The 286937-nt window shown below is 48.3% G+C and overlaps 4 protein-coding genes, 3 long non-coding RNA genes and 1 pseudogene across 11 annotated transcripts; 5 read left to right on the top strand and 3 right to left on the bottom strand.

Annotated features, from left to right (window-relative positions):
• The first annotated feature begins 51472 nt into the window (after positions 1-51472).
• EZR (ezrin) lies at positions 51473-97277 on the top strand. Of its 2 annotated transcripts, none has more exons than XM_027551953.1 (14): positions 51473-51614; positions 52828-52915; positions 76189-76272; positions 78572-78667; positions 79502-79776; positions 80316-80399; positions 81166-81312; positions 89698-89794; positions 93498-93661; positions 93875-94005; positions 94648-94808; positions 95141-95233; positions 96418-96654; positions 96747-97277. In XM_027551953.1, exons 2-14 carry the CDS (start codon positions 52904-52906, stop codon positions 96909-96911), a joined length of 1746 nt encoding a protein of 581 aa, XP_027407754.1. In that variant the 5' UTR covers positions 51473-51614; positions 52828-52903; the 3' UTR covers positions 96912-97277. The 2 variants fall into 2 exon arrangements, with proteins under 2 accessions (XP_027407754.1, XP_027407753.1); XM_027551952.1 differs by lacking the exon at positions 51473-51614 and adding an exon at positions 51621-51881.
• SYTL3 (synaptotagmin like 3) lies at positions 97154-181201 on the bottom strand. 2 transcript variants are annotated; one of them, XM_027551951.1, is made up of 15 exons: positions 180884-181201; positions 178277-178495; positions 161493-161557; positions 134079-134130; positions 132760-132832; positions 130903-130981; positions 129268-129392; positions 123839-123970; positions 111919-112097; positions 107102-107204; positions 104197-104367; positions 102083-102188; positions 100978-101083; positions 99605-99810; positions 98255-98611 (listed from the first exon to the last, which is right to left on the bottom strand). In XM_027551951.1, the coding sequence occupies exons 1-15, from the start codon at positions 180991-180993 to the stop codon at positions 98502-98504; spliced, it is 1836 nt and encodes a 611-aa protein (XP_027407752.1). In that variant the 5' UTR covers positions 180994-181201; the 3' UTR covers positions 98255-98501. The 2 variants fall into 2 exon arrangements, with proteins under 2 accessions (XP_027407751.1, XP_027407752.1); XM_027551950.1 differs by lacking the exon at positions 99605-99810 and having other exon boundaries at positions 97154-98611.
• On the top strand, positions 101090-107616 carry LOC113898630. Its single transcript, XR_003512693.1, has 2 exons — positions 101090-101798; positions 104151-107616. It is a non-coding gene; the product is annotated as an uncharacterized LOC113898630 (long non-coding RNA).
• LOC113898629 lies at positions 181202-192570 on the top strand. Its single transcript, XR_003512692.1, has 3 exons — positions 181202-181288; positions 187756-187945; positions 190705-192570. It is a non-coding gene; the product is annotated as an uncharacterized LOC113898629 (long non-coding RNA).
• A 6543-nt stretch (positions 192571-199113) lies between these two features.
• Positions 199114-206568, top strand: DYNLT1 (dynein light chain Tctex-type 1). Its single transcript, XM_027551948.1, has 5 exons — positions 199114-199204; positions 201818-201859; positions 205284-205407; positions 205770-205847; positions 206134-206568. The coding sequence occupies exons 1-5, from the start codon at positions 199178-199180 to the stop codon at positions 206202-206204; spliced, it is 342 nt and encodes a 113-aa protein (XP_027407749.1). The 5' UTR covers positions 199114-199177; the 3' UTR covers positions 206205-206568.
• An 815-nt stretch (positions 206569-207383) lies between these two features.
• Positions 207384-273840, bottom strand: TMEM181 (transmembrane protein 181). Its single transcript, XM_027552154.1, has 18 exons — positions 273826-273840; positions 270715-271271; positions 240349-240452; positions 233280-233335; positions 231739-231829; positions 230440-230561; positions 227689-227799; positions 222055-222135; positions 220414-220513; positions 219832-219962; positions 219527-219618; positions 218233-218290; positions 214892-214994; positions 214310-214361; positions 212747-212829; positions 211678-211767; positions 210816-210882; positions 207384-210454 (listed from the first exon to the last, which is right to left on the bottom strand). The coding sequence occupies exons 1-18, from the start codon at positions 273838-273840 to the stop codon at positions 210376-210378; spliced, it is 1992 nt and encodes a 663-aa protein (XP_027407955.1). The 3' UTR covers positions 207384-210375.
• Positions 250443-253129, bottom strand: LOC113898623 (annotated as a pseudogene).
• Positions 251728-254242, top strand: LOC113898626. 3 transcript variants are annotated; one of them, XR_003512690.1, is made up of 3 exons: positions 251728-252354; positions 253494-253584; positions 253904-254242. It is a non-coding gene; the product is annotated as an uncharacterized LOC113898626 (long non-coding RNA). The 3 variants fall into 3 exon arrangements; XR_003512691.1 differs by lacking the exon at positions 251728-252354 and adding an exon at positions 253230-253370; XR_003512689.1 differs by lacking the exon at positions 251728-252354 and having other exon boundaries at positions 253237-253584.
• Positions 273841-286937: the final 13097 nt, after the last annotated feature.

The following is a 286937-nucleotide window of genomic DNA, read 5'->3' as shown; positions in this document are numbered from 1 at the left end:
GTCAGAATTTCTCAGAATTCTAGATTCTAAAGATTCTCGTTTCTAAAGCCCGTTATTTATTAAAATCAACCGGGGTTCCCTGATTCCTGGGCTGAGTCAGGGAAAGTATAAGATGAACCTGGAACATCACATTGGCCTAGAAAGTAAGGAAGCATGATAGGTAGACAGGTAGACAGACAGATGGGAGAGACACCTCAGACTCAGAGGAGTACGCCAACCAATCCAGATTATCTAGATACAGTGATAGAATTAGAAACCTTTTGGTAACCACTATGCTGCTGCTGCTGCTAAGTCATTTCAGTCGTGTCCGACTCTGTGCGACCCCATAGACGGCAGCCCACCAGGCTCCCCACGTCCCTGGGATTCTCCAGGCAAGAACACTGGAGTGGGTTGCCATTTCCTTCTCCAATGCATGAAAGTGAAAAGTGAACATGAAGTCGCTCGGTCGTGTCCGACTCTTAGCGACCCCATGGACTGCAGCTCACCAGGCTCCTCTGCCCATGGGATTTTCCAGGCAAGAGTACTGGAGTGGGGTGCCATTGCCTTCTCCGAGCCACTATAGCAATAATTAATTTAAACAGGAAACATCAATGAATGCTAAACTAAGTGAAAAAAAGTTTGGTGAGCAATGAGTTATGTGCATAGTCTTTCCCATCACTTCATGGGAAATAGATGGGGAAACAGTGGAAACAGTGTCAGACTTTATTTTTCTGGGCTCCAAAATCACTGCAGATGGTGACTGCAGCCATGAAATTAAAAGACGCTTACTCCTTGGAAGGAAAGTTATGACCAACCTAGATAGCATATTCAAAAGCAGAGACATTACTTTGCCAACAAAGGTCTGTCTAGTCAAGGCTATGGTTTTTCCTGTGGTCATGTATGGATGTGAGAGTTGGACTGTGAAGAAGGCTGAGTGCCGAAGAATTGATGCTTTTGAAGTGTGGTGTTGGAGAAGACTCTTGAGAGTCCCTTGGACTGCAAGGAGATCCAACCAGTCCATTCTGAAGGAGATCAGCCCTGGGATTTCTTTGGAAGGAATGATGCTAAAGCTGAAACTCCAGTACTTTGGCCACCTCATGTGAAGAGTTGACTCGTTGGAAACGACTCTGATGCTGGGAGGGATTGGGGGCAGGAGGAGAAGGGGACGACAGAGGATGAGATGGCTGGATGGCATCACTGACTCGATGGACGTGAATCTGGGTGAACTCCGGGAGTTGGTGATGGACAGGGAGGCCTGGCGAGCTGCGATTCATGGGGTCGCAAAGAGTCGGACACAACTGAGTGACTGAACTGAACTGAAACAAAGAGAAGGCAATGGCACCCCACTCCAGTACTCTTGCCTGGAAAATCCCATGGACGGAGGAGCCTGGTGGGCTGCAGTCCATGGGGTCGCTAAGAGTCGGACACGACTGAGCAACCTTACTTTCACTTTTCACTTTCATGCATTGGAGAAGGAAATGGCAACCCACTCCAGTGTTCTTGCCTGGAGAATCCCAGGGACGGGAGAGCCTGGTGGGCTGCCGTCTATGGGGTCGCACAGAGTTGGACATGACTGAAGTGACTTAGCAGCAGCAGCAGCAAACAAAGAGAAAATAAGGAAGTTAATGATGGGAAACCTAAAAGATATCACCTGAATCGTGTGATCAAAGTTAACCTCATTGGTGGGCTACAGTGCAGACATGCCAAGTCCAAAAGCCGTATCATGCACAACCAATCCTGAAAATGGCACAGAAGTTGCCTTAAGAAATTATAAAGATACCATTCTTAAGATAGCAATTTTGTGAGGAACATGTGCTTTGCCACGAAGGACAAGAAGGGCCTGAAGAAGATACAGGCCAATAATGCCAAAGCTGTGAGTATGGATGCCTTGGTAGCTGTCAAGGTGCTTGTGAAGTCCAAAGAAGCAAGCTCAATATCTCAAAGGGCATCAGCCATAAGTTCAGTTGACCTGCCTACGTTGTCCTTCCAAGCTCTGGAAGCATGCTGGTCCCTGCAGCAAGGGTCTCAAGTTGTGCTGGCCAGGGGCCAAGGCCAAGGCTCAAACTGGCCAAGCTCCAGCTCCAGTTCTGACTCCAGCTCAACTCAAGCCTCCTAAAGCTGGCCATGCCCCATAAAGGTCTCCACGTGCCAGGGTGAGGAAAGAAGGACTAGTGTCTTCCTGGGCTGCTGTCCACACGAGGCTGGCATCTTCCTGTGCTATTTGTATAAATAAATCCGAGGCAGCAGCTGTCCAAAAAAATTAGTATTGATAATGGGACAAAGAAAATCACATGTCACCTGATAGAATGCAGTAAGAACATGAATCACTTCTGTGGGATTCCTACCAAAAATGCCCAATCTGAATCCAATTATGAGAACATATCAGACACTCCCAAACTGAGGAGCATTCTGCAAATGAACCGGCCTATAACCTTCACAATGTCATCGTTTTGAGAGACAAGGAGAAACTGAACAACCACTCTAGGCTGAAGGAGATGAAAGAAATCCGACAACTAAATGAAGTGCCTCATCTTGGCTTGTATCATTTGTCTGCAAAGAACACCATTTGGACACCTGGTAAAGCTTGAATGGGGTTGGTGGTAGTTATAATGTTTCAGCGTTGATTTCCTGGTCTTGATGGTTACATCCCGGTTGTCTAGAAAACTGTCCTTGTTTGTAGGCCTTCTACACTAAAGTTTTTCAGGCTAAGGGGATATCATGCCTACAGCTTACTCTCAAGTTGTTCAAGAACTAACAAGTTCTTTGAGTTGTTCTTGCAACATTTTTGTGTTTTTCAAATTATTCAAACCACACACAAATCCAAGGACTTCAGGCATGCTAGGGCTAATATGTTTGTACCACAATTACAAGCATTTGCTCACTAAACATTTAATAGGTGCTCACAAGGTGTGCTGCAGTCTCTCTAGTCACCCTTGCTGAGCCAGCTATGCCCCACTTGGGGGGAAAAAAGGATTCTGAAAAGTTGGGCCTGACAGCACAAATTAGCTTCTTGAGGTCAAGTGTCTGTTGAAGTCAGCATCTGCAACACAGTGAACACAACCTCTCATTCTTTCCCTTGAAGCCTCCTTACTTCAAGGGAGACATCTTGAATCAGAAAATGCTTAAATAAAAGCTCCCATTGCTTACTGCTCAAGATTAATGTCATCTACACGTTGGAAATGTACCCATGTTTTATTTACCCCACCCCCAAGAAAAATAACATAAAGATAAGCTTTTGAACTGTGGTGTTGGAGAAGACTCTTGAGAGTCCCTTGGACTGCAAGGAGATCCAACCAGTCCATTCTGAAGGAGATCAGCCCTGGGATTTCTTTGGAAGGAATGATGCTAAAGCTGAAACTCCAGTACTTTGGCCACCTCATGCGAAGAGTTGACTCATTGGAAAAGTCTCTGATGCTGGGAGGGATTGGGGGCAGGAGGAGAAGGGGACGACAGAGGATGAGATAGATGGCTGGATGGCATCACTGACTTGATGGACGGGAGTCTGAGTGAACTCCGGGAGTTGGTGATGGACAGGGAGGCCTGGCGAGCTGCGATTCATGGGGTCGCAAAGAGTCAGACACGACTGAGTGACTGAACTGAACTGAACTGAAGAATTTAAAAAATGGCACAGGAACTTCGCAATGGGCCAGGCAAGTGTGGGGCCTGAAACTCACGTCCCACTTTCTCTGTAAAGCCATCTTTGTTTCCACACAAATCAGGCTGACCCAACAATGCTTGAGAGTCAAGAGGTAAACTCAACTCAGGGACTTCCTCTGCTCTAGAGTCTTATTTGTTTTCTATTCATCCATTGCCACAAAGTGTGCACGGTCTTAGCTCCACAACCAGGGATCACACCCATGCCCCTGCAGTGGAAGCACAGGGTCTTAACCACTGGACCGCCAGGGAAGTCTCTGTGGTAGCATCTTTTAAATCTAGTGAATCAAGGTTCTCCTAGGACTTTTCTCTCCAGATAAACCTAAGCTTTGATTTGAACTGCTCCCTTTGGCACCCTCTTGGTATCAAGAGAATGACCGTATGGTCATTACTCACATGTGAAGGAGACTTGTTCAGTGGAATGCCAGTGTTCTAATGGGTTTGTATACCAGGCGAGTCCTTTTATTGGGGGGTCAGGCTTCAATAGAATGACTGTGGACTTAACCGTGCGATTTGTGTAGTCATTCTGGAGAATGTGACAAGGCAGTTAGGCCGAGTAAGCATTTAGTGCAGTTTTCCTCACCTGTGCCACGAAGGGAGTGTCACGTACATAGAATGAAACCTGTCAAATTCCCAGGCATGTATGGTTCTGCACTAGATTCTCTGGACCCTTCTGAACAGGGGACCCCTAAGCTTTCGTTTCACCTGACCTTCCATGACATCACCCCACCTCCTATGGAGTCTCAGGGTCCCATCATTAGAGTCACCGTGCTCCTCATTTAGCTCCTTACTGCTCACAGGTCAAGGTTCTGCCTCCTTGGTTGCACAAGGCCCCTCACGTCAACACTCATGGTGCCTTTCCAGCCTCCCCTCCCCTTGGCCCCGTTATCTCCCCGACTCCACCAACCTGGATGCTCTCCCGAAAAAGACCACTGCCTTTCATCCCCACCTCTTCACCTTTACATCCTTCCGTCACTGCCTGAGGTGCCCTCTCCCTTTGATGTCTGCTCAGCCCTGAAGAAACAGCCTGTCTTAGTCTGCTCAGGCCGCTATAACAAAATACCACAGACAGTGTGGTTTATGGAGGACAGAAATGTATTTCTCACAGCTCTGTGGGCTGGGAGCCCAAGGTCAAGCACCAGCACAGTCAGTGGCTGGTGTGAGCCCTCTTCCTGGCTCACAGCTCACACCTTCTCACTGCATCCTCACGTGGTGGGAGGGGGCAGACGTGGCTCTGGAGCCTTTTTAATAAGGGCCCTGTTCCCCATCATAAGAGCTCTTACCTTATGACCTAGTTCAGTTCAGTCACTCGGTTGTGTCCAACTCTTTGCAACCCCATGGACTGCAGCATGCTTCCCTGTCTTCACCAACTCCCAGAGCTTTCTCAAACTCATGTCCATCGAGTTAGTGATGCCATCCAACCATCTCAGCCTCTGTCGTCCCCTTCTCCTCCTGCTTTCAATCTTTCCCAGCATCAGAATCTTTTCAAATGAGTCAGTTCTTCAAATCAGGTGGCCAAAGTATTGGAGTTTCATCTTCAGCATCAGTCCTTCCAATGAATATTCAGGACTGATTTCCTTCAGGATGGACTGGTTGGATCTCCTTGCAGTCCAAGGGACTCTCAAGAGTCTTCTCCAACACCACAGTTCAAAAGCATCAATTCTTCAGCGCTCAGATTTCTTTGTACTCCAATTCCCACACCCATACATGACTACTGGAAAAACAAAACTTTGACTAGACGGACCTTTGTCGGCAAAGTAATGTCTCTGCTTTTTAATATGCTGTCTAGGTTGGTCATATCTTTTCTTCCAAGGAGTGTCTTTTAATTTCATGGCTACAGTCACCATCTGCAGTGATTTTGGAGCTCCAAAAAATAAAGTCAGCCACTGTTTCCCCATCTATTTGTTATGAAGTGATGGGACTGGATGCCATGATCTTAGTTTTCTGAATGTTGAGTTTTAAGCCAGCTTTTTCACTCTCCTCTTTCACTTTCATCAAGAGGCTCTTTAGTTCTTCTTCACGTTCTGCCATCAGGGTGGTGTCATCTGCGTATCTGAGGTTATTGATATTTCTCCCAGCAATCTTGATGCCAGATTGTGCTTCATCCAGCCTGGCATTTTGCAGGATGTACTCTGCATATAAGTTAAATAAGCAGGGTGACAATATACAGACTTGAAGTACTCCTTTCTCAATTTGGAACCAGTTGTTCCATGTCCAGTTCTAACAGTTACTTCTTGATTTGCATACAGATTTCTCAGGGGGCAGGTCAGGTGGTCTGGTATGCCTGTCTCTTAAAGAATTTTCCACAGTTTGTTGTGATCCACACAGTCAAAGGCTTTGGCATAGTCAATAAAGCAGAAGTAGATGTTTTTCTGGAACTCTCTTGATTTTTTGATGATCCAGTGAATGTTGGCAATTTGATTTCTGGTTCCTCTGCCTTTCCTAAATCCAGGTTGAACATCTGGAAGTTCATAATTCATATACTGTTGAACCCTGACTTGGAGAATTTTTAGCATTATTTTGCTAGCATGTGAGATTAGTGCAATTGTGCGGTAGTTTGAGCATTCTTTGGCATTGCCTTTCTTAGGGATTGGAATGAAAACTGACCTTTTCCAGTCGTGTGGCCACTGCTGAGTTTTCCAAATTTGCTGGCATATTGAGTGCAGCACTTTCACAGCATCATCTTTTAGGATTTGAAATAGCTCAGTTGGAATTTCATCACCTCTACTAGCTTTGCTCATAGTGATGCTTCCTAAGGCCCACTTGACTTTGCATTCCAGGATGTCTGGCTCTAGGTGAGTGATCACACCGTCATGGTTATCTGGGTCATGAAGATCTTTTTTGTCTAGTTCTTCTGTGTATTCTTGCCACCTCTTCTTAATATCTTCTGCTTCTGTTAGATCCATACCATTTCTGTCCTTTATTGTGACCATCTCTGCATGAAATGTTCCCTTGGTATCTCTAATTTTCTTGAAGAGATCTCTGTCTTTCCCAGTCTGTTGTTTTCCTCTACTTCTTTGCGCTGATCTCTGAGGAAGGCTTTCTTATCTCTCCTTGCTATTCTAAGTGCCTCCCAAAATCCCGCCTCCTGATACCACCATCATTGGGGGTTTCAACATATGAACTGGGGGGACACAGATTGCCGTGCAGCCTGAATGTAACCTCCCCTGTCACAGGAGAGTCAGCCAAACCCTCACATGCTTCAGAAGCACGAAGCATGTTATTCTTGCTTGACCTTCGTTACCTTCAATTTAAGAATACATTCTTTGTCAGTTGTGCACAGTGACCTTGAAACAGCCAGAGGCAGGGACCACATCCTGCCCGTCTCTGTAGACCCAACACCCTCACACCATGCCATGCCTATGGTTGCAAAAACCTGCAGCTGTTAATGGTATCAGCAAGTATTCTATTTACTGACTGCTTATTCTCTGCCAGGTTGAGCCAATACCTGCAGCTGCTAAAATGCCTGTGTGACCCAAGGGGGGAGTGAGGTGCCCCAGGAAGGCCCCCTCCCTCCATAAATGAGGTTGAGATGACTACGTTGTCACCTTGGACCCTGAGACCTAGGATCCAGAAGTCTATGGTGGGAGGGCTCCAGGCTGGCAAACTTTGGTCAGCCAGAGGCCACTGTGCGAGCCACCTGGGCTGGGGTATGTTGGTGGGGGATGCGAGGGCGCGATTGCTGAGTTGGGTGGGGCAAGTGTGGGGCAAGGAGATCAGGCCATAGGGGATGGGGGTCTCCAGCGAGTACCAGGGAAAAGAGGAGACACTGGAGGTGGCCTTATGTCTCTTCCCCTCCAAAGCTGGGACACAGCTTGACATGTTGGCTAAATCCTTGAAAGAACAGATGAAGAATGGGAGCAGGGGCTTCCCTGATGATCCAGTGGTTAAGAGTCTGCCTTGCAATGCAGAGGACACTGGTTCCATCCCGGATGTGGGAAGATCCCACATGCTATGGAGCAACTAAGCCCGTGGGGCCACAGCTACCGAAGCGCACGTGCTGAGAGCCCGCGCTCCCCAATAAGAGAAGCTGCGACAATGAGATGCCCATGCACCGCAACTAGAGACTAGCCCCCACTCACCACGACTAGAGAAAGCCTGTGAGCAGCAACGAAGACCCAGCGCAGCCAAAAATAAAAAAGATTATTTAAAAAAGGGGAAAAAAAAGAACTGGAGTAGCATTGATGCCTTAGTAACGGCCATGTAAAAAACCATCATTCATCAGAGGAAAACACAGCCTCAGCCAATTGGCCTCAAGATTGTTTGTTCTGCCCTATTAAAGAGAAGGGGAGGAGGGGGAAAATATGAGGATTCAAAAGTGCCAGAGATTGTAGAAAATAAATCATTGCTGTTTAGATTCTGCCCGTTTCACCAACATTCCCAGTTGCTCTTCCAGAGAGGTCTGGCCTAGCTGGAGCTTGACATTGCCTGATACCTTCCATTTATCACTTGGTTTATCTCTAGAGGGAAATATTTGGGCCAAGTGAGCTCCACACATTCTGTTGCGAGCACCTCAGGGGCTGCACTCAGCACAGCCCTCTCTCCCGAGGAGTGTGTGTGGCTTAGCCGGGCCTGGAGATGACCAGCAGCAGAAACCCCAACATGCAGGAATCCCGATCCTGGAGCTGGCTGAACCTCGGGTTCGAGCATCCCCTGGCACACTGTGACTGAAACAGAGTCTGCCACATGGTGATGTTTCAGTGTAAGGATAGGCTTGTTCAGCATATTTTAAAGTATCGTTTCCCACCAATGAATCAGTCCTGATTTCCTTGGGTCCTTTCCCTGCTGATGTCCAGGAACAGGGACAATCTCAGTTCTTCCTAGTCCCTGGAAGCAAGGCCCTCCTGCCCTCTTGTCAAGGCCAAGCCATTCTCCCATCCATCCGAGCATCGCGGACTATCCTGCACCCTGAGGACCACAGGTGAAAAGAAGGGGGCTCCTGACTCAGTTGGGAGCCCTTTGGGGACATGCTGGCCCAAGGCTCAGAAATAAAGAGGAGACAGAGCATTCCTTTGTGTCAGCAGCAACAATGTCACCAAGTATCATATCTACGACTGCTCGTGCTCCTGTGGGGTTGGTGTTATTGTCCTCATTTCCCAAACCCACCTCGTCTCCACCTGCTGAATGGCAGTTCGGTTTGCAAGCTTCTAGACTCTTCCACCCTTCCAAGCCCCCCAGCCCCCGGGATAGCTGGCAGACAGGTCCTTGCCTGGAACAGGGAGTAGTGGCTGTACATGGCGAGGATTCACCAGGTCACCTGTTGCCTTATGGAGGACCTGGGGTATCTTTATTCTCATCAGCATGCAATCTCACTACCCAGGATCCATCTCAACCGCTCGTGCACCAGGAAGCCTCCCTGACTCTCCCAGGGTCCACTGAATGACCCCCTCTTAAGTGCTCTCTAAGAAGTGAAAGTGAAAGTGTTAGTCACTCAGTCAGTCCTATACGACTCTCTGCATCCCCATGGGCTGTAGCCTCCCAGGCTCCTCTGTCCATGGACTTCTCCAGGCAAGAATACTGGAGTGAGTTGCCATTTCCTTCTTCAGGGGATCTTCCCAACCCAGGGATTAAACCCAGGTCTCCCACATTGCAGGCAGATTCTTTACTGTCTGAGCCACCAAAGAAGCCCTCTCTAGTACCCCAAATACTCAATGAGAGACCGCGGGCAGCAGCCTGGTCACCAGCAGGCAGAAACGCGGAACTTGGGACCCTGCCCGGGTGACGCCAGCGCGCCTAGGCTCTCTGTGACCTGTCCTCCTCACTTAGTAATGGCCTTGCGTGGTTCCAGAGGTGTTTCTTAGGTGGCACCTTTGTCTTTCTGGAGGGAGAATAAGTGGAATGATGGCTTGCTCCAGTCACTGAAGACTGTCTACAACTGGCTAGTTGGAATAGAACAGGTAACGGGGGGTGCTTGCCCCCAGAGTGGTCACAGCATAAGCCCTGCTGAATGGCAATTTGTACCCCAGTATTATCCCAAGGACCCCAGTGGCCTTTCAGACACCACCTCCCCTGGACTTTGCTGGGTCCTGGAGTTTCATAAACATTCACTTCTTTATGTAGGGTTTAGAGCACTGAGGTTCATGGAAGAAACAACAGTTTGTTTTTAATGCTGAAAGAGCCCAGCCCCAGCTCTGGAATTCTCCCCTGGGGCTCCCTCTCTGACCCCACAATCTCAGGTGTCCCAAGTGCCCCAATCCTTATGCATTCCTGGCGGCCCAGCAACGCAGAATCAAAGAGGGAGCCACCTCCTGCGGGCTCTGGAATTTCAAAGCCCCGTTCATAAAAGAGTTTATAGGAGTCCTGTGGTCTCTCCCAGGCTACCGCCGGGTCCCCGGACCCATTGTACTTCTCCAGAGCTGTTGGTACCTCGTAAACAGCTCTCGCTGTTAAAGATCACCTATTTAACATGTGCAGCAGCGCTGAGAGAAACACTATATATTTGCTTTTTCTCACTTCCTGTGGGAAGGGTGGGGCCCACCGCTGACTGCTCTTCTGCAGTTGCTGTGACTCACTGTAGGAGAGAGGGCCTTTAGAAGGGAGGGAAGTGATTTGTGTGGTCTTTGGAATGCAGGTATGGGCTGTACCTTCAGGAGTGTTTGCTGATAAAGGAGCGTCTTGTCGTGAGAGGCAAACCTCTTACATAAAAGTATGCAGTGTGTGTGTGTGTGAGTGTGTGTGTGTGCCTGCCCCCTCCCCACCCCTCCATCCCTTGGAGGAGAGGGCCATTTATGTTACCGCAGCCTTTCGGCAGGGTGGCAGTGCCAGAATGTTCTGTCTGTAATGAGAGTCAGGACATCTTCCTGGGTGTAGCCCCAGGCTTGTCCTTGCAGGGAGGGTACCTCCTCTTGGCCAATGCCAAGTTAGATGCTAACGGAGGCAGTTGGTGTCAGGGCCTTGCCTGGCTCTCCACGAAGACTGGTCCCAGGCTTTCAGAATGCAGGTCTGGAGGGGTAAGTCCCAAATCAAGCCCAGGGAGGTCAGCTCAGCTAAGCGTAGGTTCAGCTCAGGGACAAGGGAGCTGTGGGACTGAGCTGGCTCTTGCCTTCACTACATTTGCAAGACCCTCGCATCTTGGTGCCAGTGGTCCTTTGGCCCTAAACCAGCACAGAACAAGGCCAGGGAGAGTGCGGCCATGGGGTGGAGAGGCCACTCCTGGTGGGGACAATTCCTGTGCTAGGTCATCCTGTCTGTCTCCTTCTGTTTCAGTGGCAATGTCATAGAAGGTTCGGAGAGAGGAATCAAGCGAGTCTGTCGGGTTCCAGACTCAGTTCTGCTGCATACTCGATGCAGAGTCCTTAAGCAAGTTACTCAACCTCTCTGTGCCTCAGTTTCTCCCTCTGTAAAATGGACCAAAATAGCATCCACCTTGTAAGACTATTGGGAGGACTGAAGGGATTAATTCATATAAAGAGTTTAGAGCATTAGCTGGCACTCAGTGAGCATTAACCATTATTCTTTGGGAACAAAAATCAATGTCCCAGATGGTGGTGGGGATGGGACAGGGGAAGCATTTTAATCTTCTAACACCCAAGAGACAAACTACATCTGAAGATTTTTCTGGACTGTCAAAAAGAAAGACCAGCCCATATGTCACTTCCTGTTGTCAGAGATACATTTTCAGATTATGTCGTAACATGGTAGCAAAGCACTAATTCTGCTTTAGGAGGAAACCTTAGATTAGGGGAAAAAAAAACATTAAACCTGGGGCTAGTTCTCAAGCCATTTCCACTTTTAGAGTTAACTCTATAGTCTCCTAAAATTAGAAGAATATCAGTGCTCTGAATCTATAGTGGAAAGATTTTGACTGACATTTCTATATAAAACATATGGTTTTATGGAGGAAAGACAGGTCTCCAAATTAAGTGTCTTTAGATCTCTGCCTCTTTTTACATTACCTGTGATATCAGTCACCACTTGATTATTTTCTGGGTCTGCCCTGAATTTACTGAAAAACCGTGTAATTGGGAAAGGCAGCACTACATTAATCTTTGTGCTTCCATCCATTCATCTGACGTTCAACAAGCATTTGTTAAGCATCTACTATATCCCAAGTCAGACGCTGTAAAGGCTGTAAGGATGCAAGAGACCCAGGGCCTATCCTGGGAACTGTATCACGACAGTACACAACACACATCCACTAAATGTGGATGGAATCGCTAAAACAAGAAGAAACACAGAAGAGACCATAACATGCTCACATCAAGATTAGCTAACTAGCTTAAAAATTGTAACATCAAATTCAACAACCTTTCCAAATGCAGATGTGTTCTCTGTTGAGGAGCTCAGAGGCAAGCTCACACAAGACTACTCAGCCCGGGGAGTTTAGAGAACTCTCTTGGAGGGAATCAGAGCCACACAAACCACAGCCAGGCAAGCCAAATAATGGTAATCAGATGAGAAAAGGAAAGAGCCACGTCTGTTTAAGCAAAGGTTTCTCCGGTGGCAATGAAAAGCAAACAAAAGAACAGAGACGTAGAATAGCATTCCCTTTCACAAATGCTGTTTACTATGATCTTATGAATTAATATAAACTCTGTGCGTACTTCTTGTACTAAGAAAATGCACTGCTTTCATGAAACAAAAAGAACACTCTGGGTTCTTTAGAGAAAGGGAATTGTTGTCACATAAAACCTATTGCCTAGCAACAAAACAGCAACTCATCACACCTTTCTCCCAGCCATAGACACACACAGCCTCACCCTCTTGCCTGCTCATTCCTTCTGACTCACAAATGTAGGATTCTTTTAATAGTATCTGTGGTTGCAATAACTGGGCTTTAAGGTTCTAGTTTAAAGCACCAATCAGTATGAAGTCCTGCCAATGGCTAAGAAGTTTTTCAGAGCCTCTGAAAAAGCCATGACATAATAAAACAAGAGGGTCACTGGGTTGGGTTCCTTTTTCTTTTTCTTTTCCTAATCCTAAACTGAATGTTTCTCTGAAGTGTCTGTCTTTTGCCCTTTCGCCAGGGGCACTGGGGTGGTTCTGCCCCTTGGGCTCTCATACTTAGTATGAAAACTGAATCAGGCAACATAACACTTTGGAGTCTAAATCTATTGCTGAAAACCCAAACCTGTTTCAGTGCCAGATCTGTTTCCTTGCCTGATGCTAAGTCACAAGAGCAGCTCTCTCTTTCAAATGTTGTGCATCACAGAACCAGCGGACCCCATGTTTGGAAAGGAGTTGCTAACCAACATTCTGTAGAATAGAGTGTATTCAGTGATATGACTCACAGATAAATTACTTCACCCTCATGGACCTCAAACTGGGTGTGGCATTTGATGTACATTGACTCAGTGCTTAACCCTTCCATGTATGGGGGAAATTCCACTCCTTCTTTCCCCCTCAAAGTCTTGAGTGTTTCTGAGTGGTGGCAGGCATGTCTGCGGAAGGCTGGAAGCAACTGCTGGTGGGGATAGATGGTGGTGCTTGGGGGCCACCTCGCCGGAGAGCTGGATTTTCGCTGTTTCTCACAATGGTGCTCCGTAGGCAGATTTACATTCAGGACAAGTTCAATATTCCATGAGATGAAGCATGTTATCCCATCCCATTTATTGCCTTTTGAAACAGACATTCAAAGTGTGTTTTTCTTGTCAGCATTCCAAGGTCTTAAACCTCTGATGCCAGCTGAAGGCCTGAATAGGAGGGAGCAGTCTGTACATGTGCCCTGCGTGCACCCCATGTAAATGTTTACCAATGTTCGCTCGTGCAAATCAACAGGGGCGCCACTGTGACACCAGTAGGAACACGTTCAGCTTCAGTCATCAAGGACTTTGTGACTTGATGATCTGGTACTTTCTTCCAATCTTGTCTCTGCTTAAGTTCATCTACGGTCTAGGAATCCGGTGACTCCAGCTAACAGCAAAGGCAAAATATTTCATCTGAGCTCTGAAATGTTGCTTTCCTCTTAATACTGCTAATGGGGCTACTGATGGTTTCTGTAGGAATTAAGAAGAATCTAGAGTGATAAACTGATCAAAAACTGATAAAATTGATAAACTTTTTTTTTAAAAGACATTCATTTATTTAGAGCAGTTTTAGGTTCACAGCAAAACTGAGGGGAGGTGAGATTTCCCATGTGCTCCCTACCCTGCCCTACATGCACAGCCTTCCCACTTATCAACACCACCCCCCCCACCCACCATGGTGGTACATTTGTTACAAGGGATGAACCTACATGAACACTTCATCATTATCCAAAGTCCATGGTTTGCATTACAGTTAATTCTTGCTGCGGGACATTTTATGGGTGTGGACAAATATATAATAACATGTATCTACCATTATCATATCATACAAAGCAGTTTCACTCCCCTGAAATTCCTCTGTGCTCCACTGATTCATCCCTCTGTCTCCCCAAGCCCTGGCAACCACTGATCTTTTTACTGTCTCTGTAGATTTGCTAATCCCAGATCACTGTATAGTTGAACTCACACAGTATATAATCTTTTCTGATTGGCCTCTTTCACTTAGTAATGTGCATTTATGTTTCCTCCACATCTTTTTATGATTTGATGGCTCATTGCTTTTTAGTACTGAATAGTATCCCATTATCTGGATGTACCACACTGTATCCATTCACCTACAAAAGAAAAGCTATGCATATTCAAAAGTAGAAACATCACTTTGCTGACAAAGGCCATATAGTCAAAGCTATGATTTTTCCAGTTCATGTATGGATGTGAGAGTTGGACCATAAAGAAGGCTGAGTGCCAAAGAATTGATGCTTTTGAACTGTGGTGCTGGAGAAGACTCTTGAGAGTCCCTTGGACTGCAAGGAGATCAAACCAGTCAATCCTATAGAAAATCAACCCTGAATATTCATTAGAAGAACCAATACTGAAGTTGAAGCTCTAATACTTTGGCCACCTGATGAGAAGAGCCCACTCATTGGAAAAGAACTTGATGCTGAGTCAGCCACGCCTCTGGAGCCCCCGGTGCAATAAGTCTCCAGCTTCCTCACACTGTCACAAAGGTGACTCAGAGTCTAAGGGCAGTGCCTTGGAGACTCCTGACTCTGTACCCTTCCTATTAGATGGCCTTAGGCAAGTTACTTTACATCTCTTACACTCAGCTTTCTTTCCCATAAAAATTAAGGTCACAGTAGTCCTATGTCTAGGGGCTTGTGTGGATTAAACAACATTGACAGTGGTCACACACAGTGTCTGACATATAAGGTAGTTCAGTTCTGTTCAGTCGTGTCCGACTCTTTGTGACCCCATGGACTGAAGCACACCAGGCCTTCCTGTCCATCACCAACTCCCAGAGTTTACTCAAACTCATGCCTATTGAGTCGGTGATGCCATCCAACCCTCTCATCCTCTGTCGTCCCCTTCTCCTCCTGCCCTCAATCTTTCCCAGCATCAGGGTCTTTTCAAATGAGTCAGCTGTTCGCATCAGGTGGCCAGAGTATTGGAGTTTCAGCTTCAACCTCAGTCCTTTCAATGAATATTCAGGATTGATTTCTTTAGGATGGGCTGGTTGTATCTCTTTGCAGTCCAAGGGACTCCCAAGAGACTTCTCCAACACCACAGTTCATAAGGTAAGGGCTCAGGAAATACTATTTGTTATTAATAAGAAGTGAAACATGATATAGAATTCGTACATGAAACTGGGTTTTAAGAATAGGACTGTTGGCCAGTATGGTTTGTGTATTAGTCTGCTAGGAATGCCATAACAGAATACTAAAGCTGATGTGGCTTAAATAACAGAATTTTATTTTCTCATCTTTCTGGAAGATAGAGGTCAGAGATCAAGGTGTCAGCACAGTTTCTTCTGAGACCTTTCTCCTTGGCTTGCAGATATACACCCTCTCCCTGCGTCTTACAGTCTTCTCTCTGTGTGTTTCTACATCCAAGTTTCCTCTTCTTATAAGAGCACTGATCACACTGAATCAGGGCCCACCCTGAGGACCTGATTTAAACTTAATTACCTCTTTAAAAACTCTCCAAATAGTCCCGTGCTGAGATCTCGCATGCACCAACGAAGATCCGGCACAACCAAATAAATAAATGAATTGATATTAACATGTTTTTTTTTTTAAGGTAACATTCTTTCTTGATCTTGTAAGGGGTCGCATGACACACCATGATCATGCTTCGATCTGGATGATGCAAATTGTCAGTAATGCATCACTGGACGCAGAGCCCTCTGTCTCAAAAACCTTATGTAACTGTGTCCAGACCTCTTACGTGTGGACCGGTTCTCAGAGCTTTCTGAGATGCTCTTCCCAAATTATAGCCCTTAACTTTGGCTCAAAATTTAAAAAACAACCTGAGTTCATTGTGGCTGGCGTTCCATTTCCTTGTTGATTGGAAAATATGTTTTCAGCTTTTATTTTACTTTGCTGTCAAAGCACTGATTTTGCTAAGGAGTCCCTCTCTGTGGGGTGGGGGAAACAGTCAGCCTCCGTCGTGTCCTGCCTGTGGCCTTAGTCGCCTCACGCCCCAGCCAGTCTAGTGGCCCCTAGTCCTCCGTCCACACAGGGTCTTTGAGAAGGCAGATCGCTCTTGCCACAGGTTGCTCAACCCTATCCCACTCTGGCTGAAAGCATTTCAGTGACTTCCCACTTTTCCAAGATACACCACACTCCCCGGGTCTCCTGCTTCAGCCATGTGGGCCTTGATCCCCGACAGGAAGCTTGGTTAGCTATCCCTTCTGCAGAATCCCTCTCCCCTCATTTGCCGACCTGGTCAATCTACCTCCCCTCAGATACTGTGCAGTCATCATTTCTCCTAGAGAGCTTTCCTTGAGCAGCCTGCTTAGGGCAGACCTTTATAACCCCAGGTCAGGTCCATCTAGCTCCTTATCACGTTGAGATTTTGCGTGTGTGCATAATTGTTTGATAACTCTGAGCTCTGTGAAGTCTATATCTGTTCACTGTAATATCCTCAGTGCTTGGCCACATAGTTGGGGATCGGTAAATATTGGTTGAGTGGACCAGTGGATAAATGAGTGAGTGTGTCAATACTGACCCCTAAAATTTTCAATTTGGGAAGCAAGCTATAATATTTGAAAAATAGTAAAGTATCATAAATATGAGCAAAGTCAACATAAATTTGAGTATTATTTTGGAAATAAACTCTTTGCAAAATAAAGTTGTTTTGCAAAGTCTAAATATATAGGTAGGAAATGAGTTATTTGTATTTTTAAGAAAGCTAGAAATCAAGGAGGATACATTGAAAAGTCAGGTGATTTAGGGAGTTCTAATGGTCTCCCTTAGGGAACTCAGTGCCAAAAGACCAACCATAAAGGGAAGAAATAATTATACGCAGCCACCAGGGAAGCCCAAACTTCTTGCAAAGTTGTTTAATGGTAAGAAGCTCTTCTTATCTCCAAACATTAATTTCCTCTTCTTATATTTGGAATAGATTTCCTGTATATTTTCTAAATATTCTATTTACTAAAAAAAAATCTCTAACATGTTTAGAGAATTTTTAAGTAATTCTAATCCTCTCTTTTAAAACAGTTGGACACCAGTTGACTGGTGACAAATTACTCGACTTCATCTGTAGACTCAGGATTTTCAAGGTCTTCTGAATTTAATTGAATATTGAACGACTATAGAGCAATGGTATTTCTGCTCCTTAATTGATCAACCAGATGTTTATTGGCTTTTACTGGTGCAAAGGAGATTATGAGTCTAGAGGCCCAGCCCTGGCCGAGTTGTTGATCTACCCCAGGACACAAAAATGTAAACAGATATTACAGTGCAGCAAGATAAATGCTACCAGAGGAATGTGCAAAACACGATTAACTTCACACAGCAAATGGAAAATACAGATTTTCACAGTCAGCCCAACTCTCCACATTTCAGTATGTATCACAATTGGAGAAGGAAACATGCTGAATGGGACAAGACAATCACATCATTTGCTAACAGAACAAATAATGTTATAGTCGTCCTTCCTTACCTTCTGGCAAAAGTAAGCTAACATGTTTCCTTATTTTGTCAGCGTTCATGAGAAAATCGTTTCCTCTCTTCTTATCATTTCTCCCCCTTCCTCTGTCCTCCAATGCCTTTCCCCCTGTGTATAATTACTTTGCACTTCATGGTTGGTCTTTTGACACTGGGTTCCCTAAGGGAGACCATTAGAACTCCCTAAATCACCTGACTTTTCAATGTATCCTCCTTGATTCTAGCTTTCTTAAAAATACAAAGTAACTCATTTCCTACCTATATATTTAAGAATTTGGAGTGAATGGGGAAGCCAAAATCTTAGGATACAAGTTCAGTTTTTCAATTAGGTTTGGAGGAAATGGCAACCCACTCCAGTATTCTTGCCTGGGAAGTCCCAGAACAGAAGAGCCTAGTTGCAGTCCTGCTGCTGCGGCTGCTGCTAAGTCACTTCAGTCATGTCCGACTCTGTGCGACCCCATAGCCGGCAGCCCACCAGGCTCCCCCGTCCCTGGGATTCTCCAGGCAAGAACACTGGAGTGGGTTGCCATTTCCTTCTCCAATGCATGAAAGTGAAAAGTCCATGGGGTTGCAGAAGAATCAAATATGATTCAGTGACTGAACAACAACAGTGTATAAAGCAGCAAACTAAACAACGCAGAGCTTGGGAACCCATTGAACACAAAGTTTCTTTTAGCCATAGGCGTAAGTTGTTACTAGCTGCTTCTGTTCTGACTGCATTGGGTAAAATTGTTCAGGTAAATCAAAAGATTGTCTCAGAAACACTGATATACTTAAAAATCTGACATATTTTTTAATCTATCAGGTCCAATTAAGGTCTGAAAATATTAGACACTAAAGCTACTGTAAAGTATCTACACTCATAGCTTATAGAAAGTAGAGTTTCTTGTTATGTAATTATTTAACAAAAGGTGCCCCTTCCATAGACCAGAGGTGGCTATGTAGGTGCTCTGTTGGTGGCTTATGCCCTCTTTTGCTCACTAGGTGGCTGTTTCCTTGGACACCAGCAATGACTCCTTAGCCAATCATATAGAGAGAGTTCTGTTATAAGCTAAATCATTCAATCATTCACTCCTTCAGCTAACACTTGCTGAGCTCCTTCTGTGTGCCAGGAACTGCTCTAGGCCCTTGGAGACAGCAGAGAACACAGCTGGCAAAGTGCCTGCCTTCATGGAGCTTACCTTCAAGGAAGCAAGACTGACCATGAACACCTATGTAATCATATATTCTAAGGTCCGGTAGCATTAAGTGTGTGATGGTGGTGGTGGTTTAGTCGATAAGGTGTGTCTGACTCTTTGCGACCTCGTGGACTCTAGCCCGCCAGGCTTCTCTGTCCAAGGAATTCTCCAGGCAAGAATACTGGAGTGGGTAGCCATTTTCTTCTCCAGAGAAGGGATCGAACCCTGGTCTTCTGCATTGCAGGCTGAATCTTTATCGACTGAGCCACCAGGAAGCCCTATTAAGTGTGTTATGAAGAAATTAAAGCAGAGGAAGGGGTCAGAGCTGATGAGACGTGATGTTTTACATAGTATAAACAAGGAGGGCTGGCAAGGATTCGATGTTTAGTTGGAGACCTGAGAACATGAGAGAACATGAGAGAACATGAGAGAACATGAGAACATTAGCTATTAGGGGAAGAGTGTCCCATGTAGGGTATAAAGAGAACGCAGAGGCACTGAGGCAGGAGGGTGCTCACGATCCAACATGCAGAAACCTTTTCTTTTTTAATCAAACCAAGAGCAACGCATTATAAATTCATTTCAAATGACAGTAAACACGTCAGCTTGTGAGTTACTCAGTGAATCATTAGTTATGACAAGAGTTCAATACAGATTTGTCAACCTAGAGAGACAATATATTTATTTTCTACTAATTTATACCATCTAACCCCTGGTATGTATGTGTGGAGGAGGGTAGGAAATTGGAAGAAATTCAGAACAATGAGAGGGAACAGAATTTTCTGGGTGGAGCTTCTGGGTGGACCCTTTTAAAAGGGATACACTCACCCAGCATGTGCCTTTTGCCCCTTGCCCTTCCCTACTGAACACAGCCATGATGCTAGACGTAGAGCATTTATCTTGCAAGCACCTGGCAAGGCGCATGAGGGACAAATGTCACACGTGAAGGATTGCCAAACAGAAGGCTGTGCTGTGCTCAGTCACTCAGTCATGTCCAACTCTTCCCTTTTAGACTGTAGCCCACCAGGCTGTCTGTCCATGGAATTTTTCAGGCAAGAATATTAGAGTGGGTTGCCATTTCTTCCTCCGGGGATCTTCCTGACCCAGGGATAGCACCAGACTCTCCTGCATTTCCTGCACTGCAGGAGGATTCTCTACCACTGAGCCATAGGGAAGCCCAAACAGAAGCCTAGAAAAAGCCAAGGGTCCTGATGGCTGCCCTGACCCACTGGAACCATCAATCCACAGGTTTCTTGTGTGTGGAAAAGAAACCAAAAGAAACCCATGTGTAAGCCAAGCTATGCAGTGTTCTGTTGCTCTCAGTCAAGTTAGGTACTCATTTATATTACACAATGAAGTGTTCCTCCAGATTTGAGGATGGACTTGACTATTAATAGAATGTGCAGGAAGTTTACTGAAAAACATTTAGCCCCTGAATCAAAATTCATTGGCTGCATTTACGAAGAGAAGACTCTAGAGAGTCCCTTGGACTGCAAGGAGATCAAACCAGTCAATCCTAAAGGAAATCAGTCCTGGATATTCATTGGAAGGACTGATGCTGAAGTTGAATCTTCAATACTTTAGCCACCTGATTTGAAGAGCTGGCTCATTAGAAAAGCCCCAGATACTGGGAAAGACTGAAGGCAGGAGAAGGGGACAACAGAGGATGACATGGTTGGATGGCATCACCAACTCAACGGACATGAGTTTGAGGAAGCTCCGGGAGTTGGTGATGGACAGGGAAGCCTGGCATGCTACTGTCCATGGGGTCACAGAGTCAAACATGACTGAGCAACTGAACAACGAATTTACCAGGAAGGAAAAAGTTCTTAAAGGGAATCTAGTTCTTATTCTTCCATTTCCATGAGGTCCAGGGAATAGTCATTTACGCTAGTAGAAGAGGGTCGTGGGGCCTGACAGCCTTGACCTGGACCCCAGAGATCAACTTTCTCATCTGCCAATGACAATGATTCAGACCCAACACTCCCATTATTTTTCAAATTCCTAAGTGTAGCTCAGTGCTTTAATATGTTTCATGTGTTATAAACCAGAATGTATATTTGTAGACACTTATAGCACTTTGGTCATGTTTAATTCTTAAAGCTGTCTTTGCACAACTTTCCAAATACGAAGGGGTTAGGAATGGAGGCCTGTTCTTACAAGTGCCTGAGATGAGAGTCTTGCTGTCAATGCCAGCACAGCACTTGGAGATAATTCTGCATAATATTCTAGAAAATCCCTGGAAATTCTACGATGGAAGTTTTAGATGATTTTTGGTTGCACCGGGTCTTGACTGCCCCTGCAGGCTTTCACTAGTTAAGCTGAGCGGGGACGCCTCTTTAGTTGTGAAGCAGGGCCCTCACATTGCAGTGGCTTCTTTTGTTGCAGAGAAAAGGCTTTAGACGCACGGGCTTCAGCAGTCTTGGCTGGAGGGCTCTAGAGCGCAGACTCAGTGAGTTGTAGTACGTGGGCTTAGTTGCTCCGCAACACGTGGAATCTTGCTGGACCAGGGATCAAATACGTGTCCCCTGCGTTGGCAGGTGGATTCTTATCCACTGTACTGCCAGGGAAGTCCCGGAAATTCTAGATAATATATAATGAACACTCAATGAGTTTTACTTCTTTTTTTTTCCCTAAGTTTCTCCTATGCTCAGTCATTGCTCAGAGAATTCAAACTAATTGAAATCTGAGCCCAGTTATAAATTAGAAAGCTTATTCACTAAGAGAAGAAAAAATAATCATGATGAATACAAAGGACATCGCAGATAATCTTGGGCTTTGGAGTATACATATGTTTAAATAATATGTTGAAAGCTTGTGAAGAAGTTCGTAGTACTAGGCAAATTTAGGTTTATTTTCATTGTTGGTTGGTGAATTCAAGGTCTAGAATATTTTTTAAACAATGGGCTGGCTTTTATCTTTTAAATGCCCTAGTAATGGAAGGAATATTGGCAAAATAGGATTCTTTTAAATTAATAATTTATTTTTCTAAGTGCTTTCTTTCAATAAAAGCATAGGTATACATTCCAAATGTTCTTTTATAGAACCTATTAGATGGATTACTTACACATCACAGTTTAGAATTTTTAAAAGAGGGCTACAAAATGTTCTGTATGTCCTGATGTTTCAGTGGTTGTATGATAATCCAAATTTACATCCAGGTTAATATGAGACATAATGGTCTATAATTAGCTGAATTTTAAAGGCATGGTTCTACTCTGGATTTTTGATTGTGACAGAAAATCCAACTCCAAAAGGCTTAAGAAAGAAACGGGAATTTCGTAGTTCAATTAACTGAAAGATTGAGGGGGATTGGCAGAGTCGGTCCTAGGAACTCAAACAGCGTCCTCCAGACCCAACCTTTCTTTCTTCTCTGGGTTGTGCTTTCTTCCATTTGTGCTTAATAGTCAGCAGGGCCAAGTTCACATCCTAATAGTTAGAAGTCTATTTCTGGTTCTCCCAAGAGTTAAAAAAAGAAAACAACCCAGAATTGAGTCCCAGTGGAGGAATTAAGGATTTGAAACTAAGCACTGTGGACAAGGGGAATCCCACTTTATTTCTGGCCATGTTTGGGTCACAGGACCAAACTTGGAACTAGTCAGTTCACCAAACCACATGGATTGAGAATGGGGAATGAACAGATATCCAAGGCAAGTACCGGTTCTGTTACTGGAAGACGGGGAAAAAAATACTGGGCAATTCAAATCGATAAATATCTTTGGTTGGCTCAAATAGCTTTTTGTGTACCCAAGACCTCTAGTTGTCCTCTTTTGTCTTTTTTCCCCCTCCATTCTCTGTTAGATTGCAAATTCCTTAAAAGAAGACAACACTATTATTTTATTATGGCCATCTTTTCCTTTCTGATTCTGTAGTTTGGACAATGCCTAGCATTTAGCTGGTACTCATCAAATGATTTTTGACTGAATGAAGGAATAGTTGATACCAGTAAGAACTATTCAAATTATTACTGCAGGTGAGATAAGGGCTATTAAAAGGTTACTTACTTTCAATTAATACCACTTTCTGGTTCTCTTTAAGGCAGACTGAGCATCTTACATGTAGTCTGAAATTATCTAACTTTTATAAGTTATAGGATTCTTTTATAGGTTTGGGTACACTTAATATCGGAGAGGGCAATGGCACCCCACTCCAGTACTCTTGCCTAGAAAACCCCATGGACAGAAGAGCCTGGTAGGCCGCAGTCCATGGGGTTTCGAAGAGTCGGACACGACTGAGCAACTTCACTTTCACTTTTCACTTTCATGCACTGGAGAAGGCAATGGCAACCCACTCCAGTGTTCTTGCCTGGAGAATCCCAGGGATGGCAGGGCCTGGTGGGCTGCAGTCTATGGGGTTGCACAGAGTCGGACACAACTGAAGCGACTTAGCAGCAGCAGCAGCATACTTAATATTCCCCAAACATAGGGCATACCCATATTTGTACTTAATGACAAAACAAAAATAGAGCAAAGACAAGAAATGTAATCATCAATATTAGGGAATAACTTTACAATTATTTATTTTATTTTTTGAGGTTTTAAAAACTGTGGTTTAAAGCACATTATGTACAAAATACCATCTTGACCATTTTTAAGAGTCAGTGTATAGTATTGTTAACTGTATACCATCTTGACCATTTTTAAGAGTCATTGTAACAGTATTGTTAACTGTATGTTAACTTATGCAACAGATCTTTATAACTTTTCATCTTGCAAACTGAAAGTCTGCACCCACTGAACAACATCTACCTTTTCTCCCCTCCCCCCAGGCCCTGGCGGCCACCATTCTACTTCCTGTTTCTGAGTTTGACTACTTTAGATACCACAGATAAGTGCAGTCACGTGTATTTGTCTTTTTGTGAGTGGCTTATTTCACCCAGCATATAAGGTCTTCAAGATTCATTCATGTCGTAGCATATGACAGGATTTCCTTTTTTTTCTTTGTAAGGTTGAATGATATTTGAAATTTCATTGAGATCCTGTTTTTCACCAACACCTATTATTTTCTGTTTTGTTTTCTGATAGAAGCCATTTTAACGGGTGTGAGATAATATCTCATTTTGGTTTTGGTTTGCATTTCCCTCATGATTAGTGACATTAAACATCTTCTCATATGCTTGTTGGCCATTCGTATGTCTTCTCTGGAGAAATGTCTACTCAAGTTATTTGGCCATTTCAATTTTTTAAATTTATGTTTGAATAATTGTATTTACTTCTGGCTGTGCTGGGTCTTTGTTGCCACACTGGCTCTTTTCTAGCTGCTGAGAGCGGGGGCTCCTCTCTGGTTGTGTGCATGGGCTTCTCTTGTAGAGCACAGCCTCAGTCATTGTGGTGCTCGGGCTAGTTGCTCCGAGGCATGTGGAATCCTCCCAGATCAGGGATTGAATCACTGTCTCCTGCAGTAGCAGTAGATTCTTTCACCACTGAGCCACCAAGAAAACCCTTCTTTGCCCATTCTTAGAATCAGGTTGCTTGTCAGTTGATGAGTTACAGATTCTGGATATTAACCCCTGATCAGATGCGTGGTTTGCAAACATTTTCTTCTATTCCATAGGTTGCCTACTCACTATGTTCATGGTTCTTTGCTATGAAGTTTTTAAGTTTGGTGTAATCTTTTTTGTCTATTTTTGCTTTGGTTGCTTGTGCTTTCCGTGTCATATTTGAGAAATCATTGCCAAATTCCATGTCATGAAGTGTTCCCTTATGATTTCTTCTAGGAGTTTTATAGTTTCAGGTCTTACATTTAAGTCTTGAATGAGTTATTTTTGGCCTATGGTGTAAAGTAGGGTCTAACTTCATTCCTTTGCATGTGATTATACAGTTTTCCCAGCACCATTTGTTGAAGAGACTGCTTTTCCCACTGTGAAGCTTTGTCGCCTTGTAGAAGATCCTTTGACCATATGATACATAAGGGTGTATGTACCATCTGTCTAAATGACATTGCCCTATATAATATGCTGAAATCAGGAAGTGTGAGACTTCCATCTTTGTTTTTCTTTCTCAAGATTGTCATCATTGTTCAGAGTCCATTGAGATTCCATATGAATTTAGAATTTTTTTCTATTTCTGCAAAAAAATGCCATTGGTATTTTGATAGAGTGCATCGACTCTGTAGGTTGCTTTGGGTAGAATGGACATTTTCACAATATTAAGTCTTCCAGTCCGTTAACACAGAATGCCTTTTCATTTATTTGTCTTCTTTACATTTTTTTTTTCTTTAACAATCTTTTGTAGTGTTTAGTGTACAAGTCTTTCACTTCCTTGATTAAGTCTATTCCTAAGTATTTTATTCTTTGTTGATATGATTGTAAATGGGATTGTTTTCTTAACTTCATTTTTTGGGGTTGTTCACAATTGGTATAGAAATGAATCTTATTTTTGTGTGTTGATTTTATATCTTGCAACTTTGTTGAATTTTTTAATTAGTTCTAACAGTTTTTGGGGAGGGAATCTTTAGGGTTTTCTACATATAAGACTGTGTCGTCTGCAGATAGAGATAATCTTACATCTTCATTTTCTCTGTATGTGTTTGATCTCTTTCTCGCCAAATTTCTCTGGTCAGAACTTCCAGTTCTGCGTTGACGGCAAGAGTGGCCGTCCGTGCCTTGTTTCTGATCTTGGTGGGAAAGTTTTCAGTTTTTCACTGTTGGCATCTGCTGTCCGTTGTGAATTTTTCATATATGGCCTTTATTATGTTGAGGTGATTTCCTTCTATTTGTAGTTTGTTGAGATTTTTTATCATGAAAGATGTTGAATTTTGTCAAATGCTTTTTCTGTATCAATTGAGATTATCATGTAGGTTTTTTCTTTGTTCTATCAATGCGATCTATTATCAATACATGAATTGATTTTGTTATGTTGAGCCATTCTTGCATTCCAAGAATAAATCTCACTTGGTCATGATGTATAATCCTTTTAATGTGCTGTTGAATCTGGTTGAGAGCATTTTGTCGAGGATTTTTGCATCAGTATTCATCAGGGATACGGTCTGCGGTTTTCTTTACTTGCAGTATCTTTGCTGGGTTTTGGATTTCGAGGTAGTGCTACTCTCATAGAGGTTTCCCTAGTGGTGCTAGTGATAAAGAACCTGTCTGGCAATGCAGGAGACGTAAGAGACACAGGTTTGATCCCTGGGTGGGGAAGATCCCCTGGAGGAGGGCATGGCAACCCACTCCAGTTCTTGCCTTGAGAATCCCATGGACAGAGAAGCCTGGCAGGCTCCAGTCCATAGGTTCACAAGGACTCAGACACGACTGAAGCGACTTAGCACACACACACACATGTTACTCTCATAACAGCAGTTTGAAAGTGTTCCCTCCTCTTTACTTTTTTGGAAATATTTGAAAAATACCGTTAATTCTTCTTTAAATGTTTACTAGGATTCTTCAGTGAGGTCATCTGCTCCTGGACTTTTCTTTGTTGGAAGTGTTTTGATTACTGATTCACATCCTTATTAATTATAGGTCTGTTCAGATTTTTAATTTCTTCACTCTTCAGTTTTGTTTGTTCTAGGAATGCATTTACTTAATCTAGGTTATCTAATTTGTTGGTATATAATTGTTCATAAGAGTCTGTTATGACTCTTTCTTTTTGAGCTTCAGTTATAATGCCTCCTCTTTTATTTATAATTTTTTGTTATTTGAACCTTACCTTTCTTCTCAATTAGTCTAAAGTTTTTTTTTTTTAATTTTGTGTTTTCAAGAACCAATTCTTAGTTTTGTTAATTCTTTTCTATTGTTTTCCCTTCTCTGATTTTCTTATGTCTGCTAATCTTTGTTATTTCTTTCCTTTTGCTAAATTTGAGTTTGGTTTGTTCATTTTGAGGTTCCTTACGGTGTAAAGCTAGGTTCTGAGATTTTTCTTTTCTTCTTCTAAGCGTTTACCACTATAAACTTCCTTCTAGTATTGCTTTTGCTGCATCCTGTAAGTTTTAGTATGTTGTGTTTTCATTTTCATTTCTTTCAAGACACTTCCTAACTTTCCTTGTGATTTCTTCTTTGGCCCATTGGCTGTTCAAAATTGTGCTATTTAATTCCCACATATCTTTAAGTTTTCCGTTTGCTATTGATTTCTAGTTTTGTTTCTTATCAGAGAAGATACTTGGTGTGATTTGAAGCTGCTTAAATTTGTTTAAGACTTGTTTTGTGACCTTCTCTTGTATGAAATCTCTGCTAGAGAATGTTACTTGTGCACTTGAGAAGAATGTGTATTCTGCTTCTGTTAGTTGGAGTGTTCTGTTAGGTCCAATTGGTCTATAATGTTGTTCAAGTCCTCTGTTTCCTTACTGATCTTCTGTCTGGGGGTTCTATTCTTTATTGAAAGTGGGGTTTTGAAACCTCCTTCTATTATTGTTACTGTTTATTTATCCCTTAAATTCTGTCAAAAATTCTGTTTGTTTCATATGTTTGGGTGCTCTGATATTAGATACTTATGTATAGTTGTTATATCTTCCTAGTGAATTAACCCTTTTATCCTTCTATAATGTCCTGTGTTGCTTATGACAATTTCTATCTTAAGTTCTACCTCTGCCCTCTCGGTTACCACTTATATGGAATATTTTTTCCATCCTTTCATTTTCAGCCTATATATATCCTAAAACTCTCAGTGAGTTTCTTATAGTCAGGAAAAACTTAGATCTTGTTTTTGCTTTTTACTCAGCTGCTCTATGTCCTGTCATTGGGAAGTTTAATTCATTTATATTTAAAGTAATTACTGAAAGGAATTACCACTGCCGTTTTGTTCATTGTTTTCTGTGTGTTTTTAAAGTTATTTTGTCCTTTTCCTTTATTGACTCATTTTGTATTTTGTTGATTTTTTGAAGTGATATACTTCGATTCCTTTCTTATTTTCTTTTGTGTTTCTTCTGTAGATATTTTCATTTTGATTAATGGACATTACATAAAATATCTTGTTATAACAATTTATTTTAAACTGATGAAACTTAATCTCAATCACATAAATAACTCGACTCTTTTGCATCTCTCCCCAAATTTAGTCAGTCTCTTTTACCAAAGAGCTTTATATTTTTATATTTTCATATGCTTTAACATGCTGTGTAAGTCATTTCTTTAAGAGGAAAGTGTGTGTGTGTGTGTTTGTGTGTGTGTGTTTTTAATTGGCAGTACTCAAAGTCCTGGTACTTTAGTAACCTCAGGGATTGTTTTTGCTCTTACTGCTATTGTCTTTTTTTTTAAAAGAGCATTATGATCTTTTCCTTTAAGCTTGAATCACTTTCAATGTACTTTCAGTCTCTTGCTGGACTTTTTCCAGAATTTCAAGAAACTCAAACCTAGTCTCTGAACTTAGCAGAGATAAATCTCTATCTTTGTGTCTTAAAAAGACCTAACAACTAAGGGTCTCAAAGAAGTTGTGTTTTCTCCAGCTCATTTCTGTTTTTGATCGCTCAGCCTGGAACCCCACCAAAATGTAACATCTTCCAAGATTCATTTATACTGAGCACTTGACTGGATCGTGCCTGGCATGGTCCTCTGCAGTGGTATGTCCTGCTTCAGAAAGCAGAGGTCCTGGAACCCTGGGGATTTTCTGAAGAGCTTTGTGACATCACTTCCTAAAGTGCCCCCAGACTAGACAGTCCCCCATTTAATGCACCTTGTGAAACTCAAATGGGAAACCCAACTTTCTCAAAGCCTAAAGCAATTATATTATGCAGGTAGTGAAAGAGTTAAACAGTTTGAGTTATTTTTAGTGTACTTCAGATCATAAAGTTATAAATAACAAACCTAAAAGCTCAATGCTGAAAATATACTGAAATAAGTTTCTAAAAGAAGTTGCCATCTTTACCTAAATATCACTGTAGTGTTATCAATCTTTTGGATTTGAGGAACTGCCCATCATTAGTGTCCATTTTTCTGGCTGCCATCCAAACTACACATGAAGTTTTAGCTACTTTTTAGGGCAAATTAAATCCAGGAGTTGGTGATGGATAGGGAGGCCTGGCATGCTGTGGTCCATGGGGTCGCAAAGAGTCGGACACGACTGAGCGACTGAACTGAACTGACATTCTCTCTAAGAGTCTCTGATTAGTCATACGGTTTATTGTTGAAATTATTGGACAGCTTTTGCTAATATTTATCTAGGCTTCCAAATTAGAATTCAGTACTTTTACATTATGTTATGGTTGCATAGATCACTGGACAAGATAGTTGCATGTCCTGTATTGCAGACTGCCTCACCTGGGTAAATGCAAATATGATAAATGAATGCAGAATCAGAATGGAAACTGAATGTGGCAATCAACGTCCAAATTAGGATCCAAGCCTTGCTAGTTAGTGCTTAATTTTCTACTTTGGATCACTTGCTACTTCAGTTTTCTCCCTTCTTTCTCCTGCTCTGATCCCACATTGAAGAAAGAACCTCAGGTGCTCTTCTTATTGCCACCCAAAGATGTGAGCTCTCTATTCTCTGACCTCATCACTATCTGTACCTCTCACAGAGGTTCCCTCATTCTGTGCTGTGTTCTGGCTATCAGTGTATATCTTATCCTTGCCCTCACCTGCTATGCTGAAAGATGTCAATTTAATAATAAAATTACCCATGTTTTGCAATGTCTGTCAGTTGATCACCACACGTGTTGCCTGGTGTAGTGACTCTTAGACATGTGGTTTCTGGATGAAATTCCACCATTTTTTTCTTTCCTAAAAATCTGTAACTCCCTTTTTTGTATCTCCTTGAAACAATTTCCTCATAAACTTCAAGGAGTTGGTGATTAGTTTTTGTGGTGGAAGTATTCATTTAAAATCTAAGGAAGCCATATGTCAGGCCAGGGTTTGTTCTTAAGAAAAGGAAACCCATTGAAACAGAAGGACATAAATACTTGCGGCTGGCATTTGAATCCTGTTCCTGTTTGATTGTTGTTGTTGTTTAGTCACTAAATGATGTCCATCTCTTTGCGACCCCATGGACTATCGCCTGCCAGTTTCCTCTGTCCATGGGGTTCTCCAGGCAAGAATGTTGGAGTGGGTTGCCATTCCCTTCTCCAGGAGATCTTCCCAACCCAGGGATCAAACCCGTGTCCCCTGAATTGTAGGCAGATTCTTCACCAGTGAGCCACCTGGGAAGTCCTCCTATCAGTAGGGTAGATTTTTATCAGCCCCATTTGACAGAAGAGAACTCTGTTCACCGAGGTCATCCCAGCCACTCTGAGTTCTATTTGTGTTTTCGGCACAGGTCTCTGATTCCGCCTCCTTAGCTGTACCCACTGCCTACTCTTTTCTGGAGGAGAATCTGGTCTTTATAGAAATCAGGAAGGTCCCCAGAGCTGGAGGTTATGCTCTGGCTGCTGTCTTTCATTCCATCCTGAATATATTCTTTCAAAAAGATGCTTGGCTCTCCTGTCCCCTGTCTCCCAGGTCCTCCCCCAGTGCACACACACACACACACACACACACACACACACACACACATGCACACACATGGCCTAGAGAACAAAGACCAGGGTGTGGAGTCCCTGCCAGCTCCACCTTCACATTCCCACAGAGCCAGCCAGGATTCCGCGCTGTGCTGCGGGGGTGGGAGCCGGCATCTCCCTGCCACCCGAGCAGGCATGGACAGCTGCTACATCACCTCCTCAGGGGCTCCCACCATGCCAGGAGACGGAATGCTCCAGGGCTTGGCCACTGCTTCTCCAGACTCCCTCTGGAAAAACTCATCAGGATTGCAGGCCTGCCAGTGTAGTAAATATTTATTAGAGGAAGTGGTGACTAATACTTATGTATCAAGAATCTCTTCTGTTCAACACACAATATTAATAATAATAATGACAATTTCCTGGGTACTCACTATGTATGCTGACTGACTAAGAAATATCACAGCAATAACTCTAGGTATTGTGGTTATTTTACAGATGAGAAAAGACGGATAGTTTAAGGATGTTGCTCAGGCTTACACAAGAGGGTGAGTGACAAACCCAGGTCTGGGTCACTCCAAAACCATCGACCTGTGTACATTTAACTACCACGCCAGGTGTGACGGGCTGAATTGCTTTCCCCCCAAAGATATGTTGAAATCATAATCCCCAGCACCTCATGTTGGAAATGAGGTCATTATAGATATAATCAAGTCAGATGAGGTCAGGGTGTAGCAGATTGAACACTTAATCCAGTATAACTGATGGGTTCATTTTTTTTTTTTCAACTTTTCAGTTTGTTTCAAAGTTAAACCCAAGAACCCTTGACTTCATAGGAAATTTGAGAAGTGGTTTTCTAGGCTAAACACCTGTTTCCCCTTAGCCTCCCCAACAGAGCATATACACGTTAACTACTTTCGTTTTACAATCACTGCTGTCCCACGAGTATACCAAGATCATCTGAACTGTACATGTGGTATTCTGAGTGTTCTTAGGAATAACCTAATTTCCCTGACTGCAAAAGATGTTCTGGGATCATCTGTCAATTTGAATTCTTTGGCTACTTTTGAAGATGAAGCCTCACAAATTCTTGAATGATTCTCCTTTGCGGGGGCCAGGGTAGTATTTTGTAGACATTAGCGACTAGCCCCTGTGCTGTGCCCATCCCCTCTGGCCTCACTGGAGAACAATTTGTAACACCAAAGGTTCGTTTGATGCAGCAGCCAACTCAGTGACTCAAAGCGGGAGGCCAGGGGCTTCCCTGGAGGGCCAGTGGGTAAGACTCCGCCCTCCCAATGAAGGGGCCACGAGTTTCATCCCCGGTTGGGAAACTAAGATCCTGCACGCCACATGGTGCTGCCTAAAAACAAATAAATAAAAATAAAATAGCAACACCAAAAGCCATGGGGGGAATGGCAAAAAAAATTCAAACAGATACTTAAGTAAACATTTTAAGAAAATGAAGGTTAAATTTAAAGGAAAACCTAATATACAGGAAAAGAAGGTGAACTAGAGGAAGCCACGCTAAGCAATAAATCAGTCATCAGGCCTGTGTGTGTGTGTGTGTGTGTGTGTGTGGAAGGTACAGCCAGATCGATTCAGTGTAAGCTAGTGGGTCCCAGACGACTCTCCTTTGTGGGAGAGAGTGCTCTGAGGGAGCAGAATCTGGCAAGTGGCCAGTAAAGGGCATCCCTAAAGTGCTGGGAACATTTATATTCAACCCCTCTCTGGTGGTTCAGATGGTGAAGAATCTTCCTGCAATGCAGGAGACCCAGGTTCGACTCCTAGGTAGGGAAGATCCCTTGGAGAAGGGAATGGCTACCCACCCCAGTATTCTTGCCTGGAGAATCCCACGGACAGAGGAGCCTGGTGGGTACAGCCCATGGGGTCACAAAGAGTCGGACAGGACTGAGCAACTAATACTTTCACCTTCCCCTCTGGAGTCAGATCTACAGGTTCACTTGGGCCCTGCTGAGCGGTGACCAATGCTCTTACAGGAAGAGATACGTGTTGAAGGCAGCCATCTTTTGATGAGGCAAAGACTGCAATGATGCAGCCACAATCCAAAGACTGCTCGGAGCCGCCGGAAGCTGGAGGCAGCGAGGCAGGTGCTCCCCTACCAGCCTCTGAGGAAGCAGGCCCTGCAACACAGGGATTTCAGCCTCCTGGCCTCCGGAACAACCAGATGGGAATTGTCTGTTGTTTCAAGCCACGTCTGTGATGCTTTGTTACAGCAGCCCCAGGCAAAATGAGGAGTGCTTTAACAGAGGTATACAGCATAGTCATTATAGGCATTTGCCCGTTCTCCAGGCAAACTGACTGGGAAGGCCTGAGCAAGGAAATAGAGAGGCTTGCTGCCTTTGTGCCTGGTCTAGAAGGAGACGTAGGCTTCAGGAAGGGAAGCCAGGGGCTGGCGGGGCTGAGGAGCTCGCCTGGCCAGTGCAAAGGGGTGAGTTCAGGCCCAGAGGAAGAGCGTGTGGGACAGGCCTGGGCGAGGAAGGGCCCAGGAGAGCGAAGCCGGGTGTGAGGAGGGATGGGGGGTGATGCTGGGACTCCAGAGCCCGTGAGGGCGCAGCTGTTGGGGCGGTGTCTGCCCCCGGGGCTCCCCAGCAGCCCTCCTCGCTGAGAGGACCAGGCTGTATCCCCTCTGGGTCTGAGACCCAGCTTTCGGTGAAGCAGGACGTGACATCCCACTGGCCTCGGTCCACCCCACTTCTGCCTGCCCTCAGTCTCAATCTAGCAGCTGGTCTCCTGGGCAGGGCCCTCCATTCGTTTGCAGACCCTCTCGCAGGACTCCTGTCCTTTCTCTGACCTGGACTTTTCCCTCAGTCCGGTCGGCTCCAGCCTGGACCCACATATCCACTCATGATCTCCCCCGGCTGAGCCTGCAGGGCCAGCCTGGCTGTGTCCTCTAGACCCCCCCACACACACCCAGCCCCGTGGATGGCCTGGTCCCAGGTCCCAGCGCTTCCTGGCCGCTCGGGCAGCCTCGGCCCTGAGTGAGCCCCAAAAGTTCGCAAGCTGAAGCATGATGTGGCCCCAACTGTGGCTATCAGTGCCCAACTGAAAAATAGATCATGTGGAAGGCTGGCAGGAAGGGACTGCTTAATGAGTATTTGTTTTGTAAATGAACAGATAAAGGGGAAACAATGCAAGGATTATAGTGGCTCTGCAGGGGAGGCACTGAGCACCTACCTCTGGGCAGCCTGGTCCCTGCTTCAGATACTGAAGCAGCAGGAATGGGGGTGAGGCGGTGGGGGTGGGGGTGAGGTGGGAACTGGGAGCCACTACGAAGCTCTGCGGAGAGCTGGGGCTTTGCCGTTCAACAGTCTGGCTTCAGTCCTGTCTGCTGCCTTCTGTCTGGGTGCCCTGGGTGAGTGACGCCATCTCTGAGCCTCAGCTTCTTCCCAACAATATTATTCCCATCCGCCTCCCAGAGTCACTAGAACAGGTGATCTGTAATGTCTGTGCTTTATCTGCATCCAGGAAATGGTCGTCAGGTGGTAGGACCCTCCCCCTAAATTTTAATTCCATGGAGGTGGAATGAAAAGAGTCAGTCCTCACCCAGGTTTTCAAGGGACTTCCCTGGTGGCTCAGCAGTAAAGCTTCTGCCTGCTGATGCATGAGATGTAAGAGACGCAGGTTCGATCCCTGGGCCAGGAAGATCCCCTGGAGGGGAGGGCATGGCAACCACTCCACTCTTCTTGCCTGGAGAATCCCATGGACAGAGGAGCCTGACGGGCTATGGTCCATAAGGTCCCAAAGAGTCAGACAGAACTGAAGCAACGTAGCACGCACACAGGTTCTCGAAGGGTCTGCACACAGGTTCAGGGGTTAAAACAAGGCTCCAATACAAGACCAGTCCAGTGTCTTGCATAGGATGGTCACTTATTAAGTAAAGATGGAAACCATAGACTATCAGGACTTTCACAAAGTGGGGTGCTGGGACCCCTGGGGGGTCCCCATGACCCTTTCAGTGGGTTTGTGAAGTCAAAACTATTTCTTAGTACCACTGGGGTTCAATTTGGTTTTGACACTCTCTTTCTTTTTTAAAAAAATATTGATGTCGCTGCGTCAGATCTCAGGCGCTGCACGCGCGATCTCTCCTTGAGGTGCACAGGCTCTAGTTGTGTCACGTAGGCTCTAGTTGTGTCACGTAGGCTCTAGTTGTGTCACGTAGGCTCCAGAGTGTGCAGGCTCAGTTTTTGCAGTGCACAAATTTAGTTGCTCTGCAGCACACAAGCTCTTAGTTTCCTGACCAGAGATGATGGAACCCGCGCCCCCTGGGTTTCAAGGTGGATTCTTAACCACTGGACCACCAGGGAAGTCCCCTACCCTCTCATTCTTGTGTGAGTGTACAGAGGACTTTTCCAGAGGTGACCTGACATGTAATGTCAAAGCAGATTAGATGGGGCTCCTGAAATGATTGTCAAATGATGGAAAAGCACGTGCCAGCTTTACTCTACCGAATCTATTCAACTGAATGCAAAGGCAGACATGAGAACCTATCTGTCTTTCATCCAGCTAGACATTAAAGAAAGATGCAGAAAAAATAAAGACTTTCTTTTTGTAATTCTGTCATTCCCTTGCAAATTAATAAAATGGATTATTATCAAGGAATATACAACAAGATGGTTGAGAAAATAAGATCAGTTGCATGGGTGGTCTGGGTTACAATATAAGAACAAGATGGAGAAGTTCAGGGCCAGCTGGACAACCCTGACACGGACTGCGGTCCCCAGACCCAAGGTGTTGAATCCACACTGACCCTTGGGGCTGCAGGGTGAGTGTGGACTGAGCGCTTTAACTGGGAGAGCCAAGAAAGTGCCATGAAGGCTGGAAACTGGGCTGGGGAGAGCAGTGGGAACTGGGCGGGAACAGAAGAAATGGGGAAGGATGGAATTGTCAGGGATTAGACCAGAGGACGTGGGTGGGAAGGAGGAAAGGCATGGAGGGTGATTCAGACGTTTATAACGAGTACGAATGCCAAGCAGGCACTGATGCCTTCAGGGGCAACCTGACCTGTGGCCTGCTGCCCAGAGACCTTGGAGTGGGGGCAAGGGTTCTTGTACCACTCCCAGAGTGACTGGGCATGCAGAAGGCCAGGCCAATCTCCCATTGTGTCCACACAGCTTGCCTGCCAGGCACTGTCTTGGTCCCTTGGCAGCGAAGGGGCCCCTCTCAGAGGATACTGCCGCCATTTACTTTTTAGAGGTCTGCGCTCAAAACGTTCACAACGATTATAACTGAGTAGAAATGAAATGCCACTCTGAATTCTATAATGAAAACTTAAAATGTATAAACCCTTCACATTTAATGACCAAACAAGGACCATAATATTAACAGACAACTTATAAGTGGAGCAGCTTTGCCAATTCTGGATGTATCTCAGCAGAGACTTTGATGAGATTCATTTGTTTATAATGGGATCTCATGGAGATCTGTGCTGAAAAAAGAGGAATAATGAGGGGAAATTTGCTCTGTTGGCTATTAAGATACATTTACTATGAAGCCATCATGCGGTAGGCTTGCAAACACACACAGACCAATGAAGTAGAATGGAGAACTTGTAGACAGACCCAGGGACACAGGGGAGCTTCACACACAATAAAGCTGTCACTACAAATCAAAGGAAAAGAAGGGCTCGTGAAGCGAATGAGCTGGGAAAACTGCCTCTCTGAATGGAGAAGGAGAAAATTGCATCCCTATTGATTCCATGAAAGAGTGGACTACATTTCCAGGGGGATTAAAGACCGATAGGAAGGGAAAACTGAAAAGATAAGGGAAGACAATGAAGGAGAACGTTCTTCTGAAACTGGGGAAAGAAAGTGCTTCCACAACTGAATGTTCAGAACAGAAAACGTTATAAAGACAAGAAAACGGACGAGTTTGATTATCAGGCACACCACGGACAAAATTAATTTAGCTGATGGAGAACATACTTGCGATGTCTAAAGCGAACAGGGCATTAGTAACCAGAAAATAGAGGACACTTGCAAACAACAAGAAAACCACAGCAAAAATAGGCCAAGGATAGCAATAATTTCCAAAAAAAGGAAATCCAAAAGGTCAGCAAACACATCAGACATGTTAGTGATTGGAGGAATGCAGATTAAAACAGTACTGAGACATTTTGTAGTTATTGTCATGATACCAAATAAGGATGCTGAGATAGGGACATATGGACCCCCCAGGCCCCGCTGGGTGAGTGCAGTGCAGGAACCATGCTGGGGGTCCAGTTGACTAGCGTGAGTGCACATCTCCATTTACTCGAGAGAGTCACGGTTTATGCTTCTTGTCCTGGTGTGGCTATTAAAGTGCCCCTCTGGATGATAAGCTATAAGACCACATTCCTGGGATCCAACAAGTCCTTGCGGTTATATTTCCCCGTGAAATCCCCAGGTCCACAGGATCTGTATGCAATATTCATGGCATCAGTGGAGGGAACTTGAAAGTCCAATCTGGGGGGTGGGGTGGGGGCCGGGACAGGGGACACATCGTGGATACATACACGAAGGATTATGCAGGTACAAGGAGCAAGGGTTTAGATGAACCCACAATACGGGTGGACGATACAAGCAATGCTGAGTGGGGAGAAGTGACTCAGGAGAAACACAACTTTATATCATTTATACAAATTAAAAGTGTGTGTACACAGAACAATACACATTTTGCAGAAAACACATATAAACAAAGAGATACACAGTAAGCACATTGGGATGATGAGGAAATGGGAAAGAAAAAGAGTAATTACAACATAAAGAACCAGAGTCTATTTTCGGACATAGACTGTTCTGTGAAAGGTCTCTGGGATAAACCTTCAGTGAGTCACCCATTGCAACATCTCGGTTGCTACTGTTTGCTAAGAACTTTAGTTCTAGGAGAAGTCGCAAAGGAAAATACCCTGATCCATTCCACCACACTAATGAGAGAAACATGTTGATTGAGTTCTGTTGTGTGTCAGACGCTGAGGTAGCTACAGGGAACGAAGACAAATGTCTTCAAGGCCCCATCAAGTTCCTGCCTTAAATTAAAATGCTTTTACTAGCAAAAAATTCTATTGGATATAACTTGTCATAACAAATATGTGGACCAAGTAGGTCTCAGCTCACATGTTTTGAGAATTGAGACAGTATTTAGGGAGAATGGAGTCCAATTCATTGTTTAGGGGAGCTTGCATCCTGAGTAGTGTTTTAAAGGAAGGGAAAGATAGTGTTCCTGATAAAGAAAATGAGAGAAGCCACAAGAAACTGTGGGAAATTCTTAAAGAGACAAGAACACCAGAGCATCTTGCCTGTCTCCTAAGAAACCTGTATGCAGGTCAAGAAGAAACAGTTAGAATCTTACACAGAACAATTGACTGGTTCAAAATTGGGAACGGAATACGACAAGGCAGTATATTGTCACCCTGCTTATTTAACTTTTATACAGAGTACATCATGCAAAATTCTGGGCTGGATGAATCACAAGCTGGAATCAAAATTCATAAGAGAAATATCAACAACCTCAGATATGCAAATAGTAACACTCTAATGGCAGAAAGCCAAGAGAAACTAAAGAGCCTCTTGATGAGGGTGAAAGAGGAGAGTGAAAAAGCTGGCTTAAAACTCAAAATTCAATTGGAGAACGAAATGGCAACCCACTCCAGTGTTCTTGCCTGGAGAATCCCAGGGACGGGGGAGCCTGGTGGGCTGCCGTCTCTGGGGTCACACAGAGTGGGACACGACTGAAGCGACTTAGCAGCAGCAGCAGCAGTGACTATATAACATCCAGCTGAAGACTAGCAGGGGGCACTCTTTCTGCCCCCTTCTGATGCCTATGTCAGAAGCTTTCTCTATCTCCTTTATACTTTAATAAAACTTTATTACACACAAAAAATTCAACATTCAAAAAACTAAGATCATGACATTCAGTCCCATCACTTCATGGCAAATAGATGGGGGGAAAATGGAAACAGTAATAGATTTTATTTTCTTGGGCTCCAAAATCACCCAGCAGATGGTGGCTACAACCACGAAATTAAAAGACCCTTGCTCCTTGGAAGAAAAGCTATGACAAACCTAGACAGCATATTAAAAAGCAGAGACATCACTTTGTCAACAAAGGTCCATCTAGTCAAAGCTATGGTTTTTCCAGTAGTCATGTATGGATGAAGAAAGTAGGGAAAACCACTAGACCATTCAGGTATGACCTAAATCAAATCCCTTATGATTATACAGTGGAAGTGAGAAATAGATTTAAGGGCCTAGATCTGATAGATAGAGTGCCTGATGAACTATGGAATGAGGTTCATGACATTGTACACGAGACAGGGATCAAGACCATCCCCATGGAAAAGAAATGCAAAAAAGCAAAATGGCTGTCTGGGGAAGCCTTACAAATAGCTGTGAAAAGAAGAGAAACGAAAAGCAAAGGAGAAAAGGAAAGATATAAGCATCAGAATGCAGAGTTCCAAAGAATAGCAAGACGAGATAAGAAAGCCTTCCTCAGCGATCAATGCAAAGAAATAGAGAAAAACAACAGAATGGAAAAGACTAGAGATCTCTTCAAGAAAATTAGAGATACCAAGGGGACATTTCATGCAAAGATGGGCTCGATAAAGGACAGAAATGGTATGGACCTAACAGAAGCAGAAGATATTCAGAAGAGGTGGCAAGAATACACAGAAGAACTGTACAAAAAAGATCTTCACGACCCAGATAATTATGATGAAGTGATCACTGACCTAGAGCCAGACATCCTGGAATGTGAAGTCAAGTGGGCCTTAGAAAGCATCACTACGAACAAAGCTAGTGGAGGTGATGGAATTCCAGTTGAGCTATTCCAAATCCTGAAAGATGATGCTGTGAAAGTGCTGCACTCAATATGCCAACAAATTTGGAAAACTCAGCAGTGGCCACAGGACTGGAAAAGGTCAGTTTTCATTCCAATCCCAAAGAAAGGCAATGCCAAAGAATGCTCAAACTACCGCACAATTGCACTCATCTCACATGCTAGTAAAGTAATGCTCAAAATTCTCCAAGCCAGGCTTCAGCAATACATGAACCATGAACTTCCTGATGTTCAAGCTGGTTTTAGAAAAGGCAGAGGAACCAGAGATCAAATTGCCAACATCCGCTGGATCATGGAAAAAGCAAGAGAGTTCCAGAAAAACATCTATTTCTGCTTTATTGACTATGCCAAAGCCTTTGACTGTGTGGATCACAATAAACTGTGGAAAATTCTGAGAGACAGGAATACCAGACCACCTGACCTGCCTCTTGAGAAATCTTTATGCAGGTTAGGAAGCAACAGTTAGGACTGGACATGGAACAACAGACTGGTTCCAAATTGGAAAAGGAGTACGTCAAGGCTGTATATTGTCACCCTGCTTATTTAACTTATATGCAGAGTACATCATGAGAAACGCTGGACTGGAAGAAGCACAAGCTGGAATCAAGATTGCGAGAAATATCAATCACCTCAGATATGCAGATGACACCACCCTTATGGCAGAAAGTAAAGAGGAACTAAAAAGCCTCTTGATGAAAGTGAAAATGGAGGGAGAAAAAGTTGGCTTAAAGCTCAACATTCAGAAAACGAAGATCATTGCGTCTGGTCCCATCACTTCATGGGAAATAGATGTGGAAACAGTGGAAACAGTGTCAGACTTTTTTTTTTTGGACTCCAAAATCACTGCAGATGGTGACTGCAGCCATGAAATTAAAAGATGCTTACTCCTTGGAAGGAAAGTTATGACCAACCTAGATAGCATATTCAAAAGCAGAGACATTACTTTGCCAACAAAGGTCCATCTAGTCAAGGCTATGGTTTTTCCTGTGGTCATGTATAGATGTGAGAGTTGGACTGTGAAGAAGGCTGAGTGCAGAAGAATTGATGCTTTTGAATTGTGGTGTTGGAGAAGACTCTTGAGAGTCCCTTGGACTGCAAGGAGATCCAACCAGTCCATTCTGAAGGAGATCAGCCCTGGGATTTCTTTGGAAGGAATGATGCTAAAGCTGAAACTCCAGTACTTTGGCCACCTCATGCGAAGAGTTGACTCATTGGAAAAGACTCTGATGCTGGGAGGGATTGGGGGCAGGAGGAGAAGGGGACGACAGAGGATGAGATGGCTGGATGGCATCACTGACTCGATGGACGTGAGTCTGAGTGAACTCTGGGAGTTGGTGATGGACAGGGAGGCCTGGCGAGCTGCGATTCATGGGGTCGCAAAGAGTCGGACACAACTGAGCGACTGAACTGAACTGATGTATGGATGTGAGAGCTGCACCATAAAGAAAGCTGAACGCCAAAGAGTTGACGCTTTCGAGCTGTGGTGATGAAGAAGACTCTTGAGAGTCCCTTGAACTACAAGGACATCAAACCAGTCCATCCTAAAGGAAATCCACCCTAAATATTCACTGGAAGGACTGATGCTGAAGCTCTAATACTTTGGCCACCTGATGTGAAGAGCCGACTCATTGGAAAAGCCCCTGATGCTGGGAAAGATTGAAGGCAGGAGGAGGGGACGACAGAGGATTAGATGGTTGGATGACATCACCAACTCGGTGGACATGAGTTTGAGCAAGCTCTGGGATTTGGTGATGGACAGGGAGGCCTGGCGTCCTGTGGGCCACGGGATTGCAAAGAGTCGGCCACAACTGAGCGACTGAACAACAGCTACAGGAGAGGAAGGATGAGTTTCCAAGCCCCTTGGGGAAAATGGGGAAAGGGTGTGGGAGGCATTCTAGAGCCCAGATTCTCCTTCAGATACTGCGGGGATGAAAACCGTCTAGATAAAAAGCCTTGCTGGCTGAGAGCACCTTGAAATCTTTAATAAAAGGACACATTCATTTGTTTCAGGAAGCATAAAGAGAATGGCAGCAGGAAATTTACAGCACTGAAATGACACTTGAGGGATGATCATTCTTTTCAACTTTCATGGAACAGCCTGGGGCAGAGAGATTAGAGGCCTAGGCTGCAGTTTGAAGGCGCTGAATAAAATCGCTTCTCTGCACATCCCAGGTCTGAAACTGCCGAGAAAAAACCCCAGAGCTTGCTTGCTGATAAAGCCACTATTGGGAAATGTGGTTGAGCTCTGGGAGCGCATGGACATTCTAATTCAAACCACGGGGTGCTGTTCCAGGTCGTCTCTCCCATTTTGCAGCCAAGGCGATGAGCAGCCGGTGAGGTCCGCAGTCCTGAGGCTGTGGGGGCATCACTAGTCTAGATGCAAAACACACTCCTCCAGCAAGAAAAGGTCAGACGCTGGAAGCCCCCGGTTCTTGCTGAGTTAGTGTGCAGGAGGGTGGAAGGGAGGGTGGCGCTGGGGGGCAAGCCCAGGACTGCACAGGGCAATGTACATGGAGGCCCACGGGGAGGACAAGCCTCGACCCCTCGTTCAAGGTGTGTCCACTACAAAGCCGGGGACTTCTTCCAGCTTCCCTTAGGTGTATGACCTTGCGCTCCCAGCTGTGACAGTTCCCAACATGGAAAGTGTGACCCCTGAGAACGCATTTAGTGTGTGTTCAGGATGCAAAGGTTGTGTGGCAGGGCCTGGGGCCAGTCTGTGTGTTTTCTGCCACACACGCACATACACACACACACACACACACACACACACAAACGGAGCAGCCCCAGCCAGCAGCGTGGCCACAGCGCAGGAGCACTCCCACAGTGGCAGTGCCAGGGAGCTGAATGGGGTGTCGCAGCTCAAGTTGAGCTCCTGTGAACACAGACAATAAAGCCGGCCTTTAGAGGGGGAAGGCGCATGCCCAGCCTGCAGGCGGGTTTCGTCTGGCTTGCATAGTGTTTTGAAAAAAAAACATTGCCAATATTTTAAAATTGGGAAATTTCATATGAAAATCAGGATTTCACACTTTCCTTAAAGTTAGACGTGTGGCGGGACAGGGCCCACACTCCCGTGTGGGAACAGTCATGAGCAGAAGCAGGGGCAGCTGGCCCACCATGCCTCTGCAGGGACCACCTTCCTCCAGCCCAGCGCCCTGTGATGCCAGCATTGTGTCTAGGGTGTACTCTGAAGTGATGTGCCCACAGGCCTGGCTAACGGCGGAGTAGGCTTCAGCTCAGATCGTACAGCTGTCTTTGGGCTCTGCCACCCCGCCATCCAGGCATTCTGGAATCAAATTGTTGAGGGGGGGAGTGGTGTCACTTGAGGACCCAGTCTGAGGAAGTGGTTTGGAATTTCACATTGTCCAAGGGACGCTGCCAAGTTCATAGAAATTCATGGAGAATCTGGTAAACTCCAAACAGCTGAAGGCCAAGTTTAATTAAGTGTAAACTTTGGGGGCTTGTTTCATCTGTTTGGCTCCCCCTATAGCTAATCGTCTGACAAGGGGTAGGAGCTCGGTAAATATTTGTCAAATGAAGAATGTGGTCCATGTTTCAGCCTAAAGCGTTGCTCAAGATGTGATACAGCTGAGTTCACTCTGGAGTGAGTCCCTCTGCCATTCAGTAATGTCAGCTGGGTCAGGTAGCATCTATCACTTGCTACAGCATTTGTTTGCCCTGTTGGCAAACAGCTTTATTATTTTTGTTAAGTTCCAGTTCTCCAGGGTACATGTCAGATCTCTAGGATTCAGACCTTCAATGCTCAGTGGGATATAAGAGTCACTACGGAGAACACAGATGACACCACCCTACTGGCAAAAAGCGAAAAGGGTGAAAGAGGAGAGTGAAAAGCTGGCTTAAAACTCAACATTCAAAAAACTAAGATTGTAGCATATGGTCCCATTACTTCATGACAAATAGATGAGGAAAAAGTGGAAAGAGTGGCAAATTTTATATTCTTGGGCTTCAAAATCAGCGCAGACAGTGACTGCAGCCATGAAATTCAAAGATGCTTGCTCCTTGGAAGAAAAGCTATGACAAACCTAGACAGCATATTTAAAAGCGGAGATATCACTTCTTTGCTGACAAAGGTCTATCAAAGCTGGGGTTTTTCCTGTAGTCTTGTATGGATGTGAGAGTTGGACCATAAAGAAGGCTGAGCACCAAAGAATCGATGCTTTTGAACTATGGTGTTGGAGAAGATTCTTGAGAGTCCCTTGGACTGCAAGGAGATCAAACCAGTCCATCCTAAAGGAAATCAATCCTGAATATTCATTGGAAGGACTGATGCTGAAGCTGAAGCTCCAATACTTTGGCCACCTGATGCGAAGAACTGACTCATTGGAAAAGCCCCTGATGATGGGAAAGACTGAAGGCAGGAGGAGAAGGGGATGACAGAGGATGAGATAGTTGGATGGCATCACCAACTCGATGGACATGAGTTTGAGTAAGCTCCAGGAATTGATGATGGACAGGGAAGCCTGGAATGCTGCAGTTCGTGGGGTTGCAAAAAGTAGGACACAACTGAGTGACTGAACTGAACTGAAACTTTAAGAGAACCCTTGAAAGTTTATAAACAGATGGATTTTTTTTTAATGTGTTCTTTTTCCTCCTGTCATCTAGATTTCAGTGGTGTTTTTAACAATTGACATCTAGGTTAGTGAGCCATTTCCATGGTCGGCAATCCAGCAGATGGTGTGGTATGTTGGAAGGAAAACTAATCTGAGTAATGTAACCTGGCTTTTGTACTAACTAGCAGTGTTCATTCTTTCATTTATTTATTGAACAACCATTAGGTGCTAGTCTTAGCTGCTGAGGGTAAGCAATGAATTAAGACAGCCAGGAGCTTCGATTTTTGTGCTAGAGACAGAAAAAAAAAAAGACACAAACAAGCGAGTCTACAGCAGAGAATGCCAAGTGCTCTCAACACAGTAGATCAGGTAAAGTGGCATGGAGTGATCCCAGGGGCAGCACTCCACTTGGGGAGCTGGCAGTGCTGTCAGAGGAAGGGGTTTTTGGGCAAAACACTGGAACACTAAGAAAGGCCAGGCTGGCAGAGACGTGGGAAGCACATTCCAGGCAGAGGGAACCTCAAGGACGAGAACCCTGAGGTGGGCAGCTGGGGGAAATCAAGGATGGGGAGGAAGGGACACAGAGCTGGAGAAGCAGGAAGGGGCCAGACCACCCAGGGACAAGGAAGACAAGAAAGAGGACAAGGAAGGGGGTCTGCATTTTACTGTGAAATTCACTGCAGGAGAGAGACTCAATCTGCTGCTGCTAAGTCTCTTCAGTCGTGTCGGACTCTGTGCGACCCCATAGACGGCAGCCCACCAGGCTCCCCCGTCCCTGGGATTCTCCAGGCAAGAACACTGGAGTGGGTTGCCATTTCCTTCTCCAATGCATGAAAGTGAAAAGTCAAAGGGAAGTCGCGCAGTCGTGTCCGACCCTCAGCGACCCCATGGACTCCAGCCCTCCCGGCTCCTCCATCCATGGGATTTTCCAGGCAAGAGTACTAGAGTGGGGTGCCATTGCCTTCTCCGGACTCAATCTGATATATTCTTAAATGGGGCTGTTGGATCAGAAGCACAGAGGATGGAGTGGGGTCAAGGCAAAGAGAGGAATTCAACCTGACCTCTAGCTTCAGGGCCAACGGGAAGGTTGGAAGGAGGGTAGTTTTTAAAAAATCCAGATTACTGGAAACACAAAGTACACAACTGTTGCTCAGGGGAGAGGTTGGGGCTAGAGATGCATTTAAGCCTTGGAGCAGCTGAGAGGACCTGGGAAGAGAGGGTCCATAGATAAAGGGCAAGGAATGAACTTTGAGTCACCTGAGCTCCGGGCTACGCCTGCAGTGAGAGATTGGGGGAGGAGTGACAGGGAGGAGAGCCAGCCTCGGGGAGGAACCAGGAAAGGGGGGGCGAGGAGCAAAAAGAACCCCAAGAGGAGAATGTTCCCCGGGCGTGCTCCACGTATCCAAGTCTGCTTGGAGAGGCGTAAGATCAGATAGAGCAGTCTGGCCCGCTGATTTGGCAAGACGCCGTCCCTGGGCTGTCTTGACAAGAGAAGTTTGGGTAGGAATGTAGGCAGTTGAACCTCTGTGGGGCTCTTTTCTCTGTTAAACGTGGGTATCTGAGTAGATAATGTTCAAGGTCCTCCTTGTCCATTGCTTCATCTTACAACATGGCTGTAAACTGGAAACTTAAAAAAAAAAAAAAAAAACTCCTAAATTGATCAAATACAAGAAAACTAACAATAAAAGACGCTATGACATGTGGGGTTTTATTAGTCAAACAAGTGCTGTCATTAGTACTCTTTTACATAAAGACTACTAAGGTTATTTACGCAAGGTTTTAAGTAAGCCAAAGAAACAGAACAGAACACCTGCTGGACAGAATTATTAGCAGACTCAGATTACATAAACAGTGCCATCCCTCCTAGATTACTGTACCAAGCGTCTTCTAGATTACTGTCCTGTGTGTGTGTCCTAGCTGTTCAGTCATGTCCAGCTCTTTGCGACCCCATGGACTGTAGCTGGCCAGACTTCTCTGTCCATGGAATTCTCCAAGCAAGAAGACTGGAGTGGGTTGCCACAGCCTCCTCCAGGGGATCTTCCTGACCCAGGGATTGAATCTGGGCCTCCTGCCTTGCAGGCAGATTCTTTACCAAAATGATCTCTAGGCACAGGGCAGGGTGACCACCTTGCAGGCCGTACTTACTCATTCTTACGCTCTTTCACCTACTGTCCTGAATTTTCACCCAAGGTTATCGAGTCCTGCCAGATAACACAAATCCTTATTTCACCAAGGGTAGTCTATTTCCCTGTTGCCTACTGACTGTTCTTTAGAAGTAACAGGGGCTAGAAACTGTCACGCTATGTGTGAGCTTGCTCTTGGTTGAGATTAGCCTGGCACCAGCATGGAGACAGGTTCCGAGGTGGCTGACGGGCAGTCTGGGACCAGGAGAAGTGGATGTTCTGTGCAGACAGATCTCTTGCTTGTCTGTGTCTACAGCCTCTGAGAGGGCCACCCTAACTCACTTTCCTGTCACCTTGCCTGAATAACTCTGAGCAATTTAGCAACAAACAGCCTTTCAGCTGGGCTCACGTGTAGATGTATGATTTCCTTCCTCTGGCTGAAAAACCGAAACCCTGAAATGAAGCACAAGCTGTACCAGGTCAATAGCTAGTCTAAAGAGAGTAGGGAATGGTATCTAAGACTCCTGGCTTCAGGATTTTTCACTTCCTTCCACGGTACTGATTATCATATGTGAACAAAACCATGACTTACAAACCAGGGGAATAACTTCACAAAAGAAGGGTGAAGGGTGAGGCAAGGTAAGTGCCATTTGTCAAGTTCCTGCCACATCCTATGTTAGTGGTTCTCCAGGCTCACCTGGAGACTTGTTAAAGGCAAGATCCCCGGGCTCACCTGAGACTTACTGTCCCGTGTTTTCTGGAGGAGGATCCATTAGTGAGTCTAAGGCACACCTGATTCAGCATTACAGTCCAAAGCAACTGGCATAGATTCCATGGAGTTCAGTCTTGTGTGTAAGTTGCGGGGATGAAGTGCGGGTGCAGTGGTTGGGGAGGGGCTTAGGTTCCAACATAGGTGAAATTAAGTTACCCTTGGAAAGTCCTTTTAAAACATAAGATACAGTATAAGTGTTTTTGTGGGGAGATAAAAACCTGTACAGTAAGTAACATGTACTATAAGATTTAATGCTTTCAGTAATGTAAGACATAAGGAAAGTATATGCAAAATATGATGTGCTGTTTTAATAGTTGATTCAGCTTATTGATATAATTTTCCAATTTCTGTAATGACCATTCATTTTTGCGATCATTCCTTGTCTCTATACTTTTGTTTTGAAATACAGTTGATTTACAATATCACATTAGTTTCAGGTGTACAACACAATGATTCAGTTAAGTTTATATATATACACTTTTCAGCTTCGTTTTCAGCTTCTTCTCCCTTATAGGCTATATAGTGGGTCCTTGTTAGTTACCTATTTCATATATAACAGTGCATATATGTTAATCCTAACCTCCTGATTGGGAGAAGGCAACGGCACCCCACTCCAGTACTGTTGCCTGGAAAATCCCATGGATGGAGGAGCCTGGTAGGCCGCAGTCCATGGGGTCGCGAAGAGTTGGACACGACTGAGCAACTTCACATTCACTTTTCACTTTCATGCATTGGAGAAGGAAATGGCAATCCACTCCAGTGTTCTTGCCTGGAGAATCCCATGGATGGAGAAGCCTGGTAGGCTGCAGTCCATGGGGTCGCACAGAGTCGGACACGACTGAAGCAACTTAGCAGCAGCAGCAGCAGCAGCAGAGTCCATATATAAGCAATATCATATGATATTTATCTTTGGCTTAATTCACTTAGTATGATAATCTCTAGATCCATCCATATTGTTGCAAATGGCATCATTTCTCATTCTTTATATGGAATATTATTCAGTCATAAAAAAGAATACACACACACACACATACACACACACATATATACTCAAATCCTGAAAGATGATGCTGTGAAAGTGCTGCACTCAATATGCCAACAAATTTGGAAAACTCAACAGTGGCCACAGGACTGGAAAAGGTCAGTTTTCATTCCAATCCCAAAGAAAGGCAATGCCAAAGAATTCTCAAACTACCACACAGTTGCACTCATCTCACATGCTGGCAAAGTAATGCTCAAAATTCTCCAAGGCTTCAGCAATACTGAACTGTGAACTTCCTGATGTTCAAGCTGGTTTTAGAAAAGGCAGAGGAACCAGAGATCAAATTGCCAACATCCGCTGGATCATGGAAAAAGCAAGAGAGTTCCAGAAAAACATCTATTTCTGCTTTATTGACTATGCCAAAGCCTTTGACTGTGTGGATCACAATAAACTGTGGAAAATTCTGAGAGACGGGAATACCAGACCACCTGACCTGCCTCTTGAGAAATCTGTATGCAGGTTAGGAAGCAACAGTTAGAATTGGACATGGAACAACAGACTGGTTCCAAATAGGAAAAGGAGTACGTCAAGGCTGTGTATTGTCACCCTGCTTATTTAACTTATATGCAGAGTACATCATGAGAAACGCTGGGCTGGAAGAAACACAAGCTGGAATCAAGATTGCTGGGAGAAATATCAATCACCTCAGATATGCAGATGACACCACCCTTATGGCAGAAAGTAAAGAGGAACTAAAAAGCTTCTTGATGAAAGTGAAAGTGGAGAGAGAAAAAGTTGGCTTAAAGCTCAACATTCAGAAAATGAAGATCATGGCATCCGGTCCCATCACTTCATGGCAAATAGATGGGGAAACAGTGGAAACAGTGTCAGACTTTCTTTTTTTGGGCTCCAAAATCACTGCAGATGGTGACTGCAGCCATGAAATTAAAAGACGCTTACTCCTTGGAAGGAAAGTTATGACCAACCTAGATAGCATATTCAAAAGCAGAGACATTACTTTGCCAACAAAGGTCCATCTAGTCAAGGCTATGGTTTTTCCTGTGGTCATGTATGGATGTGAGAGTTGGACTGTGAAGAAGGCTGAGTGCCGAGGAATTGATGCTTTTGAATTGTGGTATTGGAGAAGACTCTTGAAAGTCCTTGGACTGCAAGGAGATCCAACCAGTCCATTCTGAAGGAGATCAGCCCTGGGATTTCTTTGGAAGGAATGATGCTAAAGCTGAAACTCCAGTACTTTGGCCACCTCATGTGAAGAGTTGACTCATTGGAATAGTCTCTGATGCTGGGAGGGATTGGGGGCAGGAGGAGAAGGGGACGACAGAGGATGAGATGGCTGGATGGCATCACTGACTTGATGGACGTGAGTCTGAGTGAACTCTGGGAGTTGGTGATGGACAGGGAGGCCTGGCGTGCTTCGATTCATGGGGTCACAAAGAGTCGGACACAACTGAGCAACTGAACTGAACTGAACTGAACACATACACACACAAATATATACACACACATAAACACACACACATACACACATACCACGTGTCCTCTACCCATTCATCTGTCAATGGACATTCCGTTGCTTCCATGTCTTGGCTATTGTGAATAGTGCTGCAGCGAATATTGGAATGAATGTATCTTTTTGAATGACAGTTTCCTCCGGATATATGCCCAGGAGTGGGATTGCTGGGTCATATGGTAGCTCTATTTTTAGTTTTTTTTTTAAGGAACTTCCATACTGTTCTGCATAGTGGCTGTACCAATTTACATTCCCACCAACAGTGTAGGAGGGTTCCTTTTTCTCCACACCCTCTCCAGCATTATTTGTAGATTTTTTTTAAATTTTAAACTTTACAATATTGTATTGGTTTTGCCAAATATCGAAATGAATCCGCCACAGGTATACATGTGTTCCCCATCCTGAACCCTCCTCCCTCCCCATGTAGATTTTTTTTAATTGAAATATAGTTGATTTACAAAGTACTATTTTAACTTATGCCATAAAATTATACCTAGAAGTTGCCTTTGAGTTAGTTGAATGCTAACATTGTACGACTCAGTGACACAAGAACACTATGAAATAAACATTATCTCCAGCCTACAGATGGAGAGGTAAGAGCTCAGTCAGGTTAAGAGATTTGCCCAAAGTGAGCAGCTTGTGAGCTGGAACCAGAATTTACTTGGCTCTGTGTGCTTCTAAAACCTGTGATCTTTTTTCATTTTTACAACACTGCCACAGGTCAGTTCATTTCTTAGTATTCCCCTGAAGGGTAAAGTGTAGAAATGCTCCAGAAGGTATTAGGCTACTGCTATTTCAAACATCCAGTTAAAACAAAATACTGTAACCTGGGTGAGATAAAAAAAAAATTAGAGGCATATCCTATCAGTATAGTTGGGGACCGAAAATGACTAACAAGGCTCCAGGCAGTGATAAGAGGTGGAGATAGAGCATGGGAGGAATGACATGTCCAACCTGAAGTTTTATCACTAGGTTAAATACCTTTCAGTTACCTTACTAATGCAGTTCCCTTTACATTTTCACTTCTTAAAAGTTCCTTTTTCAGAGGGAACAGACCTGCCCAAATAGAGGACCAAATCTCAAAAAAGGCCTCCCTACTCACCTGGATGTCTGAAATGCCCTGGACCTGCAGCTAGGGGTGGGGGAAGGGGTCATAGGAGACAAGGGCTATCCCTAAAGCAGTCCATCCCAAAGAGAGGATAGGCATTAAGAGGCCAGAATGGTGCTAAACACTTTGCACACATTACCTCATTCAATCCCTACAATCCCATGAAGTGGGTCCTACTAGTATCTCTATCCTGCTGCTAAGTCACTTCAGTCATGTCCGACTCTGTATGACCCCACAGATGTCAGCCCACCAGGCTCCCCCGTCCCTGGGATTCTCCAGGCAAGAACACTGGAGAGGGTTGCCATTTCCTTCTCCAATGCATGAAAGTGAAAAGTGAAAGTGAAGTCGCTCAGTTGTGTCCGACTCTTAGCGACCCCATGGACTGCAGCCTACCAGGCTCCTCCATCCATGGGATTTTCCAGGCAAGAGTACTGGAGTGGGGTGCCATCGCCTAAGAGACTCTTACCATTTAGTGTTTGCCCAGAGTCACTAGTTGCTCTCTGTACCAGGACAGACTTGTACTCTTACTATGTGCCAGGCACTGTTCTAGGCATCTTATATGTATCCACTCATTGTTGTTGTGCTAGTCACTCAGTGGTGTCCAACTCTTTGTGACCCCATGGACTATAGCCCACCAGGTTCCTTTGTCCATGAGATTCTCCAAGCCAGACTACTGGAGTGGGTTGCCATTCCCTTCTCCAGGGGATCTTCCTGACCCAAGGATGGAATCTGGGTCTCACCGTCTGAACCGCTAGGGAAGTCCTTGACTCCTTAAATCCTCATAACAACTCTATGAAATAGGTGCCATAATTATGCCATTTTACAAATGGTAAAGTGTTAAATAACTTATTCAACTCAAATAGGGAGTTAGACCAGGAAAGGAATTCAGGAAAATCTCTGGCCTCAACCCTTAGCCTACATCACAATCACCTGGAGGGCTTTAAGATTCAGACTTCGGGCCCCAGGCGGAGAGTTTCTAATTCTGTAGGTTTTGGGAAGTAGCTGTGAATTTCCATTTCTGCGAGTTCCCAGGTGATGCTGTTATTGCTAGTCTGGGAAGCAGGCTTTGAGAACCGGTGCTCTCCTTAGCTCTCTTAATCGCTGCGCAACAAATCCCAATGGCCACCAAGGTCCGTGTGTGTGTTTAAATCCTTTTGAGAACCATTTGCAAAAACAAAATTAAAAAAAAAAATTCTCAGAATTTCTAAGGAGATTTCTTCTCTATCCTCCGCCCCCCCCCCCCCATAAACTTTGAGTTAATCAAGTCAAATGAGGCCACAAGGGTGTCCTTTAACCAAGAGCGTTGGGCTATGGAGCTTCTAATGCTTGTGCCCATCATCTCCGCGGAATCAGAGCGCCGAGGCGGCCACGTGCGCGGGGAGACACAGCAGCCCAGGTCCCCGGTTCTCAAAAATTATCCCGTCTCGGCGCCGGGGTCGAGGACGACAAAATGACCTGACCACGGGGACAGCCGCACCCCGAGAGGCCCCGCTCCTCCGCGGCGGCAGCCTTCCGGCCCCAGCAGGCTTATTTACACATCCCTGCACTCCCTCGGTCCACCGCGGGACGGTCTCGCACCTCTCCTCCACCCTCGGGAGCTGAGTCAAGGTCGGCAAAGTTCTCCGAGGGCGAGGAGAAGGGCAGAGAAGTCTTGAGGGGAGGTCTTTCCGAGGGTGGGGGAGGCGGGGGGCGCCCCCTCCCCGGGTCCCCGCGGCCATCTTCCCCGCGAGCCGCACCTCGCAGGCCGGGCGGGGTGGGCAGGGGCGCGGCCCCGGGGCCCCGCCCCGCCGGGGACTCTCGGGAGCGCGGGCCGCGGGTGCACTGCTCGGACGCACGGATCGCGGGGAGCGCAGCCGTCCTCTGCAGGAGCCGCGGGTGAGCGGGGCGCGGCCCGGGTCGGCGGGAGCGGGGTTCGCGCCGCGCGCCGGCGGAGGGGCCGGAACTGGACGACAGGTGTGGCGGCGCAGGACGCCCGGCCGACGGGGCAGTGGGCGCGGGAGCCCAGGACCGGCAGGACCCTGGCGCGGCCCACACACGCGGCAGGTGGAGCCGAGGCTGCCCGCGTGGCCGCCGCGCGACCTCCCGCGCCCCAGCCTGGCCCCTCGGGCCCTTCTCCCGGAGCGCCGGTGGAGCCCGGGCTGCGTGAACGCGCCCCCGGCCCCCCGCGCCCGCGTCCGGGCGGGGACCATTTTCACAAAGTATTTCTCAAAGGGTTGACGGTTGCGGTTTCAGCCCTGGGGCAAACGGTTGCTTCACAAAGTGAAACTTGCCGTCTTCTGGGATCCCGCGGGCTTCCGGGGCGCCTCGAGAAGTTCCTCGGCAGACAGCCCCCCATTCCCCCGGCCCCGACCCGGCCCGGCCCTCTCCCAGCAGCCCAGGCCCCTAGCCAGCAGCTGCCCCGCCCGGCCCCGCCCCGCTCCTCCCCTCCCCTCCTGTCTTCTCCTCTGAGCTCCCCGCCGCCCGCGCTCCGCGCCCCGCCCCCGCAGGGCCACGCCCCTGGCCACACCCCTCCCCTGCGCTCCTTCCCCCGACGCCGCGCTCCCACCGCCCGGGCCCCGCCTCCGGCTCCGCCCCATGGCGTATGGCTCCGCCCACGCCCCGCCTCTCGGCGCCCCGCCCCCCGGCGCCGCGCCCCCACCGCCCCCTCGGCGCTGGGCCCGCCGGGCCCGCGGTAATTGCAGGTTGGGCGGTGACTCATTCCGGCGCCCGCCCGGCCGGTTCTTAAGCGGCAGCGCGGGGCGGGCGCCGAGTCTCGGGGCGGCGGCGGCGGGAGCGGCAGGAGGACTGCTGGGCACGCTCATAGGGCTTCCTCCGCCTGCAGGTCGGGAAAGGGCGTTTCAGCTGCTGCTGGAGAGCGTGTTTCCAAGGAAGGCGAGAAAACCCGTCCAGAACCGAAAATGCCGAAACCGGTAAGTTCTCGGGTGTGTGTGGGCAGGGCGGGATGTGTTGAGCACGATTTTCAAGCGGAGTTATCTGGGCGAGGTTTGGGGCTTTTGGGGTTTTTTGGGGGCGGGTAGAATAAGGTTCTAGGCGGACGAGAGGGCAGGAGCAGGGGATCGTCTCCGCTCTTTTCTTCCTCGTCATCCCTTTGTGGAACTCTTGGAGAAAACAAGATTGCGATGCTGTTCTCTCTACGGTCCTTTTGTTTGCGAGCCCCCTCCGCCACCGCGCCTTGGGGGTTAGGGTCTTTGAGAAAAATCCGAATGCCTTTTAGACGGCTTCGGGCGGTGGAAAACCCCTGTCCTAAGACAACCTGGAAGTTTTCTTCCCCGAAGAGGAGCCTGAGTCGCAGGAGAGGCAGGTGGCTTCCCACGGCGCGCGCCCGCTGCCTTCCCGGGTCTGGGAGCAGGCGAGCCCCAACTCCTCCCCTGGCGCTCTCTTTTAAAGGGGGGGTGGAGGGGATACTCTCTGGGGGTAGCCTCGTTCCAGTTCATCCTACTGAAGCCGTGCTCTGTTAACCCGGGAATTTGCTGGTGGCAGCAGGATTCCTATCTCGGAGAGGGCTTTGGTAATGAACTTGAATTGCAGATGAAGGCAGGCAGCCCAGAAGTTTGATAATCAGGCTCCTGGCGCACCTCCGAAACATCAGCTGACCCCCGAGCGCTGCTGCGCCCGCACCTCTTACCCCCACTCTCCCCGAATCTGATTTATGTCGCCTGAATCTGTCTCTCTGGTGGGATGGTGGCCAGCCTGGGCTTCATACGGCTTTCATTTAAGTTGGGCGAATAAGGCAGCTTCTTTGTGACCAGCGTTTCTTAGCAAGTGGTATCTGTTACACCAGCTTGAACACAGGTGAACTGGTGACCAGATAATTGGGGAGATAATTGAAGATTTTTGGAGTTTTGAATCCCAGTGGCGAGAATATCTGGATTCACTGAAAATTACAATAAGATTCCTATGAAATTTATGAAAATACACCCCATACATAAAATACATACATAATTTCATATACGTATGGAGTTTATGAGAAACCTTCTAGTTTTTCAAACGAGTTGGTTCCGTAGTCAGTGCTTATGTGTTTTGTTTTCTACCGTCACATTTTAGATTCTCTGAAAGGAGTTCTTTATAAGTTTTTACTGTTAGGTTAAATAAATTACTATGTTCATAGGCTAACAGATTGAGAAGCCAGTAGAGGTTTCGCCTCAGTTACATCATCAAGATGATTCATTCACGATGCAGACAATTTTTTTTTCCTACACTGAATAATTCTTTTCATTTCCAGTTGGTAGTTGGCACATGACCTTCGGGCTTTACAGTTCCTGTGGTGTAAAACGGACCTAAACATAGAGCTTTACTCCGGGCATAGCCCTGTACTGGTTACTCAGAGCAGTAATCAGGAACTTACCGCTCCTGGTCTGTGGCTTTCACTAAAGAAAAGATGTTGAGAGTTCAGCTTTTAAAATATCACTCAGATAACAGTCGGTATACCCGTCTCCTATCAGTCACTACTTTTGTTTCTCATAAAGTCTTCTTTTCCTGGCGTGTGTGTTTTTTGTTTGTTTTTTAGTGGTGGAGTTTACATGACGTACACTTGACCGTCTCAGGGATTTTTAAGCGTACAGTTTAGGGCATTAAGTACGTGCACACTGTCGTGCAGTTGTCACCACCACGCACCTGCAGAACTTTTTCCTCGTTCCAAACGGAAACTGTGCACATTAAACACTCACTTCTTTTCCCCACTCCCTCCAGCCCCTGGCAGCCGCCCCTCTCCTTTCTGTCTCTCTGCCTTTGACTCCTCTCTGTGCCTCACGTGAGATTGCACAGCATTTGTCCTTCTGGGATGGCTCATTCCACTTGGCACGGTGTCCGCAGAGTCCACCCTTGTGCCGTGTGTGGGAATGGCCTTGCTTTTTAAGGCTCTCTTCTTTCTTTGGGCAGGTATGTTTTCATTTCATTTGGCTTTAAAGTTCCTTTATGATGGACCAGAAACTTAACAATGTTTTTCTGACAAAGTAGTTGTTGAATTCTTTCAGGAAGGATAGTAGTAGCCATTCTTGACTTGTAACCTACTTGTATGTTAGGGTCGCAGTAACTCAGAGTAAGGTTCTGAAAGACTATGTTTTATGTAATTTTTACAGTTATTTGCAGGTGGAATTGTGAGGTGTCCTTTTATGAGCCACAGATGTCGACCATGGGAAGTTTCTACCTCCTACCTTTTTGGTGGAGTAGGGTCTTGGAGATTTTGCCTTGTAAAATGAATACACTTAACTCTTTGTCCATGTGAATCCCATGAGGGCCACCTGCAGGTCCTTAAGAGCTTACTGGCTGATGGGCCCTCTAAGGCTGTTAGAGTGTATCTAGTTTTTGTTACTGTTGTTTTTTGCTCCCTCCCTGGATGTTAAAGTGGATGCATCATCAGCAGGCTTTGCAGGTGTGTCCTTGGAACAGTTATCGATTCCTATTATTCAAGCCCAAACCAAGAATTCTGGTAGGTGACTTCCCATGGTGATTTTTAACAACAGGAATAAGGGCAAACCGTAAAGTTGGCTGTAGAGTCAGGATCTGGGCCGCCTCTGACCCCTTGAATTTGGCAGGCAGAGTATTTTTGATTGTGTCTGAATAGTCAGTGGATGGTGACTCTATTCGCAAAACAATTACATAAAGGAAATGATATCTATTTGCTGCTTTTTCTGTTGATACTGCTCGTTAGGAAGACTGCACGTCTGCTTTCAGAGAGCATCTTGGCCCCGTCTCTGGGTGCCAGGCACAAAGTATCACGCAGATGGTTGCAACAGATCTTGTCCTCAGGGAGCTTATAGTCTGGGACCCGAGCCCAGACTCAGGCAGACACTGGGAAGGGGACCTGGAAAACTCCCTGGGAGCCATCCAGAAGGGAAAGAGGCTTAGGTAACATGTGACACAGCTGAGTAGAAAAGCCAGCCAGTGTGGAACTGGGCAGGCCGACTGAGGAGTCTTGCTCAGTCCCCTGGGCTGGTCCCCCGGGCGCTGCAGGGCTGCGGTCCATCGTCTGGTTTTGCTTTTCCCAGAGCTGCTCTGGGCTGTGACGGGTAGACAGCCAAGGAGGATGGTTTGAGGTCCAGAAGGCACCACGGCCTCTGCCCAGCTGGCCGGTCTGGCCTGGTTGGTGTCTCTCATCTGGGAGAGGCGTGGACTGGGTGCTCAGGGCCGTGGCTCAGGAAGCCTGCCTCGTGTGCCCACGGTCGACTGAAGGTGACCCACGGGCTCCTTCCCCTTCCTGCTTCCTCCCCGCTCCCCCACCCTCTTTCCTCGTTGTGACAGAGGACCCACGGGGCGGCAGGAAGGAAAGCCGCTGCAGTCAGGCTTAGGGATGAAAAGGCTGTTGTGTCAGGGCCAAGCTCTCAGCTGTTTCTGAGAAGTTTAGCCCGAGCTGCCTTTCAGTGGCACCCGTGATGCCTTAGCCATTCAGCCCTGAAGTGTCGATAAGGAAGTTTCTAATGTACAAGTAGATCAACTCCCTTCAGTAGAACAACTGAAAGTGTGTTTGGAATCCTGCCCTGTGCTAGAGTCGTCAGATAATTTCTGAGATGCCCTTGCCTCTTGAGACTTTGTATTCTTTTCCATTAAGGATTTTAACAGGGATATGTTTTCTACCTCCCTCATCCCCCCCGCCCTCCCCCCAACTGAGGACACGTGGAGTCACTTTTGTCTATCTCCCCCCCTCCACCGCACCCAGATGGAGAGTTAGGCAGCTGAGACTCTCACGTGTTGGTGAGACACGCGGGCTGGGCGGTGTTGTCTGTCTGGTCATGCTGGAAGGCACAGGGAACGGGTCTGTGCGCTCATCCCTTTGTCCAGCATTCGTTTACCATGCTGGTGTTGAGGCTGGTGAGCAGACGCAGAAACAGCCCCTGCTGCCGTGGATTTCCAGTCCGGTGGGAGGGACAGACAGTGGTCGTGGGGTAACTTGAGTTGTGTGCGAAGCTGTGCCTGCAGGGGAGTCCTGGGCTGGGGGTCAGGAACAGCACTGCCTGTGCTTGAGAAGCTAGAGTGCAGGGGTGTCCAGGTGGGGGCACACCCGCCCGCGGAAACCACTTGCATGCAGGCCCTGTGGTGGGAGAGAGTAGGTGAGTGTAGGCTTCCAGGAAAAGGCCTGGAAACAGCCCCGTGGGGGCTTAACTCCAGGGAAGCTCTGAAGGGTTTTAACTTGGAAGGAGGTGGCCTGGTCAGACTTGCTTTAGGGTTAGGGCTTCCCTGGTGGCTCAGACGGTAAAGCGGCTGCCTGCAATGTAGGAGATCTGGGTTTGATCCTTGAGTTGGGAAGATCCCCTGGAGAAGGAAATGGCAACCCACTCCAGTACTTTTGCCTGGAAAATTCCATGAACTGAGGAGCCTGCTGGGCTACAGTCCATGGGGTTGCAAAGAGTAGACACAACTGAGCACTTTCTTTCAGGTTAGTGTTAGAGTTAGGTTTAGGCTTAGGGTTAGAGTTGAGGTTGGAGGCAGGAGGCACTGTGCTGAGAGGCAGTGGCCGCCGGGACCTGGTGGGGTGCGGGGTGGGGGGCACAGGATGAGTTTGGGAGCTCTTTCGGAGGTGACCTTGATGGGGCTCAGTGATGGGCTGGTTATGCTGGGCCAGAGGGCGCCAGCTCGCGCAACTGGGTGGATGGCGGTGCCATTCACGCCATCCTCTGAGATAAGGAGCCTGGAAAAGGATCGAGTGTGGGAGGGGAGGCCTAGAGCTTGGTGGGTACATGTTAATAAATTTGTGACTGTGACTGATGAAAGAACTCACCTTCTTTCATGATTCTCACCATGGCCCGCTGCCATAATATCTTGCAAGTACCAGACTTCGCCAATGGTAGGATTTTGGAATCTGCATCAACTAAAAGTGGTCCAGCAGCTTCAGGTTTCTCCTGAGTGTACATGCACGCTGTAGACACACATCATTAAACGCGAGTGTTCATTTAGTACTGGACTCTCACTTCAGGGTGTTCGAGAGTATCTGGACACGTGAAGGTTCCTGGTCCCTCTCCTGAATCCCTATCTCTGGGGACAGGAGGACTGGTTGTCTGTGCTTTAAGTAAGTTCCCCAGATGGCTGCGATGCACTCCCAGAGTCTGGGAACCGATGATTTCATAGGAAAAGGACAGTTTTTATATATTCCTTTCTCTTGGGCCCCAGCAATGCCATGAGGCTGTCTTGGTGGGGTTGATACTGGTGGTTGTGTGTGGGCCATGATGGCCAGTGTAATCCCAGTGCCTCCGCCCAGGCAGAGGCGCTCAGGGCGTAGATACACGGTCCCAGCTCCAGTGCCACGGGGGCCGACATTGGTGTTTGGAACGTGGCCAGGGTGGGAAAAGGGAGATCACTGGATGGGGCTGAGGCTGCAGAAAGGCAAGCCCAGCTATGGTGCAGAGCGTGTCTCTGATTTGAAGTTCTCTCTGCAGGGAGTTCAGTTGCAGAGCTTAATTTGGCAGTGACCAACGAGCTTTCAAATTTTGGCTCTCTTTGTTTTTAAAGGGGAAAAGAGGCCAACATTTCCTATTAAATGGCTGGGAACAAAGAGATCTCATTCCTTTTTTCCTCTTTTTTCTCCTATCCTTCCACACTGGCCTCTCCTTTTAATTACCATCCTAAATAATAGTATTGTAATTTCTAACAACATTTTGAATAATTTTACTAGTTCTTGCATTTTAGAAAAAGAAAGCAATATCACAACTAGTTAATTAACAATTCTTTACTTTTTTTAGCTTAAACTTTGAATCTGACACTTTGGGAATTCTTGGGGTAATTCAGTATAACTCTTTCTTACAGTAATTAGGCATTTCAATTCGAATCTGAAGTAGTAGGATTCAGTCTTTTCTTTGAAAATTAGTGAATACATTTTGAATTATCCCTTATGTTTTATTTAACTTCAGTACTAACTACACTTGGGATTCAACTACTCAATTAATTAGTTTTTAATTTCAGCGCTTTCTGTGCATCTGCCACTACTAATTAAATATGGAATATCTATTGAAGAGACCAGAAAGTTGCCTTATTTTGCTTCTAATATGCTATCTATGGCTTTTGACATAAAGAATAAAGATCTTATTCCAGACTTCTGTAAATAGTTTTCTTTTTTAAGAAAGAAAAATAAACTTTGTGCTATGAGTTAGAGACTTTTGACTAAAGTGAAATACTTAATATTTCTGTTAACATCTTATGGAGAAACCCAAATGAACTTTTTGGCCAGCCCAATATAGTTAATGTACATAACTTTTCCAAATAAAATAAAAATGCAAAGAGCCATAAAAATAGTTTTGTAATTTACTATTTACCTGTACTTTGGCAAGCCATTTAGTTTCTGTGAGGCTCTATTTTGTTCCTCTGTAAAGTGAAAGTTAAAGAAAAAAAATTTTTTAAGTGAAAAGAATGTTATGTAAAATAAACTGAGACAGGGGACTTCCCGGATGGTCCAGTGGTAGAGAATCGTTTTGCATTGCAGGGTCATGAGTTTGATCCCTGGCCAGGGAACTAAGATCCCACATGCTGTGGAGCAACTAAGCCCATGCACCACAAGTAAGATCCAGGACAACCAAATACATTTTTTTTTAAGTTAAAAAAAAAGAATAAAAGGTTTAAAAAATCATAGTAAACTGAGACAAAGCTTATATTTGTGAAATCCAAACAGTTTCTCTTCCAATGTTGTGAACTTTATTTAATTTCCTATGCACGCCTCCCCCTTGAAACATAATCTACAAACTCCCAGTGTAACCCGTAGTTAAAACCGAGGGCTTTTGACCCTGGGTTGCTATAAACCAGGTGACGTTGGTCAGTAGATCTTCAGGGAAAACAGCGGTGTGAAACGTTTGGGTTATTTAGTGAAAGGGAATACTCTCTCTTTTTCATCCTCTGTCTTCTCATTGTCAGAATTCCCTTGTAAATCACATGGGTTCCTTCCTCATTTATTGAAGCCCGATTATATGCCTTATGTGCTAGGTGTCGACTATAAAAATAAGAGGTTTTTGCCTTGAAGGGGAGCCCGGTATGTAAACAATTGCAGTGCAGTATGGTGAGTGTGGTAATAGAGATACAGAATATTATGTGCCCTGGAGAGCCAGGAAACGCCTCCCAGCTGCGGGAGATGCCTCGGGTGGGTATTGAGGGATGCATAGGAGTTCACCAGTGCCAAAAGGCAGAAGGGCATTTCAGGCAGCAGCAGTGGTTGCTACTGTTTTCCTTGTTTTATGATTCACATTCCATCCTCCAAGCCTGTTTAAACACCCATGGATAAACAGTAATGCTGTTTCAAAGGAAATGGAAAAAAGTGTGTTATCATAATAATTATTCTTTTAACCTAATATACTTGAGAAAACAAACCTTGTAAGCAAAATGAAAAATTTCTGACCCTGACCGGACTTTTATTGATAAAGGATGAAACTTTATAATAAGCAGCATTAGACTTTGCTCTCCATTCTATTAGATTTGAAGTCACTGCTGCTGCTGCCGCTAAGTCACTTCAGTCATGTCCGACTCACTACCCACAGCCTAATTTTCTTTTCTATTTTTGCCTGAGAGATGATCAATTTAAAACTGTCTATATCAAAAGATTGTCGTTTCAAGTATCGTAAACCATTGTTTCCACTTCAGGATGGGGTAGGGAAAGGCCTCCTCTGCCTGTGGGGTACCAGGATTGGTTTTTACAATTTGAAGGGTTTTTCCAAGCAGTAAGAACAATAATATACAACAACCACCAAATAATGGCCTGCAAAGCCTGAAGTATTTACTGTCTGGCCTGTTACTGAAAAAATTTGCCAATCCCTGCTTTAGGATAAAAGTAATTATTGCTGAGCCTTTGACGTAACTTCCTGTCTATTTCATGACGAAGCTAATAGTATATGGAGCCGGATCCATATGGAACCACCCCATTGGTTCCAATTTTTAAAACTATTTCATCAAAGTACAAAGAATTGGTTTCGTTAGCTGGCGTCCAGTGCATCGCAGGCCTGAGGTGGACGTTTCCTGTGAGCTTCATCACCAAGGAGCAGGCATGGCTGGCGCTGTGGTAATGTTTTAAACAAGGCTGGTGTTCTGCAGATCTTGTTTCTCTAGGGAAGTGGTGGTATCCTGTGTCACATTTGCTCAGCCATTGTATAATGACAGGTTTCTGGCATATGCTAAAAGAAAGCAATTTGTACCCGATATTTGAGTTGGAAAGAGAGTGTTATATGAATGGGTTGCTTTTTTTCCATCACCGATCATTTAAAATTAACTATTGTCTATGTGTGAGTGTTTGAGCCTAGATGGTTTTATAATTTGATCCCTAGTTGGGAGAATTTTGGCTAAAGAAGAGCCCCCTCTCTTACTGTCCGCCCCTTACTGCTTATTTCTACGCAAAACGGCGATAGATAAACTTGTTTCTTTGCTTTCTGTCTTTCCTGGCCCCAGAGTGAGAAGCCAAGTGGTTTGGGGGTGGGGGCATCATTATCTGCTTCTGGAAGAGACGTTTAAGTGCTTGCTTCATTGGCAGATAGAGGGAAGAAGGGTCGGTGTGTAGGGAGCGTGCCTGCCGCTCATTGTCCCCGAGCCTTTCCCCCTCTCTGGAAATGAGGTCCCAGGACCTGCCTTGAACTGTGTGTAGCAGGGTCTCTTTGTCACACAGAGGACAGTGTAAATGTGGCCACTCCACTTGGAACGAGTGAATTCTGATCTGATTAAAGGCTTTCATACCTCATGGTGGGCATCCTTTTTTTTTTTTTAACCCCTGACTTAAACAGCCTAATAATGCAATAGATTTTTGGCCTGCTTCTTCCTCCTGTTCCCACAATGAATACCACCACAACCCTCCGTAAAATTCATCTGTCATTCAACAAGTAGAGAAGCTACTGTATGCTGGGTTATTTCGGTCCTGGGAGTATGTTGGTGAGCAAGATGGGGGTAATGCCTGCTTTCAAGATCCTTACACTGTAGTGGAGAAAGATAGCTGCTGTACGGGGGTGATGGGAGCTGGGGTCCGCTCTCATCCGGGCTTTGCCAAGAGGTGCAGGTACTTGTATCCTCTTCACTGATTGTTTTCTTGGTTGAAGAGTTGAAACCCCAAGCAGAGTGACTTAGCCAACACCATGTGACTTTTTTTTTGTTGTTTTTTTTGGTAAATAACCATTGCATTGGACCGTGAGCCAAGGTGACATTTCTGCAGGAACCTGTTTTCACAGTAGGTTTGGTGATAAGTACCTGGTCATTTGCAATACCTGCTTGGATTCTTCCATCATTTCTCAAGCATTTGTTTTTGTGAAATTTATTCTTTCTGAATAATATTTTGCATGTTGTACTATTATTGGACTTCCCTGGTGGCTCAGACGGTAAAGCGTCTGTCTACAATGCGGGAGACCTGGGTTCGATTCCTGGGTGGGGAAGATCCTCTGGAGAAGGAAATGGCAATCCACTCCAGTACTATTGCCTGGAAAATCCCATGGACAGAGGAGCCAGGTAGGTAACAGTCCATGGGGTCGCAAAGAGTCGGACACGACTGAGCGACTTCACTTCACTTCACCATTACTACGTCTATAGGTTTTTTTTGGTAAAACAGGTTTTAGAAACATATCCAACATTGTTCCTTAAGTTTTTAAAGAGAAAACTGAATCACAGATCACTTGGTAGAAGCTTAGAACCTAAGTTTTAAATTGGAACCGCCTCTTTATTTATGAAAATATATATTAGTATTCTCGTCAAGCTGTTTCACTGCCTTGATTACATAATGATGGATGTTGCTCATTGGGTGTTCAAGTATCTGCTTACATAATACATTGCTGTTTGGGTGGGACTCTTAAGTGGGACTTAGGGAGATAGGGTGAGGAAAACCTGATGTTTATTAAGAAACTGGCCAAACAGGGCAGTTTGGAAATATAAGATGACAAAGTTGCAGAGGGATTGGGGAGCCATTGAACATTGACTAAACTTTAATAATATTAAGTTGCTCAGTCATGTCCAACGTTTTGCGACCCTATGAGCTGTAGCTTGCCAGGCTCCTCTGTCCATGGGATTCTTCAGATAAGAATACTGGAGTGGGTTGCCATTTCCTTTTCCAGGGGATCTTCCTGACCCAGGGATCAAACCTGCATCTCTTAGGTATCCTTCATTGGCAGGCAGGTTCTTTACCACTAGCGCCACCTAAGGAATAGTTTTTTAATTGTGGGCTATGATGGGACATGGTGGTTTTGTATTTGTGTATGCTTATATATATTTATATATATATCTAAGCTTAAAATATATTTAAAGTCCATTAGGGCTACATACTGAAGTTTTTACAAGTGAAGTGATATACAATGGTCTTAAAATGTACTAGCAAAAAAAAATTAAGTGGTAGAGTGGATGAGTCAGGAGTCTTGGATGAGGAGTCCACCACTCTGTTCTCTCTGCTTTTGTGAATGTTTCCAGTTTTCCAAAATAAAAAGGTTGGTTTTTTTTTTTTTTTTTTTTTTTTAAGCACCTTGTAGGGGCAGAAGGGAAAGATGCTTTTTCAAATCACCAGATCCCCCCAGGATCTGGCCCCCAGAGGAGAACCACAGCTCTTAGCCCTTTGGTGCTCGGACGAAATGGGGGACTGACTTAACCCCACCTGGGCCCTCTCACCCTCCACACTCCTTTTATTAAAGGAGAACTCAGGTCAGAATTGCAGTGACTTGGAAACACACAGAACTGTCTGTTCCCAGTTGGTTCCTCTATGACTCTGTATTCCCACGATTTTTTTTTTCTTGGTGGCGGAAGGGGTGACCCAACTAGAAATAGGTCATTGTCTCAATAGCTGCATTCTCGAAGCTGAAAATTGGAAATGAGCGCACTCAAGGGTGGGGCATTACTTAGTGGAATCTTGAGCAGCCATTTGAAGAGATGAGTGTGCAGTCCGTGCTGGGACTGGGGGTGGGGTGGGAGGAGGTGAGACCTGCAGGAAATGCAGCAGCGGGGAGCTGCAGGGGCTGGTGGGCGGGCTTGAGAAGCAGCCACCAGGTCTCCTCCCTCCCGTCCAGGAACTGCCTACAGAATTACAATCCTGCTCCAGATGTAACATACTTGATTGTGACAAAGTATAAATTGAAGAGGTTATTTTTTTACAAACTTCCTATAATTTCAGAAACAAAGTGATTTAAAGGCACAAGTTCAACCGAAGTTGGTTTACTCAAAGCAGATTTTGTTTGCTGATTTTTTTTTGTTGTTTTTTAGCTTGGATTAAAAAAACAAAACATTGTTTGGGGTCTCTGTTTTTGAAAGATGGTAGAAGTAAAGACTTCTTGGTCAAGTTCAAGTACACCTTATCAAAGCTCCTTACAGGAGAAATATTCTTTAACACCATTCCCAGTGTAGAAGTTAGTAATAACACTGCAGCACGTGTGATCTTAACTAGGGGCAACGATTTATTTCAGAAATGGTGCAGGGTTTTAGCATGGCTTATTTCATATGCCCTTCGCTAAAACATCAGGTTAGCAAAGGAACGACGTTGTTTTGACACTTTAATTCTTTCACAAGCTTTTCCCCCACTGGATTAGAAAACTGTTCATAAACTTCTAAATTTACTAAGAAAACAGTGCGCTCCAGGTGGAATGAAGTTTAGTCTATAGGCCTTTAATTTCCTGTGTTTTATGAGCCTGGAATTAAAAACCATTGTAGCATGTGATAGCCCTTTTGGCCCTGTCCCTTACTTTGCGTTCTTTTATGGGATCCTAAGTTTGTGGATATGATTAACCTCCCTTCTCAGTGAACTAAATCAGTGCTGAAATCGTATGCCACATCTAGTAAAGCTGAAATGACATATATCACAGAATCAAGAATCCACAAGCCCAATAGATACAGAGAAGGTGACCTCGGATGATGATCTGTTTTACCTGCCCGGAGCCGGGAGAGCAGAGGTGGGTATAGATTATTTGTGTTTCTGGGAAGAAACAGGTTTCTTTTGCAAAAGGTAAACTTTCTCTCTGTTTTTACCCCTTCCTACAGAAAGTGGTGTCCGTGTGTCTAGTTTAAAATGTACACACTGGGTGTATGTGATTCCTAGTGTAGAGGAAGTCAGTTCCTACTCACAGACGCTCCCAATAAAAGATCGTAAAAACCAAGAGCCAGCAGGTATCAGGGATATTCTTTTCACGTGTCATGGGCAGGTAGGGAAATCCCACCAGGTTACCCTGCAGCGCGGACCTGGAACTTGGATGAGAGTGAGGATGCTTGCGTTTGTCAGGGGGCTGGCAAGTGGTTTCTCACGGCCTCAGTTTCCTCCTTCCAAAGGCAGTGCCTCAGCTGGTGAACCGCGGGGAGGGTGTAGCACTGACTGTTTCCAAAACCCCGGTTTTAAAGTAGAGGAGGGGACTGACCCTCCTTTTTAGTGGGACACTCAGAAAGTTCCCTTCCAGCTCTAAAGTCAGGATTTTCTCTAGTTATGAGCACAGGCGGGAGTGGTTTGTCCGCTTTTTGTATTAAGCAGCCTTGGCTGACAGGAAGTGGGTCTGGGGGCAGGAAGTGGCCTACTTTCAGAGGAAAAGGAGCTCTTTAGAAAGACTCGGGATTTCACTTCATGTTCTTGAAATTATACAATGGGTATTAGTAGATCTGAGCTCTTTTTTCCTGTCTGTATCATCTATCCATATACTTTACAGACTTTAGACTCTGGAATTTGGAAATAACAAAGTTCAAAATTTTAAAATCAATGAAGATACAGCTTTAGGACTAACATTTTAAGAGCTATACAACTATAAATATTTTTAATAGGTAAGGAAATTTATAGGCCTCAGTTTCTCAACCTTTGAAAGAAGGTATTCAGGCTAACTTTTACCTAAATACCCATTTAGAGTCATCCTACGAAATAGTTATTCCTCCTTCCTATTCTGTGGTTTCTTTGATAGCTCAGTTGGTAAAGAATCCGCCTGCAATGCAGGAGACCCTGGTTTGATTCCTGGGCCAGGGGAGATCCCCTGGAGAAGGGATAGGCTACCCGCTCCAGTATTCTTGGGCTTCTGGTGGCTCAGCTGGTAAAGAATCCAACTGCAATGCGGGAGACCTGGGTTCGATCCCTGAGTTGGGAAGATCCCGTGGAGAAAGGAAGGGCTACCCACTCCAGTATTCTGGCCTAGAAAATTCCATGGACTGTACAGTCCATGGGGTCATAAAGAGTCGTACATGATTGAGTGGCTTTCACTTTTCTTTCCTCCCTATTCTAACTGTTCTACTTAGAACATATATTTTTGTAACATAAATAGGATCTAAAATATGGCATAATGTAGATATCTGAAACAGAAGTTATAGGGAAATTCCAAGACCCAGCTTTCACGTTTCACTCTGCCCTGTTATTATCCACAGCATGTTAAGAATTTAGCTTTTTCCCCTGTAAGCTTAGCCTAAAGGTGGTGGAGGAGAGCAGTTTGGAAATGAGAGGTATGTAGTGTGGGTTTTCATGATCCACTCTAAGTTCCCAATACTCCTTAAAGTGATACGAAGTCTCTGTAACATAAGGCAGATGCCCACCCCAGGGCATCCTGACTCTCTGAAGATGGGAACCAAGAAACTCTACCTATTGCTGCTTGGTTTGTAATAGAGTCGCATTGCCTTATTTGACATTGAACTCTCTAGATCTGACTTGACTTTTCATCAGTCTTCGTGCGTGTGCTAATTCACTTCAGTCGTGTCCCTGTGGACTGTAGCCCACCAGGGTCCTCTGTCCATAGGATTCTCCAGGCAAGAATACTGAAGTGGGTTGCCATGCCCTCCTCCAGGGGATCTTCCCAATCTCGGGATCGAACCCACGTCTCTTACCTCTCCTGAATTGGCAGGCGGGTTCTTGGCATGGAGAAGTGGGCGGGGGAGGGCAGGGCCGTTGGCATCCGAAAGGATGATGGCTTTGCCTGAGGTGCTCGATTGTGCTGGGTTAAATTCAGTTTCTTGACAGATATTACCTACAGGGAACTTGGAGTCTTTCTTACTGTCAGTCTCAGTCTGAATATAGAACTTCCTGCTGGAGGAATGACCATTATCACAGGGATGCAGTCATCTAGAACTCCCTGATGGACGCCAGGAGACCAGGGGAAACCAACGCAGGCATCCCCCTGTCCTTGTAGTCCCAGGAATAGCGCCTATCCGTGACTCAGGAAGCGAGGCCAGCACTTTGACCTCGTCAGGAGTTGTCACGAGTGGACTCTTGTAGCCCTAACGTTTGATGGTTTTATTATTCCTATTACTGGGCAATAAGAGGCTGCTATATTATCCTGGTTTTGTACAGTTTTACGGAAACTTGAATAGAATGCGAGTTTGTGTCTGTCTTACCCATGTGTCTCAGCTGGGTGGTTGTGCTTCAGACCAGTTGATGGTGTGTGGAATTCTTACTGCATTGCCTGGCAGTTTGTGTTCTGATGAATTCCATAGACTTCTTGTTCTACAAGATTTGTGGAGCTAGAGGGCCAGTTTTCTTTGGCATCTGGAAAGTTTTCCTAAGCCTAACCAGCCAGTTTCTTCACCCGGATTCTTTTTCTTCTTTAACCTTGAAAAAGAAGACAGGAGATAACGATTGGGTACAAGTGGCACAGTGCTAAAGAATCCACCTGGCAACGCAGGAGATGCAAGAGACGGGTTCGGTCCCTGGGTCGGGAAGATCCCCTGGAGAAGGAAATGGCAACCCACTCCAGGATTCTTGCCTGGAAAATTCCATGGGTAGAGGAGCCTGGTGGGCTGCAGTTCATGGGGTTGAAAGAGTCTGACATGACTGGGCACAAGCACACACACATACTTTATCTTGAGTTTAAAACTTAAGATACAGAGGAGCATGAAAGGAAGGAGTAATAATAAAAATTATCATCCATTGGTGGTCAGGTTTGCCATAGGGTTATATCATTAGTAAGATGTAGTCAGCCGTTCTTCCCACCTTCTCTAAAGGTCAGTAAACCACGTGAAGTCAGGTGTTAAGAGCTCGAGCTTACACGCGTGCCTCTGGAATTGCTGAATCCAGCTTGCCTTCAGGTGCAAGGTGACTTGTAGCCACTGCTGTTGGTGGCAGCATTTTAGAGCCACCCCTGCCTCCCTCTTGACTGACAGTGTAGTTGATGTCTTTGCCACTATGCTCAGTATCAGTTTACTGTGGACATTACTCCATTTAATGAAAAATGTGTTTTAAGGCCACATTTCTATTTTACTCATCTTCTCTCTGTACAGTGTTTTCATTTTTTTGACATACTGGTTTTTGTTTTGACCTCTCTATGCTTACAAGAATGGTGTACCACACAGGCGTTTTCTCAACTGCCTTTCATGAACAGAACACTAGACACTTCTAAAAAAACTATATGCTTATTAGAAACTGTAGCGATGTAAAGTATGGTCATCAGATTTTTAATGGCAACTATTTTGTAGAATTTTGTTTATAATAAACAGTGTTACTGGGGGCAGCACTGAACATCTAAGACAACCACTTCATTTTATAGAAACAAAGTTGTCTGTAACGTATCAGCCATTGCCAAGACCATGTGAGGAGGATGAGTGATGTGGCCGGAGAGGAGCTAAACAACGAAAGATCACTTGGCCTTTGGGGCTTTCCGACTTTGCTTTCTAAGTTGGCTGAATTCACAGGTCTGCGTTTCTACACTCAGCTGATTCCTTAATCAGGTTTGCTGAGCTCATGGTAATGATTTACAGAGGGTAGTTATCTGTTAGCCAGCATTTGTAAATGACCACTGTGTGTCATAGCTAACGCTGGGACTTAACTGAGTTGGAGTATTGTTCATGGAGATTGATTTTTATCTTAAAGGAGATCAGGCTGCAAAGAGGACTAAAACAGGGATTCCTCTGTGGAGACATCTCATTAAGAAAACCTGTCTGTGTGAGTTCAGTTCTAGTACTGAACGAGAGCCTGCTGCTGCTGCTGCTAAGTCGCTTCAGTCGTGTCCGACTCTGTGCGGCCCCATAGACGGCAGCCCACCAAGGCTTCCCCGTCCCTGGGACTCTCCAGGCAAGAACACTGGAGTGGGTTGCCATTGCCTTCTCCAATGTGTGAAAGTGAAGTCGCTCAGTCGTGTCCAACTCTTCGAGACCCCATGGACTGGAGCCTACCAGGCTTCTCCGTCCATGGGATTTTCCAGGCAAGAGTGCTGGAGTGGGGTGCCATCGCCTTCTCCGGAACTGAAGCCTAGTCAAGAGTACTTTCCTGTGGTGGAGGATCAGCAGTAGCCGTCAGTACATTAACCTTGGGGGCTTCTCTGGCCAACCAGTGGGTGACACTTCCAGTGTGTGTGTTGGGGGTGCCGGGTGGGAGGAGATGGATCCCAGGTGCTCAGGGCCAAGAGCCCAGGGCGCAGAGCAGAAGCAATGTTGTGACAAATTCAGTGAAGACTTTTGAAAGTGGTCCACATCCTCCCCAGCAACAAAAGTTAAAAGGAAACAAAACTGGGGTGGGGGGAGCCGTTAACCTTGCCAAAAGAAGCTGTGGCTCCTGCATGTTCAGAGTGCTAGCCAGGCCTCTTTCCCCAGCCGGGCTGCCTGGGTGTGGCCTCTCTTGTGAGCGGGGCAGAGCGGGGCCCACCCAGCCTCCTGAGTCAGCACCTCTGGGCCCGGGGCCCAGTAAGCTGTTTCAACAAGCTCTCCAGGTTAACTCTGTGGTGCATTCAAGTTCGAGAACCCCTGGTGGAGCATGGGGGCCCGGGGGGAGCAGCCTATAAGGTGTGGCTGCTCCTGCCTCCTCTGTGCCCAGGAAGCAGGCCTGGTGTGGCCTCAGCGAACGGGCCCTGGAAGGGTTTAGGGGGTGACTCCATGAAAGGAAAACACAGAGGTAGTGTTGAAAAACACAGAGGTAGTTAAGGTTGAGATAAAAAAAGATTTTGGGCACTTCATTGAATGCTGGCGATGGTGTGCTCCACACCATCGGAGTTAAGTGCAAAACAAGACTCTGTTGCTGCTTAAAATTTAGAGAAAGAACTTGAGTTGCTTGGGATACCCCTGAACAAGAGAGCCTGGGTTCTCCCTTCAGCCCATGGGAGGGCTGCTCCCTCTGCCCACCTGCTCCTGGTCTGTACAGGGAAGGGTCTCATAGGCCTTGTGGCCTCCAGCGCCAGGGCGCCTCGGGGCAGGCAGGAGTCAGTGCTTTGTTTGGCAAGCTGGCACCTTCTTCCTGAGAACACAGCTTATTTTTATTTACAGCTTAAATGACACAGTACGACTGAAGCGACTTAGCAGCAGCAGCACACTTAAATTGCATTTTGGTTTAAAAAATGCATTTTCTTTCATCTTCACCCCTACATTTTTTTTTAATCCATTTGAATACCACATTGACCATCGGATCAGATCAGATCAGATCAGTCGCTCAGTCGTATCCTACTCTTTGCGACCCCATGAACTGCAGCACGCCAGGCCTCCCTGTCCATCACCAACTCCCGGAGTTCACTCAGACTCATGTCCATCAAGTCAGTGATGCCATCCAGCCATCTCGTCCTCTGTCGTCCCCTTCTTCTCCTGCCCCCAATCCCTCCCAGCATCAGGGTCTTTTCCGATGAGTCAGCTCTCTGCATGAGGTGGCCAAAGTACTGTCTAGTTCAAATGACCTGTTTTCCAGCTGTTTCATATATATCATCACCAAAGAACATGGCAAGCAATAAGGAAGGTCTGCAACCCAAAATATCCACCAGCAGTGAATAGACAGACGAAAGGGATCCAGGTAGCGGAATATTACTTGGTAGTGAAAAAGGGGGAGTGCTCATACATGATCCAAGGGATAAGTCTTGAAAACATGAAGTGACAAAAGCAAGACCCCAAGGACCACGTGGTAAAATGATTCTGTTTCTGTGAAGTGTCCAAAATAGAGAAGTCTGTGGAGACAGAAAGTAGATTCTTGGTTGCCAGGGCTGGGAGGAAGGCGTAATGGGAGTGACTGCTAGTGGGCATGGGATTTCTTTTTGGGGTGATGAAATGTTTCTAAAATTATTGGGGTTGGTTGCATAACTCTGAGAAGTTAGTAAAAACCACCGAAGTGCACATTTTAAATGGTGAGTTTTATGGGATGTAAGTTATATTCTAACAAAGCTGTTGTAGACTAATGATTCAAGGATGAAAAACCAAAATACAGTATCATCTCAGTAATTATTCAGTACGTGAACCAAAATAGCACCTGAAGAAGATTTTACAGTTCGTTTCACGCTCCCGGGCTTTCGTTCTCCCATTTGTGGGAGAAATTTTACCGGACAACTTCCTGTCAGAGCCTTTCTAAGCATTTGAAGGCTCTTATCCAAATATTTGAAAACTGTGGAAGCTGCTGAAGTGGCACTTTGAAAGAGGGCGGGGATGTTGAAACAGCCGCTGACATTTTAAATGATTAAGAAAGGTCAGGCCCTCGGCGTAATCTTGGTGGTGCTTAGATAGTTGTGCTCACACTAATTTTGAGTAAATGCAGGTGTGATAATATACGGATTAATCTGTTATTGCCGAGTCCACTGCCTGCAGTCCAAACATTCAAATGTTACTATTTGAATTTCCCTTTCTGAGTGGGTTTCCTGATTCCGGGTATATAGTAAAATCACTGCAAACTTGTTTCCCCTGCAGTATTCTGGCTTCTAAATCACCTGAACTGGGTTGGTCTATTAAGATGTAAAGCAGCTGCTTGTTTGTGAAAGATCTGGTCTTGAAATTCTCCTTCCTGTCTTGGTCTTCAGTACGGTGTGAATTTATTTTGTAAAAAGTGTGGCGGGAGAGGTTATCTTTCTTACACCGAGTTTAAAGTAGTTCAGGAGGAAGTAGACATTTCTCATGAAAAATTGCAAGACTAGATTTCCTTACTAAAGTGAGGAGAGATTAGTGATGGGGGTAATTTGACAGCCAGAAATTGAGCTTACACATATACGGGTTACAAGTAAAATAATAGTATTTTATGGTCAACTCTCTTCCGTATCTCAGACTCTTAGAAGGCATTTTAGATACCACTTTGATAAAATTACACTGAGAAGGCTCAAAAATCATGTTTTCCAAAGTACTGTCCTGGAATTTCACAATTTGCATGAATACCGTATACTCTCAAAGCCTTTTGATTAACTAAACAAAGAAATCAGAAACCGAGAGCCTCAGGCTGCGCGACCTCAGAATACTGCCTCCCCACCCCCAGGCCTTTTCCCCTCTCTCGAGGTTCAGTTAGTTGTGCAGAAAGTGCCAGCCACGGGGTGGATGGTGCAGTGTCGGAAGCCACTCCTGTCGTTAAGCTGTAGAATGCAGAGTTGGAAGATCCTTACAGATAAGTCTTCATTTTACGGCCCACTGAGCTGGGAATGCCTCCCCCACACTGGGGGCTGGGACCGCGGGGGCCGGGGCGGGAGGAGGCCTGGGCTCAGAGGCAGGTCCGGCTGTCCGCCTGCCTTGTGTTCGAGTGCCCATCTGCTGGACAGAATGAGCCAAGGGGACGGCAGGTTTCAGATTGGGGTTTAACACCTTTAATTCCTTATTGGGAAAAGAGTTGTCAGTTGCATTGGAGCAACAGAACCTGTACTGTATCGTGTGTCTGGTTGGAGAGGAGCATCCCCCTCTTTGCGCATGTGAAAACAGGTGTGAGCTTCTCCTTTGTCCGTGAAAACAGTCTCCCAGCCGGCTCGTGATTTTCGTGATTTTCATGTGAATTTACCACCCCTCTGCGTGCCTTGCCAGAGGAGGAGCCAAGGTGCGTGAGTGCTCAGCCCTGTTCACGTCTTTGCACCCTGTGAACCGTAGCCCATTAGGCTCCTCTGCCCATGGGATTCTCCAGACAAGAATGCTGGAGTGGGTTGCCATTTCCTCCCCCAGGGGATCTTCCCCACCTAGGGGCTCAAACCCAGGTCTCCTGTGTCTCCTGCATTGGCAGGCAGATTCTTTACCACTCAGCCACCTGGGAAGCCCCTAAAACACATTATCTTACTTTAAAATTCTGACCTAGTATACAACTGTTTAAAAGAGTCTCATTATTGTAGAGTGCTAATGTGATTCCCATATTGAAACTGACTAATGAATTCCCATTATACATAGTGGAGTGTGGTTAGGTCTGGTTCCTTTAGGTTCACCTCATTATTGTAGAGTGCCAATGTGACTCCCATGTTGAAACTCACTTATGAATTCCCCATATAGATAGTGGAGTGTGCTTATGTCTGGTTCCTTTAGGTTCTGACATTTTAGAAATCTAATTGCATCTTCATGCCATAGCTTCAAATGGAGTAGCGTTTGAAGGAGCAACATGAATTATTAAACTTATCATCTACGCCAGCCACATGGTTCTTTGTGTGTATATAAGGGGTGAGGGTACCTGGACAAAATTAAACTTTTATCACTGCTGCCCCCTTCAGACACAGCAGAATGTTAGAAAGGGTTTCAGCCTGGGAAAAAACACTGCCCTTTTGGGGATAGATTTTAAATGACTAACTGCACACCCGCACCGCACATTCCTATGGGATTTTGCTGCCTTCAGAGAATATCGCCTTTAATAAAAGTGTGTGATCTGGGGGAGAATAGAAAGGCAGTAAAGATGGCAAAACACGGTGGTTTTCTCCAGTCTGCGAGTCTTTTGGGTTTGCGTGGTGATGCATTTAAGCCCTGGACCTCCGCTTCTCACGGGACCGTTCTCACGTTTGTCATGTGAAGCACGTAATCCCACTGTATTTCCGTGGCGCCACTGCAAACACAAGAGCTCGCTTTTTCCAGGTACACTTAAAACAACTGATTATATCAGGGAAACCGGACAGGATAATAAAGAGGAGAGTTGGGACGCCAAAGCCCGATTTCTTTAAAACAAAAAACAAACAAAAAAACAACCCTGGATAAGTGGACCAAAACATGCAGGTGAATGGTCCCAATCTTCTGAGTAAACGTATCACTTTAAACTGTGAAAGTTCACGCTATATTTCCGCATTGTGACAGATGTGTAAAGTAACACACTACTGATGGAGCATAAGCCCCAGCCCCTGTGAGGGGTGTGAGGAGGCTGGGGGCGCGTCAAGCACACACACGTCTAGTCCTGCAGAGCCGCTTGGGCTCATTCACGTGGTGTTCATGAGTGTCTGGCTGTCATGAGTTCTCCTGTCTCAACCTTGGTCTCAAGATGGTTGACTGTGTGCCGTTAGTGAAACATGCATACACTGATCACAGTTACCTTGACCTTGTGCTTTTGGGGGTTGTCTGAGAGTGTTAGTGCCTCCCTGAATTCGAACTGGGGCCAGTTAGCTGTTCCTTCTGACGGGGCTGGTGGGGAGACGCCTGCTTCCCGCTGCCCGGCCCGTGGTCAGAAGAGCCTTGCCCCCTCTCCGGCTTGCCGGCTGTGTTCCAGGTCCTGCGCCAGATTGCATGATCACCAGTGTGCTGGACTCGGGAAAGTTCCTAGAAAGATCAGGCCAGGTGACACTTGGCACCACGTCCCGGAGCTGCTGAGGGTGATTTTAAGTCCTGTGGCGGGAAGGGCAGTTTTTGCAGGTTGCACAGACCCTCCTGATAACACTTAATTTTTAAGAAGTTCATTTTCTATGTATCACTGGGTTGTCACATCTTAACCTTAGTAATAAGTATTCATTTTGCAGATTATTGCTTTTTCAAAGAGTTGTGTGAACTTTGAGTCAAATGTGAACCTGTTCAGAACCTTAAAATAGCTTCCCCTCCCCCCTAAATTCCTGTTAATAAGTTTGCAAAATGGTTAAACATGGTGTGGTGATCACTTTTTTATGTTAATTATTAGCATTGGTCTTAGGAGGTGACTTTTTTTCTCTTCCTCAGATTTAGAGGTGATCAAGGTTTAGAAGTTAAGAGTCTGAAGTGTGAGCCTCTGGTCTCTTGTATTCATCTCAACCGGGGTAGAAGCTTTGGGCCCACATCGTCTGGTCGTTCAGTCTCTGAGTCAGTAAATAATAGAGAAAGGCCTGTGAGGTCCAGCGTTGGTCAGCGCCCATCTCCCCACTGTAGCCCGGAGCTGCGTTTGTTACAGAATGTTTGCGTTTGGGGCTGCTTTTCACATCTCTCATATGTGCCCTTGGAACCATAATTGAGAGAGAGAGACTTGCTTTATTTTGTGCTTCATAACAGCCATTTCGTGACTTCTTTAAAATATTGCTGTCAGGAAAAGGAAGAAACTTGGGCTTTATGTTTTGATAAACTTGAAGTCTCTAAAATGTGCCTAGTCTTGCTTCTTAGTAAACTTCATTTCTTGAATGTGTAGACTTGAGATTGGAGAGGAAACTTTTTAAAACCTGGAGCATTGTGCCTCCCTTCTCTATGTTATGTTGGGCAGAGACCCTTTAAGACGGACTGGATGTATGTATCCATCGTCACAGTTTTGAGCCTTAGGGAAAAAACTACGTGAACAAAAATTAGTCTTTACAACTTCGAGTCTATGTATCCAGCCAGGGCCTCACCACGTTCAGAACTTACGTCAGGAGGCTAAATAATACAGTTAATCTGTGTCCTTGTTACATTTCCATCTGAGTGGGACAAGTTTGGAATATATGTCTATCTGCTGTTTCTGTATTTCACTTGAAAAATGGTGAGAAGCAAACATTTCTTAAGTACCATAGTTGCTGTGAAATTTTCCTCCAGGGCTGTGATATAAAGTAGATAGATTTGTATGTTTTTCATATGCTAGCGAGTTCTGGGTTTTTTCAAGTGATAGATTTGAAAATTGCCTGTAAGTAAATGTTTTTAAACCACCAACTGTATGGCAGCTTCGATGACATTTTCCCCAGCCTTCCTGTCCTGGTAATGCTTCCGTGTTTTTCCTGCCTTCATAACTATCCTTTTGGATTCCTGCACAGCACTCTGTCCTCCTGGGCGTGTCTTCAGCCATTTGCCCGCCTCCCTTCGCTGTTGAGGTCTCTCAAGTTGCTGTACACAGCCTTCTCTCCTATTACCTGCAGACTTGGTGTGGGTTCCCCGGGGGCGGCTCCCCGCCCGTGGGGCTTCACAGACCTGTGGGTAGGGGTCAGAATGTGAGATGGTGTGTGTGTGCAAAGTGTATTAACAGTCATCAAAGTATCTTTGTAGAAAAACAGCTTAGACCTAAGTGTGAGTGTGCTTTTTTTAAAGCCACGAGGACACGTTTGAATCCATATGTGTGCAGAGCTGGGGGTGTGTGTGTGTGTGTGTGTGGTGACAGACGTGAGCTCAGATGTGGAGGCTGGGTGTGTGTGTGTGGTGACAGACATGAGTTCGGGTGTGGAGGAGGAACACTCTTGCCGCGTTGCTCGGGACCTTTGGGTTTCGGTGGAAGACTCGGGCTACATCTACAAGAACACCCGGTTAAGCGTGATGTGTTTTGTTTTTTTTTTTTCAGATCAACGTTCGAGTGACCACCATGGATGCGGAGCTGGAGTTTGCCATCCAGCCAAACACCACAGGAAAGCAGCTTTTTGATCAGGTTGGTCTCTGCGCACTTCAGAGGGTTCCCAGTTAGAAAAGAGCATCTGAATCCCTTTGTTTGCTGAGCACAGTCATTACCTCCATCTGCAGCTTGCTCCTCTTGGTGGAGCTGACCGCCAGTGGGACCCGTGCTCCCCAGGGGTGCTCCCTGTCCACAGTCCCTGAGGAGAAGGGATCCCATGCAGTCTTCCTGAGCCAGGGCCTCACCTGCGAGCCCTGCCTGCTGCCTCTCCCGCGGGGGTCTCCACAGTCCCCCTGGCTGTTTCCTGCCACCTGGTGCAGGGCGGGGGAACAGGGCACAGTGAGGAGCCAGGCTAGCATCTCCCAGCCCTCCCTGCAGCTGCAGCATCCCAAGCCCCTCGGGTGCCAGCATGCACCTCTCCCTTTTAACAAGAGCAGCGAACCACTGTGAGGGCCATGATAATTCTTCGATGGAACAGTTCCTGAGCTTTACGCAGAGCGAGACCTACTTTTCCGGGCTCCATAGATTCTGCGCTGGGACTGAGGGCCCAGTAGGGCGACAGGGCTGGGCTGGGTGTGTGCATTCCCGGCCACCTGCTCCGTTGGCAGCCTTCCTGAGAGGCCTTGCCGGTGGTCAGGCGCTGCTTCGCACCCCAGCACCGACCTGGAAATTGGAGTGGAGTTTTGGCAAATGTAGAAGCTGGAGGTGACTTACCGGGGTCTGGTGGGGTCTCCCTTTCATCGTCCCCGAATTTCCCCGAACCAGTGAGCAGGTCTGCCCAAGGGCTCCGCCAGGTGCAGGGCCGGGACACTGAGTGGACAGGACGTGGCTTCCCACGGGTCAGACCCAGGCCAAGGCTGCAGTTGGTGGATGGAGCGGAAGGGCTGGCAGGGAGCGGGGATGGCTGGGCCACGTGGGGCTTTCTCCGGCGGCCTTGAAGCTGCTCAGAGAGGAAGGCGGGGCAGGTTTCCTATCCAGACCTTGAGGTGGAGGGAGGTTTGGCTTGTGGGGAGTTAGAAACTAGCAGTGAGGGGGTTGGAGGAAACCTGATCTGGGAACCGGCCTCCTGCACTTGCTACCATGGAAACCAGACCTGGGGCTTCACCCGAGTCTCGGGGGTAAGCCCTGATGGGGGTCAACACGGCCTTTGTGTCTTTCACAATGAGGAGTCCCGGGTAGAGACCTTCCTCCCCTTTTCTGGGTGTGTGGAGGGAGCGGATGAGTGGGTCTGTCCCTGGCCCGGCAGTGAACAGACGGGGCCTCCAGCAAGCATCCGCCCCCTCCTGCCAAAGCCAGTGAGGAAGCAGGCTCAGGGCAGACTTCAGTATTGATATCGGATTTGTCACTTGCGGTGTGTACAGTCCTCTTTCAAGTTTGATAGAAGTCATATGTTTGAAGAATGGTAACCTTTTTTTTTTTTTTTTCCAAGGCTTAACATTACGTGTCATAGAATTTATACAGCAAAATCCTAGGACTCGGTTTTGGTGATATTCAGCAAGTGTCCACAGCAAATTGCTTTTGGGCTTCAAGGCACAAAAATAACCAGCGTGGGACTCTCTCTCTGACCGACCACGGGAGACTTTTTTCCCTAGTACTAGAGAGGATTTGTCCCAGGGACGGGGGAACCTGGTGGGCTGCCGTCTATGGGGTCACACAGAGTCGGACACGACTGAAGCGACTTACCAGCACCGGAGAGGATTTGAAACGGAAACTCTCCCTATGACCTAGGGCTGAATTCTCCCTTCCTGTATCAGAATTTCACATTTCTGGGGGTGGTTAGAGTCAGTCTCGGCACATGTAAAGCTGAGCACCCCCTCATCCCTGGAAGCTTGCTGCCTCTGCACGTGGGCACCCCTGGTGGGAGCAGCCACACCTGCGGCACACACACCTTTGCTGGTGACCCTGTGTGTCTCTGTGTGCCCCCTGCAGCCCACCGGGCTGTCTTTACTCTGGAAGCTGCGATGGGGGCCAGAGCAGTAAGGGTGACATTATAAGCTTTGTTATCCCTAACACTGCTGAAACGTGTATGAAAGCAAGTGTTTCAAGGACTTCACTGGCGGTCCAGTGGTTAGGACTCGGGACTTTCAGTGCTGTGGGCCCAGGTTCGATTCCTGGTCAGGGAACTAGGAACCTAGACACCATGTGGCCTAAAATCAAAAAGGACTGAATGGTTGGTGTCTGTTGGTAACAGGCAGCGTAGGGGAGGCTGCCCGGTGTGACGAAGCCAGCGCCTTGCTCTTGTGGAGGGTCTGCTGCACCACGTGGCAGGGCTCCCGGGCCAGTGCTCCTCCAGAGAGTGCCTCGTGACAGCCCAACCCCCGTCCCTTTCCTACAGGTGGTTAAGACCATCGGCCTTAGGGAAGTGTGGTACTTTGGCCTCCAGTATGTGGATAACAAAGGATTTCCTACATGGTTGAAACTTGATAAAAAGGTAAGTCAGAGTTAACTATTTACAGGCTATTAATTGGGTTTGGTCTACTCTGTTGACATTGAAACTCTGTCTTTTGTTTTTTGTCCCTTTCTATTTGTGTAAAAGTCTTTATAGACAGAAAGGTTGCTGGTTTCAGGTAAACGGGGATAGTGGCTGGAAATTAGACCCTGGTCTTTCTCCTTACCGGAGTACGTGATGCATAATCGCTTAGTTGACCTTAGTTTTGTTTTTTTTTTCCTCCCCAACGAGACTGTTAATCTTAAAAACCATGAATCATCCAATGTTTTGTAAGTCTTGTTACTGCTTTGTTTGGGCCTGTGATAGAGTTCCTTCCAACTCTACAGTCTGGATAATTCCATTAACAATTACAAAGAAAAGCAGTAAGCTAAGTGTCTTTTCTCCAGACCGTTTCTCCCTTTTCTCCAAGTCCTGCTTTCCTCCCGTATTACTGCACCTGGCAGGAGGGCAGTAGGAGGCATGCAAGAGCAGGGGAGGCCGTGAAGAATTAGGGAAAGCGAGGCCGTGGTTCTGGGCTGGCCCGGCCCTATGGACAGAGGCCAGATTCACGGGTCACTTGGACAGGCCCTGGGAGTTACAGCATCGTTCCCCCTTCCCCGCCCCCCGCAAACCAGGGCTGGGGCTCTTGTGAGGGCATCACAGGATTCTCACCTGCCTTCTGTCTTCCATGCTAAAAAGGTGACTTTCAGAGTCACCATTACCTTTTGAAAACTGGCCTGCCAGACCCTTTGAGCCAGTGGTTCAGCTTGTGCCGGGCTGGCGGGTCTCTGTCTGTGGGTGGACCTTGTAATGAGGGTCTGGCTTCCACCCACCCAGGTGTCCGCCCAGGAGGTCAGGAAGGAGAGCCCGCTGCAGTTCAAGTTCCGGGCCAAGTTCTACCCCGAGGACGTGGCCGAGGAGCTCATCCAGGACATCACGCAGAAGCTCTTCTTCCTGCAAGTGAAGGAGGGCATCCTCAGCGACGAGATCTACTGCCCGCCCGAGACCGCCGTGCTCCTGGGCTCCTACGCCGTGCAGGCCAAGTTCGGCGACTACAACAAGGAGCTGCACAAGGCGGGGTACCTCGGCTCCGAGCGGCTCATCCCCCAGAGGTCAGCCGGTGGGCCTCGAGGGTGGCGGGTTAGCAGGGTCAGCAAGCAGGGCTGGTGGGGGGTTGGGTTCTCTGCAGGGCCTGGACTCTGTCAACAGCCCCCGCTGCAGCGCAGTGCTCCCCCGGGCCCCGATCCCCACCCCCGAATGGGGCCTGCGGCAGAGATACTCAACAGGGCGGGGCCGTCCTCACGGGCGTGACGTGGCTTCTTGGCTCTCCCTGGTAGATGATAAGTTGGCCCCTATTAAATCTCTTTTATTTACTAGTGGTCACATAATTGACCCCTTTTGGAAGAAGAGGCTGCTTAGAATAAAATACCTTTTCAAAATTTTTCCAGAAGACAAGGCTCTTCTCATTCCAGGTTCTTAATTGTCCAGTTCTGTTAATTGTCAGAAATGTTGCATATTAGGAAGTAGATGGTTTTATTTGGGAGAAAAAAAAAAGTCACCGTTTGGGTGAGGCTGGGCCGTGGCCGGTCACTTGCCTCTCCCAGCCTTTGGGGTGATTGACGGCCCTGTGCCCTCTTCCTTTGCCACCCAGAGTCATGGACCAGCACAAGCTCACCAGGGACCAGTGGGAGGACCGGATCCAGGTGTGGCATGCAGAACACCGCGGGATGCTCAAGTGAGTGCCAGGCTGGGCTCTGTCCTCTCAGGGGAGACTCTGGTTAGGGTCCTTCAGGGGACTCGGTGACCCGCTCAGAGCCGCTGGTGGCTGGTTCCTGGCAGGGAAGGTGTAACAAGCTGCCAGTGAGGTTTCTTCTTAAAGCCAGGTGTTCAAGGAAAGAAAAACTTGTGTCTGAGATGCTTCAATTTCATTCACAGACCATCAGGCGCGCTGTTTCATTCAAGGTCCATAAGGTGGTTGTCTTTAAAAGGGTGTCAGTGTTGAAAAAGATCCCGAGAGAGAAACACTTGTTATTAAAGAAGCACCAGAGGGGCGTGTGGGACGTCTGTCCTGTCGTCGTCCTTTCAGGCACTGGCAGCAGCTCTAATGATGTCCTGGCCACTGCAGTTCATGGGCAGTTTGGGCCTTGGAGACCGTGTGTCCTCGGCCTTTCCTCTCTGATGCAAGCATCTTCTGTGCTCCTAGTGAGGTGGATCGGGGAGGGCAGAGGCGGGGCAAGCTCCTGGGGCCCCCTGAGGCATCACATGGGCGGCCAGGAGACAAGATCATGCCCAGCGACGAGGTTTTACAGGGACGTCCTCTGCGTCCAGAGGAACCAGCGTGATCCAATTCAGTCCTTTGCTAACATGTGAAGGGTGTCAGCGGTCGGTGTCCAGGACGCCTGGGGGTCTGCTCGGGTCACAGGCTGGTGGAGGGGCCGCGGGGGAGGCATTGGTGTAACAGCCGCATGCGGCTCACGCCCGTGTCCGCTCTCCCCACGTAGGGACAGCGCCATGCTGGAATACCTGAAGATCGCCCAGGACCTGGAAATGTACGGGATCAACTATTTCGAGATAAAAAATAAGAAAGGAACAGACCTTTGGCTCGGCGTTGATGCCCTTGGACTAAATATCTATGAGAAAGACGATAAGTGAGTCAAACTTTATATTATCTTCTGTTGGTGGGGTATTTGGGCCTGGAAACAGTGCAGGGAGTGGCAGATACGCACGTGGGTTACTGTCAGAGTGTTTACCTAGCAACTGATCGGCCAGCGTCTGCCGCTTAAGGGCTTCGCGGCTGTGACGTGGCCGTGTGGGAGGTTGGTTCAAAGGCGCGTGTGCTTTCTCTGTTATTTCTCTCTCAGCCTGTCTATCAGCCCATGTAGCATGTGCTGAGGGGCCCAGCAGGGGGACCACCAGGTCCATGACCTCACAGGCTCTGGGGCTTGTGAAAGACAGAGCTGCAGGAGGGCACCCCGCCCCCTCCTCTGAGGCTGCCCACAGCTACCAGCTGGCAGTGGTGGGCAGTTTGAGGTTTGTGCTAATCTGGCCAAGAATATTTGTGATCCTACTGAGATCTTAAGATTCTGTAAACAATAGCTTTTATGTACAGACAATTTAGCTAAATCCTCAACTTGTGGGAGGTATCCGATTGCCTCTCAGAGTGTTAATGTTTGTTGACTGGGCTCTTCTGCAATGCAGGGCTGCCCACCCCCCGCCACCTTCCTTTGCCCATCCCTGTGGTTACGAACTCTGCACAGATGCCTTTTTCCTGCCAAGGAGCTGGATTCACAGAATAAGATTGTTCTGACTGAGCGAGGGCGAGTTTTCCACGGCAGGTCCCTGCTCCTTGGTCTTGGAGTGGCAACTCCCCCGTCTTACCTGCTCCCATGTTAGTGGTCTCTGCGCTCCCATGCCCCAGGTACGCTGTCCCCCACCCGCCACGATCACGAGCAGACCAGCACTGCTTTTAACAGACGATGTTGTACGTAGCGTGGTTTGGTCACTCAGTGTGTCCGACTCTTTGCGACCCCATGGCCTGTAGCCCGTCAGGCTCCTCTGTCCATAGGATTCTCCAAGCAAGAATATTGGTTGCCCTTTCCTCCTCCAGGGGATGTTCCCAATCCAGGGATCGAACCTGTTTCTCCTGCATTGGCAGGCAGGTTCTTTACCACTGAGCTGCCAGGGAAGCCCAGTATCATCTGTAGAATCTGCTGTAATCCCAGCATGCTTGTCAGAACCCAGGGTGCAGAACCCTTGCTCCTGGGGGGTGGGGTCTGTGTAGGACACTCCCCGCCCCTGGGCCGAGCCCCCAGAGTGGATGAAGGAGCGCCGTTATCCACCCACCAGAAGGCGTGGTATCAGTCAGACGACTCTAGTTACACTTAGGCTGTGGGTTGCTTAGCAGAGGAGCGCAGGGACTCATCTGAGGACCCAGAAGTGAGTCCTTGAGGACTTGCGATGCACTCCTTCCACTGGACCCAGACGTAACCAGCCTGGATGAGTCAGGGTCTCAGGACCAGTCCTAGGGGAGCACCACGGCCTCATGGTAACATGCGTGGGAAACCGCCTCTGCTCTGAACTTGGCTCCTGAATGAGCAGATCTTGTAACATAGCCACAGCCAGGGCTGTCCCAACAGGTTTTTCAAGCTGCAGGACACTGCCAGGGGCAAAAACTTGCTGCTGTCAGCTCATCAGCACGCCTTCCCACCCACATAAATGCCCATTTCCTCCGAGGAGAAACCTGAGTGAGCCGCTTGGCTCCCCCAGCCCTGCCTCCCCTCCGGCTCCCACCCACCCCTCAGCTGAGCTGTGGAACGAGTGGCCTCCCTGAAGAAGACCCTGGGGGGTGTGGGGCGCGTCTTGCTGCCCCCCGCTCTTGCGGGCAGGTCCCTTAGTTCTTCCGTAGTCAGAGCTGTGCTCCTTTGAAGCAAATACTGACAAGTCCCTTCCTCGGATGAGCAAGTGATTGTGGCTGGGTCTGAGGACTGCGGTGACAACGCTTAGCTGTGGTAAAGTTGTGTTAAAGGCTGACCCTCAGCCGTGGAGCTGCCGGTGGAGCACCATGAGGACCTGGAGCGCTGCTCAAGGGAGAAATCTGCTCCGTCCAGTGCGTGTTGGGTGATAGAGACCTGGTGCACCTTGCAGATACGGGCTAAGTCACTTCAGTCGTGTCTGACTCTCTGCAATCTCATGGATTGTAGCCCTCCATTCTCCTCCGTCTCTGGGATTTTCCAGGCAGAAATACTGGAGTGGGTTGCCATTTCCTCCTCCAGGGGAATTTCCTGACCCAGGCATCGAACCCGCATTTCCTGTGGCTCCTGAATTGCAGGCAGATTGTTTACTGCTGAACCACCAGGGAAGCCCTGCAGATAAGCAGGTGTCTTTACTGAAAAGCTTATCCTTTTTGGTATTAAACATGCCGGGATGGGGGATATTTCTTGGGGTCCCTTTTCCATTGTGTGTATAACAGTCAAGTGGGAGCGCGTAGGGCAGGAAGCACTTGTCTTTCTGTAAACCCTTGATTCAGAGAGGAGAGGGCGTGGGGTGGACTTCGGCTGCTGACGCCGGCGTCAGCCTGGGGCAGGGAAGGTTGAGATTAGCTGTGTGGCCTCTTCTGGCCAAAAACAAAACCAGAAGATCAGAGGAGCCTGATCTGCCGTGAGCTCTTGGGCCTTCTGGAAGCCCTCTTTCCCCAGCCCCGTCCTTCCCAGAGCTTACTCCTTGGGGCCTCTGTGTGTGGGTCGTGGCTGCGGCGGGAGGGGATGGGGACGAGATGAAGGCCGGTGTCTCTCCCCTTACATTGCTCACCCATGCTTGTAATCACACATCCTGATTTCCATTTCTGTTGATGAACGTTAGAAATGTTTCACCCATTTAAAAATACATAATTCTTTCCAGTTTCTAAAAATTTTGCTCCCGGGCAGGTATTCTCTTCAGTGGGGAGGGGCACTGGTGTTACATCTTTGTCCTTATTTATCTTTGATGACTTACCTGTGTATCCGAGGAGAGCAAAAAGGGATTTTATGATTCGTGAGTTTTGTGGATTCACAGGTATATCAGGATCACCATTGTCAGACCATCCTCTCCTTTCTGTCTTTGGTACCCCAATTTGAACACAAAACAGATTTTATTTTTTGAATAGCTAGGTTTCTGACACAAGTTTGTTTCCACAAGGACCCCTCCGGAAAGAGTTAGAGCACCGCTTGGAAGAGGTTTAAAAGCCCAGCTCTGATTGGCCGAGAAGAGAGTTTGGACACGTGATTGGGGGCGCCTTGGTGGCTGTTAACGTGGCAGAGTGGGCAGCAGAAACAGGGTGCTGGGAGTTTTCGGATGCTCCGGCCCTGCAGAGAGGGTTGGTCCCTCCTGATGGGGAGGGCAGGGCCTGGTTAACCGACTTCCTCCACGTAGAGGTGTGGGCAGACCTTTAGGCTCATCCCTGCCCAGGGAGGTGACTCGGTGGTTCTGCCTGCTCTTCCCCGTCTCTGAGGCCCAATTTTGATCTCAAGCCCATCCTCCCACCAGACCTTTCTAAACTTCTCCAATGAAAATTTTCAAATGAACTACAACACAGGAAGTATTTTACAGTGAATCCCACGTGCCTGCAACCAAGGTTCCACCGCTGGCATTTAACCCCTTGCTTTGTGACGCCTCCCCCTGTCCACATGTCACTGCCCTCTGTCCCCACACCCTCCTCTACATTTTAAAGTAGATTGCAGGCATCTGTATACTCGCCCCAAAGTGCCTATTAGTTACTAGAGTTCAGTCTGTTTTGTGGCTTCCCAGGCGACTTGGTGGTAAAGAATCTGCCTGCCAGCGCAGGAGACGCGGGTTCGATGCCTGGGTCGGCAAGATCCCCTGGAGAAGGAAGTGGCAACCCACTCCAGTATTCTTGCCTGGAGAATTTCATTGACAGAGGAGACTGGCTATAGTCCATGGGGTCATAGTTAGACACAACTTAGCGACTGAGTAGTAGTATGGTTTTTTTTTTTTTAAGTAAAAATTTAAACGAAATTCACAATTCTTGAGTGCTCATTTGCTGATATTAGACACACACATGCCTGTAAACTCCTGTCACAGTGTGGAACGTCATCATCACCGTCTGCTTCGTGTTTTGAATTTTTTTTTGGCTGTATCGCACAGCACGTGGGATCTCAGTTCACCGACCAGCGATCTAACCTGCACCCCCTGCATTGGAAGCTCAGTCTTTAACCACTGAACTGCCAGGGAGGTTTCCAATTTAAATGTTTTTAACCATTTTTTCACTTTGAAACCATTTCAGACTTCAAAAAGTTTCCAAAAATAGTTAAGTGCAAAGAATTCCCATATGCCTTTCCCCAGATGTTGTTCAGTTGCTCAGTCGTGTCCGACTCTTTGTGCCCCCATGAACTGTTGCCCACAGGCTCCTTTCTCCATGGGATTTCCCGTACCTCCTGCCTTGCTTGGCAAGTGGATTCTTTACCACAGAGCCGCCCGAGAAGCCTCTCCTCACGTGTTAGCATCTCACATAAAACAGGGTCCAGGTATCACAGTCAGTGTGTTCACCCTGATACTCGATGCTCATAACAGTCTGTGGACGGTCTTCCCATGATTTCAGTTGTCCACTCATGTCCCTTTTCTGCCCAGGATCTGCCTGGAATCCCACCTACATTCAGTCGCCACCCTTACCTCCCCGCCTACCCCCCACCCCCAGTCTCCTTCCATCTGGGACAGTCCCACAGTCTGTCTGTCACAGCCTTGACACCTGTGAAGAGTACTGACATTGACTCTTGAGAAAATCCCTCACCTCGGATCTGATCCTGTCCCACGATAAGATCTGAGGTTTGCACTTTGGGCAAGAATCCCACAAAAGTGCTGCCCTGCCCTACCATGTGGCCTGTGATGTCGGAAGGTCCTGCTTTTGGTGTTGACTTGAATCTCAGGTCAAGGTGACATCTGCCTGGCTTCCTGCAAAGACACTCTCCTCCTTTTTGGGATCAGTAAGTATATTTAGGGGAGAGTCCAGTGAATATCCTATGTATTATACTTGCATCTATTAATTTACATCCATTGTTGAGACTTGCATGAAACAGTTATTACTGTGGTATTTGAGAAGTGATTTTTTTAAAGATAATCATTTTGTTTATAGATATTAATGGAATTCTACTGAAAGAAGCCACTTTCTCCTCTCCATTTATTGTTTAGTTACTGATATTAATATGGACTCGTGGGTATGTGTTATTTTGTTGCTCAGATTGAGATTTGCTTTTTGGAGCTCCTTTGAGTTGGCTCCTATGCCCTCCTCTGACCGCAGATTTTCAAGTCACTTCTTCCTTTCTGGCACCTCCAGATGTCTCAGACCCTGCTCCAGCCCTGGGATTGGCTGTTTCTCCAAAGAGCTCTGATTCCCTGTTTTTCTCGAATTATACTTAAAAAACATTTTTTTATGCCTAAGTAAGGATAGACTTGGGTTTCCCAGGGGGCACAGTGAGTGGTAAAGAATCTGCCTGCCAGTGCAGGAGACATAACAGGTGCGGGTTCGATCCCTGGGATGGGAAGATCCTTTGGAGTAGGACATGGCAACCCACTGCCATATTCTTTCCAGGATAATCCCATGGACAGAGGAGCTACAGTCTATGGGGGCACAAAGAGTTGGACATAACTGAGCATATGCACAAAACAGACTTATAAATCGTTTAGAAATCTTCTCTGTGGGTCTTTTTCTGTTTGTGTCCTGTAAGTAAACTCAAAGAAAAAAAAAGAAAAACCTTTGTCGGCTTACAATTATGGTCAAGAATTAAAGGAGGCTCTTTAACTCAAAAGTGAGTCAGAATTTTCACGTTAGGTCCTCATCTTTGTTCTAGAGTCACGTTTATGGAGACTCTAAATTGTTACATGAGGTTTTCAGTCGTACAAGGATAAACTTGGCAGGTACAGCAGAAAGCAGAAGCTGGAGGCTGTGGAGACGGGTTGCTCAGCTCCGAGAGAAACATGCCTGTCTAGCCTGAAGGTCCGAGTTTTCTGTGTTAGAAACTGTTTGGAGAGACCCAGATAAAACTAGGAGCCAGAGACCAAATCACTGGCTCCTGAAAGTCCAGGGCGTTGGAAGCCTGGTCCACAGTGCTGACTGTACGGCTGAGGCTGGTTCCAGCACCTCGCCCTTCCCAGCACGCTGGCCATGTGTTCTGGAGCAAAGTGTTCTGAAGCAGCTGATGCCTGCCTGCTGTCTCTCCTCCACGGCTTTTCAGTGGAAGGACGGAGGCTGACATCCATGGCAGGGACAGATGACGTGCCGAGTTCCTTTCCAGTATTCAGAGGCCTGTAAACAAAATGACTTTAAGTGATAGGGCTTCCCCAGTGGCTCAGCAGTCAAGAATCCACCTGCCAAGGCAGGAAACTTGGGTTTGATACCTGGGTTGGAAAGATTCCCCTGGAGGAGGAAATGGCAACCCACTCCAGTATTCTTGCCTGGGAAAGCCCATGGACTGAGAGCCAGGCGGGCTACAGTCCTTGGGTTTGGCAAAAGAGTCATTCATGACTTAACTACTAAACAACAACATTATATATTTCATATATGATGATTAACTGAACAAACTCCCTGTGTGCTTTTTTGAGTGCCGTGAAGCATGTTAACCAGATGTATTTGGGGCACTGGTGGTCTTATAGGAGAGCGCTTACAAAAGGACGCGTACCAGGAGGGCTTGGCCCTTAGACCACAGCCTGGCCAGTGCCCTGACTCCTGGGTCCCAGAAGAGGCTTAGGTGCCCTCTCCCGGCCTTCAGAGGCCACCCCCACTGCTTTGACCCGGCTTGCGTCGTCATAGCGGGACTACGTTGCCCATCTGTTTTTGGTTAAACATGCTGGTAGGCAGTGGAAGCCCTCTCTGCACTTCTTTGCTAAACTGGAGGTTTACGGTACACAGGCACGGAGTGTTTTTGACAGCAGCATCTTTGAAAGATGCCTTGAGGATCTGTCCTTACTTCTGGAAAGGTATCCATGGTAAATGTGTTGCAAGAATAGGGTGGAGGACTCCTCCAGGCAAAAGCCAGAAAAGGGCTTCTGGTGCCTCCCAGAAGGAGAGGAGGGGCTTTGTTTCCCCTCTGGGGAGGTGGGATGGTGCCCTCCCATCCTAGTCACCCCGGTCGTGAGGAGGGTGGGGCTCTGTCTCCCAAGGGGAAAAAAGAAAGAATAGGGTGGAAATTATGAAGTTTGCAGAGCAATGTCTTAAACTCATACAGTGACCCTTCCCAGGAATGCTAATTAAAACCCCAGAGTTTCGGCCAATGGTGGACGAGTCGTGATGGAGTAGGACCGCAGTGGGGCTCTCGTTAGGGCGTGTGATCCGAGCGCTGGCCTGGAACACGTCCAGGAAGGTGTCTGGCCAGCCAGGAGGACCTGCATCATGCAAATGAAAGCTAGAGGAGCCGAATCCACACCAAGCCTTCAGCTCAGCAAGATGTAACAATTGTACATACACGAGCACCCAGCATCAGAGCAGCTAAAGACAAACATTTTCTGAAGGGAGAAACAGACAACTGCACAGTGACGGCGGGCGGGGGACTTGAACACCCCCACTTTCAGCAATGAAGTGGCCACCCAGACACAATCGGCAAGGAAGCGCTGGACTTGAACTGTGCCAAGCCCTTTGCTTCTCCGTTAGTGAGCAGCTGCTCTGGGTGGAACGTGTATGGGAAACAGAGGACATGCTCTTGGCCATCAGAACGTGTGCCTGCCTGGTGTTCAGAGAGCTCAGTAATAATGCAGTAATGTGAGTAACACAAGAATAGCTTGTGTAGTAGAAGGGACGGCACGTGGAGAGGGGAAGGGCTGTTGAAAGACCGAGAGTGAGCTGGCCTGAGCTGCATGTCTGGGAATGGTTGGTAGGGGGGAGGGGGGGCGGTGGGAGACCCTTCCAGGCAGGGGGTGGCAGGCAGTGAACCCTGTGTTGATAGGATGGGCTGAACCCGGCCGCTGGGGCTCGGTTAGAAGGCTCTCGGATACTAAGTTAAGGACTGTGGGTTTCATCTGTAGAAACCGGGTGGGGTAAGGGCCGTGTTGGCATTTTTGAGGAGGGGAATGGAGTGACCAAATGGGACATTAATCAGACAGGCAGACGGGAAGTAAGCTTCCTGCCGCAAGGGACTTGATTAGGCTGCCGGCACGTGAGAGGTGTCAGGGTGGTGATGTGGGAATGTATTGCAAAGGATGGTTGTTAAGAGAGGTTTCAAAGGATGAAAGGATGTGCCAGGTTAGGCATCCAAGTTGACCTCAAGATTACAAGCTGGGAGACTTGTCACTGAGGCCACAGTCACTGGGGAAAATGTGTTAAATGGAATATTATCCAGGCCTCGCAGAGCTCTATGCTCACTGACCCCCACCTGTCAGCTTGCCCAGCACAGATGGCAGCTGTCTTGGCTATGATGGATATTACATGTTGTGATTCTTGGACTCGCTTTATGCTTTTTGTAATTGAACTAAAAAAAAATGGGTTTGCAAACCTTTCTTTAGCCAATCCAAGTACACGTGTAACTTCTCCCACCTTTTTTTTTGGACCTTAGGTTGACCCCAAAGATTGGCTTCCCATGGAGCGAGATCAGGAACATCTCTTTCAATGACAAGAAGTTTGTCATCAAGCCCATCGACAAGAAGGCTCCTGTAAGTCCACGGCAGTTACCGTTTCTGTTTTCCATTCTGGCAGCCAAACGCGTCTCCAAGATAACAGATTTCTGTGTGTGACAAGGAGCCAGTGATTTCAGAACTACCTGTGCAGGGGCCGATGGGCAGAGGGGAGGAGTTTGTTCTCTACTCGGAAATCTGGTCTTAAAAAAACTGCTGCTTGAAGGAATTCTCTACCCTTCTTAGAGCCCGTTGTGAATTTTACCAAAATTATGGTTCGGAAAAGGACTTCGTCTCTTGGGTAATTTTTGTTCCACAGTTAACAGCGTTAGGCTGGGAGACACACGTCTGGGAGCCCTCCTGGACTTGGCCGCGCTTGCTGATGGCTAACGCTCGGGGGACAGCGTGTGGCATTGCTGTCCAGCTGTTCCTCCCATGGGGGTTAGTCCTAAGGGGAAAACAGAGGTCTGAACACCATGGGGTCAAGTATTGTCCTTATTGAGGGACAGTTGCAGCACTCCTGCTATTTGCAAACTCTTGACTCCTGCTCTATGGGTAGTTGAACAGTTGTTATAAATGAAACAAGCATTTAATACAGACTCTCGGGCGCCATGGTAACAGGTCATTAATATGCGGCACCACGAACTGAGGGCCATAGTGTACCCGCGTGATGTGGGCGGTGACGTGGGGCAGTGAGGAGAGCCTGCGACCCGTACAGGCTGCACTTGAGATGTTACTGATTGTTCAGAGCATTTTTTTAAGATGTTTACAGACAGAAGCAGGAATTCTAGGTCGACTATTGAATTAAGTTGTATGTGTTTTCAAATTGAGTTTAATTTAGCTTTTGCAAAGCTGGAAGGGTATAATCATAAACTCCCAAGCAGAGGCAGTTGTAACGCACTGGGTTGAGTTAGTCGAGTGTACTTTTACTATAATCTGGTTTTATGTGAAGCCATCACTTAAAGGGGAAAAAAGGGAGAAGCCTTTGCAGGTCGCGTGCTGCCTGTCAGGTGTGACTCTAGGATGGTGGGCACAGCAGAGCAGGGTGGGTCCCGCCCTGTGAAGTATAGACGCCAGTGGAGAGATGAAACAGGGAAATGAGGGCAGTGCCCTCTGGCAGTGCCGTTGCAGTTAACAGCACAGTTGCACAAATCCGGATGGAGACGAGAGGTGGGGGGTGGGCAATGGCTTCAGATGGCTGGGTTCCGGGGTGGGGGGCTCCTGGAGGAGGTGGTCTCCGCCCAGGCACCTTGTGGTGTGGTGGAGTAAACGGCTGGTTTGGAGGAACAAGTGAGTCCCTGAGGCCCCCAGACCTCCCAGGGCTGCTTTGCCCAGTCTCAGGCTTTGTGCCTGAGGTAGTAGAGAATTTCCAAGTTTACACTTTAACTTAGAAGGGAGAAAAGGAACCCCAAAGGTCGCCTTACTACACGGGGAGGGACCCCTGAGCACATGTGGAGGGCAGCGCCCAGGGAGCCCCCAGGTGAGCCCCAGCCCCGTGCCCAGGCCAGGTGGCTCCTCCTCCCGGCCGGCCGCTCAGATGCAGCAGTCTGGGGCCACGTGTTGACTCCTGTGCTGGGACCTTCTGGTCGTGAACAGTCAGCCCTGACGCAAGGGTGGCCCTGTTTTGGGCGGAGACAGCTGGCTCCCCTTGGAAAAGGGCCTCTTGTTCGTGCCCCATGGAAACAGCAGAAGGGTGGAGACCTGCCCTCGACGGCAAGCCCTGCCCAGCCGATCGAAGCAGGGGGCAGCCCGGAGGCTCCCCTGCTTCTTTGGGGCCTTGGATTCACTTTCTTCAAGCTTTCCTGGTTTCTGTTTTGAGGATCTTGTTCTCTTGCCAGAGTTAGCCTGCCCCGAGTCGCATCAGGAGGCCTGGGCTGGAGATGTGGATTTAGAAATCTCTGAATATTAGCCTTTAGTTTTTAACTTGAAGTCAGAAACTGGCCACCTTCAAAGGCAGCACAAGGAGTTTCCTCGTCTCCCGTGCACCGATGGGTGCTCTTTGCCATCCCCGGCACTCACAGGCCCTGTGTCCAGGCAGCTGTGTGCTCTGGGGAGTGTCACCTGCACTTCTGACCCTTGGTTTTTTTTTTTTTTTTTTCTTTAAGTGACATTTTTCATTAGTTTCTTTGCAAATACTTGGGGACCACAGCCAGGGCCCACCTGGGTAGCACGGCTGTGCCGTCGAGAGGTGGCTTTCCCCTGTGTAACAGGAGAAAGGTGGGTAATAAAAATACCTGTTTCTCCCTGCTCCTTGGGAAACCCGATGACTTAATAACAAGCCTGTAAACCCCAAGGAGAGCCCCACCCAGGAAGTCCGTGGGCTCCGGGGCTTGCTGTCATTCCCTCCCCAGCGTTTGTGGACAGGTGGAGAGACCGAGGCCTAAGTAGGTCCTTCCTGGGCGTGTCGGCCAGCTCACCTGGCAGGTTCCTGTAGGCTTCAGGAGTCCTGGGGATATGCAGCGCTGGTCCCTTGTTTCAGACCACCCTCCCCTGTTCCAGTCTTGGCGTCTGGATGTGGAGGGCGCTGTGATTCCCAGGAGCAAGGAAAGCAGGAAGAGGAAGCAGATAACTTTAACTTTTAGGCAGAGTTTCTAAACCACACTGTTCCTCTGTCTCCTGTGTTAGTCACACGGGTGACCAGGAGCCAAGAAAGAAGACTCTGTGTCCCAGACCCATGCGGTCCCAGAGTCAGAAAGCCCTTGGGTGCTGTGATTTCTGTTGTTTTCAAGAAGGCTTTCCAGTAGCGGTGTCGTAAGGCAGCCCAAAGTCTGAGCCAGGCGTTTCTTTATCAGCCAGCTTTCCTGTGCCAGATGCCTTTCTCAGTCCCCAGGAATATTTTGTGACTCAGTCCTGACAACAAAGCCGCTGATTGTACAGCTGAAGACCCTGAGGCTCTCCGAGTGGCAGAGGGACTTGCCCAGGGTCATGGGGTCAGACATGGCAGGGCCGCGTGAACTGTTGCCCGGCAAGTAGGTGTCCACACAGAGCAAGGGAGAGGTGAGCGAACATGGCCCAGCGCTCCAAGAGGCTGTCCCGGGATGGAATATAGAGGACAGGCTGGCAGGGTGAGGCGCTGGCATCCCCTGTGGCCGATGTCTCCCCTCGGCTACAGTGGGCACCGAAGTGACAGCCACGGAGGAGGAGAAGCAAGCTGGGGGTGCTGTGGCCGCTGGTGTGTGGGATTGGACACGACAGGCCGAGGAGGGGGTACCATGTAGGCCTGCTCCTGGTGAGAGCGCAGCTAAGGGGAAGGGGAGTCAGCCGGAAGGCCTTCATGTGCGCCAGGACATTCGTATGGGGTCCTGGAGCTGCCCGGCTGGCACTGAAGTTCCGGCAGTGCCCCGGTTCGCTGGCAGTGGTGGGAAGTGAAAGGTTGAGGTGGAGGAGATGGAAACTCAAATAGGAGAAGTTACGCTGTCCAGGCAAGAATCAGGGATGGGGCCACTGGGGGCTGGAGAGGTCAGGAGGAGGATGTCCGCCGCTGGTCCAGCCGGGGGTTCCGGCGTGTGCACACATGGATGTACACTGACCACACACAGTCCCTCTGCTTGTCCTGGAGGATGCTCGCCCCCTCACAGAGGACACCCGCCCCCACCGCCCCACCCCGTCGCTGGGGTCAGCAGCTTTCCCTCTCTCTCGCCTTTTACACAAGGAATCTAGAACTGGGTGGGATCAGGTTTGGGAGAAGCCAGCCAGAGGCCCGGCATCCCCGAGTCAGAGTTCGCTCTGCTCTGTCCTGCAGGACTTCGTGTTCTACGCCCCCCGCCTGCGGATCAACAAGCGGATCCTGCAGCTCTGCATGGGGAACCATGAGCTGTACATGCGCCGCCGGAAGCCCGACACCATTGAGGTGCAGCAGATGAAGGCCCAGGCACGGGAGGAGAAGCACCAGAAGCAGCTGGAGAGGTGAGGGGGCGGGGTGACGGGGAAAGGGGCGGGGCAGAATGGTGAGGGGGCGGGGCTGGCGGTTCCCAGTGTGCGGGCCCCCTGAGGCGGGGAGCCATCAGGGCACTTGGGGTCAGTGGTGTCACCAGTGTCCTCTGCTGGGTGGACGGGCCTGGGGCTTGGATGAGCAGGCTGCTGTGTGGACACCATGCTTACCTTCCCTCCTGGAAACAGGCAGCAGTTGGAAACCGAGAAGAAGAGGAGAGAAACCGTGGAGCGAGAAAAAGAGCAGATGATGCGTGAGAAGGAGGAGCTGATGCTCAGGCTTCAGGACTACGAGGAAAAAACCAGGAAGGCTGAGAAAGGTGGGTGGGGCCTCCTGGGAGGAGGGGCTCTGGTCCGGTTGTGATGAGAGGGTCGGATAGTGGTCACACAGGCAACCCAGAGGGACCCCTCTCCGTTAAGCTCACACCCAAAGTAGAGACTTGCAGAAGAGACATGATAAAGTGGTTATTTGGATTAGAAGCTAGTTCTGTGGGTTCTGTCCCAAATGCTTCTGGATGTAATCCTTTTAAATTTCCCTGGAGTCCCTTGGGGTGAGGTTTGAATTATCCCCCTGTTCCTGATGAGGATGCAGAGGTTCGCAAAGGCAGAGCGCTCTGCCGAGCTCACCCAAGCCGTGCTGCACGGCTCACGTTCTAAGCCGAGAGCCAGGCGAGCAGTCCCGATCTCTTGAGTTTGAGAGCAGCCGGGCGAGGGTTCACCCAGCCTGGAGGGTGGGGGGGTGTCTTCACCCTGGGGATGTGGTCCTCTGAGCCCTGAGGAACCAGCTGCCCAGTGCTCTCCACAGTGTCTTTGGGAGGAGCAGCCCCAAACCTGGTCCCCTACTCCGCAGCATTGGGGTGATTCCTGTCCGGGTCCCATCCGGTCCCCTGGGGGGAAATCGGGGCAGGACTTGAGGGTCCCCAAGCGCACCTCAAGCGGCTCTGGTTCTGCGTTCTCTCTAGAGCTCTCCGACCAGATCCAGAGAGCGCTGAAGCTGGAGGAGGAGAGGAAGCGGGCCCAGGAGGAGGCGGGGCGCCTGGAGGCTGACCGCCTGGCCGCGCTGCGTGCCAAGGAGGAGCTGGAGAGGCAGGCAGCCGACCAGATCAAGAGCCAGGAGCAGCTGGTAGGAGCCACTGGTCTCGTGCTGAGTTACAGGGAGGCTGCCCCTGGGGACTGGCAGAGTGACACCTGCCTGATGATCATTTGTACATTACGGTGGCGGGGCTGTAAAGTGATCTGAGGGTGTAAAGTGGCCGGTGGGGAGGGAGCCCCGCAGTGGTTGGCCTCGGGTGGAGGAGAGTGGACGTGGCAGCCCCAGGGACGCGCAGCCTCAGTGGGCGATGGACCCCACCGGCCAGGGATGGGGCACCATCTACCAAAATATGTGACCCTTCCTTCACAAGTGGCCTGCTGAAACCGTTCCGGAACTAATCTGGGCTTCCGTTGCTTCCCCAGGCCACAGAGCTCGCCGAGTACACCGCCAAGATCGCCCTCCTGGAGGAGGCACGGCGGCGCAAGGAGAATGAAGTGGAAGAGTGGCAGCTCCGGGTGAGCGCGGGGCGCGGGCGGGGGCACGGGGCAGGGGGTCAGCAGGGGACCGCACCCTCCGGGCTCAGGATGCCCCATCAGCAACTAGCTTTAAGTCAGATTACATGGACGCCCACAGGACGGCCAGAGTCCCCTTCTGCTGCTTGGAACATGCATCCCCGCGGTTCGGGGGAAGACCTGCACCCTGGGGGTCTCCAGCCCCCGCGTGTCCAGCTCTGGCTACTCCTTCTTGTGCGATGGGTGGGCGGCCTCACCTCTGAGGCTCGGTTCCCCGTTGCAACACCTGGCTTGTGCTGCGCACCCCCCCGCCCCCACCCCTCTACACACACACACACACACACACTTGTGCTGTGCACCCCCCCACCCCGCTACACACACGAGGTACACACACACACACACGAGGTTTAGTTGGTTGTGGCTGTAATAGAACCACTTCCCTCCTGCCTCCCCTAGACTGCAGTGTTCCTGGGGGGGCTGCCATCAAGTTTGGAGGGTAGACCTCTGTCAGTCTGTGGGGCTCCTCCCCCCCTCGCCAGCCCTTCCTCACCTGCGGTGGCCCCCTCCTCTGCCCCCAACCAGAGTTGTGTGCAGAAGATTCTGGTCCTTGGGTTTTTGAAGTGCTCAAGTATTAAATGAGAGAAGTGGGTTACAAAACAGGTACAAACTAAGCACATCTCCAGGGTCAGGATGGTGGTGCAGTGCCCACCCCCCAGGCTGCTGGAAGGACTGTGGGGTGAGAATGGGTGTGAGCCGCGTGCTGACAGGCAGGGAGGAGCTTGATAAGCAACGCCCACCCGGCCACCGGAGGAAAGTAAAATCCTACATCAAAAACCCTTCAGTGGCTGGAGGGCTTCATCATATTTTTTTTTTCAAAAGTATATACAATAAGCATATACAGGGATTGTAAAGAAGTTAAAGTACTTAGAAAAGTGTCTCCCTTCTCTCGGTGCAGTTGACCCCGGTCTCCAGACCCGGGGGCGGCTGCACAAACGGTGGGCCGGCCACCAGGTCAGCCAGAGCCTAGCCCTCCGCTCGGCGCTGCTGCAGCCCGCCGCATCCAGGCAGCGGGGGAAGGGAGGGTGCAGGCACGGACAGTGGGTCTTCAGTTAAAAGGTGGTTCTTAAGGATTCAAGCCCGAGGTTCTCTGTGAAAGTTCTCACCTGCCTCTCAACCTGCTTCCCAAGGCCAAGGAAGCCCAGGATGACCTGGTGAAGACCCGGGAGGAGCTGCACCTGGTGATGACCGCGCCGCCGCCGCCACCGGTGTACGAGCCGGTGAACTACCACGTGCATGAGGGCCCGCAGGAGGAGGGCACGGAGCTGAGCGCCGAGCTGTCCAGCGAGGGCATCCTGGACGACCGCAACGAGGAGAAGCGCATCACCGAGGCCGAGAAGAACGAGCGCGTGCAGCGGCAGCTGATGGTGAGGGCCCGGGGATGGCGGGGGGCGGGGCGCCGCGGGGCGGGGCGCCCAGGCGGGTCACCTGGCTGACCACGGGCCACTTCCCGTTGCAGACTCTGACCAGTGAGCTGTCCCAGGCCAGAGACGAGAACAAGCGGACCCACAACGACATCATCCACAATGAGAACATGAGGCAAGGCCGGGACAAGTACAAGACGCTGCGGCAGATCCGGCAAGGCAACACCAAGCAGCGCATCGACGAGTTCGAGGCCATGTGAAGGGTCGGGCCTCGGCTCCGCGCGGCGGCCAGTCCGCGCCGCCCCGCGCCGCCCCCAGCCCTCGGGCCGCCACCCTCTCCCTGCTCCGGGTCCTTCACCAAAAGAGCAGTTGCTTCAGTGGGAATGTTCTGGGGCCGGGACCGGCGGCAGTTTCCCTGGTTTATTTTTCCCAATGGTATCATAGTGCCAAACAGGCCTGATTCTTATTTTTATTTTTATTGAATCACTTCCTGTTTTTTTTTTTTTTGCTTGGAGCAGGATGAAATCAATTAAGGAAAGATGCCTATAAAGTCTGAAATAACTAACTCCTCCATGCTGGCATGTGTGATACGAGATTCAGTATAATTAAAACCACATCGTGGCTTATATTCTGTGCCATACTTTTTTTCTATCTGAAACTAGCCGAAATTGATTTTCTTGATTTCTATGAAGGATCCACCTCTGTATATTTGTTTTTTGAAGGGTGAAAAGTTTGACGCACTCCCTACGCACACACACCATTTCCTTCCTCTGAGGCCTTCAGTTCAGTTGACAAAATCCTGTGATCATTGGATCCCTCAGGATAAACAACGCTGGATACTGTACTCTGGATAATTTTTTTTTTTTTTTTTGCTTAACAGGTAGAGGGCTACATTGTTGGACTCACACACCTAAATAATCAGCTATAGAGTATAGTATTTATATGTAAGCGATAACATGGGTTTGTAACATTAGTTTAAAAAAGGGAAAGTTTCATTCTGTATATTTTGTTACCTTTTACAGAATAATAAAAGAATTACATATTAAAAACCACGGCCCTGAACCTGAAATGACCTGAGAGCAGTGAGGAGGCCGGTCGGCTGCCGTCTTCATCTCGGAAATGACTTCTTGTTGTTGGTTTTGTTTTTAGTGTTCTTCGTGTGTGTAACTGACTATGCGCGCATTTGAATTTTCTGTCAGAGCTGCTTATTTGCAACACACACACAGGCTGTTCTGATCATTCACACGCCAGCCGTGAGGGCCCTTCTGACCTGGTCAGGATCTCAGTCCTTCCACAAGCAGAACCTTCCCCTGACCTCCTCCTGCTCCCAAGCACGTCCATGAAGAGCCGGTAGCTGTCTGCTCATTCCCAGCCTTCCCATCCACACTCTGTTCTGTCCTTTCTCCGACCCACCATCTGCACAGCCTGGCAACTGCGCTGAGAGGCCGCCACCCCTCGGGTGACCCTTACTGGCCGAAATGACTCCCATGGGGTCAGCTGACCACCTCCAGAAGCAGTTTTCCACAGCCAAGGGGGGAGGAATTAGGTACTCACCATGTTCTTTCCTCTTTGAAAGACATAATTTCACTGCTAAGCGCAGGGGGACCAGGGTACCTGGTGAACATTTATTGAAATCTGGTCATTTTGTACATCTCTCAAAGCACAGACAACCAACCTGAGACTCAGTAATGTATATACATCAATGATTGACCTGTTTAACTTAAATACACACAGAAGGGTCTGGAAGACCATCTCAGTGGTGGGCTGGCTACAGACAGGCAGCTTCACACTCCCGAGGGACCCCCGCCCAGCGCGTGTCCACACCCAGCCCCACAGCGCTTGAGCAGCAGTCAGTGCAGGATGAGGGTCATGTCTGTCCATAGGTTGGGGCTGGAAAGGACTTTCTGCCACTGGAGCTTTGCCTGTGAGCTTGTGTGCGTGCCGCCCGGAAGGTCCTCCTCTGTGTGAGCAAAGGGACAGGTTAGTGATGGGGCTACAGGTTGGTGATGGCAGCCGGGGGATGCCCACCGGCCCTTCTCAGCAAAGTGGAAAGTACTTTTTCTCTGCAACTTCAGATGAAAATGTGCCCCGCCGGTGAGTAAGGGAGAGGACCTACCCCTAACAGCAGGTGTGGACATGCTCAGGTGTCCTCCCCAGGGGCCGACAGGCCTCCAAAAGCCTGGGGCTTCTTCCCTGCAGTTTGGAAGTAAGGAGAGGACAGCTTTGGGTTGTTTCTTCCAGAAGGGGGTCGAAGGGCTTAATATATCACTGTGGCTGCAGACAGGTGAAGGGCTAGGCTAGCTTGCAGAGAGGAGTTGCCTTCCGTGAGAAGAGGGTGCCGTGGACAGGGTTCCTTCTAAGGCTAATCGAACCATGAGACTGGTTTCTCCCCAGTGGTCTCAGAGGCCCTGGGAGCGTGTCTGGATATCCTGGTAGTTGCAGCATTTTGGGAGCCTCACTGCCCCAGGAAAAGCCAGCACTCTGAGCAAGACTGAAAAGCATCGCCCTCTAGTCCCTCCGTTAATGAGATCATTTCTGAATCGCTGTTTGTTTGGGTTAAGAAGATATTCTCCTTTAAGAAAATAATCCTTTCATGATTGACGCCAGAAACAAAAGCAAAGGCTGTACCCAGCCCATTTTGAGACCTGTAATTTTTTGTTTCTTTAGCAGATCTAAATCCGATTTAAATCGTTGAAATACTTTGCTGTATTATCGCTCAGTTGTAAAAACTAAACTACCATTTATGGTGGGTAAGGAAATGGCAACCCGCTCCAGTACTCTTGCCTGGAGAAGCCAACGGACAGAGGAGCCTAGCGGGCTACAGTCTCATGGGGTTACAAGAGTCGGACACGACTTAGTGACCAAACCACCAGGCAGTTTCAGAGCCAGTTAAGTCACCTGCCACCATGGAAACACTGTTCTTAATGGTATGAATGTTAGGGCGGTCACTTACTCGAACCAAGCCTGGCACCTCCCAGGAAGCGGTCGTTCACCCCGAAGGTGGCCTGGTCCCAAACGGTCAGTTCTAGGCTGGACTGCCTCAGCTGCGAAGGGGTGACGCCTTTGAAAATGAAGGAATGCTTCCACTGGGGACAGGCTTGCTTCTTCAGGACGGGGGACTTGAGTCTCAACCTCTGCTGGTCTGGCAGAGTGAGACAGCTGCACAGGGAAACAGATTCAAAACCCGTAAGCTCAGCCCGCCATGTGCCCCCGCTCCCTGTTGCTACTTGCTCCTTGGAGAGACCACGTGTTCGGAAAGTGCTCATAAACCCACCGCAGAACAGAAATTGTAAGCAAGGAGCGAGCATGGGAATTTCGAGACCTGGCTCTGTGATCTCTCACTAGGATGTTCCAACTTTCAGGGTCGAATTCTGCTCCGAGGATTAAGAGTGCTTTGGGATTCTAGGCCACGTGGCCCTAGTCTTAATCTGCCTCCTTGGTGTGACCACCACCAGGCTCGTCAGACCTGCTACCCAGGGAGCAGCACTCTGTACACACATTATCTCTTTTAACCTTGTTCTCAGACAAAAGAAATCCAGGAGGGCTAAGTCAGTCGCTTGCTCAAGGCCGTACAGATAAGTGGCAGGCTTAGGACACGAACCCAGTTCTATCTAGACAAGGTAAACTGTCATTTTTCCATTATGTCACTGACTGGGGATTTGGCAGTTCTATATAATTATTAACTGTTTGCTTTACTGTTGGAGACACCGTTAAACCCGTAGTGAATGAGAATGAGACGGGCAGAGTCATCCATCTTACTGTTAATCCGAGAGGAGATGTCAGTGTCGAGCTAAATTAACGTTTACTAATCATATTGCTTTCTCCATGTTCCCCTCAGTCACCAGTGCCATCACTGGTGTCACAGTAAGGACTGATAAGATTAGGGTTTAGTTTAAAATGTATTCCAAATCTAGCTTCAGCACGCCTGAGTCCCACGAATTCTCGGAAACTAGTCTTTAACACACGTTATGTTGGGTTTTCATAGGGAAGCTAAAATAAGACAAGTTTAAAGTGGCTTACACTTGGTGTTCCCTTACAGGGATGATGCCTTAGGTGTAATGAAAGCAGAAGTGTTAGTCGCTCAGTCGTGTCCGACTCTTTGCAACCCCGTGGACTATGGCCCACCGGGCTCCTCTGTCCACGGGATTCTCCAGGCAAGAATACTGGAGTGGGTAGCCGTTCCCTTCTCCAGGGGATCTTCCCGACCCAGGGATTGCACCCGGGTCTCCTGCATCACAGGCAGATTCTTTACCATCTGAGCCACTAGGGAAGCCCTGCCTGTAATGGTCATCAATAAATAATGATTGACTACAATGGAATACTTACCCCTTAACAAATGAGTTTAAGGTGCCATCTGACCGCACAGGTAGATTCTTGGCTCCCAGCACTACCAAGCAGAGCTGACCATTCTGTGATGGCTCATCTCCCGTCCCTGGAAGGAAAGCTGGCATTTACCACCAACCTGACTTCTACAGCATGCAAGGCCATCCCCTCCAACTGATAGCTTAACCAGAGGATGTGTTAATACCCACCAGAGCGAGAGAGCACATGTCCAGCACACGGGGCTCCTCTGGCCCTGCTCACATGCTACCCACTGCCTCATCAGGGAAGGACTCAAAACCCAGGCACCCAGCAGCTGCCAAGAGGCATGAAGAGCCAAGGAGAGAAGGATGCAGGAGCTTTAGCCAATTGTAGCCAGTGGGCTGGGGAAGAGACCTCTGTCCGGGGGCTGCGATAACCACAGGGTGTAAGCTACTGGTCTGCTGGGGGCCCTGCAAGTGTGGGCAGTGGAAGTCCCTCTTCTATCAAAGAGAGCACTAACAGGGAAGCCTGGTGTGATCCAGTCCACGGGGTCGCACGACAGCGGCTGAAAACAACGTTGCGAATAATGTGGAACTGCTTCCTCTCCCTGTCTTCACTCTGCACCTCACGCTTTCCTGTGCCCCCGTTATCTGAGTCAGTTCCCCCTGGTGAAGCTGAGGACCTTGACCCCTCCTCCCTTCTGAGCAGCCACTGCCCACGTGGCGTGGGAGCAGGGAGCCGGTCACTGGGAGCCTGGCAGGCACTTCAGCCTGGAGCTGGAGGCGAACCGGACCATAATGCGGGTGTCAGTCCACACAGAGGGCCACGGCCAGACTGTTTCTCCGGTAAGACAGCATGCGAGCCGGCCGCCTGGGAGGAAGCCCCCAGGCAGGTGTCGTAAGAGCCCATCGAGTGGGCATCACACGCCTAATTTTGATCACTGATTTCCCTCCTAAGTTGAGGGGTCCAGAGAAGCAGTCTGGGTTTCACAGGTTTGATGGGCGTTCCTGGAACACGGGCTCAGTGGGCAGCAGAAAGGAAAGGCTGCAGCCTCTCAGGCCGTCTGCTGCCCCAGGCTCGGGGACAGTGACAGGGAAGGACAGATGCTTGCAGGCAGGAGGCCACCCACCTTCTGGAGCCTCCTGGAGCTCTCTGGGCCCTGCAGGGAGGACCAGCTTGGCCCGGACTGCGAGTTCTCCGTTATTGGTGGGAAGGCTGTCTTCGGATTTCTCTGCCTGCAGGATATGAGACAGAGCTCAGAGGCAGGACTCCCCAGCCCCCAGAACTTTCTGGACTCCTCTCATTGTCTCAGCACTGACCATAAGTGTCCCCTTCCAACCTCCCCCTGCCTACCCCATCCTGGCAAAGCCTCTGCAGGCCTGGGAAAGCCCAGGAACAGGGGCAAGAGGTACGCCAGCCTCCTACCTGGCGAGTGAGTGAGTGGAGAGGTTTGGGGAGGGGAACGGAAGCATCTAGATTCATTCCGGCCCCCCAGCAGGGACCAGCCTCCGCCCTCAGCTTCCAGAAATCTGTGACAACCCCATGATTCCCTCCTGGCAGGGCTGAAAGGGTGGGCCTGTAAACAGACCCCCGCCCCAATCCAGCGTGGAGAGTCACTGTCTATCAGCTGGGATTAGGAGGGACGCCGTTCAGTCTGGGGATCTCGGCTCCTTGCCTGCTTATCAAAGAGATGACCAGCCTTGGCGGTGGCCTGCCTCAACCTGAATAAGAATCTGGGGGAAGAAGACAGGATGGGGCCCCTTGACAGGGAGCTGGTGTCGGGGGGCACGGCACGTAGACCACATCTGGCAGGGAAAATCAGGAGAGCCTTCATGGGGGAGCGGGGATTTAAGCGCCGTCTTGGGCTGACCTTAGAGATTCCAAGAGGAGGCCTGAGGATAAACTGAGGTTCTGAGAAGAGCAAGCACAGGGCACTGGAGGGGACTGGGGACGAGTTGTGCAGACCCCACAAGAGAAAAGAGATGGGAGGGAGGGTGGGACCCTGCCAGGCCTGGGCTTAACACCACAGAGGCCAGAAACCAGAGCTGCTTCTAAGCAGAGGTGCAGCGTTAGTCACTCGATCCTGTCCGACTCTCTGTGACCCTATGAACTGTAGCCCTCCAGGTTCCTTTGTCCCTGGAATTCTCCAGACAAGAATACTGGAGTGTGCTGCCATTTCCTTCTCTGGGGGAATCTTCCTGACCCAGAGATTGAACCTGGGTCTCCTGCATTGCAGGCAGGTTTTTTTTTGTTTTGTTTTCCATCCGAGCCATAGGGGAAGCCCATTTCTAAGCAGAAGCATCCTGAAAAACAGCCCCCAGGGCCTCTGGAGGGGAAAACAGGGACAAGGGCGCCTGGGCCCCACCCAGCCCTTGTAAAGGCCCTGCCAGACTCTCACGTGGCCCCACACCCTGCTGCCACCTCTTAGGAGGCGGCAGAGCCCACATCCCCTCTCTTTCTCGTCCATGCTCTCTCCCTGTCGGTAATCTTGGCACAGAAACGGGCAAAGCAGCCGTCCCAAGAAACGCAGCCCTTTCTCCCTGGCCTCTCACCTGCGCGGCCACCAGCCTGGCCCACCCTCCCGGCCAAGCTGACCTGGGGCCCCTGCCGGCCTTCCTGAGGACACGGGGTCCGGCCATCCTCACCGCTTACCGTTTGCTTGGGGGTGGAGGGACGGCACGTGACAGCCCCGCAGGTCTGGGGGGTACTTTAGCTCGAGAAGGTCAAGCCTCCTCAGCTGACACCAGGTGACCCTGAAATCTGGGAAGCGTGTGGACCTACCAGGCCGTCACCAGGACCTGAACCCCCAGCCTGATCTCAGCTGGTGTCTGGACCCCAGTGAGGGTGGGGCTATTTGGGACCCTGAACACAGCTGAGCAGGTGAGACTCCAGCCCACCCCCCAACCAAGGAGCCAGGCTGAAGCTCCCACTGCAGGGTAACAGGCAGGCAGGGGCCCCGGCTCCCAGGGATCTTCTGGGATTCTCTTCTGGGATCCCTTTGACAAGTCAGTTTGGTTCTCGTGCTGGGGGTGGGGGCTGTGCTTAATTGCTCAGTTGTGTCTGAACCCCATGGACTGTAGCCCTCCAGGCTCCTCTGTCCATGGGATTCTCCAGGCAAGAACTGTAGTGGGTTGCCATGCCTTTCTCCAGGGGATGTTCCCGACCCAGGGATCAAACCTGCATCTCCTGTATCGCAGGCAGATTCTTTACCACCTGAGCCACCAGGGAGGCCTTCAAGCTCACCTTGGCCCGGAGCGGATACCAGCGGAAGGACTGTGATTCTCTGTCTTCGAAATCCCACGTGGCCAGAGGGACGATCACTTCTCCAAGAAACACCCTCCGGGTGAGCACGCCCAGGTGCCACACGGACACTTGCAGCTGTTGGCTGGCCAGCTGGGCCAGCTCCACCTGGTACTGTGGAGGCAGGCAGAGACAGTGAGCTTGGGCTCACAGCTCCCGGATGATTTTTCGTCTGTCTCCAACACTGCCCCTTGTTCCATATTCTATCTTTAAACTCTTAATTAATCTGGTTATTTTCTTCATGGCTACAAGCCCCGCGAGTGCAGTCCAGACCATCAGTCCACCATGCAGCATTTGCGCCCTCTCAGAGCCAGGTGCTTCGGGGAGCAAAGCTTTCAGTCCCCCGGGTCTGCCCGCCTCGGGGCAGCTCTGCACGTTGGGCGGACTGGTGGCCCCTTCCTGACAAAACAGGATAACTCCCTTTGGCTGACTGAGGCCACAGTGCAAAGTAAGACCTACTTTCCATTGCCGGCAAGGCCCAGGAGGCTGGGCCGGCAGACCCTGGCTTGCTAGTCTCCACGGGGTACCAGTGTCACCGACCCCAGAGAACAAGGGTTAAGGTCACAGCCACTGTCGCTCAGATCGAGTGTCACTGTTCACCCTTCCCCAGCCCCCCACTGAGTGGTCTTCCAGGGGAGCACCCGCACCCCGTGGAGCACAGGAAGTCTCCCCAAGGCGTGCTGTGCCTAGAAAACCAAGGGTCGGCTTTCAGATCAACTTTGACATACACGTTCCTCAAAACTGGTGAAGCTCGGTATCCTACTCCTGCCCCTTGCCCCAGGGATGTGGCCTCCAGGGAGCTGAATAAGGGGTCTGAAATCCTGGTTTCCGATACACTGTTCATGATTGCTTGGCTTCTTCATTGGCCCATCTTTTCCATCTTACGTATGATTTCTACGAAAGCCTAAAGCTGGGTCCATGTTGGGATGTTCTACATTTAGAATAAAGATCGGTTCTTCTCAATGTATCTGGGAAGCTTTATAGGATAACCAAGATACTCACAATACACTGGATAAAACATTCATTGTACACTGAGTTGAGATTCTGGGTGCCCTTTAACTAAGGTAGTGAAAACTTTAAAAATCAAAGTATATAATAGTTATCTAAACTATAGTCAATGCTCATCTTTGTCTCATTTCATAAAATATGAGATATTTGTCAGCCTCTGTTCAGTACAAAACACCTTAAACCTGTGACGAGTAATTTTATATGGAAGCTCACAATGTGTGAGGTAGCACAGAGCTTTTCAAAATTCTGTTACGTGAGCAAAGCCACATGAAGACCAGGGTCAGTGATTTGCTACTGGAGGAGTGTCCCAGACCAGTAGCACCTCAGGCCCTACCCACACTTACTGAATCACAAATGAAAAGAAAGTTGCTAAGTCGTGTGTCTGACTCTTGCGACCCCATGGACTGTAGCCTGCCAGACTCCTCTGTTCATGGGATTCTCCAGGCAAGAATACTGCAGTGGGTTGCCATTTCCTTCTACAATCTGCTTTTAAAAGCAATTCCTTGGGGAGTCCTTAGGAACGTAGATTTTGTGAAGGACTGATTGTCCATCCTGGGTCATGGATGTACTTTTAAGGACTCTCAAAGCTTCAGCTTCCCCATTGCTAAGTGAGGATGCCAACACACGGTTCAGAGGGTACATAAAGCACTTGGTCACAGCAGGGACACAGAAAACAATGGCTGTTTTCATGTCCCGAGTAGGACTCTTGCGCCAGCTCCCCAGATGGCCCCTGGCTGGGAGTTCCCAAATGCCCCTACTCGCCACAGAAGGCAGACAGAGTCCTCTCTTTTCTCGGGCTTGACGCACGGAATCCCTGGGCTGACTAGCCTTCAGTGGGCACATCTCTGTGCATCTGGACTGTCCTTCCAGCTCAAGACCTCCCACACCTGTCTGCTACCTACGCTCGCTAGACATCACCTGCAATTCTCCTCCCTGTATCCCAGTAGGAGGCAGTCCCTCCCTGGTCTCTGCCCTAAGCCAGTCACAATTCTTAGTGCCAAAGAAAATGAAAACCTGAACAATTCTTCCAGAAATTTTGTTTTTTAGTTGTTGTTGTTCCAACTCCTTGCAACCCCATGGACTGCAGCACGCCAGGCTTCCCTGTCCTTCACTATCTCCTGGAGTTTGGTCAAACTGAGGTCCATTGACTCAGTGATGCCATCCAACCATCTCATCCTCTGTCATCCCCTTCTCCTCCTGCCCTCAATCTTTCCCAGCGTCAGGGTCTTTTCCAATGAATCAGCTCTTCGCATCAAGTGGCCAAAGTATTAGAGCTTCATAAAAGAAGAAGAGACCTGGGTCTGCCAGATACTATGACAAAGAAGTACTTTCCCAAAGCTATCACCTCAGCAGTTTCATTTACAGGGCCCCTGGTTTGATGATACCTCTCTGAAAATCATAAAAATTCAACAGAACAGGCCAGTTTTAGAAACTGAAGTGAAGTAGCTCAGTCGTGTCCGACTCTTTGCGGCCCCAAGGACTGTAGCCTATCAGGCTCCTCCGTCCATGGGATTTCCAGGCAAAGGTACTGGGGTGGGGTACCATTTCCTTCTCCTTTAGAAACGGCGAGGCAGCCTATTTCCTTTTCACCATTGTCTCGCAAATCATTAATCCAAAGCCATGCACTGGTCCATCAGACTCAGCACTTTTTCTGTACAAAGGCTGAAATTTATTTTCTACCACTTGCCACTGATTGACAGAGCCCTGCCGGAATGTTTCAGTGTCTGCACTTACATTTAACTGACTCAAGAGTTTGGAGGAACCACTGGCTGGACTATGGCCCCAGAAGCCCAGCCCGGGATGGGGACACTCTGCCCAGGAGCATTTGCCCAGCAAGTACCTTCAAGGTCTCCTGAAAGGTCGGCTCCACCGTGTTCTTCTGGACACCGGTCTTGCGTTTTCCCTGGGACGATCTGTCAGGCAGCAGATAGGTCTTGACATACCTGGTGGCCAAATGCAGACAGCAAGGGGTGAGAGCCCAGCATGCGGGGCGGGCAAAGGGTTCAGGAGGAGAACTGCATGTCAGTGGTTTCTTAACGCCGCTTCCCGCTGCCTCTGGGGTTGACAGAAAGGGCTTAGCGGCCACCCCAATGACAGTGCTGGGTGCACAGCCTCCCGTTTACTCAGTCTCTGGCTATAATCCTCTGGAACGTTTCTGGGGGTGTGAAGCCCCCCGCTTCTCTCATGCCCCCGTTCTTGGATCTGGATCACTCATCACGCTCCATCACTGGTGATGCCCCGGGAAGCGGGGGCTTCCTGGGGGCTCAGTGGGCGGCAGGTTTCTCATCCACCCGGATCCTGAGGCCTGTGCCAGCTTGTCCTCACTCCCCCTGCCTCTTCTCCCCAACCCGCAAGGAAAAAACGTGGAAATGGAAAGTGTATGCCGCACGCCGCGCTCTTCCAGCGGGGCCTCGGACACTGCGTCCTGACAGCTGAGGACTGGCCTCCCTGAGCCCCTCTCCTTGGGTCTGGAGGCCGCCCACCCCCTGGAGCCCCGTCCCAGGCTGACCCCTCCGCTCAGGTCCTGAGACTGTCCTTCTGGGCTCTTCCGGCAGTGGCACTGATGGCAGGGACACCACGCGCCCAGGTCCTGTCCTGAAGGGTTAGAAACCAGCTCTGCTGTCCCAAAGCCACAGAGAGCAGGAACCCTCCCCCGATCAGGGTCCCCGCTGGAACCCCAGCCTCAGGCCTCTGCCTCCATTTCAGTCACGCTTCTTATAGAGCAGGACTCAAGGCTCATCACCAATACCTCACTGTTGGCTGACTCAGATCATTGATCATTATGAGACCTCACACGTTGGAAAACAAGAGATACCAAATATATCTGTACAGCATAAATCATTACAATAAAAGACACACCCACGTTATCTAGTTAAGTCCTCTATTTCCTTTCTTATCATCGTCTGGATGTTCTGTTACTGAGACTGGAGTATTGATATGTCCAACTATTACTGAAGAACTATTGGTTAGCCAAAAAAGTTCATATACGTTTTTCTATAAGATCTTACCCAATACAAATGTTCATTGGAAGAACGGATGCTGAAGCTGAAACTCCAATACTTTGGCCACCTGATGTGTAGAACTGACTCATTTGAAAAGGCCCTGATGCTGGGAAAGATTGAGGGCAGGAGGAGGAGGGGACGACAGAGGATAAGATGGTTGGATGGCATCACCGACTCAATGGACATGGGTTTGGGTGAACTCCGGGAGTTGGTGATGGACAGGGAGGCCTGGCGTGCTGCAGTTCACAGGGTCACAAAGAGTCGGACATGACTGAGCGACTGAACTGAACTGAACTACCCAATGTGAACTCAATATTTCTCTCTTCAATTCTGTCAATTTTTGCTTCTTATATCTTGCTGGTCTGTTATTAGATGTACAGACATTTAGGATCATTTCATCATCTTGTTGTACTGAACCTTTTATAAATATATAATGTCCTTTATCTCTTGTAATCTTTTTAGACTTAAAGCCTGTTTGTCTGATAATGGTACAGCCACCACTGCTCACTCTCGTTTACCGTCTGTACGGAATATCTTCCCTTTGTGTCTTTAGATCTCAAGTGAGTTTCTTGTAGATGGTATACAGTTACAATCTCTGTTTTCATCCGTTCTGCCAGTTTCTGCCTTTTCATTGGACAATCTAATTCATTTTTCTTTAAATTAACTACTAATCGCATTTGCATGTGTGTTCAGTCGTGTCCGACTCTTTGTGACCCTTTGGTCTGTAGCCCACCAGGCTCCTCTGTCCATGGGATTCTCCAGGCAAGAAGACTGGAGTGGGTTGCCATTTCCTCCTCCAGGGCATCTTCCCAACCCAGAGACCAAACCTGTGTCAACTGATAAGAAACATTAATCCTTACATCTGTCATTTGCTGGTTGTTTTGCCGTGCAGCTTTTGTGTCCTCCGTATTCATTTGTGCTTAGCTGATTTTCTGTGGTGAAACATTTAAATTCCTTTCTTGCTTGTTTTGTTTTTCTATAGCTATTTTCTTTGTAGTTACTAACGGGATTGCATTTAACATCTTAAAGTTATAGCACTAATTGAATTCATGCCATGTTAACCTTAGCAACATAAGGACTCTGCTCCTTTTCAGCTCTATCCTAACCTCTTTCCCTTGCTGATGTTACAAAACTATATCTGCACGTGTGTGCTCAAGGCTCTTCAGTCCTGACTCTTCACAACACTATGGACTGTAGCCCACCAGGCTCCTCTGTCCATGGGATTCTCCAGAGAAGAATACCAGAGTGGGTTGCCATTTCCTCAACCTGGGTTTCTTACGTCTCCTGCATTGGCAGGGAGGTTCTTTATCTCTAGTGCTGCCTGGGAAGCCCATGTGTCCCAAACTAGAAAGTACTAACTCTTTTAAATGCACTAGTCTCTTAAATTATGTCAAAGACCAAGTGTGGAGTGACAAGCCAAAACGACACCCATAATCTTTCAAAAAGTAGTACTGTCCTAAGTCATATGGGAAACAAAAGTGGAATTACCTCCCACTGTTCACCATTATGCTACCCTTTGTAACTGCCTGTCCACTTGCCATTATCGAGGTCTTTATTGTTTCATTTGTCTTGAGTTACTGTCCAGTGTCCTTTCATTTCACTTCCAGGGTCATCCTGAGAATTTCTTGCAGAGCAGGGCGGGGGGTAACGTGCTCCCCTAGCCTTTCTGTATCCTGAGCATTTCTTGCAGAGCAGGGCGGGGGGTAACGTGCTCCCCTAGCCTTTCTGTACCTGAGACCGTTGTGATTTCTCCCTCACTTTTGCAGAACAGTTTTGCTGCATGTTTCGTTTCCTTTTAGCACCTTCTGTCTCTGTCTCTTCAGCACCTACTGCCTTCTGTCCTCTGAAGTGTCTGATAAGAAATCTGCTGATATTCTAACTGGGAATTCCCTAGTACTGACAATCCACCTCTTTCTTGCAGCTTTCAAGAGTCTGTCTTTCAAATGTCTGTTTATAATGTGTCTCAGCGTGGGTCTCTGAGTTCACCATCCCTGGAGTTCAGAGCGCTTCTCTGACATCTGTGCCTTGCCTCCCATTTGGGAAGTCTTCAGCCACCATCTCTTCAGGCTTCTCTCTGCTCCATGCTTTCTCTCTCCCCCTTCTGGAATGTATGTTACCCATGCTGCTTCACTTCATGGTGTCCCCAGGCCCTTTAGGTTCTGTTTGCTTTTCTTTAGTCTTTTTTCTTTCTGTTCCTCAGACTCAGGATCCCATCATCCTATCTTCAAGTTCACCCATTCTTTCTTTCACCTGCTCACACCTACCTCTGAATTCCTCTAGTGAAATTTTCACTTCAATTATTGTAGCTTTCACAGCTCCAGAATTGTTTTCTTTTTAGGTTTTCCATCTCTCTATTGATATTTCTATTTTGTTTATACATCATTTTTTTTCCAATTTTCTCCACATCTTTCTTTAGTTCTTTGAGCATCCTTAAAACTGTTATTCTAAAATCTTTGTGGGGTAAACCCACCATAAGATCTCTTTCAGAGAAAGCTTCTGTTGTTTTATTCTTTCCCTTTGAATGAGCTATACTTTCCTGTTTCAGGGGGGTAGTTTTGGGACAATGATTATTCCAATTTTCCTGGAGCAGAAGGTACAGATAGGGGAATAATACAAGTTAAGACTGGAAAGACAGGAGGGATTTCTGATGGAGAGCCAGAGTGCTTTAGCAATGCACCGAGGAGCTACTGAAGGTTTCAGAGCAGAGGAGAGTTTGATTGGACCAACAAACTACTCCTTTCCCCCAACTGTTAAGAATTGTGTGCTAAAAATGTTCCATGCTGGGAAAGGAAAAGACCAAAATGTGGGGCTTGCTTTAAACCATACACAGAAAATCAGTTCCAGCTCTAATATGAAAGTATCTAAGTTTGAAAAAACTCCAATAGAAGATAACAGAGAAGAATGTATTTAAAATGTTCAGGGGGAATTCTCCTACAAACTCGAAAGGCAGACATTCTAAAGGAAAAAAAGGATAAATTGGACATTATCAAATTCTCTACAAGAAAAGTTATGACAATGTTGGAAAACAAGTAACAGCTAGGAGAAGACATGTAAGATAGGTATAACCAATGGAGAGTTGCATCGAAAATGGATTTTAAAAAAGCCAACCCCCTGTAAATAAATGTTTAAATGACAATTTGATAGAAAATTGGACAAAAGATATGGATGGGGAGTTCACAGAAGAGGAGTGCACCTTAAGTGATGGGTGCATGTATGCAGTTGCTCATTTTTGTTATCAGGGAGACGCATGTTAAAGTAATGATATCAATTCATATCTACCAATTGGAAGAAAATTAACCTATTTATGGGTTGTGTGGATAGAATTTTATTTTTCCTACATGGAAAATCAAATTTCCCAGCACCATGTACTGAATTTCATCATTTACATATTGATTATTAATAGCCTCTTGATCATTTATGTTCTCACGTATCCTAAGATCTGTATCTGGACTTCTGATTCTGCTCTGTTGACCTTCTGTCTGTCCTTGCATCCATCACGCACTGTTTGAATTACTAAGTTTTATGAAGATAATTCTTAACACGGCTTTTTGTTTTTACTATTGCCTTGGTTTTTCTTGGACTTTCACTTTTCCATATAAATTTTAGAGTCAATAAATCTATTATCATATGCCAAAACTTAGACAAAGAAACTTACGGATTGCACTTTTTCTTCCTTTCCTCCCCAAAGGCAAGGTTCTTACAGGCTCTGATGCATATTTCTAAAGAATGAGTTCTGAGGCAGTAACGAATGGCAAATTCTATCTCTCCAGTGACATCAGCTTTGTCAAAATTGCCCATCTCTGTGCAAGTGCTGTTAATGCTGATTAAACTTCCCTGAAAGCAAGAACGACAGACATAACGAGTTACTTCACAGCTAATCAACGTGTCTTTTTGCAGTTCTGGTTTCAAGATATCAAATAAATCAAAATTCACACAGAGCACACATCCTGACTCACATTAAGTTAATAACATGCCATCTTGTACTTTGCACAATAACTTGCCACGTTTTCTGTTCTAAGGAGATGAGGACATGACTCTGAGTAAACTCTGGGAGACACTGAAGGACACAGAAGCCTGGAGGGCTACAGTTCACGGGCTTGCAAAGAGTCAGACATGTAGCAACTGAGCCACAAAAAGACCAACAAGGAGGTGAGGAATCTTCAGAAGGGCTGGTCTTGCCCAGATATGCTGTTTGCCTAGCCATAAGGTTACACAATCTCATTCCTGAATACAAACCACTTGGGAAGATGTGAACTACCTCCTGTGCAATTCTGCAAAGATAAATCTTCAAGGGCAGATAACATCCACCGTACGAATAGCCCTGTGAAGGGCAGCACAGTCTGGGGGCCAAGTGATTGGGAATTCGATAGAGGTTGAATCAATTGCTACTCATTCTATGGGGTCGCACAGAGTTGGACACGACTAAAGCGACTTAGCAGCAGCAGCAGCAACAGCCTGTGAAAGTCTAAATGGAAAAGTTAATACTGTTCTCATAGGGTGTGGTAAGAAGTGAATGGACTAGAGTATGTAAAATATAGTCAAGGCTATGGTCTTTCCAGTAGTCATGTATGGATGTGAGAGTCGGACCATAAAGAAGGCTGAGTGCTGAATAATTGATGCTTTTGAATTGTGAGGCTGGAGAAGACTCTTGAGAATCCATTGGATTGCAATGAGACCAAACCATGCAACCCTAAAGAAAATCAACTCTGAATGTTCATTCATTGGAAGGACTGATGCTGAAACTGAAGCTCCAATACTTTGGCCACCTGATACGAAGAGTTGACTCACTGGAAAAGACCCTGATGCTGGGGAAGATTGAAGGCAAAGGGAGAAGAGAGTGACAGAGGATGAGGTGGTTGGATGACATCACTGACTCAATGGGTATGGGATTGAGCAAATTCTGGGAGTCACAGAAAGACAGGGAAGCCTGGCATGCTGCAAAGAGCCAGCATGGGGTTGCAAAGAGTTGGACACGACTTGGCGACTAAACAACAACAGTGTAAAGTATGTAAAAGCAATAGTAAGTTGTGTTTCAATTGCTGTGGGTCCCCAGAATGAAAAACAAAACCACCGTAAGTGAGGCTGCTCTAGGCGGAGATGAGAAGAATCAATAGCAGGGAAGGAACAAAATGCCTGATCGCTGTTCAATCTGCTTAAGTATTTGCCACCCTTTGCATGCCACCGTCTCAGGGCTGACTCTACAGACGGGGAATTCAACGTGATTGCCATTCTCCCAGCAGGTTCCTCAACGCTGTAAAACATCCTGGGGGAAAAAAAGAAAAAAAAAAAAAAAAAAACAAGAAGAAAGCCTGAGTCTCTCTCACTAGAGAGCAATCAAAACAAAACCAAGAACTCCGAACCTGAACTAACTCATGCCAAGAACCCGACCAACTTCACCACACCCAGGTCCTGGCCCTGAAACATGTTATCTGCCTACACCCACACAACTGTTGGGATGGGAAATGTGTTTTAAACGTTACACACTCAGAAAGGCATGGAGTGGTCAGACCACACGAATGAGGGAGGCACAAGAGTGAAGATGGAAGATGAATGAGAGGGAGGCTTGGCCAGAGGTCTGAGCTGCTCCAGAGAAGATGAATGGAGGTGTTAAGAGCTCTGATAATTAACCTGGCACTCCTGGAGGGCCTCCGCCCTGGGCCACGTGAGACCAGATTGTACTACAGCGACTCTGCTGCCAAGAACAAGCTGTTGTTGTTGTTCAGTGGCTAAGTTGTGTCCAACTCTTTGCGACCTCATGGACTGCAGCACGCCAGGCTCCTCTGTCCTCCATTATCTCCCAGGGTTTGTTCAGACTCATGTCTTCTGAGTCAGTGATACTATCGAACCAATCTCATCCAATGAGTCGGCTCTTCCCATCAGGTGGCCGAAGAACTGGGGGCTTCAGCTTCAGTCCTTCCAATGAGTATTTAGGGTTGATTTCCTTTAGGATTGTAGAACAAGTAGAAAACTGAATTAAACAACAAACACGGCTCCAAGGCTACCAGGGCAGTCGGGAGGCCAGGGGCCTGACGCTAAAGAGAAGCACAGTGAGGTGAGCCTGCGGTCCTGGCTGTGTTTCTCCTGAAGGCACCTGTCCGTCAGTGGGCACCCAGGCAGGAAGACTGAGAGGCTCTGGCGCCGGGCACAGTGAACAGCCCAGGTGTCCAGAACTTGAGGCGAAAAGGGAGCCGTGTGGGGGCGAGAGTGACGCTCGATGCCGCTTTTCCCTCAGGGTCGTGACGCTGAGAGGCTGAGCAGCTTGGGAATGCCTTCCGAAGTTCCACCTTGTTAGAAAGAAGAAACTGGAGTCCAGGTTCCCCACACAGGAGGAGGGGCTTGGTAACTGTCCAGACACGCAGCTGGGACACTCAGGGGCTTTCCTCCTGGGAGTCCGAGGCCCCTGGAGTAGACCAGTCCTCCCAGGGGCTGAAACCCAACCCTGAGTGAGTGCAGCACCAGATGGGCCAAGACTGTTGGCCTGCACCCTGGGGCAAAAGCAGGTCTCCCTGCAGATCACGTCCCTCTCTCCCAGGTGACTGGAACCTGGGGACAGGGTGTTTCTGCCTCCATCTCGTCTCTATCGCCCATTCAGTGCCTGGCTCATCATAAATCCTCCGTAAGCATTTATGAGGTGAATAAAGAAAGCACGTGAAGTATTTTGATTTAAAAAGTTCTCTCCAGGACTTGCCCTGGTGGTCCAGTGATTAAGGATTCACCTTACGATGCAGGGGATGTGGGTTCGATCCCTGGTCAGGGAACTAAACCCTTCCTCCCCCATGTTGCAGGGCAGCTAAACCTGCGAGCCTCACACCCCAGTTAGAGAGCCCGTGTGCTGCAACTAAGACCCGGTAGAGCCAGATAAATAAATGCTTTTTAATTCTTGGGGAAAATAAGAAGTTCTGTCTGCAAATACTGCAGTGTGATGGTTGTGCACCTTGCCCTGAAGAAGCAGTAGACATGAGTGAGAGGACTTGGCTGGGAGTCCTGACCTTGGGTGACTTTACTTATATCCCTCAGCAGCAGATTCCAGAGCGAAAGGATTTAAAAATACAACTACCTGGGGACTTCCCTGGTGGTCCAGAGGTTAAGATTCTGTATGCTGCCAATGAAAGGGGTTCAGGTTCAATCCCTGGTCTGGGAACAGAGTCCCACGTGTCGTACAGCTTGACCAAAAGATTAAACGAAACGAAACAAAACCCTACATGCAGGCACATCATAATAAAATTGCTGAAAATCCAGGACAAGGAGAGAAATCTTAAAAGGAAAGGAAAAGAAGCTATGCTACCTTCCATGGAAGAAATAAAAAGGGCAGGAGAGGGTGGAGTCCAAGCCCTGCTGGGGAAACGGGCACCTTCTGTCTGGGCAGGAAGGGGAGTTGGGTGGGTACAACCCGAACAGGTTAACTTTGGTGTCAGGAGGATTCGAGAATTCCAGGCTAATTTTTTTTTTTGAGAAGTGGGAAGGGAGGATTACTTGTTAAGAATGAGGAGAAAGAGTGGGAAGCACTTCTGAGCGAAGTGAAAGTCGCTCAGTCGTGTCTGACTCTTTGCTACCCCATGGACTGACTACACAGTCCATGAAATTCTCCAGGCCAGAATACTGGAGTGGGTAGCCTTTCCCTTCGCCAGGGGATCTTCCCAACCCAGGGATCAAACCCAGTTCCCCTGCGTTGCAGGTGGATTCTTTACCAGCTGAGCCACCAGGAAAGCCCATTGAAGAAGGTGTGACATGCTTGCTGTGAGAGCTGGAGACTGAGTCTCCCAGAGAAACGCGTCAGCGTGGCTGGTCCCGTGGGCGTATTTGGAGCTGGTGACATGGCAGGGCAGACCTGATCCCTCACACTCACACTGGGCTTCAGGCCTGCCCTACTATGTGCACAGCTGTTCAGGGGCAGGTATGCGTATGCAGCACAGCTGACTCAGCCAGCCTGGTGTCCAGAATTATAAAGCAGCCAGGAAAGCAACACTCATCCTTCATTGTGTAAGATAAGCAGAGGTCAAAGAAGGTTGAGACCCACCCAAAAATTACAGGGCAAACCAGAAGTAGCAGCTGGAAGTGGGCCCGGGGTTCTTCATTCCTTGGGCGGTTGGCTAATGGCAGTGTCTCTGAGTAACCCAACGGCGGATCTGCTTGGCGGGGGAAAGTGCAGCCGCAGATAATGGAAGGCCAGCAGGGCGCGTCCTTTGGTCCTCTGCATTCTTTCACCGATAACTCAGGACTTCACCACCGGGAGGGTTTTCTCTGCTTCTGTTTTCCCTGTAGACAGACCAGGATCTCCGAGCAAGTTGAGCCTCTGAGCAGTAAACAGGGTTGACTGAGAGGTCCTGGCCTAGAAGAGCATCTAAGAACCCAGCCTGACATTTATTAGAGCCCAGGGCTCTGTCTGATTGGGAAAAGAAAAGTCTCAGCAAAAAGCAAAGGAGAATTCCTTAAAGCGGGCAGGGAGCGTGTGGCGACTTTCTCTGAAGGTCAGGCGTTATCTGCTGTAACCGCAAGCAAGGCCTCCTGATGCCCTTTGATTTTCACAAAGGTAGAAGTCAAGGAAAGTCAACTGAAACCACAGATATGTTAAAACAAATAAATAGATAAATCTTGATTTCCCCAAGAGCACGGGGAGAGCATTACCGCAGGGAAGTCAGACGGCAGCGGTGGAGCCAGACAGACATCTCCCTGGCCCTGACACTTAGAGGCTGTGTGATCTTCAGCACTTTTCTCATCCTCCACAGCCTCGGCTTCCTGATTTATAGAGTGGGGATCTGTTTCATAGGATTGGTGTGAAGCTCAATGGCTATTTTGTGTAAAAAACTGAGTACTGTGCCTATGCTTTAGTGAATTTATTCAGCTTTTGAAACCAAATGATGTAGTCACTCTTTGTAAGCTGAGTGGATCATTTCCTTTTTTTTTCTTCTTTCCTTCTCTTTTCTTTTTCTTTTTACTCTGAAATATATTGAAAAGTCCCTATAATGGGTAGGAATAATTAATTATTAAACATCTACATACTCACCACTCAATGTAAGAAAGATTAAACCGGGGTTATGGAAATGCTCCATGGCCCCTTCCTTATCTGACTCCCTCTATTCCTGCTCCCAGGTCAAGGGCGTTTCAAGTTTTTCTGTTTATCATCTTTGGTTTTCTGTCTGGTTTTATTACATGTGTATATATCCCCTCCGAACAATGTATCGATTCATTTTGGCTGATCTTGGAATTTATATAATTAAAATCATACTGGGTACATATTCTCCAGTAGTGTACTTTCTTGATATCAAGCTTTAAAAATTCATCTATACAGTTAGGTGTAGCTTTAGTTCATTCACTGTCACTCCCGGGGTCCACTGGATGAATAGGCTATAATATATTTATTTTTATGTTTTTCTTTTTACATGCAAGAGCATCTGTATAGATACTTAAGTTATTCAACAACATTTTAATTAAAAGATGTTTGCTCCTTGGAAGAAAAGCTATGACCAACCTAGACAGCATATTAAAAAGCAGAGACATCACTTTGTCAACAAAGGTCCATCTAGTCAAAGCTATGGTTTTTCCAGTAGTCATTTATGGATGTGAGTGTTGGATCATAAAGAAGGCTGAGCACCGAAGAATTGATGTTTTCGAACTGTGGTGCTGGAGAAGACTCTTGAGAGTCCCTTGGACTGCAAGGAGATCAAACCAGTCCATGCTAAAGGAAATCAGCCCTGAATAGTCATTGGAAGGACTGAAGCTGAAGCTCCAATACTTTGGCCACCTGATGCGAAGAGCTGACTCATTGGAAAAGCCCCTGATGCTGGGAAAGATTGAAGGCAGGAGGAGAAGGGGACGACAGAGGATGAGATGGTTGGATGGCCTCACCGACTCAATGGACATGAGTTTGAGCAAATTCTGGGAACTAGTGAAGGCCAGGGAAGCCTGGCGTGCTGCAGTTCATGGGATTGCCAAGAGTCGGACACGACTGAGCGACTGAACAACAACAACAGCAGAGGTTAATGTGGGTGTATAGCTAAGTACTCTTTTTTAAAAAGTCAGTGCAACCAGAGAAGTTCAGAAATACTAAAGGAAAATGGAAGTTTCCAAAACCCCAGCGAGCACAGTGAGATGGGTGGGGTGAACGCTCTGAGACAGTTCCCACTTAGAAGTGACCCCAAATGCCATGATAAGGCTCCAGGTCTCAGACTGACATTTAAGAGAAACATCTAGGGAGCTGGAGCTTTACTTCAGCGACTGCAAGTCGCTCCAGCAGCCGCACTCCCACCCCTCCAGGTGCAGGGGGCCCAGATGCGCGTTCCTGGCACGTGGTCGCTCCCCCAGACATAGCAACCTCAGCTCCAGGGCAAACGTCAGCTGGCTGAAAACACTGACAGAAACTCATGGATTTTTTTCCAAAACAGAAGTGAAGGCGAAATCGAAAATCAGAGGGAACCTTGGATATAATTTTTTTTCCCCAGGGAATTGCTAAAAATGTAACTGCACGTTTCTTCACACTACCAACGCTACGTTTCTGAGAACTAGAGGAGTTTTTCTGTTTTTCTGTTTTTTTTTTTTTTTTTTTAAAGAACTTGGATTTTTCTTCTCACAAACATTACATGTTTATGGAGAACATTCAGAAAACACAGAAAAGGCCAAGAAAATTTAAGAAGAAAGCAGAAGCCAACTATTCTCAACCTTTCGATACAATCCAGGGTCTATAGTATATTCATTTTGCTTTTCTAATTCTGTGCTACTGTAATACCATTTTGTAACTTAATATTTTTGTTTATCGATATCTATGTTCGCTATTCTTTTCAATATCCTCCAACCACATGACTTTTAATAGTTGCAAAGTATCCCTCTGAATAAATGTACCATAATTTATTTAACCACTGCCTTATTTTAGACATTTTGGCTAATTCCAAATTTTCAAACTTAAAAAAAGTTATGAAGATAAACAATGCTGCCCTCAACATCCACATATACATGCTTTTTGGCAAAGTTCATGACGATTTCTAAAGAATAGTTCCTGTAACTAAAATCGCTGAGTGAAAGACAGCATGCCTGTTGAAGCTGGTTGCCCTCCCCGTAGTTCAACCAGCAGTTTATAGAACACCTGCCTTGCCACACGCTCACCAACACTGAGCTGTGTCACTTCTTAAATTTGCTAAAATGGTCCCCAAACTGCACTTGTTCTAATTTTGCACTGATTTAACTGCTCAGGAAGTTGAGTGCTTCCTCTCTTTATTGTCCGTTTGAGTTCTTACTTTTGTAATAAGCAGAGATTTAATAAGCTTTTTCTAGCCCCAACTTCCTGTTTCTCAGAAAGGGAGGCGACATTTCTTCAGGCAAGAAACAAAACTGTTCCTGGCTTTGTGGGAGTTTAGTTTCCTCAAACACACACTGCTTCAGTCTAAGGGGAACAGGTTAGGATTGAATGTCTAATAATTCAACCTCGTGATGATAAATGTTGAGGGCACAAATCAGAGTAGATTTTAGAAGAAAGGGCAAAGAGAGCATCAGGTTGAATTTGCACCGTAATTCAGAGGTACTTTCCCAAGAAACAGTCTTAGTGCAAAACATACACTCACCACATCCTGTTACCCCAGCATCCTCCCCTCCCCTACAACGACTCTGAAAAGTCTTCGGGGTGTGGACCGGCTCCAAGTGAGCAAAGCTGAACTGGGGGTGGCGGTCAGTTTAGGAGGCCAACAATTCCTCTGGGGTAAGACAGAAGGCCTGGACTTTTGACTCCCCATCAGAATTCTGCAGTGACCATACAGCCTTAGCAAACGGCATACCCTCCGAGAGCCTCAGTTTTCCCATTTGTGAAATGGGACAACAGCATCCTGAGGACAAGACTGTGGTGAGAATGACCTGGAGGCGGAGTTCCCAGCTCTGCATTTAGTGCACAGTGGGCTTTCAAGAATAGCTCCGATAAGAATGCATCCAACCATCTCACAAATGTTTACTGAGTGCCATTAAGTGTCACGCACTGCTCTGGGGCCCCTGGGAATGACAATCGACAATAAACCGCAAGTAAAGCCAATTACGCAGGGGCAGAAGGCGATAAGCATGTGGATAAACAGAGAGCAGGTGAGCCAGGGAGGCAGAGCAGGGCAGAGGCCAGAGCTCCTAAGAAAGTGACCTTGGAGCCAAGACGGGAAGGGAGTGAGAGAGCCTGGAGCCTGGGAGAGGGAACAGCCCAAGGAACTGGGAAGCAGGCTGAGTCCGGCTGTTCAGGACCAGCGCCCCGGCGAGGACTGAGCGAGGGGGCAGGTGCGGGGCGGTGGGCAGCTCGCGGACAGCCCCGCGTACTGCTGTGGGGCGGATTCGAGTCGTGTGTCTACCTCTGTGTTGGTTTCCGGGCCTTGGAGGAGCTTAAGAGTCAAGTAGAGAGGACCCTGGACGAGTTTGAAAAACTCTTAGGAGGGTTTGGCCCCGTCCTCCTGGATCAGCCTTATCAAGGTTCAAGCTAGGGGACTTCCCTGGTGGTCCAAAGGTTGGGAGTCTGCCTTCCAGTGCGGGGGACGCGGGCTCCATCCCTGGTTAGGAAGTTGGTTTCCCACAAGCCACATGCCACAGCTATAAGAGCCCACGCTGCACCAAAAGATCCCGCATGCCGCAGCTGGGACCTGATGCAGTCATAAATAAATACTAGTTAATAATAACAACAAAAAAAAAACCCTCAAGCTGGCTGGAGTCCGCACGTTAGCTGGGGTGGAGGCAAATTCTCCATGGGTCTTGGAAAAGCTCCCAGAGGCCGCTCCTCTGCCTCCCCTGTCCGTACCCACCACGGGGTTCAGCCCCAGGAGAGAATGTTCTGGAGATGCCCTTGCTTAAGCTCCCCCTCAGGGAAGTGTTCATTCAGAGCTTTCACCTTTCCAAACTCTTCTCCGGTATAAACAACACCCATACCCCAACGCAGCAACCTGAGAGGCTCTGGCAGGACCATCCCTGATGCTCAGGGCGTCCAAGTGGGCGAGGGCCACTCCGTCTGGCTCCGCTAGGACTGCTGCTGTGTGACCCAGGGCAGGAGGTGACCCAGGGCAGGAGTTGGGAGGGTCCCCCAATAGGGGTTGCGAGAACTGAACGCAGTTCTTTAGCACATCCCTGGACTGCTAAAGAATCCTTAACAAACAATGTATTTCACTTGGATTTGAAGTTGACAGGGCTCAATTTGCGTGTCTATGTGTGCATGAATCTCCTGGTACGTGCTGCTCAGTCATGTCTGACTCTTTCTGACCCCATGGACTGTAGCCCACCAGGCTCCTCTGTCCATGGGAACTCTCCAGGCAAGAACACTGGAGCAGGTTGCCAATTCCTCCTCCAGAGCATCTTCATGACCCAGGGATGGAACCTGCCTCTCCTGCATTGCAGGTGGATTCTTCATCACTGAGCCATGCTGGAAGCCTGAATTTGCTGGGGCTCTTTCTAAATTACAGATTCAGACTCCAGTAGGTTTGAGGGAAGGCTAGAGATTCTGATCTTTGAGAAGCTCCCAGGTAACCCCACACTTCGAGCAGCGAGGGTGTAGAGCAATGGTTTTGATGGACGCGGGACCACCTACAGGAGCCAGTGGTTGGAGCCAAAGGGTGGGTTGGGAACTGCCAGCATTTTGTGGACTGAATCAAGGATGTTGGCGCTTCTTCAAGGTCTAGCCTGCTTCTGCTGTGACTTCTGAATATTCTGCTGGACATTCATGGGGATGGGGTAAGTTTATCATTTTCTGACGTAGACACTATTTTTCATAAAAATACAACCACCCGAAGGCTAAAGTACCACAGTGGTTAGAATACTAGCGCTGGAACATGCTCCTTCCACTAAAGAAGCTGGAAGGTGAACCAAGATGCTGATTTCTAGAAGCGGAGTTCTTAACCACTGTATTACACCACAGAAGGTAAGCATCCATTTGATTACCAAAGCAATCCAGTGAAATAAGAACAACAATTCTGATACCATCTCCTTGATGAGGACTCTGAAGCTGAGGGAGTTTTTGTGATTGTTTATTTTTTTTTTAATTAATTTATTTTTTATTGGAAGGACTGATGCTGAAGCTGAAGCTTCAATACTTTGGCCACCTGATGTGAAGAACTGACTCCTTGGAAAAGACCCTGATGCTGGGAAAGATTGAAGGCAGGAGGAGAAGGGGATGACAGAAGATGAGATAATTGGATGGCATCACCAATTCGATGGACACGAGTTTGAGCAAGCTCTGGGACTTGGTGATGGACAGGGAAGCCTGGCATGCTGCAGTCCATGGGGTCACAAAAAGCAGTACATGGGGTTGCAAAGAGTCGGACACGACTGAGCGGCTAAACTGAACTGATTTTTTATTGGAGGACAATTGCTTTACAACCTTTTGTTGGTTTCTGCCATATAATCAACATGAATCAGCCTTAGGCACAGGTATGTCCCCTCCCTCTTGAGTGATTGTCTGAGGTCACTGAATACATTAAAGAGCTTTAACTGAAGCCTCAGCACCCCTCACCCAAGGCTCCTTCTTACGTATCTAATACATATCACGGGTTTAGACACAGAGTCAACATTCATGCAATGTTTTTGAATAGCAAGTGAACGAATAAAAAGGCCTGCCTATGAAAAGACTCTACGTTTAAAACATTACAAGGCAATCTCAAAAAAGAGCAAAGTTGGAGGACTTAAACCACCCAACTTCCTACAAAGCTACAGTGATCACGTCAGTCCGGCCTTGGCACAAAGACAAACAGGTCAGTGGAGCAGAACAGAGAACCTAGGAGAAGGTCCGCAGTGACACGGTCCTTTGCCTTTCAACAAAGACACCAAAGTCAATGGAAAAATCAGAGTCCTTTTTCTAACAAAGGGCACTGGAATAAACTGTATTCGTATGTTGGAAAAAACGAACGTCGACCTGCACCTTTCACCATTCACAAAAATTAATGAGCTGGAGCAGGGACCACACATAAAAGCTATGCTTTTGTAAAAGCTTCTAGAACAAAACATGGCAGAACATCTTCATGACCTGTGGGCAGGTAAGACAGAAAGGACTTCCCTGGTGGTAGAGAGGTAAGAATCCACCTGCCAATGCACGGAACACAGGTTCGATCTGGGAAGATCCCACGTGGGCACACATCTAAGCCCCTGCACTGCAATCCTGGAAGCCCGCATGCCCAAGTCCACGCTCCAAGGCCACAAGTGGAAGCCCCTGCACCGCAACGGAGAGTAGCCCTCGCTCTCTGCAACCAGCAACGAAGCAACCGAGACCCCACGCAACCAAAAATAAAAAGCAACTAATTAAAACAGACAGAGAAGCAACCATGCGAGAAAAACCTGATGAATCAGACTTCATCAAAACTAAACACGTCTCACCCTAAGACACCGTGACTTACTATGAATTACTCTCTGCCTGTATGACTATGCTCACGATAAGATGTAAAAGAGAAAACCACCAAAGATTTGCCAGGTTTTTTTTGTCTTCCCCCAGCTGTCAATCTACGTAAAATGTCACCTCAGCACTTCACTGTGCTCCAGTTCATCCCACAAGACAACACATCGCTTGTACCCTTGCCGACCAATCCAGTTTGACATAATGACAACCACACAGCACGGGTCAAGGATTATTAGATGAGACTCACCTGTCTCAAGCCTCCTGAGAACAAAGTGTTGAGCACTGGACTGGATGAGATGTCTTCTTGCTTCAAAACCGGGCTCGTGGGGCGTCTGGGACTCTCTGGACCGAGAGGTTTCAGAATATCTGGTGTGCCAGCCTGAAAAAACACACACAAAATTAACAGGATAGTCGGCATCCCAGTTTGGTTTTGTTCAAATGTGATGACTTCAATGAGCATGGCCTGCATGTCGCTAATATGTAAACTTCCAGGTGCTGAATAAAAGGGCATGCTTCCATGTGGATAAACAAACACACACACACACACACACACTCGGGGTCCCAAGGCAGACATCACTGAGCTTTGAGACATTCACGAACAGTGACGGGTGGATTACTTAAGGACGTGAGTGAGTGAGTGCAAGTCGCTCAGTCGTGTCTGACTCTTTGCAACCCCATGGACGGTAGCCACCAGGCTCCTGGCAAGAATACTGGAATGGGTTGCTGTTCCCTTCTCCAGGGGATCTTCCCCACCCAGAGATCAAACCCAGGTCTCCCCCATTGCAGGCAGATTCTTTACCATCTGAGCCACCAGGAAAGTACTTAAGGATTAGTACAAGTCTTAAAGAAACTGAAGTCCATATTTGACCTTCACAATGACACAGGCATTTAACCACATGAAATAGAGTATTCAGCCTGTGAGGCAGAATTTCATCTCTGATATGCTCATTAAAAAAGGGAAAAAAATCAAAATATGTCTCTAAATTAAACAAAAATATTTTATAGTTGGGATTTCTATAATGTGTACAGCTTGTGCTTTCAAATATGGTAGCCACTAGTCACAGGGGGCTATTTAAGTTCCAATCAATTAGAATCAAATCAGTTCAGCTTCTTGTTCGCACTAGACACATTTCCAGTGCTCAGTAACCACATGAGGCAGTGGCTAGAAAGCTCTGTCTGCAGGGGTCCCCAGCCCCCAGGAGCTAATGCCTGATGATCTGAGGTGGAGCTGACGTGATAATGATAAAGAGCATAGTGAACGTAACGTGCCTGAATCATCCTGAAACCATTCCCGACCCCCAATCCCCACCCTGGTCTGCAGAAAAACTTCTTCCATGAAGTCCGTCCCTGGGGCCGAAAAGGCTGGGGACCACTGTATCGGACGGCAATGGTACAGAACAAGGAGGGGGGAACCTCTTCCTGGTTGAAAAGACAAATTTTCCAAATTGAGACTTTAGACTGTGACACTGGGTTGGAAGTTCAACTTGGAAATATAAACAGCTGCCCTACGGTCATAATTTTCAGGAATGAAAAGCTAAGACTAGTATGGAAGAGATGAAAGACGTGACTGCCTCTGTAACATTTGTTCTTGCTCTCACTTCCCAGAACTCAACTCAATTCCATGACATTTGTTAAAGCAACACTGTGTTCAATGCACCACTCTAAGTCCTGGGGGCAAGAGGAGGAGGGAAAGGCCGAGAAGATGCTTTGTCTGCTCTCCAAGGACTTACTGTGTGCGTGTGTGGTCAGTCACGTCCAACTCTGTGACCCCATGGACTGTAGCTTGCCAGGTTCCTCTGTCCACGGCATTTCCCAGCAAGAAGACTGGAATGGGTTGCCATTCCTTGCTCCAAGGGATCTTTCCGAGCCAGGGATCAAACCCAAGTCTCCTGCATCTCTTGCACTGGCAGGTGGTTTCTTCACTGCTAAGCCACCTGGGAAGCCCCCAGGGCTCACTAGCTCGTCAGAGATACAAACCATTAAAATGGAGGCACGAGCCAAGTGAGTGGGATGAGAGGGAGGGCAAGTGCAGGAGGGACCCCTGGGGTGGTCTTCAGTGGGAGTGTGACCTGAGTGGGTACTGAGGCTGGCTGAGGAGAGACCCAAAGTTAGGGTATCCCAGGATGAGGGGCTATCACGATGCTCAGGTGTGAAGCACGTCCCTGGACTAGCTAGAGGCCAAACCGCAGGGACCAAAGAGGCCAGGCAGAACCCTGGCCATGAGATCACGCACGCCCAGTGATGTGTGAGGTCCTCCAGAGAATAGGCGGCTCGGGGGCACCAAAGGGTGGGCACAGGGCAGGAGACAGAGGGTGGAGGAACCGGACACCCAAGGGGAGGATTTCAGAAATGAAGGTGTTCAAAAAGGAGACTAGAAGGCTCACCTGGAACTAAAGAAATGCAGATTTTAAAAAATTGTCTATCAGCTTCCCGTATGGCTCAGTGGGTAAAGAATCTGCCTGCAATGCAGGAGATACAGGAAATGCAGGTTCAATCCCTGGGTCGGGAAGATCCCTTGGCAAAGGAAATGGCAACCCACTCCAGAATTCTTGCCTGGAAAATCCCATGGACAGAGGAGCCTGGCAGCCTACAGTCCATGGGGATGCAAAGAGTTGGACACGACTGAGCTACTAACACGCTAAATTAGCAATTATTCACTTTCCACTTTCATGCATTGGAGAAGGAAATGGCAACCCACTCCAGTGTTCTTGCCTGGAGAATCCCATGGACGGAGAAGCCTGGTAGGCTGCAGTCTATGGGGTCGCACAGAGTCGGACACGACTGAAGCGACGCAGCAAACAACAGCAACAAAAATAACAAGTATAAAGTTTAGTGTGTGCAGGAGTGCTAGGAAACAGCTATGCTGCTCCCAGGGTTTATGAAGACTGAGTTAACCCCAGAGGAGGGCAGTTCGGCAGCAGAAATTCACTTCTTGATGAACCCTGGCCCAGATATCTCCCGGAGAATTTCTGCAGCTCCAACTTAAAGGATAGAGACATAACTTAGAAGCAATTCTGAACTAATTTCCCAGGGATTTCTCATCCTGGCATCATTTTAAGACAACGATTTCCTAGTTCTGTGTCTCAGCGTCACCCCCGGCAGAAGGCCGCCGGCGTCCCCCACTTACAAAGGGCACCCACCGTGTTGCCTCCTTACTGCTGGCGAGAGGCTCCTACACGTTCCTATAGAAGTGTGAGTGGAACTGTCGTGAGCTCACCAGCTAAAGCGTAATTGCAGCCTGACAGACATCCTATTTAAAGATGTGCTCTTTATATGCTGACCCAGTAATTATTTAGCACTTATAGATCATGCCATAATTACTGAGCACTTTTATAAACATTTGGCTAAATTTCTCTTTAAAATTGCCGCAACCTCAAGCAATGTGGGGAGAGAGAAAGTCCTAAGCGTGTCCTGCCAAGAGTGTGGCAGTGAAGTGGGCACCCCGGGGACAAAGGATCCACCCGCTGGGGGCTCTCTGGACACACCCCTCCACCCCATTCTCCTGGCTTCTACCCCTGGGCACCGCCGGCCCTTCAGACCACCTTGCAGTCAGCCGGCAGTTCCCCCAACACGGCACGAGCAGCCGGGGAGGGTGATGTCACATTGCATCACTTCAGAAGGTCAGGAGTGAAGCCTACGGATACTTGCGATGCCCCAGCGCCTGGCACGTGACATCAGAAGCAGGAACCACGCAGGTCTGCAAACCTTGCTGTGTCTCCTGGCAGGAATCACAGGAATGCTCTTGGGGGTAGCCTCCGACTGGCCCTGCCACTCTGACCACGCTACCCGCCCGGGCCATCACTTGGCACCTGAGTCCCTCATCTTTAATGGGACAGTAACAGCCCAGGCTTCACAGGGTTGTTTAAGGATTTAAAAAGTTCATTTGTCCTCCTTAGGTGGAGCATATGTTGAAGAGGTTAAGAATGTATAAGTTAAGAGTCAGACGAACCTGGGGTGTATTCCTGGTTCCACTTTTCATGAGCCATGGCTATGAGACAAGGTGGTTAACCTTGCACTAAAATTCAGGTTCTAGATTTCTATCATAGGAGCAGCAATATCTTTCTCAGGAATTTTGCAATGAAATGTGATCAAGTATTGGGTTGGCCAAAAACTTCATTCGGATTTGTCCATAAGACCTTACGGAAAAATCCAAATGAACTTTTTGACCAACCTGATAAATAACATATGCTCCATCTGCCCAGAACCCAGTGTCACCTAAGCGCACACTGACCCTCTCTTCCACCTCAATTCAGGAACGAGTTTGGACGGTGTTCATGTGGGCGCTGGAGAGCCGAAAGGAACACACACTTGTTTGCACTTCGGAGTCTCAAAGACCTTCCAAATACATGTCACACACTCTCCATGGCTTGCCCTTACAGCGAGGCGGCAGACCGCCTGCCTGGTCCCGAGTTCCTCAGAAACACACCTGAGATCCTGCATTTCACGTCCACAGCCACATCTATTGACTTCAAACCTGCATTTCAACAAGACCCCCAAGTGACTTGCATACACGTTAAAGTGGAGAATCAGCATTCAGCCTCCAAACCAAGACTGACTCCAGGCCCCCATTTCTGGTTCTGTTGCCAGGGGTCTGTGACAATCTCCCTAAGCTTCCATAGATGTAAACAGGGTCAAGTGAATACCCACTCAGGGTGGTATGAGGATAAAAGGCAAAGCTTTTAGCAAGAGCCCAGCACAGAGTAACACGCATGAGCAATCTAGATTTGTATTTAGACAACAGAGACTTTAAACTGCTGCCTAAGTTATCTCGGGGGATCTTTGCAGGAACACTGTGCTGCTCTGGGAGGAACAGGCAATATCACCTTCATTCCCTGGGGGGATGAGGGGGGCTGCTTTTGGATGCTCAGGAGGTCACGTGATGACCTGGTGAATGGAGGCAGAATGCAGCATCTTAAGAGTGCGTGGAAGTCCCAGCAGGAAGGTGAGGTTACCATCACCCCTTTGCCTACAGAACAGTGTGTCTGGGGACACCCTCAACGGAGCCCGGTATTGCAGAGAAGGGCACCTGTCTTGTCAAGCCAACCGGAGTTGTCACACCTGCAAACAGCCAGGTGGTGGTGCCTGCCACGGCCAGGTCACCTTGACCAGACCGGAACCCAGGTTTCCTGACCCTAACATCCACTTTCCCTCACACTCCAGCGCATCTTCTTCTGGCTTGGTTAATCCTGGTGGGAAGAGTAATTCTTTCCCTACAGGCCTTTGTCAGGTGGTATCTCTTCCAGTGGAGGTACCTGCAGAGTCCCCTCACGACCACACCTGGACGTGCAGCGTTTATGATTTCAACAGTTTCAGAGATCAGGACAGATTTTAACCAGAGGTGGTTGGAAGCAGGACGTGCCAGCCTCTGGCCTGAGCGAGTGTATCCGCAGGCTAGGAATAAGTGGGCACACGGCAAGACTGAAGCTGGGCCTTCATGCTTGGCGTGGCCTGGAAGCCTTAGGGGGCTGTGGGGGTCACGTGGAAGCCTTTCCCTGTTCTGAACCATGTTCCAAAATCAATACATCTGAATTTTAACCTTCATTTGGCCAGTACCCCCACCCCACCCAATGGAGGGGTTTATAAGTGTTTTTTAGACTGCTTGATGTCTAGCTTTGAAATAAAAGGACAGAGAACTCTATAGAGAAGACGGGCAGGCATTGGGGTGGCCAGGGATACCCTGGTGGTCACGTTGATCGCGGTGTCAGACTGGCTCCTCCTCTCCGGCCGGCCCTCACGCTGCCTGGGGACCATCTCCGGGTGCTGCTTGTCAGAGGTCATGTCATTCTGGGACTTGGAGAGTTCTAGAAAAGAAATACAAGGAAGACAGGTGGGAGCATACAGCTTTGCTGAGAACTTTCTCCAGGATTTCCGCACCCCGAGCTCTGGGGCCCAGAGGAGAGTCCCTGACATCCCACTGGACGTGGGACCCCAGCACGGGACAGGGGGGCTGGCTCCTGAATGGTCACTGTGTGTTCCCAGGTCTCTGCAGGCAGGGCTGCCGTCAAGGGGGTTCAAGCCCAACCTCCCCACCGGGTTACCCTGAATTTAGGCCATTATACATCCCAAGTGTCTGGTTATCCAAACACAAAGGAGGCAGCTGAACAAACAAGCTGGGTTTTTAGGGGCTCCTTAAAAAGATTTTACAATTAAATACCGCTTCTTGGGGTAGAAATAAGCCTTGGGGTATCCTTATAACCATTTCCATAAGCAAACCCTGAAAAGATGACTTAAAAATTTCTTTGCAATAGAGTAGTTTAGAATTCAGATGAGTAAAGAAAGGAAGGAAGGAACCCCACATGGTAAGTGCCCCCTCAAAGGTGAATGTGTCCTTTAAAAGGCTTCCTTCCCAGGACAGCCTTGTCACTCAAACACGGACCTTGAAACCACTCAACACTCAATAGAGATATAATACAGCTCACATATGTCATTTCAAATTTTCTAGTGGCTACATTTTAAAAAGCAAAAAGAACCAGGCAAAGTTCATTGTAATACTATATTTCACTTAATGCAACATATCCAATATATTAGGACTTCCCTGGTGGCTCAGACGGTAAAGCGTCTGCCTACAATGCAGGAGAGCCGCGTTCAATCCCTGGGTGGGGAAAATCCCCTGGAGAAGGAAATGGCAACCCACTCCAGTACCCTTGCCTGGAAAATCCCATGGACGGAGGAGCCTGGTAGGCTACAGTCCACGGGGTCACAAAGAGTTGGACACGACTGAGCGACTTCACTTTCACTTTCATTCAACGTATTGTGAAAATATATTATCGGTATTAAAATTATTAATGAAAATGTTCACTCTTTGGTCAATAGCGAGTCTCCTGAATCTGACATGTGTTTTCCTCTGGCCACATTTCAAGAGCCATGTGAGGCCAGAGGCTATTGTGTTGGGCAGTGCCCCTTCAGGGCGCCCCTCTGTCTTGTGGCCCACCCCTCGCGCTGTTGATGAGTGTCTCCCGCGCATGCCAGGCAGGGCTGAGTCGGTACATTGCCTCTGCCCTCTAGACAGATCCCAGACACGCCTACCCTCCCACAAAGCCCCGGGGCTCCCCTGTCTCCTGTCCCCCAGGATACGCCAGAGTCGCTCCCCTCCGAGCAGTGCCGTCCACGCCGCTGTCCAGTCGACCTGCTGGAAGCTTTGGGGCCTCCTGCTCTGCTGGCAGCTAGAAAGGTCCCAGTGCACGCCGGGCCTTCAGAGCTGTTGCTGATGCAGACATGGGACAGGGGAAGGGCCCTGGCTTTCTCCAGGAGCCGGTGCACATGCCTGGCCTGCAGGGCAGTGCCAGAACCCCCGGAGAGGCAGCCACTTACTTTTCATGTGGGTGGTGACAGACAGAAACAAATTTTCCACAGACTTATTGAATCCTTTAAACTGCCCGAGTTCCTGCAACTAAAGCAGAGACAGAAGGAGAGAATGAGACTTCTGTCTGATGACTGGTGTTTGCCCCAGAAGGCTCCAGGCCACCAACCCCCAAACGCCTGCATGGGTGGGTGAAGGCATGTGTGGGTTCTTGGGGTGCATGTGGGTGTGTGCACGTGTGTCTCTGGGGCACAGGCCTCTAGAGAGGAGGGAGGAGCCCTCTTTATTCAGCGTCTCTCCTCTGAGTTTTGACAACTGCCTTAAAGGAAGGGGCAGTACCGTGTGGTTGTCGAAAAGCTAACAACTACCTCGTAGAAATAAGCACGGACACGTCATGGCCTCAAAGACTCAGTGAGCAAATTCTTACTTCTCTGGCCTCCTTCTCTTACGTCACTGACCCCAGCTCGGTCCAGAGAGGACATCAACGTGGGCAGAATGCATGTGACACAAGGCAGGGCTGAGCAGCCTGGAGCCAGGGGTCAGGTCCACCCCCCAGTGCAGAAGAGAGAGGAAAAGGCAGAGAAAGAACAGAAATGAGGCCACCCCCTCTGCGAGTCTCATCCATCTGTCCATCTGTCCATCCATCCCAGTAATATGTCTTGAGCACGTCTGTGCTCGAGTAACTTCAGATAAATTACTCTCAAGGAGTAAAGGAAACCTCTCCCAAGGAGAGAGTAGAGCAGGATTTTGAAGGTCACTCTGGGGTCTCAGTCTGAAACTGGAAAAAGAATTCTCTCGCCAGCAGACATGTATATCCTGTACAGAGATGGAGTTACTCCCTTTAATATGCAGAATAATAAATAATCAAAACCACATGTTTCCATGGCACTTGACAATTTCCAAGTATCAGCACAGACATTATCCGGGTAATTTCTCACACCAGCCGTGGGAGGCGAGCCAGACGAATATGATTATTGCCGCTTCCCAGGTGGGAGCACAGGTAAAAGTGGAAAGTGAAGTCGCTCAGTCATGTCCGACTCTTTGAGACCCATGGACTGTAGCTTACCAAGCTCCTCTGTCCATGGGATTTTCCAGGCAATAGTACTGGAGTGGATTGCCATTTCCTTCTCCAGAGGATCTTCCCAACCCAGGGATCGAACCCAGGTCTCCCGCATTGTAGACAGACACTTTACCGTCTGAGCCACCAGGGAAGTTGGGAGCCCAGGTAAGTCCCCCAGAATCACACAGCTAACTGCTCTGGATGGGAAGAGTCCTGGTCTTCTTTACGCTAAGCACCTACAAACACTCAAAGACACGCACATGCACATTTCCACAGGTACTCCCCCATCTGTGAGTCACACGCCTGTGAATCAACCTGTATTTCCCTTTCCAACCCCCAAAGGCCCCTGACACACACGGGAGCCCGTCCAGACCCCCACACTCAAGGGCACGGCACGGTGAGGGGACAGAAGCAAGAAAACGACAAGAGTGAAGAGACAGGGATGTGGGATGCAGGCGGAAGACACGTCCACTGACGACGCGGGGCGTGGCGGGGGGCGGGATGCAGGCGGAAGACACGTCCACTGACGACGCGGGGCGTGGCGGGGGGCGGGATGCAGGCGGAAGACACGTCCACTGACGACGGGGGGCGTGGCGGGGGGCAGGCCCATGGCCCCCAGCGCGTGATGGGAACCCAGACCCCAGGTAGAGCCCAGCACCTCCAGCCTCCTACGGGGGCCCCCTTCCCTCCTGGCCTCGGGACCCTCCAGCCAAGGCTGGATCGCTCTGCCACGAGGCTCAGCCTCTCGGCCCCATCTCCTCCGCGTCCCTCCCCGTCCCCACCCAGCGGCACCGGACGGGCACGTTACCCTGGCAGGGCCGCCGCCACACTGGCTTTCACTGAGAGGCGGTGGAGTGGGAGGAACCACGGAGATCTTGTTGCTGAGGGGAAACATAGGGACAAGAAACGGGTTGTGAGTATTACGCGTATACAGCATTCACATTTGTCCTGCAATTCAAGTCCTCTGCCTTTCTGCAAAAAAATACACCTCATCTTTTAGAAGAGGGCCCAGCAGCCTGCCTGGATCCACTCCACACAGGGCTGATTCCTGGGGTCTGAACGTGGGAGACGCAGCCCTGTGGTCCCAGGCCCAGGCACTGCACTCCAGCCATGTGTTCACAAAACAGCTGGGGTGCTGGGCCCCGGCTCTGTGGCTTGGCTGCCCTGGCACCCGGACTCCACACATGGGTGCCACGTGGACATGAGCGTCCTCTTAGTGGACAGCACCCAGCAGAATGCCCCAGATGTCACGGATGTAAAAACCAACAGTAAGAGGAATCATAAGTTTATGCTAAAAGAAGTTGGCACGAGGACGGACGGAGTAAAACAATGAAAAATCCAGAAACTGGAAAGTCTCACCATAAACAAAACAAAACAAAAGCTGCTGGTGGAGACTTTTCAAGAATACTTTAATAAATTCGGCATAGTCGGGTGTGTGAATTATTGCTCTCTTCACGACGGCTGGGTGTTTAGAATTTTGTTTATAAAGTTACTATCTCTCAGGCCATTATTCAAACCCACCAGTGTTCATTCCACAAATGTTTCTAAAGTGTCAGGCACCGGGCAAGATGTTGGGGACATGAATGATTCATAAAAGCAAATGCTTGGTTTAGAATCTCACTGGTGCATGTGCTCAGTCATGTCTGACTCTTTGCCACCCCATGGACTGTAGCCCACCAGGTTGCTCTGTCCATGGAATTTTCCGGACAAGAATACTAGAATGGGTTCATTTCCTTCTACAGGTAATCTTCCTGACTCAGAGATTGAACCCAAGTCTCTTTCATCTCCTGCAATGGTAGGCTGATTCTTTACCACCGAGCCACCCAGGAAGTCCTGAATCTCATTGGACATGCCATCAAAAACAACATTTTGTTTCCTGAAAACATCAAAAAAAATTCAAGAAACAAAATGTCTTGTGAGAAAATCTTATGCTCAATCCTTGTAGCTTTTCATAAGAATGTGGAAATATCTCTGCATCTTCTCCAGGCACTTTTTATCATCGTTTTTTTAAAGTTACATTCCAGAGCAGTGACATCCGAAAGTCAGGAGACCTATACGTTCTTTCGCTGAGTCCTCTGTGCTCCAGCCCCGAGGGCCCAGGACGGCCTGGCCTCTGACAACACTCACCTCAGCTTCTGATAAGATTGCAAGAGCTTTGCTCCAGCTGTCTCGTGCTTGCCTGGAAGAGATATCGGTAGAGGTCATTTATTAGTAGGAATACAACACAGATGATGGAAATACAGGATCTAATACATTAAAATTATTATTTTCCTAACAGTGCATCTTGTGATTAAAAAGCAAGAGACCATTTTGGGGTGTGTGCTGTTGCTCGGTCATATTTGACTTTTTGAAACCCCAGGCTTCTCTGTCCATGGAGTTTTTCAGGCAAGAATGCTGGAGTGGGTTGCCATTTCCTCCTCCAGGGGATCTTCCTGACCCAGGGATCGAACCTGCGTCTCCATCTACTTCTGCATTGGCAGGTGGATTCTTTACCACTGAGCCACCTGGGAATCTGTACGTTTTACCAAAAAATCATGAAACTCTACTTTTAAACAGGTGAATTTTGTGTTACCTAAATTATATTCCACCTAAAGCTGATGTTCCACACACACATATGCCCACACACAGAATGAGACAATACTTGCTGGAAATGATTGCTTTTACTGAAAGTTGATGCTGAATTAGATTTTTAAATTCTGGATCATTTGAAAAACACTTCAAGCTTCTAAGCTTCCAGTTGTCCTCTGCAAACATTTCATAATGGAGTGACTATATTCCTTTAAACATTCTTTGTTACGCAGATTGAATTAATCTTTTAAAAAATGTAATCTACTTATTTCTAGTTATAGAGGCTAATAATTTCCTAAATAAGACTCCATCTGATATAGTACTCTTTTTGTTTCAAGGAAAGGGGATTTTATGATGTGCTGTATTAAGACCCTAAAAATAGCCCTCTCTAAAGCCCACAGTCCTGTGAACACAATGTTTCCCAGCCCAATGCACAGGGTGAGGTCAGTGCACTTGCCCAGCCTGGAGACCAGAAGTGGATTCTCTCAGAGAAGTTCCCAAGAAGCCCCCAGAGCACCCAGCACACAGCTGAGAACTGCCAGATGCATGGTCCTAGGAGGTCAGAGCAACTCCTGTGTTGTGCTTTCAGAAGGCTTTCTTGTTGTTGCTGTTCAGTCGCTCAGTGTCCGACTCTTTGTGAACCCATGGACTACAGCATGCCAGGCTTCCCTGTCCTTCACTATCTCCTGGAGTCCATTGAGTCAGTGATGCCATCCAACCATCTCATCCTCTGTCGTCCCCTTCTCCTCCTGCCTTCAATCTTTCCCAGCATCAGGGGCTTTTCCAATGAGTCAGCTCTTCGCATCAGGTGGCCAAAGTATTGGAGCTTCAGCTTCAGTCCTTCTAATGATTATTCAGGACTGATTTCCTTTAGCATGGACTGGTTTGATCTCCTTGCAGTCCAAGGGACTCTAAAAAGTCTTCTCCAATACCACAGTTCAAAAGCATCAATTCTTTGGCCCTCAGCTTTCTTTATGGTCCAACTCTCACATCTGTACATGACTACAGGAAAAACCATAGCTTTGACTAGACAGACCTTTGTTGGCAAAGTGATGCCTCTGCTTTTTAATACACTGTCTAGGTTTGTCATAACTTTTCTTCAGAAGGCTATAATCCTTCCCAAAGAAAGCCTTAAATATTTCATCATCTCCATAAGACAGGAGGCAGGGCGGCAGGGGCGGGGTAGTAAGACAGTCAGGAATTACAGGGAGCCTTTGGGTGGGGGGTAAAGTACTCTGATATCAAGCCCCAAACATTAAAGCTGGGGATGGCTAACCCCCCAGCTGACCCTGATCTGATCTCCCCCTCCCCCCAATTCCATGGGATTCTCCAGGTAACAATACTGGAGTGGGTAGCCATTCCCTTCTCCAGAGGATCTTCCCAACCCAGGGATCAAAACCAGGTCTTCTGCATTGCAGGCAGATTCTTTACCGTGTGAGCTACAGGGATTATGCCCACTGCCAGTCAGGGGTCCTAACTTGGGGAGCTCAGGTGACGGATGAGCCCTGAAATCACATTTCAAACTGTGAGTCCACTTGCCCATGTGCATTTTTCTGGGGTTCACCGCGGTGCTCACCAGACTCTAACAGGAGTGAGCCTCCTCACTGTCCGACTACAAAACAACCCTTTAAAAATAAAAAAGGCCTCACCCCGAAGGCTGAGCGCTAAACCAGCAGAGCCAGCTTGTAAAGAGTGAAGGCTCACATCTGCAGAAGCCTCGGGGAAGAAGACTGGCTGGAATCTAAAGGAGCCACCCCGAGTGCACCGAGGGCCCCATCACTGCGAAAGCAGAGAAAGACAGAGGAAAGAGGGAGATTAGACAGAGACACTGCTTGTTCAGCCTGTCCTGGGCCAGAGTGCAGACTCCAGAGGAGGGGCAGTTCTGAGCCCTGGGGGTGGCGGGGCAGGGGGACCACAGCTCAGGGGCTGCTGGCCCCTCGTCCTCCCAGTCGTGGACTGCTGGGACTGCTGCCCAGAGGCATGACCACCAGGTGACAGCCCCCCTCTCCAAAACGATGCTCCTCTCCCCACCACCTGCAGCCCTCTAGCGTCTCCCTACGGCCCACACCTGGGCCTCCACACTGGGGGTCTACTCTCGCACCAACCCTTAAGGAGGGTGCCCCACTGCTCTACTTACCCTGGGCGTTCTCCACTCACTCCCCTCGCTAATTGCCTTTCTACCCCAGGCCTGTACCTCCCTCCTAAACCTCAGCTTGGTCTCCCCATCACATTCCTAAATACCCTTCCTGAGCCCCGGGAGGCTGGGCCCACATACACGGCTTTCTGCTGCCCCCTGCTGGCGGCACTGGGAACCACCACCCTCGGCGTTGACACACCCTAACTGTAAAGTCCAAATGGCCAGTATTACAGGCTCTGTACCTTTTCTCCCACCTGCTCAACTGTGCGCTTGTGACTGCAGCCATCGTGTTAAAGAGTGGGTGTGTCTGTGTTCTGATAATGGACGTTGAAATTTGAATTTCTTGTAATTTTTCAGTTCAGTTCAGTTGCTCAGTCGTGTCCGACTCCTTGCAACCCCATGGACTACAGCACACCAGGCCTCCACATCACCAACTCCCGGAGTTTACTCAAACTCACGTCCATTGAGTCGGTGATGCCATCCAACCATCTCATCCTCTGTCGTCCCCATCTCCTCCCGCCTTCAATCTTTCCCAGCATCAGGGTCTTTTCAAATAAGTCAGTTCTTTGCATCCGGTGGCCAAAGTATTGGAGTTTCAGATTCAGCATCAGTCCTTCCAATGAATATTCAAGACTGATCTTCTTTAGGATGGACTGGTTGGATCTCCTTGCAGTCCAAGGAACTCTCAAGAGTCTTCTCCAACACCACACAGTTCAAAAGCATCAATTCTTCGGGGCTCAGCTTTCTTTATGGTACAACTCTCATATCCAGCAATGACTACTGGAAAAACCATAGCTTTGACTAGACAGACCTTTGTTGGCAAAGTAATGTCTCTGCTTTTTAATATGCTGTCTAGGTTGTAATTTTTTATGTCTCACAAAAGTTCTTCTTTTGATTTCTAACCATTAAGATATGTAAAACTCATTCTCAGCTCACGGGAGTTACAAGAACGGGCAGAGGGACAGGCTTGGCCCGGGGGAGCCAGGGTGCCCCACACTCTTTTTCCCCCAGGTGTTGCGGGGGCAGCTGTCAGCAGGGAGCCCGTGAGCCATGCAGAGTCCCAGGCGCACCCCCAGCCTCACGGAGGCGGCCTGGGGCATGAGGTTGAGGAGCAACCCTGGGGCTCTGTTCCTGTGCATCACCACTTTACTCTTTTTTTCTCTTCTACTCCTCAGTCATTTCTTACCAGAGGCTTTCCTTAAAAAGCACTAAACATTTATTTCTTGTTAACTTTTTTTTTTAATTTGCATAATGACTATGGGGAAATGCTCGTTGAAAGATGCCCCCCCCCGCCGAGGTCTCCTGACTGGCAGGTTGAGGTCCCACTCTGGTGGCCTCCTTAGGCTTTACCGAGAGCGGCTGTGGGTCTGGGTCCCAGGGTCCTAGGCTTCGGGCCCATTCAGAAAGTCACAGAGACATTTATTATCCTCGAAGCTGACTGTCTGCCAGGGGCTGTGTGGGACACTGACTGCATTTGCTGTGGGGCGTCACCAGGAGCCGTCTCAACTCTGTAAGTGAAAACCTAGGCTCACGGGGACTGTGCTGCTGTTGTTCAGTCGCTCAGTCGTGTCCGACTCTCTGCAACCCCATGGACTGCAGCATGCCAGGCTCCCCTGTCCTTCACTGTCTCCCAAAGTTTGTTCCAACTCATGTCCACTGAGTTGATGATGCCATCCAACCACCTCATCCTCTGTCGCCCCCCTCTCCTCCTGCCCTCAAAGCACAGTGGACTGTGTAATGGGCCCAACATTACAAACGACAAAAAAGCTGGCATTCACGTGACAACCTGCCTACAAAGCCAGGCACAGCAAAGTTAGGGCAGCACGCCAGTGACCATATGAGGGGGTGACCTTCTCTCTGCTCTGGCTTGCGTTTGAAATGTTCATAATAAAAAGCAAGGGCTTTTTCTGTGGGGAACCACCACACGTAAACCAACAACCAAATCCCTGAAAATTCTTAATCCTGTCTGAATTTCATAAGTGGTTTGTACTTGTCATGCGTATCTTATCCTGCTTAAGAAACGAGGCCTGTGATTGCGGCGTCCAGCCTCTGGTGGGGCAGTGAGTGCCCAGCAGCGAGCGTGTTGCCAGCACCCTCCAGAGGCCGCCCCTCCCCCCAGCCCCTCACCCTCCAAAACACACTCCAGGTCCTGTCCTTGGCTTGCAACTCCCAGCCTTCGCAGCTTCTTCAGCCAACACACAGAGCTGCTTTGGGTTGAGAAAAGATACGCTGAAGCCCTCCCCCCAGGCAACTGTGAAGGTGACCGCCCTTGGAGACAGGAGTCTTTGCAGATGGAGCTTAGGTGAGGTCATCCGGGTGGGTCCTGATCCAACACGACTGGTGTCCTTGCAAAGTGGGGACACATGGACAGAGGGGCAGACACGCACAGAGCGAAGACGGCAGGACCACAGAGGCAGAGACGGAGCGATGCGTCTACGAGCCACGGACACCGAGGACTGCCGGGAGGGGCAAGGAGGGGTTCTCCTCGAGAGCCGGCAGAGCAAACGGGTATCTCGGAAACTCGACTTTGGACTTTCAGCCTCCAGAGCTGAGAGACGATACATTTCTGCTGTTTCAAGCCACCCAGGTCACTGTAATTTGTTACCGCAGCTGGAGAGACCCATCTCGGAGGTCCCGTGTGACTCAGTCTGCACTGACCTCTCCTTGCCACCTGCTGCAGGTATAGGCGAAGCTGAACTTCCTAGGAGCCCCACCGCCACTAGGCGGCACCACTTCACACCACGTTGTACCTTCGCGTTCCGTCTAGTGGTTTATTCTCTGGACCTGACTCACCAGGCTCCTTGTCATGGTTGCCAGGCGCAGTTGCTTTAAAACTCCTCTGATGCCCTGTAACTAACTGCTGGCATATACATCCATCTCCCCTGCTAGATGGTGAACCCTTTGAGGACACGGGCCTCGTCAGTGTCGCCAGCACCAGCGGGCTTGCCAAGCAGAGGCGGGTTATAATAAATATGACAACAACAGTATCCAATGCTATTTTAGCAGTAAGTGTGACCTCATTCGAGCTGTACCAAATATATATGAAACAAGGTATTTTTTCCACCACTTGGCTTCCGCATAATTTTGTCCATTCGTTCACATTCGTTGTGTATAATACACACGGCTCTTTACAGAGGTAAGAGTCAGGGGACACAACCTCTGCTCATAAGCAGGAACTTAGGGAGTGGTAGGCATCCCCATGGACCACAGGGCAGAGCAGAGGCTTCTAGATCCAAAACCAGCCTGGGACTAGCACAGAGTGTCTGTGGCAAGTCATCACACGTCTGTGTACTACTGGATACACTGCATCTACTTTTATATCCACTTCTCTAAAAAAAGGTGAAGTCAGAAAGAGAAAAACAAATATCATATATTAACACACTTATGCGAAATCTAGAAAAGTGGTACAGATGAACCTATTTGCAAAGCAGAAATAGAGGCATAAGACTAGAGAACAAAAGTATGGACACCAAGTGGGGAAAGGGGGGTGGGATGGACTGGGAAATTGGCCTTGACATATATACACTGCTATGTACAGAATTGATGCCTTCAAACCGTGGTGCTGGAAAAGACTCTTGAGAGGCCCTGGACAGCAAGGAGATCAAATCAGTCAATCCTAAAGGAAATCAACTGGATATTCATTGGAAGGACTGATGCTGAAGATCCAATACTTTGACCACCCAATTCAAAGAGCTGACTCACTGGGAAAGCTGCGAGTCAGGCCACCTTCTGCTTGAAGACTCTGTTCACTCCACAGCTGTCTGGGTTCCATGACTTTTCCATAGTGCAGGGCTGCTGTGGGGCCTTACACTGTCGGAGAGGAGGTTAACGATCATGTCTTAGAAGAAGACTAAGCCGTGCCAATCCCGTGATTCAGGGTGTGGGGCCCCTCAGCCACCTATGACCATGTGATGGAGCTGGCTGACTGAGCTGTACTGGGGCATTCCAGAGTCTTCCCTCTGCCCTCTTTCCCAGGGACCTCGTCATCCCAGCAAGGCATCAGGGTGGCAGGGTATGGCATCTGCAGCAGGACCTGTGGTCCAGGGCGCTGGCTGGTGGGCAGCTGGCGTGCTTGGCCAGTGTTAAAATGGAGCCTGGTTCAAAGTGAGCATCCATTCTACAGGATTTCTTATAAGCACCTGCCTTATCCCTATTCTTAACATTTTCTTTACTGGAGGACAGTTGCTTTGCAGTGTTGCGTTAGTTTCTGCTGTACAGCAAGGTGAATCAGCTGTATGTGTACATGTATCCTCTCTTTTTGGATTTTCTTCCCATTTAGGTCATTGCAGAGCATTGAGCAGAGTGCCCTGAGTGAGACAGTAGGTTCTCATCAGTTATCTATTTTATACATTGTTGTTGTCATTTAGTCAGTAAGTTGTGTCTGACTCTGCGACCCCATGGACTGCAGCACGCCAGGCCTCCCTGTCCTTCACCATCTCCTGGAGTTTGCTCAAACTCATGTCCATTGAGTTGATGAGGCCATCCAACCATCGCATCCTCTGTCACCCCCTTCTCCTCCTGCCTTCAGTCTTTCCCAGCATCAAAGCAAAGCACAGGTAGGGGTTACTCACACAAAGCCTCCCTGGGAACTATGCAAATACACTCCATCAAGATGCTCTGTCTGCCCTAGGAGTTGGTCGTAATATATGGATTTTGTTAGAATAACACATTCTGCTGTGCCTTTCAGAAAAATAATGACAATCAATCAACACACAAATCTAGGTGGTCCCCTTGCACAGTGCCCAACCTGCACAACTGTATGTGACAGTCCTGAGGGCTGGCCCACAGTGGAGCGTTAAGTATGCTCCAAATGCTAGACAGAGGTGACTAAAACCAGAGGCTGGGGCAGGGGGCAGTGTTAGATAATTATAAGGTGTTTTAGGACTTTCATTTTTCATAGGCAAGAAAAGGTCCCTAGGACAATAAAGTTTTAAACCAATCTTTGGCTCACTTATGCAAAGTGGAAAAAAATCTTTCCAAAAATTTGACCTAAAAGTCCCTTAGAATGTGAAGAACCATGATATCCTGTCACAAATGGTGTCAGAGTTGGATTCCAGAGCCTTTGAGGGTATGTTTCACTCTTTAGAGATGTTTGAGCTTAGGTGGCACTGGGACCAAGACACCATTCTAGGATGAAGGAGACGCAGGCCACGGCTGTGAACCTGCCACCGGAGCCTTCCAGAAGAATGGAAATTAACAGCAGGTTTATAATCCTGTGGGCAGAACGAGGATCACGTGTAGTGTCCTTCTGCCACTAGACATTACTCTTCTGCTTAGCTGCAGGAAAGAAAATAATTTTTCCCCTTTAATTAAGCTCCCTGCATCCTATCAGCAGAAGGTCTGAATGGCTTCTATGTTAATAATAATCCTCAAGAGCAGGGTAGTAACTCTTCCACAAAGAGACACCTAAGGTTGAAGATAACTGGCCTGGGTTTGCAGTGAACCAGGGAATAATCAGGTATAAACTGCTTCTCCACAGCCTTTAACTTTCTCTAAGAACTGAATGTGGGTCTCAAGAGTTCTCTGTCCTAAAGATTCTAGATATTAATTCTTTATCAGATATGTGATTTCCAAATATTTTCTTCCATTTTATGGCTTTCCTTTTTATTCTGTTGATGGTATCCTTTGATGCACAGAACTTTTTCATTTTCATGAAGTCCAGTTTATCTTTTTTTTTTTTTGGTTGCCTTTGCCTTCAGCGTCCTATATAAGAAATCACTGTCCTCCCAAGACTTCAGATTATACTACAAAGCTGCAGTAATCAAAACAGCATGGTATTAGCACAAAACAGGCATATATCTAGAGAAAACAAATGCAAAAAGATCCATGCACCCCAGTGTTCATAGCAGCACTGTTCATAGTAGCCAAGACATGGGAACAACCCAAGCATCCATTAGCAGATGAACGGATAAAGAAGGTGTGGGGTGTGTATACAACGGACTGCTGCTGCTGCTGCTAAGTCACTTCAGTCGTGTCCAACTCTGTGCGACCCCATAGACAGCAGCCCACCAGGCTCCCCTGTCCCTGAGATTCTCCAGGCAAGAACGCTGGAGTGGGTTGCCATTTCCTCCTCCAATGCATGAAAGTGAGAAGTGAAAGTGAAGTCGCTCAGTCGTGTCTGACTCTTAGCGACCCCATGGACTGCAGCCTACCAGGCTCCTCTTTCCATGAGATTTTCCAGGCAAGAGTACTGGAGTGAGTTGCCATATGTCTGCTGCTGCTGCTGCTGCTGCTGCTGCTAAGTCACTTCAGTCGTGTCCAACTCTGTGCGACCCCATAGACGGCAGCCCACCAGGCTCCCCCATCCCTGGGATTCTCCAGGCAAGAACACTGGAGTGGGTTGCCATTTCCTTCTCCAATGCATGAAAGTGAGAAGTGAAAGTGAAGTCGCTCAGTCGTGTCTGACTCTTAGCGACCCCATGGACTGCAGCCTACCAGGCTCCTCTATCCATGGGATTTTCCAGGCAAGAGTGCTGGAGTGGGGGCCACTGCCTTCTCCATTGCCTTCTCCACAACGACTGTTACTTAACCATAAAAGGAAACAATGAAGTGAAATAATGCCATTTGCAGCAACATGGACAGCCCTAGGGATTATCATACTAACCAAAGTAAGTCAAAGAAAAAGACAAGTAACATATGTTATCACTTACATGTGAAATCTTTTTTCCTCAATTACAAATGAGCTTATTTACAAAACAGATTCACAGACAAAGAAAACAAACTCATGGTTACCAAAGAGGAAGGGGGAGGAAGGAAAAAGTAGGAGCTTGGGATTAACAGATACACATGACTGTATATAAAGTAGATAAACAAGGACCTACTACACAGCACATGGAGCTATATTTAGTATCCTGTGATAACCTATAACAGAAAGAATCTGAAGTTATATATATATGAAATTAGACATATATATGAAACTGGACGTCCCTGGTGGCTCAGATAGTAAAGAATCTGCCAGTAACGCAGGAGGCCCAGGTTCGATCCCTGGAGGAGGAAGCGGCAACCCACTCCAGTATTCTGGCCTGGGAAATCGCACGGACTGAGGAGCCTGGCGGGCTACAGTCCATGGGGTCACAAGAGTCGGACACGACTGAACGACTAACACACACACACGTATGTGAAACTGAGTCACTTTGCTGTACACCTGAAACACAACATTATAAATGAACCACACTTCAATCACAAAAAGAAATCGTGACTTCCCTGGTGGTCCAGCGGTTAAGAATCCCTTGCCAATGCACAGGACATGGGTTCAATCCCTGATCCAGGAAGACGCCACATGTCTCCGGGCAGCCGAGTCCATATGCCACAACTACAGAGCCTGCTCTCTAGAGCCTGTGCTCCGCAGCAAGAGAAGCCACGGCAATGAGATGCCCAGGCACCACGAGGCGGAGTAGCCCCACTCCCCGCAGCTAGAAGAAGTCTGTGAGCAGCAACGAAGACCCAACACAGCCATAAATAAATTTTAAAAAATTAAAAAATCATTGTGAAGCGAAGTGAAAGTCGCTCTGTCTTGTCCGACTCTTTGCGACCCCACAGACTATACATACAAGTCAATGGAATTCTCCAGGCAAGAATACTGGAATGGGTAGCCTTTCCCTCCTCCAGGGGATCTTCCCAACCCAGGGATTGAAGCCAGGTCTCCAGTATTACAGGCAGATTCTTTACCAGCTAAGCCACGAGGGAAGCCCAAGAATACTGGAGTGGGTAGCCTTTCCCTTTTCCAGTGTATCTTCCCGACCTAGGAATCGAACTGGGGTCTCCTGCACTGCGGGCAGATTCTTTACCAGCTGAGCCATCAGGGAGGCCATCAAAGCCCCATATATGTCATAGTCCCCTCTATGTTTCCTTTTAAATGTTTTACACTTTAGCTCTTACTTTTAGGTCTTTGATCCTTTGAATTAACTTTTGTTTATGGTGTTAGGTAAGGGTCCAACTTCATTCTGTTACCTGAACACATCCAGTTTTCCTCTTTATTGAAGAGGCTCTCCTTTTCCCATTGAATGAGATTGGCACCCTTGTCAAAAAAATCTCCTGACTATACAACACAGAAAATATAGCTAATATTTTAAAATAGCTATAAATGGAGATAACCTTTGAAAACTGAATTACTATGCTGTACACCTGTAACTTGTATAACACTGTACATCAATTATACTTCAGTTAAAAATGTCACTTGACCACGTGCACAAGAGTTCTGTTCTGGGGCCTCTATTCTATTCCAATTGTCCACATAACTGTCCTTATGCCGGTGCCTCACTCTTTGGATTACTGTGGCTTTGTAGAAGTTTTGAAATCAGGAAGTAGAAGTCTTCCAGCTTTCTTCTCCTTTTTAAGGAAACAAACAACCCAATTCAAATACAGGCAAAGGACCTGAAGTCAAGTGGGCCTTAGGAAGAAATTATTGCAAACAACGCTAGTGGAGGTGATGGAATACCAGCTGAGCTAATTCAAATCCTGAAAGATGATGCTGTGAAAGTGCTGCACTCAATATGCCAGCAAATTTGGAAGACTCAGCAGTGGCCACAGGCCTGGAAAAGGTCAGTTTTCATTCCAATCCCAAAGAAAGGCAATGCCAAAGAATGTTCAAACTACTGCACGATTATACTCCTCTCACACGCTAGTAAAGTAATGCTAAAATTCTCCAAGCCAGGCTTCAACAGTACATGAACCCTGAACTTCCAGATGTTCAAGCTGGATTTAGAAAAGACAGAGAGGAACAAGAGATCAAATTGCCAACATGTGTTGTATAATAGAAAAAGCAAGGGAATTCCAGAAAAACATCTAATTTTGCTTCATTGACTACGCTAAAGCCTTTGACTCTGTGTATCACTACAAACTGGAAAATTCTGAAAGAGGTGGGACTACCAGACCACTTTACCTGTCTCCTGAGAAACCTGTATGCAGGTCAAGAAGCAACAGTTAGAACTGGACATGGGACAACAGACTGGTTCCAAATTGGGAAAGGAGTACACTGAGGTGTGTACTGTCACCCTGGATATATATTTAACTTCTATACAGAGGACATCATGTGGAATGCCAGGCTGGGTGAATCACAAGCTGAAATCAAGACTGTGGGGAGAATCTCAAGAAATGATGATATTTCATTAAAGGTTGCAATAGTAATGTGAGAAATGTAGTTTGATTTTTATAATTTTTATAATCCTGCATGTTAAGAGTTATAAGCATGTTTTCCACAAAAAGGCCTTTATGTCTTTCACTTACATCTACTTTAGTGTCAGTGATGGTGTTTGATGGGTGCTGGATACTGTCTTTTAAAATGTTATTAGTGTTAAGCTCAGATGGACTTAAAAGTGTGCTTCAGCTTTTACTTGTTCTCAAATTCTTCTTTTAAATCAACAAGTCATAAAGTTATCTCTAACTCAGCTCTCTAGGATCAAATTTTGAAGTTAATGTGAGTTAAGGGTGATATTATCAGGGTGATATTTAATAAAAAGAAGACATGTACACTGAAAAAGAAGATTGCAGGGAGAAATATCAGCAACCTCAGATATGCAGACAATACCACTCTAACGGAAGAAAGTGAAGAGGAATAAAGAGCCTCTTGATGAGGATGAAGGAGGAGAGTGAAAAAGCTGGCTTGAAACTAAACATTCAAGAAAACTAAGATCATGGCATCTGGTCCCATCACTTCATTGCAAATAGATGGGGAAACAATGGAAGCAGTGACAGATTTGATTTTCTTGGGCTCCAAAATCACTGCAGATGGTAGCCATGAAATTAAAAGATGCTTCTTCCCTGGGAGGAAAGCTATCACAAACCTAGACAGCATATTAAAAAGAGACATCACTTTGCTGATAAAGTGTATGGTCAAAGCAAGGCTTTTTCAGTGGTCATGTATGGATATAAAAGCTGGACCATCACGTACGGATATAAAAGCTGGACTGTCAGAGTGGCCGCTACCAAAAAGTCTACAAATAGTAAATGCTGGAGAGGGTGTGGAGAAAAAGGAACCCTCTTACACTGTTGGTGGGAGTGCAAACTAGTACAGCCACTATGGAGAACAGTGTGGAGATTCCTTAAAAAACTGGAACAGAACTGCCATACGACCCAGAGATCCCACTGCTGGGCATACACACCAAGGAAACCAGAACTGAAAGAGACACATGTACCCCAATGTTCATTGCAGCACTGTTTATAATAGCCAGGGCATGGAAGCAACCTAGATGTCCTCGGCAGATGAATGGATAAGAAAGCTGTGGTACATATACACAATGGAGTATTACTCAGCCATAAAAGAATACATTTGAATCAGTTCTAATGAGGTGGATAAAACTGGAGCCTATTATACAGAGTGAAGTAAGTCAGAAAGAAAAACACCAATACAGTATATTAATGCATATATATGGAATTTAGAAAGATGGTAATGATGACCCTATATGCGAGGCAGCAAAAGAGACACAGATATAAAAACAGAATTTTGGACTCTGTGGGATAAGGTGAGGGTGGGATGATTTGAAAGAAGAGCATTGAAACATGTATATTACTGTATATGAAATAAATCACCAGTTCAAGTTCAATGCATTAAACAGGGCACTCAAAGCCAGTGCACTTGGGACAACCCTGAGGAATGGGATGGGGAGGGATGTTGGAAGGGGGTTCAGGATGGGGGACACATGTACAAGCATGGCTGATTCATGTCAATGTCTGGCAAAAACCACTACAATGTTGTAAAGTAATTAGCCTCCAATTTAAATAAATAAATAAAGGGTTGGACCATAAAGAAGGCTGAGCACTTAAGATTGATGCTTTTGAACTGTGATGCTGGAAAAGACTGTTGAGAGTCCCTTGGACTGCAAGGAGATCAAACCAATTAATCCTAAAGGAAATCCACCCTGAACACTCATTGGAAAGACTGATGCTGAAGCTGAAGTTCCAATACTTTGGCCACCTGATGTGAAGAGCCAACTCATTGGAAAAGACCCTTATCTGATGCTGGGAAATACTGAAAGCAAAAGGAGGAGGAGGCAGGAGAGGATGAGATGGACATGCTGCAAATGCATCAGCAACTCCATGGACATGCTGCTGCTGCTGCTGCGTCGCTTCAGTCGTGTCCAATTCTGTGCGACCCCATAGACGGCAGCCCACCAGGCTCCCCATCCCTGGGGTTCTCCAGGCAAGAACACTGGAGTGGGTTGCCATTTCCTTCTCCAATGCATGAAAGTGAAAGTGAAGTCTCTCAGTCGTGTCCGACTCTTAGCGACCCCATGGACTGCAGCCTACCAGGCTCCTCCGCCCATGGGATTTTCCAGGCGAGAGTACTGGAGTGGGGTGCCACTGCCTTCTCCGAGCAATGGACATGAATTTGAGCAAACTCTGGGAAATAGTGGAGGACAGAGGAGACTGGCATGCTGCAGTCCGTGGGGTCACAGAGTCAGACACAACTTAGCAACTGAACCACAAAAGGACTTGAACGTACATTTCTCCAAAGAAGATACAGAAATGGCTCAAGAAGCAGATGAAGAGATAGTCAACATCACTAATCATTAGAGAAATGCAAGTCAAAGCCACAGTGATATAGCCACTAAGGAGAACAGGACGGTGGTTCCTCGGTTTATTTCTTTAAAAAGTAGAACTACAGTGATCCAGCAATCCCAGTTCTGAGTTTACCTCCAAAAGAGGTGAAATTACCATCTCAGAGAGACATTGGCACTCCCATGTTCACTGCAGTATTACTCACAATAGTCAAGACACGGAGATGACCTATGTGGCCACTGCGAGGTGAATGAAATAAAGATAATGCGGTATATATAAATGAAATGTCATTCAGCCATAAAAAGGAAATCCTGTTACTTGCGACAGTATGGAAAGACCTGATGGCACTATGCTAAGTGAAACAAGTCAGAGAAAGACAAATACCACATGATGTCAACTGAACGTGGAATCGAAAACCACTGAACTCATAGAAAGGAAGCAGAGTGGTGGCTGCCAGGAGCTGCAGGCTGGGGTGGGTGGGAAATGGGGAGAGGCTCGTCAGAGCGCACCAAGTTTCAGTTATAAGACGAGTAAGTTTGGGGATCTAATGTATACTGACTATGATGACTACGCTTAACAGTACTGCATTGTACGCTTGAAAGTTGCTCTGAGTAGAGCATTAACGTTCTCAGCATACCATCAGCAACAAATGGTACTTATGTGAAGTGAAGGATGCATTAATAAAGCTTACTGTGGTAAGCATTTCATTTATATGTATATAAATAGATATACATATTAAATACTTATATAAATAGGTATCAAATCATCAAAAAAGAATCCACACATGGAACTGAATACATGTCAGGCTTGTAGATACCCAATAAATGCTGACTGAAAGACAAAAAACAGCGAGCTACCACATCACACCATTATTACTCTTACCAAAAAAAAAAAAAAACCAAACAAGTGTTGGCATAGATGTGGAGAAATTGGAACTCCTGTGCATTCCCAGTGGGCACAGAAAATGGAGTAGCCACTATGGAAAAACAATATGGCAGTTCCTCAAAAAATAAAAGAAAAAAAAATTAAATGTAGAATTGCCACTTGATCTAGCAACTCCAATTCTGGATGTAAATACAAAAGAAGTGAAAGCAGGGACTTGAACGGATATTTGTAAATCAGTGTTCACAGAAGCATTATTCACAATAGCCCAAAGGTAGAAGCAACCCAAGTGTCCACATATAGATGAATGGATACACAAAATGTGGGCTATATATACAATGGAATATCATTCAGTCTCACAGAGGAATAAAATTCTGATATATGCTACAACATGGATAAACACTGAAGACATGCTAAGTAAAATAAGAACAAATATATTATGATTCCACTTATATGAGATACTTAGAGTAATCAAAATAATAGAAACAGAAAGTAGAAAGGCTGATGGTTAGAGGAGTAAAAGAGACAGAGGAGATGCTTACTGGGTAGAGAGCTGCAGTTCTGCAAGAGGAAAATGTTCTAGAGATGGATGCTGGTAATGGTTAAAGAACAATGAAAATTTACTTAATGCTACGGATCTGTATGTAGAGAAATCTGTACACAGGTCAAGAAGCAACAGTTAGAACCGGGCATGGAACAACAAACTGGTTTCAAATTGGGAAAGGAGTACGTCAAGGCTGTATATTGTCAGCCTGCTTATTTAACTTCCATGCAGAGTACATCATGTGAAATGCCAGGCTGGATGAAGCTCAAGCTGGAATGAAGACTGCCAGGAGAAATATCGATAACCTCAGATATGCAGATGATACCACCCTGATGGCAGAAAGCGAAGAACTAAAGAGCTTCTTGATGAAAGTGAAAGAGGAGAGTGAAAAAGCTGGCTTAAAACTCATCCTTCAAAAAACTAAGATCATGGCATCCAGTCCCATCACTTCATGGCAAATAGATGGGGAAACACTGTAAACAGTGACAGACTTTAATTTCTTGGGCCCCAAAATCACTGCAGATGGTGACTTCAGCCATGAAATCAAAAAAGACTTGCTCCTTGGAAGAAAAGCTATGACCAAACTAGACAGCATATTAAAAAGCAGAGACATTACTTTCCCGACAAAGGTCCATCTAGTCAAAGCTATGGTTTTTCCAGTACTCATGAACAGATGTGAGAGTTGGACCATAAGGAAAGCTGAGTGCTAAAGAATTGATGCTTTTGAACTATGGTGTTGGAGAAGACTCTTGAGAGTCCCTTGGACTGCAGGGAGATCCAACCAGCCCATCCTAAAGGAAATCAGTCCTGAACATTCATTGGAAGGACTGATGCTGAAGCTCCAATACTTTGGCCACCTGATGCAAAGAACTGACTCATTGGAAAAGATCCTGAAGCTGGGAAAGATTGAAGGCAGGAGGAGAAGGGGACGACAGAGGATGAGATGGTTGGATGGCATCACTGACTCGATAGACATGAGTTTGAGCAAGCTCTGGGAGTTGGTGATGGACAGGGAGGCCTGGCGTGCTGCAGTCCATGGGGTCACAAAGAGTCAGATACAACTGAGCGACTGAACTGATGGAACTGTACACTTTAGTTAAAATAGTAAATTTTATATTATGCATATTTTACAACAATGAAAAAATGAATGAGGAGTTTGCAATTTAAAATGATTTATTGTTTAAGTATATATGTGTCTGGCCTTTTAAAAATGTATTCATATAAATAGTTCAATGTCCAATTGTCAAGATAGTCCCTGGAAATTACCCTAAGCAGTAGTCTGGTCTAAACATGCAAACATATGAGTTTTTTTTTTTTTAATTTAACTTTTATTGGAGTATAGCTACTTTACAATGTTGTGTGTTTCTAGTGTAGAGCAAAGTTAATCAGCTATAAGTGTGTGTGTGTGTATCTCCCCTCTTCTTTTAATTTCCTTCCCATTCAGTTCACCAGAGAGCACTGAGTAGAGTTCCCTGAGCTATACAGTAGATTCTCATTAGTGATCTATTTTATGCACAGTAATATATATATGTCAACCCCCAAATCCCCATTCATCCCACCCCATCACCTTTTTCTCCCTTGGCGCCCACGTGTTTGTGCCCTACATTTGCTGTCTCTACTCTGGCCCTATGAATAGGTTCATCTGTAGCACTTATCCAGATTCCACATATATGCATTAATATATGATATTTGTTTTTCTCTGTCTTACTTCACTGTGTATGACAGTCTCTAGATCCATCCACATCTCTACAAATGACACAGTTTTGTTCTTTTTCATGGCGGAGTAATATTCCATTGTGTATGTATGTACCATGTTCAGTTCAGTTCAGTTCATTTCAGTCGCTCAGTCGTGTCCGACTCTTTGTGACCCCATGAATCGCAGCACACCCGGCCTCCCTGTCCATCACCAACTCCCGGAGTTCACTCAGACTCACGTCCATCGAGTCAGTGATGCCATCCAGCCATCTCATCCTCTGTCGTCCCCTTCTCTTCCTGCCCCCAATCCCTCCCAGCATCAGAGTCTTTTCCAATGAGTCAACTCTTCGCATGAGGTGGCCAAAGTACTCGAGTTTCAGCTTTAGCATCATTCCTTCCAAAGAAATCCCAGGGCTGATCTCCTTCAGAATGGACTGGTTGGATCTCCTTGCAGTCCAAGGGACTCTCAAGAATCTTTTCCAACACCACAGTTCAAAAGCATCAATTCTTTGGCGTTCAGCCTTCTTCACAGTCCAACTCTCACATCCATACATGACCACTGGAAAAACCACAGCCTTGACTAGACGGACCTTTGTTGGCAAAATAATGTCTCTGCTTTTGAATATGCTATCTAGGTTGGTCATAACTTTCCTTCCAAGGAGTAAGCGTCTTTTAATTTCATGGCCGCAGCCACCATCTGCAGTGATTTTGGAGCCCAAAAAAATAAAGTCTGACACTGTTTCCACTGTTTCCCCATCTATTTCCCATGAAGTGGTGGGACCAGATGCCATGACCTTCATATGAATTCTTAATTCAGAAATCATATTCAGTTCAACTATTTCACCTTGGTTTCCCATTGTCTTCATTTAAATAGGAAAAATGATGATGGATGGCAAGTTGGTCTTGATAATTCGGGACCAAAGATGTGGGCTATGTAGACAATCTCACTATGAGGAGGTGGAGGACAGAGCATGGAGGATGTGGAACAGACAGACGCACAGCAACAGTCCTGGGAGGATCGCTGGGGCCCAGAAAGCAGCAAGAGAACTCTAGTCTCTTTGTGAATATTTGAGATACATATACATATATATATATATATATATATATATCTATATCTGGGGTGAATTGATAGTTTCAAAGAAACTTGGACAGTCTAAACAATTGAATTTTTGAGTTGCTGTGGACAAAGCCAAAGGCATCATGAAATCAAAGACGACTAAATTCAAGAACATACCCCCTGAAAGATTATCACCTAGAAACATGGGGTGTGAACAAAATGTCTGAAGGCCAAGCTCTTACGTCACTGCATCAATCATAATCTGACTTGATAGCTTGTGTTCTAACTGGTTTAAAGGGACCAGTCCAAAAATCTGTCAGGGATGTGACAAGGAATCCAATTAGGGAAATTGACTTCTGAACATCATCTCAGCACACTCTTTCGTGGGTACCGATTTTGTCTTTTTCTCCTAAAGAGAGTAGGGAGGAGAAAATATCCGGAGTAAGATGCCACATTTTCTTTAAGACAAAAGCATATGCAAAATTGTATACCTGAAAATAAACAGAATTTCATAAAGACACACTCAAGAAAGTAAGCACTAGATACTGCATTTGTAACTTACAGAAAACTTGACGGAATCACCTTTGTCGAATCCTCTTAAAATGTGGGGCAAGGGCTTTACTGAGCCAGCCAACACAGAGGTGACAAGGGCAGGCCTTGTGATAGTCTGCACACGTTTACTGGAACCCGCTTCCTTTAATTCACAAGCCTGAGTGTTTCAGGCCCACGCAGCAAGTCGGATGCTGTCATGATGGCCCTCAGATCGGATGGACCACATCCAAGAATAAAACTCTGAAAAGTCACACGAAGAACTAAATCACATTCACCACTGAGAAGGGGAGTGAAAAATTATTTCCCTTCATAATCATGAGGGAATCCTGGTCAGTCATACAGTGGATCCCCGAGACCATTAACAGAGGCTCTGTTATCGGTGCAGCCTTCCTACATGATTTCCCCAATTATCAACAATAGAGTGAAAGCCACAATATATTGTTTATATATCACATTTGACCATTTTTAAACTTGAAAAGTATTCGTTTTAAAAAGTATTAGTGTCGTGCGCTTTCTGATTTTAAGCTCAAGTAACAAGTCATGGCTGTAAAAAATTAAAAACACGTGCACACTGCTATATTTAAAATGGATCACCAGACCTACTTACTATATATCACATGTAACTCTGATCACTGTTAACCGGAAGCCTGAATAGGAGGGGTTTTGGGGAGAATAGACACATTTCTATGTGTGGCTGAGTCCCTTCCCTGTTCACCTGAAACTATCACAATACCCCAATATAAAATAAAGTTTAAAAAAAAAATTGAAAAGAAAAAAGTAAAACATGTGCATGTACAACAAGGAGCCAGAAGAGGGCGCTGTCTTTACACACTTAGCAGATGTCAAAAAGTAAAGATGAGTTTCAGTTTGTTTTCCCGTTACTAGTGGTCTAGAAAAGTTCCATCACCATTGTTCATTAAATGTGCTACTTCACCACTGCCTCTCAAACTTTAAAGTGCGTAAGAAGAATTACTTGGGGACTTGTTAAATATATTGGTCCCCTTGTCCGCAGGTTCCACACCTGTGTTCAATCAACCTTAGGTGGAAAATTTTCAAAAAAACAAAAATTCCAGAAAGTTCCAAAAAGCAAAACTTTTGAATTTGCAGCGTACTGGCGACTATTTACATAGTACTTACATAGCACTAGGGGCTTAAATCGTCTTTAGATTCCTTATAAGTGTATGGGAACATCTGTATAGGTTACATGCAAATGTTACACCATTGCACATTAGGGATGTGAGCATCCTCAGTTCTTGGTACCCAAGGGACCGAGGGACCAAAACCCTCGCAGTTATCTAGAGATGTCTGTATATACTCTTGGGCCTCACTTGATCCCACCGAATCAGGAACTTTGAATTTAATATGAAATAGCGCTTCGCTGACCCTGGAGCAGGGGCCTTGGAAGCCACATTAAAGCCCTCTGCACAGAGGCTGCCCAGTGACTGAGGGTGGAGCGGGAGGTAACAATCCCAGAACCACAGGCAGCTGCCTAAAGACTGTCCTTGAACGTCTGTGCGTTTGATCATTCTGATACACCACAGACGAACTGTGACTGTGGCATTTAAGGAATTATTTTAAGACAACACAACTATATCAACTTACAAAATCTTGGAGAAAAAAAGCCAGTCTATAATCAGGAAAAAAATTTAGGGAAAACAAGATATTTAAAATACTTTTCATATCCTCTCCCTGCAAAATGGAGAATGGCAGCTGATATTTTTTGTTTTTAAATCTTTGTAATGCTTGGAAAATTAGCACAAACTGCCACACTTAATACTTATTACTGTTTATTGGGTTATTACTTACACCTTGTCTGTTCTCCAGGAAATCTGGGGAACGTTTATCTTAAGTGGGACATATCCAATAGTGGCCATTAAGAGAGGTGAGTAAAGCGTCTGAGAAGGAAATGGGGTGACAGAGGGGATAATGATTCCTGGAATTACTCCAGTTGACATTAAAGGTAGCTGTGGGTTTCTGAATGCCAACAAGGAAAAGAACTCTAAGTTTTCACTCTTAGCCGCCTACTCAGTGCCACCACTGGTAACAGACAGTACTGCGTACAGCAGCTCCTTCACCTCCAAACAGCTCGGTCCTTGCTTCATTTGCTCATCGCTCCTGCCCTCAAAGGATTCAAAGCCTGGGTGTGACATCCACATGGTCAACCCCCCGGGGCTCCGGCTGGGGTGCGAGGTGAGCAGCACCCAGAGCTGTGTGACTCAATGGCCCTGGGTTACTAGCCCATGGGAAGGAGACTGACGGTGGGGCAGATTGTACAGACAAAACTGATGCTTGGGAGAATTACATTAGAGCTGGCTTCCTGATGCATTAACAGTTGAATGCAAATAATCCATAAAGTTAGAAGAAAGTAAATATGGATGGGTATGTAACAAATGGCACGGGGAAGAAGGGCTCTTGGAGCATAAAAGAAATTACACAGGAAAAGGCGGATCTGATGATCGACAAGGGAAAAAAAGTCTGTATGTCAGAAAACATAAAGATACATATGCAATTAACATGACCATAGAGGGCAAGTACGCTTAACATGAAGAACACCTACAAAAGGTCAAAAAGGTAGAAAATATTCAACCCCATTAGTCATTACTAGAATTCAAAGAAAACAGCAAGCGACTACTTTGGACTACCAATGTGGTTTTACAAGCGACAAAGCTGCTGTTTGTTTTTAAGGACAATTCGTCCTGCGAGACGGGTACACCCTTTCTGAAGGCAATGTTCCCAGCCTTTCATCTTGTCCTTCTGCTTCTAGAAATACTCAGAGACATGCCAAAGATTTATCTACAAGCATGTTCACTGCACTTTTATTATTTTTTATATTATTTAAAATATTTTAATAAGATTACAAACCCCCAAAATTGTAACAGCAAAACTAGAAATTCCCTAACTTTATAACAATAGCGATTTGGTTAAATAAATACCGCCACATTCCAAGAGAGACAAACATATTAGCTCTACTCACATGAAACTGCCTCTACTCAATTTTTTTATTTTTAACCCAAGAACATCAGTTCCTTATGGTTTAGTCTAAATGCTCTTTTAAATGTGTACATATAGTTACAGTTATACGTACACACTCAACCATGGATACGTATATTCAAAGAACAGAAATGATATGCACTAAAGGTAAACAGTTGTCAGGGTGAGGTATTTTGAACATGGCTATGTTTTTCTTCATTGTTTAATCTTTTAAATGAATGCATATTAAGTTCACATTCAGAACAAAATCACAAAGGTAACTTGGAATCATGTTCGAGAGATGGGATGATATAACGGGGGCCAGAGGGTGACGAGGGGGCCGTTCCTGGGCCTGAACATGCCGGGTCACGTGAATGCACATGCGTTTCCCAGAGTGGAATCTGGCAAAACACATCAGGCATCTCAAGTGTTCACACTTCTGACCAGTCATTCTCCTTCTAAGAATCTAATGAACACCGATGCCAAGATGCCTGTATAGGATATTCACTGCAGAGTCATCTGTAACATGACAATTTGACTGCAGTGATATACTCACAGACGAGAGGGAACAAGCTGATAAGTGGTGGTACGTTCATCTGATGTATTTTACGCAGTCATCGGTGTACGAAGTCTCATAAGAGCATAAGGTTGGAAGAAGTCTCATAAGAGCATAAGGACAGGTTTATGCCAAGTTGAATTTTAAAAGACAAAAGCCTATATATATAGTCTGATCATTAACACATTAGAAAAACTGCTTAGTCTGTGTGTGCCCCCACATGTACAGGGTTACCCAGAAAGGGGGCCACGAGAATGTGCGCGTGCGTGTAATTAACAGTAGTATTGACCCTCAGTGGACTTATTCTTGCCTTTGGCATACTGTTCTGCGTTTCCCAAATATTCTGCCATGAACTGGTGTTACTTCTATAACCAGAAAATACCACTTTTAAAAGAGAAAAGATATCTCCTTCTTCACAGAGTGGAGGATGGGGGAAGCAGGTGGAGGCATGGGGATGAGCTAGGATCTGCGGCCTTGGAAGTGAGAACGAAAGGCAGGAGGAGGATTCCAGACACTGGGGTGGGAGAAATGTCAGAATTGTGGTAGCCAGCCTCCTGAAGGGCCCCGTGAGTCTTGCCTCCTGAGTCACACCCTTACGTAGTCCCTTCTGCCCTGAAAAAAGCTGACCTATAGGACACAGAAGAAGTGTCAGGGCGTGACTTCTGACCCTCAGCCATGTATTGATGGAGACAGAAAATAGGAAATAGAGTAGATGTTATGAGGGGCTTTGAGAGGGGAGACCGTGGGATGATAAATTCTGGAGAAGGATGGTAGTGATGGTAGCCAAACAAATGCATGTACTTAATACCACTGAACTGTATAGCTAAACATGGCTAAAATGCTTAATATTTCATCACAACATTTTTTAAATATGAAAACGCAATGCAGAGCTCTGCTTTGGCCTGTCTTGCGTCCCTTGCCCCATGGGAAGCCAGCTGCTGTGTGGGGGGACCCTCAGGAGCCTACTGGAGGTGTCCGGGGTGAAGGAACCCCACCGCTCACCACCAGCAGCACTAACTGGCCAGGTAAGCGTGTGAGCCCCCAGAAAGCTGATCCTCCAGCCCCAGGCAAGCCTTCAGCTGAAGACAGAAATCATGCGACTGATAAGATTGTTTTAACCCACTAAGTTTGGGAGCAATTTTTTATCCAGTAATAGATAATTAATGCCTATAAAGAGGCACCGGTTTGAGCCGTCTCATCCCCTTTCGAGGTTTAAGCCACCCTCTTGTTTTCCTAGCTTCCACTTAGGATTTTGAAGGTTGGAGAGAGCTGAGTTCACACTGTTACAACAAACACACTAGGTAATATGCAGAACCACTGTTTCTCAAACACATCAGGAGCTTAGATTCCCTAGTAGGGCCCAGCAGGGAGAGGGAGGGCTTCTCTGGTATTTCAGTGGGTAAAGAATCTGCCAGGTAAAGATTCCTGGGTCGGGAAGATCCCCTGGAGAAGGGATAGGCTACCACTCCAGTATTCTTGGGTTCCCTGGTGGCTCAGATGGCAAAAACCCACCTGCCATGCAGGAGACATGGGTTTGATCCCTGGGTTGGGAAGGTCCCTTGGAGGAGGGCATGGCACCCACTCCAGTGTTCTTACCTGGAGAATCCCATGGACAGAGGAGCCTGGTGGGCTCCAGTCCGTGGGGTTGCAGACAGTTGGACACGACTGAGCGACTAAGCACAGCACCCAGAGAGGGCGCGAGAAGGAGGGGCCTCACCCTGTCTCCATCAGATCCACGCGGCAGGAAGCCTGGCCGTGTCTGCTCCCCGCAGCCACATCTCTGTGGCTCCCTCACGGTCTCTTTTTGCTTTTCCAGGCCCTCCAATAACACCTCTCTAACCAAGTCCCTCAACACCGTCTCTTCAAATCAGCGCGTGGCCTCTGTTTTCCTACCTGGCACTCATCTGATGGAGCGCCCCAACTCAGCTAAGTTTCTTTTGGGGGCACAGACAGGTGAGCTGGAATTCCTGCCTGTCTGGATAACCCTGCAGCAGCCCCCTTGCCAACCCGTCTCCTCCCGCCCACCTGTGGTCAGGCGCACGGTCTTCCTCACGACCCCCCACCCCCCACGCAGCACGTCTCTTCCTCTCTCCACACCTTCTGAGCCCAACTCAACTAAAACCGGGCCACAGGAAGACGAGGCATCTCAGCACTGAGGACGCATTGCAGAGAAGGAAGGATTCGCTTTCTCTTTTGCATCCTACTTCAGGGAAAATGAAAATGACACAAATTGAAAAGGACGATTCATGCCTAGGCTGACTTGCATTATTCTAATTTTTTTTTCTTACTGATGGTTTCATTCTGGTGGAAAAGTTGCTGGACAAGGGAGAGAAACCCAGGAAGTTGGTATAACTTCTTTCCTCTTCCCCTTTTTAGGTCTTAGGTTATCCCGGTGGATTGACCTACTTCTCCTCACTTAAAGGAAGAATGCTGAAAAGATGAGGTAGCAACATGCACATGCACACACACACATATGCACACACACACATATGCACACACACACACACACACATGGTCTGGCCTGCAAATCAACTTCCCTACCTGAAATAATGATACCAGAACTGCCAACAACATACTAAAAAAAATTCCAGGATGTCTTCACTGAATTGGTTTTGAGAAATAACAGAAACTTCACTCCCTAAAGACTTATTATTTATGAACTAGGACTAGGAGTGAAAAAAAATGAGAACTTACATACCACCTGAAGAAGCCCCTACACCTTCCAACCAAAAAATATTTTCAAGGAACAAAGCAATAAACAAGAAGACTCCACGTGGCCATGCTTGCTTAGACGGTGTACTGGGTAGACACAGGCTGACGGCCCTCAAGGAGCAAACACTGCTTGGAGGATGAAAAAAAATCTTAGATATCGCAAGACTTTGTGGTCTGCTCCAAAAGGTTTCCATACACAAAGATGAACTTTCCATGCATACATAGCTATGCAACATATCTGTGCTATTAAACTTTCATGAATGGGTAATATTTGGGAAACAGTATTGATAAGGCTGTTTGTAGGCTGGAAAGAGGACACTAATGAAAAACGGATGGAGAAACACAGGTCTAGATAAAAATCATACACACTTGCTACTTTTTTTTTCCCCCGGCTTGAACAATCCCATCAGTGTTGCACATTCCTCCAGATTTCTAATAAATTCGGCAGAAATGTCACTTTTTCTTCAATAAGCAGAGTCAGGAACGTAATTCAGGGGAGAATTTGCCGCCAACTAAACCTCAGTTCAAGGTAAAAAGTGGAGCATTAGCACTCTAGATGAATGACTCCCTTTATGTGTCAACATGCATGCGCTTTAGCTAAGGCTAAACAGCTTATTTCTCCACCTCAGATCGTGACTGTCTCCTCCCGACCACCCACAGTGTCTGCGGCCACCCCACCCCCTCTAGGTCAGCCCAGGCTCCCTGTGTGCACTCCTCATGGTCACACGTCACAGAGGAGGGTGACACCCATGTCACTGAGACAGGAGGCAGATGGGCCCCTGGCTGAACAGCCCGAGTTCGTCTCGTGTGGACAGACGCTCCCAAGATGAGGAGTGAGAGAAGAACTGAATCCTGCTGCCCAGGTAGGAGATAAAAGATCACATGTTCCTCATTCTCGGAGTCCAGGAGACCTTCCTGACTACACACTTGCAGAAAGGCTCCTTGGAGGTCAAAAAGGGAGGGGGTGTCACCTATGGTAAGTGAGGTCAACTACCCAGAGGCCTCTTCGCTAGACTCGTCTTGGCTAAGAGGTGTGCGCACACACGGGAGGACCCTGAGATAAACCAAAACCTGACTCAGAACCAGGCAAGCAGGACAACTGGCCAAAGGAACCCTGGAAGAAACGCCCACATGTTCTGTTGTTCAGTCGCTCAGTCATGTCTGACTCTGTGTGACCCCTTGGACTGCAGCACCTCGGGCTTGCCTGTCTTTCAATACTTCCCAGAGCTTGCTCAAACTCACGTCCATGGAGTCCGTGGTGCCATCCAACCAGCTCATCGTGTGTCGCCCCCTTCTCCTCCTGCCTTCAATCTTTCAAGTGATTCACGAGGGCACAACTCAGAGTCCACGTGTGTCTGTCCACACGTACCCTTTCTCCTCCTTTCAGACACTTTACTTGCTTCGCTGCTTTCTGTCTCTGTGTAAATACATCTCTACACGGCTGATGGGCCAGGGCCTGGTCACCGGCCCCTGGGGGTCTAGCGGCTGGGATGTGGGGCTCTCGCTGCTGCAGCCTAACTTCGGTCTCTGGCCAGGAACGGAAAACCAGCTCCAAGCCTCCACAGGCCGGGGCCACCTGAGATCACCGCCTCGACGCCCAGGCGGGGGGCACAGCTCTGTGCTTTATTCTGACCACGTGTAAATACACCTCTGCCTGATAAGTTATCCTCTCATCTGCCCAGCCCGCATCCTCTCACATGACACTTCTATAACCAAAGCATGTCCTGTTCTCTCCAAGGCCTTGACGCCCAGCTACTAATGACACCAACTTGGCTAGTGCTTTTAAAGACATCTGGGGTGCGGAGACCAAACACACACTCGATGCAGATAATCACATGTGCTCACATCAGAGTCACCAGAATCTGTTAAATTCTAACACAGTTCTCTCACTGTGGTCTTCAGTGATTCATTCCATCATTTTGATCAATTATCATAAACAAGGTTTGGGGCTGTAAGGAGCTAACAGGATTTTTAAGGCAGAGTGTCTGCTGATGGAGAGAAAGAAGGGCATCAATGATGATATAATACGGGGCACTTTTAACAGTTATGGGAGAGATGCCTAAGCCAGTGTTTGGGAGGAAGGAGACATTACTCCCAGGGCAGAGGTCAGGGCAACTTCACAGAGAACAGGCAGGTTCTAGCGGGGTTAGAGCTGGGTAAGTGTGGGCACAGAGGGAAGCCCCAGAAGCAAAGGTGGTGGCCACTTGAACTGAGGGCCAAAGACAGGAACATTCAGACAAAAGGAACAGGAGGACCAGACAGAAGCCAATATATCACACCTTTTTAAGTTTTTCATATTCAAAAGTCTTACCACTAAATATTTTTAAACTAGGAATATATTTCACTTCAGCAAACATTTTAAGAGCATTTACCTTCCGTTGGAAATTTCTTGGCTCGTTCCTCGAAGAACCAGTCTCCAGTTTTTATTTTCACATTTCTGGAAAACAAGCAGAAAGGAAGCCTCAGAGAGCGATGTGGGTGGTGCTGTATTTGGCTCATACCAAGCAGGGAGATAATATCAAAATATTAGTCTAGCAAAAGAGCTCAGAGTTCAGATTTCCGGCCCAGACCCCTAACTATACAGATTTCCCATAGAGGTTAAGGGAGTTGACTGGAAAGCAGCAAAGCTACAAAAGGAATATTATATTCCTATTCTGAAAAGGAATATTACATATCAAACTGAATCATTTTACTATACATCTGAAACAAATACATTATAAATCAACTATGCTTCAATAAAAATAAGTAAAAATAAATAGAAAGATAATCTTGAAATGAGCAACAAAGCTGGAGTTTCTACTTGGGTACGTTTTATCCCTGTACACATTACCATGTAATATATACATATTAACATATGTGTTTAACCCATACCCAATAAATACACAGGGAGAAACAAAATTGCCATCAAAACGACCAGTTTATCACATTTATGGTGGGGAACAATGGCGTGAAGGATAATCAGAGAAATTCAATGTTGTCTGTTCAGCTAAGCGAGATCATCCTTGGGTTATGGTGAGGTTAGTCTGAGTTAACCACAACATTTACCAAGAGCCAGCAGAGCGAATTCAGCTGAGAAGGTTCCTGGGAGGACCAGAAGTCTGGGACATGGATCAGTGGGCTTCACTGGAGATCCCGGGACCACTTGAGAGACAGCGAAAGTGACCTCTCGCTGGGCGGCAAGTCTGACAGCGGCTCCCTGGGCATGTCTATGTCCCTATATCCCCTCCTGTCCTACTTATAGGCAGAGCAGTGCGGGGACTTTGTATGGCCACTGCTCGAAACTGAAGTCCCAAAGCATGTTAGCTCCCAGAGCGTGTTAGCTCTTAATAGCTTCCAAGTTTCCAAACTTCTGAAGAAACCACCCTCAACTTCAGAGCCTCAGAAAGGCAGAACTGTCAAAGCCTTTCAGGACATAAGAAGTTAAACACACAGACACTATAAATTATTGACACTATTAAAATCATCTGCTATAAAAAGAAGGATCAATTCCTAGGTTATGCAAGTTTCAGAAACATTAAAACTTCAACTTATGTCAAATTCTCTTCTATAAAGTATCAGTTCAGTTCAGTTCAGTCGTTCAGTCATGTCCGACTCTTCGCGACCCCATGAATCGCAGCACTCCAGGCCTCCCTGTCCATCACCAACTCCTGGAGTTCACTCAGACTCACATCCACTGAGTCGGTGATGCCATCCAGCCATCTCATCCTCTGTCGTCCCCTTCTCCTCCTGCCCCCAATCCCTCCCAGCATCAGGGTCTTTTCCAATGAGTCAACTCTTCACATGAGGTGGCCAAAGTACTGGAGTTTCAGCTTTAGCATCATTCCTTCCAAAGAAATCCCAGGGCTGATCTCCTTCAGAATGGACTGGTTGGATCTCCTTGCAGTCCAAGGGACTCTCAAGAGTCTTCTCCAACACCCCAGTTCAAAAGCATCAATTCTTCCGTGCTCAGCCTTCTTCACAGTCCAACTCTCACATCCATACATGACCACAGGAAAAACCATAGCCTTGACTTGACGGACCTTTGTTGGCAAAGTAATGTCTCTGCTTTTGAATATGCTATCTAGGTTGGTCATAACTTTCCTTCCAAGGAGTAAGCGTCTTTTAATTTCATGGCTGCAGTCACCATCTGCAGTGATTTTGGAGCCCAAAAAAATAAAGTCTGACACTGTTTCCACTGTTTCCCCATCTATTTTCCATGAAGTGATGGGACCGGATGCCATGATCTTCGTTTTCTGAATGTTGAGCTTTAAGCCAACTTTTTCACTCTCCACTTTCACTTTCATCAAGAGGCTTTTGAGTTCCTCTTCACTTTCTGCCATAAGGGTGGTGTCATCTGCATATCTGAGGTTATTAATATTTCTCCTGGCAATCTTCATTCCAGCTTGTGCTGCTTCCAGTCCAGCGTTTCTCATGATGTACTCTGCATAGAAGTTAAATAAGCAGGGTGACAGTATACAGCTTTGACGTACTCCTTTTCCTATTTGGAACCAGTCTGTTGTTCCATGTTCAGTTCTAACTGTTGCTTCCTGACCTGCATACAAATTTCTCAAGAGGCAGATCACCTCCTTGGAAAAGAAATGCAAAAAAGCAAAATGGCTGTCTGGGGAGGCCTTACAAATAGCTGTGAAAAGAAGAGAAGCGAAAAGCAAAGGAGAAAAGGAAAGATATAAGCATCTGAATGCAGAGTTCCAAAGAATATCAAGAAGCGATAAGAAAGCCTTCTTCAGCAATCAATGCAAAGAAATAGAGGAAAACAACAGAATGGGAAAGACTAGAGATCTCTTCAAGAAAATTAGAGATACCAAGGGAACATTTCATGCAAAGATGGGCTCAATAAGGGACAGAAATGGTATGGACCCAACAGAAGCAGAAGATATTAAGAAAAGGTGGCAAGAATACACAGAAGAACTGTACAAAAAAGATCTTCATGACCCAGATAATCACAATGGTGTGATCACTGACCTAGAGCCAGACATCCTGGAATGTGAAGTCAAGTGGGCCTTAGAAAGAATCACTATGAACAAAGCTAGTGGAGGTGATGGAATTCCAGTTGAGCTATTTCAAATCCTCAAAGATGATGCTGTGAAAGTGCTGCACTCAATATGCCAGCAAATTGGGAAAACTCAGCAGTGATCACAGGACTGGAAAAGGTCAGTTTTTATTCCAATCCCAAAGAAAGGCAATGCCAAAGAATGCTCAAACTACCGCACAATTGCACTCATCTCACACGCTAGTAAAGTAATGCTCAAAATTCTCCAAGCCAGGCTTCAGCAATATGTGAACTGTGAACTTCCTGTTGTTCAAGCTGGTTTTAGAAAAGGCAGAGGAACCAGAGATCAGATTGCCAACATCCGCTGGATCATGGAAAAAGCAAGAGAGTTCCAGAAAAACATCTATTTCTGCTTTATTGACTATGCCAAAGACTTTGACTGTGTGGATCACAATAAACTGTGGAAAATTCTGAAAGAGATGGGAATACCAGACCACCTGATCTGCCTTTTGAGAAACATACACAGAGTATGTATGAATTCTGGCAACAGAATTTTGATAGTCAATATCATTCAGAGCCAAAAACATGTGAAACGTGCAACTGTGACACATCTGGAGAGAAGGGGAAGTGTTTTCACGCATAAATCAGAAACTCAGGTATCTAATCTACTAAACTGACACAAAACACGTGAAGGAGAACATAGCAACCCCACACAAGTTTCCCCTCTGGTACTTAAGACAAGCAGAGGGTCAAAACACAGGGAAAGTTTTGCGGGATAAGTGGGGTGATGAATTCAATTGCTCTATTTCTGAGGATGCTTCCTCCATCCTTATAAGCAGGACAAAATCTAAGCATTAGGATGAGGACAGCAGGAGAGAAAAATCAAATATGGAAACAAAGAGGCCTTGCTCTGATTAATAAACTTCACTTCCTGACTTGTTGTGAGAGTTGGACTATAAAGAAAGCTGAGAGCTGAAGAATTGATGCTTTTGAACTGTGGTGTTGGAGAAGACTCTTGAGAGTCCCTTGGACTGCAAGGAGCTCCAACCAGTCCATCCTAAAGGAGCTCAGTTCTGGGTGTTCATTGGAAGGACTGATGCTGAAGCTGAAATCCCAATACTTTGGCCACCTGATGTGAAGAGCTGACTCATTTGAAAAGACCCTGATGCTGGGAAAGATTAAGGGCAGGAGGAGAAGGGGATGACAGAGGATGAGATAGTTGGGTGGCATCACTGACTCGATGGACATGAGTTTGAGTAAACTCCGGGAGTTGGTGATGGACAGGGCCTGGTGTGCTGCAGTTCATGGGGTCGCAAACAGTCCGACACGACTGAGTGACTGAACTGAACCTAATTTGTTTTCCTGGGGGTCATGACACTTCCAACTCATCTAACTCTCTCAAATTCTCCAGCCTGTTACCTGTGACCAGAAACATTTATATATGAGACAGGTGCTGTGGGTGGGGCAAGGGCTCAGACCAGACAAGAGATCAGAGCTAAGATTTCTGCAGCAACTCAGTCCATGACTCTGCAGGCAGCTGAGCCAGCCAGACACAAGCTGTCACTGAGGAGTAAACACACCTGTAGATACACAATCACGAAAAAGGAAGAACAGCTGAGGGGACAGAGGAGCAAATGGTGAAAATGCCTGAATAAACATTTTTATTTTATTACATTTTACAACATTTTATTAAAAAGTCTGCCTCTCGCCCTGGCTTCAGAACCTATACAAGAAGCAGATAAAGTAAAATATTAGTATCTTCTAGTGCTAGGCATCTGATGCAACCAACTAATCCTCTTACAGAATCCCAATGGATTACTTGTGAAATTCAAGCACGAGCTTCCTTGGCAGGGATAGATTTGGACACAAGCCCACAGGTCTCTTGGGCTTATCTGTGACTAAAGAACGGAAGGATAGAAGTACCACAGTCCTAAACCAAACAGTGACAAGCACCTCTTGCGTTCGAGGCTATTTCCTTTGAGAACTAGACTGCAGCCCTATCTCCACAAACACTTTCTGCAGAATCAGCTGTTTCGTGAACAATTATTCCCTAATAGCTTTCATAATGGCTCCCTGTCCACACAAATCCCAGGCTTTATAAGGAGGACCATTTATGGGTCTTACTGTCTAAGGCAAAGGTGAGCAGATCTTGCTATGTCTCTCTCTTCATTAGGGCCAACTCAGGATAGCCTGACTCACAGGAACCAAAGGAATTTCTCCCCCAATGACTCGATCAGAATTTGGCTATGAAAACTTCTTGGAACATTTTCAGAGCCCAGCAAGAGATTAACAGTTTTAAATTTCTCTGGTAGAATCACAACTTGCCTCCTTAAAACTCTTTCAGTCACCTAATAAATACATCTCAGAAAGCAAACTCCAGAGGTGGTGGAGGGAATAAAAAGTCTAGAGTCAGACCTGAGTTCTGCGTCTGACTCTCCACTCACTCTGCAGGGGGATCACTGTAATTATAAATGCCAAGCATGTGATACCGCTCTTAATAAACTGCTGGAGGTTCCAGCATCCATTTTCATAGCCTTGAACTCCATTAATGCTGTCATTTCATTAGCAAAAGAGAAAACTGTTGAAAAGCACTTTGCAAATTCTAGCATGCAAATGTTCAATAATGCAATGAACGGAGGACTCTAATGGAAAGATAGTTTGACCTTATCACTATTAGCAAGCAGTGAGCCAAACAGGCCTGCTAGACTGCATCTTTACTTTGCATTCAAATTACTCGAACCTGCAGGTCGGCAAGCTGTCACATCCATGCTTTATATTCCAAGAGAAGTCAGCACAGTGTTCCCAGAAATTGCTAAACATATTTCCACAGTTCAGCAAACAAGAGGTAGGAAATTCGTCTGCATGCCAGGATTCTTCCAATGCCTTAAGACACACCCCTCCCAGGCAGACCTGCTCTCTAACCAGCACCCTGATGGCAAGGAAGCTTCAAGAAAGTCTTGGTGGCTTATTAGACAGACAAGCTACAAAAACTCCAAACAAAGAAGCCAAATAATGTAAAACCAAGCATCAACTTAATTTCTTTGTACTAGCTTGTCCAATCACTTGGTAATTCCCAGCTTAAATGGTCCTATGCACGCATACAGTTGAAAAAAATTTTTTTTACTTCAAATAATCTTATATCTAAGGCAGTTTTAGTTACAAAGCAAAATAATGAGGTTTTTTTTCGTTTGTTTCTACCAACCAGCTCAGTTGATCTGATTTCAATGTTCTTACAGGAAAAAAAAGACTGATCATTGTGATTAAATCCTAGGTAACTAGGAGAGAAGTCGGAATCAAGATAAGATAAAGGAACGATTTTAATCAAGTGGCTACCATAGCTTCCTGCAAAACAGGAATAACTCTACTTGGCCGCTGAGAGGAGGCAGGTCCCCTCTGTGTTAAATTCAGCGCTGTATCCACAGCCCCAAGCACAACTTAGAGACACAGTGGGGCCGGTGAATGAATGTGTGGACTGGTGAATAACGAACATCCCCACCCCTGCAGGCAGCGTCCTGGGAACTGAAGGGATAAGGTGGGACCAACAGAGATGGAGCCCCGGTGGCACCGAGGGCTGACGTTTGTCACGCTTTCTGAACGTGTAGGGGCAGGGGTCACAGAGTCAGGCACCAAGCAGAAACCAGATGAAGAGAGAAGGCGAGAGATGAGACAAGAGGGCGGGCGAGGCGCTATGGTGAGCTGGCGGACCATGCCCACTTTAAGGCACTAAAAGGGCAAATATTAGACATGAGCAGGACACAAAATAAAGCCTGTGGGCGCTTTGCTGCCTGTTGGCCACGAGTTTGCAGTCCCTGGTTTGTTACATCAGAAAATGAGTCAATGAAATAATTCTACTGTAGCTGGACAGTGCTGCACTCCTTAAAGCCTGGAAACCAGGTTAAACACTGTGTAGCACCCTGTCTTCCCTACAGATCTAAGAACTGGCTCCTCCACCGCTCCACAAAGACAAGGAGCGAGGGCTCTGTTGGTAAACTCCAACCTGGTGGTCTGAAGACAACGCAGAACCTCTGACAAAAGGCTGCAGGCAGGAGAAAGAGCCCTGCAGGCCAGGAATGGCTACTCAAGGTGCATCACTGCGGGAACCAAGGGAAGTTTCAGAAAGCAGTCATCTTCAAAGGCATTTAATTAAGACCTGCCGCCTCTTATGAAAAAGGGGACTTCCCTGGTGGCTCAGACAGTAAAGAATCTGCCTGCAATGCAGGAGATCTGGGTTCGATCCCTGGACTGGGATGATCCCCTGGAGAAGGAAATGGCAACCCACTCCAGTATTCTTGCCTAGAGATTTCCATGGACAGAGGAGCCTGGTGGGCTACAGTCTGTGGGTTGCAAAGAGTCGAACACAACTGAGAGACAAACACTCTCTTTCCTTCTTTTCTATGAAAAAGAAACAGAAAGACTTAAGGAAAAGCCAACAAGAGACAACACACTAGAATCAAGGAAGATTTAGGAAACAACAATACAAACGCAGAGCAAGCTGTTTTACCAACAGGAAAGAGCAGAATTGAGAAGCTGGAGAGTTGAATCAATGACGCTGACTCAGTAAGGATGCCTTCCCAGAACACAAAAGAAAAAGACAGTGAACGCTGAGGGATAAGGAATATAAATGGAAGCGAGAGAGCAAGACCAAGCTAGGTTATCCCCAGTAAGCCAGGCCAAGCAGCATTAAAGAATAGTCAGAGCTGACCGAAGAAAATGTTACTGAGTCAAAACACAAGCAAACCCCCACCTCACACCCATTAGTGCTGCTGTTGCTGCTGCTGCTAAGTCGCTTCAGTCGTGTCTGACTCTGTGCGACCCCACAGATGGCAGCCCATCAGGCTCCCCAGTCCCTGGGCTTCTCCAGGCAAGAACACTGGAGTGGGTTGCCATTTCCTTCTCCAATGCATGAAAGTGCAAAGTGAAAGTGAAGTCACTTAGTCGTGTCCGACTCTTAGCGACCCCATGGACTGCAGCCTACCAGGCTCCTCTGTCCATGGGATTTTCCAGGCAAGAGTACTGGAGTGGGGTGCCATTGCCTTCTCCGCACACCCATTAGTAACTACCATTAAAAAAATAATAATAATAATAAAAACCCAGAAGACAACAGGTGAAGAAACTGGAACCCTTGTGCACTGTTGGTGGGAACGTGAAACAGCTCAGCTGTTGGAGACTGTATGGTGGGTCTCAAAAAATTAAACACAGAATTACCACGTGACTCAGCAGCCCCACTTCTGGAATACACCTGAAAGAATTGAAAGCAGGGTCTCAAAGAGATGTTTGCACATCCACTAATCACCACAGCCAAAGGGCAGAAGCAACCCAAGCACTCATCAGCAGATGAACAGACAAAAGGTGATGCATACACACTCAAGAACATGAGGGCAGCCTTAAGAAGGGAGGAACTCTGCAGCATGCTGCATCACGGGTGAACCTCGAAAAGCGTGTGCTTAGTGAAATGAGCCAGACACAGACAGACAGACACTGTGTGATTCCACCTGTGTGAGGGGCCCACGGGAGTCAGAGAGACAGAAGGATGGATGCGGGCAGAGGGGCAGGGGAGGGAGGGAAGAACAGGGAGCTGCTGGATGGAACAGAGTTTCAGTTGTGCAAGATGAAAAAGCCTGGAAGTAGGCGGTGCTGATGGTTGTACCACAACACGCAGGTATTACCAGGTTGGTTTGCCTGACGTGCAGTAAGCTGAGACGCTGAAGTCTGCAGCAAAGCAAGGGTTTATTCGCAAGGCAACCAAGTGCAGAGAGAGGGAGCAGGCCTCAGATCCACCTCCCGGACGGCAAGGCTTCAAAGTACTGATGGGATGAAGACTAAAGCGGCAGGGGGTCTGGGTGTGCAGAGCGTGGGGAAGGGTGATTGTTAAAAGGTGGGCCATGGCCATTGTGTACAGGCGTAACTAGGCTCCAGGCCTCTGCTCTTGGGAAGATGGAGGCACTCACCACGATCTTCGGGGTGGGGGGGGGGGTGGAGTTTTTGCCCTCTGACCTCAAAAGGTCACGGAGAGGACCCTTACGCATGCGCAGTTGGCAGGTCGGTGGGCCTATCCAATCTTAGCCAATTAAGCTCAAACTAAAGTCCCTTGGACTGCAAGGAATCTAACCAGTCCATTCTGAAGAGATCAGCCCTGGGTTTTCTTTGGAAGGAATGATGCTAAAGCTGAAACTCCAGTACTTTGGCCACCTCATGTGAAGAGTTGACTCATTGGAAAAGACTCTGATGCTGGGAGGGATTGGGGGCAGGAGGAGAAGGGGACGACAGAGGATGAGATGGCTGGATGGCATCACTGACTCGATGGACATGAGTCTCAGTGAACTCCGGGAGTTGGTGATGGACAGGGAGGCCTGGCGTGCTGCAGTTCATGGGGTCGCAAAGAGTCGGACACGACTGAGTGACTGAACTGAACTGAACTGAGAGGCCGCTGACTCCCAGTTCCTGGAAAACAACTCACTTGGCGAACATCTCACTGTTTAGGACAAGAATGGAGGGGGTGTTGCAACCAGAGAAAGCCAACACGCAACAAGGAAGACGCAGCACAGCCATAATTAATTGAAATTTAAGAAATAATCGAGGGCCTTCCCTGGTGGCACAGGGGCTAAGAATCCATCTGCCAATGCGGGGAACACAGGATTTGATCCCTGGCCTGGGATGATCCCACATGCCACAGAGAAACTAAGCCCCTGTGCCACAGCCCCTGCAGCCCATGTACCCGAGAGCCTGTGCACAACGACAGAAGCCACCACATTGAGAAGCCCATGCACCACAATGAGGAGTGGACCCCTGCTCACCACCGCTAGAGAAAGTCCATGTGCAGCAACCAAGACCCAGAGCAGCAAAAATAAATAAACATTTTTAAAAAGATAACAGTGGGTATGTAAGTCTCCTGGATGACCTTGATGAGTGAAGGCTGATGAAGTGGGTTTGACTAATGATTACCCACACTTTCAAATGCCATTAAACTGTACACGTAGCCTTAGCTATAATGGTAAATTTTATGTGTATTTCTCCACAATTAAAAATAATTTAAAAAACAACAAGCACATCCAAGGCACAGCCAGCTCCAGGGAATTCTTCTTAATCCATGAAAATCAGTGTGGAGAGACTCAGACCCAGGAAGATATTAGAAACTGCTTTCAATTACAAGGATTTGGAAAAACCCAATATGCTTCTACTACCTAAAATCCAGATGATCAATAAAGAAAAATAAAGCTAGTCTCCAGTGTGTCTGTTACAGTAGATTCCAAAGGACAATGATAACACGTTAAATGAACTTAAAGATGGAAAGTTGGGACCTGAGATTTTAAAACCCAGTGAAGTCCTACTGCTGTGTTGAAAATGATAGCCGACAATGACCTGCTCATAGCACGTGGAACTCTGCTCAAAGCTCCATGTGCTGTGTGCTATGGAACTTTCCATGTGCTCATGGAGCTCTGCTCAAAGGTGTCTGGCAGCCTGGATGGGAGGGGAGCCTGGTGGAGAGCGGATAGATATGAATGTCTGGTTCTTCATCTGAAACTGCCACCACAATGTCTGTTAATCAGCTACACCCAAAAACAAAATAGTTTAAAAAATGAATAAAACCCAGGGAAGTCCTTACTCATGAGGAAAGGCTATCGAAGGCATCTTCAGATAGGCAATGGCTTAAAACACACCACCCACATGCTCTTCTGAGAAGAAAAATCTTTGAAGAGACACTTCAGTTGACTGAAAATGAATCAAAATAAAGAAACTCCAAATTGGGAAATCAGGATCTCACAGATATCTGCATTCATGAAACAGTGCAGGAGTAGAATCATCCGAAATCAAAAAATCTACCCATGACGTCTGTTTGGCACTGGAATGCACTCTTGGGCTGATCTATGGATGTGCGTCTGTTATTGTGGAAATTCCTACGAACACACGACTGGAAAGGGCCTACAAGCCTGTCTGGTAGCCCTCCACCTCCAGTGCCCATAACTCTCAGCTACATTTCAGCCCAGAGCTCGAACCAAGGCAGCACTTCACCAGCACCTTGAGTGTCAGCCTGGAAAAATGGCCTCCTGACACTGACCTTCCTGTAGGGTGAAAAGGTTCAGCGGAACTGAGTGAGTGACAACTTCAAGTCTGAACTTAAGGATACAGGAAGCTTACTCATCACAAAAAGGTTTCTTGAAGCAAGACCTGCCATGACTGACCATAGGAGAAATCAACTTCAACAAAAGGGATGACACTCAAACTATTGTGTAAATATTCCCTTTAGTAAGGACAAGATAAACTTTCCAAAAAGTATGCCACAAATTTCCACTTTTTCACTGTATCTTTGGTAACAGAAGGCTTCAAAGTCACTCGTACCCTCATTTGGCCAATGGATAAAAAGCAAATGCAAGAAAAAGAAATGCAAAAAGGCAAAATGGCTATCTGAGGAGGCCTTACAAATAGCTGAGACAAGAAGAGAAGCTAAAGGCAAAAGAGAAAAGGAAAGATATACCCACATGAGTGTAGAGTTCCAAAGAATAGCAAGGAGAGATAAGAAAGCCTTCCTCAGTGATCAGTGCAAAGAAATAGAGGAAAACAATAGAATGGAAAAGACTAGAGATCTCTTCAAGAAAATTAGAGATATCAAGGGAACTTTTCATGCAAAGATGGGCACAATAAAGGACAGAAATGGTACGGACCTAACAGAAGCAGAAGATATTCAGAAAAGGTGGCAAGAATACACAGAAGAACTATACAGAATAGATCTTCACAACCCAGATAACCACGATGGTGTGATCACTGACCTAGAGCCAGACATCCTGGAATGTGAAGTCAAGTGGGCCTTAGGAAGCATCACTGCGAACAAAGCTAGTGGAGGCGATGGAATTCCAGTTGAGCTATTTCAGATCCTAAAGATGATGCTGTGAAAGTGCTGCACTCAATATGCCAGCAAATTGGGAAAACTCAGCAGTGATCACAGGACTGGAAAAGGTCAGTTTTCATTCCAATCCCAAAGAAAGGCAATGCCAAAGAATGCTCAAACTACCGCACAATTGCACTCATCTCACACACTAGTAAAGTAATGCTCAAAATTCTCCAAGCCAGGTTTCAACAGTTCACGTGAACTGTGAACTTCCAGATGTTTGAGTTGGATTTAGAAAGGCAGAAGAACCAGAGATCAAATTGCCAACATCCTTTGGATCATCAGGAAAGCAAGAGAGTTCCAGAAAAACATCTACTTCTGCTTTACTGACTACACCAAAGCCTTTGACTGTGTGGATCACAACAAGCTGTGGAAAATTCTTAGAAGAGATAGGAATCCTAGACCACCTGACCTGCCTCCTGAGAAATCTGTATGCAGGTCAAGAAGCAACAGTTAGAACCAAACATGGAACAAAAGACTGGTTCCAAATTGGGAAAGGAGTACGTCAAGGCTGTATATTGTCACCCTGCTTATTTAAGTTCCATGCAGAGTACATCATGCAAAATGCTGGGCTGGATGAAGCACAAGCTGGAATTAAGATTGCCAGAAGAAATATCAATAACCTCAGATATGCAGATGACACCACCCTTATGGCAGAAAGCAAAGAGGAACTAAAGAGACTCTTGATGAAAGTGAAAGAGGAGAGTGAAAAAGTTGACTTAAAACTCAATATTCAGAAAACTAAGATCATGGCATCTGGTCCCATCACTTCATGGCAAATAGATGGGTAAACAATGGAAACAGTGAGAGACTGTATTTTGGGGCTCCAAAATCACTACAGATGGTGACTGCAGCCATGAAATTAAAAGACACTTGCTCCTTGGAAGAAAAGCTATCTCCAAACTAGACAGCATATTATAAAGCAGAGATATTACTGTGCCAACAAAGGTCCGTTAAGTCAAAGCTATGGTTTTTCCAGTAGTCATGTATGGATGTGTGGAGAAGGAAATGGCAACCCACTTCAGTATTCTTGCCTGGAGAATCCCATGGATGGAGAAGCCTGGTGGGCTTCAGTTCATGGGCAGCAAAGAGTCAGACACGTCTGAAGCAACTAAGGAGCCATGGATGTGAGAGTTGGACTATAAAGAAACCTGAGCGCCGGAGAATTGATGCTTTTGAACTGTGGTGTTGGAGAAGACTCTTGAGAGTCCCTTGGACTGCAAGGAGAGTCAATTCTAAAGGAAATCAATCCTAAATATTCATTGGAAGGACTGATGTTGAAGCTGAAACTCCAGTAGTTTGAGTCAGCACTCATCCCCATGTTATTCCTTGTCCCTGACTGTGTTCATTTCCCTCTCTAAGCCTGACCATCTTCCAGAAATGCTCCCACAGGGTGCTCTGGGAAGTCACCTTGAGCCAGCTTAGTCCCCCACCCCCTCCCCTGAGCCCCTACGGGTCCTGAGCAGAAAACCTGCCCAGCAGGCAGAATCCTCATCTGTTTCCTGGACCCTCAGCCCAAGCCCAGGGCCAGCGCTGCTCACAGGCCCTCTGCACTGACTGCAGCAGTCTGAACACTGGTTTTGCTTTCTTCAAAACTGCTACCCTAGACTTTACTTTTGCTTGATTTTAAAACCTATGTTTTCCTCCTGTTCCCACAACAAATCCACTTCTTGAGGGATGGGTCTTAGGCTGAAGAAGAAGCAGGGAGAAGAAAACGATTGGGGTCGAAAACCTGTCCAGGTCCCAGTTAAGACTGTCAAAGACTCTCACACTTCACCAAGCCTTTTCTTTGGTTTGACCCCCTAGACTGGACGGCAGCCCAGAGTGGACAAAACTAGAGAGGGTAGAAAGCTTCAAAGAAAGGAAGCAAAGAGAAGGTGGTGGTGGTGGGGGGGTTGTTATAAATTACTTAGCTCTCTCGCCCTACAATTTCCTGCATCAGTTCTCTCAGAGCAATGCAATTATCTCTAGTATTTTGAAAAACATCCTTATTTCGACACCAGGAAGCTGGGGTTTTAGAAATCACACTTCAAGAGCTTAGAGGGGTTCAGTTACAATGCCCCAGGGCACAGTGCTCTCCAGGGCGGAGATTTCAACACGGCCCCCTTCCTGAGAGGTTGCCTCAGACCCTGTCCTCCTGTTTTGATTTTTAGTTTCCAGTTAACCACTAAAGGGGCTTCCCTTGTGGCTCAGCGGGTAAAGAATCTGCCTGCAGTGCGGGAGACCTGGGTTCGACCCCTGCATTGGGAAGGTTTCCTGGAGAAGGGAAAGGCTACCCACTCCAGTATCCTGGCCTGGAGAATTCCATGGACTGTATGGTCCATGGGGTCGCAAAGAGTTGGACACGACTGAGCGACTTTCACTTTCACTTTGAGACTCCCCTGGTGGCTCAGATGATAAAGTGTCTGCCTACAATGCGGGAGACCTGGGCTCAATCCCTGGGTCTGGAAGATCCTCTGGAGAAGGAAATGGGAACCCACTCCAGTACTCTTGCCTGGAAAATCCCATGGACAGAGGAGCCTGGTAAGCTACAGTCCATGGGGTTGCAAAGAGTCAGACATGACTGAGCGACTTCGCTTTACTCACTTTAACCACTAAAAGAAGTGCTGAAGAATTTACTACCTTGTGACGCAGTGTTTATCATCAGTGTTTATCAACCCAGTACATATGGTTCGCTGAAGAGGGTCTTAGGACCTTCCCTCCTCTCTCAAGAGCCCAGGACCTGCTTGAGCACAAGTGCAGCCAGGGCTGGCTCACAGGAATTCTTTCTCTTTCCCTCTCATGCTAAGAAAAGCCTGAAGGGTGCTGGCTTTGACAGACTGAGGAAACCTGATATGTTTGGAGGTGACTCTGGCCACGTGGATGTGACGTGACATGCTGTTTCAGAGAGGGGTGCTTAGGAGCAAGGCAATCTGGTTGAACGATCTGCCTTTGAATGAGTGATTGATGCCAGGAGCCAGCGTGAGGAACTCCGCCCATGGCAAAGGTCATGAGGAAGGAGGCTTGGCATACGCAAAGGTGGGATCGAGCCTCAGGAGTCCCCCTGGAAATTCTCAAGCATCTACCCCCAAAACCAGAGTCTGCCTACTTTACTGCTTTGTGCTCTCACCTACACCTCTGACTTTACGGGGGGCTGTCCCCCACCACCTCTCTCTGAAAAAGAGTTAACTTACAGCTCCAGTTAATAAAGTTCCTGGGCATGACAAGAGTGTTGCAACCTACAAACTCCTTTGGAAGTCCTCTAGCCTGCCTGAATAGGTTCTTCCGGCCACATGTGATTGTTCAGAGCCTCCCAACTGTGAGAGGCATGAGATGTTCTAAACTGTCTAAATACAGATTCCTTTGAGCAGTTAAACGATTGATTAGAAATTGTATTGGTGAAGGGTTTTTCACTTCTTGGGCCAATGTTTGCTGCTAAGTTTCCATATCCCTTACCTACTGTGTCCCTGGCAGTGTATTGATTAATATAATTGGTGTATAGGAATGTAAGTAGTAGCTTTAATGTTTGTAACCTTGGACCCTTGAGTTAATTCTTTTCTTGTTATAGCCCACCACATCTTTGCCCTATAGGATTGCAACTTTTATCTAATGCTTTTGGAGGGTGGCACCTGACTTTAGAATAATCACCTTTAGAGAAAAATAAGTTTTCTGAAGACAGGATCATAAAATGTTAACAGGCCTCTTGGCCAGAAGATGATGTAATTCACCTAAACTTTTGCATATGATAAGTTTGCAGGAAGACTTACTGCTGACTCTACCCCTTCCCCCATTATCCTCTATGCACAACTTAAGGTATAAAAACTACTTTGGAAAATAAAATGTGGGCCTTGTTCACCAAAATGTGGTCTCCCCATGTTGTTCTTTCTCTCACCTTCCGGCTGAATTCCCATCTTGAGCGTGGAGGCTCGTGAAGCCTACTAATTTTGCCTGGGCTTCTAAGATCTGACTGGGGAGGCCTTAGTGTCTCCTCTCCTTCGGGAGAACAGGAGGACGCCTGCGGCCTACGTAGGTGACGCAAATTCCTTATTTTGGAATTTTATTAGCTTTCCACGTAAACCAAGTTATTCAGCCTCTTTGCTCCACTGAATTTTCTCACTTAGCTATCCTTATTTAACCACTCTTTATATCTTTAATTCTATCATATCCTGATCGCCGAAGCCATCTCCCCTTCGAAACCCCTGACTCCACTGGGGCTGGACCTCGGTAGACTGAAGTACATTAAGGCTCACAAAGCAAGGGGAAGTTTAAGGAGATTAATGCCAGGATGCTTATAAACACAATCCTCCCACTTTAGGGGGCAAGAAAAGCCCCACCAGTGTGCCCTCACCGTGTAATCACCTCACAGTCTGCCCACGCGTGCACGCACCTAAGCAACATTTAGAAGTTCTTTTCAAATCTCAGTCTCAGATTATTCTCCTAGATTCACACCACACAAACATTTCTGCTCCTCAGGAGTTCTGTGATGTCCTTGTGCACACTCCCCCACAACAACTCCCTGGGTTTTCCAGGAATCGATGACCAGCCCATTCTTGCTTCGAACAGTATGAGATCAAGCCATACATGTTCTTTATCATTTCCAAGAAGGGTATTTCAAAAATACCAATTCCGTGTTTAAAATATTTTAAAAGCTCACAACATCAAAAGATTAGAATAAATGTAGATTCAGTCTATCACTAATTGAAACCATAACCGATTCTTTAGTGGAGCATCAATACAGGTCAACTTTCTTCCTTCAAAAAGGCCTTAATAAAGCTCCATGGGATACTCTAATATTCCTTATATTACAATTCGCTCCACTTTTCCTCAAAGAGATAAATTAAGCTCTAAGAAAACTAACAAAACTAACTAGTTAAGAAATTGAAGGGAATCTTAACTCCTAGGTTAGCTGATTCTTAGCCATTACACTCCAGTGTTCTTGCCTGGAGAATCCCGGGGATGGAGGAGCCTGGTGGGCTGCTGTCTATGGGGTAGCCCAGAATCAGACATGACTGAAGTGACTTAGTAGCAGCAGCAGCAGCCATTACAAACTTTTGTAAATTAAAAACAAAACTTTTTTTTCATATAGCAAAATGTGTTTTTGAGTTACAATAATTTCCATGTCTAGAAAGGCAGCTCCATATTAAGCATTCTCTGAACATTTTCCTATTAAGTGTGAAGAATGACAGCTGTCTTTATCGGTTGTTGTCCTGGACCATCTTCGAGGCTTTCCAGCCATCCTTGCCCCACCGCCCCGCCCATCTTATCTGGCCACGCCCATCCTGGCCGGCCCCGCCCATCCTCACCTGTCCTCGAAGCACACGGTGCACTTCCAGGCGCGGGTCCTCCTCAGGAACACCCGGCACTCGCTGCACACGCGGTGGCTGCAGCCCTGACACACGGCCCCCCGGTTCAGCAGGAGCCCCAGGGTCTGCTGGCAGCGGGCACAGGACTTCTCTTTGTACTCCTGGCTCACGCTCTTCGCGCCTTTCCACCTGAGATGCTGCAAGCGCGTCTTCAGATTCCTGTGGTACAGAGAGTTAAGTGGTAAGAACCAACTGAGTGGAAGGACAGAAGCCAGCCAAACCCCTACGTGGCAAGGGCCTCAACAGTATGGAGACACAGAAGGGGCTTTGCCATCCAGCACCCCCGGGTTCTAACACAGCTGTGCGAACCAGGATCTCCCGCCGTCTTCCGGAGCAGAGGCTCAGAGGTTTTCTCAGCTGTGAAAGCCTTACCTCCCAGGGTGGCTGTAAGGATGAAATGGCAAAGCATAAACACTCCGCCTGGCACGGAGGAGTCAGCTGCTGATTTTGTTCTAGGTTCATCCCTTTGTGTCCAAGCGGCATTATAATGGTAAAGAAAACAGTGAAAGAAGAGGGATATGCAGGAAAACGGCACCAATTCTAACATTCAAGACAGGGAATGATGTGTAAGTATACAGCATAGTCAAGGCTATGGTTTTCCCTGTGGTCATGTATGGATGTGAGAGTTGGACTGTGAAGAAGGCTGAGTGCCGAAGAATTGATGCTTTTGAACTGTGGTGTCGGAGAAGACTCTTGAGAGTCCCTTGGACTGCAAGGAGATCCAACCAGTCCATTCTGAAGGAGATCAGCCCTGGGATTTCTTTGGAAGGACTGATGCTGAAGCTGAAACTCCAGTACTTTGGCCACCTCATGTGAAGAGCTGACTCATTGGAAAAGACTCTGATGCTGGGAGGGATTGGGGGCAGGAGGAGAAGGGGACGACAGAGGATGAGATGGCTGGATGGCATCACCGACTTGATGGATATTAGTCTGAGTGATCTCCGGGAGTTGGTGATGGACAGGGAGGCCTGGCATGCTGCGATTCATGGGGTTGCAAAGAGTCGGACACGACTGAGCGACTGATCTGAACTGAACTGATACAGCATACACGCCTGCTGTTGTTATAAGTGCCCCAACAAAGTTATTTAACTGATGTTATAGTTTTGCTACTATTTTTTATGGGTAGTCGGTTACTTTCAGTTCCTGTCCCTCCCAAGAAGATAGCCCTAGTGCAAATGTGTCAGTAGCTCAGTCATGTTTGACTCTTTTTGACCCATGGACTGTAGCCCGCCAGGCTCCTTTGTCCATGGGATTCTCCAGACAAGAATACTGGAGTGGATTGTCATGCCCTCCTCCAGGGGATCCTCCTGTCCCAGCGATGGAACCCAGGCCTCCTGCATTGCAGGCGGATTCTTTACCATCTGGGTCACCAGGGAAGACCCCTCTTAGTGCAAAGGGATATTACATTGAACCATAAAACATACCATTAGCCAGAATACTCTTTTATGGACTCTCTGTCACTTTTAGGATAAAGAAGCTAATCCCGAGAAACAAGCTTACAGCCAACTCTCGGTACCCTTGGAACAAAATATCCACGTTACTTTGTTGACATTCAAAACGATGCTTCTAAATCATTGAAAGATCTTCCATCACCAAAGAAAACTCTATTTTTTTTTTTTAAAGCGGAAGAAAGTGTAAGTACACTTGGACAGCTTTGGGATTACAAAGGAGGGTAGAAAAGGAACATTGTTACTTCCAGTTCACCCAGAAATTTCCTCTCCTTCCTCAAACACTGGGTGGTCCGAAGATTTGTTTTATATGTTTGTTTTTCTTGGCAGACTCTGAAAAAGAATTCTGCCATTAAAAACGCAATGAGATCAAAAGGCTATCCCATTTACTTATTTTCTAGACCTCACATTTTTCATAAACATCAATAAACAAAGCATCATTATATTAAAGATGCATCTTGACAGCTAACAAGAGACACGTGCTGATAGCCCAGGCCTGCTCTGTTAAGTGTTAAATTAATGGCAAACAGCCCGTGCCCTTCAGAGACAGAGAAGCAGTTCTCTGTTGACAAAGGAGTCTGGGAGCAGGCTGGGCAGGTTCAGACTTCATGCTCCCCATTTCCTCAGAGCTGGCTGGCAAGCAAAAGTAAGCAAAGAGAAGGCTCGGAATGGGCGCCAGCAGATCTGCTGTTTCTAAGCTGCTTTCTTTGGGCCTTCAATTACCACCAAAAATAATTTAGGAAAACCCTTAGCCAGAAGTCTTTCCCTTGAAAGGGTGTATGGGAAGTCTGAAGGTTTCCCTTGAACGATTCCTGCAAAGCAGGCAACTGGACAGGCAGACAGACAAATAACTTATCACACAAAGGCATTGTTTTAAGTGGGGAAAAAAGGCATTCTTTCCCTGACCATCCCGAAGCTTAGTGACACAGCAAAGGTCACCTCCACCCACAGCCCTTGCTTCAGATTCTCGTCAGACAAGAGGCTGAATGCGGAGCAAATGGCATTAGCTAAGCAAGCAGCAAGACGCCAAGGAGAGATGGCCTCCAAGCAGAAAAAGCCAAAAAACACCAGGAATTCCACCATCTGTACGACCGCCTACCGTATCCTCTCCGCCTCCGTGTTTTGAACCTCCCGGTCCCGGTACAAAACCTGGAGGATCGCTTCACGTTCCGATTCCTGGAGGGAACCGAGGCTGACTTGCTGGGCCATTTCCGTCTCTTCTCAGACCCACGATGAAGTTCTACTCCATGGCCGTGCGCCCCAGTCCGGTGGATGAGCTCAGAGTCCAGCGACAGCGCCACGCGCTTTTGAAAGCACTCCCTCTCCTATTTCATTGGCAACAGTGTTGCTCGTAGCTTTTCTCCTCCTTTTAACTGGGTCACTCTTCTCAGGAGAAAAAAGTCCCAAGGAGCTATCCCTCCGTTGGGATCATCGCTCCCAGAGCCTCATGCCATCTGCAGAGCCTTCTCCCCGGGTCCTGCCGCAGCCTCTGACATCCGGCTAAGTAAGAAGCGTATCTTTTTTCTGAGGTTTTGCCAGAGATTGTTATAAATTACGCAGATAATTTCTGCATAAGCAGAAGTAATCCCCAATCTGAGGGAATTTACAAACAGCAGGGGGAAGAGTATTCAGTGACACAGACATTAACCTTCCCCTTCATAGGTTTACAGGGAGCACTGATGATGGTTAGAGGCCCAGACAGCTCAGTACCTGTAGAAAAGACAACAAAAATAGCATCATTTTTAAGACAAAATGCTCTACAGACAGATCTTTGCATTTTTTGCTGTGATGATAATGTAAGATTTTAAATTTTATTAAATGGGACTTCTCATGTTTCTAAAAGCCTCAGACTTCCACACTTGAATTTTTCTGATATGAATTCTGTATCCTGAGTGGTCAGAGGCATGAAGGTCTATATTTAATGTGCTATTGTTTCGTTGCTAAGTCGTGTCTGACTTTTTTTGCAACCCCATTGACTGCAGCCCGCCAGGCTCTTCTGTCCATGGGCTTTCCCAGGGAAGACACTGGAGTGGGTTGCCATTTCCTCCTCCAATATTGAATGCACATCATCCTAATTGAAAATACTTTAGGATATCTACAATTTCATCTGTTAACTGCAATTTTTATAATTAACTTCAAAACTCAAAAAAATGTTTAATCAATTAAGGATCTATGAAGGGATATCACCACAACCTCCGTCTATCAGTTAGTTATGGTCTTTAATGGTATTTAGCAACAGCCTTCTGCGCGGGGTCTTATTTCTGGTTAATATGAGTTGGCAGGTTCTCCACTCCTCCTACTTACTTTTTCCATCAGTGACACTAGACACAGCACCTTTGATCTGTTTCTTTCCCCAACCAAGATGGTATTGAATTGATAAAACATGTCAATGAAAAGCAGAAAATGCAGATCTAATTAGTGTACTTTCTATAATGCCATTTTGTTATCAAATTTACATGAATTCCTTAGTAATAAGATGTCCTTTCAATGCTTTGGAAGCTAAACTCCCTTTGTTCAGCCTCAACAGGAATTCACATTATATTAATTTATGATCCATAGCAAATCAGTGAAAAAGAGGTTAATAGAACCCTAAGGGATCATTCCCTTTAAGCAGAGATTCTTTTCTCTTTTAATCTCTGGTTATCTGGTGAAGCTTCTGTATTTAAATGCATAAAATAAAATACATTATAACAAAGGAAATCAATTATACTGAAATATTTTAAATTATAATAATATATGTGGCCAGGGATGTATGAAATCTAGCAGTGATCTAACAGTGACTGTAATTTCAGAGTAGCAATGATTGCAAGCAATACTGAGATATCTGCAACAAGATGTGGAGACCACAAGTCTTGCTAATTCTATTGTGGTTTGCGACGAAATGCTAAACTTTAGTTACAAGTCAATGAAAATTAAGATATAAATTTTTTCACATCCAAGTTCGTGGGACTATAGGCTAAGGACCCCTTGGCTTAAGGAGCCTCTATTTGTCAGTTTCTCTGTTGTGAGGTGGGGCTACACTGGTGGCTCAGCGGCAAAGAATCCACCAGCAAGGCAGGAGACCCGGGTTTGATCCCTGGGTCAGGAAGGTCCCATGGAGGTGGAAGTACTGGAACAACCCACTCCAGTATTCTTGTCTAGGAAATCCCATGGACAGAGGAGCCTCAAGGGCTATAGTCCATGCAGTTGCAAAGACTCAGACATGACTGAGCACAGAAACTGTTGTACGATAAGGTTAAAACAGTTGGCCCACCCAAATTGCAGAGGCTACATGAGGAGGAGGGAAGCCGGGGCTGCCAGGGGATGGTCCTGGCCTCCGCTCTCCAGCCAAGCATTCCCGAGTGCCTGCTCCCAAAAGGCCTCCCGTGTAGATGGCAGGAGAACCACAGGAACAAGGACTCGGGCTCCAGCCTCAGCAGGGTCAAAACCTCCTCCCTCCTAAGGTCCTGTTTCCAGGTGAACAGCAGAGCTTAGCTCCCCGAGGCTCTGAGTCTCTGGGGAAGAAGAAATGCTAGGAAACAGCTTGTTATCAAGTGCTAAGCGGGAAAGTGTCACCAACTTCATGGGCCTATTTCTTCTAAACGCATTCCTTGGTTTTTGTTGCTTCTCTCTCATTTCTAACCTATTAACCACATTACTGAATCAAGTACTGTCCTGTCTGTCTGATTCCCAAGTATTTTAAGTGCAGGTTTTTGCACTTGGCTCAAAACACACCAACTTTTTTGGAGAAGGAAATGGCAACCCACTCTAGTATTCTTGCCTGGAGAATCCCAAGGACAGAGGAGCCTGGTGAGCTGCTATCTATGGGGTCGCACAGAGTCGGACACGACTGAGCGACTTCACTTTCACTTTTCCTTTCATGCATTGGAGAAGGAAATGGCACCCCACTCCCGTGTTCTTGCCTGGAGAATCCCAGGGACGGGGTTAGGGTTGGAGTCACATAGAGTTGGACACGACTGCAGCGACGCAGCAGCAGCAGCAGCTCTGTACCAAACCCATGCCTGCGGCCTCACAGGGGCCTCTGCAGGGACGAGTGGGCACTCTTCCTCCCCCTAGTGGCCATCCACTGCTAGTTACAGAAAAGTCAAATTGAGTTGGTTTTTGGAATCCATCCGTCAGCCGTTCATTAATTAAATATTGATCAAGCATTCAACAAGTGCCAGACACTCTTTAAGTGATTACGGTACAGGACTTAATGACTGATAAGTTACACCCTATCCCATTTCTAACAATACGATGTACGCTCAGTCGCTTCAGTCATGTCTGATTCTTTGCAGCCCCATGGACTGTAGCTCACCAGGCTCCTCTGTCCATGGGATTCTCCAGGCAAGAATGCTGGAGTGGGTTGCCATTTCCTACTCCAGAGGATCTTTCCAACCCAGGGATCAAACCCATGTCTCTTGCGTCTCCTGCATTGGCAAATGGATTTTTTACCACTAGGGCCACCTGTAAAAGCACACAGAGGACAATTAAAGTCAGAGAAACAGTAGCAGCCAGAGTGAAAAGGAGCAGACAATTTCTGCCAGGAACCTACAGCCAAACAGTCCTGTACGTGAGCGCTGAGGCTGCCCTGGTGGCTCAGAACAAAACAAAACCCCAAATCGAAGTGGTGCATATAGTTCTGATAAACCGAAAGAAAACAAAGGGGTTCTCAAGGTGTCTTTAGGTCATGGAACAAAAAGTTCTGCAGTGGTTTGGCAGAAGTTGCAAAACTGTGCTTCATGTATCAGCATTATATTGATTTCAGATTAACTAAGGATGGAGCTTGTTGTTGTTCAGTCGCCAAGTCACGTCCGACTCTTTGCTACCCCATGATGGCAGCACATCAGGTTTCCCTATTCCTCACCATCTCCCGGAGTTTGCCAAGTTCATATCCAATGAATTGGTGATGCCATCCAACCATCTCATCCTCTGTCGTCCCCTTCTCCTCCTGCCCTCAATCTTTCCCAGCATCAGGGTCTTTTCCATGAGTCAGCTGTGCAAATCAGGTGGCCAAAGGACTGGAGCTTAAGTTTCAGCGTTAGTCCTTCCAAAGAGTATTCAGGGTTGATTTCCTTTAAGATTGACTGGTTTGATCTCCTTGCTTTCCAAGGATAGACCACCAAATTGTCATTCATTGAAATCCTTTCAAATACATACCCAAACATGGTGCTGTCTGGGGTTCCCAGTTGATGAGTATAAAGCTTAGAGAACTAGAGGTATGCATGTGCAGTGTTTATCTGAGTTGTTATTCTTGACTTTTAGAGATTTTGACTCTGGCTTCCATAAACCTTCAGTCGTTCAAGTACATGGTTGCTAACTACAATGAGGAAATCCTTCTATTATTGGATTGAAATGTACTTTTTTCCTTATCTTGAAGGATCTGTGTCGACATCTTCTCTATACAGGGTGACTTCTTGAATTGATGCAATCAGGACTGCATAGAGATCCCCAGGATCATTCATGTGACGAATAGATTCAAGGGATTAGATGTGGTAGACAGAGTGCTTGAAGAACTATGGACAGAAATTTGTAACATTGTATAGGAGGTGGTGACCCAAACCATCCCCAAGAAGAAGAAATGCAAGAAGGCAAAGTGGTTGTCTGAGGAGGCCTTACAAACAGCTGAGAAAAGAAGAGAAGCGAAAAGGCAAAGGAAAAAGGGAAAGACATACCCATCTGAATGTAGATTCCAGAGAATAACAAGAAGAGATAAGAAAGCCTCCTTAAGTGAACAATGCAAAGAAATAGAGGAAAACAATAGAATGGGAAAGACTAGAAATCTCTTCAAGAAAACTGGAGAGATGAGGAGAACATCTCATGCAAAGATGGGCACAACAAAGGGCAGAAATGGTATGGACCTAACAGAAGCAGAAGAGATTAAGAAGAGGTGGCAAGAACACGCAGAAGAATTATACAAAAAAATTTAATGACCCATGGTGGTGTGGTCACTCACCTAGAGCCAGACATCCTGGAGTGTGAAGTCAAGTGGGCCCTAGGAAGCATTACTATGAGCAAAGCTAGTGGAGGTGATGGAATTCCAGCTGAGCTATTTCAAACCCTAAAAGATGATGCTGTTTAAGTGCTGCACTCAATATGCCAGCAAATTTGGAAAGCTCAGTATCACAGAAACCTAGGAGGAGGTTTTCTCTCTGATTTCCAGTGTCCTCCCAGTGTTCCTCCTGACCTGGTGGCTTAGACCTGCCACACGTTAGAGCCACAGGTGTTTCATCTTATCGGGATTCATTTCGGGTTTTCAGTGGGGGCAGTCCCATGCTTCCGTCTAGAAATTTGTGGGGTAGTTTTAGTTGTCATAGTGACAAAGAATTACCTTGCATTCCCATACAAATATTGGTTATCTTACCAGATAACTCAACTAGGAAAAAGGTATAATTATCTGATAATAGAATTTAACTCACAGAAACACGAAGTATATTTTGCAGGGTTTTAATATACTGGGTTTTGCAGAATGAAGCTATTGTGTAAACTGAGGGAAGACTGTACCTGGTTTCATTTACAATTGCTTACCATTTCAGGAAGTGGCATCACATAGGGCAGCATGGCTTGTATTAATAGTATTTGAATCACTAATGCTACAGTACTGGTAAGGATCTGCATCTGTAGATGTGAATCTACAAATCAATGTGATTCTAGGTATAAGAACATCTCACAACTTCACTGTGTCTTTTAATGTAGCTTATATTGAGAGTCCCTTGGACCACAAGGAGATCAAACCAGTTCATCCCAAAGGAAATCAGTCCTGAATATTCATTGGAAGGACTGATGCTGAAGCTGAAACTCCAATACTTTGGCCACCTGATGTGAACAACTGACTCATTGGAAAAGACCCTGATGCTGGGCAAGATTGAAGGCAGGAGGAGAAGGGGACGACAGAGGATGAGAGGGTTGGATGGCATCACTGACTCAATGGACATGAGTTTGAGCAAGCTCCGGGAGTTGGTGATGGACAGGGAAGCCTGGCATGCTGCAGTCCATGGGGTCCGCAAAGAGCTGGACATGACTGAGGAACTGAATTGAACTAATATGAATTATATTCTTATAATTTAATGTCCCTTTATTTCTCCTTTTATCACAGTAATGATATTGAATTATTGTCGTTGGTATTGAGGAAGGTAAATTATATTTTACATGAATTCCAATTCCAGATAGTAAAAGGTGAGCTACAAAATATTTCCTATAAAGAGTGAGCATTGGGTCTTTGGGGTTTAAGAACCACTGAAATTGAGGATCCAATGATTTCTCAGGTTGCTTACAAAGTAAACTAGGTGTATCATTCTCTTGTTCATTTTTTCAACATATTATTTTGTTTTAGAGGATGGAATGGGGAACATAGAGAACTTTTGTTGTTTTAAGTTGTGCTGGGCTTTTAACTTGATCGTGAATTTGCTTGTGCAATTCCAGGTCTGATTTCCAGGTTAACATTGCTCAGTGTTTCTCTTTCAATAGCAATTATCTAAATTATTTCAACTACATCTTTTCAGTCCTCTTGAACAAAATCTGGAGCTCTGTCTATACTTTACTCCTGTTATGTTGGCATTTAAATTTCTCTAAGTTTTACAGCAACAGCCAAATCAGAGATTTTACTCTGTAATCCATGTTCCAAATCACTCAAGATCAAATTCACTAAAACTTTTCTTAGCCTATAGTCTATTTATCCAAGACAAGGTGACCCCAGACTTATGATGATTTACTTATTCTTTTAATTATTTGTCTATTTGCTTATTTGTAGTGAACTCTTCCTAGTCAAAAGAGGTTTCTAGGGTGACAGAGTTTAGCAAGTCGCATGGGCCCATGGTAAATACCAAGAAAGTCAGAGAGAATTCCATCCACCTGGTGGCCTAGCAAGCTTAAGGTCCATCTTTAGGGATTCCGTTTCTGGTCCCCTATGCTGGCAGGAAACTAGAAGCCACACTGGCTTATTTTTCATATTATTCTAAACAGGGATGAGATAAACATACTTCTCTCTTGCAGGCTTGTGATTTCTTGGATGAGTCTAAATGGAGATGGTCGAAGAATTCCATGAAATCTATGCTAATCAGTTGGCATGTTCCTTGATGGAGTGAGGGGTGAGCGTGGCGTCTGTAACCCAAAGTGCTAACAGGGACAAGTGGGCCCGAGTCTGGCTGTGCCCACCGACCTGAGGGGCCCAGTGGGCACTACGGTGAGTCAGAGGCAGGCTGGCGACAGGGGAGGACAGGAGGATGTTCCCGGCTGAGCCTGGGTGGAGAAGCAGAGTTGCTCTGAGAAAGGACAGGACATCTCCGGAGTGAGGGACAGGCCACTGAACACGACTGAGGCAGGAATGCGTCCTTCCTCTCCCAGGACAGGAGCCCAGGTCTCCACCGCCTATAAACAGATTCTAAACTATGTGCAAGGTCTCTCTCACCCTGCTTGAGCTGGCCTCCTCCGACTTCTGCATCCTCAGTTCCCACAGAACGCCCCAACGCTCCCGCAGCAAACACATTCGAGACGGGTCCCTGGATACCCCGTGTACTCTTCTCTTTCCATACATTCGCTCCTGCTCTTCCCTGTCCCTACAAGGATCTAATTTACTTGGAGGCAGTGAGGGGAATGTGGTTTGAACATGGTGGGCAAGTTAGCAAGTCCCCTGGGATTTAATTTCCTTGGCTGTAAAGTAGAGGGAGGTGGCTCAGACAGTAAAAGAGTCTGCCTGCAATGCAGGAGACCTGGATTTGATCCCTGGGTTGGGAAGATCCCCTGGAGCAAGATATGGCAACCCACTCCAGTATTCTTGCCTGGAGAATCCCATGGACAGAGGAGCCTGGCAGGTTACAGTCCATGGGGATGCAAAGAGTTGGACGTGACTGAGCGACTAACACTTTCACTTTCAAACTGGATAGAATTATAGCATCCACTTCTTAGAGTCATTGTGAGCATTAAATGCATTTATGCATGTAAAGCACTTTTTTTTGGCTGTGCTGTGCAGCATGTGGGATCTTAGTTCCTCGACCAGGGATTGAACCCGTGTCCCCTGCATTGCGAGCACAGAGCCGAAACCACTTGACCACCAGGGAAGTCCCAACACAGAAAGTACTTAGATCATAGTGGCAAGCATATTATAAACAACCCACTGACACATGTTAACTGTGGTAGTAGTAACAGTATCAATAGGGACAGAGTAAAGGGGCAAAGTAAGTGATTAAATAGTGAATCCCACTGCAGCTAAGTCGCTTCAGTCGTGTCCGACTCTGTGCAACCCCATAGATGGCAGCCCACCAGGCTCCTCCATCCCTGGGATTCTCCATTCAAGAACACTGGAGTGGGTTGCCATTTCCTTCTCCAATGCGTGAAAGTGAAAAGTGAAAGTGAAGTCGCTCAGTCCTGTCTGACTCTTAGCGACCCCATGGACTGCAGCCCACCAGGCTCCTCTATCCATGGGATTTTCCAGGCAAGAGTACTGGAGTGGGGTGCCATTGCCTTTTCCGTAGGGGACTGTAAATAGAAAAACTATGGGAGACCCCCCCCCCCCCTGCCTTACTAAAACCATTAGTAAGCTAATGGTTACTCAAGAAAGCAGGTTTACTTAACCACAAAACCAAGCAGGCTTGCTTAGCAACAAAATCGTGCAACAGATGCATGAGGCATGCCCCCAAACAATAACACAACGGTGGCATGAGACCCACATCCTGCCCAGTGAGCTCAGTAGGACACACGCTCCGCACACATTAAAAAAACAATCATTTGTGGACCCAGCTTGACCATGTAGGGACAAGAAAAACCCCTTCTCAATCTGGAGGAGGAGTTGATGACGGAAACACAACATCTACTCAAGAAAGACAAAGAAGGTTTTCTCCCCCTCTCTACTTTTCCTTTGATTGTAAAGATGTAAGCCACTATATACTCAGGACATGGTACCCCCTTGCCCACTCGCTTGTAAGCCTTGTACGTACCCTGTTCTAATAAATCACTTCTTATCTATCACTTTGGGCTTCCCAGGTGGCGCTAGTGGTAAAGAATCTGCCTGCCAATGCAAGAGACATGAGATGTGAGTGCGATCCCTGGGTCGGGAAGATCCCCTGGAGGAGGGCTTGGCAACCCACTCCAGTAGTCTCGCCCGGAGAATCCCATGGACAGAGGAGCCTGGTGGGCTACAGTCCACGGGGTCACAAAGAGCCAGACACAAATGAAGCACTTAGCACACACACACGTCTATCACTTTGTCTCTCGATGAATTCTTTCTGTGCTGAGACATAAAGGAGAAGAGCTCTTCAGAGTCCCCTGAAACACCACCTAACGGTTTCATCATCATCATCATCATTATTCATTGTTAATCTTCCAGGTCGATTCATCACTAATTCAGGAACTTTCTCATAATTTTCAAGCACAATTAACTGCTCCTTCATTATGCCCCCTTTTCCTCTGTATATTTCTCTATCATGACTCTGACTTCTTTCTGATTCAAGTGTCCTTCTAGTGGTGACACTGGTTCTTAGTGATCCCTCATCACCCAGCAAATAGGTCCTTAATGTTTGGCTGGAGTTGAGAAACGCAGTGACCATTGTGACACGCGGGTTTGCTTGCCAAAGCAGGAAGCACGAATTCAAGTCGGAAGGAAGGATCATAGTCAGGTGAGCGAGCAACACGCATCTCAGAAAGCTCCAGGCTTCAGAAATCTGGAAAGCATCTGAAAATCTGAGGTCATTTCAGCATCTGAGAAGCATACTAAAAAGTATTTTGTTTTAATGATCTCGTGCAGAAATTCACAATTTCCTAGACCTGGTTTTTCTGCGATAATACTTAGTCACTCTCTCACACACCCAGTGAATTCTGAAACTGTGTTTTGGTCACAAACACTGGCGTCAGGTTCTGTCTTCACCCACATGGAGCTGTCTAGCCCCCAGTCTCTTTTCTCGATTGCATTTTTGTGATTTTGTAATGGTGACTGCCTTTGTTTTACAGCATCCCGCCATACCAACCAGTCTAATTTTACTTAACAATTAAAAAATAAATAAAACCTATAGTGTATCACCACTCTGAAGGAAAAAGTCGCCCAGAGCCACTTGGGGAAGCACTGCACAGCCAACCATCCCATCTCAGCATGAGTTCAGGTATCGGAGAAACTAGGATCAAACCCTAATCTGGAGTCATCTCAGTACAGTCCGAGAGCAACGGCTGGAATAAAGCAAGCAGGAATTGGAAGCAGTCCTCTCTGATCACCGTCCTCCCCTTCAGGAAGGCCCAAGAGCAGGAGTCAAGCCTCTTTTCTGGAATCGATAGGAACACACGCAGCAGAGGTGGGGGCCCCTCCTAAACCCAGCTCGGGGCTTCAATCCACACGTTTCCATCTCCTCTGTAGCCAGTCATGCCGCATCCCAGTGGAACTCTGCATCCAGGCAAATGCAGTTAGGTGGTGGTGATCGGCGTATTGACCCACAGCACTGATTTCATTGGGCTTCTGTGAGCCTCTCAGGTGCCATGGAGTGAGGACACCAAATTAGCAGGAGCCCCTCTCTGCAATCGAAAAGCTCGAATTCCAGCCAGGAAGTGGACAGGTGAACAAATAAGCGACGGCGTGACAGGGTGAGTGGAAGCACACAAGGATCTACAGGAGAGAAGGCTCGGGGGAAGGCGAGATTCCCTCCACGTGGAGAGGGGAGAAATGGCGGGTGGGGGGGGGCAGTGCGTGGGAAAGACATTCCGGAGGGGAACGTGTGGGAGCCCCCCTTTGCCAGAGAAATGGAACATCTGATTGTGTGAATTCTGAAACCACACTTGCTTTTTTTTTTCCCCTCGGCCTAACAGCCAAGATTGACTTCGGCTTTTCAGAGCTGACCAGGGGAAGAAAAGTACAAGAAATGTGAAACCCCGGGGGCGGGTAGAAGAAAGGGGGCCGGGAAAGGAAGCGCTCTTTATCTGCAGGCTCTTCCATCTTCCGGTCATCTGTGAGCAGCTGGTCATCGAATCACCCACCCCCACGCCCCGACCCCCGCCCGTGACGGAGAGGAGGGGCTGCGATCAGGCTCAGGCGAGGTGCCTGCGTATGAACACTGTCATCTCCGGCCAGACTTTCAATTCAAGCTAGAGGTCGAGCCCAGCGCTGAAGCCTCAGCCAAGCCCCTGCTCTCAGCCCCGCTCCAGAGCCAGCACCCCCGCTGCTGTGCCTTACCACAGCTGTTTCCTTGAGAAGCTGCAGTTTGCTTTTTTTTTTCTTCTGAATATGGCCACAGTACTTTCTACCTAGAATGCAGGGTCGAAGTTGCGCAGCTCCACAGACCCCGCGGATTCACCTGAGAGTGTCATCTCTCTTTTTAGCTCGTGGAGTGTCCTCACAGACGTCCTCGACAGCCGCAGGGACCACTGGTTCGTCCACACTAAGCGGGTGAAGGCAGGGCGCTGCTCACTCGCAAAGGCGAGAAGATTCACCTGGTGTCCCTCAGGAATGGCATGGGAATGGAGATGAGCCTTTAGAAACTCTTTGTGTCTCTGGTCTCTGAGCCAGAAGTGGATTTTCTCAGAAGCCAGTGACCTTGGACTTCAGGCCTCACCTGCCAGGCCCCGGACTTGACCTTGTGTTATAGTATCTGTTTCCTTAAAGAAGGCTCCAGGCATCATGTAAGCTTCAGGTCCCTCAAAACTCTGTCCTTAATATATGACATTGTGCATATGTGGGCTTAACTCTAGAAAACTTGACATCTAAACCGAGACAGGAGAGGGCTGGAAGTCTCTTCTGGAAAGGCCCCCACCACTCTCAGTGGAGTCTAGGCTTTCTCATTCACATAAATATCTTGCCACCAAAAAAAAAAAAAAAACCCAAGTGCTTTTTCAGAATCAAAGCTAAACACTACAATAGAAACCCATGATATTTCAGACTTAAACTTGATCTTTTCTTGTGGATGGATAAAGAAACGAGAACTGATATTATTATCTTGTTCTTTATATGAGGTACTACTCATAATCGTTGCTATAATTTTTGTTGTACCAACCCCGACTATTTATTTACCGCTTACTCTGGACCAGAAGGCTTGACACGTTCCTTGCACGAACAGTCTCAGTCCTCGTTACAGCCTTAGGCCATCAAGACACCCATTTTACTGACGAGCAGAGTGAGGCTTGCAACAATTCAGTAATTTACCTAAACTCACACTCTAATCTGGGTCTGTTTAACTCCAAAGCCTTATGCTTTGTTTAGACAGAAAAGTTAAGAATTTAGAATCTTCTACTGTCTTGGCTAAATAATCTTTTTCATACCAATTCTAACTTCTTAGTAGATATTTGGGCTTCCCAGGTAACGCTAGTGGTAAAGAAGCTGCCTGCCGATGCAGGAAACATGGGTTCAATCCCTGGATTAGGAAGATCCCCTGGAGGAGGGCATGACCACCCACTCTAGTTATTTTTGCCTGGAGAGTCCCATGGACAAAGGAGCCTGGCGGGCTACAGTCCATGGGGTCACAAGAATCCAACACAGCTGAAGCGACTTAGCACAGTAAGATACTTAATCGCTAACATGTATTTTCTTCTCATAATCTCTCCTTTTGTCAAGAAGTTCTATTCCGGGGCTAAAGAAGCTGAATTGCAAGACATTTAAATTAGACTCCAGCTAACTTAATTTTTAAAATTATATTTATGGTCCACCTCCAGACTAGAGATTATGGGGGATGAAAAAAGTCAGAATCTGTGAAGTAAATTCAGAGCAAAATAGTAATAAACTGTATGTATAAGAATGTACAGACCAAAAAGGAAACCAAACGACGTTCATCACCTCCTTTGAAAAAATTCACACCATACAGCTTTGGGAGAGTGTTTTTCGGTGTGGATTGGTTTCTTAACTAACTCTGAAGTATTCCTCCATTCCATTTAAATCATTCTTAGCCTGCAGTTACAATGTATACTATTCAACAAAATGACAAGTCATCCTTTGTCTAATTTTTCATTGCTGTTCTCTCCCATGTTTTCAAAGTCATCAGTGTAAGAGAAGTTATATTAACTGTAACCTCTACCCACCCCACCCTTAAAACAACCCACCAGAAGGGCTGGACTCGGATGCTTAGCCTACCTTTGCCTCAGCTTCAAGAGAGGAGACCAGGGGAGCTTGCTCTGGGGAAGGAAGTCAAGCTTTCTTCGAGTTAGAACCACTGACGTGCTTCTCTTTCCTTCCGGTGGGCTGGGCGGGCGCTGAGAGCCTCTGTGGCTACCAGCTCTGCGTCACCAAGGACCCCGGAGACAAAGCCACCTGGAGCCACACCCAGGCGCTCTTGAAGGCCAGCAGTTTACATTTTTAGCTGGAGGAAAGACCACGCTATGCTACCGAGGTGTTTCACTCAAGCAAGGAAACCCGAAAGGAAACTGGAGGCTTCAATTAGTCAAACGTTCCCACCTTTGCGAGAGGTTTCTCATTGACCTCAAGTGTAAATGACTCGTGTCATCACAGCTCAAACAGCAGCTGTTAACTCAAGAGTCAACTTATAGCAAGACTGGCCTGGACTTTTGGGGGTAAATTGTATGGAAGCATAGCGTACATATGGGGCTTCCCAGGTGGCACTGATGGTAAAGAACCCGCCTGCCTATGCAGGAGACACAAGGGATGTAGGTTCGATCCCTGGGTTGGGAAAATCCCCTGCAGGAGGGCACGGCAACCCACTCCAGTATTCTTGCCTGGAGAATCCCATAGACAGAGGAGCCTGGCGGGATACAGTTCATGGGTTCGCAAAGAGTCAGACGTGACTGAGCAACAGAGCACACACACAGCCCACATATGGAACATGACACAAATCATAGGAACAGCTGGATAAATTCTCCCAAAGTGAATTCATCCCTATCGAGAAAAGCAGCTGCTCTGAATGACAAAAACGTGCACCTTACGAGCAGCACCTTCCTAACCAGCACTCGGACCACTGTCCCCCCGACTTCCCTCCCCTTCAGTGACTCTGGAATCAGGCTGCCCCATCCACCTGGTCCCAGCGTGGTGAAGACATGGGGCAGAGCCATAGCAAAGCTGCAATGGTCATGGATGTGAGCGACAAATACACCTCCGTTGTCATCACCCACCAAGAGTCTAGGGTCATATGTTTTTGCAGCTAACCTAGCCTATGCTGACTGGTGCAGTGTGTGCATGATTTTATATACACAGAACGGATACACTATTTAATAACCATCACAGCATGAAGATCAGGCAGTCAAGGACTTCCCTGGTGGTCCCGTGGTTAAAACTTTGTGTTTCCAATGCAGGGGGCATGGGTTTGAACCCTGGGTGGGGAACTAAGATCCCACATGCTGCATGGTGTAGCAAATAAATAAATAAATACTTCACTAAAAACAAAAAAAGAAAGAAAATCAGCCAGTCAGAAGAAGCGCCCACTGTGCCCTGAGTTATCCTTTAGTTGTTGGGTCTTGGGGATGAGGGATGGGGGCCAGGACTGGGAGGAAGAGAGACCAAGGGGTTCAGAGCAACAGCCACTAGCTGTTGGTACAGAGGTATTTCAGTGCCACTGTGCCTGTTTCCCAGATGACAGCAGACCTAAATAGAGGCATTTCTCAGCTCTTCTCGTGAGCACACGATTTCTCAGCACAGGATTCTTACCTTAGATGTGTGTTAGACACAAGTTTATTTTCTTCTCCATTAAAACATTACAGTCTTCAGGCTAGAGTATTTTGCAACTGCTGTCTTCATCATCATACGTATCATCATTATTAGTGACTTGGCATGACTCCACTGCACATCTCAGTAACACACCCCTAACCTCAGGGAAAGGAAGGAAAACCTCGAACGTATGCAGGATAAGATTTGGATGCCAAAGGGCTGCAGAGCCCAGACAACACCAGGAGACACAACTGTGGCTGTGGATATCATTTGTTGAGGTGACATGGCTAGGATTATTAGGCCCACACTTGCTAAATAAGGCATCGACAATACCAATCCTTATTTCCAAAGAATGTATTTAACAGATTCCACTAGAAACAAAGAAAGCACACAACACCTGCCAACCCCTGGCTAAGCCCCAAATTGAAAAACAAACCCAAGATCCAACCCACTGACTGCACGAAAACTAAACGTTATTCTAAAATCTGGCTGAACACGGGAGATCCGTGAGCAGTTCTGAGTCAGTGTGTTTATACTCCAGGACTTCTGATGGACATTCATTCTCGGCAGAGCGGAAGTGCTAGTCACCTGCCAGCTGCCACAGTGATTGTAAATTCCTTAGCCCTAACAAAGTTTACATCAATTGGGCAGAACACAACACTTGCACTGCATTGTTGTAAGCACTACAACATCACTGAGCCTAGAATTCAAGACCTCACACTGACAAAAACTAGATTTTCAAATTTTTCCATACAGACCATATCCTAGTCAACTCTGCAGCTTCCACTGCAGTTCACAGACTGCCACAAAGTGAGTGCTCACTGCATGTGTGCTAAGTGAACACACAATCCTGAAGATAAACAGACCAATTTGTCCATTTCTGGGGCAGACTCAATATAACTATGACTGTATTAAGATAATATAACTATCCGTGTATTAAGATCACTGAATGAATATTCTTTGACAGTTAAAACTGGAGAGTAGAACCAATGCAGATAAGCTGAAGTCATGTCAATTTTTTTAAAAGTTCACAGTCACATGTTTTCTGTTGATTTATGCACATGCTGGTGACTTTCAGTCACAATATAACTTAAGATGGAGTAGGACATGGCACCCCACTCCAGTATTCTTGCCTGGAGAATCCCATGGACAGAGGAGCCCAGCGGGCTACAGTCCATGAGGCTGCAGAGAGTCGGACACAACTGAGCACACACATTATACTGTCTGTGTGATTCCAAAGTATTATCAATGCCGTATCCTAGCAGCCATTCAGGATGCTCACTTGAATCAGGAAATTCTTAAAAGGCTGTGGAGCAATTTAGAAAAGAGGTCTCAAAGCTCACTCAGAACCTGTCCGCTCCTGCTTTGCACATAATTCTAACACACTCAGCTAGTGGGCCTCTGAGGCCTCCCTATGGAAGCAGAAGAAAATCAGAAGAGGGAAAAGGCCCCTGCCTGGCTGAAGAGGGTAGTGCCGCTGAGGAGCTGGAACTGGGCAGGTGGGGTCAAGTGACCAAGAAGGGCACCTAAAAAGAGATCTTGGGATCTCAGGAGAAGCTAGATGTGGGGAAGACAGAACAGAAATGGCAGGCTTAGCATCCCATGTAGACTGAGGCTTGAGGCTGAAACACTGGGAAAAGTGAGTGGAAGCCAGACTCTGAGAAGCAGAAACCAGGTGTGAGAGAGCAGCCTGTTGCCACCCAGCAGGTCCTCTTGGTCAGGTCAAGTGTCCAGGGCAAGGCAGCCTTGTGTCTTTCACCCTCCCCCTCCCCTATCCCACAAACCAGGAAGGTGATTGCATTTTCCTCCACTCCCAGTTCTCTGCAACTGGGTAGGAGGCAGAACTAATGTGTGGGAAAATGATTCTTTTAACACATTTTAATTGTGTGCTTACCACAGGCCAGGTATAATCAAAGGGGCAGGGGATCCATTAGTCAATCAATTGGATTTCTGCCAGCATGGAACTTAGCTTCTATAGCGTAAGAAACAAGGGTTGCAGATGAATTGAATGTGGGTGCTGCAGCTTAATTCTGCAAAGTCTCAGGGTCCCCTGGTCAAATCCTTCCTAGGAGGATGGGAAATGGTTTTTAGCTACTGGGCTTTGGAGAGGGTGTGGTAAAAACAACAGAAACCGCAGCCCCCAAAGCCAAAGTTTTTTTTTTTTTTTTTTTTTTTTTTTTTTTTACATTTTATTCTTTTTTTTTTTTTTTTTTTTTTTTTTTATTCTTCCAATTTTATTTTATTTTTAAACTTTACATAATTGTATTAGTTTTGCCAAATATCAAAATGAATCCGCCACAGGTATACATGTGTTCCCCATCCCGAACCCTCCTCCCTCCTCCCTCCCCATACCATCCCTCTGGGCCGTCCCAGTGCACCAGCCCCAAGCATCCAGCATCATGCATCGAACCTGGACTGGCAACTCGTTTCCTACATGATATTTTACATGTTTCACTGCCATTCTCCCACATCTTCCCACCCTCTCCCTCTCCCACAGAGTCCATAAGACTGTTCTATACATCAGTGTCTCTTTTGCTGTCTCGTACACTGGGTTATTGTTACCATCTTTCTAAATTCCATATATATGCGTTAGTATACTGTATTTATGTTTTTCCTTCTGGCTTACTTCACTCTGTATAATAGGCTCCAGTTTCATCCACCTCATTAGAACTGATTCAAATGTATTCTTTTTAATGGCTGAGTAATACTCCATTGTGTATATGTACCACAGCTTTCTTATCCATTCATCAAAGTTTTTAACCTCAGATCGCGTGCAAGCTGATACACCTATCCCAGCCCTTCTTGGAGAGCCACTGAGAATTGCCCAGGGCAACCACTAATTTTTATAAAGACGCTTGTCTACAAGTTAAAGGTATGCCTACATCATTCTGGTTAAGGCTGCCAGGAAGTGTGCAGCATTTTACAACATTTTCTACCCCAAACAATGTTTTAATGGTACTTGAAGGGGAAAAAAAAAATTATATGGAAAACCTACTTCCCCAAAGGTAAGCTTCGTTCAGATCTAAAGTTTCCTAACTCCGGAACCCCCAAGGGGGCCGCAAACAATATCTCAGACAGCCCATCACGTTCCGAAATCACTTTACTATTTGTTACTAGGTGTCCAAACCGGCTTACTTGTTCAAGCGAATCCAACAGGGTACAAACTTCAGGGAGGGGCCAGGACAGCCCTTCCCCTCCCGGCCTGACTTTTTCCAGTTTGTTTTGTTTTAGCTAAGGCTGTTGGAAGAGACTCTTGAGAGTCGCTTGGACAGCAAGGCGATTCAACCAGACAGTCCCAAAGGAAATCACTTCTGAATATTCATTGGAAGGGCGGATGCTGAAGCCGAACCTCCAATCGTTTGGCCACCTGATGCGAAGAACTGACTCATTGGAAAAGATCCTGATGCTGGGAAAGACTGAAGGCGGGAGGAGAAGGGGACCACAGAGGATGAGATGGTTGGATGGCATCACCGACTCAATGGGCATGAGTTTGAGTAAACTCCACTGAGTTGGTGATGGACAGGGAAGCCTGGCGTGCTGCAGTCCATGGGGTCGCAGAGAGTCGGACACGACTGAGCGATTGAACTGAACTGTCCAGGGAGCTGCCGGGACACCCTGGTGGAGGGAAGGTGTCCCCGAGGAGACGCGCGGCTCCCTGACGGCTGGAGGAGGGGCGGGCCCCATCCCGCGGGCACTGCGTGTACCCCGAGGCGCACAGGCCCGAGGGAAAGGGCGGTGCCCTAGAGGAGGCGGGGTGCAAGCGAGGGGGCGCGGTCTGAGCGCGGGGGCGGGGTCTGAGCGCGCCTGCGCAGTGCGCCCCACTTGGGGAGGCGGCGGCGACGCGCGGGCGGCAAGATGGAAGACTACCAGGCCGCCGAGGAGGTAACGCCCGGTGGGCTACAGGACGGGCGGCGGCCGTGAATGCGGGGTGCGGGCGGGCGGGCGGCAGCAGCCAGGGCCGTGTGCGGGCACCCGGGCTGCCTCTGGGCCTGGGCGGTGGCCGTTCCCGGCGCCCCGCCGAGCGCTTCGCGGACTCCGGGCGTCTTCGCCCTGCCCTGGGGGCCAGGGGCGCGGAGGGGGCGCGGCTCCCGTGGTTCCTCCGGGAGTGGGCTCCGCACGCCCGGACGCCTTCCTCCGGCGGTGCAACATCCCCCGGGGATCTCCTCTGCCGCGCCCCCGGCCCCCCGCGCCCCGGCCCTCCGCGCCCCCGACCCCCTGCGTCCCCGGACCCCCTGCGTCCCGCGGTCCCCTGCATCCCCCGACCCCGGCCGTCACTCGCGCCCTTTACTCCGAGCGCAGACCCCTGCCCAGGCGGATGGAGGAGGCTGAAGGCCGCGTGTGCGTCTGCCGGCTGATGTTTGGGAGTCTCCAGAGTGACATGCACACCTGACCCGCACCCCCAGTTACAGCTCCCCAAGGGGCCCCCAGTCATGGACTTGCTGCTCTGGCCACGGGCAGCAGGCAGACGCGCCCGCGAGGAGAACCTGCCTTTTTGTCTTGGGTTCCTCTCCTGCTCTCCACGCTGTGCGCACGCCCACCACGGTGCGCACGCCACCGTCGCTCACGTTTCATTTGACAAGACAGTCCGATAGCTACGATTTTGGTGGGGTGGTGGGGTGGTGGGGCGGGAGGTCATTGCCCCATTGAAGAAGTCATACAGTTATTTGCCAGGCAGAAGGTATTCGTTGTTAACGTGTGCTATGTCCTGGCTTTCCTTCCAGCTGAGGAGCATTCAGGGAATGATAGCTGACGGCTGCTGCTCTCACAGAATGGTTGCCCCTTTTCTTCTCGCTAAATAGTTCTGGTTGAAGTACAAATAATGAAGTACAAACAATGGAGCCCTGTGTATTATGCAGCCTTCCTAACCAGCACGACCTTCTATGGTAGTGTCACCATCAGTGTCCGAAGGGTGGTAGCAACCTAGGGAATGTTTAGGGAGAAGCCACAGTTCAGGAGCGGGTAGCCACGGAAAAGCTTTTCCCTGTCAACTGTGCAGTCATTGGAGAATGGCTTGTATTACAGGAATTATTGAGTAACTTTGAAAAAGTAAATATAGAGGAAGTCCTTCAAACCAGAGTTTTTAATACTCTGCCTTCTCATTCTGGCCCTCACCAAGGAGGTGGCTCAGTGACTTCCTTATTCCAGAACTCAACTGCATATCTGAGAAATGAAGGGGCTGAACAGAATGGTGTGTGTTTTACATAAGATAAAGCCCTGGAGGCTGAGACCATGACTGTCTTCTCTCTAGTAGGCCTGCCTTCCTTGTTTCCTGACCTACAGAGCCAGTAGGTCAGTAACAGCCCTACTGACCCCCACGTCTGCTAACTTCATGTAGACACCTGCATCTTTGTAACTCTTCTCCGTTCATCTTTCCTGCAGAAGCTGAAACTGCCCAGTGGATTCTGTACAGCTGCTGTACTTTCCACTAAAAGTCCACTGAAATGCCTCTCACCCTTTCTCATATTTTAACCACATGGAAACTTACACAGGGACTTTCTGTATGGTTTAGAACCACTGAGGCCTCTTGGAAGGATCTTTTAAACTTGGAGAAGTAATTTAAGATACTACAGATTTTCGTTAACTTGGTGAGCTGGCTTTGTCTCCAAGCATGACTTCTGAGTACAGTGGGTGAGGGGCTTCAGGCAGTCAGCTCCTGACTCTCCTGGGGAGGAAGGGGCATTGCTGGAACTGGGCTTCAGTGGTCAGCAGCCCAGCGGGGAAGAACGCTCCTTGCCCACCTCTCTGCCTTTGTCCCACCAGGATGCATTGGGGCTGAGGGCCGGGGCTGCCCCCTGGAAATCGCTTATAGAGCTCAGGAAATGAGGTTCCTGGACTCTGGGAACCTTGTACCCATTCAGATGCACCGCATGTAAAAAGAAAGAAAACCACTAAAGCTCCTGGCACTAGACGACTGCTGGCAGCCTGCCTCCCAGGTCATCTTGACATGCTGGCTGAGAACCGCCGTGCCTTCAGCTGACTATAGTCCTGAAGCCAGACAGTTGAGAAAGAAAATATTAACCGGAAATAGGAAAGTCATTGTAAATTTTACCACTAAGAGTGGTTTCAAAATCCAAAACGTCTTATGTTTCAAACCTCCTGATTAGTTTACATTAGGAAAAGAGTTAATTCATACAAAAGTTGAGTAACTCATTGAACATCCATATTTGTTAATGATCCTCACAGCCGGCTGAAATGGATGGACAGGTTGAGATCTAAAGTGAACTTAAGTCTTAGTCTTATGGGTCATGGCATGATTAAAAACAAAAACCAAAAAACCTTGAAACCGTATACATGTACTCTAAGTCTCCTGCCTCTCACTAGCTCTGTGGTCCTCAGAGCTACTTAATGTTTTTCTCAGTAAAATGAACAGCCTGGTTAGATTATTTTTAAGGTCTTCATTTCTGAATTATATTCATTACCTAAATTTGCTTAATCAGTGCAGTGGGAAAGGATCTTTTAAATCAATCGGGCTTAAATACTTTTTTTCCCTTACAGACTGCTTTTGTTGTTGATGAAGTGAGCAACATCGTAAAAGAGGTAAGAGGAGAAATGCTTCCTTTTTGAATGTTTGATTAATGGCTTATATGAGTGAAAATAATGTGTTTTAAATACTATCTTGGAATTGTTTCAGCTGAGCCTGTGTGTTTTGGCATTTCAAATAACAGTTGTTACTTCAATGAATATCTAGATAAGAATTACTCCCATATTATGTAAATTATATATTTTGAGACAGGAAATTTTATATACTGGCATTATTATTGTCACTAAAGCTTGGTTCTATAACCTTTTAGCATAAAAGACTCATGATATACAAATAAACATTTCTAATGTTTAATGAAGAGTGAATATTAAAAAATTGAACAACTTCTAGTCACTCAAGACCTGGTGCTGCACTTGGGGCTCTTTTTTTTTTTTTTTTAACATTCCTAAACCATCCACTTTATTGACCATGGTACCCCCTTTAGATGATAAGAATGGGAGTCAAAAAGGCTATTTGCTCATTCATTCAAAAATACATGTCAAGGGTGCATGCAGGGGACTGACGCCCAGAGAGTTTACAAAATTGGGGAGGGGAGGGCATTTATCAGATAATCACACTGCGTTCCTCGTGTGGTACTGTGAGGGATTACCCATCTAGTGAGCTCAGAGCTGGGATCTGGAGAAAATAGAAGAGTAGGGTTCCTGTGCTGTGTTGTGCTTAGTTGCTCAGTTGTGTCTGACTCTTTGTGACCCCACGGACTGTAGCCCGCCAGGCTTTTCTGTCCATGGGGATTCTCCAGGCAAGAATACTGGAGTGGATTGCCACGCCCTCCTCCAGGGGATCTTCCTAATCCAGGGATCGAACCCAGATCTTTCAAACTGCAGGCGGATTCTTTACCGACTGAGCTACCAGGGAAGCCCAAGAATACTGGAGGAGGTAGCCTATCCCTTCTCTAGGGGATCTTCCCGACCCAGGAATCAAACCAGGGTCTCCTGCATTGCAGGCGGATTCTTTACCAGCTGAGCTACTGGGGCAGCCCCAGGAGTAGGGTTAACTTAGCGAAAAGAGGGGAACAGATATTCCAGACTGAACAAGTGCAAGGGCCCTGTGGTAAGCAACGTCCTGGTGTGTCTGAGGGACTTGTAGGGAGGTGGGGGTGTCTGGACTAGTGCGGGGCGCTGGGGAGAGCGCCTGGGGCAGGAACGAGGCCAGAAACAGCGCATAGTGAAGCTGGGGGCTCAAAGACGGTCATTAGATGATCTCAGTTGGACAATACCATTTGAAGTTTTCTATATGATTTAGAGTTGACTTTAATGCAAACTGTTGTTAATGCAAGTTATTGACAAATGCCAGAGTGATTAAAGAACTACAACCTATTTTTATGAACATCATCAAAAAGCAAAATGATTTAAAAAAAAAGCGAAGTGATCTTGTTCTGCCATATACAGTATTGCACACGAGGCATCATTTTCTAGTTGCTTTGCAGGATCTATAACACTCTGCTTTTCATTGTTGTTCAAAATACAGTGTTTCTTAGGAACACAGTGGGGAGCAGGAAGATGGGTGAATTTCACTAGAGCTGTGAGAAGGGGAGTTGGTTTGTTAGGAAGTCTCCTTGGGTCTCACTTGTTTTCTGCACAGTCTTTGACTTGGTTGCCAGGCAGCAAGTTTGATACTACTGCAGCCAGAGCTTCCCAGTCTCCCTGGAAGCACAAGTAACATTGCGGTTGGTGTTCCTTTCACGATGACCACCCGATCACTCACTTGAGCAGCTTTTTCTGCCCCTGGGCAGTAGGTTAATTCTGTACTCAAGCTATTATTAAGTACTGCATAGTAGTAAACTTGGATGGGTCCAAAATTAGAGGAAGGTTTTCCTCCCTCCCTGAAAAGCAGTGAATTCCAAAGTGAATGTGGAGAGAACGGCCTGAGTTAGTGGTTTAGCTCGAGCACAGCCCCCACTTTGACAGAGCTGCTCGCTCAGCTGTGTCCAACTCATTGTGACCCCACGGACTAGCCTGCCAGGCTCCTCTGTCCATGGGATTATGCCAGCAAGAATACTGGAGTGGGTCAATATTTCCTCCTCCAGGGGATCTTTCTGACCCAGAGGTTGAACCTAAGTCTCCTGTACCTCCTGCATTGGCAAGTGGATTCTTTACCACGGAGCCATCTGGGAAGCCCCATTTGACAAAGCTGAGCCCAGACCTATTAATACCTTTGTCCCCTGAAACCAGGACAGGCATAAACATAAAAGGCCCAGAAAATCATAGAATAGGAATATCCTCACTACCAACTTCACCAAGAGGTGAGGCCAGGGATCATGTGTATTCCTGAATAACCCCTGAAGCACACAGCGTGAACTGTCCCAGAATACAGCAGAGAAGAGAAGATAAGCAGTTTCATAATAAAAAATGTGTCACAAACTTAAATAAGGTTTTGAAATAGAGCAGTTCTTTAGTTTTCTGAAAAACATACTTCTGTGATGACATTACCAGAAAATGCTGAATAAAGGAAGTATTTGTAAATACATGATTATCTGGATAGGTTTGTACATTGTTGATTATACAACCCACAAAGATTCCTCTATCTACTGTACTTTTAAGAAAGCAATGGAAAAAAAAAAAAAGCAATGGGCAAAGGGAAGTATTTTCTAGCCTCAGTGGGAAGAAAATGCATTGCTTATCTCTAGATAATTAATCACAACAGCAAACATTAAATTCAGTCAAAATGTTTAAAAAATTTGACAGATGCTATATAATTACGTATTTTAAAAAATGAATAAAGAGGACTTTCCTAATGGCTCAGTGATAGAGTCGGCCTGCAAGTTCAGGAGATGGGTTCGATCCCTGATCTGGGACGATCCCATATGCCAAGGAGCAGCCGTGCCCGGGTGCCACAGCTGTTGAGCCTTTGCTCTAGCGCCCGGGAGCCACAACAACTGAGCCCACATGCCACAAGAAAAGAAGCAATGAAAAGTCCAAGCACTGAAACTAGAGAGTACCCCCTCTCATCCCAACTAGAGAAAAAGCCCTTGCAGCAGCGAAGATGCAGTACAGCCAAAGATAAATAAATAAAAATGTTAAAATGAATAAAGGGACCTCTTGATAGCCCAGTGATTAAGAACCTGCCTTCCAATGCCAGGGACACGGGTTCGATCCCTGGTTGGGGAACTAAGATCCCGTGTGCCATGGAGTAACTAGACCCACACACTGCAACAAAGATCCCAAGTGCTGCAACTAAGACCCAGTGCAGCCAAAACTTTAAACATGATAATCAAAGTGAAAGATAAAGCATTCAAATGGAATGTCATACTGCTAAAAGGTATGTCTGCAAAGGAGTCCTCAGGGTTCCCAACAGGCTTGCTTTCACTTTATGCAAAGTGTAACTCGGCAGTTGGTAGGGCGCAGTGCTCACTGTGCTGGCCTCAGGAGTGGCCCGAAGGGGTGCTGTGCCAACACTGACCGGCTGTGCTCTGTCTTCCAGGCCATAGAAAGCGCCATCGGTGGCAACGCCTATCAGCACAGCAAAGTCAATCAGTGGACCACAAACGTAGTGGAGCAGACCTTAAGCCAACTCACCAAGCTGGGGAAGCCATTTAAGTACATCGGTAAGGCACCTTTGCTTCTGGTGGGTGGTGGTGGTGGTTCTTTAAGTACCGCTGAGAGGGAGTCTGTGAGAGGAGGCAGCAGAGGCAGTTCCCGGAGGAGCATGTCACCGGCCTGTGCACACCCACCTGGGCTGCGTGGCTGTGGGAATGACTGCGGACCACGTCCCAGGACGTCACAGCATTTCAGATCCGCTGCTTTTAGAGTAAGCACGTGGTGAGGTGTCAGCTTCCTAGGACCAGGCGCTCTACCCCTACAATCATTTTCATTTTGAACGTCAGCCATGTGATCTAATACACATATGAGGACAGAGAGGAATGTGTTGCCAAGTAGATTCCTCTAATAAAAGTTTGTTTTTCTTTAGTGACCTGTGTGATCATGCAGAAGAATGGAGCGGGCCTGCACACGGCAAGCTCGTGCTTCTGGGACAGCTCCACCGATGGTAGGTTTTCCTTCCCCAGGAAGGCTTGTCCCCGGCATGTCCCTGAGGGACCCTGCTGAGATCTAGACTATTCAGACCCATGTTTTAGGAAATGTGTGTTGGTTGTTTCATGTCTCTGAATGCATTATTTATTAGTCACCTTTTAAAACGTTTTATAGAAGAGAGACGGGCCAACCTTCTTTATTGGCTACAGAGAGTTGAGTACTGAGCGTTTGGCCTGATCCTGAGAACTCGGAAGGCCTGGATCTTCCGGTTTTCAGGGCAACGCGCCTCCTTCCCCCCGCAGGGAGCTGCACCGTGCGATGGGAGAACAAGACCATGTACTGCATCGTCAGCGCCTTCGGCCTGTCCATCTGACAGCCACCCCGCCCGACCTCTCTCCTTCCACCACATCCCTTCTCTCCCATCTTCTAACCACCAGCCGGCTATTCAGCGATCTCCTTTCTCATCCAAAGTGTGTTTTTGTGGCACTCTCAACATGTAGAGAAAAAAACAAATAACCACACTGCTCTCTGTGACCTGCACACCAAGTCAGAGGCGTCGTCACCGCAGGTAGGCAGGAGCCTGTCCTGCCGCTTGTCTTAACTCTGAATGTTTCTTCTCAAAGGTGCTAAAAGCCGAAATCTGCTAGTGTGAAACTTTCTCTACTCTCTGAAACGAATCAAATACACTAATTTTCCATACTTTGTACTTTTTGTTAGAATAATTATTCCGATTTAAAGTGTGTGTTTTCTTCATTGTCTAAATAGTATCACAGGTAAATCCACCATATTTAGTTACTGGCTAGAATTTGTAAAACTGTAAAAAAGCAGGAAAGGTTGCAGTTCTGCTTTGGTTCTCTCCAGTACGGTGAACATGCTCATTGACCACCCGGGGGCTGGGGGCTCTTGACTGCTCTGCTGTGTCCTGGCTGGATTTCTGCCCCGAGCATCAGTCACTCTTCACTCTCAAGTCCTTTCTCTTCTAGAGCTTCAGGGGCAGGAAGTGGGCAAGCTGGACATTCTTTTAGCCAAAGGACTGGAAGCCACACTGTCGGCCCAAACCCGACCCGTAACACAGCAGCTTCTACTCATCAGTTTTTCAGTAGCAATCACAACAAACGTGTTTTAGTACTTTACTGCTTACGCACTGTTTTCACAGTGGCTCATTTTGTGTCCACAATAATTAGCCCATTAAGGAGTCAGAAAAGGTGTTGGGAGGTTATCTGATTTAAAGTTATATCCAAGTTAAGTGAGGGGGAGCCCAAACCCTGGTCTTACCTCGCCTTCAGGGCTCATCCAGGGCCACGTTTACACAACAATAGACACACCTCTGCATCACCTGCTGAACTGGAAAAAGCCCTGCTCTCGTCCCTAAAGTGCCTAAATGGTCACCTTAACGCCACATGCAAAGAGGAAGCCACTGTACATAAACAGGATCAAATATTAACAGTGTAGTAACATCCACCAGAATGGCAGTAAAAAGCTAAAGATTCACACGACTTGAAGAAAAACCAGAGTAGAGAAACGCAGTCTCAATGAAGCCACTCCCACAGTGTGAATCTGCCGTAAATAAACGTTTATTGACTTCTGATTACAGTGATCATTCTGTGACCCGGGGTAGTGTGCTCGCTGACGCACTTCCAGGGTCTAATATTCAGCTCTAGCTTTCCCATTGAGCCTAAGATTTAGAGTTGTTTTATTTTACAAACATTTACAATCCTTTTGTAAAAAGGCAGTTTCCAGTAGCAGAAAATCCTTCTGTGTTTCATAGTCTGGCGTTACATTCTTGTGTCCTACGTCCAGTCCTCAACGAGATGTCCCTTTTCCTCACCCCTTCTCTAAGCTTCGGTGTTCTTCCCTGTGAAGAGGATTCCAGGAAATAAGGTACTGACCACGTCGTACGGAACATACTGAACAGTAACTTTACCTTGAGTAAACAGTTCACAGAGTACTTGAGGCTGGTGACATTTGTCCTGTAACCTGCCCATTTAGCAAGCTGGCTTTACATACTGAATCTGAACTTTTACTGCAATCTGTAATTATGTACAGGAACAATCTTACAAACCTTGAATATATTTTATATATCCCCTTCTTTAGCCTTTCAAATGGGGCTTAAGAGAGAAAACTGCATCACTGCGCTGCTTTAATGATTTAATAATAAATCAAGCGGACCTTTATCCTCATGGATAATGAAGCTCTCTAGGGAAACTGAAAGGTCTGTGGTCATCTTCCAGGTTCCCCAGACTAGACCAGTATAAAAAATTATCCCCAAGATGATGTTATTCACGCCGTTACCATGGAAGAACTAAAGTCAGCCCTTTGGATTTTTAATTTTAGTTTACAGAACTCTGATAACCCTCCAAGACCAAAAAAATAATAATTTTCCTGCTACCATCTAAGGTTGCTGGCAGACTTTAGTGTTATAACCTAGTACCTATGGCACATGCTAAATGCTATATACTTTAAGCACATTTTTACATGGAAGATGTAATATGTTGACATACATGATACACCAGAGAAGATAAATTGAAAATGCATGATTTAATAAAGAACCATTTCCCCCTAAAGTACTTTCTTTTATAACTTCCTTGTTTCCAATCTAGTTACAGAAAGTTAATAAATACTCCCTTATTTTTCATTTCACTGACCTGATGCTATCAAGAATCAACGTACGAAGATCAATCATCAGTTAACAGTTACACTACAGGACAAGAATGAGTTGTAAAAATGCCTAAATGTGTACAGCTAAATGCCTCAGATACTTTACAATTACTGGTAAAAGCGTTCCAAATTATGGACAGTTATAACGATTAAAACTTGTAAACTGTAACATACTAGAATACATTAATCAGCACAAGTAACTTTTCATCAGTTTACATAAAATTACTTATATGAGTCTTAATAGAAGTAAGTTTGGTAACAGAAAATTTTTTCAATACCTCTGAATATACAGAATCAAAAAAAAGGAATCACATCATTGCAGATGTAAAAACCAGTAAACTTGAATTACCCTTGCAACAACACAACTGTTTGAATTCAAACTTTCTTATTTACAGGGTTTTAAAAACAAATATAAATGGAATCCATATTAAAGGTACGTTAAATTAAGAAGAAAAGTACAAAGTCATAATAAATAGTCTTTCAGGAAGCTCTCTAAGGCCCGGCACTACCTGAAGAGGACTATGCCTTTGAGCTCTGCGTGGTAGCTGGAGAGTCGATGCATAGATGGAGAAAGTGGAGGCGCTGTTTGCAGGGCGGAACAATCACGTCCCTACCTGTTGTGTTTGCCCAGATGGCACGCATCAGGATGTCTGCAGTGCTCACAGGTGAACCGTTCAAGAGACGAGTGTGCACGCCAGAGGAAAGGCAAAGGAGACAGCTCCACCTCCCACACTTGGCCTTGATAGAAAGGAGCTGGGGTCTCCAGGGCCTTCTGCTGGATTCAGCAGCTCCAGACGGCACTTACGCAGAGCAGTTCACCCGTTTACCTGACGACCGTGTGAAGCTCACGAGGCAGGAATGATTCCCCACAAATTACCTTCTCCCCAAAGATGTTCTTCCATAAACCATCTAAAAATGTGTTACCTTCTTGCACCTAGTTTCCAAATGTGAAGCTGAAGAGCTTTTTGGCAATAACGAATCTGTAGTATTGTTATCAGTCACTTGTTTAGCTTTTATTGAAAAAAAAAAAAAAAAAGCTCTACAGGAGTATCGTCCTTAACAGAGCTACTACTGCTCAATGGAATTTCATGGGTACCCTCCTCCCCACCCCAACCACAGGGGCCTCATCCATATTCATGACATAAGGCTCACAGACCTCTAGAAGACTCGTGACAGTGAGACCCTTCCCTGTCAACTGGAGCTGACGACCTGTCAATCCTTAAGGAACCCTGTCGAACCCTCCTCAGAACTCCTGAGACCCTGGCTCTGCTTTGGTGGCGGTCTTCACCTCGAACCTGCCCACCCAGCCTCCCTCTCCCCCTCAACAGCCCTTGTGTAGACGTCTCATAGCAACCGACCCCGGTGACCCGAAGTGGAGATGCGTGGTCATCCGGAGCCCCGGCCGCTCAGCGGGGAAGGACCGCCCTCGTGGGGCAGCCTCAGAAATGGGCTTCCCTGTGAAGGGTCGACAGCTGGTGCCACGGGGCAGGGGAGAAAGGGAGCGAGAAGGGAGCGCCACCACGCTGCGGGCCACACTCACAAAGGCTTTCCGGGAACTCAAAATCAGCAAACTTTTTTTTTAAAGCACGTAATTCTCTCTACTAAGAACAGGAATGATTTCTTTCTTACCATTGAAAACAGCTTCTCTCTCATCTGGAATCTGAAAAAATGATTTGGCTACAACTTTTTGTCAGGGCCTCTCTTCCCAAATAAACGCCATCAGTGTGACGGTAAATTTAGGCCCAACATTTAAATTAGCCCTCAGTTTTGGTTTTCCTTTCAAACATGTGTAAACGAATGAGGACCAGGGCGTCTCTGCATGTCAGACTGGTCCGGGTCCGGGGAAGGCAGGCTGGGGCGCGCTCGCCGGGGCCAGCGGCCGGGCCTCAGTCGCTCTCGGAGCCCTCCTTGTACTGGGCCCGGATGGCCTGGCCGTTCTGCAGGGGCATCTCTTCATAGTCACTCCTGTCACGGAAGAGACCTCTGACACCCCGGGCTCCGACAGTGTGGACTTCTCTCCACGCCGCGGCGCCATCCTGAGAGCCCGGCCCCTGCTGGCTCGCCCCATTCCTCTCGCTGCCTCCCCCTCCTCCAGCCCCTCCACCGCCAGGGCCTGCAGCCCAGAACCACGTGCGCAGATGCCCAGCAGGAAGGCACGCGGCCCCTCCTGAACCAGGGGTCGGAGACACGCCTGGGTGGATCAAAAGGGCCGATACTGTGAACAGCTCCTCAGAAGGCTCGCCAGCCTCCTTGGTGAACGCACAGAGGCAGGCTGAGGGCTTCCCGCGGGACAGACAGCCTTTAGCAGAGATGGGACTTAACGTACCCGTAGATCACGTCGTCATCCGAGTCGTTGAGCATGGAGAAGGCAGGGTTGTCCTTCAGCTGCGACTCTGAAAACCAACAAGCATTGTCGTGTCATTAGCCCGGAGAGGCTGGGCGCTGTCCTGGGAAAAGGATGAGGGTCGGACAGAGCTGGATTTCTGTCCTCGCCTCCACCGGTTACGGCCGGTGTCAGCCGGACAGGTGGTTCCGAGTCCTGGCGGGGGACGTGCTCACCTACAGGCCAGGACAGTGTGGGGAGGCTTGGTGGGAGCCTGGGGGGACTGAGCCCCCTGGAGGAGACTGCAAGCCAGCTGCCCCACACCCTGGAATCCCCCCAGGTCCTCACAAGAGCCAGGCCACCCTCCTACCTGGGGCTTGAGCTACCCCTGGTCCCGATCTGTCACCGCGGATGGGAGTACCAAATGCCGCCAGGGCCTTGGGCACGTACTGGGAACTCCTCCACGGACAGCCTGTAGCCGGGGTGCGCCAAGTGCTGCCTGGGTTCCAGAGAGCTTGCCCCCTTCTCATCCCAGGCGGGAGGGCTGCTGGGTTTGCTTTTTGGTTTGGTCCTTGGGGAGGTGGGCTGGGGGTACATAGGGCTTTCTTTTGATGGTCAGGGCACTCGTGTTCCACAGATCATTTCAGGGCACCGGGCGGGGGGAGTGTCATGATGCTCGTGTCAGGGCCCACCGACATGCTCGGTTCTTGCATGAGGGGCTGTGATGACACAGAACTTGCTGGGCTCCACCTGTAGCTCGGGGCTCACTGTGAGTGCCCACCTGGTCTCCCTGCTCCAGAGCAGGTTCTGCAGTCACGGCGCCCCTGCCAAGGGGAGGTGGGCAGGGAGTCAGGGGGCAGCTTACCATACAGGGCGTTCTTCGAGGGCGAGTACACAAAGGCCAAAGTGTAGAGGTAAAAGTTCAACAAGCCGTAGAAAGACAAGAATTCAGCTGGTGACAGCGGTCAAGGGAAGCAGCAGGCCCGGACACGTCTCCTTGCTGTTAGCCGGCCCCGCCCCCAACCAGCTAGGCCCTCGGGGGTCCATGCCCAGACGTCAGGGTGCCACAGGGCAGGTCCAGCCAGAGGGCACGGTAACCATCCCGGGGCACCTGGAATCCCCAGGTGAGCTGTGCCCTCTCCTATCCACGGCAGGACCTGCTGCCATCACGTCACACACAAAGGGTGGGAAGGCCACACAGGTATGGGTGAGTCAACGGTGAAATGAAGACCTGGAAACAAGACTCTCAAACTGGTCCTTCTTAGACTTTTCTGAATTACAGACCCTTTAGAGAATCTGATAAAAGCTTAGTGTGAAACTCAGTTACCGAATTGTGAACAATCATGCATTGACTCCAAGGATGTAAAAAAGAGGCCCCACAAAAAGAACCCAAGACATCCAGGGTGAACCCCAAAGTGTCCCCTGATGGATGCCACCACTGAGAGCAGAGAGGGGAGCGCACAGCTGACCTGGTCATGCATCTGAAAGGGGGGTGGTTACTGCCGAGCAACGGGGCCTCCGGGATCACAGGAGCCCTGCCCTGAGACACCGGTGTCCCCCACAGCTGGACACACCTGGGAGATGCTAAGGGATGCCCTCTGGGAGAGAAGACTCCAGAGTCAGTGCTCGGCAGGGGGAGGCGGGCAGCCCCGGCCTGACCCAAGGGAGGCTCCGATGGTGACTTGCCCCACTCCAGTCCCCGCCCCACAAGGGGACAGCCGTGGCAGGTGCTGGGGTCCCCGGGCTTGACCCATCTGGCGAGCGACCCCCGGGGACGGCTGAGCCCCGCAGCCGCCTTGGGGCCTCTCACTCGGGGGGACAGGCGTGGAGCTCCCAGGGTATACTGGACTCTTGCCTCTTCCAGACGCTCAGAGGCCTGAAATGCTACCCACTCCACTAGGCTGTGTGCCTGACATCTTCCCAGAAAAGGATATAATTCTGGTAGTGAGTCGACAGTTCAGCTACGAAATTGTCCTGTAACACTTGTGCTCCGAACCTTAAATAAAGGATGACGATGCTGAAAAAAAAGGGAGGGAGGGAGGAACAATATGTAAAAACGTACCAAGAAACGGCATTAGCTTCATATGTCAATAAACTTGCTACTTTCGCTTACTCTAGTCACGATTATTTCTGCATGGAGACTTGCGTGTGCACACACACGCACGTGCACACATGCGCACACGGCCTCTCTGCTGACACGCATGACCGCAGGGTCCTGGCACCCAGAGCCCACCTCCCCTCCCTGAGGTTCAACCTCCGCTCCGGCCAGACCGACTGCTGAATACAATGTAAACCAGGTCTCTTCCCTCCCGGCCGAATGCCCTGCGAAGACCCCCCATCACAGAGAACGGAACCGGGCTCAACCTGACTTCCTGGCCAACCTTGCCCTCCCATCCTCCACCCCACACACTGGTATCCCCGAGCCGAGCTTCAGGGCCCGACTTCAGGCCGCAGATCCCCCACCCACCCTGCTAAAGCAGCCACAAGCCCCCAGCTGTCATCACACCTCTGTTTTCATTACAGCACTTCCGCTCTTTATTCATTGTTTTTTTTAAATCACCGCCTTCCTCCACTGGAATATAAACACTGCAACAGGGAGGAAGGAGCCTGCCCGCCTGTTCACCAGGGCAGGCGCTCCATAAACCTCTGCGCCAACGGGCCGATCCCCTTGAAAGTCAGATGAAGAAAGATCACAAAGCCTAGGAGCTTCAGGGAGTCGGTCCAAGGAGACGCGGCTCCCACGCAGTGGGCAGGGGCAACTGGAGGGCGACAATGTGCGGGGGTGGGGGGGAGTCTGTGCAGGAGGAGGTGAGCTGGGTGTGAGGCCGCACCGAGGGCTGAGGAGAGATGAGTGACAGCCACACACGCATCTCTACCTTCAGGTGAATGCAGAGGCAGAATACAACCCAGCTCGTTTTGAAATGCGGGCTGAGTTCACATGGCTTGGTGAGGGCGGCGAAAGAACCCGGAGGCCTCCAGGATCCCCCACCCCACATGGCTGGGACCCCAGAGCAGCGGTGGGGAGCCGGCCCCGGGGAGCCCTGAAGGGGCCCCACCAGGGTGAAGGGGCTGATGCCCACGTCTCTGCCGCTACCGAGAGCGGAATGCAGACACTACGCTTCTCTCAGGGTTTCAATCTGGGGAGCAAGGACCTGGGATTCATTCAAAGACACGGCCTTCCACGCCCCCCTCAGGTGAGGTTCAGGGACCCCAACTGGAGGGACGCAAACAAAAACAACTCCTGCTCACAGACCCGTCCGAGCACAGCACCTAATCCTCTGACCTTCTAATCCTCTGACCCGTGTTCTCCTGCGCCCGCTGCTTCCACAATCCTGTCTCCCCGGGGCCCTGCCTGGCGGGGGAGGGGCCTCTGACCCTGCGGACACCTGGCGAGGAGCACCCTAAAACTAACCCAATAGAAGGGGACAAAAGATACTCGGGACCATAGAACAAAAACTCACATTTGCTTCTTTCAAGCAATAAAATCTCCTTCTTACCTGATGACGAGCACGACAAAAGTCAACGCGGTCAAGAATTTTAACCTGAGATCTGAAAGAGAAATACACACACGCTTCTTAAATCACCACACTGTAATTAAAATCCACTCATTCCAGAGATCTTAAAGACAAAAAGAAAGCCAAACTCTCCGAACAAAACCCGCTCCCATCTGGACTCCACAGTTAGTACCTGATGCCCAGGAAGACACGCTGTCCCACCTCCCCAAGTCTGGAAGGGTGCCCAGTGAGTCCGTGGCCATTACTATTTGGTTGTCACAGACTGGGGGGCAGGACCCTATGAGATCAGGTGACTTGCCTCGATTCAAAAAGAAGGAAACCCCCACCCCCGCCGCCTCACCCGGAAGGTACGATTCCAGAAGGATCCAGGCAGCTCCAATAGCCACACACATGGCCCCCCGGGGCCCCAGCTGACCTTCTGGGCTCCTCCTGCCCTCGCCTGAGGCACTGTCCACGTGGCCCAGTCACCCCGGCAGCCCTGCCGAGGTTCCCCCCGGCCCGAAGGTGCCCGCCACCCCGACCTGGCGGGCGGCCCTGCACCAGGGGTGGAAGACCAGCACTCACCTACGTAAGGCATGTGACCCAGCTCGGAGCAGGCCCGCACGATCAAGAACAAAAGGTATAAGATGTACACGACGGCCACCACCATGAAGAAAACCTTCATTCCCTGGCAGGAAACAAGACAGGCCCTTGAACGCCCATGGGGTCTCAAGGGCAGTCTTTCCCTCTGATGCCATAAGCGGGAAAGCCAAGCTTTTCTAAAAGGACCTGGAGTCGAGGGTCACTGCCGCGAGCAGCACAAGGACACGCGGACTCTTCTCGTGCGGCACAGGCAGCCGGCTCACCCAGGGGCGCACCCCGGTCCCCGCTCATCAGACGAGCAAATGCCTCCCTGGCGCATGGGCAGCTCTGGGCCTGGGGCCCAGAACATACTAGGTGCTCAGTAAATGTGGTGGCTCCTGCTTGCCCCTCCCCGGGGTGAGGGCCTGGCTCCCTGCCCTGCTCGGGAAGATTGCGACGTGGGTCCGGCCCAGATCTCAGCTTCTCTGGACCTCGGTTTTCTTCCGAGGACCAAGGGGACTGAACCAGACTATCTAGAAGACTCTAGGTTCTGCGACCCTGAGGCAGGGAACGCAGGACGACTCGTCTGCACTCGGGAGCTGTGACAGCGAAGCTGGCTGACGAAGGCCAGGCCCCACTGGGCTGGGTGCATGGTGCCCCTCCTTCTGCAGAACCTCTGCGAGAGTTAAGCCTGTGCACCTGACACCCCCAACCCCCTCCTCCCGCCCCGGCACTTCCTTCTCAGAGCCAGGACTGCCCTGCACAGTCAGTAGACAAAGGGTCTCCTCTGCCTCCTCAGAGCCTGTGACTTCGGCCTGGGCTCGGTTTTCTCATCTGTAAACAAAAAGGATTTCACGGCCTCCATCCTGGGCCCCTTCAGCTATCTCTCTAGAAGCCTGTGATTTCAAGGGTTTCCTTTAGTAACAGGACTAGACTGCTCGGTCTGTCCTTCCTGTGAGGACTCCCGAGCCCCTGGCCTCCCTGACTGCCGGGCTGAGGCGGGGACAAGTGACCAGAGCCGCGGTGACCCTGCCGTGCCGGAGCCCGGCCCAGCACTTCACCCTCCTTCTCTCTCTCAATCCTCACGACGACTCAAGGGAAGATCCCCTCACTGCCCATCGCACAGATGATGCAGGGGGAGGAGGGAGCGGCGGCCGTGGCCCAGGACGGTGGGCTTCACCCGCAGGCCGGGGAAGCCTCGTCGGAGCACAGGACTGGCCTGTGACCTCGGGCAGGACGGGAATGTGACCTTGGGCAGACCTGCCCCACGTCCTCCCGTGAGAAGTGAGCAGTGACCGTACCAGACAGAAACTCCCTAACTGTAGATTAGCATCAGTTCAGTTCAGTCGCTTAGTCATGTTCGACTCTTTACAACCCCATGGACTGCAGCACACCAGGCCTCCCTGTCCATCACCGACTCCCGGAGTTTACTCAAACTCATGTCCTTTGAGTTGGTGATGCCATCCAACCACCTCATCCTCTGTCGTCCCCTTTTCCTCCCGCCTTCGATCTTTGCCGGCATCAGGGTCTTTTCAGATGAGTAGCCTGGAAGGTACAAACTCAACCAGCAGTGTCAAATGTCATCTGTCACCAGGGCTGCAGAATCTTCTCTGACAAGGTGTCAAAGCAGCTCCTTCCTCCCCCTTCCTTAGTGTCTCCACCATAGAGGGGCCGCCCTGAGGCCTCGCCCCTCAGGAGACACAGCTGAGAACCTTCCTGGGGCGTCCAGATTCCCCAAGGGTCCGCCCCGCCCCATCACAGCTCGGAGACAGTGTCTCCCCCATCTGGCCCAGGACGCCTCCCCCTCCTCTGCAGCTCCAGGGGCACCCCGCCCTGCAAACCTACGACAGCATCCCAGGGCTAATTCAAAGACACAGAGAGGACAAAGCAAACAAAGACACCGCCTCCCCGCAGTAACGGGGGCCTGCGGCCCACAAGGACGCACCTGGTGGGCCCCTGCACACTGCAGCACTGGTCTCTATTTCCCACGCCTTCTCTCCCTCACAAGGTCACATATCCTTTGAGAGCAAAGGTTATGATGTGCTGTTCATAAGGCACACGCTGACGACCTTCAGAACTCCTCAGACTCACAAGCAGTGGAGCCGAGAGGCTACGGGCACACTGCTGCCAGAGTCCAGTTACGGATCAGTGCTGGCACCAATCCCTGTGACACGTCTGTCTCAACCGCTTTTCGACACAGTATCATCATTCACTACACTTCTCTCCTTTCAGACAGCAGTTCCCACAAAGAACCACAGACTTGATCACCCTCTGCAAAGCTGCACCGGGAAATGTCGGAAGGTCACCTGGGGTCAGGATTCAGCTCCGGGGCTCGCCCTGCCCGGGGACAGGACTCCCATTCTCCCCCGGCGGGGGTCCGGGTCACCTGGGGTCAGGATTCAGCTCTGGGGCTCGCCCTGCCCGGGGACAGGACTCCCATTCTCCCCCGGCGGGGGTCCGGGTCACCTGGGGTCAGGATTCAGCTCCGGGGCTCGCCCTGCCCGGGGACAGGACTCCCATTCTCCCCGGCGGGGGTCCGGGTCACCTGGGGTCAGGATTCAGCTCCGGGGCTCGCCCTGCCCGGGGACAGGACTCCCATTCTCCCCGGCGGGGGTCCGGGTCACCTGGGGTCAGGATTCAGCTCCGGGGCTCGCCCTGCCCGGGGACAGGACTCCCATTCTCCCCGGCGGGGGTCCGGGTCACCTGGGGTCAGGATTCAGCTCCGGGGCTCGCCCTGCCCGGGGACAGGACTCCCATACTCCCCCGGCGGGGGTCCGGGTGCCCCTCAGCCCCAGGCACCTCCACGCCTGGGCGCCACGGAAGCTGCACCAGGATGGGTTGCCCATGAGGCACCTACATATCCCGGGCCTCGAAAGGAGGCCACACTCAGGGCTGGCTGTCATTTGCGTTAAATAAAGACGCTGGAATCCACCTTCCCAAAGTGCGAAAAATTTCAGGACTGAGACAGCGCAGCATCACCCGGAGGGCCAGGCCTTGGGGCTGTAGAGCTCGCGGGCCCACGAAGCCAGCCCCACTCTGCTTCAGAGAACTAAGTGAACAAAATGTTTCCTTAACTATTCTACAATGTTCCTAGAAATCGGCACAACCTCTGTGCCCTGGCGCTTCAACCATAAACCAAGGATGGGGAGTGACAATGTAGGGTTTATTTTTCCTACTATTCAAACACATTTCCCCCAGTTTTCCACCCATGACCTTTCTATGGCCCTTGTCAAATAACCAGTTAGCCAGCTTGTGTCAACGGCACAATTTAAGTTAAAAAATTGAGTCATTTTTTAAAACAGCAGTTAAAAAAAAAATCCACAGGTTTCACCAACAATCCTTACCTGAAAATTTCCTGTGTCAACTCGATACTGGTACATTGGATCATGTAATTCATTGACTCTAAAGATACGATGTTACAAAAAAAAAAAGCCATAGATTAATAACTAGTTTATTTTATACTTTCTCTCACTTGGCTTTTTAAAAAAACTTACTAATATAAATCTACTCACTGACCAACCATAAAAGATTTTTGAAAAGTAAACCTTGGTTTATGAGAAATCTCGAATTACCTACTGAACAAGAATACAACACAACTCAACGGCCCACAGTCCTCAGTATTGTAAAGTACAGTATTTTTCATTAAGAGAATCTCTATAATATTTCAACTTTGAGACTGATTTTCAATGGCACCCCACTCCAGTACTCTTGCCTGGAAAATCCCATGGACGGAGGAGCCTGGTAGGCTGCAGTCCATGGGGTCGTGAAGGGTCAGACACGACTGAGCGACTTCACCTTCCAGGCACCCTGTCTATGGCATGTATGGCACCAGCACACAGATGAGCACCCGAAGACAGCAATGTGCGCAGCCGCTCAGTCTGTGTCTGACTCTGCGACCCCATGGCCCACAGCCCGCCAGGCTCCTCTGTCCGTGGGATCTTCCAGGCAAGAATACTGGGGTGGGTGGCCATGCCCTACTCCAGGGAAAGACAGCAAGAAAGGTAAATATAAACTTCCATGAAACTCATTTCAAAATGACACTGGTCACTGAGATGACAGGTGGGCAGGGACAGAAGTGGACGTGAGCTAAGTCCTGCCATCATTGTGCCAAGAAATGAGATGTGCCAGCTTCTAAAATCATATCCCTGAGATGGAACGAGTTTCTGCAGAAAATTCTGTTTGGGTGAATCAGGCTGCTACTACGTTAGGCTTCTGTGCAGTGCCTTTTTACTGACAGACAGAAATATTAAAGATCAACTCTGGGAGCTGGTATGAGGATGGGAAGGTTTACAGACACAAACCAAAGGAGAGAATCAAAACATCCGGGGACAGTGGCGAGCCAGGAGCCAAATGGAGCATCATCCCTACAAATGAAGCCTCTGCCTCTCAGAAAGAGATATCTGAAATGACGTGGCCTTTTTCCTTTTCTTCCCGAGACCAGAAGAATCATGTGTATATACCTCTACATGCTGTTCAAGCAAAACTGAACCCTCAGCGCAAGTCACACGAGCAAGCCTTGAAACCCTGGGTGACAGAGGCCCTTCTGGATGAGCTCACAGAACACGGTCAACTCTGAGTCTGCCCACCGTGTTCAGTGCTCGCCAAGACTGCGGTTTCACGCAGAAGAAAGTTACTCACGTCTGCCATATTCCGAGGGTAACAGAAGCCAACCACAGTAGTCCAACGATGAAGAATTTAGGCAAATAGAAAGTCAAACACTTCCTTTCTCCCTTTAAAAAAAAAAAAGTAAAAAATAGAGAAGTTAGTAATCCTTGCAAACCATTACCCCCTCACAGACCACACCGGATCATAGATACTCAGATTATGTCCACACGGCACGCATCTTCTGTGGACTGTGAAGCTGACGACAGGTTCTAGAGGCCGAGTCCACCTCAGGACCGTCGCCAGCGTCTGGAGCGGGAAGGTCAGCACCGAGGGCTCACCTGCACCCGGACCCCGTGGTACACACACAGCCAGAAGAGCAGCAGGGCGCACAGGAACACAGACTGGAAGAGGTCGTCCAGCATCCCCGGGAACCAGCTGTTCACCAGGAAGGACAGGGGAAAGAACGGGTCTGGAAGGCAAGAGGCAGGCAGGCAGGCCTGATGAAGGCGGGACCGGCGGGCGCCGAGCCACAGGAGGGCAGGGCTCAGGGCGGCCTTCTCCCCGGTCAGAGCCTGGGGGGATGGTAGTGAACTAAAGGCTGTCTTGTTTTGCAAACTGAAAAGCCACTGAACAGATTGCTCTGGGGATGACTGCAGAGCTCCGTCTGCTCCCGCCAGCTGCAGCTCTGGAAGGAAACGCTTTCTGGGGCAGGAGACAGGGGCAGACAGCTGGGCTCCCACCCTCAGCCAAGTCCTCCAAGCGGGGGGTTGGGGGGGAGTGCCCGCCCCTGCGAGTCCTGGGGCCACGTCCTCTGGCCACGTGGAGGCGCTCCTGCCTGCTCCCTGCTCAGGGCCCCATCGCCCCCGGGATGCCCTCCAGCTCTCGGTGTGGAGGGGGGCCGCGCGGAAGGAAGGGCCTACCGTTGTAGAGCAGCAGCAGAGGCAAGAGGATGGACATCCACTTCTGCTCGATGCCCCAGTCTCGCATGGAGAACTTGCGAAGAGAGTGCGCGAACAGGCACTGCGAACCAGACCAGGCCCCGTCACCGTCTCGGCCACCCCACGTGGCATCTCCTGACGGCTCTCGGCCCACATCGAAGGTCTGGGGCCAGCCCAGACCTGCTGCATTAACCCTGGGCTGAACCGAGACCACCAGGGACAACCGGGCCTTTATCCCAGGACAGGGGTCGGATGAGGACGGTCACAGCCGTGACCACTCCGGCCTGGCCTCCTCCTGGGCAGGCTGCTTATCAGGAGGGACCGCCCAGGGCACAGGCCACACGCCCCCGAGGTGCGACTCACAGGGGACAGCAGCTTCTGGGGGACACCAGGGCGCCCGGAGGAAAAGCCCCAGAATGAGGCTTACAGCCATGTCAGACGGCGGGCCTGTTTTCAAACACATGCCTGAAGGGGCCCGGCTCCTGGGAGAGGCTTCTTTACAGCCTTTAAAGCATCACACGGTTTGGGATTTCTAGGCCTGGTGTTGTTTCTTGTTTTTACTGCGATCTAACATAAGCCAGCAATCTCCTAAGCAATTTGGACATCCTGGGTTGATGGTCCATCTGTCAGAATCAGGCCTGTTTCTCTCATTTGAGAACACAGGGCCCCGGGGGCCAGTTCTTTGGGCCCCAGAGTCTGGCTGCAGAGCTGCAGGCAACAGGAATCTGAGAAACAGTGAGGATCTCTGGTCCGGGGTCGATGGCACTTTCCCACCTCCCTCCATCAGAGAGCTCCCCGGGCGGGCAGGCCCTGGCCAAGCCCCCTCTCTCTGAGCTCTGTGGCCGGGTGTGGCCCTCCAGCCACTCCCAGGTCACCACCTCCTGGCACATTCCTCCACATCCCCTGTGCCCTTCCGCAAGTGGTCAGTCTGCGAAGCAGCAAGTCCCTTGGGTGGCAGCTGGAGCAGCCACTGCTGCAAAGAGCAGACCATCTCCTGGACGTTGGCACGGGGCAGGCAGCTGACAAGGGCAAGACACCACTCTGCAGGCCCCCTTCTCCTTCCTTCAGTTTACAGATGCCCACCCTCGCTGGAGGAGCACTGATGGGGCTGCTTGTATTTTATAACAACAGATTACTGCCTTCTGTAATCGCCCCCCAAAGTCATGGTGCCCTTGTGGAAAGACACCTCGGATCCCAAAGGAGCCCCGAGCCTGCACGTCCATCCCCTTATCCTGAAAAAAGCCCAAAGACTAAAGGTCTGGTCCACTTCTCCAAATGTAAAAACCCAAGAACCTGCTGAGTCAACATTCAAAGAATGTCATTCAAACAAGGCAGGACTCCTTCCGCCCAAGTTACATGACACTTGTCACTGAACACCCATGACAATTCACTTGCTAGTCAGTCACCTGTAACTGCTATGACACTATTCAGAAGTCCTTACTAACAACACCACAGCATTCTTGCAGCACGGCGCCTGGGCAGAACATAGAATATTTTGTACCATCAGGTCGGCCGACTGGATGGAGTGTCTCAGAGTTCAGATAAATCTCCCGTACTCTGACAACCAGAATTTATAAACTAACTCTGTCCTTGTTAGGATTCCATGAGGTGAACAGTACTTACAGTGACAATGAAGGTGAGCACCACAAAGACGAACCGGAACCAGATTTCCAAATGGGAAAACGCAGGGTCGTAAGTCTTCCACTAAAATGGAAAGCAGGAAAACAATCACATCATTAACAACAGTCATCTCGAAATGTGAGACTACAGGGAATTTAAAATGTTCTCCTACACTTTCTGACATGTTCTAAAACTTTAACACTTAGTACATTTTTATATTAAAGGACACATACTTTGAACCAAGAGTTGAAAATGGTTTTAAACGGTAACATACTAATGATGAATCTGGCAGATAAACTGTTCTATAATAATAATAAGAGCATTTGGCTTTTAAATCTCACATCAAAGATTGATCAATGCTATCAATCTCTTTATTAGAAAAAGCCATCAGTGGGTAGGGGGTGGGAGAGACAGAAAAAGCCATGCTTTCTATTAAAAGAAAAAAAATAGTTTTAAAAGTGCAAAAAATGTGAGTAGGTATGATGGTCTAAAAGACACTAAGTGAAACAGAAATATGAATCTGACACAAGAAAACACTGGAATTACAGCCGCCAGTCCTCTTGCTGAGCAGTCTCACTCACGTCAAGTCTGCGGCTACCAGGCCGAGGAAGGGGCCCTGTGTGCTGACGGCGGGCGGAAGGCAGCCCTTCCCACCCCACTGAGCAGCCAGGTTCATCCCCAGACCCCAGGATACGCACTGCACCGCACCAGGAAGGACCATCATGTCCGTGCTGAATTAAGATCAGCTGAGTGATGTAAAAACTGTGACAGAGCGACAATCGAGTGAAAGACTCAGATTTCCCTCACCTGCCTGCAACGTTAAATCACACACACACACACACACACACACACACACCGAACACGAAGCAGTGAGGGCCATGATCGCCCGCTCAGGGGGGAGGGGTGCACCCTCGGGTCACCCCACACTGTGCAGGAAGCCAAACCGACCCCGCGGTCTCCCTGAGTTGTGAACACCCCACGGTGAGGGCAGGGACAGAGCTCACCAGTCTCACCAGTCGTGACTCACGGGGCAGAGCACTGAGAGAGCACAGAGCTAGCTCCGGACACCTGCCAAGGTCGTGCCCCCACACCTTCAGCCCAATGTTGATCTGCACGTGAGTGTGGATAATCCACCCAAGGCCGGGAAATCCCTGAAAGGAGCCCTGGCAGGCGCGCAGGGCCAGCACAGCACCTGCTCCACGGGCAGGATCCCTGGCACGCACACAGGGCCAGCACTGCGCCCGCTCCACGGGCAGGATCCCTGGCACGCGTGCAGGGCCAGCACAGCGCCTGCTCCACGGGCAGGATCCCTGGCACGCGTGCAGGGCCAGCACAGTGCCTGCTCCATGGGCAGGATCCCTGGCACACGCGCAGGGTCAGCACAGCGCCTGCTCCACGGGCAGCAGGAGCACGCACAGGGGTCTGTGGAGCGCACCGCCAGCACGTTTTTTCTCGGCAGTGGGGCAACATCAGCCTTACACTTGGTGCTGCTCTGCTTCCACCAGGCAGAGTTTAAAATCCAGGCCTGAGGAGATCGTTACCACGTCCTGGACAGAGCTCAGCGATGTTCATGAGAGTACAGAAGTCCAGCAATCATAAGGTCTGGCACTGACTCAAAAATACGAGACGTGTAAAAAAGCAAGAAAATACGAAACACGATGAGGAAGAAAGTGATCCATCAAACTGACCCTGAAATCACAGAGGATGGAACTGGTAGGCAAAGGACTTCAAGCAGCCAGAGGAGCGTGAGGCCGAGACCGGGAGGCTGATCGACAGCCGATGAGACACCGCAGAGGGCATAAACGTGAACACACAGCAGAAGAACTGACTTAACATGAAACAGAATAAACGCACAGAGCATCAGTAAGCTCTGAGACAACTTCAGGCGGCTAAGAAGATGTATTAATGTATCTGGAGTCCTCGGATTTCTATTGACGGGAAAAAGTCAGGAGAATAGAAAAAATATTTGAAGAAACAGTGGCCAGAATTTTCCCAGATTTGATGAAAACTATAAACTCACAAATCCAAGAAGCTCAACTATACTCTAAGGACAAGAAACAGGAAGAAAAGTACACGAAGGAACACCATAATCAAACTGTTAAAGAGAAAAAAATCTTAAAATGAGGGTAGGGGATAGGTAAAGGGGAGGAAAACCATTGTAGAGGACAAACATAGGATGAGAGATTTCTTGTCAAAAAATGCAAGCCAGAAGACCAATATTTTCACAGTATTGTAAATCCACACAGTACCACTACACACCTATCGCTGCTGTCGTTCAGTCGCTCAGGTGTGTCTGATTCTTTGCGACCCTGTGGACTGTAGCCCGCCGGGCTCCTTTGTCCAAGGCATTCTCCAGGCAAGAACACTGGAGTGGGTTGCCATTTCCTCCTCCAGGAGATCTTCCCAACCGAGGGACTGAATCTCCTGCATTGGCAGGTGGATTCTTCACTGCTGAGCCATCATGGGAACCACACACCTATCAGAACAGCCAAAATGACAAAGACTGACCTACCGAGTGTGGATGAGACGAGATGGGAAACAGCTGGAACTCTCGCAGGCGCTGACCGACGCGTGAGACAACACGGCCGCCGCGAGCCCAGCGTGTCTTCGTCAGTGACACAGGCGCTGCCACACGAGTCGGCAGCCCACTCCTGCGCACCCAAGGGAGTGAGAGCGCACGTCCACACAAAGGTCTGGACACGGGGGTTCACAGCGGCTCTGCAACAGCCCCGAACTGCAAACAATGCAGACGGCCACGAGCAGGGGAGCGGATAAACCAACTGTGCTGCCTTCACACGGGGATTATCACCCAGCAGCACAAAGGGAAAAACTACTGAGCACCCACCATCAAGCAGTGTCCAGGTATTTACGCCGAGTGCAAGAACTCACACCTGTCGTATGATTCCACTTATATAAAATTCTAAAAAAATACATATGAGTCTGCAATGCAAGCCGAACTATTAACAATTGATGTTAATAGAAAAGTGGAAATCACGGTGATTAAGAACATACGAATTGTGACATCAGAGATTCGGGTTCAAACTCCAGCTTTTCCATTTCCCAGTTGGGCAGTTTACTTAATTATATTAAACCTCAGATTTCGCTTCCATAAAGCAACTGCTCTGTAGAAATATCGTAACATTTAAGTAAGCTGATGCACAGAACAAGTTTAGTGCAGACCCTGGCAAAGAGCAAAAGCTCAGCAAATAACAGCAGCTATAATAAATCCAAAATAATACAGCTACTGTGATGATTGCTTAAGAGGAAATGTAAACAGGTACAAAAGTTAAAAGGAAAGAATCACAATCAAAGACAAACCAAACTGTGACCCAAACCCAAATGACAGGGTTGGGTGAGCTAAACCCGGGGTGGGGCGGGGGGCAGGACACTGCTGTGCTGTGCGCTTTGGTAAAAGGCTCTTAAGAGGGTGATGTTCAGACAGACGACGGAAAGGAGAGATTCCTCGTTGGGGAAACACGGTGCTCTCTTCTTTCCATATTCTCGAATCAGAAGGATGCAAACAGCAAGGTCTAAAGCACAGATGTTATCACAGGACGAGAGCAAAGTGCACCTGAGCTCGGACATTGGTCTCCAGGCCCTATCTGAGTTCAACTTCTGCCTTGTGAACTCCACGACACAGGAAGAACGCTGATTGGATTTTCTGAGGACAAAGTTTGAGAAAATCAGTCACACAACAAAGAACAGAATCCAGATTCAAACTCAAAGGTCAGGAGAGGATGGGGCAGAAAGAACACTAAGAAGAAATTTCGGAGCAGAATGTAATGTCTGAGCAGCATCTGAACTGTTAGAAACCAACCAGAGGCTGGAACAAAGGAGACCAGGCTGACTTGGGGCCAAGGGGAGAAAACCCAGAGTCTGAGGGATCCGTAAGGGAAGAAAAGAAAGATCCTCGGAGGGGATGAGACAGCCATCTTCAAACACCTGCAGCACGCACAGACAGACAAAGAATAAACTCGCTCTGTGTGGTCAGAGACAGGACATGAACAAAAGCAGTGTGACTGTGACCACGGCCGCCATCTGTCAGCACACAAAACGAGCAGGCGCTGGGCACGGCCCCAAGCTCAGCCGACATCCAGAGGCCTCCAGGCAACGGGGGAAACCGCAGAGGCGTGAAGGCACTTAAGGGTGCAGGAGGCACCCACACACCTCTCAGAGAAGGAGGCCTGGTCATCCAAATAAAAACCTGTCTACAAATACTCGTGGGCTTCCCCTGTGGCTCAGCTGGTAAAGAATCTGCCTGCAATGTGGGAGACCTGGGTTCGATCCATGGGTTGGGATGATCCGCTGGAGAAGGGAAAGGCTACCCACTCCACTATTCTGGCCTGGAGAATTCCACAGACTGTAGAGTCCATGGGGTCGCAAAGAGTCGGTCACGACTGAGCGAGTTCACTTTCACCATACATACTCGCAGCAGTGTTATTCCTAGCAGCTGAAGGATGGAAACAACCCGAATGCTCATCCACTGACGCCTGGGTACACGAGAGGCGGCACGCACACACAGTGAAACAGCATTCGGCAAAGGAGGAATGAAGCGCTGATGCCAGCAAAGCACGGACGAACTCTTGAAAATATGGCTCAGCGAAAGAAGTTGTTCACAGAAGAGCATGAAGGGCATGATTCTGCTCGTATGAAATGTCCACAACAGGCAAATCCATACAGACAGACGGCAGACAGGTGACTGCGGGGCTGGGGGAAGGGAAGCGGGGGCCAACCGTTCACAGGCCGAGTTTGTGTCGTGTGAATTACTGTGTCGCATGAACACATCACAGAACAGCGCGATTCGAGAAGGGAACCCACTGGTACCCTCATTCAACAGTCACAGCTGTTGAGAAGTAGCTGTTCTACGACAAGGAGACAAAAAAGCAGAAGCAATGGTGGCACCGGGATCTGAACCCAGCTCTTCTGTCTGGTCTAAGACCCGCGTTCTCGGTCACCATGCTGATTGTTCTGACTCCCAGTGAGCAGAGGGGACAAGGAGGCTGATGTCAGCTGGGCGAGAGACAGGGAAGTCTAACCATCAGAGCTTCCCAGGTGGTGCTAGTGGTAAAGAACCCATCTGCCAGTTCATTAGACATAAGAAACGGGGGTTCGACCCCTCGGTCGGGAAGACCCTCTGGAGGAGGGCATGGCAACCCACTGCAGCCTTCTTGCCTGGAGAATCCCATGGACAGAGGAGCCTGGTGGGCTTCAGTCCATAGCGTCACAGAGAGTCCGGCATGGCTGAGTGACCCAGCACACACAAGCATCAGAGCTGTGCGACTCAGGGACCTGAGAGCAGGGACCCCTCAGAGGCCAGCCAGATCTAAGTCCACTCAGGCCTGGAGGCGGCGGGCCCACCTCCCCAGAGGACTCCCCCAGTACCTTCCAACTGCAAGGCTACTCAGAGTCTCTAAGTCTCAGGACACCACGGTCTTCCAATTCCACGCTGATTCAAGCTATTCTTCACTCCATGTACACTTAATAAACTGGGTTTTTTAATAGTTCTTAGAATTGTACACGTCTTCCACCATCCAAAATAACACGATTTCGATGCTGTGATTTATTTCGGTCATTCCACAGAGAATGGGCGCTACGCAAACGAGCCATGGAAACGCCGTGCTCGGCCGGTGTACTTACGGTGAAGTTCATTTCCTTGATGGGCCGCTTCAGGTGTTCGAATCCCACAGTCACTGTATACTTAGTGTAATTCAGGTAGCTGAGGTGAGCCACGATGATTTCTGCACATTTCTGCAAATGCACAAGCAAGATCTGTGTCCTTAAAGCACGCAGGACTCACTCTCCCCCAACTGACTTGTGAGGTGACCCATTCCAACCACAGAGGATCAGCACGGAGCATCTCCAGGGAGCTCGCCAGGAGCCCAGGGGAACTCAGATGGCAGCCAAAAGCAGTTCTTAGAAAGAAAGAACCAAATGGACATATTTAGAAACAAATAACGCATGATTTACAATCATTAGACCTCCTCTACTTCATAGGATTCAAAATAGTATGTCACCTTGAGAATAGACTTCTGGTTGCCAACGGGCAGGGAGGCATGAAAGAGCTGGACTGGGAGTTTGGGATTGGTAGAAGGAATGTTATTTGGGTTTCCCTGGTGGCTCAGATGGTAAAGAATCTGCCTACAACGCAGGAGATCCAGGTTTGATCCCTGAGTTGGGAAGATTCCCCTGGAGAAGGAAATGGTAACCCACTCCAGTATTGTTGTCTGGAGAATCCCATGGACAGAGGAGCCTGGAGGGGTACAGTCCATGGGGATCACTATCATATACTGGATGGATCAACAACAAAGTCCTGCTGGGTAGCACAGGGAAGTATATTCAGTATCCTATGATAAACCATAACGGAGAAGAATACGAAAAAGAATACACGTATGTATAGCTGAATCACTTTGCTGTACAGCAGAAGTTAACGCAACACTGTAAATCAACTGTACTTTCATAAACTTAAATGATAATATGTCACCTGAATAAAAAGGTGAGTTAATGCAACATGAACTGACATTTTCACAAATACACTAGTGCAGGAGGCACGCCAGCGAGGACACGACTCCTCAGGGCCCTCCGCCTGACCTTCCTTCCTCCGTGGCCCGTCTCTGCAGTCGCTGTAGGATGCAAGGGGTGGATTAGGCGTTTCCCTTTTCTCCTCTGGCCTGTGGCTCCCACACAGAGCCCCTGTGGTCTCCGTGGTGTACCCACGGACAGGCCAAGCCCCAAGTTTCGTCCTTTAGGATCAAGAACAGGCCTTCTCGGGTCTCCCCTGCGGATGTGGACGTGGACTCTGGCCAAGCCAGCCTGGGGCCACGAGGAACATGCAGGCTGCCCGGTGGCACCTGCTGGAGCCACGGCTCCAACTAGGGCTGAGTCACCTGCTGTTGGGCAAGGCTTCCCGAGCCCGGGATGTCCTGAAGACGGCAAGAGGGCAGCTGGCAGGGCGGGGAGCTGCCCTAGGGGACACGAGAGGAGGCAGAGGAGGGGGGTGTGCAGCGTCTTCAGGGTGGAGAAGGCAGCTGCTGGGCTGGTGGTCCCCGCGGCCCCCACGCCCGCCGTCCCTCCTGTCCATCCAGCGTGGTAGTGGTGGGGGCGGATATCCGGGCTCTCATGCCAGCAGGTACAGCTCCAGCTCTTGCTTCCTCGCCCACCTCAATCCTCACCGCTCTCCACCAAGCCCCAGGGAAGGCACAGCCCCCCAACTTTACAGATGAGGAAGAGACATTTCAGAAACTGGCCCACTGTCCCCGCTAACACGGGACCAACGGAGGAGGAGGAGGGGGCCAGCTCCACGGCCCGGGCCTCCCCAGGGGACCCAGGGCAGGGCCTGGGCTCAGCTGAGCAGCAGACACTGCCTGAGTACATGGGGCAGGGCGCACTGTCAGCTCCGCCTCCGGGGGGCCCGGTCTGCTCAGGTGGCGGTTCTGACCCATCTCAGGACCATCCAGCAGACATCAACACAGAAGGGCCAGAGCCAGCGGCCGGCCTTGGACAGGACCACTCCCATCTGAATGCCTTCTCGCTGGGAAAGGCTCCCCAGCCTCTCCTGTTACTACCAGGAGGTGTGCGTGGATGTCAAGGGCACAAGCTTCGGAACAAAAGCGCCTGGGCTGAAGGCCTGGCACTGTCGCTCACTCATCATCTGTGTCATCCTGGGCCAGGGTCCCGCCCTCTCTAAGCCTCAGTTCCCCCTTCTACACAAGGGGGCTCTCGCAACAGTTCCTGCCCCCGGAATGGAATGAGACCACATGTGGAAAGCACCGCCATGGGGCCACTTCCTGATACTATAACCAGACTCGATCTCTCCAGGGCTCCCCGTGCTGTCCACGCCCCACCTTGACCTGTTAGGTTCCGACAGAGCCTCCGTACTACGGCAGGACCTGCTTCCCACTCTTTGGGTTTCGCAGAACACGGTGCCCTACAGTGAGGGCTCCTTTCCCGCTGTGGACCCTCCCCTCTGCCAGCCCGGGGCCACACGCTGCACCAGGGCGGATGCTCAACAAAGGTGGGCCGCTCCCACGAGGCCTGGCTCCCAGTGCCCCACGTGGGTCGGGACGTGCATCCCACAGCTGGGAACAACCCAAGGCCCAAGCGATCCAGACAGACCACGGACAGCGGCAGACCACCCTCACATGAGGCAGTGTGGCCATGCCAGACAGGCGGTGACACAGACAGTACAATCAGGCGGCAGGGTGTGTGCTTGTGTGTGTGTACTGTGTGAGTGCACACGTGTGTGTGCATTTCTAAGAATTTATAAGGTCTTGGTGCATGGTTGGGTGGGTCTTCCATGCCATCAGTGGCATTAGCGTCTTTACCTAAGAAAGTAGCTCCACCTGCAGGAATGGGGCAAGACTCCGCCGTGGACCAGTCGCATGGACTCACCTCTGCACACGTGAGCGTCCGCGTCCGGTTGTGAACTTTGTTATGGATGAACTTGGTGGTCCCGTCCTGAGCTACACCATCAACCTTAACAGTCATGGTGAAGGTTGTCTGAATAGATGTTTCTACAGAAGAAGAATCGTGGTATCAGAGTCCACAAGGGCTGGTCACACCAGCAGATGCGTCCGCCTGCCTGGATGTGTGTCAGCCCAGGGAGGTCCCTCTGCAAGTGGGCAAAGCTGACACCCGCCAGCAGACACCCTCCCTCGAGGATCTGCCTCTGACCCACCGCCAACCTCCATCTCACAAAAGGCCAAGTTATTTCATGGCTGATAAAGTTATATTTTTTACTTTCCCATATACATTTTAATCTAACTTCATACCAAGATAAACATAAGTTTCTTATTTTTCTGATTATATGCTCATTGTTAAAAAAACATCTAGGAACACAAATGCAAAGATATACGTAAAGTATTAAACATATAATCCCACTGCCGGAGAAACTGTGATTTCATGTTTGGGTCCACGATTCCAGATGGCTTTCTAGACACACAAAGGTGTAGTGCTTTCGGGTTTTTAGTGCTTTTCTAAAATGTTACAAAAAGGGGTTGATTTTTTATTCTAAGCATTTTTTCCACTTAATTTACTGCAGTCATTGGGTTATCTTTCCAATTCTTTCAACTGAAGCACCTCTCTGAATCACAGCATGTAGAGAACGAGGTGGCGTATGCTCTTGGTTCTGGGGGAGCTGCCCTGGGTGGACAGAGCGAGGTCATTGCCGACGGTGGGTGCTTTGGACAGGATCTCTCGGCATTTGCACCACAAGTATTTTGAGGCCAGCTAATTCTTCACTGTGGGAGTCTGTCCTGTGGCTGCAGGATGGTGAGCAGCCTCTCTGGTCTCCACCCTCTGCTAGCAGCCCCTGCCCCCAGCTGTGACAGCCGTAATGTCACAGCGTCCCCGGACGCTGCCAAGTGTCCCTAGGGCACCGGGACCTAGTTCTCTCCCGGAAGCCCCTGGAGGAGGCTGCCGCTGGAGCATCACAGCATGCAGGCTTTGAGCCAGGCTGCCCAGCACCCCTGGGTGAGGCCTGGCACCCAGAGCATGACCAGTAGCCCTGAGGGCCTCCTGGGGCTTCCGGAGGGCAGCACTGTCACTTGCCCTGGAGGACATTTAGGTGGCTTCCAACTTGCTGGTATTAGAAAGAGTAATCACCATCATTATAATTCATCTTTGAGCAGTTGCTAGAAGATTTTAAAGCTCTTTGAACCTTAAATCATTCTAAAGTGTCAGGCTTCATACCTTTTGATTGATCCAACTCGACAACACACGTCAGCCACAGCTGCTGATTATATGTAGACAGCGGTTTGGAAAATATTTGAATTGGCTTTAGCTGAGGCAGAAAGAAACAGAAGTCAAGTAATCAGGGTGACTTTTTCAGCTGAGTCTCCAAATGCCTCATCTTAACATACAACATTCAAATTTACAAAAAAGGTTGAAATGTTAGCTTTGGAAACAAAAACATGTAGTTTTCCTTTAGACAATATAAGTGAAATTCTGCCTTCCAGAAAAAGAACGGACTAACTTTCTCCTGCAGTTCACTTCTGATTCTCACCAACAACATCTAAGCAGGTGGTTTCTACCCCCTACAGCGTTGAGACAATATAACCACTTAAATAACAAGAAAAGGCCTCCTTGGAGGAAAAAAAAAAAAAGATTAAAGTGCATAGGATGATGCAAATAACAAAATAATGAAGGATACCAATGAATATTTTCATATTCACAAGAATCATTTTTTTAGTATCAACATGCCAGGGGTGTCACTGACGTCTGTTATTTTCAGCTTTCATGGTCCTGGGAATAAAAATTAGAGGGGACCATATTGCCAAACAGCGAGAGATTTTACTTTCTCGGGCTGCCAAATCACTGCAGATGGTGACTACAGCCATGAAATTAAAAGACGCTTGCTCCTTGGAAGAAAAGCTATGATAAACCTAGACAGCGTATTAAAAAGCAGAGACATCACTTCATCCACAAAGGTCTCCGGAGTCAAAGCTATGGTTTTTCCAGCAGTCATGTATGGATATGAACATTGGACCATAAAGAAGGCTGAGCACCAAAGAATTGATGCTTTTGAACTGTGGTGTTGAAGAAGACTCTTGAGAGTCCCTTGGACTGCAAGGAGATCAGTCAATCCTAAAGAAAATCAACCCTGAATATTCATTGGAAGGACGGATGCTGCTGCTGAAGCTCTAATACTTTGGCTCTTCAGCATAGAGCTGACTCACTGTAAAAGACCTTGATGATGGGAAAGACTAAAGGCAGGAGGAGTAGGGGATAACAGAGGATGAGATGGTTGGATGGCATCACCAACTCAATGGACATGAGTTTGAGCAGGCTCTGGGAGTTGGTGATGGACAGGGAAGCCTGGTGTGCTACAGTCCATGGGGTCGCAGAGTCGGATACGACTGAGCGACTGAACTGAAGGATTTTGAACAAAAAGTATGAAGAAAATTTCAATAAAGATTAAAAAAAAAAAAAAGATTTGCACACGAGAGGAATCAGGATGAGCTAACCAGCCATTGGAAATGAACTGCGGCTCCCTAAGAGGTAACACCACCATCCTTTCTCAGCACTGAGGTCACAATTACAGCAGAAAAGGTAATTTTAGCAAATGAGGACCCAGAGACCAGCAGCTGAAGTGGAGTAAGAAATGTGGGTTGCCTGAGAAGCAAGCTGCAGGGCAAGGGGAAGTTAATCTTATTGACCCTCTAAGCAGGACCATTTCTTAGTGACTCAGAAATTTACAGGGCCCACCAGCTGCCACTTAGACCCAGTCTTACCTTTTTGCTATTATTTAGTGAAAAGTTAGCTGCAGAAGTCTGGATCACTTTGGGTCCTAAAGCATAACAGAGAAAGAAAAAGCAGGTTATAACTATATTGATAATTCATCTATTGATTTTTTTCCCAAATGCCAAGAATGTCTCATATATTATAGAGAGGTAGTCTTTTTCCTGGTCTGTCTTTAGAGGCTTTGTACACACACACACACACACACATATATACACAAATACACATACATATGTATGTAAAATATATAAACATATGAACACAGACATGCAACATCTACTCTGCTGCACACGATGACCTCCCAACGCAGGCGAACAGAACGTGACAGCACACGACAGACACGATTTCCACGGACTGCGTGTGCAGTTCCCCTCCCCGTCCCCCGCTCTCTGGGAAGGCTCTCTCTGCAGTGTGTGGATTTAAGAAAGCACCAATGACACAGATACCGTCTACACAGTTTGTATAAAGACTTCTGCTAAAAAATTATACACCTTGATCCATTCACCCAATTAATCCAACCTTCCAAAAATATTAAATTGAGGATTTTAAGAAGGCATGATATATACTAATATATTCTCAAGGTTTTTACTGAAATAACAGAGAATCAAGCTTCAAAGGATCTTACGCCGTGATATTTCAGAGCTTTTCGGCCTTAAAAGTCGTCAAAGGAAACCCTGTAAACCTGATTCCACTCAGAACTGGATTGTGCTGTAGCAAACCCCTGGCAGCCTGCTGGTGTTCCGGGCCATCCTGCAGCCACGCCCAGCCTGCTGCCAACCACCCTCTGCTTGGAGCAGGAGATGCCTGAGTTGACTCAACCGGGACAGGGGCACCCTCTGGGGCATGTCCATGAAGGCTGAGACAGGAAGGAGGTCGGCTCCCACAGACAAGCTCATTTCAAAATGACTCACAATCCGAGTGCACTCCTGCCCCAGGAAGTGAGGCAGTCTGGTCTCTCAGGAAGGGTTAAGAACTGGGAGTCAGGAGGTCTTGACTCGAGTCTCAGCTAAAGGCTCTCTGGATCTCATTCCCTCATCTGCAAAGCCCCATGGCTCCTCAGACGCTCCTAACTCTGAAATCCTGACGGCCTCACTCTAGAAAGTAACTTTCTTTGGCGTTAGTGGTACAGAACCTGCCTGCCAATGCAGGAGACACAAGAGACACAGGTTTGATCCTTGTACTGGGAAGATCTCCTGGAGAAGGAAATGGCAACCCACTCCAGTATTCCTGCCTGGAAAATCCTATGGACAGAGGAGCCTGGTGGATTCTGGCCCATGGGATTGCTAAGCGTCGGACATGACTGAGCAACTGAGCACACATATCAACAGAAAGTCACTGGGAGCAGAAGGCTTGTGATGGCGATTTTGTATTTCCACTCGACTGGGCCCACGGTGCCCAGATACCTGGTGAAACATTACTCTGGGCATGTCTGTGAGGGTGTTTCTGGATGAGACCACCTTCCGAATCAGCAGACCAAGTAAAGCGGGCTGCCCTCCCGGTGTGGGTGGGCCTCGTCTGAATCGGTGAAGGCCTGGGCACAGCAAAAGCGGAGTCAGGGAGGATTCGCTCTCTTCTCCTCTGTCCTCAAGCTGGTAACACGAGCCCTCACCCCTCTTCAGACGAGGAACCACGTTGTCGGCTCTCCTGGGCCTCCAGCTTGCTGACTGTGGAAGCTCTCAGCCCCCATAGTCACGAGAGCGGAGGCCTTATGATAAAGTATCCCTCTTTCATCTCCCCCCGCCCTCTGTAGCTCCCATTGATTCAGCTTCTCTGGGGAACCCTGACTCACACAGATTCTGGTACCGAGAGCGGTTCCCTAGGATCAGCGGGGAGAAGGTGAGTCTTCTACACTGGCTCTGGGGTTTCTGGAATTGATTCTCTAGTCTGATTAAAGATGCTAACGACTGTGTGTCCAGTAGTAAAATGAGCACTGATGGTCCAGGAACATACGCAAAATACTTTCATTAGATGCTCCTAATCAGCCGTTTATTACAAAATATTTTCATTAGATACTCCTAATCAGCCATTTATTACAAGGAGCAAGGAGTTAAGCGAATCTGTTTAGGGATACTTCAGAACATTCTTGGAAAACTAACAAACATAAGGCAGATGGCGGGTTGCTCCTAATGTCACTGGACAAGGTGGTGAGAGACAAGGAGGAGCCCAGGGACTTGAATTCTCAGCTCAAGGGCCACATGCCTGATCTGAAAGCGCCTGTGTGGGCCCTGACGGAGACCCTTATTTCCTACGGCCACAGGGCTGAGACTTCTGATCACACTAGAATCTCATCCTGCAACTGGCTGAATTACAACCCTGCTGAGCAGCCAGCCTCGCAGGAAGCCTCCCTGCTGAAGTGACCACGCTGACCAGGAGTGAACAGGAGCCTGTTCTGGGGACACGCAGGAAGGTCCTGATGAAGCTGGGCACGCTAAATTCCCACAAGTCCCTTCCCAGTGGGATGCTCTCCCCATTCCCCTTGGAAGGGGCCTTCCTGCCTCCTCTTGACGGACCAGCCCTGCCCCACCTAAGCAATCAAGGATGGCTCCTCGGAGGCAGTGGCCATGCAGGACCACACCGTTTCTCCACATGACCCGCCCCCTTCACCTTGAGACCTGTAACTAGACTCGCATCCCAGCAGGCCCCAGAGGGGAGGCACAGGACCCGTGAGGATGCGCACCGAGTGCCTGAAGAACGACCTGAGTTTCCTGATTTATGCAGACAGAAACCCAGGGAACACGGTGTGCGATGACGGTGGAAGGAATGGGAAGCCGTCTCAGGCCCATCGGATGGATACGGGTTCACTAAACAGAGATTCTGCACTGAAAAGCTGCAGCTCAGGAGTCGGAAAGGGCTCCCAGGGTTTGACTGGGTGGTTGGCTAAAACAGGGACCCAAAGGTGGTTCTAGTGAGTGAATCAGAAATGCTGCACCTGCCCAGGTTTAGTGTATGGTGGGGGGGGAGCCACAGACTTAGGGAGTGGGATTGCTAGGGTGGATCTGTCATTTAAGACCTACTGGAAGAGTCCAGAAGACACGCCTTTCACCACTGCTGTGAGAAATACATTCATTTGTGAGGGGAGCCCCGAGCATCCTTAAAGGGCGCTATGATTGTCCTGCTCTGCAGGCCGGGCCTTACCATGGGAACTACGGCCCCCAAGCTGGGAAACAAGATGCAGGGGCAGGAGGTGGATCCCAGGGGTGGCAGGGGCCACGAGGTGACACCAACTGCCAAAGGCATGGTGGGTGTGCTCACCGTGATGGACAGCAGAGTCATGGCAGTCAGACAATCTGATTCCCACAGACCTATGGCGTTAGCTAACTGATGGTGGTGGTCCCAGACGTGAAATACACAGGAAGCCTAACAAGTCCTTACTTGATCTGCATAAGCAGGAAAGTTCAAGTCAAACGTACGAAGGTCTAACGTACGTCACAAAAACAGAGAACCATAACCCATCAGTAGTTCCCAAATACGAGCCAGTTTACAGACCCAAAGGCCCTTGAACAAAGGGAAGGTTGGGTCCCCTTAAGAAAGCACCCCAGTACACCGCCAAACACTTGTACCGTCAGTCATCCTCCCAGAGGAACCTCTGGTCTTCTACTAGGACAAGTGCACTGGGGAAAATCAGATCATTAATTTGGGGAACTGCTGGACACTGGCTCTGAACTGATGCTGATTTTAAGAGACTCAAAATTCCGATGTGGTCCACCGGAGTAGGGACCTATGGAGGCCAGGTGATCAATGGGACTTTAGCTCAGGTATGCGTCACAATGGGCCCAGCAGGTCCCCAAACCCTTCCTACGGTTAATTTCCCAGTTCCGGAATCCATCATTTGAATAGATAAACCCAGCAGCTGTCAGAGCCTGCATACTGCCCCCCCCCGCCCTCCATGGTTACCTCATCCCATGCTCACCGCTCTCACCCCTTCCCCAGAATCTGCTGCACTGGAACAGGTTAAATGGCCCGTCTCCTCCATCAAACAGCATGTTCTGGATTCCCCAACGCCCAGGGCAGGTCCCAGAGCAAAACAGACTCTTCCAACACACAGAACATGGTCAAGGCCACCCAGCGCTGCCGAGCTGAGCGTAGGCCTTGGCTGCTGTGAAGGGCAAGACCAGGTCACCCCTCTGTGCATCACCCTCCGTAATGGGGTCATCAGGGGCTGAGAGCAAGTGGGGTACAGCTAAGCTGAGTTGAATGGCACTGCGCCAAGGTAACTATAGATGCTAAGAAGGTCAAAACTGCTCCTCACCTCAGGGAACATTCTCAAATTTACTCTGTATACAAAGACACCATCATCCTGATACGAAAACCAGACAAAGATACTATTAAAAAAGAAAATTACAGTCCGGTATGTTTGATGAGTATAGACAGAAAAATTCTCAACAAAATATTAACAAACCAAATCCAATAGCATTAAAAAAAAAAGATACTCCATGACCAACTGGGATTCATCCTAGCGCCACAAGAATGGTTCAACACATGCAATGTGATATACCATATTGATAAAAGATAAAACCCACACGATCATCTCAACAGACGTGGAAAAAGCATTCGATAAAACTCAACCTCTACTCACTCTTATCAAAGTGGATAAAGAGGGAACCCGCCTCAACATAATAACAGCTATTTATGATAAACCCATAGTCAACACGATACTCAATGGCAAAATGCAGAAAGCCTTCTTGTTAAAATTTGGAACAAGACAAGGATGCCCACACTCACCACGTCTACTCAACAGTGCAAAGTTATCCAAACTGGAAAGGAAGAGGTGAAGCTGTCATTATAGAGAAATGGACAGGAAAAACACAAGTTATCCAAACTGGAAAGGAAGAGGTGAAGCTGTCATTACAGAGAGATGACATAATGTTACATATAGAAACCCCTAAGGGTTTCACATAAAAACTATTAGAACTGATAAATTCAGCAAGGTATCAGGATACAAGATTAACATACAGAAATAAGTTGCATTTATTTACACTAACAATGAAATATTAGAAAGCGAAAGTAAAACAAAAAATCCCTTTTAAAATCATATCAAAAAAATAAAATATTTAGGAATAAATCTGGCCAAGGAAGTAAAAGACTTGTACACTGAAAACTATAAACATTGGTAAAGGAAACTGAAGACGATTTAAAGAAATGGAAAAATATCCAATGGTCGTAGATTGGAAAAATATTGTCAAAATGGCCATACTACTCAAAGCAATCTACTGATTTAATGCTATCCCTATCAAATTACCTGTAACCATTTCCATAGAACTAGCACAAATAATCCTAAAACTTACATAGAACCATAAAAGACCTAGAACTGCCAAAGCAATCCTGAGGAAAAAGAACAAAGCTGGAGGCATAACCCTCCCAGACTTCAGACAATACTATAAAATTAGAGTAATCAAAACAGTGTGGCATTGCACAGAATAAAGACCCCCAAATAAACCTGGACACCTGCTGTCAATGACCTCTGACACGGCAGGCAAGCATGAACACACAATGGAGAAAGGACAGTCTCCTCAGCAAGTGGTGCTGGGCAAGTGGACAGTCACATAGAAGTCAGTGAAGCTGGAACACATCCTCACATCGTACACAAAAATAAACTAAAAATGAATTAAAATTTTAAATGTAAGACATGATACCATAAAATTCCTAGAAGAGAATAGGCAAAACATTCTCTGACATAAAGTCATAGCGCTGTTTTCTTAGGTCAGTCTCCCAAGGCAATAGAAATAAAAGCAAAATAAAAGGGATCGAATCAAACTTACAAGGTTTTGCATAACAAAGGAAACTGCAAACAAAATGAAAAGACAACCTATGAGCTGGTAGAAAATATGTGCAAATTATCTGACTGACAAGGTCTTAATTTCCAAAATATACAAGGAGTTCATACAACTCAAAAAAAACCCCGAAAAACAAAAACAACCAATCCAAACAAAAAACGGGCAGAAGATCTAAACAGACATTTCTCCAAAGAAGACATAAGAGGTCTAAGTCGCTCAGTCGTGTCTGACTCTCGGCGATCCCATGGACTGTAGCCCACCAGGCTCCTCTCTCGGTCCATGGAGTTCTCCAGGCAAGAATACTGGAGTGGGTAGCCGTTCCCTTCTCCAGGGGATCTTTCTGACCCAAGGATCAAACCCGGGTCTCCTGCACTGCAGGCAGATTCTTTACCATCTGAGCCACAGGAAAGCCCAAAGAAGACATACAGATGGCCGACAGGCCCAGGAAAAGACACTCAACATTGCTGATTACTAGACAAATGAAAATCAAAACTATAATGATGTCCCACTTCACACTGGTCAGAATGGCTGGCATTAAAACATCTACAAATAATGCTGGAGAGGGTGTGGTGAAAAGGGAACCCTCCTACACTGTGGATGGGGATGTAAATTCATATGCAGAACAGTACAGAGGTTTCTCAAAAAACTAAAGATAGAGTTTCTATATGACCCAGCGCAATCCCACTCCTGTGCTTATACTGGGACAACACTATAATTCAAAAAGATACATGCACCTCTATTCACAATAGCCAGGCCGGGAAACTACCGAAACGCCCAGCGACAGATGAGTGGACAAAGCTGTGGCACACATGTACAACTGAATACTACTCAGCCATAAAAGGAAAGGAATGATGTGTGCAGCGACATGGATGGACCTACAGATGACCGTACTGAGCGAAGTAAATAAGAAAGAGAAACAGAGACCGGATGCTATCCCGTTTATGTGGACTCCAAAATACGACACAGACTCATTTACAAAACAGAAACAGAGTCTCAGATACAGAGAACAGACCTGCAGTTGCCGAGGCGGGGAGGGGAGGCGTGAGAGAGTTGGATTGGAAGTTTGGGGTCAGCAGAGGCAGACTATAACATACAAGATAGACAAACAAGGTCCTGCTATATGCCACGTGGACTATATTCAACGTCTTGTGATAAACCGTTAGGGAGAAGAACATGAAAAAGAATATTTATATATATGTATGGCTGAATCACTTTCCTGAACAGCAGAAACTCACTCAACTTTATAAATCAATTATACTTCAAAAAAAAAAAAAAAACTGTTCCTCACCTCTGATCCCAACGAAGACGGTCAAGCCGAAGCAGACGAAGAAGACAACGAACACCAGGACGAAGTGATGCTTGGAGAGCGTGTAGAGCCGCATGGGCGCCAGCCTGCAGGGAGAAGCCTGGGTGAGGGGCGGCAGGCGAGGGCCTCCCCAACCCGGGAGCCCCAGACCAGGCGACCTGGCTCACCAAACTGTCCAGATAACCTCAGTGACCACGGCCGGGCTGGGGGCCATTCGGTGTGTTCTGGGCCCAGCAGGGCATGGGGAGGGTCTCTGCCACCCCGAGCTGCAGGGCCCCCAGGCCAACCCCACCCTCATGGGGGGAGGATGTATCTCAGAGTCCACTTGGTACATGCGGACCAGGTCAGAGATGCAGGAGGCTGACCCTGTCCACTCCCCCACCTCCAGCGGTCAGAGCAGGGCCCAGGCCAGGAGGCCCTAACTCCTTGCATGGGGACTATCATTTGCCAGGGTCAAGCCTGGACCGGGGCAGGGTGGGGGGCTTCCAGGCACGTGTCTACCTCATCTTCTTCCAGCCCCCGGCTTCGGGCTTCCTGTCCAGGGTCCCTCTCAGCCTGAGACCCCTCGCTGGCCCCACCCGTCGGGGTGAAGCTCGGCCTGGCCCTCGCTGTGGGGTCTGGGTTTGAAGCCACTAGGCCAGTCGCCTGCAGGTGTCTGATTTACGCCAACAGGAAAGCCGTCCCATCCCGAGGGTCCGTCCTAACACTCATTCCTCTGGCGCCTCTTATTCATCCCTCCTTTTTTCTTCCGTCACAAGCAAATGGTGGTGTGAAAGGTTATCACGTCTCTTCTAGAACTCCCTACTCAGGGGCGGGCCAATCAGGACGTGGCAGGGACCTTTGACCAGCAGCCCCAGGCAGGCTGGATTGCAGGCTCCGAGGACCCTGACCCAAAGGGGAGGCTGCCCGCTACCCCAGACCCTGAAGCCCCAAGAGATCAGGGCCTCTGGGGTTTTCCGCTTTGCTTTGCTTCCCTTGTTCTTTTTATGACCCAACGTTTCCTGGGCTGAGGAGCTGAGGAAGCAGGAAGGAGTTTCTCACGCCTTCGGAGCAGGCAGGGGATGACACAACCCCCTGGAGGAGGAGACTAAGGCTCTGAACCGGGCAAGGAGGGAAGATTGTTTGCTCTTTATCAAGTTCACAGCTGTGAGCACACACACACGCACCCTCTCCCTTGCAGACCTAAGGCCACAGCTGGCCAGGAACACAGATGGGCGGCCTCCCAGAGCAAAGGGGCCCCGAGTCCTCTGACATAGCGCTCTCCTGTGGGGCCTGCCAGGCCCGAGTGAGTGAACTTTCAGATTGGGCGGCCGGCAAAGAAATGAAGAAACAGGTGTCTTCCGATCTGGGACTCGGGTGTGAAGGTGGAACCACAAACAACCCCGGTGGGTGTGGGAAGTGAGAGCTCGTGAATTAAGTGGCCTGATCCCAATTCAACTTTGGGATCCTAAGGATCGTAAGAAGCCTGAAAGCCTTACACTATTAGAGCCAGACGCGAGCTCAGCAAGGAAGTCCTTGGATTTGCAGGTGGGGAAACCGGCAGATGGCAGATTCTTGTCCGAGATGCCACAGCTCTGCCCTCGGCAGTCCTGACGGTCTCCTGGGTCACACCCACACACCCACACCCCACCCCCGTGAGAGACCTCAGTGCACCCTGCAGAGGGAGGACTTGATCACCGGTGCACGCGGCATCTCCACACTCATGCGTGCTCAGTCACTCAGTCATGTCCGACTCCTTGCGGCCCCATGGACTGCAGCCCCCCAGTCTCCTCTGTCCATGGAATTCTCCAGGGAAGAATACTGGAGGGAATTGCCACGCCCTCCTCCAGGGGATCTTCCCGACCCAGGGATCAAACTCGCATCTCTTTTATCTCCTGCATTGGTAGGCGGATTCTTTACCATTAGCGCCACCTGGGAAGCCCTCCAGGCTCATAACAGCACACAAAGCTACATGGACTGGATGCTGGGGAATGTGCAGACATGTTCAGACATCAAGGCCACCGCCCCAGTGAGGACCGGAGCTCTGACAAACATGCTGGACGAGGACACGCAGGGGAGCCTGGCGGAGGGTGTGCAGAAACACCCGCAGTCTTCACCACTCTTCCGTATGCCTGAAGTTGTTTTAAAGAATTACACCAAGTCACCCACGGCGTGCACACCCCCCTCGCCCCCGCCCGCTGCCCTCAGGGACTCTGAGGGCACCAAGGGCCTTCCAATGGCTCAGAATAGATGACCTCTAAGCAGAGGACAGAATAAGAATAGTTATATTTAATGCTTGAATTTAAAAACATATCATCAATAAGACGCGTTATCAGTGATTTACTATAAAAGCACAGTTCCTCTGCAGGTGAGAAGGCTGGAGTTCCTGCAGCACACAGACCACTCTGGGTTTGCTTCCAATTTTCTCCTCGGGGGCTCAGTAAAAACCTGCCATTTCCCTTTCCACTTCAATCCAATTTATTAGCTATTTTCCCAGCTCGGCAACCAAGTCTCACCCAACAGGACAGAAGAAAAAGATGTGGAGGAGGCAAAATAAACCCCCAGGGTGAGCGAATGGCATCGCACAGCCAGCCCAGCTGGCCTGGGTTTGCAGGGAATGGGCTGGGCCCCGGGCCTCCTGTCTCTCTGCTCCCCACTTCCCGAGTGGCAGGACCCCACCTCACGCAGGAGGGATGTGGCGGCCCGTGTCCTGGGCCAGGGGATACCGCCCAGACCACAGACAGACTGACGACGTGCCCCCCTCCACCGGCCTGCTTGCCACGAGTCCCTGAACGCTTTCAAACAGCGCACCCAGAACTTTCAAGCTGGCACTGCTGGCCCGCACTTCTGACCCCAGTCCAGAGAACTCCCAAGACGCCACCACAGACGGGAAAAACACAGGGCGAGGAGTCACGGGACTGCACAGGCCACCGCCCCGTGAAGCCACCCAGCATCTCGGGCTCTGTGCCTCCTGGCGTCCTTTCCTGATCGGGCACCCAGGGGTCCCTCTGCCCAGTCCACCTCCTTGCTGAACTGCCCACACATCCCCGCAGTCAAGCTAAAGCCTAAACCTGCCCATACCCGGGCACGAACCCGTGAGCAGACGGCCTGCAGCCCTGTGACCAGGCCACCAGCAAGCGGGTCTCTGCTCAGAGGCCAGAAAGCGGTGGAGAAAAAAAGAAAACGGATGCGGCCTCAGACCCTCCTCCTCCACGGCCGCCCACCCTCTTCTGGAAACTCTCCAGTCCGGATTCAGGACCCCACGCTGCGGACCCGCGGGCGCCCACCATGCATCTCCTGATTTGTCTCTAACACTCCTCCTGCCCCCGGGACGGTCCCCAACTTCCTGCCTGCCCCGGACCGCACCCAGAAACTGTGGCTCCCAAAACATCTTGGAAGTCCTACATCACTTCACGGTCAAGAGGTTTGAAACTGAACCCATGAAAAAAAAAACAAAATAGCATCAAGGAAACCTCGGCTTCTACTGCCCGTTTCCTGCCTCCCACCTTTCTCCACCCCGACGTCCGAGAGCCCTGGGGTCACTCGCCGCCCGTCTCTCATGTATCCCGCACCGCCGGCCCGGAAGAGGCTCATCCTGCACCGCCGGCCCGGAAGAGGTTCATCCTGCACCGCCGGCCCGGAAGAGGTTCATCCTGCACCGCCGGCCCGGAAGAGGTTCCTGCCGCACCGCCGGCCTGGAACAGGTGTCGCCTCGCTTCCTCCTCATCTCTGCTCCCCACACACCAGCCTCGCAGTCCAGGCCCTGGTCCCCTCCCACATGAGCCCCGCAACAGTCTTCCAGGTGCATCTTCCTCTGCGGGTATCACAGCACCGTTAACATGCTACCCCGGCACAGAAGGCTTCCGTGGCTCCCACAGCCAACTCGACTCAGTTTAAACTCCTTGCTGTGGCTTTCGAGGGTCCCCCAAATCCTTCCCTAAATTCCTACCACCCCGCATGTATCCTACAAGAATAACTACCTCCCTGAGTCATCACAGCTGCTTTCTGAGGTAGGGACTATTAACGGTCCCATTTCGCAGATGAGAACACTCAGGCTGAGGCAGGTGACTTGTCCTGGATCTCAACGCAGAAGAAGTTAAAGTCGCTCAGTCGTGTCCGACTCTGCGACCCATGGACAGTACAGCCCACGGAATTCTCCAGGCCAGAATACTGGAGGGGGTAGCCTTTCCTGTCTCCAGGGGATCTTCCCACCCCAGGGATCTAACCCAGGTCTCCTGCATTGCAGGTGGATTCTTAACTGAGCAGAGGCAGAGTTCAAACACAAGCGTCAGACTCCAGGATTTAGGCCCTAAGTTCTATAAAGCTTCCCAACGAGGTTGAGCCAGCCGCCAGACAAACCCATCCATGTACTGCTCTCCCGATCTGAAACACTCTTTTCTCCCTGCTACCTGAATCTGACCCAGCATTCACGGCTCACCTCTGTGTCCCACCCTCTCCATGAAGCTTTCTCCTGCTTCTCCATCGCTTGCACTGGCTGCCCAGGCTATTAAACCACTACAGCACGTGTGGTCAGCACTACCGAGCTGAGAGCTTGAAAATAAAGCATCAATTAACTGCACAGACGCCAGAAAGACACACGGTACGCACTCAGAAAACATCTGTTCAACTCAACTTTTATTAGTTTTCTCCAGAGTGTTCATGCGGTTCCCTCCAGTTGGTGGTGAGAGGCGCGGGAGCAGGGAACCGACCGGCTCCTGTTTCCCCATGAACCCTGGCCGGGTCAAGTGCAGCCACAGATGAAGTCTTCTACCTCGATAAGCAGGGCAGGAAGACTTCCTACAAAACCCTGCTGGCTCATAACCATGTCTCTCTTCTTCTCTTGAGGGGACCCATACCTCAGTCTTCCTCTCTGGGTCCGTATATCTTTACACACTAAGGCATCTAACGCGCACACACACTCTCAAAAATCCTGGCTTCTAAGGAGCCACTCCAACCTTGTAAGACCTTTCCAGTGTGATGGAAAAGACTGTCACTTGGACTCTCTGGGTCCCTTCTAAATTAAACCTCAGTTTCACGGGTGATTTACGATATCACAGATATACTTCCTAGAGAACCTACAAACCCCTTTCTTAGAAAGCCAACACCCAAAATTGCAGCTTTAATCCCAATTAGCGAGCCCTGCCTCCCCTCCACCATGCGCATTCATCACGTTTCCCAGGGATGCTTCCAAGGAAGAGGTGTTTGTGGAGACATCCATTCCCAGGAGGAAAAAATGGCGGGACACCCGTCCTGCAGGGCTCTCCCGGGAGAGCACCCTCTTCACCTGACTGGGGCCCCTCGAGGCTGCTCCTGCCCATCCGCTCAGCTCTCACTCCCCAGGCAGGGCAGCCTGCTTCAGGGGCGAGTGCGCACACGGTCCTGCCTCAGCCCGGCTAGACCTGGCCTGGCGTGGGCGGAACGTCTCCACGCCGACCTCGGGTGGGCGCCTCGGGGGTGCAGCGCTGAGAGCCGGACCCCTGGCCTCCCACGGAGGCCCTGCAGTCTTCCCGCCTCGGGAATGGGCAGCTCCAACCGGGCTGCTGAGGCCAGAAACCTCTGGAGTCTTTTCCTCGCTCCCCACCGTCCACAAAACCCTCAAGATACACGAGACTCGGCCCTTCTCACTGTGCAGGAGGAGCCTCTGCCGGCTTCCCCAGGACGGCGCGGCCCCTGTCATCCTGCAAACCCCCCTCAGCTCCTACCGCCCCCTTCCCAGAGCTCTGCTCCCCCCATCCGCTCCCGTGGAAGCCAGACCTCCAGCGACTCCCGTGTCACTCACGGTGACAGCCAAGCACCTCAGGACTCTCGCGGGGCAAGCGTGTTACACGCCTGGGGGCGTGTCCGCTGGGACACGCGGCCGCGGAAGGGATCTTCAGGGTGGGGCGGAAGCACTACCCGCTGACTTTCCAGGAGCATCCTCTGCCCGCCTCCCACCCTGCTCCTCTGACGGTGAAACCAGCCCCCCGACAACAGAGGCTGAAAATGCTGGACTCTCCCCTTCCCAGCCTGCTTCTCTGCTGGCCTGGAGCCTGAGGAAAACCAGCCGGTCGCTGTCTGCCTTCAGTGCCCGTGACTGAGGGGAGGCACTGCCTGTCACCACGCCACATGTCAGAGGGTGGCTGCCGCCCACAGATTAGGATGCGGGAACAGAAATATGGAGACACACCCCGCCGCCTGGGTCCCCAGAACCATCAGATTAACCCTGGATGTTCCCGCCTCAAATTCCAGACCCACCCCGCCCCCCACCCCCCGGCCCGCTGTGTCAGCCACTTTTCATGAGGTTTTCTATCCGAATCGAAAGCTTCCTGCTGATACCCAAGCCCTAAAAACAAACTGAAACGAAAAGCAAAACTTCAAGGCAGTCATGGAGACGTGGAAACCTCCTAGTTCAAGGCACCTGGGCGGCCCTTTCTGACCATGAGACAGTCCCCAGCCGTCCCTGGTGCTGAGGCACTGCCGTCGAGGCCACCATCTGGCCCCTCCCTCCACCCTCCCGGACCGGACCCACCGAGGTCCTGGCTCCCAGGAGGCACCCACCAACTGGCTGCCCTGAGGAAGCAGCCATCTCCCCCTGCAGGACAGGGAGGGGGCGCACACGCCTGTCCCCGGATTTCCCTGTGGGTGACAACTGTCTGCAGCGCCCCCAAAACCCGCCCTGTGCTGTGCCTCACAAACGCCAGGTGTTTCCCTGGTTTCCCCCAGGTTCTCATTATTTTCCCTGCTACGTTAATTGTCAACGTGTAACTTCTTTCTCTAATGCGTTGGTGGCTCTGACCTTTGCCCTCGGTGTCAGTGATCTGGCCAAGGCGGTTCCCAGCAAAAGCCTGCCCTGGGGCACCCTCAGCCAGGGGACAAGCCCGGATCCCGTCAGGGCCGCCGGGCACTCCGGAGCAGCCTACGGCCAACGCTCCTTTGCCCGCTAAGCACTTCTCCTTCCCACACAGGCCTCATAAGAGTTAATAAAACAGCATTAGAAAGAAACCTCGGGGGAGGTGAGCACTCAATGAGCCTCTTTTATTGGCTGGAGCAGAAGGGCCAGGCAGTGGACAACACCTGAGCGAGCAGAGAACACGCTTCAGGGTGCGTCTCTCAGTGAGGCGGAGAGAGGGGTGGGGGGCAGGGAGCACCACGGCTTCTGCGGTGACAAGAGCCCACCGGGGGTGACCAGCACACAGCCGGGAGAAACAGCCACAGGAGCTGCAGGGGCTCAGAGTCACATTTTCTCCACATGAGAGCCAAAGCCAGCCCTGATGTATAGTCAGCCTGCAGACTTCTGTCCCAGAAGATGCCATCACGGATCCTGTCCAGCTCTGACGCATCTCCGTGACACCAAAGAATTACCTGTCTTTGCTCGGCTCATCGAGTCATGGTACAGCGGATAAATAAAGACTAAAGCCGCTTCAGGATTACAAACGCTGCTATTTGCTCACCGTATACCCAGGTTTCCCACTGTAGAATTAGAAATGCAGAATCTGGGCGGTGGAAAGGGATGCTCCATCTCTTGGGTAGTTCTCACGTTTCAGTTAAGATTTCATTTTTCTCACAATCTGTATCAAAAAGTGGTCTCATCTCCCAGGGCCCAAAGGGCCGGCCTGGTGCCTGTCAAGCTGGGTTCAAATTCTGGCTTCCCCACTTCCTAGGCAGACGCTGGGTGGGCAACCAGGCAACTTCTCGGGGCGTCAGTGTCCTCGTCCAAAAATCAGAGGTGGGCAGAATAATACCCACAGGGAGGGAGACAAAAATGGAACTCTCAGAAGAGTGTGGTAAGCACAGAGGAAGGACTCGACCGAGTTAGTTACGAATAGGAATGGTGGTGCTTGTGCCCTACCCTCTACTTTTTCTTAAAAAAAGAAACACAAAACAAAAAAAACTGTTTTCATCCTCCCGATGCCCCTGAAGATCCACTGTGTAATATCGCCCCTTCTCTGGATCAGAGAGCCCACCCAACTGCAGGAAACACATCAGGTATGTTCCCTAAGCACCTACCTGGGACCCAGTCAGGTCTCCCTGTGAGGCAGGTATCATCAGCCCAATTTATAGATGGGAGAGCAGAGGCTGGGGAGAGTATATACCCGCCAAAGTCCCAGTCAGCAGGACACGAGGTGGGATTTGAACCTACAAGGTTAGAAGTGGAAAGGAGACCCACCACTCTATGGTAGCCTCACCAAACTCCCCATTTTAAATGACCCACCATTTAATGGGGTTTGAGAAGGAGAATAAGAATTCTGAAATTTCTTTTTAAAAAACATTTTTATTTATTTGGCTGTGCGAGATCTTAGTTACCGCACTCGAACTCTTAGTCACAGCATGTAGAATCTAGTTCCCTGACAGAGGCCCCCTGTACTGGGAGAACAGAGTCCCAGTCACCGGACCACCAGGGAAGTCCCAAGAATTCTGAAATTTCAATCAACCAACTTGAATATATCACAAAAAAATTATCCTTATTCCAAAAGGCCATTGGGCAGATATTCAAGGCCCAACAATCTCAAAACGTATTCTGACGAACAATGTTCCAAGCTGCTCAGGGAGCCACGAATTCACATGTTATCCTTGCTTGCCAGGCCACACCCCCAGGGACACAGACCCAGGAGCGTGTTGGTCAGGTCATCGAATACCCTTTCCATGGCAAACTGAGCAAGGAAGCAGGCCCCGTGCTAGGCAGCCCCCAGCCCAGAGGTTAAGAACTGCAGGCTCTGGAGGCCAGCGGCCCGGGCTGGAAGGCCCTTGCCCCACTGACCAGCAGGGTGGTTTGAGGTGAACCACTTCACCTTCTGGAGCCCCTAATTCCTGAACTGTAAAATTCAGGAAACTGAGGGACCCTGCTACCATGGGCTGCTGTGATGACGAGGTGAGTTACGAGGGGGAACTTTGCGAGTGCTCGGTCGGGGCCAGCTGTGACTGAAGCCGGGTGCATGAGCCCAAGACCGTGGGCCCTGGGGCCCACTGGGCTTTTGTCCTCCGTGGCCTGGAGAAACTCGCCTGGACTTCCCTGCGCCCCAGTGTCCCCATCTGGAAAACTGGGATAAGAGAAACCTCTCGACAGCAAGGGAGGCGATGAGGGTTACGTGGCATGACAAATATGAAGCGCCACACGAGCACCTGACCCACAGTAAACGCCTGTCATCTCTCGTTAGTCCAGAGACGCTTCCGGTTCAGAAAGGAGACCATCCTAAGGGACGCAAATCTAAACAGCTCTACAGCTGAACAAACAGGACACCCACCCAGGTCTGCTGTCCCCTAGGGCCCCAGGACACTCAGAAGACCTGGGACACAGCCACCACCGCAGGGCTCCCCTGTGCCACCCGCTTGCTGCTGCAGAAGTCTGAATAACACATTTTTTTTCTACGCTTAAATGCACCCAGGCGGAAGGAGACTTGCAAAATACACTCTTCAAAAACTGGCCATAAATGCCAATTGAGACACACACAAGGGGCGACCTGATGGAAACCATCAGAGAAATGGCCTGCGTCAGAGCAAAGCAACAAATGAACCTGAGAAATCTCAGCCACAGGTGTTCCTGTTAGTCATTTTTAGCAATAAATTGAGACACTCCCTCCCCTGTCCCGCACTTAACTCCCAGCACCTCTCGCTTCCCTAGTACTACCAGAAAAGGAATGTGTTTGCAGGAAACTTAAGCATAAAGCTTTAAGAACTGGGAACACTTTTTTTCTGACTGGTTCTGATGGCAACCTCTCCTGACCTTTTAAAAAGAATAGGCTGGGACGCACCTGAGCAGAGGGGTCAGGGCAACAGCCCCACGTGAGTGCGCCCAGCCCGGAAGCCTGCTGCAACCGCTCTGCTCGCTCCCAGTCTCCCTAGCCGGTTCTTGCTCCTGGCTTCTCTTCCTGCCCCTGTCCCTTCTCACCTGTGGTGCCGTGGGTTCCTCGTCACATGTACCAAGAGCAGTCTGACCCCACCAGGCACTGGAGTCCTGTACGTGCTTTAGATTTCCGGGCTTTTTTGGAGGGTAGGATTTTTTTTTTTTTTGCAAGTTGCTTTATTTGCAATGCCAACTTTAAAAGTCACTAAACTAAAATTAACTGGACAATAAACTAGGTAGAAATTGCTTTACAAAAAGGGAAAGCCCAAAATGCCACTTTCCATAGGGACCCCAAAGTTCAATTTTATTCAGAGCAAAGAAAAGGAACTTTTGATCATTAGAAGAAACTGGGCCGCAAGGTTGGGAACTGTACTGAAACTACACGGGCGATGAGACAACGTCCTGCTAATACAGCTGACTTGCTGCTGCATTCGCTGCCTGTTTTTTCTAATGTTAATTATAAACAAACCAATGCAACTGGTATTTGGAATAATCCTTACAGTGTTACGGCTTCCGACGTGAAAGTCCACTTCTCCTCACACCACTGGTTCTCTTGGCATACCTGGGCTTCCCCTTCTTGAGTAAGTCATTTCTGACATTGAATGTCTTTCGCATCTCCTCAGTTTTCCCCTTGATCATATTAGCAAGTCTTGCAGGTAACATCAAGCAAACCTTTAATGTCTAAGTAGTTTGCTGCCAATATAAGCTCAAAGAGTGTCCCTTGGTCAACTTTCAGGAATGCTTGATCCCAAACAGGTATATCATCTGCTCATTTTCCTTTGTTCTCATCATCCTCAGGAGGAGGAGGGTCATCCTTGTGGTGGGCGCACCACTGAACGACCTTTTCTAATATTGCGGCATTAACATTTGTCAAGGGGACTGGATCATCATCTCCTTCATCACCCATTCCCAAATCTTCCAACGTAGTCTCGATGGTCACAGACTGTTTTGCGATTTCAATATCAACTTTGAATATCTCTCCATCAGAACTCTGTAACTTAATGGAAGGCATGGTGTCAGGTCTCAAGGAGATGGAGGGCCGAAGGCTGAAGTCGGCAGGCTGGCGGCGTCAAACAGCAAAACTGAAAGGCAGAGAGCAAGGCCAATACAGGCGGAAAGTAGGATTTTTATTTGTTGCCAAAGACGTTTTCCTCATTTTCAGGTCTGTACCGTTCTCAGCATTGGACGGTGGTGGCCAGCTGACCTCTGTATAAGCAATCCTGGGCCCCCTGCTCGACAGGACAGCATCTGGTGGCCGACCCTCTGCAGGAGAGCGACTCTTAAGACTCGGGCTGCCGCGCTGTGCAGGCCCAAAGAGATTTGGTACGTGAGGACCTCAACATGCTCCTTGTCACTAGGCCACAGGGTCACAATTTCACAGTGTTCTCAGAAGTGCTGTTCACATAACTGGACTTGCCTCGTGGTTCAGATGGAAAAGAATCTGCCTGCAGTGCATGAGATGTGGGTTCGATCCCTGGGTCGGGAAGATCCCCTGGAGGAAGAAATGGCAACCCAGTCCAATATTCTTGCCTGGGAAATCCCATGGACAGAGGAGCCTGGCAGGTTACAGTCCAAGGGGTTACAGAGAGTTGGACAGGACTGAGCAACTAACACTTTCACTTCTCACTTCACAAATGAATGTTGCCCCCAGAGTTGGGCAGAGGCAGTACCGCTATCCTACCTCCCTCTGGGGTTTAAGTAAAAGGAAGACCTTTCAAAGACCGTCTGGGCCTGATACTTTATGCAAGTCAGGTTTCCCATGTTGAGCTAAAGTGATCAGGTCAGAAACTTCTACACAAGTAGGAGGAAAAACCTATCCTTGCAACACATGTGTTTGCATTCAGGCAACACGCCCAGATCCTGCGTCTCTGTGTCCACAGAGAAATGAGCAAAAGTGCGCTGCAAACCTTTCAGCCTCTAAAACCTCAGACACAGAGAGACGCTCTCACAGTCCCCTCTCAGGGCAGCCTTTGATTGTGGGGACCTGCCCTCCTCACCTCCCATCACAGACGCTGCTCCCCACCCCAGAGACACAGGGACCCCCTTCTCGCCACCGTTTGCGACTCAAATACTAAAACTTCTTTCAAATTCTCTCTCCTTCTTTTCCAGATGTCCCCTGAGGAACACCCAGGTGACTCTGTGGCGTCAACTGCAAGCTTCAGGGACGGCGTCTGTGAGGCCATGAACAGGTTTTCTTACTCATTAAAACCCCTTCACTTCACAGAAGTAATAAGCCTGAAGTCAGCAGACTGTAAAACTCGTAAGCCTCCTGTCCCCCACATCTAAAGAGGCTTGCGGCGGTCTCCCAACGTGGCAGCATCATCAAAGAGCCCACGGAGCGCCCCGCCCTCTACCTGGCGCTTGGACAGAAAGCAGGGATGAACAGGGCCTCGGCCCGGGGCAGGGGGTCACCCCCTTTGCAGGGGGTCACCGCCTTTGCAGCAGGAAGGCCGGGCAGGGGCACCAGTTGGGGGACAAGGCACTTCTCAGCCATCTCCATAGCGCTGCGCTGGGGAAAGACGGGGTCACCCGGCTCCCCGGGGCGAGCAGGGCCTTCCTGCGCTGCGCTCGGCCGAGTCCCGCCCTGGAACCCTGACCCCATCTCCGACGCCAACTCCAGCCGGGCAGGCGGGCCCGTAGAGCGGCCCCTGCGCCGAGTGCCCGGCACGAAGCGCGGGCGGCACGCCCTCCCCGGGCCCCCGGGGTCCACGTGGGCGGGGGTCCCGCGGCCGGCCTCCCGGAGCCGGACGGAGGAGCCCCAACTCCGGGCCCGGGGGGACCCAGGGACTCCCCGCCCCGCACCCACCGCCCCCCTCGCCCGGGCCGGCACTCACGGTTCCATCGCGGCGGCGCGGCCCTCGGCGCCGGGCGGGGTCGGGGCGCTCACTGCGGCCGCGGCAGGCGGAGCCGGAGGGACAGCGGCCCGGGGAGCGCCGGCTCCCGGAGACTCGCCGAGCGCGACGCGCGGCCTGGTCACGTGCGCGGAAGCGGCTCGCCGCGGGGAGGGGCCGCGCCGGGGAGGGGGAGGGGTGCAGGGCTGGGGAAGGGACAGGGGTCCGGGTGAGAGGGGCCGGGCCCGGGAAGGGGGCGCAGGCCGGTGGACGGGTGGGCAGCCCTGGCAGGCCTAGCTTCCAGGCCGCTGGGGAGGGCCCCCGCGGCGCGACCACCTCCCCTGAGCCCCTCGAGCGCCGAGGCCGGCCCCTGGGTAGGAGGGGTGGAGGGGGGTGTCCGACACGGGTTCACAATAGAATGAATGAAGGACTTGACTCTTACCCCTTGCGCCCAGCGGAGGGGACAGCGCGTTAGTTCAGCCACCCTTTCCTTCCAGAGCGTCTCCATCTCAGCGTGAGAACGGCCGTGGGAGTCCAGGAATGCCCGCGGTTGTCTGAAAGGTGTCTGCAGACACCGATGCCTGTGTGGTAAGTCGCTTCGGTCCTGTCTGACTCTGTGCGACCCCAGGGACTGTAGCCCACCAGGCTCCTCTGTCCATGGGGAGTCTCCAGGCAGGAATTCTGGAGTGGGTTGCCATGCCCTCCCGCATAGGTGTCTGCATTTTTCTGGCGAGGGGGTCTGTAACTTTCCATTTTCACAAAGAGGTTTGTGACCCCGAAGATGTTAAAAACTGGGGCAAACCTCTGACACACCCAAGTGAAGAGGACAGGGGAGCTTTTCTGGTAGCTTCTCCCACAAACCTTTTCTGAACTACGACTACCAGAGCGTGCACGTTTTCTGTCCCAGGACAAGCACTCTCAGGAGGGATGTGTGTGGGTCCCACCTCCCACAGAGCTGACAGCCTGACCCTGCAGGTCACCGTTCTGCTAAGGCGCCCGGACAGGAGCAAGTGTTCAGAAACATCGCAGTCTGAGTTGCTTCTACACAGTGTGGAGACATGAGCTGACCAAAAGCACTTTCTAGATTTAGCATCTTGCCTCACGGTTCTAAAGTTCTGAAATCAAGAACAGATGAAGATATTTCCAGACCCTCTTTGGAGCACTGGTTGAAATGTCCCCTGAAGGTCCTGAAATGTTGCTGGGGGCCGATTTAAACGAGGGAAAATGAAAGACTCCAGCTGCCTTCCTTGTGCGTTTCTCATTCGCTCACTAAGCTGTTGACTAGCTTGAAGATACCAACATGAACACCCAGCCCCTGCCCTCATCAAACTTAGAGGCACAGGTATTAACAGTTACCAAAGAGAAGTGTGAGGAGCACCTACAGTCAGCGGGGGTGGGGGTGGGGTGGAAGAGAATGCATGGTGTCCAGCCTCATGGGGTGAAGGTTAGAAAGCTGGGGTGGGGTCGGGGTTACCAGACAAAGCAACAGCCTGAATCCTGGTAATTAGGACAAGAAATTCCATTCACACTCTGAATCTGAAACTGCGATTCCTAAAGGAATAACAAAAGACTATCTCCCGAATTCTTTTCATACACTCTCAGAGGGACAGGGTTCTTCCTGACAAGACCAGGAAATGTGAAGGCGGCGTAGCTGCAGGGACTGGTGGGGCAGCAGTGTCTAAAGGGGGCAGCTGCCACTCAACGCTTTGAAGAGTTTGACTTCAAATGAGAGTTTTCAGGTGACAGCCTTCCGATTCCAAAACGTTGCAAACTTGTTCAAAAAAATATTCTAATCTCTGAGGATGAAACCAAACACGTTGGTGGCTGCATTTGCCCAGAGACAGCTGGCTTTGAGCTCTCAGTTGCAGCCAGGCTTATCGGGTATAGAAATGCCTGCTTGGAGGACTGGGCCAGCAACCTCACCTCCCCGAGACATCCCCACAGACCCCCTGCTCTCTTCCGATGACTCCAGGTCTTAAAAGAGTTGACATCTTTGAGGCCCACACTGCCTCCTGGTAACTTCTCCAGGAAGTGGTCCTCCCTTGAGCTGTGGCCCTGCGTCACTTCCATCCTTCTCATCCTCACTCATCTGTTCTTCCAACCTTAACTGAGTGCTCAGTGGGGGCCCGGCATGCTTCTCAGCTCTGGAAACAAGGCAGAATCCATGGGCAAGTCACCGTCCTCCTGGGACTAACCTTCTAGTGGGACACAGCTGAACAACCAAACAATTACATCGTTAGCACTGTGATGGGAGAGGAAATGGAAGGGTGCTGTGATGGTGTCTGTGGCCAAGGGAGCCATGTGCCGGGGTTTGTAGGAAGCTGGTCTGTTGCTTAGCCATCCCTCACATCCCTCCACATCCTCCTCCAGGTCCCCCTCCTCCGAGCATGCTGCTGTTGGGCACCTCCCTCGTTAAGCTCAGAATGAACACGCTGCAGCTGAGTCTGTGTCAGCCTGAGAGTAAGCACGTGGGCAGCTTCCACCCCTTGGGTCCAGTACTCCATTCTCAGGTTGTCCCCTCCGCTCTCTGCTCAGGTTCATGCTCTCCAATGAGAATAACCAGCAATTGCTGAGCACCTGCAAAGCCTAAGGCCTGTAAATTCTCTTAACAGCTTGATGAATTACCAGTGGTCATCATCCTCATTTATAGACAGGAAACAGGCCTGAAGAGGTGAAGTGCTTTTTCTCAGCAACTGTTAGAAAGAACCCAGGAAGACCTGACCCCAGCGTGGGACCTCCAGTGTTGGTGTCTCATGCATTATTGAATGTGGCAGGGATGCAGCGTGACCAGCTGAGGCCGGATGCAAATGGGCCACCAGCTAGAGTCTCTCTAACCACAGAGACACTCTGATGCAAATGAGCCCCCAGCTGGAGTCTCTCTAACCACAGAGACAGCCCACATTTGTCAACCTTGTTCTTATTTTAAAACCTTCTAAAATCCAGCTGTAGTATATCCACAGTATTCCCCAGTAATCCTATTTAATTTGGAAATTTGACCCATGGGAAAATGAGTATGTATGTATTTGAAACCCTGCTCTGCTATGCTAGGTCGCTTCAGTGGTGTCTGAATCTTTGCGACCCTACAGACCGTAGCCTGCCAGGCTTCTCTATCTGTGGGATCCTCCAGGGAAGGATACTGGAGTAGGTTGTCCTCACCTCCAGGGAATCTTCTGGACCCAGAGATCGAGCCTGTTTCTCTTGGTTCTCCACCGCTAGCGCCACCTGGGAAGCTCATCTGACACCCTGCCTTGCTGATCTGGGTCAAGAATATCCTTTGGAGAAGGGAATGACAGTCCACTCCAGTATTCTTGCCTGGAGAATCCCATGGACAGAGGAGCCTGGCAGGCTGCAGTCCATGGAACTGCAAAGAGTCGGACACGACTGAGCGACTAACACTCCTACTAATACTACCTGCTTCAAAAAGGATCTCGATGTCATGAATAAGATTGGTCTGATACCACTTATTCTTAAAAAACCCTACTCAGACCTGATGTTCCATTTCCTAACGGTCAGTGAACCATTTCTTTTAAATAATCTCCTTCTAGAATAGGACCGGAGTCAAGCCCACCAGCCTGCAGCATGCTGACTCCCACTCACGGCTGTTTTTCAGAGCTCAAAGCAACAACTCAAGAGGCCCATCTGCAGAAGCTGTGCTACCCCAGGAAATCAGCTATCTGCTCCAAGGGATGCAACTCATTTCCCAGCTTAGCAAGGGACGTTTGTCTAGCATTTTGTACATACTCTGTCATGGTTTCCTGGACTTTTTGGTTAACAATAACCAGTGACAGCTAACACTGAGTATTCATGCTCTAAGTGGGCCCCCAGTTCAGGAAAAGAAACGGTGTAGTCCAATTCCTCCTAACCTACTGTCTTAGCTCAGGCTGCCTCAACAAAATGCAGAGTGACTGGCTTATGCAATAGAAGTCTATTTCCTCACACTGCATGCGTGTGTGTTCAGTCGCTTTAGTCGTGGGCGACTCTTTGGGACCCCATGGACTGTAGCCCCCTGCCAGACTCCCCTGTCCATGGGACTCTCTAGGCAAGAATACTGGAGTGGGTTGCCATGCCCTTCTCCAAGGTTTCCTCACCTTCTAGAGGCTAAAAGTCCCAGATCCAGGTTCTGGCCAATTTAGTTTCTGATGAGGGCTCTTCCTGGCTTGCAGACAGCCACCCTCCTGCTGTGTCCTCACACGACCCTTCCCTGGTGCAGGGTCTCTCCTGTCCCTTCTCACAGGACACAGTCTTGTCAGACCAGGGCCCACCTTCATGACTTCTGTTGTCGCTCAGTTGTGTCCGACTCTCTGTGACCTCATGGACTGTAGCCCACCAGGCTCTTCTGTCCATGGGATTCTCCAGGCAGGAATAATGGAATGGGTTGCCGTTTCCTTCCTCAGGGGATCTTCCTGACCCAGGGATCGAACCTGCATCTCCTGCATTGCAGGCGGCTGCTTTACCACTGAGGCTCACTTAACTTTTAATTACATCCTTACTCCTAATACAGCCATGCTGGGGATTGAGACTTCAACCTAGAAACTTGGAGGGGGTACAGATATTTGTTCTCTAACCCTCCTGAAGCCGTGAAATTAAAAGACTCTTGTCCCTTGGAAGAAAAACTATGACCAACCTAGACACCATATTAAAAAGCAGAGACATTACTTTACCAACACAGGTCCATCTAGTCAAAGCTATGGTTTTTCCAGTAGTCGTGTATGGATGTGAGAGTTGGACCATAAAGAAAGCTGAGCACCAAAGAATTGATGCTTTTGAACTGTGGTGCTGGAGAAGACTCTTGAGAGTCCCTTGCACTGTAAAGAGATCCAACAAGTCCATCCTAAAGGAAATTAGTCCTGAATATTCCTTGGAAGGACTGATGCTGAAGCTGAAACTCCAATACTGTGGGCACCTGATGCAAAGAACTGACTCATTGGAAAAGACCCTGATGCTGGGAAAGACTGAAGGCAGGAGGAGAAGGGGATGACAGAGGATGAGATGGTTGGATGGCATCACCAACTCAATGGACATGAGTTTGAGTAAACTCCGGGAGTTGGTGATAGACAGGGAAGCCTGGCATGCTGCAGCTCATGGGGTCACAAAGAGTCGGACACGACTGAGCAACTGAACTGAACCCTCCTAAGTGGCAGATTTCTTGAAAATTTTTTCTGACCTAGATAATACAGAGAATATGGAAGAATTAATTCCATGCCAGCAACTTGGTAAATGCCTACTCTTTGTTCCAAGGCAGGAAAACCTCAGCCTTAAGTCTTCCTTAAGCACGATGACAGTTGATGACGGTTGATGTTTAGCAACACCTCTTGGCCTGTGGCCTGACAGCTCCTGAACAGCCCTGTGCTGCTGACTTATCTTCCCTGCAACAAGCAGAGGTACTTGCACGAGCCGCTCAGTTGTCTCCCCTGCTGCCTTCCCAGGACTGCCCCGCCCCATCATTTGTAGGCGGGAGCAGACTTCCCAGCCCTCTTGTTGCATCACGTGTGGGTGCTTCCTTCTCAATGTCTTCTCTACTCCTAAGAACTGACAATTAGAAGCAAGGGTCTAACTCTTTGGTTCAAATGCTTTCTCTTGTTTATCAAGTTTAGTAATGCCGGGAGCGAGCTTCCCAGGTGGCTCAGTGGTTTAAAAAAAAAAAAATCTGCCTGCCAATGCAGAAGACCTGGATTTGATCCCTGGTCTGGGAATATCCCATGGAGAAGGAAATGGCAACCCACTCCAGTATTCTTGCCAGGAAGATCCATGGACAGAGGAGCCTGGTGGGCTCCTAAGAGTCCATGGGGTCACAAAAGAGTCAGACAAAGCAACTAAACAACAATAACACCAGGAGCACAGAAGTTCTGCCTGGCACTAATGGACAATATGAGGCTATTGTTTTTGTTGTCTTATTATAATTGTACTTGTTCCCAGGTTTCATTGCTGTATGACAAACTACCCTAACCTGAAGTAACTCTGTTGGTTTCCTATCGCCACAGAACAAATTACCCAGGGCTTTGTGGCTTGAAACAGCATCTATTATGTCTCAGTCTCTGGGGGTAGGGAATTCCGGGTGCAGCTTAGCTGGGTCCTCGGGCTCAGGCTCCCTCACAGGCTGCAGTCAAGGTGTCAGCGGTGACGGAAGCCTTCTCAAGGCTCAACTGGGGAAGGATCTGCCTCCAGGCTCACAATGTGATTGTTGGCAAGATCTGGAGGTCACGCTCAGTTCCTTGTCACTGGGGCTCCCCACAGGACAGCTTACGACGTGGTAGCTTTGTGTCCCCCGACTGAGCAAGTGAGGAGAATCAGAGTGAGAGGGCAACGGAGGTCAGTCTTCTGTCACCTAATCTCACAAGCAGGATCCTACCACCTTTGCTCTGATCCTTCCGTTATCAGCAGATCACAGGTCCACCCTGCACTCACAGGGTGGGGAGCTTGCCAGGGCGTAGGGGGCAGTGGGAGCCATCGCAGACGGCGCCTCCTACGGTGACTTGAGACAGCAGTTGGTTCTCTCTTGCGGTTCTCTGTTGACTGAGCTCAGCTGGGCGGTGCTTGCTGGTGGTCTCCCTTGATAATGCACTCAGATGACATCTGGGGCTGTAGTCATATGATGGCTCATCTTCGCTCTGCTGGAGGCATGTCTGGTGCCTGAGCTAGGCTGGCTGGAAAGCTGGGGGCTGGCCAGGCAGTGTTCCTTCCTCCCTGTGGCTTCTCCATGTGGCTGGCTTGGGCCCCTCACGGTCTCAGGGAAGCCGGACTTCACACATGGTGGTTGGTTTCTCCTGGGACAGATGCTCTAAGACACCTAAGCTGAAGCTGCAGGGCTGCAGTGACCTACTCTCAGGCGTCATTCAGCATCTCTACCACCACGTTCTATTGGTGAAAAGAGAGCCAGAGCCTGCCTGGGTCCCAGGGCAAAGGACAACAAAAGAGCATGAATCCTGGGAAGAGAGGCTCTTTGGGGTACCATCTTTGGAGTTTAGCTACCATAGTCTTAAAGTCCACAAACAAACATGTTTGCTTCAACTCTTTTCTTCATCTCAAAAGGTAAGATAACTGTACACAGAACCTTCAGACTCACTTTTAAGTTTCCTACCATGCTAAAGAGTTTACATGTATTATCTCATTCTCTCCTCTAAGAGACCATTAAAACAAATGCACTCTCTTGCCTCAGTACCTGTTGGTATTTGCAAAAATGAAGACTAGTGAGTCTGCTGGGGCCCAGTCCTGATCCCACACATGCAGCTCAGCACAGCCCTGACTCAGGGCCCCCAGGTGCCCCTGCTTACGAGGAATTAGTGTCACCACAGCCTTCACCTTCTCTGCTTTTGGTAGTTGGAGGGTTTTTCAGCATCAGTCCCAATCTGTTAGACTGATGGCTCAGCGGTAAAGAATCTGCCTACCAATGCAGGAAGATGCAAGAGATGCAAGTTGGGAAGATCCCTAAAGAAGGAAATAGCAACCCACTCCAGTATTCTTGCCTGGAGAATTCCATGGAGAGAGGAGCCTGGTGGGCTACAGTCCATGGTGTCTCAAAGAGCCGGACATGACTGAGAGCCTGCACTGAGCGTGCGCACCTTGCACTCTCAGCGCTTGACCCCTGCATCCCCCACCATCTCCTGTGAACTTTCTTGGTCCTCAGCATCCCAGGCCTGACACCAGCCTGGTAGAGACACAACCCGACACAGGTACTGAACAAGTGACACAACTGGGTTTGTCAGGCGACTGGTGCTACACTAGCGTGTTCTCTAAGAGTGTAAAGAAAGGGGGACACCTTCCCAAGGAAGGAAAGCGAAGGGGGTTGCAGGGCAGCAAGTGCAGCCCTTGGAGGTGGGAGGGCTTCAGCTGGGAGACTGGTCCTGGTTTTCCTGAGACTTTCCCAGGTTTAGTACACAGTGCATGCACGTGTGCACACACGCACACACGGACGAACATGTACACGTGTGTGCACACATGCACGTCCACCTGCATGTGCACAAGACACGCATGCACATGTGCTATCCACACGTGTGCACATGCGTACACATATGCACATGCGTGCACGCACGCACACACACACACACACACACACACACACACACATACACATACCCTTTTCCCAACTTGAACCTGATAAGCCTCAGGCAGCTCAGGTCACAGACAAGACTGCAGACATGTCTTCTGGGGAGACCGTCCCTGGGGTACCCTCTTCAGACCCACAGCTGTCTTGGTTTTAGAGCCAGGGGGGCTCTGAGATGGTTCCACAAGACGTGCTGATTCCAAGACGGCAGCAATGGCTCCAAGTCAGGACTCAGTCCTCCTGACTTGCTCATCAAACATTCCGCTGCTGGTTTAGAAAGTATGTGCAGGGAGAAACCTAAGTCCACAAGAGATGCTGGAGTTCTAACCACCGGTGCCTGGGACTGTGGCCTTATTTGAAAATAGGGTCTTTGCAGATGATCAAGTTAAGATGAGGTCAGAGTGGGCCCTGGCCCAACAGAGCTAGTGTCTTCTTAAGAGAGGGAAATTTGGATGATAGACAGACGATCTGAAGACAGCCATCTATGAGCCCAGGGACCTGTGGGGCCCCCAGAGTCTAGGAGAAAGGCCTGGAATAGGTTCTCCCTCCTAGCCCTCAGAAGAAATAAACCTGCTGCCATCCTGTTCTCAGAATCCTGACCTCCAGAACTGTGAGACCATAAATGTCTGTTGCTTAAGCCCCCAGTTCGTGGTACTTTGTCACAGTGGCCCTGGAAACGAATCCAGAGCCCCAGGGTTCCTGTTTCAGGGACAAGGCACGCTTCAAGCCTTGGACGTCCTGCCCCAGATCGGAGGCCTGTTCTCCTCTTGCAGACGATGCTCTTTCTGCTGCACAAGCTGAGTCATCACTGCAGCTGAAAGACGGGCCCCTGGAGAATAACTGGGGTGCTTAACACCTGCTCTGCTCTCTAGGAAGCAAATATCTTCCTCTTTTCTTCTAGGTTCAGGGCAAGATGTAGCATTAAAGAAAAAAAAAAAAACTCTGCTGTGTGGGTCATAGCTCTGCTCACATTAAGATGCACATAAAAATGAAGCTGGGGTGAACCACTAGGAAGAGCCCTGATAAGCACATAGCACCTCGTTATTGAATCCCCATGCAAGACAAAAGCGAGCAGCCAGTTCAAGGCATTCTGGACTTCCCTCAAGCACAGAGTCGCGCAACTGAAGCACCAAATGACGAATGAGTGCCCCTGTGTTCACTGACGCAGCCCAGCGGGGGGCGCGAGACTCTGCAGCAGCTGTGGCTCTCTTTGCTCTCTGTTGGGAAAAGCCTGGCCAAGAGGAAAGCAAAGCTACAAGAAAAGAGAAAAATTGAGCCCCTGTGACATTTCTGAGTTCTTAAATTTAGTTGGGCTAAGTTACATCTGTCACTGGACTTTTTAGTTAAATGATCCAATAATTTCCCTTCTTGCACTGTGCAGTGTAACTTGAAATCCTATCACTTGGGGCACAGAAAGAATCTAAACCCTAAACACAGACAGGGAGAAGCCAGAAAACAATGACCCGTATGGTACAGACATCAGGGAACGACGTCACCTGAAGGGCTGCGTCATCTGAAGGATGTTTATAAACTGGAAAAAGAAAACAAATACTCAGGGACACTGCCAAAGCTGCCTGAAAATGTCCCCAAGGGCTGCTGAGTAATCCAAGATGTAGGCCCATTCTGGGCCCCTGAGAGCAAGACCAGGACCTTCTAATGAAAGTTACAGGGAGATGAAATTTGTCTAGAGACAGAAACATCCTCATTTTTAGAGTGACTTTTAAGTTGACACAGGCAGAGAGATTACCATATTCATGGACACTGAAGGGGGAAAAAGTTCTGCCAATGCAATTAAGGTCCCGTTGGAGAAGACTCTTAAGAGTCCCTTGGACTGCAAGGAGATCCAACCAGTCCATTCTAAAGGAGGTCAGCCCTGGGATTTCTTTGGAAGGAATGATGCTAAAGCTGAAACTCCAGTACTTTGGCCACCTCATGTGAAGAGTTGACTCACTGGAAAAGACTCTGATGCTGGGAGGGATTGGGGGCAGGAGGAGAAGGGGACGCCAGAGGATGAGATGGCTGGATGGCATCACTGACTCGATGGACGTGAGTCTGGGTGAACTCCGGGAGTTGGTGATGGACAGGGAGGCCTGGCGTGCTGCAGTCCATGGGGTCGCAAAGAGTCGGACACGACTGAGCGACTGAACTGAACTGAACTGAACCTTGAGTATTCTCAGATCCCATGATTCCCCCTCAAAGAATAAAGAGCGTATGAGCCTTCATTTAAAATAAACTCCAGATCCCTGTTCAGTGTTATTCATAACTCAATGTGTGGTCCTTGCCCTATTAAGAAACCCTTCTAAAGCCCTTCTTTAGACCCCCTGAAGTCAATGTGCCGTTCCTGGAACAGCCTGTGGCAGCCAGAGATAGAGAAACCAAAGTCTTAACTGCAGAAACGTGAACACTGAAACCTGGAGGCCACGCATCAGACCCCCACGGTGATGGTTCACAGGCAGAGGCGGGGAAGGCGACAACCAACAGGTACCTCCATTCCCATCTGGGACCTCATTCCGGGGAAGCAGGACACTCACGTCCTCCTGGGGTCAGGCAAGGCTGACAGAGGCTGCCCCTGCTGCCAGTCTCCCTCCTGACTGGCTGGTTGGCAAGGAGAGCAGGTATGACATGGTCTTCCTCTCACAGTGACCAGTCCAATAGCAAGGTTAAAGCCTGTGGCTCGGGACTTGAATTTATATCTTGACTCCCACCTGCGTGTTCTATTTTCTGTACCTTATGGCAGAAAACACCCTCAAATGTCCCTGTTTCTGAGCTGGGATCAAGACACTGTCCCTGGGCCAAGATAAGGACCAGGAACCTCAGAAGTCAGGGAATAACCAGGAGCAGGTCGTGCAGCTCCTTGGGGACCGGGACTCCCCAAGGAACAAAGGTCTGACCCCACATCCAGCCTCTGGGACCCACTCTCACCATCTCCTTCGGACCTGGAAAGCTGCCCGACGGGCAACGAGAGCTGCTAATGCCTGGCTCATAGGATCCAGTGGTACTCAATTCACACACCGGTACTGCATGGAGGAAAGAGGTCACCCACCTGAGAAGGTAATTTCCAGAGATGCTTAGCGCCGTTAATCACAGTGCCATGGCCTTGAGGAAAAGTCGGGTCCATTCTAAGCTCAGACAGTAAACAGGAAGAGACTTTGCCTAAGATGCGTTGAGACCATGTAGAGGACAAGGTGTCAGAGGAGAACGTAAAAGAAAGTGAAAGTCGCTCAGTCCTGTCCGACTCTTTGTGACCCCACGGACTATACAGTCCATGGAATTCTCCAGGCCAGAATACTGGAGTGGGGAGCCTTTCCCTTCTCCAGGGGATCTTCCCAACCCAGGGATCGAACCCAGGTCTCCTGCATTGCGGGCAGATTCTTTACCAGCTGAGCCACAAGGGAAGCCCAGGGAATGTGAAGGAAGGGCATCTTTGGGGCCCCTGGAAGGACCAAGGAGCTGTGAGAGAGTGTCCCAGCCCCGGGGGCAAATCCTTCAGGATCACACTGGGTGAGGGCCTGAAAGGGGCCACTGGATTGATGCTTCGAGGTCCCTGGTGACCTGGGCTAGGGCGGCTCCAGGACAGGTGTGGCGAGTTCCCGGGTTTCGGGGCTGATGGAGGAAGAGGCAGGACCACGAGGTGGCAGTGTTGCACAACAAGCTTTGCTGGGTGACGCTTGGACAGGCTGCACGAGGGGAGGTCCCTCTGAGCAGGAGGATTCCCCCCACCCCTCATCCCCCAACCCCCGGCCCCAGACCACTACGCAGCACGGCGAGGGCAAGGAACTCCCAAAGGAAAGGGGGAGGAGGGAGGGGGCCTGTGTGTCCCGTGGTGTTGCTCACAGAGCCCAAGGGGGTGGCTCCCAAAGGGGAACATGAGTCATGGTCTTTATAGCCATGGGGTCTGTCACAGCGATGCTGCCTCAGTGACTAGCAGATGCTGGGTGCAGTTTCATAGGTGTGCAAAGCAAGGACTCTGAAAGGCTCAAAGTATGCTTGTTCGTGTGTGTGCTGAGTTGCATGAGTCCTGTCTGACGGTGACCCCAGGCTCCTCTGTCCGTGGGATTCTCCAGGCAAGAATACTGGAGCGGGTTGCCATGCCCTCCTCCAGGGCATCTTCCCGACCCAGGGATTGAACCCACATCTCTTATGTCTCCTGCATTGGCAGGCGGGTGCTTTACCCCCTGCGCCACCTGGGGAGGCCATGCTTCTTTGGGCTCTATTTAAATTTTGAGCATTTGAGTTGGGTGCCAGTGGGAGGGAGTCAGGGAAATAAGTGAAGAAACAAACAACATGGGAGCCAACTTGCCGGGACCACCTTTAACCTGTTTATAGAACAACAGGACGGGTGGGGCTCGGGGGGGAGCCAGACCAGCATACGCTGGAGAGGACAGCAAGGTTGCTCTCAAAGGAGCCAGGCAGAGGGAGGGAGTCAGAGTGGGGGAGGGCAGACCTTAGAACAGGGGGGTGACTGACAAGGTGGATCCCAGAGCAGGGAGGGGAGAGCCATTGGGGAGGGATGCTCCCTGGGGGTGTCACACCAAGACAGTGGTTGGGACGGGGCGCCCAGGGGTCGCTGACTTGCTCTGGCATCACTGCTGGCGGCTCACACATCCATCTGCTCAGGCCCGTGGGCCTCGGCCCATCTGACACCTGTATCTTGTCCCAAAGAGACAACAACAGTGCCAGCTTCCCCCCACGGAGCCAGATTTGTACCCAATTCTAAGCTCTCAAACGTGTAAGCTTCATGAAATGATCCTTCTACCTTTGAAATGATGGTGCTGGAGAAGCTGGTTCTAACAACGCACGTCTCATCAGCGATGCTTATCATTTCCTCCCATCAAAAACGAAACAAAAGACAGAGACATCAGTGCTTAACAGTCAAGAGTTGCCTCGGGTAAGCTGAAAGCAAGGAGAAAGTCAGCTGCTGAAACGTGAATATTCACATCAGGACCCAAGGGACAGCGTAAAGATAGGCAGGTTTGCCTTAAGTGGGAAAAAAATCGTTCTCAGACCTTTAAACCTGACTGCAACCCGACCAGATGTTTCAATCCAAAAAAGAAGACGAGTCAGCCTGGGAGCCTGGTGAAGGCTGAATCAGCAGAGGTGACAGCGGACCGAGGCTCTGAGCCCTGAGCAGGGGAGGGGGAGCCTCGGCTAACACCCCGAGACTTCTGTCCGGCTGGCAAGTCCGTCCCACCAAGGAGGTGCATGCTCCAGGCTCGCTCAGCTTGATGCTCGTCAACCTTGCCCTCACACACATAGCTTCTCTATCGTGGCTGAGGATCAGCCCAGGACGATTAAATCAGAATCCCTGAGGGTGGGGCCTGGGCCTCAGCATGTTCAAAAGATCCCCCAGGTGATTCCAGCTCTGAGCAGGCCTGATCTGATTAGGTCCCCCAGCACTGACTCCATGCCCACCACTGCCTGTGTTCTCAAGGTCAATTAAATAATGGCGTTCTGATTCTGCACAGTGGACCAGAGCTTGGTCAGTGTGAAGCCTTCACTCAGCGTGGTTCTTCTCAGTTCATGGGGTCGCAAAGAGTCGGACACGACTGAGCGGCTTCAACTTTCACTTTCTATTGTCCTTCATGTGTCTTTATCCTTTACCCTTCATGCCATGGACATAGCTGACTGCCTACCCGACATCCATTCTCCACATCTTCTTCTAACACAAGGGAGGAGTCCCTTAAAGAGCTAAGTCTTGGGGAACGGGCTCCCCTTCAGCTTCTGGGGCACTCACACTTGCTAAAGTCTGATGCCATCCCCTTGCCAGCCTGTGTTCAAGAAAGGACAAGGGGCCCCGATCTAGTCAATGAGACACAGGAGCTGGTGTTCTTTAGAGCTTTCTAACGAAGCATAACACACACACAGAAAGTACATGTCACGTGCGCATGCTAAGTCACTTCAATCGTATCTGACTCTCTGTGACCCCATGGACTGTAGCCCGCCAGGCTCCTCTCTCCATGGGATTCTCCAGGCACGAATGCTGGAGTGGGTTGCCATTTTCTACTCCAGGGGATCTTCTCGACCTAGGGGTCAAACCCGCATCTCTTGCATCTCCTGCATTGGCAGGCAGATTTTTTTACCACTAGCATAACCTGGGATGCCCATTCTAGTATGGAACAAGCCAAATTTATCTGTCCTACTGTTATGAGTATTTGGCTGCCTTCCAGTTCAGGAGTATTACAAATTGTGCCGCTATGAACATTTTAGAGCGCGCCCATTGACATACATGTATATGTCTGTTGGGCACATACCTAAGAGGAGATGCTGGGCCAAAAGGTACGTGCATGTTCAGTGTTAGTATACACCTCAAACTATTTTCCACGGTGACTGTAGCGGTTTAGTGCCCATCTGTAGTGCAGGAAAATTCCATGTCCTTGTTAACACATGTCTGTTTTCTTTGGTACCGTTTGGTGGGGGTATAGGAGAGATTCTATGACTTTTGCTGTGGGCTTCAGTTATTCCTCCTCTTTTAGAGAGTTATAAATAATGATGAAATAAATGTTGCTTCCAGAAGCCTCCTGGGTGAGGATGCCCCAGAGCATCACTTCACTGGCCAAGAAAACTCAAGCCCAACTTGATGGCCCCTGTATTTTACACAGGTAAAGTAATAACCTGAGAAACAAGGATGGACCAGCCAAACGGCCACAACAGATTCCCTGAGAGTCGAGCTCTAAAGGGTCGACTCCTTTATAGAAAGCCAGCCAGTTCTCCCCATGAATATGAATGAGAAGCAATAGCCCAAAGGATTATTAGTGGCCAAGTACAGTCAATTGCTCAGAGAAGGCAATGGCACCCCACTCCAGTACTCTTGCCTGGAAAATCCCATGGACGGAGGAGCCTGGTGGGCTGCAGTCCATGGGGTCGCTAAGAGTCGGACACAACTGAGCGACTTCACTTTCACTTTTCACTTTCATGCATTGGAGAAGGAAATGGCAACCCACTCCAGTGTTCTTGCCTGGAGAATCCCAGGGATGGGGGAGCCTGGTAGGAGGCCGTCTATGGGGCTGTACAGAGTCGGACACGACTGAAGTGACTTAGCAGCAGCAGCACAGTCAATTGCTACCACATAAACAAAGAAAGGAATTGGTAGACATCACTAAGCGGGTATCAATGGTCAGTCCTTCACCTGATGGTTCAGGCTGGTGGCTTTGGCTTTTCTGGTGTCTGTACTGGAAACTATCTTTAGTGTTAGCTTCATAAAGCACTTGAGCCTCACAACATCCCTGCTTCATTTTTCTGATGTGAAAACCAATCACCAGTGAAACTCAAACATTTCCCAAAGGCCAAGGAATTAGCAAAGCATTAGGATTTCAGACGCCCAGCTTCCTGTTTTTTTCACCCACATTATGCGGCGCCCCCTTTCCTAGTACAGCTGTCATCTCTCATTTTGTGAAAATGACTATGAGTCCTTTGATGACACGGCTGCTCTTTTACAGTGATACCAAATTACATAGCAAAGATGCAAACAGCCATGCCACCTAACTGAGGGGCCAACCATCTTCTGAAAACAGCATTAGCAAGCTCTCTCCTTTCTACACTCTGTTATGGGGGTACTGTCATCTACATGAGGCAAATCCTTGGTCCTCCAGGGAAAAATAGCCTGGTAATTTTTAGTCATAAATCTCTAATGAGGAAATGAAGATGGTGAGAAGGACAGGAGCAAAAATTATAGTAGCAAGTTCATCTTCCAGCTAGACAAACACAGGAGCTGTTACTACCAGCTTTCCAACTTAGAAACCCAAGAGTATTTCACCTAGCTTTGTAAAGGTGCAACTCATAGATACAAGAATTCAATGGAGCAGGGGAAGTCAGTTCAATGACCTAAACATCCCCTCACTAGGAAACAGCCTTTGTGATTCAGCCTAATCGACACACAAGATTATAAAGATTCTGCAGTAAACTTCTTCTCAGGCCAGGGCGAGGGGGCAGAATTCAGTGTCTCCTTCCATCTAGAGTGAATTCATGGTCTTCAAGATCCAACTCAATCAATGAAGTTACTCTGGGAGCAAAAATTTAAATGCTTGTACAGGACAGGCAACCGAACTGCTCACGTCACTTAAATCCTCCGATCGCATCACCCTGGAATTCCAAAGAATCCCATATTTCGTAGTCTTGCCTTCAGTGTGCTATGACTGGGCCCTGAGTATCTCTCTGACCGTTTTGCTCCAAATGTGTTGGTCTGTTCCTTGAACATATCATGTTATTATGGCTTCAGGGGCTTTGCACTTCCTCTGCCTCTTCTGGAACCTTCCTCCCCAGATTATTGTCTAGTGGGTAGAACTCATTCTTCCCTTCTCAAACATCACCTTCTCAAAAGGCCTTCCTTGCCCACCTTCTCTGAGCAGCACCCCATCACTCTATCATGCCACCTGGTTTATTATCTTCCTAGCACTCACTGAAGCCTGCACTCACTTGTCAATTACCTATAAGCCCCATGACATCAGGGACCCATACGGTCAGATCTCCTAGATTGTGAGGTTCATCTAAAAGCTACCCCATATGATCCTGAGATTACATTTTTTTTAAATGGGCTTTTCTACTCAGTCATTTTATGACAAATACATTAGTCAGCAGTATAGTGCCAATTAGCCCTGGGGGAAACCATTAGGCTTTTGAAAAAAATCTGATGATAAATGTGATACGTGTTCTCCAGAGTACCTGTGAATACATACATATGAACTTTAGCCAGAGTGGACTGTACAAAAATGAGTAGCACCGCTTCAAAGATAGCTGTGCAACACAACTGCCGTCCTCAAGCACAGAGTCGGTGAACTGTCACTAGAAGGCTCACCTTAAACAAGATTTCTGGTTCAAGCTTCCCATTTTACAGATGAGAAAGCTTGAAGTGCAGAGTTAGCAATTCAGTTTCTCAGGGTCAGGGAGATGGGTTAATAACAAAATCAATCTAGGCTCCAGTCTCCAGACTCCTGAAGGGTCCTTTCACTTCGAAGGCAACACCCCAGGTAATTGTAGCCACCAGAAGTGAATAAAGGCAAAGCGCAGGGAGGAAGCTGCGGGTGCTCACAGCTCTCAGGCCGGCTAGAGGAGAGGGAGACGGAGAGGAACAAAGACGAGCCCAAACCCACCGCTGCCTGGGGTGCTGAGCACCGCTTCCCCCTGCATCTTCCCCTTGGTGCCGCCCATCCCTGAGGCCCTCGGCCCCCAACCCTCCGCAGCAGCCTGGCCTCGGGGATTTCCACCAAAGCCCCTGGGGCCTGAGTTCCTCGGAGGAGAGGCCAAGGCTCTCCCTGCAGCCCTCGAGGGCGAGAGATGTCATCGCAGACCAGGTCTGGGCAAGGCCTGAGCGAAGGCCGCGGAGGGTGGAGGGGTGGGGGTGGGGATGGGGGGACAGAAAGGGCAGGGAGAGGGAGGAACTCAGCGGGGACCGAAGCCCCCTGGGTCCCTTCCTCAGGACTTGAGGGTCTCGGCTCAAGAACGGAAAAAAAGCTGTCCACTTCAGCTCCCTGGAGCTGCCCTTGACCCCCAACACGCGAACGCCGCAGCCCACCCCGCCGGCCTGCTGCCCCTTGCCGGCGCGGGGTGGAGGGGGCGGAGAGGGCGGGTCCCCGCCGGGCCCCGGAGCTCAGCTCGGCCCCGGGACAGGGGTCAGCGGGGGCGGGGCTGCCCCTCGCCTGGCTCCGCCGCCTCCGCCCGCCGCGCGGCCCGCGCGCCCCTACCGGTAGTAGCGGTCATCTCGGAAAGGCGTGAGGTCCTCCTTGAGCTCCCGGTACGCCTCCTGGAGCCGCTTGCACAGGTGCTTGAGCTCGCTGCAGAGCGGGGGCTCGAAGGCAGGGTACTCGGCGTCCATGCCCGCGCCGCCCGCCCGCGCCCGGCGCCGCCGCCGTCCGCGCGAGCCCCGGCGTCCCCTCCTCCCCGCCGCTCCGCCCTTTGTATTGCTTCCTTCGCCCCCTCGCTCTTCCCAGCTCCGGGGACCGGGGCGGGGGTGGCCAGCTGGGCGGGACCGAGGAGCAGGAGAAGCAGGTGGCGGGGGAGGTGGGGAGGGGGCGCGCAGCACGGTGGGGCCCGGCGCGCTCAGGGCGCCAGCCACGGCGCGGGGAGCCAACCCCAGGGAGGATGGAGATGGGGGTACCCGCCCCGCCGCCCCGCCCCGCCCCGCCGAGGGGGGCCTAAGGAGCGGAGGGTGCCGCGCCCATCGGCCGCCGCCCAGGGAGGAGAGGGAGCGGACCGGGGTGGGGGTGGGGGAGGCCAACACAAGGTCATCTGCCGCCCAGGACTAAAATAGAAAGGGCTACCCTTGCTACTGCTCGGGTGGAGAAAGGGAATACGCTGGAGGTGAAAACTGAAAGGAAACTGAGATTTGGGGACGGGACCCAGAGCCCCTTTGATGTAAGGTCAAAGGCTGGAGCCGGGCATCAGTTCAGCACCACGGACAGCTCCCGGAAAGCCTTTTTCCACCCCCGCGCCCCTCCTTCCTGAGTTCCACTTGACCTGATGTAAAAACATTTTTTTTTTTGTAAAAACATTTTGAATGAAACCCATCACGGTTATGTCATAATAAATATTTTTTAATGATGAAGAATCGTGGCCAAATGAGATGCCTCTTTCCACACGTTCTATAGCCACCAAAAAAATAAAAAAGCAAGTCTGTGCAAAGGCGTTTTTCTCATCCTCTGCAAAGCTTAACACTAGTGTGTAAAATAAAACTCACATATCAACACACCCTCCATGGGACTACTTATCTAAAGACAGCGTCATCTCCTTTTGTGAATTTTGCCATAACAAGCAGAGAAACAGTTGTTCCAGATGATGTCAGCTTGCTTCCAGCTTAATTCAGGACAGGTTTCCATATGGGGTTGATTGTGCAAGCAGGGGAGAAGCCTTTTATAAATATACATTTTGGGGCCCAACTCACTATTGACTCTAAATTATAGAATATGGTTCTCAGGAACCTAAATTTTTTCAAAGCTCTGTTAAATCTAATGATCACTCACGTTTAGATATTCTCAGAATTCCTGTATTTCCTGCTACTTTTAGCTGTGCTCTAATTTCACCCACTCTTCCTCGCTCTTTATTTTTATCATCCTGTTTTAGTTGCTGCCCAGCCCCCCCTTATATTTGGGAACAACTTGTCTGTCTGCTAGCCAAGCTGCCCCCTCAGGTCGTGCAAGTATTCCCGTAACTTCTGAACGTCCTGCACTGTGCAGTTAGGTTTTAGCCCTAATTCAATAATGTGAGCATGGTATATAACCATCTCAAGAGGACAAAGAATGGAGCTCAGAAGACACACGCTGTCTGTACTGTGAGAAAGATTATGAGACCAGCATATACCATATTTCAATTATTTTACGACTGGCTACAGAAAGCTTATCATTAAGGGAAATATTAATTAACCTCAGAGATACCCCCAGAAAAAATATCTCCAGGACTCCTTCTCTAGTTTCTCCAGCCTACACTCTCCTCAACTTTGAACTACTGCAGACCCTAAAAGGACAATGCAAATCTTCTGGCTCCGGCACCGTGGGGGTAACTAATGTGCTACATTACCTCTTTTACCACAAAGAGCTGGAAATGCTAGATAAAATGTCACATGTACACAGGCGCTGGTATATATGTAACAATTCTGTGAGTATCACACACACTTGAGCCGCACAGTATTCTGTAACTACTACCAGCTGTGAACTGGCTGCCTTATGCCTTGTGCAGAGCTGTCGGCTACGCCATCCCTTCACTATCAGCCAGGGAGTTCCCTCCCTCTGTTCTTTGGATCCCATGCCTCTGTCTTTCTTTGTGGCACATATCCTCCAGCTGGAGGATCCAGTTCCAGGACGGTTCACTCACACTGCTGGTGATTTGATGCTGGGAACTCAGCTGGGCTGCTGGCCAATGGCCTCTCTCAGAAAGGCTTCTCCATGAAGCTGCTTGGGCTCCCTCACAGCATGGTGGTAGGTTATCCAGAAAAGATAGCGTAAGCTGACAGGCCTGTTAAAAGCCAGTGCCTGGAAGTCTCAGGACAGCACTTTCTCTGTGGAGCAGTATAAACCCAGCCAGACAGCAGTGTTTTCTGGCTTTGGTTTCTTTGTTTTTGCTATATAGCATGCCACTGTGTGCGTATATATACAGCACAATTTATCCATTCTCTTGTCAGGTTTTGGTTATTCTGATTATGAACTTTCTTGTGTATTTTTTGGGAAGGGCATAAGCACTCATTTTACTAGGGTTTATACCTAGTGAGATCACTGGGTTATAGATTAGACATATACTTGGCTTTAGTAGATATAGTCAAACGGTTTTCCAAAGTGATTGTGACATTTTAATTCCCACCAACAATGTATAAGAATTCCAGTTGTGCCATATCCTTACTACTCTTGATTTTATCAAGATTTTTATTTATTTATTTATTTATTAGTAGTGTGGCATATGGAAGCTTAGTTAACCCCCATGACTCTGTACTGAAACTGCAGATTCTTAACCACTGGACTGCCAGGGGAGCCCCCTTGAGATTTTTTCTTGCAGCTATTCTAGTGGTCTGCAGTGACCCATCTTGAGTTTTGCCCCATCTTCACTCTCACTTCTACAGACAGTGACTCTGCTGTTAGTTCCCAAAATACTTGAGGAATTTATGGTGCAGACTGGGTTGTTGTTTAGCTTTCCTCACTACAGGCAAAGCATCTAGGCTTTGCATATCTGCTCATTTGCTTAATGATTTGCAAACTTGCCCTGTTCTTGAGGGTGTAAGAATTATTATTTTTTTAAATCCCTTTACTGTTGTTTCAGTGGAGTTTTGGGGGGGTTATGGGGTTTTAGCAAAAGTAATGAATGTTTAGTACCTTCATTTTAGCCATGTCTTACTAACAGTGCTGGGGCTTCCCTGGTGGCTCAGGCGGTAAAGAATCTGCCTGTCAATGCAGGAGATGCAGGTTTGATCCCTGGGTTAGGAAGAGGCCCTGCAGAAGGAAATGGCAACCCACTCCAATATTCTTGCCTGGAGAACTCCATGGACAGAGGAGCCTGGTGGGCTCCAGTCCATGGGGTTGCAAGAGTCGGACACGACTGAGTGACTTACACACACACCACTAACAATGTTAACGGGCTTGCCGGGTGGCTCAGACAGTAAAGAATCTGCCTGCAATGCAGGCAACCTGGGTTCGATCCTTGGGTTGCAAAGATCCCCTGGAGAACAGAATGGCAACCAACTCCGGTATTCTTACCTGGAGAATTCCATGGACAAAGGAGCCTGGGGGGTTACAGTCTACGGGGTTGCAAAGAGACAGGACTGAGTAACTAACACTAATATAGTTACGTGTGTGCACAGTTCAAATAGGTACTTAATACATGTTTGTTGAACGTCAAATGCCTTGTACACTTTCACTTGTCAAGAGGACCATTATCTTATTCTGATGCTCTTATGAAACTGCAAGAAGGCAAACATATTCATTCAATTGTGGCTAAGAGCACAGATACCAACAAGAAAGACGACTGACACCACCACTTTTTAACAATGAGCTTGTGCTGAATACTCCCTGTTTTGGCGCCTTTGCAGTCATGAGTTAGTGGGTAGGATTATGTAGAGCACTTAGTACAATGCCTGGCCCACAGTGAATGCTCATTAATGGGTTAACTACCTTGGATCATTTACATATTTCTTCTCCCCAAAAGCACTGATATCCATGCTTTCTCATTATAGAAACGTAAATAACATAAAGAAGCTTAGGCAAGAGAATGAAAATCATCCATCCGTCCATCCATCACTGATAGATAATTGCTGTAAACATTTTTTTAAACTTTTCTTATAATATGTATAATACTTTAAATTGCTGTCCCAGTCCCTTCAGTGATTGGCTTGGGTCTCTTCATATCATAGAGAACTTGAAAGGCACTAACTAGCTTACAGAAAACTTTTCCTGTCAACATGAATAGCCAGCAGCTCACTGCTAGTGTGACAAAATTATCTTCTCTATGACCAAGACATTATCTGTTTTTCTTTGATCTCTGGGTTATTTAGAATGCGTTTCAAATTTTAAAATATTTAGACAATTTTGTCTTTTCATTGATTTATACATTAAGTGCATTGTGTTCCAAAAATATAGTCTATTTGGTATAGATTATTTGAACTTTGTTGATGCTTGCTTTATGGTCTCCTATATGATCAATTTTTATAAATGTTCCACTTTTGTCTTAAAGTGGAACTTTTGTGATGCTCTAGTTGTTGGGTGCCAAGTTTTATTTATATCCATGAAATTAGGCTTTTGAGCCTTAGACTCATCTATAATGAAAAGAAATATGTTGTATGCTCCATCACAATGGTGGACTTGTCAATGAATCCCTGTAGTTCTATCAGTTTTGGCTTTATATGTTTTGAGGCTATTTAAAAACTTTCATTATGGAAATTTTCACACACACTCAGAAACAGTCTGCTGAATTCCTGTGCTCACTCCTGGTCCACACATCCACCACCTCGCAACCAGCTTCAGTTACCAGTGCCATCTGATTCCTCTACCATTTTTGCTGTTGGGACGTATTAAAGCAAATTCCTGATATAATATTTAATATTTTTCTCTCATAAGGACTTAAAACAGACAAAGTATGTGGCACCTACAAGGGAAGAATTGCTCGACCTTAGTAAGCTGAATGTTCATGGCTTTCAGGATTTCCTTCAGGAAAGCTGACCCCTTCTCTAGGTCAGTCTCCTGTGGCAGAACAGAGTCAAGGTGGGTGTGTGAAGCAGCTGCAATGATGTCCTGTATCTGGTAGATGCTCAGTAAGTGACTAATTACCCACTGAAAGCTTTAGGAATGGTCTTGGGAAGTCAAACGTGCTCAACAGCTAACAATCCTCTTGGGCAAAATTCTTGGGAAAAGTCTTGATGTTATCTTTGTTCTTTTGCTGTCAGGATGAGCACTTGGCACGGCTAAGCAGGGCTCCTGGCTGGATGGGGGAAATGAGAGTAGGGTGAAAGGGTTGACACCAAATGCTACCTTTAGGCACATCAAGGCTTGTGGTCAAAGTTTCCAGTTTACACTGGAATGTTACTGAGTGAGACACTGCTTAGGATGAGTGGTCTCTTAAATAAGCCCTGTTTATTACAGAGATTTTATATACACTGAGCACCCACCCTGTCCCAGGTACTTTACAAGGCACTGGGCATGCTCACAGAGTCCACAGTGTAGACAGGACATGAACTGTTACATATTCACCCTAATCCACGTGTAAGGACAACGTGATGTGTGCTCTGAAGGAACACAGCAAGAGACTTGATCTAGACTGGGACAAGGGAAGGCTGTGCTGCAAATACGGTCTTGAAAGGGCTCTGCAGGATGAGCTGAGAGGTGATGCTGGGCTGATGAGGGAAGGCGTGTCAGGCAGTGGGGCGAGCTCAGGCAAGGTCAGTGTGGTGAGCAGCTCGCGGAAAGGCACGGGGCTCTGGAACACAGAGCAGAGATTTATCATTATTTATCGTTCAGCATAAAGAGGTGTGAGAGCTGAGGTCAGGAGCAGGTAAGGATGCTAATGCCATGCTTACCTAGTGGGAAGGATGGTGACGCACTATTCTGAGCATTTAAACCTCTCCAGCGGGCGCTCTGTGATCCTCTTTCTGCAGGGGGGGAAACAGATACAGAGCCCCAAGGTACCCAGCTGGTGAGCAACGGAGCCCGAGGGCTGGGTCTGTCACGCCTGACCACCATTAGAGGATTTTAAGTTGAGCAGTGATATAAAAACAGGAATTTTTATTTAAAAAATCACCCTGGCTGCTGAGTAGAGAACGGTCAGGGAGAAGAGGGAGCAGGAAGGAGTCTGGGTAGGGGGGGGTCACCAGGGCTTGTACCAGGGTCAAGGCTGCAGAGGTGGAGTAGTGGGAGGAGAGATGGATAGGACCTGAAGGAGAGGGGTGGGCCAGGCAGGCTCCTCCGCAGCACAATGGGGTGTGCTTCTGTTACTGAAAGGGGTGTGGGACTCAGCTCGCCACTCAAGAGCCAATAAACAGGCCAGGCTGGTGGAAAGGAAGTTTGTTTTATTTTAGATGCCAGCAACTGGTGGCGGGGGGAGGACATCTTTCCAAAGGCCACCTCCCCACCCAACTCCCCCCCACCCCCCACCACCACCCCGGCAACCAGTGGGGCAAGAACTTTTATAGACAGAAGTGGGAAGGGGGCTACATGCCGTAACAGCACAGTCAGCTCTGACAGTCATCTTCAAACTGGTCATCGGTGGTCTGACTGGCATCATCTTGGTTGTTCTAGGTACATTTTATCTTCATTTCCAGGGTCCATTTGTTCCCATTTCTCTGAGGCCAGTTCTTGGAATTGTGACAGCTCATGTCCTGGGTGCGGTCTGATCATCATGTGGTTTTCTCTGCCTGGTGTTTTGTGTCTGTAAGATAGCTCACAGGATATGGCTCAGAATATTATCTATAGCCTGTGAGAAAGAACTAAAGATCCTTGACTAAGCTTAATGACTGCTGCTGCTGCTAAGTCACTTCAGTCGTGTCCAACTCTGTGTGACCCTATAGATGGCAGCCCACCAGGCTCCCCCGTCCCTGGGATTCTCTAGGCAAGAACACTGGAGTGGGGTGCCATTTCCTTCTCCAATGCATGAAAGTAAAAAGTGAAAGTGAAGTCGCTCAGTTGTGTCTGACTCTTCTTGACCCCATGGACTGCAGCCTACCAGGCTCCTCTGTCCATGGGATTTTCCAGGCAAGAGTACTGGAGTGGGGTGCCATTGCCTTCTCCAATGCATGAAAGTGGAAAGTGAAAGTGAAGTCGTGCAGTCGGACACGACTCTTCTCGACCCCATGGACTGCAGCCTACCAGGCTCCTCTGTCCACGGGATTCTCCAGGCAAGAGTACTAGAGTGGGTTGCCATGGCCTTCTCCGGAGCTGACCTGGGAAAGGGATTTAGCAAAGCCTAGGGGACGTGACCAGCTGGGACTGTACACTCTATGAGGCAGGGCTGGGATGATTTTATCCATCCTGGGATGACCTGTCTCAACAGGAATCTGGCATGGAGCAGGCACTTTGTTTATAGCTGCTGAATTCATAGAAAAAGTTTTAAAAATATATGTCTTGAACCCCTTCATCTGAGTAACTTCAGGTGAAGCACTTAGTCCCCTTAGCTTAAACCACCCCAACACTGCAGTCAGATCTGAGGCCCAGCTTGCTCTGCATTCTGAAAAACAACACACGCAAACTTCGACATGCTGGAGTCAGCTCATGCTGGCTCCTAATAGCTGATGGTTCAATTTTTAGGAATCTTGAGAGCTGATTGTTTAACTCAGTCATTTTTAAACATTAAGCTGTTCCTCATTGTTCATCTCTTTCTGACTCCCCTGTTCAGGGATGTGTTGGTTGCTTGAAATGGGCTCTGGTGGGAATATTTACATCATGAAAATCAGCAAAAAGCCATAAATCAGGAGTTAACTTGGTTTTGTTTATTGCTTCCAGTCTAGGCTCTAGACTTAAGTCATGGAGACAATGTTAATAATGTAGTTTAGTTCTTTGGCCCATTTTTTGATTGGGTCATTTATTTTTCTGGAGTTGAGCTGTAGGAGTTGCTTGTATATTTTTGAGATTAGTTGTTTGTCAGTTGCTTCATTTGCTATTATTTTCTCCCATTCTGAAGGCTGTTTTTTCACCTTGCTAATAGTTTCCTTTGATGTGCAGAAGCTTTTAAGGTTAATTAGGTCCCATCTGTTTATTTTTGCTTTTATTTCCAATATTCTGGGAGGTGGGTCATAGAGGATCCTGCTGTGATGTATGTCAGAGAGTGTTTTGCCTATGTTCTCCTCTAGGAGGTTTATAGTTTCTGGTCTTACGTTGAGATCTTTAATCCATTTTGAGTTTATTTTTGTGTATGGTGTTAGAAAGTGTTCTAGTTTCATTCTTTTACAAGTTGTTGACCAGATTTCCCAGCACCACTTGTTAAAGAGATTGTCTTTAATCCATTGTATATTCTTGTCTCCTTTGTCAAAGATAAGGTGTCCATATGTGCGTGGATTTATCTCTGGGCTTTCTATTTTGTTCCATTGATCTATATTTCTGTCTTTGTGCCAGTACCATACTGTCTTGATAACTGTGGCTTTGTAGTAGAGCCTGAAGTCAGGTAGGTTGATTCCTCCAGTTCCATTCTTCTTTCTCAAGATCGCTTTGGCTATTTGAGGTTTTTTGTTTTTCCATACAAATTGTGAAATTATTTGTTCTAGCTCTGTGAAGAATACTTTTGGTAGCTTGATAGGGATTGCATTGAATCTATAAATTGCTTTGGGTAGTATACTCATTTTCACTATATTGATTCTTCCAATCCATGAACATGGTATATTTCTCCATCTATTAGTGTCCTCTTTGATTTCTTTCACCAGTGTTTTATAGTTTTCTATATATAGGTCTTTAGTTTCTTTAGGTAGATATATTCCTAAATAGACATTTCTCCAAAGAAGACATACAGATGGCTAACAAACACATGAAAAGATGTTCAACATCACTCATTATCAGAGAAATGCAAATCAAAACCACTATGAGGTACCATTTCACACCAGTCAGAATGGCTGCGATCCAAAAGTCTATAAATAATAAATGCTGGAGAGGGTGTGAAGAAAAGGGAACCCTCTTACACTGTTGGTGGGAATGCAAACTAGTACAGCCACTATGGAGAACAGTGTGGAGATTCCTTAAAAAACTGGAAATAGAACTGCCTTATGATCCAGCAATCCCACTGCTGGGCATACACACTGAGGAAACCAGAAGGGAAAGAGACACGTGTACCCCAATGTTCATCGCAGCACTGTTTATAATAGCCAGGACATGGAAGCAACCTAGATGTCCATCAGCAGATGAATGGATAAGAAAGCTGTGGTACATATACACAATGGAGTATTACTCAGCCATTAAAAAGAATACATTTGAATCAGTTCTAATGAGGTGGATGAAACTGGAGCCTATTATACAGAGTGAAGTAAGCCAGAAAGAAAAACACCAATACAGTATACTAACGCATATATATGGAATTTACAAAGATGGTAACAATAACCCTATGTACGAGACAGCAAAAGAGACACTGATGTATAGAACAGTCTTATGGACTCTGTGGGAGAGGGAGAGGGTGGGAAGATTTGGGAGAATGGCATTGAAACATGTAAAATATCATGTATGAAACGAGATGCCAGTCCAGGTTCGATGCACGACACTGGATGCTTGGGGCTAGTGCACTGGGACGACCCAGAGGGATGGTATGGGGAGGGAGGAGGGAGGAGGGTTCAGGATGGGGAACACATGTATACCTGTGGTGGATTCATTTTGATATTTGGCAAAACTAATACAATTATGTAAAGTTTAAAAATAAAATAAAACTTTAAAAAAATGTACTTTCACTTGAAAACTGTATCATGTCAGTTGCCACCACATTGTAAATAGCACAAAAATTTAGGAAATTTTCTTCCAGTATTTGGAAACCATTATCCTATTTAGCACAGAAATTGCTCGTGTCATTAATGTCCTAGTAAAGTTCTGGCAATGCATGCAATATACATCTTTGTTGTTTCACATTTGTCTCACTCACAACCAACATTCATGTCAGAACTATGCTAATTTGTCAGTTGTAGTCATAGGTTGGCTACGGATATAAGCGTTTGGAGAAAATCAACAGATGCATTCTCTGAGACCCAAATGGCCATATGGAATTATAATAGAGTGCTGTATATTTTATTATTTGTAATTGTGTGCTATGCATTCTTTGTATTGTGGCGATCTATAATGCTTATGCGGGCATATCATGCATTCAGGGCTTTGTTTGTTTCTAGAAAGCTAGTTGTTATTAATAGATATTTACCAGTGGGTCAGTGCACTCAACCCTGAGTTGAAAGTCTGGTTCTCTGAGAAAGGGGATCTCAAACGAGATGACACCCAAGCATCAGAGGACTTGCAGAAGCAGAGGCCCATGTCTGTCCAGCAGCCGGACACTGGCAGGCTGGATGACTTAAGAAGGAGCGTGGGTAAAGCTGTCGACATTATACTTCCACCCCTTCTACACGGTGAGTCAGTCAGTAGAGAATTAGATGCTCCCTGAATTTTCGAGAACACGCTGGCTTTCTATTCATGAACCGCTGAGCTCTCTCAGAGTTGCTACACCTTCCCCTGCCACCTCCCCAGGGGGACTCAGCATCCATTTTTCTCCCCAGGGTGGTATTCCTATTTAGAGGTGGGAGAATTCTTATTCAGACGTGTCAGAAGCAGGCGGCCAGGCAAGCAGCAGCCCAGCCCTGTTGTGGGTGAGCAGCGGTTCCCTGAACTTGCCTTTATCAGTGATAACAATGTCCCAAGTCTGCCACAGGAAAGGCGAATAAGCTTTGACGAACTCGCTGTGTGCTCCTGGGGGGCGAACTAAGGCAGTAAAATAAAACTGAGGTTTGTGATAAAACGTGGCTGTAACTGGATGACGATCTGCTGTGCATTTCCTAATTATTTTTCTCACATAACTTCCAGGGGCTCCTAGGACGTTTGTCCCTTATGACTGTTTCCGCATGTGCCCTTTCCATTTTTACAAGATTAAATTAGAAACTGAGCGAGATGCGTGTTTTCTGGACAGCACTGCTTCTTTCTGGACAGTATTTAAAAATATAACTGAGGCAACTGTAAGGCTTTTTTTTTTTTTTTTTAACTAGTGCCAGTTAATTTACTGTTCACTGGGGGTAGGTTGATTTCACTCTTATGATAAACTCTTATTTAAACTGAGAGGCTGAAGGGATAAACTGATAGTGACCAGACTCTATACAGACACCCTGACCTGAAACCCGCTGTAGCCACTCCCAAAGGCCAGTATGCTCGATGTCAGCTTTGAGGGAGTCACACTGCCACCTCCAGCAACAACCTCTGTGACAAATGGCCCCGTATAGTCAGCAGGTGGCCAGTAACTGACAGTTCCCCTAGTTTTCATCCCTGCTTCCAATTCAGGACCAACCAGAGAAAACCAGTATGTTCCTGACCAACCACCAGACCCCAGGCTTCCAATCAGGCACCTCCAGCTTCCCCGAAGCCTCCATCAGGACATACCTGGGTCACGCCTTTTCTCCACTAAGAAGCCCGCTCCCCTGACTCCTCTGAGTCTCTGCCAATCACACTGATGAGAAATGACGCCCTTGCTACATCAAGCTCTGAAGAACTAGGCTTTGCTTGTCACCACTGGTTAGTCTTTACTTCCGTAAATGTAAGACAAAAACAAATTTCCAGATCATCTTGAGGTGACCCTGACCCCTGCACTGTCTCCCTGGTATCAGCGGGCACCACACAGTACCTCTTCAGCGGCCCTTTTGGGGCCCTCAGCCCCCGGCCTCCTTTTAGGAGGTGCTCTCCAGGGGTGTGGGACCCTCCTGGGAGCACACAGTGAGGCCTGGTCCCCCTCCATCGAGGCTGACCCCAGGTGGCCACCAGCTGTCCCCCGGCCATTTGGGCAGTCCCCAGTAGGATGCCACCTTCAGGGGCTCCTAGGGGACATTATCTGCTCTGACTTTCAGGTCATCAAATATTCTTGGTACTGGCAATTGACATGACAAGAAGTCTTTTGCAAGAGCTCAGAAGAGATGTTTACTTTGGTAAATCATCTATCGAGCCAGCATTTCTGGATATGAACCCCCAAGCCCTGGAGATCATAGACCTTAGGGTGTACTGGCTTCAACCCAGACAAACACTTGGCTGACCCTAAGTGGTTCTCTTCTCTAAACTGAGTGAAAGATGAGGTCTAGGGCCCCAGTGAAACTGGGGACAAAAATCTCCAAATATTAATTAGGAACAGATGACAAGCGTGGTCAGAATGAGTCTGGCATTCTCAATCTCAATTATCTTAGGAAAGACTGTATTTTCGAGAGTTAAACTGCAAATTAAACAAGCTGAATATTTGCATCTTGGTAGGCTGTAAACGGCAAGAGCTCATTTCTGTTTCTATCAGCTCTGCTTCTTCAAGTAAGTACTCTGTAGAAACAAACCAGCCTCTACACCTGTGCAGCTCAGCAAACACACTCCACACTTGATCAAGGGTCTCTCGCCTGCTTGAGCAGGAGCGAAGTAGATCCTTTATTCTATGAGAAGAGGGTGAAAGAAACCTGCCTTAGGTTTTCAGTAAAATTCACAGAAGCACAGAATTCTGAAGTCAGGAAGAATGTGGAGTGCATCCAACCCAATTTCCCTACTTCTATTTATTCCTTGGGTCATTGGTCTTACTAAGATGCTCCCTTAAAATCCAAGGGCAAAAGAGTTTGGGTCACTAAAAACTTCAGTATTTCTTCTTCTGTGTGGTCTACCATGCACAACACATTAGAGTATTGATAGTTCTAGAAAACCCTACAGTAAAGGAAGTCTGTTTTCCTTTCATCAGAGTTCAAAGTACTTGAGAAATATGACCCATCCCTTGGGGAATACAGACTTAGTCTGGTCTCCTCATTATATGTAGTTGTCATTCACTGTGCCCGACTCTTTCTGACCCCATGGACTGCAGCACACCATGCTTCCCTGTCCTTCACCATCTCCTGGAGTTTGCTCAAACTCATGTCCACTGAGTTGCTGATGCCATCCAACCATCTCATCCTCTGTCATCCCCTTCTCCTCCTGCCCTCAACGTTTCCCAGAATCAGGGTCTTTTTCCAGTGAATCACCTCTTCGCATCAGGTGGCCAAAGTATCAGAGCTCCAGCTTCAGTATTAGTCCTTCCAATGAATATTCAGGGTTGATTTCCTTTAGGATTGACTGGTTCAATCTCTTTGCAGTCCAAGGGACTCAAGAGTCTTCTCCAGCACCATAATTCTAAGCCATCAATTCTTCAGCCCTCAGCCTTCTTTATGGCTCAGCTCTCACATCCATACATGACTACTGGAAAAACCATAGCTTTGACTACATGGACAGTTGTTGCCAAAGTGATGTCTCTGCTTTTTAATGTGCTGTCTAGGTTTGTCATAGCTTTTTTTCCAAGGAGCAAGTCTTTTAATTTCATGGCTGCGGTCACTGTCTGCAAGTGATTTTGGAGCCCAGGAAAATAAAATCTGTTATTGTTTCTACTTTTTCCCCTTCTACATTGCCATGAAGTGATGGGACCAGACACCATAATCTAATTTTTTTGAATGTTGAGTTTTAAGCCAGCTTTTCCACTCTGCTCTTTCACCTTCATCAAGAGGCTCTTTAGTTCCTCTTCACTTTCTGCCATTAGTGTGGTGTCCTTTGCATATCTGAACTTGTTGATGCAATGCTGATGACAGTCAGGATAAGTTCCTTCATCTCCCAGCTTTCAGAACAGTGCTCCTGATCCCACACCACTGATCTGGAACCTGTTCACAGTTAATAGTCTTGTCACCACTCATTGAGAGTGCTGTGACCCAGGCTTTACCAAGAACTCTCCATTCAAGTCTGGTCTCAATTATAACTCTGTCATCCAGTGGTGCACACGGGCATTTGTTAAGGAGATAAGTGCTTTGTAAGTTTTAAATAAAATCTGAACTGTTTCCAAGAACAACGCCTGGGTGTTAATGTCCAAACCCTGTAGATATGCCCACATCCTTTACCTGTAACCTTGAAGATGCTCAGCACAGAGCACCTCCAACCCAGCACAGGCCAGGCACCAGGTCTGGGTGGGGCTGACGAGTTTTGGAGTCTGGGCCCTGGCTGAGTGCTTCACTGCTTCTGTGAGAGGAGGGAATGCAACCCGGAACACTTCCACGGCACAAAGTGACCAGAAGGAGACCTGGGTGCAGGAAGGTCTGGGTCAGGGCCCCATCTCTTCTGCCTCATGTGGCTCTTTGCCCTGCCCAGGGGAGAGGTTTGAAGACCAGCTCTTCTTAGGAGGACAGCCAGTGTGGAAAACCCCCAGGCATATGGTACTTTCTGGTTCTTCTCTTTGCACAGAGTCCCTTCCCCTACACCCAGGTGGGTCTTAACTGCCAGCAGCACGGGCTCTGATGAAACGTCAGCTGTCCTGAGAGTGGCTTCTCTTCTCTGAATTTTAACTGAGCTTCTCAACACTTCTAAGACGTCCAAGTCAGGGGTCTGGACAAGGTGCACCCAGGTCTTTGGAGCATCATGCCCATCTCGGGAAGCTGACCATCAGGGAGGAATGAAGAGAAGGTGAATGTGAGGCCGACTCTCGGCCTCGCCCTGGGCTCTGGTCTGGGCCTTGTTTCCCCGGGAGGGTGGGTATCCACTGGCCGGGAGCTGGTGCTCGTTCTTTGTCATTTACGAAGTTTTACACGTGCCCTTTTCTAAAAGCAGTGCTAGTCTGGCTGCTCTGCAGTGTGCTCCCGGCTCTCAACACTGCCTGGCTTGTAGTGAAGTCACTTAGGAGTTTCTGCCTGCTCTCTTCATCTCTCTGTTGGGACCAAACTCTCCCACAAGGGGCTTGAGAAGAGGGAGAGCACGCTTGCCCATGGTGGTTTGCAGAACTTGCTGTTTTTAGGGGGCTGTGCTGTTGGTGTCCTGTTCACCTCTGCTCTAGTCTGGATACTATACATACAGCCAGGCAGCCTTGGGTTGTGTCGGTTGGAAGACCTTAGCTAATTAAATTAGTTTTAGCTGCATCTCTAAAGTGTGAGTGAAAGTCACTCCGTTGTGTCCAACCCTTTGTGATTCCATAGACTATACAGTCCATGGAATTCTCCAGGCCCGAATACTGGAGTAGGTAGCCGTTCCCTTCTCCAGGGGTTCATCCCAACCCAGGGATGGAACCCAGGTCTCCAGAATTGCAGGCAGAGTCTTTATCAGATGAGCAACAGGAAAGCCCCTCTATAGTGTACTAAAGATAAAAACAAGTACTAGGCTCCAGATAAAAGTCTCTTGGAACAGATGCACTTGTACCTGGCTGCTTTTGAAAAATTATTATGCTTTTAAATATACTCTTGAAAGTGAAAGTGTTAGTCACTCAGCCGTATCTGACTCTTTGGGACCCCAAGGGGGGCCCTGAAGCATGGTGAGACCCACCAGGGTGGAGCTAATGGAAACGAAAAGGGAAAGGGAAAGGCTGGGGAAGGGAGGCCAACTCCATGTGTGATCAGCACCATCAAATGAACCATTTGGTGCTGACGGGACTTTCTCCCACATGACTGGACACAAGGAATGAATGGAGACAATTTCTTTCTGGCAGAGAAATATATTCTTTCATGATTGAAAACAAAGGAGGCAAGCTTCAGTACTGGCAAGAAACCATAATCCCCAGACTTGAGAGCCCCCTGTAGTCTGTACAGGTACTTTGGGAACATGTACCCGGGACTCAGAGGACCCCCTGGGGCTCCAGTAGAGACAGAAATAAATCACTTGAGGACAGCCCTTCTCTTCCCAGTGGGAATCCATCACGCGTTTGCATCCCAAGCATTGTGGTATCTGGCCGCTCGCCTTCTTACCAGAGACAAAAAGTAACACTGGTAAAACCCAGATTTCCATGATATCAGACACGAAAAGTATGAGACTCAAGGATTAAAGGACTGCTCCTCTTACACCTGGGGCTGCACTACTACTGGGTCCACGCATGACGCCACTGGTGGCTTGGGGGGGGCGGCCCTCAAGGTGACACGCGGGAGGAGGAAACACGGAGCTGATTTGTTTGAAAGGGGAAACGACAAGACCGTTTGAATGAGCTGGAGGCCAAGCTAAAAGGACACTCAATGATCCTCGGTTCCCCATGCACAAATGGGGAATGGTGTCAGGACTGGCCTCTTTGTCGTGCTTTGGAGACTGGAAGAGCAGTCCCGAGGGCTCTCTGCACCCTGTTGGCTGAAGATGGGAGAAATGACCAAGGTAATGGGCTTGACTAAAAGAAGGCAACTGGATCAGTGGTTTGAGACACTGTGATGCAGCCAGCCTTTATCATCCAAGTTTCCCCCATTTTGGGGCGTCCTGGGGGTGGGGGCTACTGTCGCACATGCAGTGAAAACCGCTGCATAACCATGGGGCTCAGCAAGTGCCTGGAATACACTAGAGCT

The sequence above is a fragment of the Bos indicus x Bos taurus genome, chromosome 9 (genome assembly GCF_003369695.1).
Source record: "Bos indicus x Bos taurus breed Angus x Brahman F1 hybrid chromosome 9, Bos_hybrid_MaternalHap_v2.0, whole genome shotgun sequence".
Lineage (NCBI taxonomy): Eukaryota > Metazoa > Chordata > Mammalia > Artiodactyla > Bovidae > Bos > Bos indicus x Bos taurus.
The sequence above is the reverse complement of the archived record's forward strand: the minus strand, read 5'-3'. Positions and strand labels throughout refer to the sequence as shown.

What these genes read in the sequence shown, in the direction of transcription:
- EZR (XM_027551953.1), top strand. An exon ending in AACCAGGAAGGCTGAGAAAG is followed by an intron (nt 94,006 to 94,647) that starts GTGGGTGGGGCC and finishes CGTTCTCTCTAG; the next exon opens with AGCTCTCCGACCAGATCCAG. An exon ending in TGGAAGAGTGGCAGCTCCGG is followed by an intron (nt 95,234 to 96,417) that starts GTGAGCGCGGGG and finishes CTGCTTCCCAAG; the next exon opens with GCCAAGGAAGCCCAGGATGA.
- SYTL3 (XM_027551950.1), bottom strand. Translation starts at nt 180,993, where the DNA reads ATGGCCCAGCAAGTCAGCCTCGGTTCCCTCCAGGAATCGGAACGTGAA. An exon ending in GTGGCGGCGGCCCTGCCAGG is followed by an intron (nt 130,982 to 132,759) that starts GTAACGTGCCCG and finishes TCTCTGCTTTAG; the next exon opens with TTGCAGGAACTCGGGCAGTT. An exon ending in CGATCAACGTGACCACCAGG is followed by an intron (nt 123,971 to 129,267) that starts GTATCCCTGGCC and finishes GTGTTTTTTCAG; the next exon opens with GCTGGCACACCAGATATTCT.
- DYNLT1 (XM_027551948.1), top strand. Translation starts at nt 199,178, where the DNA reads ATGGAAGACTACCAGGCCGCCGAGGAG. An exon ending in GAAGCCATTTAAGTACATCG is followed by an intron (nt 205,408 to 205,769) that starts GTAAGGCACCTT and finishes GTTTTTCTTTAG; the next exon opens with TGACCTGTGTGATCATGCAG. An exon ending in CTGGGACAGCTCCACCGATG is followed by an intron (nt 205,848 to 206,133) that starts GTAGGTTTTCCT and finishes TTCCCCCCGCAG; the next exon opens with GGAGCTGCACCGTGCGATGG.
- TMEM181 (XM_027552154.1), bottom strand. An exon ending in ACCACGGGGTCCGGGTGCAG is followed by an intron (nt 219,619 to 219,831) that starts GTGAGCCCTCGG and finishes TTTTTTTTAAAG; the next exon opens with GGAGAAAGGAAGTGTTTGAC. An exon ending in TTTGTCGTGCTCGTCATCAG is followed by an intron (nt 212,830 to 214,309) that starts GTAAGAAGGAGA and finishes CTTTTTTTTCAG; the next exon opens with CATCGTCATCCTTTATTTAA.